This window comes from Vanellus vanellus (genome assembly GCF_965231255.1).
Source record: "Vanellus vanellus genome assembly, chromosome: 5".
In the NCBI taxonomy this organism is placed as follows: Eukaryota; Metazoa; Chordata; class Aves; order Charadriiformes; family Charadriidae; genus Vanellus; species Vanellus vanellus.
Genome location: NC_138910.1, coordinates 49,940,794 through 50,197,150, shown reverse-complemented (window position 1 = coordinate 50,197,150; position 256,357 = coordinate 49,940,794). Strand labels below are relative to the sequence as shown.

At 41.5% G+C, this 256,357-nt stretch overlaps 6 protein-coding genes across 8 annotated transcripts; 2 read left to right on the top strand and 4 right to left on the bottom strand.

Annotated features, from left to right (window-relative positions):
• The first annotated feature begins 19,683 nt into the window (after positions 1-19,683).
• KIAA0040 lies at positions 19,684-20,354 on the top strand. The gene has a single exon (XM_082483681.1). The coding sequence runs from the start codon at positions 19,687-19,689 to the stop codon at positions 20,017-20,019; it is 333 nt and encodes a 110-aa protein (XP_082339807.1). The 5' UTR covers positions 19,684-19,686; the 3' UTR covers positions 20,020-20,354.
• A 6,531-nt stretch (positions 20,355-26,885) lies between these two features.
• TNN (tenascin N) lies at positions 26,886-54,777 on the bottom strand (the record flags this gene model as incomplete). The annotated part of the gene is made up of 16 exons (XM_082483760.1): positions 26,886-27,090; positions 27,664-27,827; positions 28,697-28,864; positions 29,542-29,638; positions 30,742-30,893; positions 31,745-31,877; positions 32,406-32,536; positions 35,155-35,418; positions 36,010-36,273; positions 38,808-39,071; positions 42,052-42,315; positions 44,280-44,369; positions 44,909-45,094; positions 45,990-46,253; positions 52,987-53,364; positions 54,372-54,777. The coding sequence occupies 16 exons, from the start codon at positions 54,775-54,777 to the stop codon at positions 26,944-26,946; spliced, it is 3,372 nt and encodes a 1,123-aa protein (XP_082339886.1). The 3' UTR covers positions 26,886-26,943.
• An 8,869-nt stretch (positions 54,778-63,646) lies between these two features.
• MRPS14 (mitochondrial ribosomal protein S14) lies at positions 63,647-66,959 on the top strand (the record flags this gene model as incomplete). The annotated part of the gene is made up of 3 exons (XM_082483570.1): positions 63,647-63,973; positions 64,417-64,575; positions 66,453-66,959. The coding sequence occupies 3 exons, from the start codon at positions 63,647-63,649 to the stop codon at positions 66,633-66,635; spliced, it is 669 nt and encodes a 222-aa protein (XP_082339696.1). The 3' UTR covers positions 66,636-66,959.
• A 1,239-nt stretch (positions 66,960-68,198) lies between these two features.
• Positions 68,199-74,091, bottom strand: CACYBP (calcyclin binding protein). Its single transcript, XM_082483571.1, has 6 exons — positions 73,970-74,091; positions 73,194-73,386; positions 72,408-72,504; positions 71,712-71,811; positions 70,357-70,451; positions 68,199-68,509 (listed from the first exon to the last, which is right to left on the bottom strand). The coding sequence occupies exons 1-6, from the start codon at positions 73,988-73,990 to the stop codon at positions 68,350-68,352; spliced, it is 666 nt and encodes a 221-aa protein (XP_082339697.1). The 5' UTR covers positions 73,991-74,091; the 3' UTR covers positions 68,199-68,349.
• A 5,755-nt stretch (positions 74,092-79,846) lies between these two features.
• Positions 79,847-197,254, bottom strand: LOC309672787 (rab GTPase-activating protein 1-like; the record flags this gene model as incomplete). Of its 3 annotated transcripts, XM_082484380.1 has the most annotated exons (13): positions 82,418-82,617; positions 82,978-83,175; positions 84,515-84,586; positions 85,083-85,166; positions 86,398-86,502; positions 88,917-89,027; positions 96,425-96,517; positions 146,574-146,702; positions 166,965-167,006; positions 181,096-181,239; positions 182,608-182,733; positions 187,289-187,363; positions 197,231-197,254. In XM_082484380.1, the coding sequence occupies 11 exons, from the start codon at positions 182,731-182,733 to the stop codon at positions 82,462-82,464; spliced, it is 1,260 nt and encodes a 419-aa protein (XP_082340506.1). In that variant the 3' UTR covers positions 82,418-82,461. The 3 variants fall into 3 exon arrangements, with proteins under 3 accessions (XP_082340508.1, XP_082340506.1, XP_082340507.1); XM_082484381.1 differs by lacking the exons at positions 146,574-146,702; positions 166,965-167,006; positions 181,096-181,239; ... (1 more) ...; positions 187,289-187,363; positions 197,231-197,254 and adding an exon at positions 116,154-116,264; XM_082484382.1 differs by lacking the exons at positions 96,425-96,517; positions 146,574-146,702; positions 166,965-167,006; ... (2 more) ...; positions 187,289-187,363; positions 197,231-197,254 and adding an exon at positions 91,353-91,450 and having other exon boundaries at positions 79,847-82,617.
• A 54,502-nt stretch (positions 197,255-251,756) lies between these two features.
• GPR52 (G protein-coupled receptor 52) lies at positions 251,757-252,839 on the bottom strand (the record flags this gene model as incomplete). Its single annotated transcript, XM_082483355.1, has 1 exon — positions 251,757-252,839. One exon carries the CDS (start codon positions 252,837-252,839, stop codon positions 251,757-251,759), a length of 1,083 nt encoding a protein of 360 aa, XP_082339481.1.
• Positions 252,840-256,357: the final 3,518 nt, after the last annotated feature.

The window sequence follows — 256,357 nt, the reverse complement described above, 5'->3', positions numbered from 1 at the left end:
GAGAGAGAAAGACAGACAGATTTTTGATATTTTTTTAAAAGACTTAGAAATCCCCAGCGAACCCTGTTAGAAACATTTGTCACCAGGTTTGTGGCAGAAACTTTGCCCACGGGGACCTTGGTGCGGCTACTTCCACCCCAGTCACGGCCAGGGATACCCATCCTCTCCCTGCCTCCCTGTCCATTCCTGGCAGGCAGGTCTCAAGCTTCATGCCATCCTGTATACACCAACTCTTCCAGAAGGCAGAGAAGTCTCTCCTTCTGGCTAAGGGCACACAGCCTGGTCATCCCTCCCCTGCCTGCAGCCACCATACGCAGGGAGATAAAGCAAGGATGAGCAAACACAAGGCTCATCCCATCTCCAGTTTTCACAGATCACACCAGGAGGGTTTGGTGAACATCTGCGTGTGTAGGCGAACTCTAGAGAACCCACAACTCATGTGTTGGCCCCACCACAGCCAAAGTCATCCTCGTGTACATGGGGTGCAGGGGAACAAGAGCTGCTCCACCAGCCCCAATCTGCATCATCCAGTTCTCCAAGCTGAACTCATCCCACTTCAGGTGCACAACATTTGCTTGAGTTACACTGAGGTTGATGGAGAAGAAAAAAAGAGTCAAATTAGAGGACTTGGGAGAAAAATCACTACTTGTGGTCTTGAAGTCTAGAGCCATTTCCTCTGCTATTTCTATATGCCATCCACGCTGTCTCTCACAGACATCATTGGTCCCAAACCAAAGAGTCTCAGAGAAGGACCAGCAACCAAAAGAGCTATCAGACAACTGCAGCCAAGACTGAAGCTGTCAGCCAGCACAGCCCAGGTGCTCCTGTTCAGGGACCTCCATGCACACAGGAAAGGATGATGACACAAACGAGGGAAGACAAGTGCAAGCTGAGAGATGCCCATTCCCTTCCGTCTCCTACAGCACCTCTCTTCATCACCATCACAAGAGGGACTCAAATCTCAGTGCCTTGGTATCACCATCTATCTAATGGGAAATCAGCTGTCCCCCCTCCTGGAAGGAAGGCTTAGTCCACTCAGATTTTGGAACACTTCAAGACCCTTAGAAGAATAGATGAGTTCATTCTTCCCGTCCTTAACTTATCCTATCTTGAGGAAGATGGACCCTTCAGACAGCTATTGCTGCACTCTTATCATTGACACCACCTCCACGTAGCCCAAACAACTACTGTGCTGGAGTCACTCCACTGCTGAGGGCTCTGATCAATGCCGGGCATTGTCACTGGTCTGGTCTCAGAGAAGGGACTCGTCCTCATGTCTGAGGACAATGCAGCTCATCCCTGAGTTCGCAGCCAAGGGAGCATTACAAATGCTAAACACTGCTTTTTGATTTTATCACACTGAAGCTGCTTTGTCTCAAGAAATATCTTCCAGATGCCAACATAAAGCATTCTTTGCAGTAGCTTATAATTCAAGCCAGTGTCTTTTTCATGGTCATGCTCCTGGATTTTCTGACGTTACTCACCATGGCTGCAGAGCTGAAGATGGGTATTAAGTGGGAAACGCAGCCTCCTTGTCCATACCGTATATTGACGCACAAAATCATAGCTAACCCCAAGGTCAAGATTAGATACAAGGTCCATCCCTTCAAGCTTACCAGCTGCCGTCCAACCTGGAAGAAGGATGCTGTAGGTCAGCAACATCTCATATGTAAATGAGGCATCTCTTCTTACTTCCCATCAGCATCAAATCGGGCAACAAGTCAACCAGTTGAGGAACAGGTCAGTCAGAGAGGCTGCAGATAATGGGATCTCTTGCAGGACACGGCCATCACAGATGGCAGCGTGTCACCCCTCCTGAGCAGCCTGCCCTGTTTTAGTTCCCAAAAGCCAACAAGAAGCAGCAGATAGAACTGATTAAAATCTAAGAAGCTTCCTAGTAGACCAGCGGTGTAATATTTTTCCGAACATCACCAAGACTTTATATGCAAGTAGTATGCTAACAAAAGCACGATAGTGCAGTGGTTATAACTAGGAGCAGAGATTGGCAATGGATGGCATTCATAGCCTGTCTCGGATGCTGTTGTTTGCTTATCTATCCAGGTGAAAGGAAGAGACATCAGTGGAAACGCATGATCTCATAAATCACAATCAAGTGGAAAACAAGAAATCTCTCTCTTTTCAAAAGTACAAGGCAAACAGAAAATCAAAACATGCCAAGCTCTTCCAGCAGGTTCAAAAGAGGATCCTCAAAAAGGCTGATTAGGCTCTAAATAGATTTACTGACATATATCTCTCCCTCCCTGCTCATGTCTGTCATTCCTTTTAAGTCCTGTAACCAGGATGAGAGGGCCCAGTTGACACAACTCTGTTGTTGAGACTAAAGGACGCCCTTAGAGATAATTTTTGACCTTCCAGTGCCATTATATACCACTGCTGGTCCCTGATCTCACACATAGTACCAGGGTGTTGCCTTTCCATTACCTTGGTGAAATGCAGTCGCTAAAGTCTTTTAAAGGAAAGACTTCTACATGTCATGGTTTTCTCCTGGTGATAACTTAACCTAAACCTAGGCAAACAATCAGCAACGACGACCCAGTCATTTGGCTATTGTTCCTTGTTCACATTGTCCATATACAGATGAAATCTTTCAGAAATTTATTTTTCATCATTGCCTGATGAATTCTTTTGGACAAAGCTCCTGCTAGTGATTTCAAACAAATTTGTGCTCAACACTGATGCTGCAGAACAGCCAGGTGGTGAAGTGTCTCTTTATCCTCCATCACTGGTTGAGCAAGCCCTTTTTCTGAATTCATTCTCCAACCAGAGCAAGTTTGGCCCTGTCCCTTGTCACCATAGTGCTGAGACTGAATGAAGTCTTGGCAACAGGCCTGAAATTCCCAGAAACCCAGCCTGGATCCTGCACAATGCTCATCTCGAGACCAGCACATGAACCATCACTAGGCTCTGATGGCTTCTCTGCCATCCAGCTTATATGGCTTAGGCTTTCCCCAGACCCCCAAAGGAACTTGAAGCTGTACCCAAACCACACTATCCACTGCAAGATGCCAACTCCCATAACATGAAGCGGGGAGAAGCATGTCAGGTCCTTCACCCAGCAGAGCACTGCACATGCCCAAGACCCCTGCAGCCTTTCATAGCCACCTCTTATTTCTAACTCCAAAATCCTGGAAGGAAACACCAAGGGAGTTTCTTATCTCTTGCCCAATTTTGATTTCCCTCTGTTTACATTCCTGCCAGACCTCCAAGCCCACCTGTCCACCATGCACTGCACTAAAACGTAACCAAAGAAAAAAAAAAAAAGCCTGAAAGGAAAAGCTGCTTTTAGTAAATTGATCCTTAAGTCAGAATTTATGAATTAATAATTTGGGGAAAGAAGGAGACCAGGCCTTCCCCAAAAGTAGCTGGGTTTTGGAAGAAGGATGCTAGAAGAGTGTCAGAGCCACACAAAGGTTTGGAAGAAGCCTGTGCTCCTACTCCTTCTTTGCATTACTTTACCATGAGCATCTCAAAACCTAGTACCAGCCTAAATGCCCTCTTGCCCTAACCTCTTACTGCCTTCCCAAAGTGATGCTTACTGCAGGTGAAGCATCGGAGTGGGAAAAGTACAGATCAGCCATCTTCATCCCCAGTGGTGCAACAGGTGATCACGGGCAGCGATGTCCCCGTGCTGGGGTGGCCCTATGCCCGCAACAGGCTTAGAGCGACCTGCCAAAATACAGCAGGAGCCAAAATACCCACCCAATGCCAGCATGTGCCCTTCATCCAGACCCACAGATGCCCTCCTGGTATGTCCCCACAATTGCACTCTGGGGTAACCACACACTCCCTGCCCTGTGCCCCTCAGCAACACCCACAAGCTTTGACCTTACTAGACACTGCCAACAAAGAGCTCTCACCCCAACAAAAACCTTTAATTAATGCTTACACCCAATAATGAAGGGCTCTGTATCACCGCCAAGCAAGAAGCCCATCCCTGTTTCTGCCAACCAAGCACCTCAGGATGGTCATCAAACCCAAATGAGCCCCTTGAGGCCCACCGGGACTCTCCAGGGTCACCTTCACCCTTCCTTAAACCTGATGGTGCCCAGATGGTGGTGGCAGCTCCTTTCCCCTTCCAGGAAGCAAGTTTGGGGTAAGGGGGAGGGAAAGTCTCTTCCCTGGGGTGATGCTGATGCCCAGACCCGCCTTGGTACCCAGCCTGCAGCTCTCCAGGTGTCAGTGGTTTCTCAGAAGGATGGTAACACAGAGACCTAACAAACAAACAAACAAGCAGCCCCCTGTGTATAGGTGTTACCCTGGAATTGTGTTTACTATTCAAAAAAATTAAAACCTACAAATAAGAAGGAAGAACAGAGGCAACGAAATCCCTTGGACAGGTTGTGATGAACTCAAACACAAGCCAACACAACCAAATGAGGGGGAAGATAAAAGCAAATAAATGCATAAATAAAATAAATAATATAAATAAATAATATATTAAACAACCCTTCCCACCCTGTAATGAAAACGTAGCTCAGAGAATGGGATCGACGCTTGTTAACCATTGTTAACTAGTATTTTTAGTCCTGACCGCTCTTAGGCTATGTATAGTTCCTTTTTTTAATGCATTTTCTATACATTAATAAAAGATACCGACGGAGCGAGCCGTGTACCTGTCCTGGAGTGGGGTGGGAGTGGGGTCCTGGTGCATCCAAGCCCAACAGCATCACAGCCCCAACGTCATGCCAAGCAGGGAGGTGTGTCCCCTGTCCCTGATCCTCATCTATCCCATGGAAGAAGGAGTATACGGGGCTCATTAGCAGGGACTCACGTGCTCTCACCCTCCTGCAAGGGCATGCCTTGCCCCACTGGAGCTCAGAAAATTTTGCACCCGAAGCGGTTGGCCACAGAAGCTCATTTTTTCACTCCAAGGTTTGCAGCTGAGCTGCAAGGTGTCACGCTGCCGAGACGGCCACCCTGGCGAGCCCAGCAGCAGCTGGAAGAGGGCACACTCCTGGTTTGCAAAGCACACCAAGAAACACGAACCTGGGAGGGATAGAGCAGGTGAGAGACAAAAGATTTTATCCAGCGGGATGAAAAAAATATCAAGGGAGGAAATTTGGGTGGGCAGCTCAGTATTGGTGCAAGCTGCCCAAAGCGGTGGTGCCATCTCCATCCTTGGAAGCATTCAAGACCAGACTGAAGAAAGCCCAAAGCAACCTGGTCCACCCCCTGAGCTGTTTTGGGCAGCAGGACGGACCAGAGGCTCCCAAGGTCCCCCCTGCCCAAGTTATCCTGTTAAAATAAATAACAATAAAGTGACTACAAAGTCAGGTCAGCACGGCCGGTCCTTTAACCCTAGTAAGGCAGCGAGCTGCATTTTGGCCTCAGCCCAACACAAGATGTTTTGTTAATAAATTTAGCTGCTCCCATGAGCTAGAGAGGCCCTCGGCTCCGCAGTTTGCAGCCAGAGAAAGCAAAGCCGCGGTGTAAATGCTTGGGAGCAGAGCAAAACAACCTCGAAGCCTTCAGTTAAGGCCGTTCCCCCGATTTGAACAGCAATCTGTTCCCAGCATTAAGGAAACCCCACTGAAAACTTAATTGCAAGGCTATTTCCAGTAGAATGTGCTCCCAGTCGGGTGGAGGGGTGGGGGGACACCAAACAAAAAAATACTCAACACTGATTTAGCAAAAATCTCTGGGACAAGTAGGAATTTCAGAGGATTTTGAAAGTCTCCTCTCATTTCACACGCAGACTTTATTTAGAGCTCCTTGTCTTAAGTTTTCATGTTTGACACGTAGCCAGGCAGGATGAGAAAACCCGAAAGAAGCTCTTCTGCCAGACCGCTTCAATATTTTCTAAATTTAATTTCAGAGAGACAAAACAGGGGAATTTGCTTTGCAGCAGCTTCTCAACTTCTCTTTCTTGCTCCAATTAGAGATAAAGAAAAAAAAAGGAAGTTGTGAGCGCGGGGATCCCCCACCTCGGCCACCGCCACCAGCCTAGCAAAAAGCCAATTCTGAAGCCTGACAGATTCAACTGTCTGGATTAAACGACCACTTGCATGTCTGAAGGGAGTAAATGCCATAGAAGACCCTTCAGGCAAGCCCAGGGTGTCTCCCCCATGCATGGAGGAGCCGAGACATGGAGACGGTGAACAAGGGTTGCCTGCACCAGTGCTTTGCATCCCAGTTCTGTGCAGCTTGGCCAAGCAGTTGGCCCAATGGGGTGGGTTTCATCTATGGTCCCTTAACGAAGGGCAGTACCCTCCACTCTACCCTGCCATTCAGCACATCTGGGGCCAAGTGGGGCCTCCAGGACCTCTGTTCCCTGCAGAGCACCCCTAAAAAAGCTTCCCTGAAGGAAACACAGACTCTCCGGTGCAATAGGCAGACGCATGAGGTGGGCTCGCACCACTCGGAGGTTGGTACCCAGAGAAGCTTGAGCATGTGGAGCCACAGCAGCACTCCAGACCGTAACCCACCTCCCAAAATCAGAGCCATGGCCCAGCTCCATACTTCATATGGGATGAGAAGGGGCTGAGGGCTGGCACAAGCCCTTTCCTAAATGCTCCAAGCTTTGACTTAAGCCCAGGGAGGTGTTTTGCCCCACCACACCAACCCCTGAGGAGCTTCTGCCCCATCACACATTGCAGGTGCCCACCACCCTCATTGCACAGGCCCCCTCTGCCCTTGCATAGCTCAAATCCATCTGTATACTCTAGACACCGTCCTGCAGTACCACACGTGATGATATCTCACTTTTCCAGCCTCTCCAAGGAACACACCTCCCTGGGCAGCCCAGGCTTTGTGCCATAGGCAGCATGGCCATGCTGCGGGCAGCCACACTTCTGTTTGGGCACTTCCAGCTGCTGCAGAGCATCCCACCACCACCCCCATCTGCACTTTGTACAGAGATATTTCATCACAGCCCTCTTACCAAAGTCCCCTTCTTGCATGAGCGATGCTCAGGAACTTTGTTCCATCAGCAAACATCAGGAGGGTGTACAAAGGTCCTCAGCAAGGGTGTTGGACTCCATCCCAAACCTGAAGCTTGAGCAATGCATTCTCAGCAACACACCCTGCAACCTCAGCCCAAAAAAACACAAGGGAAATGCTCGCCCAGGAGCAAGTAGCACCACAGGAGGAGGTGTAATGCTTGCAGGAGCAAGGCTGGAGCTGGTCGATGAAGGGGCATCCTCATCCCATGAATTCACAGCTGCTTTATACCTTGCGGGATGTGATTTTTATAGCCCCATCTTTAACATTCTTGGGTTTTAATTTCCCCTCGTAAGCCCAGATGTGTTCATCATCCCTTTAAAACCTTCATTGCCATTTTTATACTTTCAACTCCTGTGGCTACAAGCTCTAAAACTTAATTGTGTAAAGTGTAAAAAAAATTAAAAATATTATCTCTTTTAATCAAATCTAAATGCGGGGCTTTTAAATTTCATTGATTTTCCCCCTTTCCCTGGGATGAACAGCGCTCTGAATAGCAGCCCACAGGCTTATTGCCCCTTCCCTGCGCTACAGCCTCAACAGGCAGCGATTGTTCTGCTTCCAACCTGTTTCAACAATATTCCCCACCAAAAAAAAAGGCATATTATATACATAATATTTGAGGGAAGATCCTAGCTGTGATTAGGGACTTTCTTACAGTGGCGCTTCTCTCCCTCCCAGTATTTTGGATTGCTTTTTGCTGTTGATAGGGATGTTGGAGGTGTGCAGCTCTACTACAGCATGCACCATGCAATGTATAAACATGCTTATTCCCAGCAGCGTGGCTAACCCTCTTGCTCCCACCCAGGTTATCTCCCCGGTGTTACTCCTCTGCAGGCACCAGGGCCTGGCACGGCTGCTGGACAGCGGAGCGGAGCACACTGGGATGCTGGTGGGAACACAAGCTGCCTCTGTTCGCCACAATGGCCCCTTGTCCCCGCACTGTCCCCTCTGTTTGGTGACATCGCAACAAAAGAGGGGTTTGAAGGAAGTAACTCTGCAAATGTTTATTAGAAAAATCCTCCCCGAAAGCAACAGAAGGAGAGGATAAAGTGGGAAACCCCCCCTCTCTAAGAATTTCAGGCGAAGGCATTGAAAATGGGCAGCCAGGAGAGGACAGGGCAGGAGGAACAGCACCGGCAGCCAGCGTCCCCCCTGCTCTTGGGGACAGGTCTGGCCCTCCCCCCCATCCCACATCCCAGGCTGCACTCAAGTCATGCTGAAAGCAGCCGGCATCTGCCCGTTCGCTGTCTCATATCGGTTCCTCACCCACGACCCAAGGCCATCTCTACCCCCTGCCCGAGGGTGACTTTGCCCCTCCAAATAAAGGAACCTGCTCTCCTTTGCGGGGGAAGAAAGAAGCAAAACAGCCCCAGGACAAAGGCCTTCGACGTGTTTTTCCTCCTTCAGCCACCATGATTTGCATTTCACTCTCAGTTCCCTCTCTGGAGGTGAGTGAGGCCCCACCGAGCCGCCCTGACCAAGCCCCGGCACCCAGCTGCATCCTCCCCACCGAGCCCCGTTAGCAAACAAGATGATGAGGAAGAAGACTTTGAGCTGTGAAGAGCAAGCGTGAAATAGTCCCCATCCCCAGGCAGGAGCTAAGCCCCAAGGGCAGCACAAAACATCCCAGCACAAGGGCACACCTTGGCCAACTGCTCCAGTGCCACCAGCCAAAATCCTCACGTGGTCCCAGTCTGAGGCACATCAGTTCACTGGAGATCTCCAGGAACAGCTTCCCCTGTGGAAGTGGTTTACAGAGCAGAAAGGATAATAAAATCATTTAAAAAAAATCATAATAATTTGGCAATTGCTTATCAATTAAGAAATGGGATTGGATCTCCCTGCCTGCCTCAGCTGGGCTCCGGGGGCAGTTGGCACTGAGGGACAGCCACTGATTGCTCTTCAGCATCGTGGGGCTGAGTCGAAGAAAGGCAAGCACTGGAGGACACAGCTGGTAAAACTGGGTTTTCACCTAAAAAGCAGCCTTGGCAGATCAGATCCAACACCAACCCGGTGCAGGAAATCCCCAGGAGCAGCCAATTCCCACTACTGGGGCCACACAGTGGTTCTTGGGAGGAACTGGGGCCATGCCTGAGGATCACTTGCTCCTTTGCCTTTGTCTCACACCTCCCACAAATCCAGCCAGCAAGACGCTGCCAGTGACCCCATTGCCATGCCAAGGGAAGAAGCAGTCCCATTCACTGACAGGTTTTCATCCCCCGGCCTACACCTAACTAATTATTGAGCTGTTCCTAAATGGGAAGGCATCACGTCACGCTGCCGGGACTCGCCTGGCCCAGCACTTTCCCCACCTCCCAGCGCGTCTCCTCTCCCTCTCACCAGCTGCCAGCACTGCCCATAGGATTTCCTCAGGAAGGAGTTCCTGAAGGCTCACACACACAAAACAATGATCAGCTCTAAACCAACAAAAAGCTCTACTGCTTTTCTTCCAAACCCCACGGCACACACCAAAATGCACCCCAAGCAGAGGGTGCTCCCTCCTCCCCACACACACGCAGGTCCCCAAACCCCATCTTTGCTCAACACAAGCACCGAGAGGAACTTGAGGATGCACCCGAGGACCCCACCTCCCTCCCCAGCTTTTTCTTTCCCCTAAGGGCCAGGGGGAGATGTTCCAGCAGACCCGGGTCCACCTCAGCAAGCCCAGCTGCACCCAAAGCCTCTCAGGTGATGGGTGGGGAAGAAGCACCCCCAAAAAAGCTCACCAGTTTTGGGGCACTTTCCCTAAGAGCAGCCTTTCTCCCACCACTGCTCACACAGCGCTGAGCCTCAGGCACTCAAGAGTGGACCCAAACCAGTGCATCAGCACCAAAGTGGGACCCAGGTGGACTGGGGCACCTGAGCCCAACCCACCTCTGGGGCCCCCCCATCCTGGAGGGGACAGAGCCCACCAGGACCCAACCAAGGGAGAGGATGCAGCTGCCATGGAGCCTGCCAGCCCCCAAAATACCAGCTCAGTGTTTATCCTCTACCCCTGCAATGATCACCAACCCATCCCACTCCTGCCTCCCAGTTCTCCTCCAAAGCCGGAAAGCCTATTGCTGCTGTTAAAGTAAATAGCAAGGGCTGCTATTTTTATCCAGCCCATGACCGGGCATGCTTTATTTTTGGTGTTTAAACTCCAGGCTTTTTTGTGGGAGGGGGAGAGGGAGGGGAAAAGGCAGAAGCATGGGGGAAAAATGAGAGGAATGTTTCTCTGGGAGCAGAGTTTTCCATTGCTTACTTTAAGGCGGGCCAGCATCTGCAAACAGAAATCGCAACCAGAAAGCAAAGCAAGCAGCCAGGGAAAAAGGTGTGCTCACATCCACAACCACATTATATCTTCTCCCACCCCACCCTGTCGGGGGGACAGGACAGGACGGGACCCAAATATATTGGTCCTGAGTACCAGCTGGGTGTTATCAAGGCAGGAGTGACTCTCCCAGCTGTGTAATGGGGCAAACTGGTAAATGAATCAGCTGAATCAAATGAAACAAGGAGGAAACAAGAGGGTGTTTCTATTTTCAGTGTAAAATTAGTAGCATTTTCCAAATAAAATTAGGGGTTGAAAGGACCTTGGAGGAAACTGAAGTTATCGGGGGGGGGTTCAGCATGGGAAAGGCTTTGATCTTGCAGGAAAATAAGGTGTTTGGGAAGGATGGATGGAAAACAAGGGCTAGAGGTAGGATTTGATTTCCAGTTGGTCCCAGGCCTGGGCTCAGACCGACATCCAGTGATGTGACAGGAGTTTATCTCATCTGAGCTTAATCAGTTCCTCAGCTTGAGGGGCACCAGCAAGCAGAGAGACGCGCAATCTGGAGCAGCAGTGATTCATCCGTGACTGAGTCACAGCTTCCTCTCACCCATTAAAGTTTCTGAAAAACAAAGCACAATCCCTTGGATCCCAGATATGCTGGATGCCAAACAAAACTTGGAGGTGGCAGGTTCAAACTCCCCCTACTTTTTTCCATGCTGCATGTGAAGGAGCTGTGAAACTCCTCGCTGCAGGAGACATCTGCATGGTTAAGCATCAAATGGCATTTATATTTTTTCAAAGCACTTCCTATGGACCACTGTGGAGAAGAGGACATCAGCCGAGACAGAGCCGTGGTCTGACTGATTATATTTGTATATTCGTGTGTTAATTCTAAATTTCTTTAAGTCCATCCAATGCTTCCCAACTTGGTTTAATGGTATCACTACACACGATGGCGTCAAGACTCTCCTTTACAAGTAGCAGCATCAGGAGAGGTTTAAATGCTGTGGTCAGTGTTACCAGTGCCCACCAGCTCTGCCTCTTCCTCACAATGCTCCCGCCTGAAGCCAAGTGGGTGCCCGAAGCACCGTGCTCAGAGAGGCCCCCGAAAAGACGGGGAAGGTGCCCAGACTGGCAGCTCCTCCCTCAGTGAGGCCTCCGCCAAATTAAATTAGTGACAAGAAAGGGCCGAGCCCCAGCAGAGCTGTTTGCCCAGGGAACAAAGCAAACCTCCCAGCCACCGCGGCAGCAGCGCTGCCGGGGACAAGGCAGAGCTTTCATTCCCTTCAACCCTGGGGATGGGCACCCCCGAGCCTGACACCTCTGGCCATGCTCGCCCCTGGAGACCTCTAATAATAAATACTATTATTTATTAACATGTTAGTAATATTAATATATAATATATAATAATAAATATAATATTATATAATATTAAGAAATAGAATTTATTAATACAATCCTATTAGGGTGGTTTCAAAGGTGACATTACGCTTTCTGGTGCAGTAGAGTGGCCTGGAGTCCCCCAGATGACTACCAGGACCCAGGTGGCTTCTTCTGCGTGCCTTGGAAAGGGTGCTTTCATAGGGGGATTTGGTACCCGCAAGTGAGGGAACTGCTGCAGCTCAGCAAAGGGGGGATGTAGAGAGCTGGGATAGGGTGAGACGGCATGGGGTAAGCTGGGAAGGGGTGAGCCAGGATGGGGTAAGCTGGGAAGGGGTGAGCCGGGATGAGGTGAGCCACGAACATGCTGCAAAGCCCAGGGATCTCCATCCTGTAGCATAGAACCGAGGAAAAACTTCCTGGCGTTAACAAGCAGCAAATCTTTAGGTAAAAAGGGTTTGGTACTTCCTGCAGCACATGAACACCTTGCCAAAGGCTACTAGGAGGCACTTAACACAAGCCGTGCGTTTCTTGGGGTCTCTCACCCCTCCAGCCCCAGCACTAGGATGAAGGCAGCAGGAAGGAGGGCAGCGGAGGCAGTGGGGGCTGGCAGGCAGCTTGCCTCCATCCCTCCACCCCTTCTCTCTGCCCCTCTTTTCCTCATATTCCCACCGTAGCTTTGCTCCTGGCACTGCCGGGGCATGGCACCGGGAGCACGGGGGCTCGGAGGGTCAGGCAGCCCTGGCTACCCCAGCTGGATGAGTTAGCATCAAGGCCGAAGCAGAAAAGCAAAGCCGCTGGCTCCGGAGCATGAAGGAGGGCAAAGAGGGCGAGCACAAGGGTTTTGCAATCCAAAAGGAATCAAGCTGGCCAGAAAAATTCCAGCAAAACATTTTTCTAGTCGCAGCTTGCCCGGCTGTCAAAGTCGCAACACTGCACAGAGATCGCTCAGCTCCGGACTAGAAAGCAATGGGGATCCGGTGATTCCTGGATATCCCTCACACGGCAACAAAAAAAGAGAGGTAAGACAGAGAGAAAACAGCAAGTGGAAGCTGGGGGTGGCCACCCGAATTGAACTGAAATCAAATTCTGAAATCAAATTTTGAAAATATCTAAAACCCCGCACAACCTTCAGTGCCTTCCTTGGGTGAAAACATCATTTATTATCCCCGTGGGCACACAGCACCCATAGCGCTGGTGGGTGCTGCCTGTGTAGGAGAGCAGCCCCTGGGGTGTCCCCTCCTGTGAGGATGCTGTCACCTCCTTCTCGGCTGCAGCGTCCCCTTTCCAGGGACAGAGCGTGGGTATTGGGGTGACACGGTGGTGACGGGGTGCAGGGTTGCGGTCTTGGCACTGCATTTTGGGAGATGGAAGTCTGCCCCTGGCCTTAAAAGCCTCCTAACAGCAGGAGCAGCATTGCTGCCCCTGCAAACCCCCACTGCAGCCCCCCATAAAAGTTTTTTGGGACAATCTCTGCTGTGCTGAAGCCCGGGCCTCCCTCCCGGCGAGGGAAAACTTCGTTCTCTCCTTCTTCCCAGCAATTTTTTGGCGTGTTTCGGGCCTGGTTTTGTACGTCGTGTCCGTCGCACCCCCCCCGGCCCTTTCCCAGACTAAACAACTCCAACTTCGCCAGCTCTTCCTGAGCTCCCGGGGCCGGCGAAACACCGGGGTCCCCCCTTTATCCACCCCACACCCCGCACAGTTTTGGGGTTGTGTAAGGGGGGGGGGGGGGGAGGAGGCGGAAACAGAGGGCCGGGGCTCCGCGGGGAGCCCCAGGTGGGGCACGGGAGGGCGGCGGGGCCGGGGCCGGGCCGGGGGCGGAGGCAGACGGGACGGGGCGTCCCATTTCCTCCGGCTGCCGGGAGCCTCCGCCGGGGCTGGGCGGGAGGAAGGACGAGCCGAGAGGGCCGCGGGCGCGGAGGTAGGTTTGGCCGGCGGTGGTCGTGGTGTCGGGGGGGGGGGAACCCGGGAGGAGGGACCCGGGGGGCAGCCGGTCCCCGCAGCCGCCGGGCATCGTCCAGCCGGGCTGGGCTTCCCTGGGTGTTATCCTTGGCTTTGTGTTATCCAAACTCAGGGCTCCCCCATCTCCCCTCCTCTTGTTTTGGTTGGTTTGTTTGTTTGTTTGCTTGTTTGTTTTTTTAAGGCCACATCCTCTGGTTCCCGTACCCCTCCCAGGTGGGCAGCAGTCCCGTCGCGGCGGGGTTGGCTCTGGGGATGGGGTTTGGGCACAGGGGTGGTGGGATGGTGGCACTTGGATGCTGGCAGAGCCAGGTGGGGACGGTGGCACTTGAGAAGTGGCCGTGAAGAGCAACCAGCTCTCATGGGACGTCTGTCAGAAGAAGGCCTGCCCAGCAGCAGGAGGTTTGGGTCGCGAAAGCTAGAGGTAAGGCTGCGCCCGCAAATTTTGCTGTTACTTCTCCCCTGGAGAACCACAGGGCTGGCCCAGGTACATCTGCTGGCCCCTCCTGAGCCTCCTGTAGCCAAAAATGTCTGCGATCCACCCCAGGGTGGGCTGGGTGGGGGCTACCTGCCAGCCCCGGGGAGGCAGCGCTGCCGGTACCACGCTGCCGAGGAGACCGAGATGGCCCAGAGGAGCTCCCGGTGCTGTCAGGGGTGACAGTGGTGCTTTTCTAAAAGCAAAGCTGGTCTTTGGACCAGGAGTTGTACCCATGCCGGGGCCCACGGCAGCCGCGCGTGTGCAGATGGCGATCGCAGAGCGGGCTCCAAGCAGCAGCTTGCAAAATAGTTTCACTTTAACCCTGTTATCCAACATTCACATCAGTAGTTTTCCAAATCACTCCCTTTAGGGGATGAAAGCATCTACACGCAGCTTCTGACTGGCAGGTTTGATGGCAGTGGGAATAAGATGAAGCTTTAGTTGTTTTTGTTTGCTGGGTGGTGGCTTTTGCTGTTTGTTTTTTAACGTTTGAGGAAGGTCTCCGGAGCGTGCTGAGAGTTCTGGGAGACCAGCGGCGAAACTCTTATTATTCACCATTTCCAAAACAGTAACGTGCAATTCCAGCTAAGGAAACTCCTCACCCTCAGTGTCAGGTTTCATCCAATTTTCCTTTAAGTCTGCAGGTGCAAGTGGGAAAATAGATGTCACTCGTGTGCGTGCGTCGCTGTGTCTCTGTTAGCTCTATCAGAGAGTTCGCAGGCTCTGAGAGCGAAGTTAGCCTCTCCTAGCCTGACCCATAGCTATCACTGCCAGTGGAAAGTGGGTATAAAGCTGATATGAAGCAAATAGCAGAAGGAAATGGTCGAGTTTAATATTGTGACTCCTCCTTTGCACCACTTAGCATCAGTTGCATGAGGTGAGGTCTCACCAAAAGTGAGGTCTCATCCGCGTTAAGGAAATGGGGGTGGCTGCAGGTCAGACGCTTTCATGTCATCTCGGCAAGTGCTGAGTTGCAGCTGGACACCTAATGTGCGGGAATTCAAATAACCTAGAAGTACTCAGGCCCAAACCCCACAGGTCATGGGGCTGTAGGTCGGTTGTCCTCTGGAGCTGCCCCTGCTCACAACGTGGATGCAGGAAGAAGCACCTTAGAGTGGCCCCGCGCCCACCTGAGCTGGGCTGCGTGTTGGCCAGGAGGTTGAGCTTTGTTAGGATGGAGGAGACTTCACGCCAACATAACAGCCTGTTGAGGGTTGAGCCTAAAGGACTTAACTTGCAAAATCAGGTCCTGAAACATCTCCAGCTCTCTCCCCTCTGCCTCGGTGACCCTGCATAGCAGTTTCCAGCCCTTTGCCCCCCGTTTCCCACGAACTGCAACTTTTCTGCGAACTCTACCTCCATCCCCAGCCGCTGTGGTTCCTCTGCAGCGCACAGGATGTGGGCAAGCCAGCATTGCCAAGGCAACCCCTCTGTTTTGATTTCCCCATGCTCAGGCTGGCAGCCTCTACCCCTCCAGCTCAGCCAGGCAAGACATGCACGCCAATGGTTTGTGGTGCCATCCCATGCTGGCCCTCAAAAGGAGCTTGTTTTCCACCCACAGCCGCCCGTAACTCGGGAGGAGTGGCAGATGGTCCCCACCCTTGAAAAAAAACGGCTCCTTCAGAGCCAACGTGGATGTAAGAACCTCATGTTGGATGCCCAATTTTGATTAAAAGTTACACAAGCCACGCAAAACCCAACTGCGCAGAGCTGCTGTACATCCCTGGCCGCAGGATTTTCCAAGCAAGTTACCATGTCAGCTTTCCCCTGACTTGCTGCCAGCACTGGCTACCCAAAAACAAAGAGCTTATTTAGCAGGGCGTTTAGCATCCCTCCCTGAGACGCTGCCCTGTCTCCCAGTGCCTCCCTGGCCTTATTTTTTGGTCCCATACCTTGACCCGAAAAAACAGCCCGACCTCCCAGCTGCAGCTCCACGTGCAATGGGCACCCGGTTCACACCCACGGTGGACCCCGCCACAGCTCTCCCCATTTGTCCCCTCTCTAAGGGGAGATGTTGCTGTCGCACCAAATTAAGCAGCAACACAGATATTTTTTCCTAAATGCAGCTCCTCGCTGCTCGCACAGGCTTTCAGCTGGCAATGGGTGGCCTTGGGTAACCCCTCTGCCCTTGGAGTTGTGGCTGAAAAGGCACCACTTCTTCTACTTTCCCCTCCCCCCTTTCCCCCTTTTTTTTTTATTAAACTGAAGAACCCCTTTATTTAGCGCACAGACATCCCTTCATCTACAAAACAAAAGACGATGCACGAACCGAAAAGAAAAGGCATTTGAGAACCAGCTGCACAGCCGTGCTGAAAGGTGGCCCTGGGATTTGGGTGCTGCTTGCTCAGGGTGGTGGCAGGTACCTCTGCCTTCCCCTTGCAAGGGATGCTCAGCCGCATCCTTGCTGCTCCGGGCTTGCCCAGGGCGGCCGCAAGTCCCCAGCTGGGCACTTCCCAGAACAAGCAGCGAGGGCCTCTGCGACGCATTCAGCTCCGATTTAACGTGGAAACATTTCAAAGGGCTCTGCCTTTTTTTTTTTTTTCCCCTTTCTTTTTTTTTTTTTTCCTCTGCAAACAATTAATTACAAGTTTAAAAGGAAGTTCCAGCCCTCCTTCCCTCCTCAGAAGTTTAGAGGCAATAAATATAAAGCAGCTCAGTGCAGGAATAAAATTGTACATCCTGTTTTGTCTGAAATTAAGGCGGTTGTTGTTTTGGGGTTGGTTTTTTTACTTCTTTTTTGGAGTGAAGTGTATCATAGGCGTCCAGTGTTCCTGCCTGGATAATGAGCTGTCAGGATATTTATGGATAAATGGCAAACCTGCTTCACACAGATGATTCAGGTCGAGGAAAAGACGCTCTGTTTATTTGTGTTGCAGTTTATTACAGCTGTCCCAAAAAAAAAAAAAAAAAGAACGCCTGAGTGAGGATGAAGGTTGGGAGAGGGAGCAGTTTTAAGAAGTGGTTCTCAATGCTTCCCCCCCTTGCCCTTTGCTTGGAGTGCCTGTGGGCAGCAGATAGCAGAGACCAGCACTCAGAGAGCCCTTGCTTATCTCCCCTGTGAGCAAAAGCAGATGTGTAACGCTCACTGCCGGCTCCAGGTAGGGGGTAGGAAGGGGATGGATGGGATTTCAGTCTCTGAGCCCTCCGCGGTAGCCCGTGATTTCTCAGGTGGGGATGGTGGTGATATATGCCGGGAAGGGGAATGAGGCAATGCAGCGAGCAGCCAGTTTCCCAAGGCTGGGAAGCTGCTCGGTAGCAGAGGTGGGGTGGAAAAGGCTCCTCTGCCTCTTGCAGCACCATCCCTCCTTCCTGGGTGCATGCCTGGCATCCCCACCATCCTGCTTGTCTACCTCCAACAAAAACCCACCTGTTTTTTTTTTAGTTCCCCTTCTAGCAAGCAGAAACTGGAAGATACAGCAGACTGGACAAAAATCCAGCAATAAAACATTAGCTACAAAACCTTTCATTTAGCCAAAGCCCAAACCACCTCCCAGAGCGCTGTGTTTCATTTGGTAATTCTCAAAGGAGAGTTTTTCGGAAAGGCACCCACAGAAATTCGTACGTCCATTTTCATCGCATTTCCCATGCGTATGTTCAAACCACCAGCTAATTGCGGCCAGCTCAGCTACGCTCTCATGCAGATGGAAATGATAAATTCACAGTGGTCAATCTGTTTCTGCAGGGGGCAGGGAGGAGAAACCCTTCTCTATATAGGATCTGAGCACTTGTGAAGTCCCAGATTGAGACCTCAGCATCGACACTGATGGGGTCCTGGCAATTGGGTACAAAAGCCAGCAGCCAGGGGTGGCTGATTAAACAAGACCCCATACAGCATTGTACATCCCAAGACAGTGCTTGCAAAGGCAGTTTTTCCCTTGGGAGCCGCTTTTTTGGGGGCTGCCCACCAGCTCCCGCCTCGGCAGCAGTGAGGGCTATGGTTAGGGTTGGGTGGGACTCGCGGTTTCTTTTTCGGGTGAGGTGCGCAGCTTTGCTGTTCATTATGAGGTAGGCTGTCATTGCAAAGCGAGGCAGGAGATGCGCAGTGGCATTCCAGCTGGGTGAACTGGAGCATCCCAAACCGCTTGGTACACGAGAGCATCCCTTAGCAGGTGCCGCAATAGCAATAAATGTGATTCAAAGCAAGGAACAGTAGCACTCCAGACATGGAGGCTTTAACCAAAACCAGCCTGGGTCCCCTTTCCATTGCTTCCTAGAGACTCCTGGGCTCTGTGAGAGCTGCCAGAGGGAGAGCCAAGGGCTCGGTGGTCACAGAGGATGTGCAGAGCAACCCCTCCAGGACACCTTTGGAGTTCAGGCTGTACGTCTTAAGTTTTTGTTAGGTGGAAGTGCTGGCTTTCCTTTTATTCTGCCTCAGTTTCCCCTCCTGTGCACATGGGGATTTCAGCATTCCCTCAAGAGGCTGTGGGGCTTGCATCCCAAAGGCTGGCAAAGATACTGATGTGAAATACAGAGCGAGGGTGAAACGTGGTATTAGAGCCTGGTATTGCTCCTGCCGGCTCTTCATCTGCGCAGCCCATAATGTAGTGACCCCAGTGTTGAACCAAAACTGCAAACTCATGGCACAAAGTCCCCTGCCCTACTCAAAACTCCGGGAGCTTTGCCTGGCCCCAGGAGAGGGGGAAAGCCGTGAGAGCAGAGGCAGCAGGTCCCTGCCCCTGCAGGAGGGCTTCCCCGGGAGCCCTGCCTGCCACTCAGCAGCACCTCTCCCTCCCTGAGGGAGAGGAAAACCTTACGTCAGGCTGCAGAAATGCTCCTCAGCCCTACCCAACCCTTGGAGCAATTCCCAGGTGAGGCACAGCGGAGGCTCCTCCGTCCCCAGCCAACCCTCATCCTCCCCCACCACTGCCTTTGCGGCCAGCCCTGGGTGCACCGAGGTGGCCATGGGTGCCTGACCACCACCTGTGGGTCCCACTGACTGTAGTCCCCATCAAAAATTCAGGTGGTTTAACCACACACCCCCACCCCAGACCTCCCGGCTGTGCCCCAGGTGCCAGAGCAGCAGGAGCGGACCCCAGCGCAGTGCCTGGGACAGGCACAGACTATGAGAAACGGTCTGTCCAAAGCAGACACCCCATCCCAGGGTGGATCAGGGGTAAGGAAAGGAGAACTGTGACGTGTTAACTCCCGACTCCGATGGCAGCAGTACCTCTCTCTGCAGTGGTCCCTTGCCTGGACCAGGCAAGTCCCTTCCTAGGTAGGAAGCGAGGGTTGAGGTGTATGTCCAGGGGGGCAGGATTTGTGCTCAGCCAGATGCCAAGGCAAGTAGGGATGCCCAAAGTCCTCCTCACCCATCCCCGCTGCTGAAAATGGACCCCAGGAGAGGTTGGGAGGCTGTGTTTCTCAGATGGGGAAACCCAAAGGGACGTGACTGACAGCATGGCCCAGCCCCCATGACCCCAGACCCCTCCAAGGCAGCAGACCTCTCACCCTGCTGGAGGCTTTAGCTGTGCTGGCAGCTCCATCGAAAAAATTGCTGAGGGAGCGGGCACCTGATTCGTGTGGTTTCCCATCTCTGCAGGCACCATCCAAGGACGCTTGTGGAGCCCACTAGCTGCTTACAGGAGCTGAACATATCCCAAGGGGCCTTCAAGCAGAGGGAGCAGCACAGGCAGCCTGCCCAGGAGCCAACATGGAGCAGAAGATCAGCTCTTTCTTTAATTCCATCTTGGAGCTCATACGTACCAAGCATGAAGAAGGTATCTTCAACACCGTCTGCCTGGCCGTGCTGTTGGGTTTGCCCTTCGTTGTCCTCATTGCATTCATTTTCATCTGCTGCCACTGCTGCTTCTGCAACCGGAGGGGAGAAAGCAGGAAGAAAGGTGGCACCAGCAGCAACGGGCAGCTGCACGCCGAGAGGAACAAGAAGAAAAAGAAGAAGAAGAAGAAGGATGAAGAGGACCTGTGGATCTCGGCTCAGCCCAAGCTGCTCTTGCTGGACAAGAGACCCTCCTTGCCCATCTAGCAGACAGGTGGATGTTCAGGCCCTCCCCTCTGAGATGCCACCAGTCCTTTCAGCTGTGCACTACGGGAGGTGAGGAGATGCCAAGGCTGCTGCCACTTTATGGTGACTTTCAAAAGAGGCTGAGCCCAGCAGCTAACTAGCATGTTGAAGGGCCAGCAGAAAGCAAGGCAGTTGGGCACAGGTTTATGCAAGCCTCTTCTCCCCCACCATGACAGTGTGCCCAAGGGCAGAAGCCCCTGCAAAGGACAGGCGTGCACGTGGACACGTGCCCTGCTGAGCACGTGAGGGTGGCCTGCCACCGGGCTGTACATACCTCCCACCACGAGCACAATGCCAATGCACTGGGATGGCACACAGCCACCGGGTGTGAGGTTCTTCCTCTGCACTTGCGTGCAAGCACACACGCTGTCGCATGGACAAGGGGGAACAGGACCCCGTGCACACAATGACCGAGCCGCCTGCACGCTCCCCCTGCACAAGCATAGATGGCTGCATGCAAAGCAAGCACAAGCACACCTCGTTTGCTTGTCCTGCCGTGGAGATGGCACAACTGGACTCCATCCAAACCCAGCTCATGTTGGAGATGCAAAGAAAGCCGAGCGCAGAGTCACCCCACAGCTCATGTGCCATCTTCCCAACCACCAAACCAAAGGCAATTGAGAGCATCTGAAGACAGATGTCCTCAGTCCAACCGTAGAGACCTCAAGACACCATCTTAAAGCAGCAAAGCAGAAGGACGCGTTGCAGCCCAGGCTAGAGGCAGGGAGGAGAGAGGAGGCTGCAAGACCGGCCTTTTTGCACCAGCACTTACAAAAAATGTTCCTTGAAAGACTGTTTTGTACAGACTTGCCTTTAGAGAGCCCACCACGCTACTGCAAGAGCAGAAACACAAGCTGAGGCTGTGTAAAGGCTTAGCTATGGGCATTAGAGGTATTTATTTAATGACTACTAAAGAAGAGCAGGACCAAAGGCCCCTCTGTCGCGGGGCTAGGCACACTGAAACAGTGTTGAAGCAGCAGACACGCTTTCCCATCACGCCTGGCCATCCCCTCGCCCCGCAGCCCTTAGGCACACGTGGACCCATCAGCACACACTGCCACCAGCTGATGCCATGCAGAGGGCTTCTGTATGGCTGTCAAGCCTGCTGGCTCTGGGATTTGGGATGTGCTGTAGGAGCAGAGGGGATTAGAGTTCATGCCCACAGTCGTCCCTTACCCAGGGATGCATCGTACAACTGGACCCTGCATCCCTCTCCATCCTCATCTCCCTTGGACGTGCAATGGCTCAGCTGGGCACAGCAGCTAACAAGACCACACACAGCTCTCGCCCCTGCTCTGGGTTTGACCCTCTGCTCCCCCCCCAGGTCTGCATGCCCAGCCTACCTCCTGAGGAGCTGGGGGTGTCCTCTTTCCCCGGCTCTCTCCCCCGCCAGGCTCTGTCTCCCCCAGCTTGTTCTGCCAGCGAGGGATGCACATGCGTGACGAGAAGCCCCGTCACATCTGTTTTTTGCCCTGCGTCTGTACACTGGATGTTTTCCTCTGACTTTCTTCCACTTCTTAAGCTGCCGGAGCAGTCTGGAGCTGCCAGCCAGAGCCAGACATCTGGGGGACAAGCAGCCAAATCCACGTGGGAAAGCCTGGACGGAGTTGCTGGACACAACCACTTCCCGCCCATGCAAGGGCGATGCCGCCTTCCCCCGGCTCCTGGGGCACACACCAGCAGGGGGGCAAAGCCACCCGTTAGAAGCGGCCGCTTGTGCCACCCGGTCCCAGCGCAGCCTGTTCTGTCCGACTCGGACAGGGTGGTGATGTTAACATCACATCACGGGGTTTGGCTGCGTGCGGCTGTGCTGGTAACAGCCGGGAGGCCAGGCTCCTCCTCACACAGCCCTTTAAATTGACCCCATATGTGCCTTATTTTCCAGCGTGCTTTGTTAGCATTGAAATAAGCGAGTCCCTTCTCCAAAACAGGAAGCAACATATAATGCTATAAAAAAATTAGGATTTGCCACACCTAATCCTAGAGAGAAACATGCAGGGATAGCTCTGGGCTGTGTCCCAAACACCCAGTCCTGCCAGGACCCTGGAGAACCACTGCCACACTTGCAGTATTCCTTCTTCCTTCCCTCCTTTCCCCTATCCAGGTACTTTTCCCAGCCCTCCTGCCTCCACGCTCACCAGGTGGGCAAAGCAGCCTCCTCCCGCGGGCAGGAAAGCTGCCCACGCAGGTGTTCCTGCTGCAATCCAGAGGCACCAGCAGCCTCGGAGGAAGGGCGGTACTGCCTGGAGGAATCAAAAAAAAAAAAAAAAAATCAGAGCGAAGGGAAACATGATGGGAGGCCAGAGGCTTACCCGAACAAGCAGAGACAGGGAGACAGCCAGCTCTGGCAGAGTATAGCCTACCTGGTGTGGAGCTGCTGGGCTTTGCGTGGCTCCCTGCAAGAAGGTCCTTCTCCGGAAGGGTTAGTGAGTAACGTTTCAGGTGAGAGGCAACCGATTCCTACAGGAACCAGAGAACTGTCAAGAAACTGTCTGTGTTGTGTCACACACAATATTTCCAGTCCAGGCTTTTGGGAGGTCAGAGCCAGGCCTGAATTTCCACAGCTCCCCAAAATCATCATTCAGACCACCCCTGGGCTGCGCAAGGAGGGACTAGGATACAACCCTGCCCTGATCCATCCAACCAGTGGATGGACCGAGCCTCTGCACCCCATAAAGCACGGGAGGCTGACTTGCTTGAGGACTGCTGTTTTGGCCAAACCATGCACTGAACCAGCTGTGTTCTTGAGACAAAAGCAAAAGAGCAGCGACAGCCTGAGGTGCCCCAGGACCTGTCACCCATCAGCCGGGCAGCAGCAACCCCGCAGCACCCACGCTAACTAGGGGGCAGGAGATGCATGGTACAGAAATTCTGCTGTGTGGGTCCCCACTCTCCAGCCACTTCTGCACTGCCTCCCCACAACTGCGTTTCAGTAGCAACTTTTCATAAATGGACCATACAACAGGGGGTAAAAAAAAAAAAAAAAATATTTTTTGCATTTTTTTTTTTAAACCAAAAATAAATGACTCTCAATCTGCAAACAAATGCCGTGTCTCTCGCTCTCAGTCTTGTGTTTATTTTCCTGGGGAAATCTTTCTTGTATCTGCGTCCTGGCCCTAGATAAGACAGGGGGAGAGCTCAGCAGACAGAGGCTGCCTGCAGCCAGCTGTGTTTTCTTAAAGAAACAGCTTAGCTTAATCAAGTTTAGTGGCCTCACCTTCTTAATGAACACAGTCAAGCTCCTCTCCACAAAGGCAAAAAGTAGTGGGGAGTAGAAAAGTAGTGTTTCTGCACCGCCGGAGCTCAGCTGCAGAGGGTTTTTTTCCTTGCAGAGGGTCAGCAGCGCAGACTAGTTAACCACAGTTGGTTTTGATCAGACAAGTATTTCACAGTGTCTGCAGCTTCTCGCAGCCGTCTGCGTTGGGCACATCACAGGACCAGGCACACACCTCTGCTGGGCAGAGCCTTTCCAAGTCATACACCACTGAACTCTTCCCTCCAGGAGGACAAAAATAAACCTGCCTCTCACCTGGATGATGCACCAAGCAGCACCTTGCCCAGAGAGCTGAGGCTCTGGAGGAGACTGGTGCAGTCCTTCATGCCTCTTGCCACCAACAAGCAGCTAGAAATGGCAGAGACACACTTTTGGGGGGAAGGAATGAGTAGTGCACACCTTGCTTCTCTCCAGACGGCAGCCCTGCGCACCATATTCAGGGCCAGACATTCTTGGGTAGTGTGGGCTGCAGAGGGGAGGTTCCTGGGTCTTAGGTTAGAAACAGGAAGGAGTTGAGGTCAAGTTGAGCATCCTGGAGCAGTCCAGAGATTGAGGGGATGCAAAAATTGTCCCTGCAGGCCCCTGAAAGCCCACTAAGAGGAGAGAATGGAATCTTCACTGACTATTCCTCTATTTATTCAGCCAACAAAGCCTAGAGCAGTGACCAGAAGTAACATTGCTGCTTTCCAAGCAACTGCCCAGTGCAGTAAGACTCTCCTGTCTTCTTTGCAAATTACACCATTCAGAGCTCAACATCTTTGGGCAAAGGCATGCCTTCACCTTCCTCCTCCTGGGACAGTGGGGAGGTGGATGAAGAATCCACCACCTCTGCCCCTGCAGCAGCATTTCTCTGGGGTCCCTCCCAAGCAGCACTGGCCGTGCTGCAGCCCAGATAGGACCTGGCCCCTGGGGCCCAGCAACAGAACAGTCCCCATCAACACAGCGATGCCAAGGCAGAGGAGATCCTTCTGGGATTCAAATTCTGCCCCTGGATATGTTGCAAACTTCACTGGTTATAAAATTCAAGTGATCTCAGGGCAAGGCAGAGGTTTTGAGAATCTGTTTTGGGCCTACGGCATCACCATTACAGGGCTGGGTATTGCAGCAGAACAAGGGTAGTAAGGGGATGTGACATTTTTATGGGACTCCTCCACCCAGCCTGAGCCTTGAAACCAGAAGAGCCAGTTCCTGAAGGCAAACAAACTGCATTATTTGAGCAGTCCCAGCTTCTAAAGCTGTAGCACAGATTCTGGTTAATCCCAACAAGGTCTTTACACAGAGGCCACCTGGATACCGGGAAGTTTCTCCTGCACTAGCATGAAGAGATGATGCCATCCTGTGGCTGTTTGGAAATACTGACCTCCCACAATGGTTTTCCAGCCGCCGCCACTTTGACTGCCCTTCCTGGTGAAAGAGGGGCCCATAATTAGGAGGGACAAGTCAATCCTCCCCAGAAACTGCAAATAAGGTGTCTCATTTGCCTTTACCTCTGAAATACAAAGCTTGTCTCGCTTAAGAGAATATTCCCTGCTCTCAGGTAAGATTCAGCTTTAGAAGGGGATCATGTTTTGTCTCCGCACAGGAAAGAGCTGCTGGGCGCAATCACGCCTGCTGTTTTTTAGAGCGTATGCTTGCTTTGAGAGTGGCTGTGTGTGAGGCTAGTCCTCTGGTCTCCCTCAGTTACCTTCCTCACGCCTACACTGGGCCCTGTAACTGAACAACACAGTGAAACCTGTCCTCACCTACAGACAAGTGGGCGACAGGGAGAAATTGCTTCACCACAGTAAAGAACCCTCATCATTTTCCGGTGTCCTTCTCTCATGCTCTTAGCACAGTGCCTGCAGAACACTCCAAGTACAATTTTCCTTTCCCCTCCTCCCTCCATTACTCTCCTCCTTCCCCCATACCAGGGCTTGGATAGCCTAATGCAGCTCAGATGAGTTTCTGCCTGCCCACCCACACAAGAGGCACAGCCCTGAAAGTACTATGAAGAATTTAGTACTCATCTTTGAGAGACAGCTCTCTAGCGAGCTCTCCTCAGCCAGGTCCTAGCAGCCACAGATCAGTTAATTGCTTTGCAGTATTAAGTCATGAAGAAATCACATAGTCCCCATCCCTGTTTTGGAGCAGAATCCAAAGGCCTAATTTTCACAGCCCCAGTCTGGGCCTGGGTATTGCTCCGTCTCTGTAAAGAAGGCTTAATTTAAATGGAGAAAAAAAAATAAATTCTGCCACCCAGAGCAAAGACGACAGAAATATTTTAGGACCTCCTTTATTTGCAATTTTATTGCTTCCCCAAAGTCTGGGAAAGATTCTTTAAAATGTATTACTCAGCTTAGTATTGGGATAGAAAAGGACATTAATAGGACATAGGACAATCGTGTTCCAATCTGCTCAGACAAGGAAGCCTTTGAGCAAGCATCATTTGGTGAGCTCATACTTTTTCACTGGCTGTAGCTGGTGGTCCAGAATTTTAATATCTGCTCAGGGAAAGAAAATAAAACTCACCTTTATGGCTGTGAGGAAAAAAAGCATCCAAATGTGAAACCATGTACTGCCCCCCTAGAATCTGCAGACAGCTTGAAAGAAAAGCCTGGCGGAGAGCGTGCTGGATCGGTTTAACTCAGAGATGTTCATTTTGGAGGCAGATGACAAGCATTATCATTTCAGCATCACTAGCTACCACACTGCTAATGAAAGAGCAGAAGGTGGCAGATGGGACAGTCAGATAGAGAATTTTGTTCATGGTCTGCAAGTGGCCTCTTAGGCAAGCAGTATGCAGAGACAGTCTTGGGATGGTGAGCAGAGCTTGGAGGAGTATAGCCTTTACACTCACCCTGTTCTGGGCCTCACCCAGAAGTGTGAACATTAATTCACTGCATGTCTCCTCAGGCTTTTCTTTGGGCTGGGAGATGAGAAGACACAAGCAAAATATAGAGCAAATCACCTGGAGATATGTGATACTGGAGGCTGAGTAATCCAGACTACAGACCTCACCTGGGTTAATAAACCTTGCCAGCAGCCTGACATTTCCCAAAACCCAGCTCTTTGAGTGGAGGAAGAGTAGGGAATGTGCCCCAAATTATGAGGAGAAACGAAAAACAGGACCACAGACCAAGACAGGGAGACGGGATGGCCTCAGAAAAGCTCTCTCTGATGTCAGTTAAGGAGCTATTATTTTTTAGTGGGATGAAATTTAATTTTTTCAAGTCTGAAGTGGATGGCACCAGAAAAGGACAGAATTCAGAAGGTACCAGCCTGGGTTTTGAGAAACATCATCATGTGTTAAAACTTGTTTTATGTAAAGTTCATAGAAGTTGCTTTTATGTAAAGTTCATAGAAGTTGCATATATTGGATCAAGCAGGTCCTTGTCATATTTAGCCAACCAGGGGAGCTACAAGTATGATGCTCCTCACAAGCCCCCTCCCAGTCTCTGACAGATCACCCATCAGGAGCTCCAAAGGCTGGAAGCAGGCTAGGCTGCAAATCCAGAGGTCTCTGGGTGCATATCAGTCAGTGATTTGTCTCCAATGTATTGGAGAAAGCTGTCTGAATCTGACTTTGTTAAGAAATACTGAATCTTTGGGTACTGTCCTGCACAGAGTTTGATTTAAGCCCCGATCTTCTTCCTCTTCCCTGATAGAGACCTCTTCTTCCTCCAAAGGATTGGCTCATTACTGGAAGACTGAGGACGGATCTTCATCTCGGTAAAAGGAATGGAGAATTCATGGCCTTTCCACGGCTCCCAGTTCACCCCCTGAGAAAAGACCAAGGAATTTATTTTATTAAACCACCCAGACCAGGTGTTGGGAATCTACTACTGCTCCCCTCTAATACCATTTAACCCTCCAATAAACAGAGACACTATTGTTCACCAGATTTTGACTAATTATAATCAGTCTTCCACTACTAATAAAAATCCAGTCTCCATCAAGTTTGGAATACAACAGGACTGAGCCACGTTCAAGCCCAAAATAAGCCTATACAATGAGATGCACACCAAGGCATGCACTGAAAGCCAGGGTATAGGCTACATGAGACAGTAAGCCAGCATCCCAGTGTGGCTCCTAGTGAGCGTTCTCCTCAGAAATCAAGACAGCTCCACCTCAAGTATCTCTGCCCACAAGAATCAGGGGGCCATAAGCTCAAGTCCTCTGGATCCAGGGAGGACAGAGTAAGAGCTGTAAGTTTCCTTGTGGATCATTTTCCTTTCAAGTTAAGTTAGGATAGCCTGGGCAGTCTTTCCTGCTCCAAGGAGAGACATCCCCCCCCATGTGTATTCTCAAGGCTGGGGAGAGAGCTGATCACCAGATAGAGCTCTGCCACTCACCTCGCTGTGCTTGCTCTCCCCATATTTCCCATTGAGGTTGGCCAAGTGGCAGTTCTTGTACCACCACGCACCATGGTGTGTCAGAGCACAGTTGCTGAGAGCCACATCATTGTCTCTGTCCCACGTTGTGAACTTCCAGCCATTGTGGTAAGTCATTGCATCCCCTAAGGGAAGGGATGGAAGACATGAATAGGAATAGACTACAGTTGCTCAGCCTAAGGGCTTATACACCCTTCAGGCAGAACAGAGCAGGCCAGTTAGGGGAAAAGCAACAGCACAGCATGGGTCTGGACAATAATTTCTAAAGGGCTGCTATTAGACAGCATGTCCCAGGGCTAGATCCCCCCAACTGAAGGTCTAAATCTTATGGCAAGAGGATATTAAAGGGTAAGTGGAAGACTATGCACACAAAGGCAATGGGAAGGATTTGAGCAAACTCCCATCCTGAAAAAAAGCCACTTCCTTTGCACTTCTCAGCTGGGGAGCCCCAGAAGTTGATCCCCCATCAGACATGTTACCTCATGGAAATGCTTCCCAGTCTGCTTTTTCAGCTGGTGTTTCACTGGGTTACAGAGCCCCCTCTTCCCCATGAAAAAGCAATGCTTTCTCCTGTCTTCAGCAGGAGACAGGCCTGGGGGCATACTCGCCTCAATTTTCCCAGGAGGTACACACTTCTCTTTTCAAAGAGAACCACATCTGATCTAACTTGACATAATCATAAAATCATAGAATGCTTAAGAGTTGGAAGGGACCTTAAAGACCATCTGGTTCCAACCCCCCTGCCACGGGCTGGGACACCTTCCACTAGACCAGGTACTCAAAGCCCCATCCAACCTGGCCTTGAACACTTTCAAGGATGGGGCATCCACAACTTCCCTGGGCAACCTGTTCCAGTGTCTCACCACCCTGCCAGTAAAGAATTTCTTCCTGATATCTAATGAGCTCCCATGCTACTGGCAAAACAAATACACAGGTCCCAGCATTTGCTTCCCTGTGTGAAGCAGAGACAGGACAAGTACGAGCCACTCCTCACCAGCATTGCCTCTGTAATTCCCCACTGACAACCTGTATCTGTCCCTGCTTGACGCAACCTGGAAGAAGTCGTAGACAGCATAGACAGATTCGCTGGCTGTCCACAAATCCACCCGGAGCTCATAGCGGATGGGGCTGCTGCTTGTGAGATTGTGCAGTTTGTCAAGACCTAGAAGAAAGAAGAATTACTCTTAAAAGGAAAATCCTGTTCATCTTTGCAGTCCTAAGCTCTTGCCCTGTGGCCATTTTGGTTAGATCAGCTATTTCCTGCCTCCCTCCCTCCCTGCTTGATGCTGTCATGACATTTTGCCGAGTTTATTCTGTCTTATCTCATTTTTTGGCAAGAGACAGCAGTATCAGAACAAACAAACAGCCTAAACCAGGGCAAGACTGGCTGTAGTGCAACATTATTTTTCCAAGAACATCGAAAACTCCTGCTCCAAAGACTTTGACCTATTTAGTGCTGGATTCTCTGATCTACACAGAGTTCTCTAACAGAACAAGAGAGACAAAAAATGACCTAATACACCAAGTTCTGTGTAGTATCCTGGACTTTGCATTTTCATTAATCCAATTTCTTTATTTTTCTTCTCATAGCAACACACAAGCCTGAAATAAACCTTTCCAGATTTTGGCTTGCTCTGAGACTACTCCAAAGCCCAAACATGCCAGTGGAAAGACTTAGTGGGCCTTTAAGACCCCTCAATGCTTCACTGGCACTTCTAGGGAAGACACATAAGCTGACAATTCCAGACTGCAGGCTCAGAGGGTTGGATATTTCAGCATTTAGGTGCTTCTACAAAGCTAATCTTCAGCTCTTCACTCAATCACACCCTTGTACTGTACCAAGCCAGAATTCCCCAGTGGGATCTCCAAAGCCTTCCACATAATCTTTCCAGCGTTTGTAGAAGTCCAGCTCGCCAGTGCTCCGCCTCTGAAACACCTGCAAAGCAAAGATTGCTGCGTGAGAGTTCATGACAGGTTGAGGAGAGACAGGGAAGACGGAGGTGAGAAATGCTCATCCTGATTCAAACACAGACAAAATGGTGAAGCATTCAGGAACAGACAACTCTAGCAGGGTACACACAGGAATCCATTTCTATTTTTTGATTGCATAGAAGCACCTGGGGTGAATATTTGGTTGTGCAAACTTTACAGTTTACTCTCCACAAAAGCCTACGGACAGCACAAACCTAAGCATGATCTAAACACTTAGACAAAACAAGCTTAGGGACAAGATCCACGGAGACACACGGGTTTCTAAACTTCAACAAAATCAGAGGGACTCGAGTAGTAACGTGCAGCAATTTATTTCAGTGAATAAAGTCACTTATCACTGAAAATGAAAGGTGAAGAAGGGAATAAAGGTATTTTTATTTGGTCATTTAGGGAGGCAGCTATCAGAGAACCTCTGATTCACTCTTTCATGTTCATACACGTTCCTCACCTCAAAGCGTTTGTGCTTCTGCATCCAGATTCCCTTGAGCCACTCAACAGCTACTGTGTGGTCAGGGTCCAGGTGCATGCTCACAGCACCAGCACTTAAAATACTAATAGGCATCAGCTGAACTATGTTAACTGTCCATATATGTAACCTCATACTGTGGTCAGGATGAGATAATACAGCTTAGACAACTCATTATGAAAGGCAGTTAAGCTAAGCTGTACTACCTCATCTTAAGACAGGGCTGAATGTACCCTCATATACAACTCCCATGACCCAACTAGCAAGAGATAACACAATAAGCTGTCGTAACGCAGTCATTGCCCTCCATCAGCAATAATATAAGCCTCTGTGGCATTCACGACCTAACAATGAAAAAACCTTTGAGCTATTCAGCCTCCCACAGCATTCCTACTGACAGTCTGAGGGGGTACATCAGCATCCACCACCCTTCCTAAAACGTGCCACTCCATCAAGGCAGGAGCTGAAACACAGTAGTGCAGTAGAGCAAAGGGAGCCTCAACTAACACCAGTACCAGGTCCACTTGATTACATTTATATATAAAAAAAAAAAAAACAGAGAGGAGCAGAGAATCACTCACTATCCACCCGCCTCCATCAGTGGTCATGTCACAGTACACCTGTATCGGCCTGCTGCCATCCCCGTTCAGGTAAATAGTGTACATGCCGCTGGAGGCATTTCCGTTCTGCTGCATCTGGCTGCAGTCCGCGGGATACGGGTAGAGGAAGCTAACTGTGAGAACAGAGATGGCAAAAAACTTCACATCAGCAAAGCAGGCCATAGAGCTGGAGGAGACATTTCACACCCTTAGCAATCTCCTACGGACTACGGTACTGGAAGAGAAGTAAAGAAACCAGCAGCCCCCAACGTGCACTCACGTGGTGAGCTGCATCACCAAGTTGCTGCTGGCAGCCTTCCCGGCTGCCTGGGAGCTGGCCCATGGGTGGGCTCCCCAGAGGCTGGAAGAGATGCAGTCCTGGGTTGCAGCGAGAGCAGGAAGAGGAGCCCTTGTTTGTGAAGGTGGGAGTGTCAGTAAACAGGGACTAATTTCTCTGCATTTCAGAATTTGTCCACAACTGGCAGTCCCTGTGGGCACTGGCAGAGTACAAGAGGCTCCCACAGCAAGATGGCGTGAGCTTTTGTTTGATTTGCTGCCATTCTGGTGTACATTTCCTGACCTCTGAAAACAACCTGGGCAGCTAACCAATGCCACAACAGTACTTAAACTGCTGTGCCCTACCATTACTAGGATGGTGCAGAAAGACCTCTAGCGTACCATCATCTCTCCTGCCCACTGGCAGCTCACCAGGAGGCTTTGTCCCACACTTGGCTAGCAAGGTTTGCCAGCCGAACTGACCAGTGTGGGCAATCTTCATTCACACTATCCCATTGTGTTTCCAAGCCTCCAGATAGTGTAGCTTAGAATGGACTCCCAGCCAGGAGACACACCATTGACTCGCTAGATAGTTTGCTTGTGCAAACCAGCGCGTCTGTAGAACATGAATTCTATCTCTAACCTCTACCATAAAGCACAACAGTTGCAGAGCACAGGGAAAAGTGCAACAACCAAGGCCAAATCCTACCTGTTGAGAAGGTACTGTCTGTCTTTTTGCTCTGGCGATCTCCTTTATAGGCCATCACAAAGATGGTATACCTCACTCCTTGTTCCAGTCCTTCCAGCACAAACCGTTGTTCACTAGGACTCAGCTGTACTTCCTGCCAAATAAAACACATCAAAGGTCAATCCAATTCTGAACAGTATTTAGCTTTTCTGGACCACAGTGTCTCATACTCCGTATGTATTTACAGGCTTTTCTTGTAGAGTTCAGACAGGCACATTCACTGTATATCCTTGAAACATGGAGTCCATCTCCTCAGAAGGAAGATTTAGGGCAAGGTCTCAAGACACACTGTTAGGACACTGAGGACTCTCTATCCTGGTGAGTGCTGCCCTTCCAGGTAACATCAAGTTAGAAAAGAGAAGTGAAGAGGCAAACATGTTCTCTGCACCTGGAAATGTGTTGGGAAGAGGTGTTCCACTGTCACAGAGTTCCTCCATAGCTTCTACTCAAGACAGCAGCATATCTCCTTACTTAAGCTCTCTGTCCCTGAGCTCTGGATAGCATAAATTCCCCGTCAAAATTGTTTTTCTGTAGACCGTATACCCACAAGACCCAACTGGCAGAGCCCATAATTACAGGGCTTATTTCAGTGGGGTCTGCAGGGCTGAGGAATTCTCTGTACCTTGCTTATGCCATCTCGACCCTGGTAGGTCAGAGCATAGCCATCAATGTGTGCTGCAGGAGGAGTCCAGGTAACCACACCAGTAGAATGAGTCACATCTGATACATGGAGGTTCTTGGGAGGATCAATCTCTATTAAAAAAGAAAAGAAAATTCAAGTCCCATTGCATGAATTAAAGACAGCAACTGCAGTGCAGGGCTTGGGCTGAGCTTTCAATGCCTGATTCTGTGAACTGGGAACTACTGAAGTCACCCAGTAACCTTCACAGCTAGCAAGAAGCAGCAGAAGCCTAGATCAAACATGGCAAGGTCTGCTACAGATCTGGTTTGGAATGTTTTGTGAGCCCTGCGATTGGCTCAACTGCACAGGGCCCAGGAGTTCCTGACATGTCTGCCTGAGAAGTCTCCATCAGGCTCATCTCTGAGGAGCATTCAGAGATGGGTCAGGTTTGGGGGTCTATGTCCCAGTCCTGGAGCACAGATGGCCCTAGTGTGGTCCGCTGAGAGCTCCTACCCCTTTTTTCCCTACTGCAGATGAAGAATGACTTCACAGGCTTTATTGTTGCCATGCTTCAGCCTTCTTTAATAAATGCAGGAATATAAAGAAACCCACCACTTTACAGTTTAGCCTGTGCTGTGTATGGGACACCAGCTCCTTCACTGACATCAAAGGCTTAGCCAGACTTTTCCTGTGCAGTCAGACTGCCCAAATACAGCATGAGGAGACGAACAGAATTATTTTTAAGCAATGCCAGTTCACAGCAATTGTCAAAAAGCATCTGTGTTATGAGATACCCACAGCAGGGCTGCAGAGCTTCCCTCAGGATAAAAGCAATTTCTAAAGTTCAGTTGGAAGTAACAGAAATGGAAGAAGTCTCTCCCTACTTCTCATCCTGTGCTTGCTATATTCTGGTGTTTTGGGAAAACCTTAAAGAAAACAATTTAAGGAGTAGGTTTGTCTGGCTTTCCAAGTTTTAGAAAGAAGGTTCTTGGTGGGCAGTGCTGGCCTTCAGGGAAGAGTGCTCCAACCCTGAAGTACATCTGAGTTTACAGCAAACTATAACTGAATATTTCATCTCAATTCCTTGCTCTTCCATAGACCTCCCTGGGGGACTACAGGCATGACATTTAACTTGTACGTTGATTCAGTTCTTCTCCATATAAACCAGACAACAACACTTCATAGACCTTGAAGAGTGCTATGAGGATAATCATAACAACAATTATAATGCATCTGTGAAATATTAGAGTTGTGAAAAGGCCATGGAAGAAGACAAGGCCAAGCTATGTCTGTCTTAGATAAACGAGAAGAGTGGAGCATTGAGGCTTCTCCCAGGAAACGCTGCACTCCTTGTGTATAAGGTTACCACTTAAAACAGAGACAAAGGCAGAGAAGAAGAAATCAAAACACTGAATATAAAAACAGGGACAGTAACAACATTCACAAAGCATGTTGTTTAAAACACTGGCTATTCATTATAACTGAAGACCACCTTTCACTATGCTCCAAGAGAAGCATTAGTTCATTATCTAATGAACTCATGCTTCATTTGGGAGACCACTAAACGATTGCTTAAAGTAAAACAACGCAGAAATCTTCTCAGAGTAGCTCATCACATGTATACCTCCCGCTGGACAGAAGAGGGAGCTAAAACGTACCAAATCCATCACAAGAAGCAAGGGATCGGAAGGGCAAACAGAGAGTCCTAGTTTCACAGCACTGATCTTGAAGACCAGTCAGCAGTTTCCTTGGATGCAGAAGACCACCACACAACAGCTCCCTGCCACAGCCGGTTTGAATGGTAGGGAATAATGAGTCATCACCTTGAGTAAGAAGATTTATTTTTCCCCCTCAGAACTTGTATTATTTTAGCAGAGGTGTCATCACTTTTGGAAATATAACAACAACAACAAAAAAAGACACCACACCCCATGGGTTTTTTTGTGCAGATATTTCAAGAATATCCCTACTAATGCTGAACACATTCCCTCTCCCAGCAGTTTCACTTCATGTGAAATTTCCAGGTGTCTCTATTTTCATTCCAATTCCAAAAAAACCCAACATTTCAGTTTGCTGAAACTCTCCTTGCATTTCCAGTTCCAGACAGGTTCAGCCTTTTGGCCTTAAGAGATCTCCACTTGTCCCCATCAGCTGCCCTCAACCTCTGTAAGCACTGGGGAACTGCTTGGCATCTTGCCCTAAATCCAAGCTTCAACTGTTTTATCTCACACCAGCTTGATTCGTAAACTAGGAAAAGTACATTAGCAAGGCCAATGGATATGGAGTGACCCTGAAATGTTCCCAGTACACTATAATCCTTATGGTTGACTAAACAGGACAGATTTAAGTCTGCTTGGCAATCTCCTAGGACCAGTCTAAGGTCACGAGTCCAAGGGAAGACCATTATTTTCAATTCTCCCCAATTCTAAAATGGTTTAACTTCGGTTGTTAAACCTCTGTTATCATTAGGCTTGATAGCAACACATGAAGCACTGCGTGCTTTTGATTAAAAACTACCAAAATAAGCTGGGTACCATCCACTGTCATTACTCCTGTATTACGACATCTGCCGCTTCTCTAACAGTAGTCTCTGTTATGGTAATCTATACTCAAACACTTGAAGATCTACAGTGGTAAAGTCATTCTGGAGATTCATTACCCACTAATGCAAAGAGAGACGATGAAATGTAAAATAACAAGGGAGTAGGGTCCTTCTATCCCGTTTCACTTCCCTCCTGCCCACAATTACCTGTCAGCGTGTCAATGCTCACTCTCTTACTCTCCTTGCTTCCCAGCTCTGCCCAGAGATGGATGGTGTACTTCATGCCTGGTTTCAGTCCTGTCAGGGTGGTAACACTCCTGTCCTTCTCCACTTCTATTTCCTTGGTGTCCCCATCAGCAGAAGTGTAGCTCACCATATACCTATCTATGGGAGCCTGGATTCTATCCCAGGAGATGGTGACTGTGTCTTCTGTCACTTGGTCAGTTACCAGATTCTTTGGGCTGTCCATTTCTAAGAAATAAAGTGCAGAGTAGAAAAAGCAGGTAACTAAAAGACAAACATGTTCCCCTTAAAACTTTTGCTTTCAAAAGCCACATGATCCTACCCTCAGGAAGACAAGGATGACATGGACTAACTCATCTGTAGCTTTACTGGATCTCAGTGGCTAATCATCATGCTTGCTATTGACAATGAGAACAGAAATAAGACAAGATAAGTCACTGAGGCACAGCCATGTTCATACAGAGGCCTCAGGAGTAAAATATCAAGCAGAGATACAGGGAAGAATGATTGTGTAGAAGAAGATCCAACTGAAATTTAAGGTTCATAAGAATTTAGGTCTGACGCAGCCTCAAGAGAGATTCATTAGACCAGTTACTTGGGAGTATGCATGGTCCTGGAGTCCTCGCCAACGCTGGGTACAATGAAGCAAAGAAAAAGATGCGGGACTGAGGCAGCACCAACACTCAACACACCCACACCAACACAAGACAAACCGGTGTCTAGTATATGCTCTGTGATAGGTAAGAAGAAAACAGGACAGAAATGAGATCACCTCTGCAACACAGCGCCATGTAGAAGCACAAAGATTCTCTGGAATACCTGTCACTGCCTCAGTGCTGATCCTCTTGCTCTGCCAGGTTCCTTTCTCTGCCCAGAGGAAGATGACATATTCAATGCCAGGTTTCAGTCCTGTCAGAGTCGTGGTAGTCTCGTTCTTTCCCACTTCTATCTCCTCTGTGTCACCATCAACAGAGGTATAGTTCACCATGTACCTATCTATGAGAGCCTGGACCCTGTCCCAGTAGATGGTAGCTGTGTCTTCTGTCACTTGGTCAGTCACCAGGTGAGCCGGGCTGTCAATTTCTGCAGGGACAGTTAAAAGTGAGGAACACAGGCTGTCATGGTCAGGCTGTACTGTGACACTCCTTCCCCTCAAGGGCTTTACCAGTTTCTTCCTTTTTCAAGTCCTATTTCTGATCACACATTGATTGGACCTGCAAAGTTGGGAGGTATCAAGGTCTGAGGTGATTTGACTGGGGTCTTTCATCCTTTAATTCTTACAGAAGCTTTCCAAGAGAACAGCACAGCCAGTCCTGACCTGGACAGAAGAGAGCCCTTGCAAAGCAAGATATTGTTACTTTCTTATTTTCTCACGGTCGCAAGCCTCTGAAGCTCACATAGGTGTCATCTGTCCGGAAAGTGAGAGAATAATCAAAGCTCCTCTGTTAAGAGACAGGGCAACCCAGGTATGCATTTACTCATCTTCCTTCAGCAAGTACCTGACCTAGAGTATGGGTCTCGTAAACACTTTCAACAGCTTGCAATAGGTTCAGACATTCAGCTTTATGATGTTGTAACAAACCAGTAACCTTCACACTGGGCAGATCACTACACCTTCTGAACCAGTACTAGCCTCACAAAGGAAAGAAAGTCCTGGTAAGAACAACTAAGGAACAAGGATTAATCATTCTATTGCAAGAAAAGGCATCCTGCATACTCTTAATCTCTCTGCCCTTCAATTTCTTCATCTGCAAAAAGGAACTGAGCATTTCCCTATTCCATGATGAAGGATAAATAATTAACCAACTAAAATAAAACAAGACTACACAAATAAGAGACACTGCTGCAAGGGCTTCATTTTCCCTAACACCTATTAATAATCACAACACAGCCCATTTGTAGTATATATAGGTAATTAGAATCTCTCTGATTAGTTGAAGAAGTTTCACCACAAGATGCACTAACATGAAGACTCGATTTGTTAAGCCTGAATCTCCCTCTGCTATGAAAACTGCGTTGTGATGGACTTACTCGGTGTCAAGGCAAAGCTGGGCTGTAACTTACACTCTTAAACTTCTGTACCCGGCAAGATCATGGAGCAGATCCTCCCGGAAACTATTCCAAGGCACATGGAAAATAAGGAGGTGATTGGTGACAGCCATCATGGCTTCACTAAGGGCAAATTGTGCCTGACAAATTTGGTGGTCTTCTATGATGGCATTACAGCATTGGCGGATAAGGGAAGAGCCACTGACGTCATCTACCTGGACTTGTGCAAAGCATTTGAGACCATTCCACACGACATCCTGGTCTCTAAATTGGAGAGACGTGGATTTGACGGATGGACCACTCAGTGGATAAGCAACTGGATGGACGGTCACACTCAAAGAGTTACAGTCAACAACTCCATGTCCAAGGGGTGAGCAGTGACAAGTGGTGTTCCCCAGGGGTGAGTACTGGGACTGGTACTGTTTAACATCTTTGTTGGCACCATGGATGTTGGGATTGAGTGCATTCTCAGCAAGTCTGCTGACAACACTAAGCTGTGTGGAGCACTCGACATGCTGGAGGGAAGGGATGCCATCCAGAGGAACCTGGACAGGCTGGAGAGGTGGGCCTGTGCAAAGCTCATGAAGTTCACCAAGGCCAAGTGCAAGGTCCTGCACATGGGTTGGGGCAAACCCATGCACAAATACAGGCTGGGTGGAACCTTTGCCCACCATATCCTTGGCTGCATCAGAAGTGTGGCCAGCAGTCAAGGGAGGTGATTCTGCCCCTCTACTCCACTCTCGTGAGACCCCACCTGGAGTACTGCATCCAGCTCTGGAGTCACCAACATAAGAAGGACATGGACCTGTTGGAGCACGTCCAGAGGAGGGCCACGAGGATGACCCGAGGGCCGGAGCACCTCTCCTATGAGGAGAGGCTGAGAGAATTGAGGCTGTTCAGCCTGGAGAAGAGAAGGCTCCAGGGGGATCTTATTGTGGCCTTCCAGTACCTAAAGGGGGCCTACAGGAGAGCTGGGGAAGGACTTTTTACTGGGGCATGTAGCAATAGGACGAGGGGGAATGGCTTTAAACTGGAAGAGGGCAGGTTCAGATTAAACATTGGGGAGAAATTTTTTACTTTGAGGGTGGTAAGGCACTGGAACAGGTTGCCCAGAGAAGTTGTTGAGGCCCCATTCCTGGAGGTGTTCAAGGCCAGGCTGGATGTGGCCTTGGGCAACCTGGTCTAGTGGGAGGTGTCCCTGCCCATGGCAGGGGGGTTGGAACTCGATGATCTTCAAGGTCCCTTCTGACCTAAACCATTCTATGATTCTATGACTTTTTTTCAGGATGTGTAGGACAAGAGGTACTGGTTTTAAACTGGAAGAAGGTAGATTGAGATATTAGGAAGAAATTTTTCACTATGAGGGTGGTGAGGCACTGGAACAAATTGCCCAGTGAAGTTGTGGATGCCCCATCCCTGGGAGTGTTCAAGGCCAGGTTGGATGGGGCTTTGAGTAACCTGGTCTAGTGGGAGGTGTCCCTGTCTATGGCAGAGGGGTTGGAACTAGATGATCTATAAGGTCCCTTCCAACCTAAACCATTCTATAACTCAGCCTATTGCCCTCTTACCTGTCACAGCCTCAGTGCTGGCCCTCTTGCTCTGTTGTTCTCCCTTTTCTGCCCAGATGTAAATGATGTACTCCATGCCTGGCTTCAGTCCTGCCAACGTAGTGACATTTTTGTCTTTCTCCACCTCTCTCTCCTCTGTGTCCCCACTAGCCGAGGTGTAGTTCACTCTGTATCTGTCTATTGAAGCCTGGACTTTGTTCCAGGAAACAGTAATTGCATTTTCTGTCACTTGGTCAGTCAACAGCTTAGTTGGGCTGTCAATTTCTGTAAGCAAAAGTTGCAATGATTAGAAGTTTTATATAATGCTATGGTAATCACAGTGGTCTAAAGACACAGACAACACAAGTTTTATAGGCAGAGGTAGTATGTTTTATTAGACTATCAAATATATTTGCACAAACAGATGACCTTTGGGAAATTATTCTATGCCCAAAGACCTAAAAAGGGCTTGCGTGTCCAAAAGCTTGCTTGTTTTATTCCCCAGCTCAAACAGGTAAATCTAATAGAAGTTTCGTCTTTAGCTACAAACCATACTACGATCATGCAGTGTAAATAACTGACACTTAAGCGGGTCCCATTGGATATCACTATTTGTGGCCCCAAATCATTTTGTACTGTTGGATACAGGGCAAGGTAGATAAAACAAGGGGGATCACCACTTGCAAGTCCTACCATTCTTGATGCATTGGTATGCAGACGTAATGTCAGTGCCAAGGTGGCCGAGGCTTGGCAGGGCCAGTCAGCCCTCTGCCCCTGTGCTGGGTGAGCTGGGCTGTTGATTTCTGCAGGAACAGTTAGGAGTGAAGAACACGGGTTGTCCCAGTGAAGCTACACTTACTATTTCCCCTCAAGGGCCCAGCCAATTTCTTCCACTTCTCATTCTTTATTTCTTATCAAGAATACACCTGAACTACAAAGCTGGGAGGTGCCCAGTTCTGAGGTATTTCAGCTGGGGTCTAGGTCTCCTCCTCACAGCTACAACAGCAGTGCTCTTTGCTGGCAACAATAGCACAGCTGACCCTGCGCAGGCAGAGGAAAGCCCGTGCAGAATATGATGTTACTGTCTCTTGCTTTCTGAAGATCACCGCCTCTTGTCTGGGTTGCCCTGGGAATTAACACCCCCAAAAAAACCTGCCTGCTCAGAATCTGTCTGGAGTGCAGCTCTCCTGGGACGAGATTATTTCATACTAAAGCAAAACTTCCTACCTGTCACAGCTTTGGTGTCTGCTGGGCTCCCCTCTCTGCTCAGAGGCTGGTGGTGTACTTTTGGCTTGGCTTCGCTACTGTCAGAGCAGTGACGGACGCTCTTGTCTTTCCCCATCTCCATGTTCTTTGTGTCCCCAACAGTTGTGTTGTAACTCACCAAGTACCTGTCTATCAGAGGCCAAACCCTGTTCTAGGAAATTGTGACTGTGTCTTTTGTCAGCCATCTGGCCACTATGTGGACACTATGCTGGCAGTTTCTTAAGAGAAGGTCTGAATGTAAAGAAGCAAGCAAACACACTAGCAAGAACTATGTTCAGACTCTCCACTAGAAAAAAAAAAGCCACTTTCAATCTCCTCCCATTATTGCAATCCTTCCCTTGCCCTTTTCACAGGCAGAAACATGACGCTAGACTTCACGAGCCTTAAGCCAATATCACAAAGCAGCCTACAGGAATGTGGCCCTTCAAGGACAACACAGCAGCCTATGCGGAGAACACGTTTTTTTTTGTGGTGGGTTTTTGTGTTTTTTTTCCCCACAGACTGCTAAATACATCTCAGTAGCCTGAGCAATGAAGGACTTGCAGATGCTTCCCAAATTATTGGAACAGCATTTCTTATTCTGGCTTATTCTGCTAAAGGCGCTAAACTCCAGGGCACAAATGCACAACCATCTGGCAGCCACACTGTAATTTACCACACACCAGCTTAGCTGCACTATGATTTACCGCATATCAGCTATGGTAAAAGTTGTGATTTTCCACCTGTGTGTACTAATCTTACCTCTTTTGTGAGATGAAAATACATTAATTTTCATTTTAGTGAAATATGCTTAAGCTCATTTCTGTCACCCTAGAGTGGTACGTACTGGGAACATCTATTTGAATAATCACAGCTCAGCTAGTTAGCAGTACAAGATGCTCACCTGTGGCAAGAAAATCAAGTGAATGATTTTCTTGTGTGATATGAAAATCAAGCGATACAAATATCAAGTTTGTTCTTCAGCTGTAATTGCATTGCAGCTGACTACGGGCTGTGCCTGTATGCATATGCAGTGCATTTAACTCCTTAACTCCCTGGGTGGTCCAGGAGCTTCCCAGCCAGTCACCTGTATCAGTGAGAACATGAGCTGGCTTGAGACAATGGACCAACTTGAAAGTAGGTGACTGACTGATCTTTATAATTAAGCATTTGACTGATCCTTACAAATCCCCTCTGGGTGGGAATTTCAGACAGTCCTACGAATTCCCAGAGTCAGCTCCTGTTTTATCTAGTCCAATTTATATGCTTAAATGTGTTGGTTAGCATTCTGAGTGGAGCATCCCAAATGCTCCCCTAGGTAATTTCTACTGCAGAAGTACAGAATGCACGTAGAGAAGACATTTGTAAATCATGAGCAGAAACTGCTCCTGTATACACAGCCACATTAGACCACGGCTGGCTGGATTATAAGAACTGAGCAAAACAGCGGTTCAAGGCATCTCCCAACCTAGCTGCAGACCCTGCCACAAGCATCCTTCCAGTGGAGATTCCCACCATCAAGGGACAGTGACCAAATGTCCTGTTCGGAGATTTGATTCTCGCCTTATCCCATGATCCCAATAAATTTTGTTTTCCTTTTTAACAAACACTTTGTCATGACTGTCTGTACAAAGTGTGTAAGAGCCCCCTGACCTGTTGGGAAAGGCCACAAGTCACCCCCCAAAAAAACCCAAACTTGGAGGTGGTTTATGGCATTTTAAAGGCAAGGCATGAATTACATATTCCAGTTATGAGGCTTTAATTTTGGCTGTGTTTCACTGCTCTCTGCACCAATAGTAACTGGTGCCTTGCCATAGGGCCTGTCAACAACAGAACTCAAAATAGAGAATCTTCAAGCTGAGCTGGAGACCTGGTCAGCCACACTAGCAAGAATGACGTGATTTTTTTTTTGCCTCACTAAAAACCTGTGCAAAGCAGAAGCAGCTTTACAAAACCAAGTAAAATTGATGAAGGAGTTTTGAAACTCAAACTCAGCTCCCCTGCTGCTGCTACAACTTACTTGTCACAGCTCTGGTGCTTGCCTTCTTGCTCCGTTGGGGTCCCTTCTCTGCCCAGATGTGGATGACATATTCCATGCCTGGCTTCAGATCCAGTAAGGTGATAATGTCATTTTCACTCCCCACCTCTATTTCCTTGGTGTCCCCATCAGCTGAGGTGTATCTCACCATGTACCTGTCTATGGGAGCCTCAACTTTATTCCATGAGACAGTGGCTGTGTCTTCTGTCACTTGGTCAGTTGCCACATTGGTTGGGCTATCAACTCCTAAGAGAACATTTCAAAGTGCAGGATTAGGAAACTCCAGCTGAATTAAACCACTACAATACCCATCACGACACATGCACATTTCTTTCATTTTTGCCTTGCTGCTTAGACCAGCTAAAACAGTCACCTAGGTTTCCCCTACAGCCCCTCAAGACAGGCATCCATGAGAAACCAGCATAGTCAAAGTGAGGAGAAAGCAGGACTGTTCTACCACTACTTTTTGCAGGAAGAGCTTGCAGGCTACCTGCCTCACCTTCCATGGGTACCAACTTGAGAATAACATTCTCCTTTGCCCTCCTCACAGCACTAAGTATAGGCCCCATCCCTTCTCTGCCTCCAGTGCCAGCCATTTGTTGCTCTTCCTTTTCTGCCTATTCTGCAGACCTGTCTCTCAGACTCCCCCAGGGCCTCTGCTATTTTAGGTGATGAATCAGAGTTTAGTGGTAGCAATAGCTGGTATTTGTCTCAGCCAAAGCTCCTAAGTTCTAGGGGTTACATAGGAATATGAGCAAGATGACTCACTGTGGATTTGTTTTTCCTTTCTAAGAAGTTTTGCAGCCCGCAGGTCTGTGAGGAACAGCTTGAAAACACAAGCAAAGGGCGTTCCAAATAATCAGAGTCTACGCAAGGAAGAAGAGCAGCCTTACAACAGCAGTGTAGGCACTGTAAGTTTTGTTGGTTTAAATCAATTTTCTTTCAATAGAACAATTTACAAGACAACCCCAGGAATATCAAGCCTGATTTGGGATTTTTCAGTCTTTGGACACAGCATGACTACGCTTTTGTAAGAGAGCTGAATTTCAGAGTTTACAGAATCTTACAGGTAGAATGACAGTTCAAAATTCTTCAAGGTCTTCTTTCAATATAATAGCTCAAAAATATTCTGCCATGTTTTTGAAGAGCTTGAAGCATCAATTAACCAACAGGGTTTCCAGATCTGCTTTAACATTCAGGTCTGGAATGCCTAAGATGCCAGTTACAAGAAAAATAACGGCCAAGTAGCAGTAGCATCTGCCAGGCCTTCTGAGCTGTACTGGGCACACAGTCAGAGCAGAATTCAGTTTAAAGATCCTTCTGTGCTCTCTCTGTGCTGGAGATGACTACGTCTGACTCGGGCTCTGTTACAAGGTAAAGCAGTCTAAAGCTTCAACCTCTAAGGGCCAGTAAGTAGATGAAGCCTCTTCAGTCCCTTCACATGTAAGAGGCGAAGACTCAAGCTACCACAGAAATGCCAGGGCTGTGCCACTGTGCAGCCCACTGGACAAGCACAACTTCACCTCCATGGGGGCAGGTGTATCAGACCACGTAGTGGGTTGGGACAATAGCCCCCAGTGGAAATGCAAGCCTGGCAATGCTGTGCTAATCTGCTTCTCAGTCCAACTCTTCTGTTCAGTCCGGTGAACAGAAAAATAATGCTGGAGCCAGGCAATGCTGTAAGGAAGAACTTGTCCTCTTCCTTACTTCTCCTGGGCTCAGAGACCAGACAAATCAGTAGCAGCCTAGTAGCTGCGAGGCAGTCAGCGGCAGCTGCCCAGAGGATCTGCGAGGAAGGGCCATACCCAGGTGGCAAATCGTGTGTGCTAGGTTTAAGCGAGGTCATCCTGTCAATGATCTAGTTAGGGAGGTCATGAACCAGCACACTTTGAGTTATTTACTACTGGACGTAGCTCTGAGCTCGTTTGCGGGTTGTTGCTACACACAGAAGCCAGCTTACTATGCTTACCCTATGTCTGGCTGGACCCTGAAGTTATTTTAAGTTTAAAAACAAGGCAAAAGACTGAGCTAGGGCTAGGTTTAGTGTTTAATATACGACATAGACAAGCTTAAACAAGACATAAGCAGACCTGATGGCAAGTCATGCATGAAGAAACAGCCAACTGTGCACTTTTCATGCTGTGATCCTGACAGATCTGTCCCCAAATGCTGTAGTAACATCACTATCATTAAAAACACTTTCCACTTACCAGTCCTACCACTCACTAGGGATGGTTTCCCCTCTGTATTGTCTTTCACAGGTATGACAGTGACCTCGTACTCTGTGCCAGGTTTCAGGCCTACAAAGAGTAAAAGGCAGCATTATAAGCAATTAGGGAAGACCGTAATTTTTCTTGAAGAAATCTATTTTGTTTAGTCTAGCCAGTTCTTGGTTTGTAGCAGAAAGGAACTTAAAGTTTAGATTTCTATCTAACTTCCTTTTGTCTTCAGAATGCCTTGGTAGCACTTTTGGCCCAGGCTTGCCATAAGGGCATACACTGACATACACAGTAAGCGGGGATTTCCTTAACATGAGTGTTATCAGCTCTGAAATAGAATATAATTTATTCTTAACAAGTATAGAATTAAAGCTGAATGAATATGCCTTGAAACTTGCTATCCACAGAGCACAGAAGCTTTCTCCTTGTGGACACGCCCATTATTATGGGATAGGGGAACCCCAATAGACCTCACCCTGGCTTACAGCAGGCATGAGGTAAAGGAGAACTGGCCATCCATACACAAGAGAAGAATTGTCTCAGGACTATGGTCTGACAATCAATCACTCCTGACACTTCTCCCTGCCCTTGCCCGGTATGGAATACCCACAAGTACTCACCAGTCATGATGTGTCTGCTCTTAGGGTCATTGCTTTTGGGCACCACGACCTGCTTCTCATCCATCTCCACCAGGGACCTGAACTTCAGCCTGTAATAATCCACATCTGTTGGTGGGTTCTCCCACTCCACTTCCAGGGAGTGCTCCATCTCCTCCGTCACCCAGATGGCACCGAGTGCAGACAGGGCTGGGAAGGACAGCAGAGGGCCATGAGGAAGCAGGATGAGCACCAAAAGGTGAACATAATATAGAAAATTGCTAAACAGCCCCGCTCCCTCCCCAGTTGCCTGCTGTGACACCCAAGACATTTTCCTGAGCCAAACTGAAGAGTTAAGCAAGTACAGCACAATCATTATTTCAACAGGCTTAGTTTTATCCATGGTAACACTCCAACTCAAGAGTTTTCTGGCTCTCAGCTCCCACCTGTTGTGCTAGAAGTAAGAAAAATGTCAAAATAACCAAACTTTCCACTGCTTTTGCCAAGTGCAAGCAGACAGCATACTATCAGCTGCTAACAAAATAGCATTTCAGTTCGAGAGAGAGAGAAAGAATGTGTCAAATACGCAGTCCTTCCATACCCGTCTCCTAACCTCAGTAGCATCAGGCTCATTCAGTCCTAGGAAGAGACTATGAGAAAAACTCAGTGCTGCAGGCATGTTTGGCAAATTAGTACCTAGGAATGACATCCTGCCTACTTTAATGTCCCTTCTGCATCCAGCTGAACAGTACATTATTCTTAATAACATGCTGGCCTTATCTTGCATGCTTCCATTCCTGCTTCTTGCAGTAGGCAATGTTATGGACTCCCTGGAATTCAGGAGTGTCAACGCAAGTAGGCTTTGGACAAGATAAAGTGAGAGATAGGAAATTTGCAATACGTTGAGCCCCAATGATACGTATCTGTAAACAATTTCTCCAGAAGAGAACAACGGCAAAAAAATGCAGCTGAGACTGGCAGGAGAAAGTGCTCTCCAACACTCAAACAGGATGTTACAAAGCCAAACAATTCACTCCACTTGTTTGAATCTAACTTTAAAGATCTACAACTTCTGACTGTGAAGAAAAAAACTGCCTGCTCCTACCTGTACTTGCTTCTAGATACTTGGGCTCACTGGCAATCCCCTTCTTCACATGACGAAGCGTGACATTATATGTTGTGCCAGGGAGGAGACCCACAATCTCATAGCTGAGCTGCCCCTTGGGCACATGGACTCGTTTCACCAATGTCTCATACCCTACTGGATAGTAGCTAATGAGGTAATCATCCACATCAATCATTTGATCCCAGCTGACAGCCAGAGAGTTCTCTGTGGAGTTCAGCAGCTGCAGGTTCTGAGGAGCAAGCACTAGAAGACAAACAAAGAAAAACATTGTAATCAGGATGACATCTTAGCATTTATTCCAGGGCTTGCACAGCCAAACAAGAAATTTTTTCAAACCTATTTTGACTACAGAGAGAACACAAAACTGGAACTCACAGTCTGTGATCACCTTGGATTTGTCCACTTCTTTCTGCCCAACAGCATAACATTAAATCCAAAAGAATATTGCAATCAGTAACAAAGACAATAGTTTCCTGGACTCTTCTTTCCAGCTTCTAAACCCGCACTGGCACAAGGAAAACTCTCTCATAAAGCTGTCCCTTACAATGCCTCTAGGAAGAAAGTAAAGCCAAAACCTTCTTTTCATATCACTGTCAGAGTTTTGAAATTTGAAATAAAATGTCAACTGGTCCCTAGAACTGAGGAACACAGCTCCTCCACGGCAGAGGTACAAAACCAAGCTTTTATGCTGATGGAAACTTACACTTGGTGCCTGGAGGAGACCTGGGAAAATCTGTGACACATAATAAATTTCAGGACACCAACAGTGCCTTAACCTTTTTGCCACAAGACAGACAGCTCATCCGTGTCTTGAAGCAGCCCTTGAAAGCAATCATGTAGAGCATCTGTCAGAAAGCTTACCTAATTTTAATTACAAGTAAGCACATCATTAACTAATCAAACCGTCTATCAGCTGTATTTCATTAGCAAGGCACTAACCAATAGCAAAACGTAGGTAGCAAGTGCCTGTAAAAAGGCTTGCATCAGCAACATTAGGTGAGATAACACCCTGAGATTCTTCTCACTTGAAAGGCAGCATTCATTCCATTGTATAATTCACAGCTCTCAGGAAATTCCATCCTCAATATGTGCATGCCATTGCTTTTGATGAAAACTTTGAACAAAATGTGAGAACATTCAGCCTGCCTCTCCTTGTGATATAGAAGCTGGATTTAAATAATCCAGCTTTGCAGTAAAATAATAAAGAACCTAAATACATATGGTGTAGTTTCTCCCTTGTCAAAGCATAGTTCAGAAGAGGATTGTATCTGGCTCTCTGAAGAGGAGAGATGTGGCACAAGAAACCAGTATCATCAGTTTAGGATAATGCCTAGGGCAGTTTGTGTTTCTGAGCAGGACGTTTTCACAAGGGGTTCTTGCAAAAGCAGTGACTCTGTAGCCCAGGGAGATCTATTTTTGCAATGTGCATTTTGCTCTGCCCTGAGATGCACCAGAGCCATCTTCTCCAGCCAACGTGATGAACCCAAGCACTTCAGGACTTTGCAAAGACACACCTGGTAAAGGCCAGGGGAAGTGGCCCTGTGAAGGGGAAGGAGGCACTGCCTAGACTTGGTTACCCTTGAAAACCTCCTCCTCTTGCTCTCTGACAGCAGAGGACCTCCTAGCCTGAAGCAAAAGGGTTGATCACAGACAAGTACTAATTGGTGAGGTCAAAAAGGAGGATGGGTAGTTGTGGGCTGTGCCAGAGCCCATCTTGCATTCTGCTCGCTCTCATCAATCTCTCCCCATCAAGCAGCTTCTCCTCCGGAAGCCGGCTGAGGCTCTAATGGCCGAAGCAAGCAGGAAATGAGCCGCACATGTATAGATCCAGCATTGGGCTGAGAGCTCACACGGGGGCTTGTTGCAAACGCTGGCTCCCCTGGGAACAGCAGAGTCCCTCTTTATTTTCCTTTCCATTTTCTTAACTACAGCATCAACACACAGACTTCCTGGTTAAACTAATACTGTGCTGAGATACCAAACAACGGGTTTTGTGGATACCCTTGTTTTAAACTGCTGGTTTATTCATCTTCAAATATCCCACAGTGCTATTTTGGAGTGCCAGTAAACAAAGTCCAGAAAGAGCACAGGCAAATACCTGCTGTTCAATGTGTCCTTGTCCTCTAGTTCTCCTTCACAAGGAATTGCAAGACATTAATTATACTGTTGCATGCTTGATAGTAACTTCTAGATGTTCAGATGTTCCAGTTACCATGGCAATATACAACAAAATATGTCATTTCATGATCCGAGACATAAAAACCATAGGAGTAGTAATAATAAATAAATAAAAACCATGCTCAGTGTATATCTCGCAGAACGCAGAAATCTAATCCAAATTGGAACATAAAAGGCAATTTGACAGCTATGGGAGAGGAGTGCTTGGCTACAGATGCTGAGACAGGAACCATTTGCCTTTGGCCTTAAAACAGTTATGCAGGAGTGGAGGTGTGGTGCTTAGAAACAGTAGCAAAATGGATTGTGCAATATGCATTAATTCTGTAGTGCTCGCTCACTCGGATACTCAGAGAACAGAGGCCACTTTTACAGCCTGTAAAACAGCTGCAGAGGTATAAGGAAGAAGATCTCTGAATACTGTGGAAGGATAAGGAGGAGTGAATTTTTGACACAGAGCTCTCTCTTGGATGAAGAATTTCAGCTGATAATCTTTTAAAATAAAAGATCTCTAAGCAGATAGGTCAGGCCTGAGAGGGGAGGGATGATCCAGAGCAGAAAAGACCTGCCAGTAAGGTCACTGCAAACCCCTGCTGAGCGATACCTGGTGCTCACTGTGTGGCTGTTACCTACTTCTCCTTCCTGAGGAGCTGTGAAAGATTAGACTAAGCAGTGACACACTGAGAAGGAAAGGCGGCATCCAGGGTAAAAGGCTGAGTGCTGAAGCCTGGTGTATCACCTTGCGGTTATAGGGATATTACAGGTTTTTCAGAATAGGCACCAAGCTATCCAGCATTAAACAGAAATTGCTGGACACACACCTCAAGGAAAGCTCAGCCAGGTCTTCTCCCAGGCAAATCCTACTGCCTTGTAACAAAGCAGGATGAGGGAGAGTTTCCCAACGACTTCATTTCGAAGGGAGGTTATTTAAAGGATTTACGCATCCTTTGTCTCACAGGTTTTACCAGATCGGCTACCTTATTGGCAAACAACACACACTGCACCAAACATGATTTTTACCTTCTATTGTCTCGTCTGTATGTCAAGAGACAGACTCTGGCTCCCTTTTTAATTCAGGCTCCATACCCAATTTTGCTCTCTCATAGAATGGTTTAGGTTGGAAGGGATCTAATAGGTCATCTAGTTCCAACCCCCCTGCCATGGGCTGGGACACCTCCCACTAGACCAGGTTGCCCAAGGCCACATCCAGCCTGGCCTTGAACACCTCCAGGGATGGGGCCTCAACGACTTCTCTGGGCAACCTGTTCCAGTGCCTTACCACCCTCAAAGTAAAAATTTTCTCCCTAATGTCTAATCTGAATCTGCCCTCTTCCAGTTTAAAGCCATTCCCCCTCGTCCTATCACTACATGCCCCAGTAAAAAGTCCTTCCCCAGCTCTCCTGTAGGCCCCCTTTAGGTACTGGAAGGCCGCAATAAGATCTCCCCAGAGCCTTCTCTTCTCCAGGCTGAACAGCCTCAGTTCTCTCAGCCTCTCCTCATAGGAGAGGTGCTCCGGCCCTCGGGTCATCCTCGTGGCCCTCCTCTGGACGTGCTCCAACAGGTCCATGTCCTTCTTATGTTGGTGACTCCAGAGCTGGATGCAGTACTCCAGGTGGGGTCTCACGAGAGTGGAGTAGAGGGGCAGAATCACCTCCCTTGACCTGCTGGCCACACTTCTGATGCAGCCAAGGATACGGTTGGCCTTCTGGGTTGCAAGCACACATTGCCGGCTCATGTTGAGCTTCTCATCAACCAACACCCCCAAGTCCTTCTCAGGTCAGATCTCAATCCATTCTCCACCCAGCCTGCCTTTGTACTGGGGATTGCCCTGACCCACGTGCAGGACCTTGCACTTGGCCTTGGTGAACTTCATGAGCTTCGCACAGGCCCACCTCTCCAGCCTGTCCAGGTCCCTCTGGATGGGATCCCTTCCGTCCAGCATGTCGAGTGCTCCACACAGCTTAGTGTTGTCAGCAAAGTTGCTGAGGAGGCACTCAACCCCACTGATCATGTTGCCAACAAAGATGTTAAACAGTACCAGTCCCAGTACTGGCCCCTGGGGAACACAACTCATCACTGCTCACCTCTTGGACATGGAGTTATTGACCGTAAGTCTCTGAGTGCGACTGTCCAGCCAGTTCCGTATCCACCAAATCGCCCATCCGTCAAATCCACGTCTCTCCAATTTAGAGACCAGGATGTCGTGTGGAATGGTCTCAAATGCTTTGCACAAGTCCAGGTAGATGACGTCAGTGGCTCTTCCCTTATCTGCCAATGCTGTAATGCCATCATAGAAGACCACCAAATTTGTCAGGCACAATTTGCCCTTAGTGAAGCCATGATGGCTGTCACCAATCACCTCCTTATTTTCCATGTGCCTTGGCATAGTTTCCAGGAGGATCTGGTCCATGATCTTGCTGGGCACAGAGGTGAGACTGACTGGCCTGTAGTTCCCCAGGTCTTCCTGTTTTCCCTTTTCAAAAATGGGGGTTATGTTCACACTTTTCCAGTCAGTGGGAATTTCACTGGAGTGCCACAACTTCTCAAATATGATGGTTAGTGGCTTAGCAACTTCATCTGCCATTTCCCTCAGGATCTGTGGATGCATCTCATCAGGTCCCATGGACTAGTGTACTTTCAGGTTCCTTAAATGGTCTCGAACCTGATTTTCTTCTGCAGTGGGCAGTTCTTCATTCTCCTAGTCCCTGCCTTTGCCTTCTGCAACTTGGGTGGTGTAGCTAGAGCACTTGCCGGTGAAGACTGAGGCAAAAAAGTCACTGAATACCTCAGCCTTGTCCATATCCTGGGTGACCAGGTCTCCTGTTTCCTTCCAGAAAGGGCCCACATTTTCTCTAGTCTTCCTTTTATCACTAATGTACCTGTAGAAGCTTTTATTGTTGCCCTTGATGTCACTGGCCAGATTTAATTCTATCTGAGCTTTAGCTTTCCTAACCTGATCTCTGGCTGCTCGGACAATTTCTCTGTATTCCTCCCAGGCTAACTGTCCTTGCTTCCACCTTCTGCAGGCTTCCTTTTTGTGTTTGAGTTTGTCCAGGAGCTCCTTTTTCATCCATGCAGGCCTCCTGGTGTTTTTTCCCAACTTCCTCTTTGTTGGGATGCATCATCCCTGAGCTTGGAGGAGGTGATCCTTGATTAACCAGCTCCTCTTCCCCCTCTTCCCTCCAGGGCTTTATCCTATGATACTTCACCAAGGAGATCCCTGAAGAGGCCACAGTCTACTCTCCTGAAGTCCAGGGTCATGAGTTTGCTGTGCGCCCTCCTCGCTGCCCTGAGGATCTTGAACTCCACCATTTCATGGTCACTGCAGCCAAGGCTGCCCTTGGGCTTCACATTTCCTTGTTGGTGAAAGCAAGGTCCAGCATAGCACCTCTCCTCATTGGCTCCTCTGTCACTTGGAGAAGGAAGTTATCATCGACGCATTCCAGGAACCTCCTGGATTACTTATACCCTGCTGTGCTGTCCCACCAACAGATATCAGGGTGACTGAAGTCCCCCATGAGGACCAGAGCTTGTGAACATGAGGCTGCTCCAATCTGTCTATAGAGGGCTTTGTCCACTTGGTTTTCCTGGTTGGATGGCCTGTAGCAGACCCCCACTGTAACATCACCTGTCACTGCCGTCCCTTTAATCCTGACCCATAATCTCTCTGTCGGCTCCTCATACATCCCCAGGCAGAGCTCCATGTACTCCAGCTGGTCATTGACATAGAGGGCAACACCCCCTCCTTGTCTCCCCTGCCTGTCCTTCCTAAAGAGCCTGTATCCTTCCATTCCAACACCCCAGTCACAGGAGCCATCCAACCATGTCTCTGTGATCCTAATCAGATCATTGCCCTGCAGGCATGCATGTCTCTCACTCCTCTTGTTCATTCCCCATGCTACATGCGTTTGCATAGAGGCATTTCAGATGGGCCCCCCATGAAGCTGGCTGGAGAGGCTGGAATTCCCTTGTGTTGCACTCCAGGTGCTCTCCTGCTGACCTGCCATCCTTCTCCAGGCTCTGGGTACGTATTGCTGGCACTGGCATCAAACTGACAGGAGCGGGATGGAGTGAGGTTCCCCTGGCAGTTACCCCTGGTGCCCACATGAAACAACAGCAGTGGATAATGGTCAGTGGACTGTACGAGGCTTGGTAGTCTCTCAGCGACATCCCTAATATGAGCCCCTGGTAAGCAGCACACCTCTAGAGAGTGTGTCAGGTCAGCAAATGGGTGCCTCCGTACCCCTCAGAAGAAAGTCACCTATTACTATCACTCATCACCTTTTCTTAGTTGCACTGGTTGTTATATGGGGAGCAGATCGGGCTGCCTCACTCAGCTCCAGCACCTCTCCTGATGTGACTGGTCTATCCTCTATCCTCTTCAGTCTGCTGAGTGGTGAAGCGGTTCTGCAAGGGCACCTCAGGCTTCTGGAAAAGTCTCTTCCCCCTGCTGGTCTTTGCTCTTGCAAGCTTCCATTCTTCTGCATTATTGGCCCCCCTCCCTTCTGTGTGTGCTGGTGGGGGAGTTTTTGGTTTCTTTCTCCTTCAGCTGTTACACACAGGCTTGTGCTAGCATTAACTTTAACTGCGTTCCCACCTTTCCCCAATTCAGAAATGTTTTCCAAGCAATTCTTGAAGACAAGAACCAGCCAGCAATCTCTGACCCAACAGGAACTCAGAGAGGAACATGGTAACCCCAGGCCTGGCTTACCTATAAGATTAACCACATTTTCATGGGACATAGAGAGGGAAACTCAGAATGAAAGAAAGAAGGGAGAAATAACTCACAGGCATGTCTTACCCTGGGAGCAGTCGAGGCCAAAGAAGCCATCATGACAATAGCACTCTCCTGTGTCACAGAACCCATTGCCACTGCAGTCCCTGGGACATCGTTTCTCACTGCAGTCCTCTCCGACGAACTCCTTGTAGCACTGGCAGACCCCTTTGGCTGTGTCACAGATCCCGTTGCTGCTGCAGTTCTCCGCACAGAGCTGCTGGCTGCAGTCCTCACCGAAGTAAGGCTCATCACAGACACACTTCCCACCATCGCAGCGCCCATGGTCGTTGCAGTGGTTGGGGCAGGTGGGACGGGAGCAGTCACTGCCCTCCCAGCCCTCGGCACACTTACACTTGCAAGTCTCATAGAGGAAAGTCCCATGGCCACTGCAGTGCGAGACACCTGGGCAGATCAGCACCAGGATGCACAACAGCAAGAGTGACACAGAGATGAGAGAAAATAAATTAAAAAAAAAAGAAAAAGAAAAATATTAGGAACATAGCAATGGACAGATAGTGCAAAGGTGTGTTCAAGGTCATTAAAGGGAAAGCATAAATATCACTAGAAAATATGGGCTGAAAAAGACCTGAAGAAATCACCTTGTCCATCTATCACAGGTCCAAGGAGAGACCAGCTCCACCTTTGCTTTTCCCAACACATTTGTCCATAGTTGGCAGGAATGAAGGTTCCACAACCACCCCAGAGAGTCAATTAGAAAGCTTTTCACAGCCTCTGACCTGAATCTTCCTGGCTGTAACTTAAGCTCACCATTTCTCACCACAGTTGTTTATAAAGATGGAGAGCACATATCCTCATCTGCTATACACCTGTATTTTTCTACATGCCTACATAGCAAAGACTTAGCACTTCTCCCTGCCTCCATTTCCCAGACAACATCTTAGAGGACTGTGTGGTATAAAACTTTGATCACAGGCAGAGCCAGTGGCCACCACAAAACATCATCATCATAAACTCTGCTCTTAGTCAGTTATCAAGGAGGAAATAAAAAGACAAATTCTCAACAACTGCAAAATTCTGGAGGCAAAAATGAGAAAGGAAAGATGGCAACAAGTGCCTCCCTCATCTCCCACCCTCCTCTCCCCCAGAAATTCCTCCATTGAATCCTTCCATCTATGTGAAACCCAGGAACTATTCCCTTCCACTTCTGGGAGATACCTGGGGAGACTTCCCCTGTGATGGTTCCAGAAATGGTACGTACTACCACATTTTGGGACCTTCAGATTTCCTTTCACATCGTAACAAACAGACCACCATCCCATCTGTAGGAGTTGAGCATTTTACTCACAGAGTACCCCCATAACCTTGACAAATGGGTTCCAAACCCCAAATCACGGCACTAAATAGGCTGTATCTGGGATGTAAGAACAGATACTGGAATTGTTACTTACCTTGGCTTCCCCCACAGCACTTCTGAGGGCTGCAAACTTCTCTCAGCTCTGCCATCTCTTTCTCAAGCTTCTCCATCCTCTCAAGCAGACCCTTAACGTGGGTTTCACATTCCCCTTTGGGGGTATGCACATGGATGTTGTGCCTAAAGATTATGTTCTGCTCTTCGTTTTCCTCAGACTCCCCAGGATCTAGCTGCACCCCACTGTTGTCTTCCTGCTGTAATGGATCTGCTTCCACCTTAATCTGAGAGGGTGTGGGCAGATCAATCTTGTAGGAGTGGCTGAAGGATATTCTTTGACCATCGCTGGTGCAGTTGTGAGATGCAGGTTGTTGAACGGCAGATGTCTGAAGAGCACAGCACAGCAATACTCCCACTGGGAAAGCAAGCCAGCTCTGGAAATCCATCTGGTAGGCTTTCAGAGGCAGCACTGACCCCACAAACAGCAGAGCTGCTTTCAAGAAGAGCAAAAGCGTAAGTATGATTGTAAAGCTGGTTTTCATGATTTTCTAAAAGACAAATTCTGTTTTGCCCTGATTCAGTACTACGTTGGTCAGTACCTGGAAAAGTCACACTGGATGAGTTAGATAGAAAAGAGCTTCTAGACTGCCGGGCTAGGAGCTTTAAATTTGCAATTTTCACAGGAGACTTAGTATCACAGTCCCTTGCACTTATTAATTATGCCATAGCACTTCTCATTCCCCTGCAGTTCCAACAGACACATCAGCCTCCCAGCTGTGATCTGGATTACCTATCACCTTTTTGGCCATGGTAATCTCCAACAGCTTGCATGGTTTTCAACTAGAAACGTGGTAACTGCACTGATGTGTGCATGAAAAGCTCAGAGACCTTCGGTACAAGATGTTTGGGAGATAGTTTTGCTCACTTTACATGCATCATGCCATGAGATATCCTTCCCAGGACAGCTGTATTTCAGGCATGGGTAGAAATATTTTCCAGAAGGTGTTGAAGGGGATGCCAAGAGTCAGTTTCTACAGGGACCGTAAGCGCAGAACACTTTCCCAAAGAGGGAGATGAGCTAAGAGCAGCAGACCACTGAACCTGACCAAGTATCAGCCCCAGCCTTAGAATTCCCACCTCTGCCCACTGGAGACAGAGGAGGGGAGCTGAGTTTCCGTGGAGCTGAGGATATCTGCTCTGTAAAGGCAGGACTGAGATCCTCACCTGGTGTCATATGTGTTATTAACTACATCGCACAAAACCCTCACCTTGGGTACAACTGTCCCAACAGAGAGCTGAACCAGTTGTCTTCAGCTTCAGGGTCTTGTGTTGGTGATTTCTGGTTTAGTCCACCACTTCAAAAAGGCCCTTTAGATTTAAATTATCAGGTTTTATCCATGGAACTCAAATGATACATAAAATTAAACCCATCTACTACTTCTAATATAGCACATAGCCTACACTGTTATCTGGATTGGGGAGAATTAAAACATTTCCTCCATTTGAAACTAATGTGTTGGCATTCTGCGTGCCTGAACACTGGCTTCACTTGAGGGATTTTAAGTTGATTTTGCTTTGACTCAATTATCTGATTTGTTATCTCAGCATTGGCAAGGTTCATTTAGAAGCTACTAGACCAAATCTGTTAACACATGGAGTGAGAGGATGTGTTGTAAAGCCCTTTGTTTTCCTGTACTTTTATTTCAAAAATATTCCTTCTTTCCTACCCCGCATATATAAATAGGAAGAGCTTGTTTTCAGGCTGATTGAGTCTCAGAACTAAGACTTTAAAATAAAGAAATAAATTATTACTGTTTAACTGCACTGACATTTAGAGGTCAAAACTGAAGTCCAAACATTCAGTTTACAGTCTTCAGGTAAAGCCTTTAACAGAAACAAAACTGTTTGCTGTAAAAGTTTTGCTCTGTGAGCCAAGCAAGAATTTTGGACTTAAGAAATGAACACCTCATAGACAAGAATAACAGGAAGGAAGAAAATGAACAAACATGGGTGGAAGGATAAAATGTAAAGTTAGAAACCTAAATTTATCGGTTGGCTTATTCAATGTTACAAACTGAATTTTGGCATTAATGGCAGATGTCTGTTGCGGCCAGGTAGAGGGGAACAAGCACACTGACATGATGTACGTTGGCATTAATCTCCGTTTATTGCTAACACTCTGGTTACATATATAGTCATCCATATCTTGCGCACGCGATCACGCATTGTTTGATTGGCTGTCTCGCTTTGTGCGGGCGGCAAGCACGCAGGGTTGTTCACCCATGATTGGTTAACATTAGCATCTTGCTCAATCTTGCTCAAGCGTTATTTTCTTGCTGACATCCTGTTCTTGTTTTACTCTTTTTGCCAACTTCCCTGTTATCTAGTCTCAAGGTTAAAGTGTCCTTCACAATTTGCTATAAACACGGTCTATTTTCCAAGGACTAGCTCCCACAGATGTCAATCTGTACAGGAGGTGATATATACTTGGTTAAATACTTAAAATTTCACACCACGGGATGCAAATACAAAATGCCACCATATGTGACTTACTAAGTAGTCGCGTTATTCATTGCACAACCAGAAGAAAAAACATTATTTAAGTGCTAAATTAGGTAATGTGATAACTAGAAACCATTTGGCCAATACGTATCCATAGTAACAGCACATCTGAACCCAGATAATAGTGCTGCCCCAGATAATACTCTTTGAAGTAACAGAGGACTCCACTCCTAAAGAATCATACTAAGTTTTTGGCTCCTCTATTTCCATTATAATCCCATTTCTGAAAGTCATACAGTCCTGGGTTATGATGAAAATTAACTGCTTCTGTGACACATGCCTATATCTGCATTCTCCTAACTGTATTCCACAGCTCTGGAAAAAATCCCTACCATTAGATTCATGCCGTACCATTGGCAGCACAGCTAAAGGAAGGTGTCTTTCATGCTCAGAAACATGAGGCTTTGGTTGCTAGATAACAAAACAAAACCACAGCACCATTGAAAATATGTATTATGCATGTTTATACCTATATGATAGGCCACTCTAGTGCTAGCTCATCTCTCCAAGGAAAATTGTCACTGACATCAACCAAAATAGGGTATGGATTTCATGATTCAGTCTACAATTCTTCATCTTACACAAATTAAATAAAATAAGGGAGTTACCTCTATTGCTTATTCCCAAACAGTAATTTATTTTTTTTCCACCCATTCAGCACTTACCTACTACATTTAACTCACAGTAACAGAAAAGGAGGGGGGGAAAGTATGTTGCTCTGTTGAGGCAGGGCTTTTTCCCTATATGTCTCCTGAGGTTTTGCAGATACCTGTTTGTGACCAAAGACACAGCTTTTCTACCCTGACCCAGCTGCTATTGTTACCCAAGACTCCCCTCCCTCAAAGGGCCACGGAAACTAACTGTAACTTTCTTTTTCTGATGTGCAGCCTTCTGAAACAAGTCGAGTCATAAGAGATTGCCTCAAAGCTCTGAGCAAATTTAATGTCTAAATTCTACAGATTCTCACCATAGTCCACTGCAGGAACCCCCAAAAGCTTTGCTTTGGGGGGTTTACTTCCAGTCCCGTGGAGATGAGGAACCCAAACCACCACCTCCCCCAACCACACACACACACACACACACACACACACACTCCCTTCTCTCAGCACCAAGTGCTGAATAGCATTCTGTTGTAACATGATGTCATTACTAATTAGAGCTTCATGGGAACCACAAATTGGTTTCAGATTATTTTCCTGGGCCTGGAGACCATTCAGGAGGAAAAACCCGTGAACATAAGCATTTCTGTCAAGCATAATGAAAGAGGAGGAGAGCTTTTTTGGCTTCCTCATCATGTAATAAAGAGATTTTCCCCTGCTGTTAAAGAGTGGGTTTAACTGATTTTTCGTGGAGACTATCACGTCATAACATATAGCTGGCAAGAATAGCAGATTAGGGAAATGACTAATTTAGGAAAGAATGCCTAACAGTCAGATCAACTAGGCACAGAATATTCTCCTAAGGAAAGGGATGGAAGATGCCCTGCTCATATCTTTTCAATCTTTGCAGAGGAAAGCATGAGATGCTGTAGGTTCTCTCCAGCTTTGATAATTTGTGTAAAAGACTCCAACGATTTACCTCTGTAAGTCTTTTTCCACCCTGCAGGTCAGTGCTTGAAGATCTGGGGTATAGGCTGTTGCAGTATTATCTTCTGCTAGCACCCAGTCAGCTGTAGGAGATGCATGACTGGAAGCTGCTTCTATCAAGGCAAGAGCTGACAAAGACATGTTTGTACATACTTAGCAGGATGCCAGCAAGGCAATGTGGAGATGGGACTGAGGTGAGAAAGGAGAACTTGCAGTCACAGGAAAAAGGAAATGCAGGTCTAGGACAGCTCCAGGGTTGCAGAAAAGGCAGCGAGAGAGAACGATAAGATCGAAGATTGAGAAATGAGGCAGAGTAGAATACATACATATCCAGGCAGCAAGCATTATGCAACACAACACTGGAAGCAACAAATATTAAAGTTGAAGAAAAATAGCCAGGAAAAAAGGAAATGCAGTGAAAGGAGCCACGGGCTGAGACTTGAGCTTTTTAAGTACCAAAGGAAAAGTAGATTGTGTGATTTTTTGAGCACAGCACCAGCTATGTCTAGAACAGAAGCCGTCAAGTTGTACGACAGCACAAGAGACACCAGAGTTGGCAGTTACCTAACTGCCAAGTTAGAAAATTGGCACGTTTAACCATCCTAAAGCCAGGGGAGATTTCTCAAGGGACACAAGAGGAATAACAAATATTAGAAGACATGTCAGAAAGTCCTTAGCAAGTTCACAGAAGTGCTGCTGATATCCAAAAAACCCCATCACTTACTTGAATAACTCTCGAGAAGAGCAGCAGCAGACTTGTCTGACCAACACTAGGAAGATAGCATTTAGGCTCAAGAGACACAAGCACTACCAGTGATGGATATTTATGGCATACTCTGCCCTCAAACAGATATTGACTGTAGAACGCTGGATTGCTTAAAGCACGGAGATGACAATGTGGGAGTAGGGGAGTGTGTAGCAGCGACTTGCGGAGAGAAGCAAATGCACCTGCAGAGGCACACGGTGAAGGTGTGTTCTTAGATACAGAAAAAGATGTAGCAGCACAGAAGTTGACAGACCAGCTCATCTCTAAGTGGGAATACAGTTGCGCTCCTTACATCTTGCAACACTTCTAGCAAAAAAGCGTGACACAAGTCAGTAACACCAAAGAGCAGAACTCATTCATACAAAAATGAAGGGATGGTCAAAATATGAACAAAATTGTGATACTACTACTAAGTTGCTAAGAAGCCTAGACCATTTTCCTTCTGCTTTACATATTTTTTTCAGTGAAACATTCAGCTGAGACAAGCTACTCATTCTACAGACTTGCCACAAGTGTAATCTAGCTTAACCAATTGGATTATTTCTCTTTATTTTCCATAGTGAAACTATTCTGCTGTTCTAAACTTCATCTGCTGTAGAAAGCTCTGCATCAGATTTTCTTTTCTCTGGCACTGGTGGCATGTAAAATACATCTGAGGGCTTCCAAAGGAATCATTAAATGCAACTGCTGTAATAAACTAGCCAGCATTCTGTTTTCAATATTCTGTAATCTTTAACCATTAATTTAGCAAGATTGTTTCTTCTGCATGTATCTACCTTTTTTACTTCCAGACTGAATGAACATTACCTAACACTACAGAAGTTTGGTATTATTTGAAATAATGAATAGAAAAAACAGAATTATAATCAACCAAATGGATATTTACCTTTTCTTTCATGCTAATTCTTCTGCAGTGTCTGATAAGCAAACTGTATTAACTGTTCATATGTGAATGAGAGGTTGCTTCTGAAATCCTACATACACATTAGAAAGTGCGGAGAACCTTAACAGTATTTGCACATTTGCTAGATAGTATAAATACACATTTTGTAACAAATGATCTAGCTCCTTTCTGTGAAATCACTAGTTTCCAGTTTAAGTCGGTCTTTCCTGAAGCAAATCTCTGTTCTGTTGCCTGCAAGCTCAAAAATTTCATAACTCCTGCATTCAATCCATTTTACTTTTTAATGAATTATGGTTTTATTATAAATAATCAATAAAGTACTTCTATTGTGGAAATAGGGATATATTTCATTTCATGTGGTAAAGAACTTCTACTGGCTTCCATCACCGAGTCTGTGAAAAGGTGCACTAGAAGGCATAGGAAGAGCTTTTGGATGAGGAACTATTGAAAAATTACTAAGAATGTCTATTACAATTATAAGATATAAGTGTGACCAAATTCCAGCACGATCTCATGACAAAAGGGCTTTTAAAACAACTACTGTCTCACAGAAATCAGAGCGTAAAATGGAAATTACTAGGAACAAGCATTCTAAAATGATTACCATTTAGGTTAAACCCTAGCTTCATTAAAGCCAAAGGCAAACCTCCCATTTACTTCAGCAGATATGTGATTTCATACGGTTGGAAGAGACAACCTGGGAAAGCTTAAGCCCTTCAAAATGGAGTGGCATTAAATACTACTGTACATTTTGCAAGAATAATAACACATGCCCATAATACAGGATTATTGATGTTTGTGTAAGGCTTTCAAAGCCTTGGAAGGCATTTGCTAGGAAGTCATAAGAAAAACTGGCTGGGTTTTCCATTCAGAATAAACAACAGGAATCTCAAAGGAAATAAAAATACTTTTTTCTTACCTTTCAAGTGCTTTCAGCTGTCTGGTTCAGAGCCCTTCTGATACAACCACTATTTGCAAAGGCAATTTGAGCAAGCTGAAAGGTCACCAAATCCTCTCCTCTTCCCAGTCCAGCTGCAAACCAGCACCAATCCCTGCGGTGAATTTAAGTCCCCATGGAACAGATGAAAGGAACCAATAGAGGCCTCGGGGTGTTCCCTTTCCACAAACCACCTAAGGAGCATGTTGGGTTTAGGAGCAATTCCCCTATTCAGTATCGGCCTTGCACACCAGCGGAAAGAACCATTTCCAATTCATTTTATGCTCTGCTTCTAGTCAAAAGCCAGAGAGTCTTCCCAGCTCCGTAAATCTAGCAGCAAACATCTCGGAATTATAGCCAAGACCCACATATTCACAAGCACATTTGAAGTATTAATGATGTGAAACTCAGGTGAAGTAACACAGAAAGTAAAAATAAAACACCTTTTAAAACCAGCAGTAGTTAAACACAACACTGCACTTATCCAGCACAATACTTAAAAAAAACCTCGAGAACTTAAAAGAAAACAAATTACGTGTTGTAGGCATTGTTAAGGTACCCACATGATTATTTTAACCATGTGCATTACTGAGCCCAGTTTTTAGTGAACAAACTGTCTAAGATTCTGAGCAGTTGGTTTGCTTTACTGCAACCAGAAGCTGTGCTGAGGGAGCTGAAGACGGCAGCAGCTTAAGGGCTATCAAGATGGGGCGTTAGCCCTTGCCAATCTCAGTTGCCACAACAAGGGGGTGAAATCAAATACAGTATGCTTACCACACTGAGCACCACAAAACACCACTAACTCACATAGGAGCTCCACATTTTCTCACTTAGTTTTTGGTTTTTAAAGCTGTAAGCACCAAATGCTCTGTCCTGGGCAATCCTGTTACAGAAAGGGAAAGATAATGCTGCAAGAGAACAAGCACCGTCCCACTACTTCCACACCTGGGAAAGTGCTGATTACACAGGTGATGCTATTGAGCAAGGGAGGGATTCAGTCCTGGCTGAATAAATAGTTCTCCTTCCCACACTCACTGGTTCCTCATTCATCTGGACCATCTAAGAAAAACAGAGAGACCAAGGGGAAGTGGAACAAAATATTGAAGAAATGAATGCATGCTCTAACATACAAATCCTCTTCGATCACATCTGGCTCCCTACTTTATTTGCTCTGCTGATATTCCACAGATTGGTTTTACCAGATAGAAAGCTGCAAAAAATAGCAAGTTCTAGACAATAACATCAGGCAACAAACCTTGAAATTCTCTCCCTGCAAACACCTGAAACCTACTTCCAACCCAGTCATACATCAACACACCACATCACTGGAAAGCACAGTGGCGAACAGCCTGAGCTTTGAAGGATGGATGCTCGCAGAAGGGTTGCAGGCTGAGTAACCCCTTGCTGCTGCTGCTGTTTGCCTTCATAGACAGACCCTCAGGCTAGTTTAATAGCTGCCTTCCAGCTTCTTCGAGTACAAAAGGAGCACAGTGAGATGGGAAATGAGGCCAGCGGCAAGCATCTCACCTCTCCATGACTCACAAGACCCACCTAAAGCAAGGAGAAGTGAAAATAGCTATCCCTCTATGCCAGTTTAATGCTCTGTGTAACGGGTATTAGTGGTTTCTGCTTGGCACATCCACAGGACAAAAACCTTCAGGGTAGTTACCACCTGGGTTGGCAAGACAGTTGGGAACCGAACAGGCTGTGGAGAATTAACCACTTCATCGGCACCAAAAATAGTCTCTTTCCACGGATCACCATCAGCCTAGGTGGGTAAGTTACTGCGGAAGCTGTTGCCGCTGACCGCAGTGTGGATAATAAAAGTTGACTGCATTAGCCTGCCAATCTGGTCACTTCTTCCAGGTTACACCTAGGTACTTCAGGACTGGTGTAACCCACCAGTAACATCACACAGGTAAGTCCTGTGACAACCTGAGAGAGAATCCAGCTTCTCATGTGGCTTTTCGGATGTAGCTGACTGATACAAACAGAAAATTTAATCAAAATGATTAATTTAACATCAAAACCTTGATGGATGTTCTCCCTGAAATCCAGATGTGACTTATTTCAGATGCTGCCTAAGTGATGTCCCAGTTGGTAGAATGGGACAGTTTCTCTCACAAAATAGCATGGCAGCTAAGACAACAGAAGCAGAATTTCCTGTATGTTTTTCACTTTTCAGGGTTATGGTTGTTCAATTTTGGCCGTAAAACGCCGTAACTTATACGAAATTCGTGAGTTGGAAAAAATGCAAAAAGCTCATATAAATTTAGGAATAGCCCTAGGTGACAAGACGGCGGACAAAGGAACTCTTTAAGAAACAAAACTAAAACCACATTTAGGAAAGCCGCTGGCAGATAACCGAGCGCACAGCGAGGACGGGCGTACGGGACAAAGGTGGGGCCAGGGACCCCACAACGCGGGGCGGTTCCTCTGCACCCCATTTTCCTGGTGGGACTCCTTCCCCTCTCACTTTTACAGACCTCCCTCTCTAACCTGGGATCCTTTTGGTCCACCACCCAAGGTCGGATCCTGCGGAAGATGCCAGCTCCCTCTAATGACGGAGGTGCCAGCGAGGCTGACATCAGCAGCGGCACATACAGCACAGCTCTCTAAAGCGGTTTGGGTTATCCTTTTTTTTTTTTTTTTTTTTTTTTTTTCCTTCCATCCGCAAAGGCACTGGGAATACAATTTCACTGCAAAAGCACGAACGCGGAGAGCGAAGACTTGCCCGGCGGGGCGGGCAGCAGCGATCAGACCCGCCATGGCCACCCCTTCCCTCCGGCCGCCAGCAGCCGCCCCAGGCGCATGCGCGGCCCCGCCGCTGCGCACCGAGAAGATGGCGGCCTCCGCGCTGAGCTGGGCGCTGCGGGCCGCTCGGCAGGTCAGCCCGGCGCCTTCCCTCTCCTGTTCCACTTTGGGGCCGTGTCCCGCCCGGCCGAAGCGTCGGGGAGCGGGCAGGGCCCGGCGGGGGGGCTGCGGGGCTGGTCAGACCGCTGGGGGAGGTAGTGGTGGGGGCCGGCGGCGGGCTGGGCCCCGGCCCCGGCCCCGCGTCAGCGCAGAGCCCTCGGGGTTCGCCGGCGGCGGGAACAGGGCGGCGAGTGCGAGTGTAACTTGGGGTCGTTTGTGCCTCCCGTGTGGTAAATCCCTTGCCGGCTTCTGTGAACTGGGCTGGATCACACGCCGTCTTCTTCGGGCAGGAGCTGCACCGCAAGGAAGTAATTTGGAAAAAGTCTGACAAAGACACGTTTATGGGAATGATCCATGCTTGAATTGGGCAAACTGCATGTGCAACAGGTGGGTATTATAAACTTTTTTTTTAATTAGGTTCTCCCCTCACCATGCACAAGGCAAGTGCGGAGCTACTATGTGGACTGGAGGATGCTGCGGGATGTCAAGAGAAGGAAACTGGCGTACGAGTACGCGGACGAGAGGCTGCGGATCAACGCTATCCGGAAAAACACCATCCTTCCCAGGGAGCTGCAGGTACCGGGCAGCCACCCCGCTGCTGTGCCCCGGCAGGGCACGAGCCCGCCCGTGGGTCCCACTTGCCATGGTACAGACCCAAGCGGCCCTGCCTGGTCAGGGGCACCGGCGTTACTCTAACGAGGACAGAATCACATCGTCTGGCATAGTTACTGCTAGCGTCCAGGCATCTTTAGAGCCTCTGCCTTTTGGGGGTGTTCACAACAGCAGTGTATTCGCCTGACTAAAAGTTGTGTGTGTTGGGTTGTGGGATTTTTGTTGGTGGTGTTTTTTTTTTAAAAAGTTTCCCGGGTAAGCAGTATCTGTAACACTACATATGATGAAGTCTCATTTTTTTAGAATCGTAGAATGGTTTAGGTCAGAAGGGACCTTGAAGATCATCGAGTTCCAACCCCCCTGCCATAGACAGCGACACCTCCCACTAGACCAGGTTGCCCAAGGCCATGTCCAGCCTGGCCTTGAACACCTCCAGGGATGGGGCCTCAACAGCTTCTCTGGGCAACCTGTTCCAGTGCCTTACCACCCTCAAAGTGAAAAACTTTTTCCTAATGTTTGATCTGAACCTGACCTCTTCCAGTTTAAAGCCACTCCCCCTCGTCCTATCGCTACATGCCCTAGTAAAAAGTCTTTTCCCAGCTCTCCCGTGAGCCCCCTTTAGGTACTGGAAGGGTGCGGTAAGATTTCCCCCGAGCCTTCTCTTCTCCAGGCTGAACAGCCCCAACTCTTTCAGCCTCTCCTCATAGGAGAGGTGCTCCAGGCCTCGGGTCATCCTCATGGCTCTACTCTGGACACGCTTACAGCTGTCACTAACATACATTCAAGAAAGCTATTTTCCTTATATTCCTGTAGTATGGCACGCTATATAATTACTTTTATAGTTTCCTAAATAAACTTTAGATTTTTTGCTTTTACACTTACTTAAAAACCTGGAAGCCTGATCCAGCTAAAACCACCATTTTGCTTAATTAGAAAGTAACAATCTAGCCCTACACTATTGCTTTTCAGCACTCCCACAATGTAATATATTTTTGTAGTCGAACATGGGACCTTCCCTTTACCTCCAACTGTGACTTCCTATCATGACTGAATATGGGATTCTTTGAGCCCTTCTGTCTTTCAGAAAATAGCATATTAAGAATGCTGCAGTTAGGGACGCTGACCTAGCCTCAAGCAACTTCCTTCAGGCTGCATTACCCTGCTGAGCTCACTTCTGAAATTCCATTTGTTGCTACCTGATGCTTCCTGACAACTGTTGAGCTCTGTTGTAGGTAGAAAGACCTTTCTTAAGCCTTCTCGCTAGAACAGACACTTTGACTTGTCCTCCTCTGCCTCTAACTCCTTCCAAAGTATGCTATATGAGATCCCTTTTACTCACATCAAAGCATGTTACCTGAGAAGGCAGTTAATTAGGAACTTATATTTAAGTTCAGCTCATCTTAAAGGACTGGGCCACCCTGCAGCAAGCAGAAAGCCAAGTAGATTTTGACTAACTGCAATTACTGGCTTGAGGTTGTTCAGCCTGTAGTAAGGTTAAATGTTGGGTCTCTTAAAGGGCTAACCCACCCTGCAACATGGACAAGCGGATTTTGACTCACAACAATTACTGGCATGAGGTTGTTCAGTCTGTGTAATAAGATTAGCTTTGGGGTCTTCATGCAGATAGTTTTATGTTCACTGTTAGGGTGCCCAGAAAGAAAGGGTGAAGCGAGGAAGATGGGTGCAAGTTCCCTATCAAAGCAAAGCATACTCATGAGGTGGTAGGGGAGCTTGTGGTGGTACCTACGCTACAGCTAGACTTTGAGGTCTGGCAATAAGCCCCCTCAAAATCCTGGGGAACACAGATAAACTCTATACTATACTGTGGTCTTCTATTTTAGGAAGTGGCCGATAAAGAGATTGCTGCCTTGCCCCGGGACAGCTGCCCTGTGAGGATCCACAATAGGTGTGTTCTGACATCCCGCCCTCGGGGGTTGAAGCGGCGTTGGAGGCTCAGCAGAATTGTTTTCCGCCATTTTGCTGACCATGCTCAGATGTCTGGGATACAGAGAGCTATGTGGTAGATCACTGCATGGATATACTTTCAGGCAGAAAACACAAAACAGGCTCAGTTTGCGTGTGAGTAATTAAAGCAAGACTCTCCTGTCCACGAGTCAAGCATCAATATCAAACTCATAAGGGAAGGATGAGAAGCCACACTGATTCAGTAAATTCACTTACTGGATTGCAGTTGGTATCAGCTGACAAGAAGCAGCATAGCAGTGCTAAGTTGGTCTGTATAATAGGCAGTTTTATTTTGAGGAAAAAAAGTTACTACCTGATTGTTGCAGAGCTAAGCTGAGGTTTGTGATACAGGCAACATTAGAAATAAAGACATATAGCACAAGGCTCGTTTAAGCAGTTTTTTTTCCACCATACGGTAAGTTCACCATGGAAATTTGGGTAAAAGCATAAATGAAATTGCACAAAAGGGCAAAGTAGTCATCTGCCGTGAACAAGGATGGGCACGAACCAAAAATAAAACATGGCCTCAAGTTGAGATACTCTTGCTGTGCAAACTTAATATATGTATATTAACAAGCAGACAAAGCGGATAAAGGACCTATTAGAAACTACAATGTGCTAGTATTTATCTCCCGCTTAGTGTAGCGCACAGTCCAATGCTTTAAGAACAAGGCAGCAAGTAAGTCCTAGTCCAGAGCGTAATAGGAGAGTAATGGCTTCCTTAATTCGTAAGGTAACATCAAACAAATTTGTCCTCAGGAGACACATGAGAAGGAAGGAAACAATAACAAGCCTGCTGCCATGCTTACGTTTTCCCTGTACTCTTCTTCAAAGCAGCACAATAAAAGGGAAATGGCTATTCTGTCCCCCTCCCTAGTAGCGGGGCGGAGAGGCTGCAATTAACAGGCCAAGTAAAACAGTACTACCAACAGATGGAAGGCACACAAGCAGCAAAATGACAGGAACTCATCCACCCCCAGTTGAGTCAAATTTTGGCGTATGAGCTATCTCAATATACTTCTTGCTCTTTTATTACTTTAAAACCCTTGAAAGTTGTAGGAGAAAGTGCAGCTTCTCTCTTTTCCTCATACACTGCTAGAACCAGGGCACACAGCAGCTCCTGTGACTGATGCCACCTCAAAGAAACCCCAAGGAGGTCACCATTAGCACAGGCACTAAAGAGCTGTTTTCATTTTCAAAATTCAAAAGAGGTTAAATAGCCAGTAATTAATTTCTGACAGTAATCATTAAATTTTAATACCACAAGGTTAACACCATATTGTTTCTGCTCAGCTACCAAGTGCTTGAGATAGTGGTTCTACTTTCTTCAGCATTTCTCCCTTTGTGACATGCTTTACAGTTCAACATACTTTCCCACATCGAATCAAAAAACCCACACCCCATGTAGTGAGCGTGACATTAGCCCTGGCAACCAGATAGGTGCAGCTGTCGCTTGCAACAGAGAAGCCGTGACCCATCCTAGTTTAGGATTCCTTTTCTTTTACATTCTGTTCTCAGTTTCACAACACTCTCCGCTCATCTGAGATGTTTTTTGAAGGAGGGGTAAGGATATACCTATGCTTCACTCTTCAGGAAACAGTGAACAACTTGACTGAAGGAAATGCTTTATAAGCTATTTTAATTAAATATTTTCTCCAACCTGAAATGGAAAATGACTGTCTTTGCTTGGAAGAAGGTTGTGTAAACAATGATCTTTGCAGCACAGCATGTCTCACATGGAAGAACAGTATTAAGGCGGCCCTTAGAGTACTTTCAAATATCCATTGGTATGTCCCCTTTGGATTGCTTTTCTCTGCTTTCAACCCAGGCCTTGTTGATGGTCCGCTTCATTTCATCATCCCCTTCTGCATACATCTTTTTTAAAAGGTTCATAAGCCCTTCACTGGGATCTGAGGTGTCATAGGCAGCCTTCCTGCAAGATGGATACATATGAGAAGATCAGGTATATTCAACAATTCTGTGCAAAGAATGAAAGGCTAATATTTGTTGGTAACAGGATTTAGCTTTGGCAATGTTTTCAGGTCCCTGACAGCCTTCAGTCATGCCTCAGTCAACTTCTGTGTAGGGAGAATCCTAAAGAGTACACTTAGTTTAAGTGCAAGTTGAGTAGTATACCTAGAGCTGTCCCACTAAGGATGATGGGAAGCATTAAACATGACCCATGAAGCACCACCCAAGATTCATTTTAGGAAGCAGGAGTGGAACATAACAGACGCAGAAGGTGCTAAAATCTGTCTGTGCCATTATGTGAAAAGTGAATAAATAGAAAAATAACCACAATGAGCTCTTCGAAGTGGCCACATTCACAACCCAAAAGGCATTTTCTGCTTCTTATTCTTCAGATTATCTCCAGACTTAACTGACTTAACACCTTGCATTTGAAAGTAATTTTCTCAATTTAAGCAGCCAACTGACAAATGATGCCACCCACGTGGTAAGCACATTACCAGACTACACATAATGCCTGGCATATCCTGTTTTCTAAAATCCTGTAGGTAGTTACTAGTGCAGCTGCAGCCTTTCTGAAAAACATGCAGATCAAAAGGCATCAGCAGAGGGAGCAAGTTCCCCAAGCATGGGGCTAACCACCAGTTACACAGACCCTGGAAGGAGGTGCATTTCTGAACCAACTCATTTTGTTATACCGTAAATCCTCAACACTTGGAATAAGGTGACAACACTAATCGTGACAGGCTGGGCAGCCTGCAGGACTGCTCTGCACAAGCTACACATTTAACAAAGTGACCCTGTTCTTCCAGAAATGTGCACTAGTAGTCAAGTCGTCTTCTCTTAATCCCCAGTGATGCCATTTAAGAGGGGAAGATACTTTTGCTCTAAATTCACATATGGTTAGTGAGGACTAACCAGTTTTAGCAAATCATCTTATCAACATTCACAAAATGAATAACTGTTAGCAGGCATAACTTTTTCAGAAGTGAGCGTTTCCATGCTTCAAGGTGGGTATACACATTCTCTTCTGTAGAAGAACATGGGTGTGTATTGTAAAATAACATAGTATTATTACATAATATACTACATTTTATATATATAGAAGTCTCTAGTATTATTACATAATATACTACATTTTCTATATATAGAAGTCTCTTGTTCCCAGGTGTTTCCTGCTGTAATTTACCACCCTTCTATATCCAGTGCCTAAGCTTGAAGGATTGCTCCCAAGTACTTAAGTGACACAAATTATCTTGAGACTCTGTATAGTGATCTAGGTAACAAAGACCTGTTTTGCCAAAAGGACACTGGGATTTTTGTGCAGGCATTTCACACACAGGTGACAATGGTAATTATTTCAACCAGCAAAGCTGCAGGGAATATGTACATATATCTATATAATATACACTTAACCTAAAAAAAGTCAACCTCACTGGAGTAGTTTTTGCAATGAAAGCAGCCATCAAAATATAAATGAATCTTTAATTGGTTGATTACCTTTAGCACTCTCACTGCTGGTCTTATATATTGCAATTCCTATGATGCAGCCTTCATCATTAGCAATGAAACAGTAGAAGAGTGGTAAACAGCTACTCAAAGTGTATCTCTCCACTGCCAGTCCTATTAGTGCCAAAAAAATTCCCAACCTAATGATTCTCCAACATTTTGGGTGCTTGTCCCCAAGAACAGCAATTCTCTCACAGGCTGACTGTGCAGTCAGTACAGTACAGATCTGCTCTCCTGGCAGTCCTAAAGCAATTTGGAGAACAAAAAATGGAAAATGAGATGGAAGGTTGAAAAGACACTTACTCTTTCTCTTTGCTTTCTTTTTCCACTTGAGTGAGACATTCCCATTTTTCCTCCCGCTTCTTCCTACACATCACAAGGACCATGTCTGTCTTTACCTGTATGGTGAACAGCAAGACATGAATTTAGAATGCTTCATAAAGGGATGTCAGTCACAGCTACAATGAATAAAGTTAGATTCTAACATAAACCTCTTTCTATACTCGCAAATTCCTGAAACGTTTATCTCGGCTATTGATTATTACGTAGCATAAAGAAGTTACAGTAGGTACTCAGCTTCAGGGTACAAAGTATTAACCTCATGGACAATTTAAATGGTGTGATTAATATAATACTAGTACCGTACTATAGTACCAATACAGGAGATCATACAGTGCTACAGAAACACCATTCAGTGATTCTGAGGATGTACCCAGGACTGTCGGGTAAAGGGTGGCTACATTTACTAGACTTCTCCAAGAATACCAGGTTCTCTCCCAATTTATTTCTCCAAGGATAAGAAAGTAGTTTTAGGGCATTGCTTAATCTTGCAATATGTTTGCAAGTTACAAGCAAAGCGTGTTTAATTGCAACCCTGACCTAAATTTCACAAAGAACTCCTGCATGCCACAGCAGACAAGAGTCTGCTGGACCTTTAGCTTAGCAAGTATGTGACCACAGCTCGCTTTTACGCCGTGTTAAAAGTCACCAGAGCACCACCCACATTTGTTTCAGTTGTTTTAATTTGACACTGTCCTAGTTTTAGGGCAATTTCAAATTGAACCATCATTTCTTCGCATCTGATGTCACTAAGTGCAGCACAGAATGGACACAAGGTATTTGACACATCCCTAAGCCCGGAAAGGTGCTCAGCAAGGACACTATCACCAGTTGCAGTAATCAGCAGTAAACGTTCAATTCTGCAGCAACCCACCCTTACAAATGCAGAGCAGGTTGCAGACTTTGCTTTGGGTATTAAGCTTATTTAAGCTTCCCAAGATTTCAGTCTGCTGACAAGTCTCTTGGACCTCAAAATTGCAAAGAATTTCTCAGAGGTATTTGAAAGCACAAGGATGCAAATTGATGCTTAGTGGAATTTTCTGCTTAATTATTTCTGAAATCCCATTGGAGAGCTATTAAAAAAAAAAAAAGTACAATATCCAGATATGATCTTTTGAATAGGAACCCATGGATTCCAGAGAATAATTCCACAGTTATGAAAATTACATATTAATAAGAATCACGTTCACAGTAAGGAAACTTTACCCACAGAAGGGAAGGACTGAAGGTTAGCACTGAGCCTCTTGAACTAGAGTCAGGCAATGAACATGGTACTTTGTGAGGGACCTAAATATCTCTAACAGCTGAAGTGCACTGACCTTTCTAGAGCTGCCTTCCACAGAGATGGGTTTCAGGAGGTTGTTGAAGGTCATGGTGTAGTTCTTCCCATTCAGATTCTTCACTAGCAGATCGAACGACCTAGAACCAGGAAGTGGGGGAAGAAGGGCACAAATATTCCAATCATTTTAATACTATGGTGCCTTGCTGCCAAAAACAATGTCTGAAAGCCCTCTAGCAGACATATTTCTTTGGTAACTATGTCAAGAGATTTGAATTACTTTCTTCCCAAGGCTTTCAAATCTTCAGTTGGAATTAATACTGAGGACTTAAAAGGACCTGTCCAGACTTCACAACAAACCAAGATCTTTAGGGTCCTTTCTACCTCACCGATCTCCTACAACCTTGGAAAGGCAGATTTACTTAATGTACACTCCAGTTCTATCACCATCAAAAATCAGGGCTAATGCTACATATCCTGCCAAGCGTGATGAGGTGCAACAAGCATTTGTAAAATGAAAATACGTTGACACCCTCTAAGGAAAGCTATACTTAAGGGTACGTGCTAAGTGCTGCTAAAAGCTAATATCGCTCAAGTTTAAAAAAAAAAAAAAAAAAAAAAAAAGGCAGAGGGGGTAAGGGCTGATCCAGAATAGAAATCAACACAACACATTCCTGCAAATAGTGTTCTTCATCCATGCTCTCCCCAAAAGCATGGTGCAACAATATGAACTCACCTCTCTGTGAAATTCACCTGCACATTCTCAGCTGGAAGCTTCTGGACTCCATTTAAAGAGATGTAAATCTTAATAAATTTATCTGACTGATCCCAACCTGCAAGTGAAAAAAAGAGATTAAGTTCTAGCTTCCTCCATGAACTTCATACATTCCATTCCAACTCCCCCCGCAAAACTCCCGAGTAACGACTAGGATTTCTGCCTTACTGAAACAATCTTCAGAGAGATGAGTGAAAGACATGAATTATTCAGGAATAATTTGAGAGCAAAAGGAGGTTTTCACACCTGTTCCCTAATTCCTGCAAATTCTGAGAAAAAACACATATCAGCGCAGGTAAAAAGGCAGCAACTCTGTCTGTGCAGAGGGAGTCCGAGGTAACTGTCTGCTTTTGCTGCAGTTTCCTTGACCCACTTTTTCCACTGCTCCTCACATGACAAATATCTTGAGCAATTCCCTCTCCTTTCACCTACATGGCGAGCAGAGACGCCAAAGCTCACTCTTTCATTCCAGCTAAGCAGTCAGCAAGGGAAAAATACTAGTTGGTACACCAGGGATCATTAACGCATCCCACCAGTACTATCACACAAACAGAACTAATACACACCATGTTTGAGATGGCACAGTAAGCATATAGTTGCTTTTAAAGTGGGGACTCCGGTGTGAAATAAACACTTAAGAAGGCTTCTCTATAACATAAAGCGGCAACTGTAACTCATACTAATGCCACCCTGCCTTCTCTTCAGAGATGCCTGAGCTCTACTAAGTGTTCAGAAGAGTGCTCCTACCATAATTGTTTATTTTCACTGTGTACCCTCCCAATGATGACTTTTCTTCCTCTACCGCATCTTTTGGCTTCGGTGGAGGCTGATTCTTGATTTCTAGCTCTAGCTTGTGTTTCTCTGTCATCAGGACATCGCGGAGTCGCTTCCTCGTGACTTTCGTGAGCAATTCTTTAACCTCTTCCAAATCTTTCTGTAACTGGTTTAAAAAGAAAAGATCACACACATGTATATTAGATACAGTTCCTTTTACTCAAGGTTTGCACCTGAGCTCTTACAGCTATGGCACTTCCAGATGTAGCAGTTTCAGGTTTATCACGTCAGTAGTTTCCTTTCTCTCTCTACACCCCGTCAAGCATGAAGGTATCCGTTCCTCCCTCCCTGGCCACTAATATTTTCACTTCTCGACCAGTATGTATGTCAAGGTTCAAGCTTTCATAGATTTAAAAAACAAGGGAAACCAACAAGAGACACCAACACTTGGAACAGCTCCTCAATAGGTTCTGGAATACGCTGAAAGCGCACAGCACCACCTCAGGGAGAGACACCTACAGCGCTCAGCAAAAGCTCAGGCTGAAGGCTCCCTGCCGCCCTTCGGCTGCCACCCGGGAACGCAAGCTGCCCGGCCCCACGCCTCCTAATGCAGCCAGGCCAACTGTCCCTCGCACAGCACGGCCTGGCCCGGCTCCAGCCGGGCCCGCGGCCTCCGCCGGCGCGGAGCGGGGTTCGCCGCCGGTTCTCAGTCAGAACGCAAACCAACGGCCGCCCGCGCACCGGCTCACCTCCTCGCGCGCTACGGCCATGTCGCGTGCGGCAGCACCCCCACCAAACGGCAGCGGCTCTCACGGCCCCTCTGGAACCTTCCGGCCTCCCGCCACGCCCACACAACCGCGCGAGCGCGAGCGCGCCGCGGAAGTGACGCAACGGCGCCGCCACGACCAGGCGAGCACCGCTAGCCCCGCCCCTTCCGCTGGGTGAGCGGAATAGCTCATCCTTCCCTCCTCCCCCGCAATGTCGCCCGCTGGGGTTGCCATGGCGACGCCCAGCCAGCAGCCGCCTTCCCAGGCCGAGGGGTGGGGCCACGGGCCTTCCCGCCTTCGCAGGGGCCCAAGGAAGTGGGAGGTGCGCGCGGCTCGGCAGCCGTTAACGAGGCGTTACCGCTGGCCTGAGGCGGGCAGCCGGCCGGGGAGGCGGCGACTGACAGGCACCGCCGCCGGGCGGGTTTTCTCCCGTCCCCGGCGGCGTCTGGGAGCCCGCCTGGAGCCGGCGGCTGAGGCGGGCGGCGGCGGGGCCCGGGTGGGCGAATGGGCGGGTCTCCTGTGAGACCGCAATGGCTGCTCTTTTAGACAAGAGTTGAAACGACCTTCCCGGGTACTGCAGCCTCCATGGTAGTTTGTTGCCCAAGAAAAATGTATAACAAGGTGTTTCTCACCACCGTTACTAAGTCAATGTACTGAACAACAACAAACAAGGTTCCGTGTCCCCGGGTACCAGTAGGACATTAAAATTTCCCAGAGGAAAAAAAAACCGAGGCAATGGTAATCATTTCTGAAAGCAGATAAGTGGCAGAGTAAGCATTTGCCTCCAGATGTCTGGCTATAAACAATGGAAGCCAAGGCGGGATACAGCCCTTCAGCATTTAAAAAACGTGTTTCTCTAAAAGAGGGTACTAGTTACAACATCTATTAACATTTATTTCAAATTGAGGAATGCCAGCTTGTGCTGATCTATGGGCTTAGTTTTTTCTCTTCCTCTTCTAAAGTGAACATCCAGAAATTAATTGGAAAAGAGTTTGGGGTTTTTTTGCAAAGGTATGGAGGGAAGAATAGATCAGATGAAAGTAACAAATTCACAGAAATTCTGAAGCCAAGGATTCATGTTCAAGTCTGCATTCCACAAAGCAGTTCTAACAGACATTGTACTGATGTGTTTATTATAATCCTCTGGGCCAGCGCTTCAAAATCTGCAGTTGAGAAAGGGTCAGGAACAATCTGCATAAGTAACTCTGTGGTTATGTTTAATTCTCATAGGACTGAGCTTCAACCAGTCCATCTTCAGCAATAGCATTTGAAGCTGGGCTAGATTTTGTCTGGAAAAGACAATATAGTCAACTGGAATTTACTTCTGTGCCACGGATATTTAATTGCTTAAGGGAAGTTGTGTATTCAGGAATTTTTTCCTTGTGATCTTTCTGTTGAGCAGCCACTGAGACAAGAAAAAACTGTGGTTTTTTCCTTGGCTACTAATCTTTGAGTTTCTCCACTCTCAGTTGTGGCCTTATATTAGGAAGTGCTCATAGTTTTAGAATTTAAATTAGTATTGCTTCATAATTCAATTTCTGGCTAGAGGAGAGAACACTTTCACTAATACATAAATGCATTTGCAAGTGAGCTGGTAATTTCCTTTTTTTCTTGAAACTTTTTTAAAACCAGTGTTTATTTTATTTCCTTAAATCAGGAGCATTTCAGTGCCCGTGGCACTTCCACTTGAGTGGCATCTTCCACGTGGAAGAGTTGTCATTCTTGTAGTGTAAAAACAAGTTCCACATGGCTCTCCTTTGCATAAAGCTGCAGAAGCATCTGGATGCTGCACTCCCCACTGGCTGGGAACAGAAGGGAGTCTGAGAAAGACAAGTTCTTCTTCTGCACATCCTCACAAGGAGCCAAGTGGCAGGCCGCCTCTCTGGGGAGAAGCATCAGTCAGTTTCTGCATCAGGAGGCAGAAAAGGAACTACGTTAGACTTAGTAGGAATATTGAAACTCAGCTGCAAGATCCTGATCTAGTCAGTCTGGCAGACAAAATGCAGTGCAGCATGATCTTCAGTGCTCATTGGCTCTGGGGACAGGGAGAAAAAGCATCAGGGAGGGCTTTGAAAGAACATGGCCTCTTGGTCTAGCACATTCCTTCTATTTGCAGGCATTGATAGCGACTGATGACAAGGTGTCTTTGGATAGTGATGTGGAGGTAAATCAACACAAAATGTTACGTCTGGTAAATTAACTAGTTGGAAGTATTTAAGCTTCAGCTTTTCTACCTGTTTCTCTTGTGTATTCCAGGGAAGCGCGAAGCCTTTAACAACAACTCCTGTTTCCTCATTGCTGTGTATCAACAACCTGTAGGAAAAGCACATTTACCAGTACGATCTGTGTGCTGGTAACCTCAGACGTGGAGCAGAGGACCAGGGTGACCTGTTAGCTCTCTAGCACAGTGCCTGTCTGTCAAACTCCTGTGGAACAGGTTACCCCTTGTGAGCAAGTATGTTATCCTAATGAATGGGCTGGAATTAGCTATTTGGCATGTGCACATTTTGGACAGCTAGTCTGCTGAGTCACTGTGTCCTAGTGCAATAGTGCTACTTGAAAATAACCAGCTGGAGTGAAATGTATCAGAAAACCTGGCACAGCAGCTGTTTATTATTGCAAACACATTTAAGTTGTTTCTTAAGTAAATGGCTTATGAAAATAAGCACCTTATTCCCATTTTGTTTTCATTTCCATTTATTTTACAAGGCATCGTTCACACAATGATAACAAGGTACTGATCCAAACAATTCTGTAACAATTAAAAAAGTAAACATTTGTTGTGACCATGTACATTGAATTGCACTTTTAATAACAAGCATTACACTTATATTTCCATATTATATTTTATATAATACATGGATTTGTTACACAAGAACTGGCAGTACTGAATTGTTCTCAGTTAAATGTCTGATATCGCTATGATGCTCTTTTTTCCTAACTCTATAGGAAAGTGTATTTTACGAACTTTGGACAGACCCAGATAACAAACACAACTCCAGACCTGGAAAACTTAACTGTTACAGAGTCAGAGCTTTGAAGCTGCTCTGTTTTCAATGTGCTGAAGTGAATCCACCTTGAATGTCAGACTGAGGGATCTGGATCCAGATCATGCTTGATTAGACCCTTTTCTGCATTCATGTGCCATCTTTTCCCAGTTCAGAGAAGCCAGAGAACCTTTTCCATGGGAAAGAAACAGTTCCCAAAGCTGTAGAGAGCTCCTGGCCCAGCTTTTGAAGGTGGTGTCAGTAGCAGTGAAAGAGCAAGGATTACTGGAAGGAGGGAATTGGGATCGGGAGAAATATCTGAGAACATCTGCTCTTGTTTGCATCAGTAGTACCATCCATGTATTATATAAAATACAAAAATACGAGAAACTGAAAGGAAATTAGTACAGCCCAGGATTCTGGTGGTATCAAATCACAAATGAAACTTATGATACCAAATCCTTTTGATGTATTTATCCCCTTGTTATTCAGTTTCCTATATATTATTCTATATATAAGATATAGTTTTCCAAAGATACATATATATTCCTTTACAGGTTAAATAAAAGCAAGTCCCACCGAATAAGAAAATAAGAGGAAGTAATGTCCTAATTCTCTACCCATATCTTTTTTTTTCAGGTAAAAATAGCATGAAATACATTCAGTAGCAAAGCAGTTGGAATCCAGGGGAAATGGAGAGCCCTGTATTCCTGGAGGATTAACCTGTACATGTTAAGTCACAATCCTGAAATAAATTAGGTAGACTTCTGACTTGGGAAAGATAGGACCTTGATCAATGCTGAGTATTATTTATCCAGTTGCAAATTCTTTGAATTTCTCAAAATCCGTCTATGGATTAGTCCAGTTTTGAAGGCTGCTGTGATGTACACCTAAACCTAACTTGAAAGGTCCAAACTTGAGTGCTTCATTGTGTCTCCCCTTGGTATTATTACTTGGGAAGGAGGGACAGCTCCCAGTAGGATATTAGTGTAATAGATGGAAAAATAATGTCGTTCAAGCCTTTGTGTTTGCAAGAATAACGTGACACCTGGCGCTGTGTATACTCACAGCCCCGGGTACACACAGCATTACAAGTCTTGTGCAGCCAGCTGTTTGCACAACAGCCCACTCTGCAGGGTTCAGCTGTAACGGGCGTGCTCATCAGCCAGAACAGTCTCTCAGTCTTGAGAGAAAAATCTCTGCCCTGATCTTCACATTCCAACAGTAACATGTACTAAGGTTTTTTCTCTAGCAGTTGGAAGAAAACAACCAGAGACTTTCTATCTTCAATGCCAAAGATATTTAGGCTTATTAGATTATGCAGAAGTATGCCAATTATCCCTGAGTCTAACAGTAAATCAAAATAAGAGGTATAGTTCTCCCACACATACACTGATTTCACTGTAACTACTTAATAGAAGGAAGGGAACAGCCCTACCTTTATCCTGTGGAGAAAGCATGACTTATGTAGCTTCCAAGTTTTGATACGTCAGTGCCAGTGAATTCAGATTTTTCTTTACTCCTAAATTGCCATATTCAGTCAGTGAGTGACACATCATGACTCTGAAGTCAATGCAATACTTCATGCTTTGTCAAGGGACTGAATTCTTGCTGTTCTTGACTTTCTTTTTATCTCCCTCTACCATTGTAAATGGCTGGTTTTGAGTTGGTTTTAACACAATGGCACAGATGAAAGCATCTATCTTAAAAGAAATTTCAAGGGCCAACCAAGAGAAGTCCTTTAAAATGTCTAACAAGAAAAAAAAAAACTGCTTACGATGTAAGCAATTTAACTTAGCTGTAGCAAATTATATACTAATTAATGGGCAGGACAAGGATGTGTTTGTCAGCTGGCAGTACTGATTACATGGCTGACTACCTTTCCTGAGACTGGTTTTGCTAAACATTAATGCATACAGACCTCAGGGATTTTGCAGTTTCTTGGATTAACACCACACATGATATTCAATTTTATTGGTTTTAATTCTCTTTGAGTACATTTAGAATTTGTTAAACTAAGTGAAATAAGTCCTATTACTTTAGAATGTTAAGTTTGATTCACAAAGATAATACAAGACTGGTTCAGAGATGTACCATGTAACTAAATCAGCCTTGCTTCATTTATCCTGTAAAGTGTTACAGTCAAAGTAAAACCAACCTCTTTTTAAAGTGAAAAAAAACCCTTTTTTTCCCCCATATTGGGCATCTCAGGAACATATTAGAATCCAACAAGGTAAAACAGTTGTACCAAAAATATTCTGTGGAGGTTTGTCCCTAATCAAAGTAAAGGCTTTATTTCACAATGGAGCATTCTCAATAAAATTAAAAAATAAGATTTACTTCCACATATATACTGATAAAATTCAAGTTACTTTTAATATAATTTTGATGTGGACACATAGTTTAATACTGACTCAGGAAAAGAATATTAATCACTTCAGACTTAGGAGCTCTGTTAGCTGTTCCAGTGCCACATGAAAACAACAGTTTCAGTGAGACTTTGATGATGTTTCCTGCTGAAAAGCTAAACAAAGAGCCAGCCATCCCTGACAGATTAGTTGGTCTGGGATATGTGTGCACATAGCTCTGTCACACACTGCTGAAAGGGCTAATTAAAACTCAGATTTATTTATTTATTTATTTATTTATTTTTTCATAAGGAAGCTGTTTCCCAATCGCATGTACAGACAGCAGGCAGAACTTTAGCTTGCCGGGTTTAATCCTGCAGCCTTGCTCTTTTCCGTGTTTCTGAATATAACTATGCGTATTCATCAAGATAATGGCATAGCGCTATTTTCTTATTCTTTCAGTAATTTTGAGAAGACACGGTTTCCACGTAAATATTACTCTTCCAAATGCCACTGCTATAAACGCTACCTTGGATCTACAGACGGAAGGTGAAAATTGTTTACTGCCTTTATGTCATTGCCAAGAGTGATAATGTGGCTATTGCCTTCTGAAACCTTTTTCTGCTGATGTAAGTCAGCTTCCATGCTACAAGGTTTTGAAATCATCATGGCTAACAGGTAACAAACATGCTTTTGTCACAGAAACTCAACTTCCAAAGTCAGATAGCTGTTACACTGAGAAAGATGATGCTGTGTCAAAGCCAGTTCCATGAAACATGGTGAGCTTATTTAACAATTCTTTTTTTATGAACAGGGGAACTCCCACTCCCATGATTCGCTTGCATTCATTGGACCCTTTGAGATGATTTAACTCATTAACTTGGCAAAAGGCTAACCGGGGGGGGGAAAATCCACCCACATCTTTTTTCATTTTTAATCATCTCCAGTAAATGCCATAACAAGGACAGGGACATGACTGTACAACGGGGAGCAGGAGGCGTGAGATCTTTAAGCAGCAGTGAGCTGTTACGTTAACTCAGCTGCTCAGGGAATCAGTCTCAACCTTTTTTTTTTTTTTTTTTTTTTATTACTGCATTTTTCCAATCAAGGTTTTAAATCCACTTCTAAGTATGATTTAAGATAAATGAGAAATTCGGACACTTGTCAAACCATCAGTATCACTCATCGGCACAGTACACTCAAATGTAACAATCAAACGTATGCTTAAATGTCAGTTCAAACGTATTATGCAGTTTATTTTAAGTGTGAAACAGTACTGGTAAGTGAATGACTAATGCTAAGTTTAGACAGTCAAGAGAATGGAAACATTTATGGAAATATTATTAGCAAGAAAGTGACCAGGGAAAAAGATCTTTGTTAATATTTGCAAAAGAATTTCCTTCTGCTTTTTCTCACCTTTTTTCTCACTGTATTAATATTTCCAGATAATCACTGTTCTTGCAGATACGTTTTAAAATATTAACATTTTTTAACTCCTTACTCTTAGAAGAGAGAATAGTTGTGTCAGGACAGTGATTATATTTTGATCACTACTTTAAACAGCTGACTGCCTTTCAGAATCATTCCTTTGGCACAGGTAACATTAAATTTATACTACCCTGTTTAAAATAACTCACAATTATGTTTGACAACAAAGCACAAGATGGGTATCATTAAATTTTATTGTACAAAACTGACAAGGTATGGCATTCCTTCGAATTAAAAAAAAAAAAAAAAGATCAAAACACAACTAGTGTCCCTGGAACAATTTTGTAAATGGAACAATTAATACACAACCTTTAGTCCAGCAATGATATTTACCTGCAAGACCATCTTTAGACATGACAGGTAGAATTAAAAAAATATTCCATCAGTTCAAGCAATAGTTTAATTTTCCATGAAATAAGTATTTCTATAAATGCTTTATGTTCAATCAAAACAAATGCTTTTGAATTTTCTTACCTTAAGAGATACAAAACAACCAGACAGGTTTGGGAATCATCAGAGAAGTCTACCCCAGGGGAAAGTCCAGGTTTTGTATTCCACTTGAAAATGTTTGTTTTTATAAAAATAAGTAATACCAACATAGCATTTCCTAACCAAATTCTTCTAGCAAACAGATCTTGCTTTTGTGATGTTTTATTCATCAGTGCTGCACAAGACTTTTGCATTTTTTATTTGATACCTCATTTCTGTGTCAAATTCAGAATTTGAATATAGACCCAGGGAAAGGTTTTCATTAATTTTATTCATAAAACCCACCCTTTATTGCACAGGATTCACAAAAGGTCAAAACTATGCAAGGTCTTCAACGCCGCTTCTCAGAAAAACCATCAAATAAATGTTGAACAGTTTTCTCTTTATCCCAGTGGAAGAAATTACTTCTTGGAATTCTTAGTATAAACATGAAATAAAAAAGGGAACTAGATAACTTTATGTTAAATTCCAGTTCAGCTGTAAATAGCCTTTAAACATCAGTGCTACAAAGAACTGCACTACTTGCATTTCTGAAGAACAAACAATCAAAACTAAGAAAATATCAGGGAAGCTCATAAACAATTGTGCCAAGACAGCACAAGACTATCTTTGCTATGGCCTAAGCTTTACAAAAAGTGCTTCTCTGCAGGACGCAGTCACTGCGATAAACTTCTGAGATGGTCCCAGGGCGGAAGTTATCTAGACGCCCGCACACACACTAGTACTTATTACACTGTGCTTTCTATGAAGAGATTATGCTTCAGTACTTTACATTTTCCATTCTCTCTCTTCCTCCAGAAGAAGAAAAAAACCTTCTATGCAAGATAAAAATAATTTTGAATAATTAGTCATGTATTAAAGACCTAGTTTTGAAGTATTTATTTAACATCTAGTCATATAAAACAAAGTGTAAAAGTATGAAGGTATCAGAACGTGGCTTTCAGCAAGGCAGTTTGGGAAGTAAGAATTCAACAGAAAACAGGAATTATTTTTTCCCCTTTGAAAAGGGTCACATCAGAATGAATGAAAAACACCGAAGAATTTCACTTCAAGCCTGCACTCCTGCCTTTTGTCCTTTCCCCAAGAGGAGAGACCACTGGAAGAATCCTCCAGGGTTTCAGTTGTGTTGTTCTTTGTGCTCTTGTATCGGGTCTGGCTGGAACTATGTACTGCCCTCTTTGGGTGGCAGGGGCGGCTGAGGCTGCTGCGGTGGCTGTGTGCCTGCGGCCGTTTTGATAGAGTTCAGGGTTTTGCTAAACCAAGAGTTTTTGGCAGCTTGGATTTCATTCATAAGGGCTCCTCTCTGGTGCTCCAGCTCCTAAGAAAGCAGAATAGTCAGATTTGATCAAAACCTCATTAATTAACGAAAAAGCATCCTCAAATTCAGTCCCTGCAATCCAGCACTTTCCTTTGTAACCTCCCAGGCACTGGCAAGAGAAGACAGGTTGAAATTGTGGAAGTGGCAGAAGAGACTTAAATATACAAATGAAAACCTCTTTTCTTTTTTTCTTCTGTTTTTGTTTTTTTAAGACAAGAAAGCGTTCTGGAAGTTCACAGGTATACAGTGGTACAGGTATATGCTCCTTTTTGGAACAACTTTTTGCAGGATCCAGAATTATTTTGGACTGAGCACAATGACATTAAGGAGACTGCCCTGCTGCACTGGGATTCCACATACCTGAATTTTGCACTTGGCTTCCACAAGCTGCAGTTTGGTCTGTGCAAGCTCCAGTTCCATCTCTCTCAGCTGCTTCTTCAGTGCATCCTTCTCATCATCTGTTTCTATGCCTTTATTCTCCATGCTTAGAGCAGGCAGCTTCAGTGTCCCCTCCTTACTGAAAATCTCACTGCAGTGTTTGCAGGCCATCACTTTACCCTGAAATACCCAGAAAGCTCACTTTTAATCCACGTAAAAGGAGTTGCTGTGCTTCCTGGAAGAGCCATTTTTATGTTAGACTGCTTTTCTGTCAGTAATGCTCCAATTATCTAGTACTGTAGTTTTCATATTTAACATGAAAAGAATTTGAGAAGTTCATGAACAATTTCCAGTGTATATTAACCAGTATAAAAATTCCTAAAGTCTACTTAGCATTCCTAAAATCTACTTTGCTCGTAGATTAGAATTAGTCAAGCCTTCTTGCTACCAAAGCTTTGTAATATTTTGCAGTATTTATGCCAGTACAATTCAGAAGACTAAATTACACTCTAGGGACTTTTCATCTTCCCTAGAAGCATTTGACCAAATTAATACAAATTTTGATATTCTAAAGAATGCCAGGTAGCTTCTCCATATTTCCAGAAGTAAGCGAGCAGCCTGTGCTCACTGCAAGGGACAATACTGTCCTGTTGGTGCTTGTTTAGTATCATAGGGGTTGTCCCTTTTTGCCAATGATGTCTGACACACAACGGTAAGGTTCTCGTGCTACCTGGAGAGGTGAACCAGTTACTCATGGCTGAAGATGTAGCGCAACTGGCCTGGCTTGCACAAACTAAAATGGGATATTGAGCTATTTCAGCAGATTATAGGAACATCAAGTCTAGAATATTTTTTTTATCGATACCATAAAAAAGTCACTAAAAACAACAAATCAAGCTATAGCAGAGGGAAAACAATTCTGCCTACTCAGTAATGACAAAGCAGAGGGATGGAATTATTACCTGATCAGGACACGTTTACCTCTAGTGCAGATGTTCCTGGTAAGGGGGTTTAGAGAAGAGATAGGAACTGCTATGGAAATTCTGGGGATGGCCCAAGCTGTGCCAATTACTTAAACCAACTCTGCTTAAATTACAGAAACCCAAATATAAACATTGTCCAATTCCGCCAATTTTGACTCCTCCGCTGTGCCCACTAGAGAAGCAACATGTTTTCCCTTCTAAAGCGCTTTTATTTTTTTCTGCATTTGGTTAAAACAGCCTAGTAAATCCTGTCTCTCTACATTTGTTGCCAAAAGTATACATTTCAAGAGGAAAAAGAAAAGCCAAGTACTATATGCACTTCAATTTGAGATTTCCACCCTGTCTGATACAAGATACAAGAAGGGAAATAAACCCTTTCATTGTTTACATCTGATGAAAAATGCATGTGGGGCTATCAGTGCAGGTGGGTGGACACCGCTGTTACATTAAACTTCAATTCACATTTTGTTCTGTATCCCTGGCATTTAGCAATACTTGGGTTAGAAACATCCCATATGCAGAAGCATCATTCTCACCTTCACAACTTCCAGTTCATCTTTACTGGCCGCTTGTTGTTTTTCCAGCCTGGTACTCAGCTGGGAACAAATCTGGAACAGAGAAAACAGACTCTTAGCTAAAGTTTATTATACTAAAATACAACATGTGCTTTTTAACAATGATTTTTGTTAGAGCCAACATTTCTTAAATTCTGCATCGCTCAGGCATATGCATTCCCCCTTAACAAATCCACTGCTGCTGATAATGAGACTGAAAAAATGGCAGTATTCAATACAGAACCTGAACAGAGACTGGAACATTTTATGGATTAATTGGTTTATAATGTTTATACTGCATGATGTCACAGAGTAAAGAAGCATCCACCCTACAGTACTAAAATTAGCTGAAAGAGGTTATTCCTAATTACCTAAATTAGGAGACTGTTTGGAAAACCACAGAAAAATTTACAACAAATTACAATGCTTGCTCTCTGAAAGCCTGAAACGTAGTGTATCTTATTTAAAGGACAAGACCTGCAACTCTGAAAATTCAGCTCTCAGAACAGGTTGAAAGAAGAAATACAAGAAAGTGTCTCTAGAACAGTACCTGTTTATACTCTGCAATAATGGCTGTGGTTTTCTTGATCTCAGATTCTGCCTTCTCTAGCTGCTTCCTGAAGACTTCCTTCAGCTAGGAATTGAAGGAGAGAATTTACACAGTACAGCGAAAGAAGTTCTCAAAACGCATCATCAGATTGTTCTCTCAAGGTCTTGCTGCATTTACAACAGTTCTACAGCTTCTTACCAAATTCCAGTTCTTCAGACAAGTGTCTGATTTACTCAGCATACAAATACTTATTATATTCAGTTATAACCAAAAAGTCTATACTGTTATACAGTGTATCTCTGCTTAGAGAATTCTCCTGTAAGGCGATTCTCTTTCTCTGCTTTAAATGGTGGTACAGCATGGTCCACAGAATACAAAACAAGAGCATTACTATTAAGTGGGTTTTACTGATTTTGTTTTTGTTTTTCTGCACACTGTCACAGCAGGTACGGGCAGACAGATTATTTGTTTGTTTGGAGATAGAACAGAGAGAAGAATCTCTCAGCACTATCGCTCTCATCTCCATAATAGCAGACAAAAACCTGGTTTGGTCTGTGACACATTAAAATACAGCTAAATCATTCCTCCCTCATTCAGAGCCACTAAATTTTGAGAGCCCTTTCAGTAGGAAAAAGGCCTCCACTGTCTTGTTTATAGCAAACAGAGAACTTGGCAATCTCCATTTTAGAGAGACACAAATAATTACTGTTTGATTGTTGTAGTCACTGTTGTCAAATGGCAAAAATAAAAATCAGGGTATCACTTCTGAAACAGACTTTCACGTGTATTCGGCAAGTTAGATACGTAGGATTGAAAAACTAAGACTGAACATTTTGTAAACAAGTACGAGGCCAGGTCAAGTCAGCAAAATTCTCCCCACCCTCAACTCTGTTCTGCTGTTGGTTCTAGCTTCAGACAGAGACATTCACAACTTTATTTCAGTGAACCAGCTGCTGAATCCAGAATGGCCTCTGGTAAGGCAACAACTGCTCCAGCTGTTGTTTAGATAATTTAAAGAGGTCTGATCACGTCTCCTTAGTTGTGATTGCTCACCACCAGTGAAAATCATTATTACAACATTGGGAAGAGGATAAGGTATGGAAAACTGAACATTCAAAGCTCAAGTAAAGGAAAACACCTAAACCCATACTTTTTTTTAAAAAAAAAAAACATTTACCCTGGCACTGTAAATTTTTAATTGCCACTATATTTTGAAAACAAAATTCTTTCCACAGTTGCAATACATTCATGCTTTTCTGCGTATCCTTTTGCTTGCATTTCCTTGCAAAATGGGAAAAGTTGGAGAATGCCCTACCTGAGCAGTTTCCTCTTCCTGCTTCCGTTTCTCTTCTTCAGTTTCCACTAGCTTCTGTTTGGTCAGGAGAAGTTCCTTATTCAAAACATCCGCTTTGTCTTCAGCCTAGAATTAGAAACACTGGCGTAAATCAGATGTTAGCTGTGCCAATACAAATGTATTGGTATATACATCTCAGAAATATAGCAGATTCAGGTTCTAGCATTGCGTTTTCCTGCCCTCTGATGGCTCACCTAACCTATTTTTTATATGAAATTCAGTTTTCAAATAGCTATTTTCTAAGTTATTTCACTGTGTTTCAACAACTATTCAAAAGGACCCTTTTGCCGTGTTTACCTATGCCCAGATGGCAAATAAGTATAGATACTAAGTCCTAATGCAAACCTAATACAAACAATGATGTACAGAATATTTTTGTTGGGAACAATATTAATCTAAGCGAGGGCAGCATGATTTAGATCCTTTATAACTTCAGATTCCATTTTTGTCTCTGTCAGCGGGGAAAACAGATATTGTAGAAAATGTTATGTGCCTGCGCTGTACCTTACAAAGTATCCTGTCGAAGACAAGCATAAAAGAGACAAGCAGGACCGCCAGATAAAACAGTTTCTTTATCAGTACAAATAAGTATTACCTGGAGAAAATTGATACTGTGTGTCTACTGGAGAATATGAATTTTCTCCTTTCTTTGAAGGGCCAAGCTTGTGGTGAAACATACTGGGAATGCTTTGTTTTTGTGAGCGCTATCCTCACTGATCATCAGGAGAAAAATATATTTCCCAATGTCTGGATATATTCTGTTGATCTCCCCAAATGGGAGATACACACTGCATCACACCACTCCTTTTGTTCAATAACTAGATGCTAGAACAGGCACAGGCTGTGGTCCAATAATACTTGGTTTGCTGAAAATACAAGGGGGGAAATGGCATTGTAAACAACAAATAACAGTACAGAGCTTGTCTCTGGGTTGCAGTTTGTTTTTCTACCGCTACCAGTGGTGTTAGCTTATCTATCTGCCACAGTGTTAATTATTAATGAGGGTGTTAGTGATGATTGTGGGGAGCAGAAGCCGCTTTACCAGGGCCACGACTGAAGAGACGAATTGAGGATTCCTGCATTGCTTAGTGTGTATGTGGCTGTATGGGAGAAAGGAAAACGAGCAGTGAAAGACTGGAAAATTGGTAAGATTGACATCTTGGAACAAAAGAACTTGGGGATGACAAGGATATTTTGATGAAAGACTTGTTTAAGATGTGCTTTGATGGAACTACAAATATTTCCTCCTTTTACGTGTTCATTCCAGGTTCTCCAGGCAGCTCAGTGGTGTATGGTATCACCAGTCCTTGCACATGAGGAGTGCAGTTAGCACAAAGCTTTTCTTTCAGTGCCAGCATACTGAGGCAGGGTGTGGGGAAACTTCATGGAGCCACTGTCATCTACAGAAAGACTGCTAAAATGCAGCAGAGCAAGGAATAGGACTGGCAAAGGTATGTGCTTGGCAGCCGTGTCATGATACTTGAGAAAAAAAAAAGCACGGGCAGCAGCAGACGTAAAGCTGCTTTATGTACAGCTACTCCTGGGGAGATAGAGCACCTCAACACATTGCTTTTGGCCTTCACATTGTTGTCCTGCCTGTGTTTGCTCACCAAGACAGCTCAGATTTTTAGAATCACACCGATCCGAATCAGCAGAGCCTAACTGTCAAGGATCTGCCTAAACAGAAATACAAATTGCACAACTGCGATGAATGATGTTTACAATTCTGTAGTTAGATATAGAAAGCCAAATAACTACAGGAAATCAAATTGAAGGCTCTTGCGAGAAAAAATTTTACATCATAAAAGGCACTACAGCTCTCACTGAGCAAGGGACTGATCACGAGGTGTGGTGGAGTATGGCCCTCATGTATTCATACCTTAATAATAGCTGTTAAAACACTCCAGAAAGAGGAGGGTTGAGTATGTAGTTCTCTGACAGTCATCCCTGAGATAAAGGGCTCTGAATGCTGCTACCCTCCACATTCCAGTCTTCACAGGAAACAAAAAGTTATCAAAGGACACCCAGGATTCTAATTTTTGGTGCCATGCCACTTCATTATCTCTGAATTTTGTTGGCTGTACTAAAACTGCTGTGAAAAACTGATCTACATAAGGTGGTAGACATTCTGCAAAGCAACTTCCCTTGAAATTAGTCTTTTGAAGAGTATGTGATACCTTTTTCAAGTAAATGTTCATTCTTTTGTATCTGTCTAAAGGTTATGGCTTACATTTTCTGAAACAATCCATAACAGAGAAGATGCAGCCAGTGATGTTAAGACTCCACTGTGAATGGCTACAGTTGCATGCATGTGGAAATCTGGCTTTCTGACTGCAACTAGAAGTGAAGTTGTCAGGAAAATAAAGGCACAAATAATTTTACTTTTAATGTTGTGTTCACGCTTTCACTTGAGCACAAAGCAGGGCTCCTACAATTGGTGTTGCCAAGCCTGAGCTGGGACCCATCTCTGTTAGCGTTACCTGGTCCAGGTCATTCCGTAAGGCAATTTTGCTTGTTACAAGCTCATGGGCAAGGTCATCATTCTCCTGCTCCAGCCGCATACTTGCTTCTTGGAGCCTGCGGTTCTCCCTCTGCACAAAGAAAGAAACAACCAGAAAAGGAAGTTAATCCTTATCAATATTAAAGAGCTATAAGTGAGCGTATTGTGTGTGTAAAACACCAAGAAGGCAAAAGTGCACATTAAGACAGGACTGCTGCTCTGGGAAACAACAGTGAATTAAGCCAGCAGTGCAAATGCAGCGATTCCACGTACATCCCAATGGTTATGTTTGCGTCACGTAAGTGACACACTGATTGTAGGGTTTCTCTGTCAAAAGTAAACACAGTCCTCTCCACAAAAGCACTTGGTTTCTACTTGGTCATCATCGAAAGAAATTAGGCAGATAAAATCCCACCTAGCAGCAGTGAACAGGGAACAATTAAGAGATACTCATAATAAGAGATACTCATGTTTCCAATCAAAAGTAGAAAGCTGTCCTGCTCCACTTCACAAAATTTTGTCTGCAGGAATCCATAAAAGTAGTCCATTTTGTAGATGACATAGTGTCAATTTCCCATCTTCTGTGGGACCAGTAAAGAACAGCATTTAGCAGGGAACTCCCTACAGCTTGTATAACGTGTATTGCCATTTGTGCACTTTCTCTGTAAATTGTGCCAGTGACAACAGTGCACATTTTACAGGATACCTGCTGAGAAAAAGTGCCAGATGGAGAGGAGACCTCAAACCCTGAGCACAGGCCCAGAACCTGCTCGGTGGGCAATGCACAGCAACACAAAATGCAAAACTTCTAGACTGCATGCCCTGGTCCTCACCACACTGCACTCCCTACCCACTCCGCACAGGCAGAAATGACTATGGAGAGAAGGTAAGTACAATGGAGAAGAATGAACAGTAGTAATTCATGATTTTGAGAAATCGGTTTCAGTGACTTCTATGGCTGAGAAACAGAATCATATTTAAAAGATGTCTGTAGGTCAGTGAACTTCCAGGAGTCCACGTCAAATACACATCTTCATATTCAGAAGAACACAGCCAGCTGGGACAGATAGAGGTGCCCTCCTCTAATGGATTTTAAGAGAGCAAAAAATGTGCTGGCCTTCAGTCACACAATGACTGTGTATCTTTCATACCAGAAGAGACTGCAAAGGGAATCTGTGCACTATGGAAACTCAAGAAAAAAACACCAAGTTCATATAGAAACTCATAGGTGGAGGAACAATAACCTAACATGCTAAGATTTCAAAAAGGACCTGTGCTCACTTGAAAGGTAAGTTATGTTCTCCAAGAAAAACAGAAAAGTGAATAAATATCAGCACTTAAGATAGCAAAAAATTTCCAAGAGGTGTTCAGTGAATCCCTTCCTACAAAATGTGGCTTCTTTGCATAAGCACATTATTCACCTGTTTTCACTTCCTCCTGCTCACCAGCTACGTTCAGATTTTTTTTTCTTTCCAAACTCACCACCATGAAACTGCAACTTTCATTTATATTGCGAGAAGATTTTGCATGCTTGTCTTAAACAAGAAAGGACAACTACAGCTCTAAGAGGATGCTAAAAAAGATCTCTTTTATGTGGGAGCTTCCTCTGTGGCAGGAAGCAGAACCTCTGCAAATACTCTCCTTAATGTGACCCTATTGTGCAATGAGACTATGCACTGCCCTGTACAGGAAAGTAAGTTTGTTTCCCTTCCAAAAGATTGTACTTTAAATAACTTGCTTTGTTACAGAAACTGTAAATAAAATACTTTTGTTTTAACACAGTTAAAATAACCACTGCTAAAAGACACATAACTTTGGGGATTGTTTTTGTTTTAATTGCACTGTATTCTGTGTGGGACAAGGAATTTTTTAAAGTAAAATTATTCTGTAAGGATAAGATTAAATTTAAAGTGTAAAACTGAATTGCAGTCTTTACCACTACTAATAATAATCAACATAATTTTAAAAGGCTCTAATGTGTCTTTATTTCTGTATTTTGTCCAGACCATCTTGGAAATGCTGATTTTTACAGACACAGCTCTGCCAGTGAGCAGTTGTCGGAAAGTGACTTGAGCTCAGCTAAAAGCTGGGACCGGATCAGAACGGTAAGAACAGTATTGCCGCCAGGTGCTGCAGCACCAATACCTTTTCAGAGGGATGTTGCTTAGAGGGAGAAATCAGCAAATTCTTAAGACTTCCACAGAATAACCCAGAAAGAAGTTTGCTTAAACATTTTTGCTATGCTTTTGCCAAAAGCTTCAGTGTCTGCAAAGCAAGCTGCACAATGTGAAGTTCGAAGTTCCTGCTTTGCATTCGCAGACAAGTGGGTAAGCAAGCTATGTGGTTGGAAATGCGCTATCCTCCTCTTAAACTAGAACTTACATGGCACGTTTTTAGTAAGTTAAAGATCTCTTACCTTGGGCATCCAGTCAATAGCTAAGAGATGGTTTTATCTCGTTCACCATACTTTAAATTTCCAGCTGAAAGCCTCTTACAGGGCCACCTTTACTCTCCCTCCACACAGGGCAGTATGCGCAATTAGATGGTTTGTCTTTTCCAGCTCCTCCCCCCAGATCTAGCAGTGAAAAACTGCCTCCTTCCTCAGGAGGAAACTCTTAATCTGCTTAAGTCTAAATAAAACCTAACTTTACACAGTAAAGACAAAAATATCAAATAGCTTTTTTTCATATGCAGCAAACTATTTCCAATGGCTTTGAAATATTTACAGGGTTTTATAAAATACCATTCGCAATGGCATAAAGTTCAACAGATGGAGCTGGTTTGTTACAGCAGGACTCGCATCACAGACAGCATTTTGTAACCTAGCATAAGCCAACTTGTCAGACCTGCTAGTTTTCCTTGGTGTAAACAGACAGCTTCCTGCCTTTTCTCTACACATCACTAACAATTTGCTATGACAATTAGTTCCTTCTCTTCAGCATTGCTCAGTTTCTAAGGTCAGTAAAATAAGAGATTCCTCTTTCCAAAATTCCTCCTTTCTGTTACAAAGGCAGCTGGTGAACTCTGATTAGCTTTTAAAAGGAGGATACTGCATTTCCAAAAAGGGACAAACACTGCTGATACATACAAACACAAATAAACTTACCTCCTGTAAAGTCACAGACCAAATACTGCTTTCAACCATTGGTGTAAAGACAGTGAAAACAGGATATAAAATAATTTTTAATACCAACAAAGACAGCCAAAAAAAAATGTTGCTGATTCTTCAGTGGGTTTTTGGTTCTGAGTTTTAAAGAGGATATACTCCAGCTTCCATCACACTCTGGACGGAAAGAAGAAGGCAAATTTGAAAGCAGTAGGCAAGCCTCAGTTCAGGAAGACTGAAAGGCTGAACTCCACCCTCTGCTCCCTTCCAGCCAGCCCCAACGGGCAATTCCTGACAAGATTAGTGGTGATGATGCATCCTCTCTGTCCTGCTACTCAAGCGGGGTGTAACAAGTCACAAACCTTGTTAAGCAATGTCACATTTTCTGATGAGCAAACACCCAAACCCCAGATCTCTGGGCATCAACAGATTCTCAATGGTGGAATGAAAATACTGATTAAAATGCACTTTTCTGGATGTGAGCAAACTGAAGTCTTCATAAGCCCATTGGAAAGGGCTCTTGATTGAGAAGAAGCACTGAAGGAAAACCCTGTGAACCTCCACCTAGGAACACAAAAGGCTTTTACAGCAAACCATCCAGGAAAACCTCTCATGGGAAGCAACACAGAGGCTCCTGGAGGTGGTTTGTGTTTTCTGTTTGTTGACTCTGAAGAAGGGTTCCCAGAAGTGCCCCAACACACTTTTTCTAAAAACCACAAACAAACAATGACCCACATCAAGAGTTATGTTTTCCCTCATGATGGTTACCAGTTACCATGACTCTGAACAAAAATGACCAGTGTATTAATTTTTGCTTCCACTTCAAACGTGCAAAAGGCTATCATGTCCAAATTACACATTTATTCAGACAGACAACTTCTCTGTTGCACAACAACGTCCACAGAGAAAAAGGCGTTTCTACTCTCAGAACTGAACCGTGTGCACAAGCAGGGTCTGCTTGCAAAACTCCATCCCTTCTTTGTATGGTTATATCGTCTTTATTTTAAATCAAAAAGTCACAAGTCCAACTCTGGCAGTTTCTCATCAAGTCAACCAAAACCCTGTTACATGAGATGTTCTCAAAAACAGAAAAAAAAACCCATAATATATATAACTATATTGCTATTTTTTCTGCACATGCAACTCACTTTTATTCCTGGCTTCTGTAGACAATTTGTAATTTATTTTAACCAAATGTCATGAAACTTGTGTCAAACAGCAATTTAGAACATATTTACTTTTGCACCTTTTAAAAAATCTATCTGACAAAAATATGAATGATGATTTGTTATAAGCAATGGAAAATAAAGTGAAAGGGTGTGCATAAAAAAAATAAACACACTTTTCCTAAATAATTCTTGTAAACACAGAAGGAAACAAACACCAAAAATAATGGCACTCTCTAATACTGTCCTTTTGTAAGTCAAATCACAATCAACATGTAAAATACGAGCTGGGCAAGGAACTCCTGTGGCATGTAACACAGCTTATTGTAGCACATGAATTTAACCTGTCAAGAAAACGCAACTGGTTGATGGCAGCCTATGGAGAGTTTGGGGTCGGTGGGACTGGAGGAGCACATGTCCCTGTCTGGATGTACCCAGCTGCCCTCAGGCAGGAAGCATCTCTTTCCTGGCGTTTCACAGGGGGCTGCTCAGCCCCACCATCCCCGTGTTTTCAAACACCTCTAGGACCCGAGCGGTGGGAAGGAGAGGAAGAAGCATGGCTGTGCTCTCACACTGCTCTGGTTTGGTTCTGGTATCCCCTGGATGCCCGGGTGAAAGTCAGACACACATGCAAGAGCTGCGTCAGCTCTGACAAGTTCCCTTTGCACCACTGGCACCACAGCAGGGATGGACCAGGAGGAAAAGATGGCAGTTCAGCAGGAGCTCCACTGCCATTGCCATGGCTGCTCCCACCCCAGTGCCACGCACGGCCCATCTTCTACTCTCTCAACAGTCCATCAAGCCACTGCCACTGAGGGCCAGGTCACAGGGAGGTGTCTTACTCAAGACATGCAACTCAGAAGTGCCAATGTCTCTGTGGTCCTGACAAATCTCTATTGGCAATAAAAACTGTAACACGCTGCAACCAACAAAAATTCTAACCTAAAAACTATCAACAGACTGAAAGCCTCTTTCCTTCTTGACCTATACGAAGAATATGCTGCAGGGATTTCCACTCCAGTAATCCCATCCAAGAAACATCCCCTTCCTGGGCAGTAAACGAAATGCTCATTTTGTTCTGGGAAGAGAAACTGTAAAAATTACAACTATGTAGGCCTTCAGGGCACAGCCCACACGGAGAGCGCACAAGGCCAGAGGGAGCTAACAGCAGCACTGTGCTCAGAGGCAATACTGGATTTTCAGCAGCGTAGATTCAGTCCTTTCCAAAACCAAGCCTGGCTGGGCAAAGCCTAGCACTGATTCTGCCAAACTGAAATGCATTTCTAAACACATGGGCTGCAGAGCGATCATTTAAGGGACAAGCAAACTTGGCTCTCCACTTTCTGCCTGTGAGGATCCACACAGCTTGTCCTTCTTGCTGCCCTTTGGAAACACTCTTGAAATGTCAATTCCTACCAACCTCAGCTCGACATATTAATAAAATCAAACAGGCAAGACAAGGAACAGAGAGCACTTACAAGCATTTCTCCATGACACCCATCAGCTGAAGAATGCATCCGAACTTTGAACTTAATGTGCAACTAACCAGTTACAGGGACTCTCTCTAATCACAGCATTGCTAAGAGGATCAGACCCAATCCAGCTTAATAAAAAAAAATAAATCACACAATGAGTTTCAAAAGTGCAAGCCAAAATGCCAGGCTGTGATCTTGACTGTGACAGTGACTCACATAAACAGTGGCCGAAGAGTCACTTTCCATGTCCTCATTTGCAGCTTGGGGATGATGTTCTTCACCATCCAGCTCCCAAGATTAACTAGTTAATATGCTTCCACAGAGGTTTAACAAAGCCTTATTTGTTTTCTAAGTATTTAATTCCACAGTACTATAAGCGAACCACTGGAAAAATACTTAACAGCAAATTGTGTTTTTTTCTGAATAGATCATACTCACTATTGGCTCTCAGCTGCTACAGCAATCCTAGTTCTCACAAACAATAAAATCTACACCCTTTGACATCAAAAGAACTATACTCAAAACATAATTTTCACAGGTAAATACTTAAAAAGAAAAAGGCAGTTTTACTTTCTCTGTACCTGTAGCTTTATCTTGTCACATTTACGAATTACAGCATAGTCTTTCACTGTAGATTTTCATATTGTGGTTTTCTGAACATGGTGCACTTTCCTTATATTCACAGACCACGTAAACCTGTTGCACCCAGTATGATTACTGACTACTCCGCACTCCTTATAGACTCCGTACCAACTGCAATGTCACTTAATATATTAAGGCACAATGAAGAACAGCAGGAAAACAGTACAGGTATATATAAGCAATGACAGTTCCCAGGTAACCTGGGCAATGGGCAGTAAAGTGGGCTTCACCTCTGGCAGCTTCACCTAAAGAAAACTGAATTTTTCAAAACAGGCTAAGCAATAAATGGATCCTGAACACTAAGTGAAGTATATGCCTGGAGGCAGAGCCTCCATCACACAAAAATCGATGGCAACAGAATGTAGCAGTGACAATAAAAACAAATACATTAGAAAGATAAGCAATGCTGATCCAAAATTAAAGAACTACGCTTTTTTTGGTGAACTATCAAGCTATCATATTAATAACTGAACTTTTATTTCTCTGCTGCTTTAAAGCAGGATATTTATTACTATTAATTCTCTTGCAGTAGTACCTTGGGACCCCAGGAGAGCTCTGAGTCCCACTGTACTAGACATTATATTAACAAAAAATTACTAACGCCTGGTATAAACAGAGATGAATAGTAAGGATCATGTCAGTCAAGGAAGAGTTCATCTTCCAAAAGTCTCTGTGGATGCCACTGCACACAGCTTGTGCTAGAACAATGTGTATTTTCTCCTTTTTGTGTCTGTAGCTGAGAATCACCCTTTGTTTCTGCGTCTCATGAAGACTTCCCGTAAAAGTGCAACAGCAGGAGAGTTACCTACAAACATATAAACTGAAAGAAGAAAAATATTATATGTGGCTACTTGCAGATGTCTTGAGAGTTACAAATTGTGATTGAAATATTCCTGGAAAAAACACTAAGTCCAAGAGTTCAAAGTGCTTGTTCAAGAAAGGGGATGAGTTCACCTGTCACTTAAATTCCCTAAAATCTGCATCAGCATATCCCAGAGAGGTGAGCGCGGTACATGCACCTCTGCTTAACCACTGGAACCGGGTCACTCCCCATGGGATTCAGCCAATGAAACAGGTTCCCATATAGCATCTCCCGTACCTTGTATCTGTCCATAGGATCTTCCTGCTGCAGCTGACTCTCTCGCATTGTTTGGTACTCTCTCTCATATTTCTTCAGCTTCTTTGTTGGCACCTGTGGAACACATTTGGAAAACATGCATTTAAAGATTAAAGACACACCAGAAAGGCTGTCTGAAAGCTCTTCTTGCAAACAGGAAGCGAAGGTAGTGCTGGAAAGCTGCTGCCAAATAAAGTCACTCCCCGTTGCCCCCTTTTCCCTACTCAGCAATACCATTCACATCGACAGAAATCTTTCTGTGCCTAGTACTATTAATTATTCAAGCATTTAAAGGAAAACGAGTGAAGGAGAGACATTTAATAAGACTAACAAGAAGAAAAAAAACTGTGAACAACAGGAGTGAGAGAACAGGGAAAAGGAAAATATGCTTTGATAGGTATGATTCAACAAAACAATGCCTTAGCAAGAAAACTGTTAAAAGTGAGATTAGAAGAAAGGAGTGTGCATGCAAAAGGGTTGGACGCTTCCCAGGGAGAGATCAAAGTAATGTTTTTTTTATTGCTGAAAGAGTATTAATATCTAAATTATAGATTGTGACTGATGCCCTCATGAAGTCTGGCATCAGACTTCTCCTAGGCAAAGGTGGAGACGCTGCAGTGCTCCCTTCCAGCTGCAGCAGGGAAACAGTGAGGCAGCTACATAGAAATCACAAGCAAATTTGGTAAACAACCGTGCAGAAAGGTCAAGTCCCAGACAGCTTGATTTCTGGAAAACCACAACTTCAACTTAAAACAAGGTACACAAAGAATACCTGTGGTTTTTTAAACAAAGAATTGAGATCCTCTGCTTTACTTTGACCTTTTAATTTGGTACATTGTGCTACGTGAGCGATCCCATCTTTATCTGGACACCTTTGACAGCGTTACTCTGTCCCTACCATACAACAACAAGAAGCCCGCCCTGTTAAATGTCGGATCATCTGCTGGCAGCCAGAGAGATCCCTAACATGATGTACCATCATGACTTGTAAAGATACGCTTTGCCTGGATCTGTTATGTATATATCTGTTCCTCTTGCCTATATCGATTGTGTCTAGCTGACTCCTGGTGTGAGGACATGCCACTGTCACCTTGCCTTAGGGCAAAACATTACTGCCACTGAGCAGAGATATGAGTTTACATGTAGTTTTGGTGGTGTTTTTTCCTTTATTGGTTTTCAACATAATACCTCCTTCCTCTGCGACACAGGAAGGGACCAAGCAAGTTCTCAGTGTCACTGCAGAGGCCTCTGGGAGGTACAGGTAGCAAAAGTGAAACCCATGATCTGCAAAGCGCAGTGCACAGGGAGCACCAATAAAGCAGCACTAATGCCCATAATTACTGATGAAATCTTTGAAATCTTAAACCACCCCCTCTAAAGAAAGCAAAGAGAAAAGGGTAAACATAAAAACATGAAGAACCTTGGACAAATATACAGGAGAATGTCATTCTGATGACTCTAAATAGTGCAAAATACAATGAAATGAAAATGACTAAATCAGAGATGCTTTTTTACGTTTCAACTGAGCGACATTAAAGATGCAAACAGAGCCCGTTTTACCCTAGCTGCAACTTGAAATTGTTGAGGCTACTTAATATTCAAGAATATGAAATAATTTCAGAGTAGTATTTTAAATGAAGCGAACCAATCACACATCCAAAGCCTGATCTACTCCCTCCTTCCACGATGCTTACTGGCATCTTATTCAGAGAAACAGATCCAAGGCTCCCAGGCTGGGCTGTTACTAGGGTACCCTCCAAACCTGGTTCTCTTGTGAGTTTTGTGTTCCAATATGCAACCAGCAGAAAAGAAAGATAAATATGAGGGAGACATTGTGGCACAGTATGGCAAAAAGGTGCAACATAGGTGTAACTGAGAAGATGATCTGTTCAACCGAAGATTTTCCTGATTCTTGATACTTTTCATTAAAGCCTTTAAAGTACACATAGGAAGTAAGTCTTACTACAGAGAGATAGAGACAAGCCTCCCATTCACACAGCCGCATGAATACTTCAGTAAGAATCCCACCATGAGAAGGAACAAGAGATGTAAGATAATTTTTTTTTCTGTTTAAATAGGGAGAAAAGAGTGGAAAGCAAAGGTAAGAATGGCACAATCACAATCCTTTCCCCCCCAGCAGTTCCCCCATGTGCAGGAGAGCCCCCCATGTTTATGCGAGAAGTGCTGTACACACCCCAGCCCAGCACTGGGTGCTGGGGACTGCCTCCACTGACCACTGCAATGACCCACCAACGGCTTCACCTTTACAGCTGTCTGGAGCAGCAGGTTTTCCCTTTAACCACCAGGTTTGCTTAAATTGCTTGTGAACAAAAATCATAGTTCTTGTTATAATCCAGAAGATAAAGGCAAAATACAGCATAAAGGTAATGAAGTGAGTAACGCTTACTGAGAGAGCAAGTAGGTTATAAAGCACTGCTGTGACCCAAATGCCTTCGCTGGGGACTGTGCCACAGCTGTCCCTCACCAGGCTGAGCCTGTGCATGAAGAGATGACTGCTGCTTCTTGGTAACACAGCCTCCACACGCAGCAGCCAGCAGCATGCAGCTCCCCTTGCTCATTTTTTAAATACTAATTTTTTAAGCTGCCTGAGAGGAGCTTTATTTCTCTGGTTTCACCTTGTATTCTCTATCGAGATGAGGAAGAACTTAACTTGCACAGAGTCTATTTGGCACTAAATCATTTGCCTCAACAACACCAGAAACTAATCTGAACACACATCAAAAACTGTATGATGAGCAGGGGAGAATGAGAGTCAGCTGCTTAGTTTAACTCTGCTCTCCACCATCTTCACAGTCCCTGTTTCCACTCGCTGACAACTAACCATTTCTTAATGCCTGGTAACTCTTCCCACCAACTGTTCTTACCTGTATGTTCTTCTTTACTTTCGTAAATTTTAATTCATAGCTGTGAGTAGGACCATGTGTAGGTCCTTGTGGCTTCATGAGGGATAAGGTCCCTCTTTCACCACTACAGGAGCTATCCATGAACGCTGCGGCCGTGGCCTGGGATAAGGGGCATGCCTGGTGTGCTCTCCAGCAAACAAACAGCACGGCAACACTTTCTTACTAATGTTAACAGTAATAAATACCTGAAACAGGGGTCAAATCACAAAAGGTGTAAGCATCAGGGTGTGAGGGAGTATGTTGGGACACAGAAAACGACTTCTGTGCTCGTTGAAAGAATATCATGACTTATGCATGTTAATATCTATTTATGCTAGAATCTTGTCTTAATTGGAAAGTAATTAAATTGGGTGAAAGATTGTCTTAAAGGTTGGGGGGGGGGGAGGGAGGATGGGATGGGGAATTCCTATTAGAAGACCAGTCCATACTAATCCACTTATCCCATAAAATATAAACTTGAGCAGGTATGCTTAATAACTTTGGCAGGGACTATGCTTCACTGTTATTGTCTATTCAGCCACATTACTCAAAGGATTTTGATAATTTACGACAGCACTTTCTTCTGGGTATACACTAATAAACAACAACAACAAAAAGTTTAAAAGCCCATTTCCATATTCCCCAATTTAATTCCCTGAAACAGTTTGTGAATTCAACAAGAGACTTCTCTGTAAGCCCTTTCATAAGTAAGTGCATAGTACTAGCTATGCTTCAATCTTCATGGATTGCTCCTGAACAAAGTGTGCTCATAAATTTTCTGTAAAAGCTTCTGCAATATTGATTTCTTCTTTCTTTAGCACCATGGAGTATATTGGCTAGAACCGATGGTTATCAAATTTAGGAGACTCTTATGGTTTATAAACATTGCTCATCTGTTTATCACAGTATCTTATCTCCTTGACTTGTTTTATTTTATTGTGTTCAAGCACAAAATCATGTCACAACTAGTTGTACATAGAGAAAAAGCCATGCAGAGTATCTTAATAAAACATCCACACAGAAGAACTGAACAAGCAAAACCTCTTTCTGAAAAAACCCCAACAGAGTAGTGCACTGAATGCTCAAAGGACTCACTATAGTGAGGCGATATGTGGCAGGTGAGAAACAAAAATACTTTGTTTTTAGCTGCCTCTCTGTTCAGACAGGGCTGGAAAGATCTGCTTCACTTTCTCTGGCAATCCTGCACACTGGCAGTGTGCCGAGCATCAGAAACCACTCAGCTCCAGGAGACCTTTCTCTCATTCTGCAATTTCTTTAGCTGTTTACAGACAGTTCAGCCTGACCTTGCTGGAGTAATAAATCACATATGTATGACTCCTTCCTCCAAAATGTTTTATTGCTCTAATGAAGCACGAGCACTCAGAGGAGGTAGTTATCATTATGTTCATTTGACAGCCAAGGAAATGGAAGCAGAGATGTAAAATGATTTCCTGAACATATTGAAGACAGCCAGAGGCTGATCCAGACAGAAAAATCCTATTACCTGATTTCTAATTTCCAGCACTGCTACAATGCCAGACAAAACAGTATCTCTTTCCCCGATTCCCACTTCTTTTCTCTATCTAGCACTGCATAAACACTTCAAAAATATATTGTCCCATCTCACTAACAATGTAACCAATATTCAGTGATCTCTGCACTTAGTATTTTTTCCTCTCTAGTTCTCACCTCAATGTGGAAGGAAAAAAAAAAACCACAAAGGAAAAAGCCAAGTAACAAAATGTGCAATGCTTTCCTTTCCCATTCTTGAAGCAGGTGACTTACTTTTCTGTTTCACTGGTGATGGATTTGCTTGGTATTTCAAGATTGAGGCAGAGGACTTGCATACCTCCAAAGACAGGGTTACATTGTGTGCTGATGATGGATGTAGGAGACCCTGAGCTTGCTTTGAGCAAGCACTGATAGCAACCACTGACACTGGCTGCAGCCCAGCTTCCCTTTTATCCATCCACTGCACACATCTTGGGCTGCGATCCCCATGATAAGGCCAGACTCTTCCCACTGTTACAAAGCAGGATCATTTCCAAGCACATGTAATGCTTGGGAGCCCGGCTTGGAGGTGAACGGGAGCAGCCTGGGCTCCCTCAGACCTGGCTAAGCCCTTGCACACAGGAGTACCGGCTGCAGGAGGCTCTCACAAACCACTGCTACATGTGCTCCTTGTGAGGAGATAGGAGTTATGCTTGTGCATAGTTAATTTTCTTTATATTATGCTTTAAAACAATATTAAAAGCAAGTTAATTTCAAAATGACGCTTGGTTCTGCCAAGTGTGTCATATGAAGACCGTAAACTTTGAACAGAACCTCAAACAGCAGATTAGCAACAACAAATTTCAGATCAAAAGCATCGTCTTAGTTCACACTCAAAGTTTTGTATCAATTTGTTCTAGTTAATACTTCGTATTTAAAAGAACTAAATCAGGTTCAAGGAAGGATACTACAGCTCTATTTAAACACTTTATTAGATGAAATTAAAGCTTTAATGTAACAAAAACATATGAAGAAAATAACTCAGTGCTCCACTGGTGTGTACAGTCATTGCCATGGATAATTATATTGCCCCTTTTTTTAAAATGCAGTTGCCAAAAGGCACAAAGAAGTATCTTGCAATGTCTGTCACTGGCAATAAGATTCAGAAGTAGATAAGCAACTCATTTTTCCTTTGGGAGGATGCAGTGATGGAAAAGAAAGAACAAAACCCACAGTAACATGTTGACACAACAAACTCGTCTCTTGGATTAGACTTTAAAGGGGGTGAGTGGGATTTCAAATTTAGGTATTACGCAATACAATCTCAACAACTGTATCTCCAATGAGATGCCACAAACAAAATCTGAGAGGAAAAATGGCAAATCAAAATTTCTCACAAAACTATTTGCGCTGAGTAGTCTGTAGAGAAGAAAATCTGCACCATTCAATTGCAGAAAAAATGTAGGGATTAAAATCAGCTGCTACCTGAAGAAAATTCACAAGCTGGAACACAGCTTGAGAAATTCCCATTTCTCCTTTTGTCACCGTGTGGTGAAGGGCTTGCTGATAACAAACTGTTTTGCCACAGGTTTGAAATCAAGTGGAACAGCCCTCATCAGCATTTCATCTAGCTACAGCATTGCATTCAGGACCCAGACACTCTAAAACACACCACAAACCTCATTAAACATCGTCTAACCCCTGGGTTTGGGGCAACATGATCAAAAAGTTTTTGTGAAGCAGCCTCTCAGACATCATCCAATTCTAGCGTTATCCTCATCGCAGCCTGGCTTTGGGCAAGCTCGCAGCACAAAGCCTGCGATGCTTGGGCCAACCAGCCAACTCTCATCACAGTGGATAAAGGTGGGTCCACGGTGCTGTTATTCCACTCAAGCTTGCGTGTTGCATGCGGCACAATAAAAGCCCCGAATGTCAGATGCTATTTTACCATCTACGCTGGCAGGAAGGAGATGTTCCCTGAAATTCCTTGGAAACGTACATTGTGTTGAAGAGATTGTCTGCTTAATGTGTGGCCATCTGAATGCCTGCTGCAGAACAGCATCTCTTCTGCACCTCGCGTTTGGAAAAAAGATCTGACAGAAATGCTCTTTTTATATCAGCAAAGCAGCTTACTCCACACCACCCCACCTAAGTATCCCTTCATTGCAGGGGGAGAGGTTTCTTCCTTCTGCAAGTCACCTCGTTGCCAGCTCTGTAGATGTAAGACCTCCTGAAGAGAGTCTTCAGGACAAAACAAATCCAATTTGAAAACTGGCTGGAGGCAAAGGAAACCAGCTTTGCTGTGAGTTTTTATTTTTATTTAATTCTTCCACTTCAGTTCATTATCAAAACATCTCAGTTGCAACTGATTCCCACAGGAATTTATAAAAAGAGGGGAAAGGCAGGTTGCAAAATTTACAGAGTACCTGCACAATTTGCTGTGATTCAAAATGGCAGTCATCCCAGTCAGTGACGCTGGATGATTTCTAACGCCCGATCTGTCAGATTTTAATCTCTACAATGTATTTCCATTCATCTAAACCTGCTGAACCTGGCATAACACATTATTCTTCCATAGCCCTGCTGTTTTAAAGATCTGCTTAGTTAGGCTCAGTTAGCAATACTGTTAACCAAGTTAAAAGAGTAAGCTCAGACCAAGAGATATTCAATAAGCCTCACTGTACAGCAATCCAGCAGCAATCCAGGAAAAGAGAATGAAATTCAGATTCCCTGAAATGTAGCTCTAAACACTGGTATGTATTTTTCGCACTCACCCCAGTGCTTGTGTTTCAGGCTCACATATATTGACTGCATAGGAATCTGCATAAAAAAAAAAAGGCTCAAGGAAAGCATGTTCTGCCTTGTGGCAGAGATTCTTCTAAACACTCCTTTTCAGACTCCCAAATTGGTTTTCAGCATTCAAAAATTCATTTTCACTTTGAGATATGGAGAGCTTATTATCCACTTCAACTCTATTTGTTTTAGCAAAAAAGAGACACTCTGAGTGGCTTAAAAGCTGTGCTTGGAAGTGGCTGATTATTTTATATACTTGCAGCTGATGTCTAGCAGCTCACCCAGACAAAAAGTGCTTCCTCTCCCCTGCAGATAAGGGCTTTAGCATTGAGATGCACACCGTGAAAGGAAACAGCTATATCCACTTTGTCAGCAAGCACCCGTTTTGCATTTAAATTGGCTCTAGTCAACAGCAATACTGTGGTTAAGGATACCAATAGTTGAAACGTTCTAGAGGGAAAATATCTGGGTACAGATCATTTTTATTATCCAGCATAACTTAAAGAATGCCCGAACAATGAGATCTCTATATAGGCTAAATGAATATATCCTGAGGACACAGATTAGGATCTCTGTCCCAGTCATCTGGGACAAGGCCCTGCTCTGTAAAACGCAGATATTATGAACAGCAGCAGTTTTTCCATTGCAGAATTTATTCTTTGGTTTGTACCTCATAACAGTTCCAAGTGATTCTGCATGCCTTACATACATACACCTTTTGGTATACAGCATTTGGTGCTAAAGGTTTTATACATATCCTCAGTGACTATGCAAAATCAGCTCTCCCCCATTTTAAGGTACATCATTCATTCCGATTTAGATCTGCCCACAACAATTTTAGAGCTTTGGTTGTACTTATTCACACATCACAACAATAGAAGAGAAGGGTGAGCAGGAAGACAAGTGAAGTCTTCACCCCCATCCCTGTGACAACACAATCAGAAATTCAAGAAAAAGTCCCCAGTTACTTTCTTGCATCACTTAGCAAAGAAACAACCTGTTCCCAACTACAGAAAGTAGCTAAGCTGTGTTAGGGTTCTCTTTCCAACCTTGTTCGTAGGATGTTGCAACTAACACAGACCAATCGCACTACCACGCGTAAGGGAAAACTGCCAACACAAGGCTAGCAACTGGTCAGTAACCTGGTTCAAAATATTATATTATCAAGGTTGTAAAACCTGTCCCATTGAACATATTTAGTTCACAGAGACCACAGCTTTCAGCTAATAAACCCCCAGCTGAATACATCTTCTGAAACCTGCTATGAGACTGGTGAAACCAGTTGCCTGTCCAGACTATGCTGAGTTATCAAGACACATCTGTCTCCTGTCACACTCTGTGCCCAGCACAAGATGAAAAAAAATTGTACTTCTTGAGATGGAGGATGGGTGCTAGATGACAACTCTGAACCATATGCCCAGATAAGCCATATTCATCAGTAAAGAACCTCACAGTATTCTTTGAACACGTTCAATGTGTCAATATAATTCACAATCAATTATTTGTTGCAGTAGCAAGAAAACTGTAATGCTGTCACACTTCAAATTTGAGAGTCTGTTTAAATTCACAATCAGGCTTCTCTGATGTGTGGTGGGGTGCTTGATGCTAACATACCTTTCATTAATTTTACAAATATTTCAAACCCACAAGTTACTAAGAGGAATTACTTTTTAGCGTGTTACTCCACCAGCAGAAAATACATACCTTTTCTATATTAAAGCCGAACCATTATACACTTACGTCAGGGCTCTACAATCACTTCTGTTATGTGAAATACTTTTATCTATATTTCAGCAACTAACACAACTTTTACCACATCTTCTCAAAATCCTTGCCTTTTTTCTGCTTGCCCAGCTCCATAAAAACAACTGCTAAACCCCTAAACCAAAAAGTAAATTCTTTAAACCCACACATTATATGATCAACATTTTGAAAACACAAGTGGGACAGTGTCCAACTTCCAAGACAGCAGGAACGCTCACTGAAGCATTTTACTGCAATAACTAATCCTTGCTCTGCTCTGTTATCTCTGTAATCCTTCATCTGCTGAGGTTTCCTCAATGCCTTTAAATGAAGCTCCAAGTTTTGCTATATTTGTACCTTTCAGCCTCTGCGGTACCTGCAAAATGCCTTGGCATGGAGCTGGCAGGTAACTGGAGGAAGGGCAGGCCAGGAGAGTTTAAAAGCCCTAGTCAGCCATTAATGTAGCGCCAGCAGCTGCTGGAGAGCATTCCAGGGGACAGGAATGCACAGCAGCACTGCATGTCAGCCCCAAGAGATACAAAGCAGGTGTACCGATTCACAAACCTGTATATACAAGGCTGCTTTCTGGGTTTTAAACCTTCTGCCGTTTCACTGCCCTAGCTCTGGTTCCACCACCACCACCACTAGCACTGGCTGAGCTTCACACTTCACCTGTGCAGAGACCTGCGCTCATCCGCTACCTCTAGTTGAGACCCTGTCAGGCTAATCAACAACCAATGAACTCAAGACCTTGTACTTTATCATCTAGCAGGGAAAATTCCATAAGCATCTTAAGCACTGACAAAAGCAAGAAGTTTGCATCAGGCAGGGAGGGGCTGAAGGCGGAAGATGGAATGTGGCCATGCTGCCAACTTCAGCTGGAAAACCAAGCTGCTCCTGCCACTGAAGAGAGCACCCTACAAAAGAAAGGGCTCCTACAAAAGGAAAACACCCACTTTTTGCAGAAGAGGAAGCCACTTAATATTAGCAGCAACATCTAGCTCCCACTATTTTCACCCTCTGGTACCAACAGCCACAAAGAAGCAGCAAGCCCAATTTTGTTTCCAAGATCTCTGCCTCATTCCTCTTGCCATGGAAAGCAGGAGACCCTCAGTTTTGGTATAACAGAATTCAGCGTGCCTGACCTGCTATGGAAGTTCAACCTGAGTCTGGACAATCTCTGTGTGCTTGTTCTTCCTTACACACTTGGCTTCTACAATCTCCAAGGTAAAGGACAAGCAAATGCCATGATATCTTAACTTGGCATTACTTTGGTGATGCTACCTTGTAGCACAACTACAATGCTTTGTATATACACTGAGTTTTGTCTTGGCATAGCAGGATGCTACTCTGAGATCAAACCATCTGGATTTTTCTTAGCACACGACAAGCCTACAGCTTTAAAACACCAGTGACCAGTGTAACCAACACTCCAGTCAATGTATTTTTTTTTTTCTAAGTTCATGTTGACACAGCTAGAAGGAAGCAATAAAGAAAGAATGTGCATATTGAAAGGTGCACGAAAGCACAAACTGAACAAGATAAAAAACACTGAAATACATTTACCAACTTTGGCAGTGAATTTGTGCCAAATTCTTCTAAGAACTGGGTTCAAAACCAGTGAAAATTGTTGTAGGCAATGAAGACAGAATATTTTTAACTAACACATTCACCTACAGAAACTTTTATTCCATCTTCTAGTAATTAAGAAATTAGGCTTCTATAAAGAGATTAACTGCCTTTTCATCTACTTTTAGCACTCCTTTCAAGGTCGATGAACACACTGATCATGGAGACACTGACAGAACACCGATAAATACATGTACTTTGCATTTGCTTTAATTATGCACAAAGCTTTTGGGTTTGTATATAGCTTTACTAAGATGTAATGGAGTATATTAATGGAAATCTACAAGAAAAAACAATCGAAGTAAGAAAGCTGAAGGCTTAGAATTCAGGAGCTTCAAATCTTTCATCTGACCCCTTCACTTTCTCATCTTAATACGATGACTACTGAATCAAACAGATTTGAAGTGGCTGTATCAATCTTACCTGACCTACCTCAGCTGTGGGGAAAGAAATAAGTTAAATGCTACTTTATTCCAATTTAACCATTTCTGCATTTAAATGTTGAAATATGGCCTTACACAGTAACTCATCATCTGCTCTTCTTTAATTGCAAAGGTTCATGCTGACACCCAACATGTTCAAGGTCATTAAAACTAAGGACTATACAAACCAATAACATCTACAAACTTATTTCAAATTTCTTCTCCAAAAGTGGCTTGCAATGACAAAAACAGAAGCAGAGTTTCTCGAGTGCCCAGAAAAAACTTGTATCAATTTTCCTAGAATTCTGTTTAAGAAGAAAATGAGGAAGCTCCAGAATACTGAAATGTCCTGCTTTTGAATGTTTAATCACAAAAATTCTGTTCTTATTTATAAAATGTCTTATTTGAGAAATTGCTTAAACAATTCCATCTTGATCCAATGACAATAAGAAGGCAACAATAAGAAATGCTTTCAAACATGAAGAGAAATTAAACAGAAAATAATATAGATTATTAACTAGGAACAAATAAAATAATATCTAAACCTAAATGTAGAAGAAAAGAAGTATAAATTCTTTTCTGAGTTTCATTAGGCTGGACTTGATTCTAGAGCATATTGAAAACAAGAGGATTCCTAAGCGTTGTCCATATGCATTAATAATCAGAGCTTGAAAATAATTATGATTTGGACAAGTCATAATTGTCCAGAAAACAGTTCTGCTCTGTTGGAAACCAGGCTGCAGGTTTTTATGCAGAGCAGAAGTACTAACAGAACTAGCAGGTGAGATCTCTGGTCCACCGATGTTCATTTTTAGTAAATCCTTGAACACAGTAGAGATTCACTTAGACCACAAGAAAATTTGTATTACCAATATTTAAGAACCAAAAATCAAAGCATCTGGATGACTTTGGTTGGTTGTCTGAAACCCAGAAACCTACACAAACGCTCTGCAGAGCTGATAAGGATCCAGCTGATGACTAGGTAGGAATGTAACTGGTTCCACACCAACATAATTTTATAAAATACAAGTCCCATTTTATTCTTTATCTACAGGTTTGATTGATAAAAATAACTTCAGAGTTGTAACAGTCTTCTCTAGCACTGGATTCACTTCCACATGATAGATTTATTTAATACAAAACAAAACAAAATCCCAGAAGACTATCTGATAGCCATAAAGCATGAATTAAAAAGTTTAGGAAATGGGTCAAAAAGCCATTGTCAAAGGGAGTCATTATTCAATGAAATTTTTCATTTTGGGTTAATGACATCCTAAAGGGTGTCTTCTGGGACTCATAAAGGATCCAGCACTATCAAACATTACATCAGTGGCCTGGCAGTGAAAAATACAGCCACATTAATAAAATTTGTGGATGATGCATGGATAGAAAGAGCGGTAAAGAACAAGAAGGAGAACTAGAAAATAGCACATATATATTTGAATTCCTGGAAATAGCTTACTCAATGCAACACACCACTGTAACAACTCCTGACCAAATGTACGTAGGGCTTAACTACAGCACGGAGCAGTAGACCTCCAGCTGGGGTTGAATCCCATGAAGAGATGGGATCAGTCCCAAGAAAGCCCCATTTGGACTTTTCTGAAAGTTTGGAAACTTTTCTGTTCTCTGGGAAGAATAAGGCATGGGGGAATGTGAGGCATATGCTGTAAAAGCAGCCTGCCATTGGCTGGGCAAGACCTACCTCTTCCTCCACAGCCGTCTCCCTCCCGCCTCACTGCCTGATGGCAAGCTGACTAAAATAATCCTTAAAAAATATGATCATTTAAAAAAAAAAATTAATTGTAACAGCACTATTCATAACACGGCCCCATAAGTAGCTGCATTGGCACTGCGCCGGAGGCCATACATTGCGGTGTGGATGCACAAGGACAGGAAAAAGCAAGATGACTAGGGAAGTTTTAACCCTCGATCATCACCGAGACCAATACTGGAATACCGCATCTAGTCCTGGGAGATGCAGTTGGGAAAAAAGGATGCAGAGCAGAGCCACTGAACTGTTTTGCGCAGGGTGTAAATGCCTCACAGCAGGAGGTTTAAGAGCTCAAGCTCCTCAGTGCTACAAGAGAGCACAGACAGCTGAGTTGGTCACAGCATGTAAGTACCTTCACAGGGATAAAATAAGTAATGGTACAGAATGCTGTACTCTGTCACAAAAACGCATGCCAGATCCAAGAGGGGAAGCTGAAACCAGAATGAATCTAAATGACAAGTTAGAAACATTTTGAACAGCAAGAGATGAACAGATTACCATGGAAAATGATACCTTTCCCACCTCCTGTTACGCTCAAATGAGAGCGTAATGATGCTTTTCCAGAAGAGCATTTAACAGAATTTTGAATTTTAAAAAAACACTACCGGAATGAAGTTGGATGAGAGAGATGAAGCTTAGATAATTGGAAGATGAAGATCTGCCCAGCCTTAACCTCTGTGAATCAGCGGGCAGGATGAACTGCCTCTCTCATTTTCATGGAACTGAACCTCCATGCCAAACATGGGCTACAGAGTGACACTGTCAGAGGCAGATTGCACCACAGAACGTTTAACAGAAACCGGAAAACCATTAGACTGATGTGCACTGATGCAATACCAAAGACCAGGGCTGGGTGCAACCCAGCAGCAGCTGACGGCTTCTCATACCAGAGTTCACTACTGTGCTCTCCCCTCCTGCCAATGCTGTGACTGTCTTCTGCCCCGATACCAAAGGCTGCTGCTTCACCTTTGACAGTTTCTACTCTGCATTAATAACATAAACCAGCAAAATTGTGCTGCACATTGAAGGTTTAGGACAGCCAAAAACAAATGGGATGCAATATAAAAATAAATAGCCCACGGTATTTTAGTACCAATTATTCATTTTCATATTTAATAACAAAGAGGTGATGAAGGTCACATAAGCCTGAATGAGAATAAAATTATATGCCAGCTACACATTACCATAATATAAAACATATGCTTCTTCACTGTTTACCATTTCCACAATTAGGGCTAGATTTGTGTACAAGCATTCTGTGAGTTTTATCAGACAAGCATCTGCTTCATAATCAAGTCCAGTTTTAGCAGCAGGAAGGACCAGGAGCTTACCCATCGTGGGTAAGCTACCTCCTCGCTGGCCTACAGGGATTTGTAGACGACAGCGGATGGACGGGTGTTTCACATTGCAGAAGCTATGCCAGTTTTCCTAAGTATGCTGGAAAGCCTTTAAACATGGGAAATCCAAGGAAGGAATGAATTTTATTTTAATGTGTTTACCTTTAACATCCAAAGGTGCTAACGAAGTCTTAATGAAAAAAAATGGCAGCCAAACTAATATTTGTATACATTATATATACTCTCAAGTTTAAAATAAGTTAGTAAGCAAACTACAGTCTGATACAACAATCCATTTAATTAGCTTTATATGAGCAGTTTCCTTCACCAACTTCAGATCTTGATGAGTTTCAGGGGAAGAAGATAACATTGTGGGGTTGACTCCTTAAAGCAGAATAAAAATGTAGAATTTTAATAAACAAAAATTCAGGTGATATTTCATGTTATTTTTACTATTCCATATAAACATGGCTTATTTGATTTTTTGGGAGATTGAAGATTTGTACTGCTAAAAGAAATTGAGAAAAGCTAATGAAAATGGAAGGGTGACAGGTATGAGCAGAACGCACAAAACTTAATAATCAAAACAATTAGAGTGGCTGGGTCCTGGAATTACAAAAGACAGGGGACTTGAGCAATCAAGGGAAGGGAAAGACAAGAACTATGAGAGCTTTTGTTTCTCTGGATCACCTGTTTAACAAATAGAATTTATTATTTTATTTAACGCATATACAAGAAATTTTTTGCTGCTCCAAAGACAAGGTGAGAGGATCAGGGCAGAACTTGGCTGCTCCTGCCCCACAAAGGAGAAAGAGGCAGAGGTGAGACAGCTCCTAGAGACATCCTCAGAGCAGGATCTCGCCTTCTGTTGGGAAGGGAAGGGCGCAGCCGAGGATTATATTTGCTGTGCAGAGCCAGTTCTCATAAAAGCGACCACACAAACTCCCTTATTCTTCCTTTGGCAGTAGCAATAGCAGCAGCATGCCTGTGGTAATGCCACCCAGGGAAAGATGGTCTTCAAAAGCTCAAATGCTGCCAGCTCCTCCTCACTGCAAGACTCCACACTAGGCAGAATTAGAGACTCATAGAAAAAATTAGTTTGGAAGGGCCCTCCAGTGCGCATATAGACCAACCTCCTGCACAGGTAGGGAGAGCTTCAAAGCCAGAGCATGCTGCTCATTAAAGTCACCAAGGATGGAGATTCCAGGGCCTGCCTGAGCAGAACTGCTTTCTTTCCCTTATGCTGAGCCAGAGTTTGCTTTGCTTCAAATCGTGACCGTTTCTTATTGTCTTGTCACTGCATGCTTCTGAAAAGCGTTTGGCTCCATCCTCTTTAGGACCTTCTTTTAGGTGGCAGAAGATTGCAATTAGGTCCATCCTGAGCTTTCTATTCTACTGCTTAAGATGTCCCATACCTCTCACCCTTCCCTCATGTAGCTGGACCCCTACCTTCCCAGTGGCCCTCCATTGGACTTGCTCTAGGCTGTGAACATCCCTTTTCTCTGTGGGGGCTCAAAACTGGATTCAGTGTGTGAGATGCAGCCTCACAACTGCTGGGTGGAAGGGAATAACCATTTCACTTCACATATTGGCTGTGCTCTTGGTAAAACCAGCTTGTGCGCAGTTATAGCCTTCATCACCGCCGGGGCACACTCCTCACTCGTGTGAAGTTGTCATCCACCACAACTGCCAACACTCTTTTGCATTGATGCTATCCGGACTTTTGGCCCCCAGCCTGCACGGACGATGGAGTTACTCCTCCACAGGGAGCAACCCAGGGTCTTGCATTTGCCTTTGCTGAACCTCAGGAGGTTCCTCTCAGCCCACCACTGATAAGGTTCCTCTGAACAGCACACCTGCCTTCGCATGTGTCCAACACTCACCCTCAAGCTTTTATGACTTGAAAACTGAGGTTTTGCCATCTGAAAAGCGGGGCGCACCCTGAAGATGTTAAACAGTATCATCCCTCAAAACCAATGTTTAGCCAGCTGCCAGTTAGACTGGCCCACTGACCACTACCCCCTGTGCTCCTGCCAGGTCATTCAGTTTTTCACCCACTTTGCAGTTCACCCATCCGCTCTGAAATCTCCTCAGTTTAGCTTTGATGGGAAATTGAGAGCCTAGAAATCATCACGGCAGTGTTTGCTGGCGTGTAACCACGAATTAATTCCACGAAATGGCTGATAATTCCCCTGAACAGAGAGCTAAACAGAACAAGGCAGGCAGGCAAATGAAAATACAATGAAGCTTTCCAGAAGAATGTCCTTCAACTCCAGATTAAGAGGATTATACCACATAGTATACCATTTTTATAACCCCTTGGGTCCAAGTTTTCTGCAGATAAGTTTAGAATTGAAATTTCTTAAGAGTAAAGCTACTCAATTCTTGCACAAACTATACAGCAGTCCACTTCCATAGGCTTTCAGAATAACTTGAAATCTTGAAAGCGAGACCACACAGCAAAACAACCATGTGTCATGGTCACACTGCAATATGACTAATTTTATTAAAATATATGTTGGAGGATTACTATCATACAGTGTTGCTTTGGAGCATATTTAACAAAACATTATCTCAGATCAAAGTCCCCTGTTTAATTGTCTGGTATTTATGTGCATCAAAGCAACGCTACAAAACCACTGCTACACTTTTCACTGAAAAATTCACTCTTTCCATTGACATCGGTTCCCACTGATGGGACCTGAACAACAGCAGATAATTCTCATTTTCCTCATAAAGTTCATTGCCTATGTGTCACTGAACATGTCAGAAGGTTACACAGGGCTGGCCTTAAGCATAAGCAACCCACAACAGCTATCATCTGGGCCTGGTTTGGTTTCGGTATTAATCCTTGGCCATTTCACGTTGTAACACGTGACTCCCTCCTCTGTGCAAGAGGGACACCTGTGCGCCCTGATCTATTGCACAACCCGATTGAACTACAATGAGTTACTAGTTGCAAGATTTCTGGAACTACAACAGTACCATTGTGGCATCCAAACTGCAGACCAGGATGAAAGCCTTTAAAGAACTTTTTTTAAAACTCTTCCTTGCAACCACAGCAGCACACTAGAAACTCTTTTAAAAATAAATGAAACCTGGATTTTGCAAACAAACAGGTGGATCCCAGACTGCAAAAATACCTGTAGTATTAACATGAACTCTCAGAATAAACAAAAACTCTGCAAATTCTTTCTGCAGAATGTTACTTTATGTACAATACATACCTTTGTGCAATCTGGTAAAATGACCAGGACAGAGTCAACAGGATTTGCCCCAACTTATCCCAATTGGCAGCCTTGTCCCATGATTAAACATAACAGCAGAGAACTGAAAGAAACTTTCTGAGTCATCAGGTCTCGTCCCTTAGCAGTGCAAGCTCCCACGCACTGTCTAAACCTATCATAATCCTGTCGAGCTTCATCTTAAACCTCGTCAGGTTGTTTGCACCATTATTTGCTTAGTTAATATATTTCAAAACCATTTAAAAGAGTAGTTAAGTATTTCCTATGTAAACCCTGCAAAAAAACACATTTCTTACTTACTAGTACATAATGCACTAAAACATGTCAATACTCTTTGATTAAGGACAAAAAAAGTTGATAAGAACATGTGTTTACACTAAAGACAATCATTCAGATCTTATAAATAATAGTAACAATTATACTGTTCCCTCCCACGGTTGTATCACGTTAAGTATCTGTTTACTAGTAGATACGTAGTTACTTTATAGAGACACATTTAAAAAACAAAACAAAACAAAACAAAACGTTATTTCATCACATTTTCAGAGTTGCAAAAATCAGGTGGAGCTGTAAGGTGGTGGTCTTAACAACAATTACTCACAGCTGATCTGGAAGAATCTAGAGATACATAATGCAGTGTCCATTACTTTTCCTCCAAAGATATATAAAATTTAAGAGGCCATCACCAAACCCATTTAAGCAGCACTTTTCAAAGATTTAAATTACAGGGCAAGCCATCCATGAAATGTTTTCTTGCCCCAAGGGTTTTAATTTAAACAACTGCAGTACTGGCTCTAGAACATGCAAGCAGTTCAGGACAGGAGGCATCCTGGATACCCCACCATTATCATCATTTTCTCTGAGAAACTCATGAAAAGGGTCTCTCCCAGTGCCCGCTGGCAGGTACCTTCTCCACGGGCACCTGGCTCCTGTTAATCCTATTGCAACTCAGGTACCTATCTGAAGAAAAGATACTACTCTGGGCTTCCAGTCAAAATAATAAATGCTGCCATAGCAATCAGCTAAGGCAAAAAAAAAAGAGAAAAGGTTGTGGCTGGACAATGAATTAAGGTATTAAAAATACCCAGCATAGAAAAAGTATGCTGGTAAGTTAAAGCCTACTTGCAGCCCAATTTCCAACCAGGTCATATCAAAGTACACAGTTTTGTGTATATTGGATTTCCAGATTTATTAGCTAACTATTCTAACAGACTTTGTAATTTCTAGCCTAGAAGAGGCCAGAGACAGAAAAAGGCACGACAACAAAAGGGATTGGGCAGAACTCTGGTTTAGATCTGGAGGTCTATAGGAGATGCAGGAGATGAGTTCATGCACCTGAGCATGGACAGGCAGAAAAACCCAAGCAGGAAATATGTGTGGAGAGGTTTTACACAAGATAGCAACAAAGCAAATTTTTTCTCTTCTGAGAACGCCTCCCTTTGTCACAGCTTAATGAACTACCTGGATACAAACACATACACAGACCAAAATCTGGGAACACAAATGCTTGATCAGGTTGCTAAATAATTAGCCTGATTTGTATTTAGACAGAAATGTTAACTGTATCCTGCTTTCAAATTAAGCTCAATACCTGTACATGCATTTTTATTTTCAAAGACTTCTTTTGACTGCTCCTAGGTGGACTGGCTCACACCTGGGCTCAGCTGTAGAATTTGAGACCAAAGATGAATTCTGGCACCAGACTTCAGAGTCAAAGCTAGTGCCTTCAGTGCAGCTCCCTACAAGTGCTGGGTTCTCCATGACGGAGGAAGATGCCCACACTATACATGTCATTTGCATAAAGATATATGCTATTTCAGAAAAAAGGAAGTGGACGTTTAACTATAAAGTTTTTACAGATATTTATGCTGATTTCAAAAGAATGTAAAAAGGCGTTAAATCACCATCCCTGTGCAAGGGACAGATCCTCTTAGCTTTAGGGATGACAGTGACCTACATCCCAGACCCTGGGTATACATTGAGCATCTGGCCCAAATTTTTAATTGACATGCTAAAAGACATCATCATGTTTACATCATTTAGTGCTGATCCCACGGTTACAGAAGTGCAGTCATCTGCCGGTTTAATTATTATTTTAATTATTTCAATATTATTTCTAAAATATTATTTTAACTATTATACTACTGAGCAAGTCACCCTCTTCTAAACTTCGTAGTCCTTAAAGATATTATTTTAATAATCTTACCTCTTCTGACATAAAATGTTATTTTAATCTTGTTGATGCAAGAAAGCAATTGCTGAAAAATTAGTAAAAAGAGAAAATAAATAATAGATAGCTTTCAGCAGGAGGACTTTACTACTGGAAATAATATAACCTAAGCATTACTGGCAAAGGAGCAAGAGTAACACCTACCACAGATTTGGGTTTGCTGACTGCCACCAGATTGGCCAGAAAGTCTTCATCGTACAGCTGGCTAAAAACATGGGCATCGTAAGCCACCATTATGGAGATTTCTTCCATCATTTTGCCGGCAAGCTGCCGTTAGCGGCCAGAGCGGGTTGACAATCCAAGGCTGAACCTTGGCTCAGTTCTGTGTCAGTTGTTCACACCCACCTGAAGAAGCTAACGAGGAAGGAGTGTCACAAGAGAAAATATGAGCCAGCAAATCAGCTCCCGTACGGGTTTTCCTCTCGAGGGTGCCTTTTATCCTCACAGGAAGCACATATGAAACACCTGCTCACATTCCCAACACTCAACTTGCAAAAGGCATTTGGTGAAGTTTGGTAAAAGCTGGGGAAATAGTTTTAATTCCAGGATGAGGTTGAAGATGAAAAAGCAGTAGCCAAACCAGATTAGTATTAAGCAAGAAAAGATCCGTCAGTGCTTGACAGCAGGATTGAAATCACTTCTGTTCTTCTCAAACTTTGTAGCAATTGTTTATTCTTTATATCTAGTTTTCTCCCATGGAAAGCTGATATTCTTGTTAGCAGAGTCTCGCTTTCCAATGAATTGCCTCTTTTGCCTTATTTGTAAATTCACAGACCTGTGTAATGATGCTTTCTTTCAGACAGTTCTTGAAGTTTTCCACAAGTTTCTAAATCTCTCCTTTAAACTCCTGAAAAGCACTCACTTTCTCTTTTACGCAGATCCAAATTGCATCTTGTGCCACGTAGATGCTTTTTCATTTTAGCAGGAAGATGATGGCATCAAGTCATAACCTTCTAAAAAGAGTCCTTCAGTTACCCCTTTGTAATACAGGATAAAACAGACATGGAAAACGCAATGAAGGCTGTAAGCTCTTCCTTGAATAAACTTGCACTTCCCCAAATGAAATAAAACCAATTTATGCAATTGAAAGTTTCCACAGTAAAAGGTTTTTAACCTGAATCTGGGACTGGTTTGCTTTTAATCAAGAAGTGATGTGGTATCTTTTGTCCGTGAGTCTTAAATAGTGTAGCTGCCTTCCAAATCACTCCTGACTTTCCAATTCATTTATTGTAACATCTCTCCAACACAGGAAAGAAAAAAAAAAAAAACACAAGGAAAAAAATCTGAAAAAAAAAATAAAAATTAAGAACCAATATTCTCAAAACTACAAATGAAAATCTAGAAAATTAGTGATTTGAAGAAACAAACAAGATGTCCCCAAAAGCAAGTCCTTTCAGAAGAGTCAGGCAAGGTAAAACTCCTAACCAAAGCAGCACTTCTGCTTGGACTTATCCACTACATTTTTATCTTCTCTGGAAGCCTTTTGTTCTTCCTGGTGAAAAATCATACCTGCTTGAGAAACCTAAATCATTTCAGCTGTGCGTTTGTCTCCAAAAAGAATATGTGCTGGATGCTGCAAATCTGGTAGAAATTTCCAGTTCAAGTTGCCGGCAGCATATATTTACGCTCTCGCTTTCCAGATTAAACAGGGTCAGACCCACCTTGCTTTTCTCTTTTTCCTGTGCTCCTGGAGTATCCTTATCAAAGATTACATGGGTATCTAAATAGCACCAGGTGCTATTTGCATTTGAATAGGAAACTTGAGCAACAGCTGTAGCGTACAGGATTAAAACACCAACATCTCTTTCACTTAAATAGGGGGGGAAATTACATGTTATTGCTAGGAAACAGAGAGAGTTCTAATAGGCTTATGGAAAACAAAAAATGTGGCTCTTGAGGTTAAATCCCTGAGACTAAAGCAGATTCTGATCATGCTTAACCCTTGCAGGAGGAAGAAAGGTATTTTTCTCTTGAAATGCACCTACAGTGCATTTTTAAAAAATTTTTCTTCAAAGGCTTGGAAATATTTTCCCAATTAATTCCCACAGCAGAGATACTTTAGATTCCGATCCTGAAGCGGTATCCAGCTCACGAGATCGCTCTCTGTGTCACCTATACAAAAAACCATACCTGCTATGCTAAATTCTGCTGAGGTTTTCCGAAGCGCTTTAAATGACCGCTTCCTCTTCGCTTTCATTGCCTTGTGGGGTGGGTTTTTTCCCTTGTAGCAAAAGTTAAAAGGGTGAGGCTAAGAGTGGCTCCTCCTTGGCTGCCTCTGAGGTGTGCTGACAAAGGCACCTGTTGTAAGAGGTAAAGAAAGTCCCTTCCCACAACCCCTCCCGCCCTGCTGGCACCCGCTCGGAGGCTCCCAACAGGGACCGACATTACATTGGAATAGTCATGTAGGCGCAGGGGAGAGAGCAGGCGGTGTAACAACAAACATTCCCATGTTAATGAGAGAGCAATTTAATTCTGCAATAAGGGCAGGAGGTGGAGAATGCAAATTATCAGATGTACTCCGCAGCTGCAGCTACTCAAATCCCTCCCCTGTTTTAGCCAACAGGCATTTCTATTTTTAAGGAAAAATGCACCAGAACCTATAGTCTCTTTTTTTTTTTCTCCATCTTAAACTGAAAGGTTATGATGATTTAACAGCAATATATCTACATGTTACTATTGTATTATTGGCCAAATAATTCTTCTCATATCTATTCCTAACAGAGTGCTTGTAATTTTGGCATGTTCTAACTAGCAATTGTAAGAACTAGCAACTGATTTTTGATGTTGGCTAATGCATATCTTTACTTTAAAAAGGATGTTTTTCAGCTGTTGTTTCAAGCTAATGAAGCTGCGCTGCCCACAAATCCCTATGAACCTGCATTATACATCCACGTTAACAGTCTGTGCTATGCTCTGAATCAGAACACAAAATTATAAGTATCAAGCTAGTTAAACTAAATCTTTTGAATTAAACTGACTGAAGCATATACATCCACCCAGACACATTGGTAGCATGCTTACACCAGAGGAACTGGAAAGGAAAAGGCAATCAGAGAGATGCCCTTGACCACCTCCTGAGGCCGCACTACACACTCCTCCCGGCATTTCAATACAGAACCTTCCTCTCAGCCAGGGTTTCTGAGCACTGAAGTGATGAATAATCTATCAAAAGACAATAAACCCCCACGTAGTGCAGCTTCATATTTCTCTAAATCGAATAGCGCTTCTCTGGATAACACTACATCTACCTTGCAGCAGCCTTCCTCAAGGAACAGGAATGCAGTCCCCTCCACGACATAGTTTTGAAAGCATACCTCCAAAGCAGGAATTTTTGGAGAAGCGGTTCAACCAAGCAGTCAGTACGACAGAAGAGAGCCAGCAGAAGGACAGGTGAACAGCAGAAAACTGTTAACTAATTAAGGTAAGTAGCCCTAATTACAGTTGTTGGGATTTATATGCTGGTGGATAATAGAGGTGAATGGAAAATTCCTGAATTGAGCAAACCAGCTAGCTTAGCAAAGCAAAAACCTCCTCACTCCCAAGATAAATTCACTCTCACTCCACCCCCAGGAATGTCTTGCTGCTATCTGCCAGGGATAGGATCTTCTGATAGACGGGAAAGCGTTACGTATGTGAGGTATGTGCAGCTTATTGCTAAGCGCTCCCCTTCCTGCTACCGCATTTCTGAAACATAAAAGAGTTTTCTGCAATTTGCTTTTCATGCATTAATAAATCTGGGAAGATCACAGCAGTCTTCAGATAAGGAAACATAAAACTTCTTTCAGAGCACTTGAAATGGCATTTGGCAGCCTTCAAGATAAATTTACAGGATTTTTTCCCCCCAAATGGGAATGAATAACGGTAGTATTATGCTCTTTTCACAATTCCATCACCCATTAATGACCTGTAACAACTGTTTCGAACACGACCAGCAAGTGAAAAACACTTGGTTAGAAGTCAAACATTGTGAATCCCAAAGCACATTTACATTCTCTCCTCACCCACAAAGGACTTGCTGATCATCAGAGAACAGCAGATAGCCCAGATCTTCTGTCTGCACTCTCAGTCACCTGCAGTGTCACCTAAAGCCCCTGTAGACATCGTTGCTGCCCCTTGGGAAGCCACCCTGCTGCACTGGACCCTCAGCCAAGCCCAACGCCTGTGCTGGAGTGAAAGGCAGGGAGCGGCTGCCTGTCCTTCGCACGGGTGGTTATCCCAGTGAAATAAGGAGCAAAGCATTTACTGTTGCACTGGTGCGGTCTTTGAGAAGGCTGTGACTTTATTCATAACTCTGTTCCAGTTTTAGAGATCAGAAGGTAAATACCTTTAGACATGTTTTTGGATTCAAAGCGAGCACTGAACGCTAAGCTCACAGGAGCACCCCATACCTTTTGAGAGAAGCAGTTGCCAGGCTCAGGCTGATCTATAGTCCAGCAATTCCTTCTCCCAGTTTTACTTTTATTATTTAAAATGTCAAATAACATGGCCTTTTTTTCCCTCCCCAAAGAAGTGGGTGTATGCACCTGTGTTTTTCCTAAAATAATCCTCCAAATGTGCAGAAAAATCTGGGCTTGATGTGCTTCAGCATATGTACTTACATGGGTAAATCCTCCCCATTTCCAGCTATACTAGATTCTCCTGATTTGAAAGCAGGCAAGATTGTAAACTCATTTTCGCAGATTAAAGCCAGCAAAGCCATGCTGCTGGAGAGGGCGAATATTTCTCTCCCAGTAGTGGCAGAGGTCAGCGTGGCTGGAATTGCTGAGGCAGAGGCGTTCCCAACAAACCAGTGATACTGGCGTGCACTCTCACTCCATGTAAATGTGTAGCCCACTGTGGGGAAAAGCTGAGGACTTCTGAGTCTTCACTTTATGTTGCCAGCTCTGCCTCTTGAATTATTTACTGTAAGCATGCATAATAGAGGAAAGCAGTACTATCACCCTGGTCTCCTTCAGTCTTATAGGAAAGCACCAACAGGAAAGTCACTGTAAAAGGAGGAACCTTTACAAATTTATTCAGTGATTTGTTACGGATTAAAACAAACGTAGCAGAAAAGACCCAAACATCCCTCTCCCAGCCTTCCCAGCCTCCCCAAATCAGCTGTATTCCACACAAAAAGCTAGTCCTGCTCCCATGCAACAACTGCTGCATAAGGAGTTTCTTCCACAAAGTTCCTAGATGATCTTTAAAGCGCTCAAAAAGAAGTAAAACTATTTATTAGCCTTGCCTCTAAAACTACAAAGGGTGGAAAAGCAGGCCAGCCAATAGATACCCAACCTGCCGGAGGTCACTCCCTGTATTTTTAAAAGTATATTCTCAATTAATTCTGCTCTGTGTATTTGTTCTGTTTCTCAAAGAGATGGTTAACGCCTGCAATTTTAAAGCGTTTGGGTCAAGTCTGCACTTCATTTCAGGTTTTACGTTAACTTGAAACTACATCTAAACAAGGGCATGAAGCTGCCTAAAACAAATCTGCCCATTTTGATTTCTATAAACTATACAAGCCTGAAAAAGATTAAACAGCAGCATAGCTGGGATGCCAGCCTACAGGTACATACTCATTATTATTCAGCTCAGTCCCTGCCAGATTATGTTGCAGCCTTCCAAATTAACTTACAATTCCCTTTTGATTTTTAATTAATTAGATTCACATTTTTAATTTTTGTTTTCATATTTCTTTTCCATACTGCCTCTTTCACTTTCTAAGGGCACTTAGTTATTTCCTCACTTCAGCTAAGTTTCCTTTGGATGTCAAACTAGCAGAAATATCTTGCTTTGTGAACTCCTTCTTGTCTGCTGAGAATCTGCACTAGAGCTGGGATGACTTTTTGCTTGTTTGTGTTCTTCTGGAGGTGAAGGCAGCACAGGGCTCTGACCACTCCAAATTACTGATGTGGTTTATCCATGGTCCCACAAAGAGCTCTGGCATGACGGGTGATGGAGGCAGTGGGGCAGAGGAACAAGGAAAGAGACAGACAACCCTGAGCCAGTATTGCTAGCAAGTAACAGGAATATTGAATCTTACTGTGAGATTTTGGAAATCCTAGCCTTTGCCTGTTGAAAAAAATAGATTTAACAGCATATTTGGGGCATACATTGTATGTAGAACCCAATATAATCGACTGAGTTTTAAAACAAAGCTGAGCATATTTCTTCCTTACCCATCCTTTTCTTCTAGCAAAACAGAGGATTTTTCTTCCTATTTGCAAAGGCAAGGGGTGGTAGTGGGGAGGTCCACGACACGTGAAAAGCTGCTCCACCCAAATCCACTCTGAGTGGGGCCACACTAGTTTGCACCACAGACCTCCCTGCAGAGACCGTTCAGAAGGCAGAAATACCTAAACCGACTTTAGAGCATAATTTCCTGAAAAGCAGCAGACTTCTGTTTCATGTTTCACTCCTTCTCTTTGGGGAATCACTTTTTAGCTCCTCCCAGTTCAGCGAGGGCAGATGCCCATAAACAGCTCAACACCACAACTGAAGGAGGCGACGGCAGTTCAGGAGCAGGGCCACGTACCAGGGACCTTCCTACACCTGCCCCAGGGCCCTGCTTCTCCTGAATCTATGCCCTTAGAGTCAAATCAATACAAACAGGTCCCTCCAGCTGCTGAAGGGACAAACATTACCAATCTGTTTGCCACTGTAAATGTCTCTGATATATCTTCCCTGGGGTTATTAATCCAACAACTGAATAATGTTTGTATGGCATTTAGACCATGGAAATGCCATTGAGAGCTAAGGTCCATAATAAAACTGATCCTAACCGAATGCTACCTGTGAAATTTATTTTAAACTTGTTGCATTTATCACGTCAACTGCTATTTAAAAGGAAAAAAAAATGGCGTCAAGCATATTTTTCAAGAAAATTAGTGTAGAAGCTGTAGTAAGAGAGCTTTGCACTTACAATTATTTATATGTATTTCTGGCCTGATTTCAGTAAAGCTTGATTCGGGGATTTCATGCAAATAGCCCACAAGCTATTGTAAGCAGAGCCAAATATTATCAAGCAATAGCACCATCAGATGAACAGAGCTAGTTCGGGCTTCATACAAACAATAATCATACAGCGAGTACATATCTGTATTGCAACTTTCACCCATGGTCTACTGGCTTTTCATTTAGAGCATATGATCAGCAAACAAAAGATATTAATTAACATCAAGTAGCACATTAAATAGTGACATCTGTCACATGAAGAGACTCAGATTGGGGCCCAGGACTTGGGGCTTCTCATTCTAAACCCACACCTGACTTTCCTTCTCAAGGTAGATGCATCTCTCTGTATTTATCTTTCCCTCCCCAAAGAGGACTAACAGTCCTTGTCTACCCCCCAGAGAAATATAAATAATGGTAAAATTTATGAAAAATACAAAACTGTACGTGGTATTCTTATTGTTTTTGTTGTTATTATGATGTTGTCTGCCAAGTTTTCTCCAGAGTGCTGTTAAATATCTTAGGAACTAGCCATGCTGCACAGGGAGGTCGGACCCTGCAGGAGAGCGCAATGACATGTTTACCTGGATGACCTGTCTGAAGTGCCCTATATCACATCAGATTTTAGTATCTTTACTGACGGTCACTTTGTACCTGACCTTTAGCCTGGGACAAGAAAAAAAAGGAGAAAGAACAAAAGGCTGGAGAGACAGACACTATGAGAAATTCCTGTAGTTAAATAAAAGAAAGAAAGAGGCAGGACCACAGCACATTGTCTCTCCATCAAAACCACTGGAGCTGGCCAGGCACAACCCCACCATAATATACTCTGCTCTGCAATGATTAGGCAGGGGCTACTGTGCTGGTACCCCTGGAGCACCATAGCAAAGCCTCAGAAAGGTCTGCAGCAATGTTTTCCACATGGAACCCCTGACAGAAGCCTAATGGAAAAGGTGAGACGTTTCTATGTGTAAATAGCACACTAGTAATGGCATATTCCCAAAACAAAAAATAAATCCGCAGTATGATTGCTTGGAAGATGAGATAAAGAGTAATTAAGACTGAAATGATGCGGGCGAGCAGGAAATGGCATACAGTGTCAGCTAAACTGGACTAAACTAGACAGACAAGTCCAAGTATCTCAGTGGTTGAGGTATAGAAGTCAGACAATGTGACTGTGAGACGCAGTCTAGACTGAGGCAGGCTTGAAGGCTCTGAAATGAGATTATTTCATGCATTATACATTAAAAGTACAAACTACTGATGCTTTCCAGGGGAGCAGCATGTCCCACAATACTGGAGTTAAAAATGAAAGCATTAACTTGGAGGTCAAAGGACTGAACGTAGCCAAAAAAGTCTAGAAAACAGCACTTGCTAGTATATATTTATATCAAAGATGAGTAACAGGGATCCGATACAGAAAGCATTTGACATGAGATCCATTTGCTGGGAAAGACAGAAGGCAGCTAAGCCTCAGTGCTCCCCGCGACAAATTCCCCTGAAATTTGTACAGGTCAACTACAGAAGAAGAAAGAAGCTCAGGACCATGCAAGCTGATCAGCCGTATAAGACTACCAGCAGCATCCACTAATCTAAGCTTTACATTATCCTTTGCCGCTAAATCCCTATTCATCATCATACAGTACAGTGAAAGGGAAATTCTGTCCTCAGAAGATGATTAGGGAGACAAACTATTTCAGTGCTTTACTGTGCTGATCTAGTTTCCTCCTGTGAAAATCTGCATCTACATTTAATGCTTCAATATACCACAATGAGAAAAGCTTCTGTATTTACATATGATTTAAAGATTAACCTGTCTTGATTTGACTGCTAATAAGCTTATTTTAAGACCTCAAATGGTATGTATGGAGAGGGAGAGAAGGCAGGTTCTTATACAAGTTATCAAAGAGCTCTCTACATGATAATGAGGTATTTCTTCAGACATCAGAGGCCTGAGAAATTTCCACATACTCTTCCACCCTCCCCATTTGTCTTATTCCAAGTTTGTCTTTTATTTAAAATCTGGACTACAGGTCTTGTATTGCTGCTATTATTATATCTGTGCAACTAAAAGAAATTAAATACTCCCCCCCAAAAAAATAATCAGGAATTGGTCCAGCTTAGCACAGATGTCCACAGGGCAAGAGAACATTTTCTCCTTGAATCCATGTGCTCAGGCTGGGCACAATGTACTGCTCAAGCTGAGGTCAGTATTTCTGCCATGCACGCAAGGGCTGTGTTCCCTTGGAAGTTCACTCCCTCCCAGTGTTCCTGTTAACTCCCCTCAACGTCCAAATAAAGGGCTATATTTAAAGAGAAAATTGAGCCATAACTTCTAATCTGTTCTTGATTTTTAACATGCCTTTTATATAGAGGAAGTAGCTTAAGCAAAAGTGGGGCTGGAAAGCTGCCTGGCAGAAAGAGACCTGGGGGTTCTAATTGACAAGCGGCTGAATATGAGCCGGCAGTGTGCCCAGGTGGCCAAGAAAGCCAACGGCATCCTGGCTTGTATTAGAAATAGTGTGGCTAGCAGAAGTAGGGAGGTGATTGTGCCCCTGTACTCAGCACTGGTGAGGCCACACCTCGAGTATTGTGTCCAGTTTTGGGCACCTCAATACAAGAGAGATATCAAGGTGCTGGAGCGAGTGCAGAGGAGGGCAGCGAAGCTGGTGAAGGGCCTAGCAAACAAATCATATGAAGAGCGGCTGAAGGAGCTGGGACTGTTTAGTTTGAGGAGGAGGAGGCTGAGGGGAGACCTCATCACTCTCTACAACTATTTGAAAGGACACTGTTGAGAGGTTGGTGCTGGTCTCTTCTCACAGGTAATTAATGACAGAATAAGAGGGAATGGCTTCAAGCTCCAACAGGGTAGATTTAGACTGAACATTAGGAAAGAATTTTTCACAGAAAGAGTGGTCAGGCATTGGAATAGACTGCCCAGGGAGGTGGTTGAGTCACCATCCCTGGATGTGTTCAAGAGACGTTTAGATATGGTGTAGGGGAGAACTTTGTAGAGTAGGGTAGATGGTTGGACTCGATGATCCCAAGGGGCTCTTCCAACCTAGACGATTCTATGATTCAATTCCTTCTGCAAGGAATGCAAGGGAAGTGCCTAGAACGAATGAGAGCTAATTCTTGCTTGATTTGAAGAAAAAAAATCCCACAACAGCAAACAAAGAAAAACAGAGGATGCAATAAAATTTCGGGTGATTTGCAAAAAGAAGTTTTAAAAAAGAGATTTCTACCATAAAATTCCTCAATGTATTTCCAAATCATACTTTTTATATCAAGAACAGCATTATTTTCACTGTTTGGAAAGTCAGTCCCCTAAGCAAAACAGGAAAAGCGTGCTAAAAATGGGAAATTCGGGTATATAACCATGAAAAAGTGAGAGATACCATTCTTTTGCCCCTCTCAGTTTTGATGTTGGTTATGAATGATAAGGCAGCAGTTTCAGCCTACCATCCACTGGTATTCAGAAAGGATATAATCTAGCAAATTTCAACTCTGTGTTTACGGTTCAAATTAATACAGGGAAAATCAGTGTCTGCATTTGTTCACTCATATGGAGACTGCAAGAATAAACCCTAAGGGTTAGTTCTTTTACTTACAACAATAGTGAACTGCAACATTTAATCTGATGGTGCAAACATGATGCTGATCTGAAAATGAAGGAAAATAAACCAATTTATAATAAACTAATAACTAACATGAAAAAGAAAGCTTATATTGCTGTGTCCATATGGATATCATATGTAACTGAAATCCAAGTGACCTATGTAATGGTTTGAAAGGTTACAGATGTCCTTCTCTGCTGCATTTGTGGGGGAACAACTCAGTTTCTAATTATGCTTTAAAAGTGGCAAAGGATTTGATCACCTTTCTCAGTCATATGATGGTTGTCTCTTGGAATGTCACCCCATTTTTTTCTTCTCTAGCTACACCTCACTGCAGAACTTCACAATAACTTCGAGAACTAAATATGGACTTATCAACACTACTGGGACTGGAAGACTTGCCTGGGGACTGGCAATTGATTGAGCAGTACTTTAACTGGGCTCCCCCCAGTTTTAAGGAGAGTGAAATGAATGAGTCACTCTGGTAATTCTTGTGATACAGCGTATCACTGACATTGCACAGTATACAGATGGTACCTGTATTGAACCAGACTGGGGAAAAATAAAAACAAAAAGATAGTTTTCTTAACACTATTTAGGGCTATGAAATTGAGAAAGCCCAGAAAAATCTGAGTCACATTTTTCTTATCTCTCATAATGGAGCATAACAGCAGCAAGAGAAAAAGCTTACTGTGAGCTAAAGATGGAGTGCCCTAACTTGGCCATATGTTATCAGTGGTACGCTGCAAAACATTCAGGTTATTTTGTTGGGCAATACTACATTTTCATTTTCCCTTATTTTTTAATTTTTTTCTATTAGGAATTATGATCTGTGCTCCTTTTATCAGTATTGTTTGCATTCTTGTGCTCTTCTTGGACCTTTCAGAGTTATGGGATTCCAAGGTATAGACAGCTAGCTGGCTGGGCACAACACCACCAAGATACAGCAAGAGGCAGCAGCAAAAACGAGTGAGTAGACACAGCCATAGGGCAGCTATGTATCCTGTAATGCCTTTATCAGCTCAGGTATACTTTATACTCACTCAGCATTGCAGACCACCCAACATTTTGCCAGATCTCTGTAAGTTCAAGAGTGACAGCTGAGTACATCAGGTGGGAAGAGCCACAACAAGAAGCACAGAGATCCCCACCAACACCAGCCGCTTGTCTGCTTCTGCATGTACTTCAAGGTGTTAATCATCATCTCCCACTCCCTAAAACATCTAATGTCTTCCCATAGGAAAGATCCTTTTCTTCCTGTCTTCATAGAATACCAGGTTGGAAGGGACTTCAAGGATCACCTGGTCCAACCTTTCTTGGCAAAAAGCGTGGTCTAGACAAGATGGCCCAGCACCCTGTCCAGCTGAATCTTCAACTAATGAAATTAAGATCTGTTGACTCAATCTTTTTAAGTGTACCTGAAACAGCTTCTCAGAGCAATAAAAGTTATTCCTGGGCATTTCAGCTGGTTCTAAGACTCCTCTGTTTTGTTCACAACTCAGCTTAGAGAATACCTGAGATAACTTAAATATTTCCCCAAGCACCTAGCACATTTCTGAGTTCCATGTGTGTTACAGCACCAAAATGTACACGCTAACATAAACAGCACAGCTTGGCTTGCGAAATCTCAACCATATTAAAAAAATACACGGAGCCGCAAGTCCACAAAGGTTTACAATCAGCATTCCTTTGGATGTACATAGAAAGTGGACATCCCAGTGACACATGTGGATTAACGGACAAAAAAGACCAAGAGTTCATTTTGAAAAAATCAGAAAACAGAATGAGCATGCCAGACCACTCTCAGAAATATTTTAGTTTTCCAAATAGGTAATTGAATGCTTAAAGCAAATAAGAGGAAAATTCAATTTGGACTTAAAGCATCACCTTCCTCGTGTCTCTTTGATGTAAAAAAATTACATTTGGCCTTGTGCGCAACCTCTGTTCTGCAGGACTGCATGTACAAAAGCAAGCGGTCACATGCTTGTCTTTGTTCTTCTCCAGAGAGGGCCAGGTAATGGATGGATCATCAAAGCAGAAAAATTATTTTTCTACCAAAAAGAAGTCCGTGATGAAAACTACAACAGACAGACAAAGAAGCTGTCAGTCAGTACCAGCCAAAGGCAGTAAAGGAGAGGACCAAAAGGCAACAGCTGTGAAAGAAGTATAGTCCAGAGACTCAGCTTGTGAATATTGTGTCTGCTTGCAGAAACAAAAAGGAAAAAAATATAAAAGGAAAAAGCACGAAAAAACAGTTCAGTACCTGTTTGTTCCAAACAAATCTCTACAGGGTTCATCCTTCTCTTTCTCAAGCTACAGTATTGTGCTGGAGTCAAGGAGCAAAATACTGCAGCTTGTGAGAGCATCTGAATTGCTTCTGGAGCCTTTGTCGAAGAGCACGGCAGTTCTTTCATTGAAGTTATCATCACAGTCTAACACCGATGCTGACATGACCAACGCCACCACAACAAACACAGCCAGGCTCTGTTACAGTGTATCTAATTAGTGCTTTCCTGGTTGTGAAAAGTGATTCAAATCAGCGGTCCTGAGGTTTTGCTTGGCAAGGAGGTTCTCAGGGCGACACAGGATGTAACAGCGAGCACAATCCACTTCCAACTTCCCCCATTTCGGGAGCACCTCTGGAACACATGGCAGGGTAACAGCTTCATTACTTGTCTGTTATCCACGTGCAGCCACTACACACGCTCTGCCAGTTTATCTATACACCAGATACTCCATCAGCAACCTGCTTCTCTAACTGATACAATTTAAGGCAAATCTGCGCCCTGGCCGGGATCCCAACCCCACCCCACAAAAATGTAGTTGTTCCTGTAGAACTGCCTCTACAGCAGGGCTTTTCCCAGCATTGCTGGGCAGGTGAAAGACAACCGACTTTTCACTCTTTGCAAATCTAGTCAGGCTACAAGAAGCCTAGAACACAGACACAGTTGAAGTTAAAGCAGCCAGAAATAAAGTAAGCAGAAAAATGGCTTAAAGCCATCTTTGTTCTGACCCTTTTTTTCCTTCCATCAAGAGCTGTTGGGACCAGATTCCCAGCTGCCATCTCACACCAAGTACAGCAAGCCACGGCCAGCTACGCCTTTAAAATATACTTCCAGTGCAGTCCTGGATGCCACTCCAGCTCGACAAATATCATGAGGAGTTTGCTCAGCTGATGAACAGGAACACCAGTAAAAATAGGGTGGAGGATGGTGTTGGAGAGAAGACAAACAGATATGCAAGTAAAGGCACCCTGCTGCAACTCGGAGGCTTTCATCTCTGCTTCCACCTTATGGAAGAAATCTATTCAGCTAAATAAATAAATAAGATGTGTAAGTAAATAAAGAAGAACAAGGGTAGGCTGCAGGAAAGCAGCTAGACTGTGGCCCCTTCAGCATTTTGGAGGTTGCTTAGCAACAGGCTGGCTGCTGCAGGGCTAAAGTAGCATGAAATTAGCAGCTTTTCAGCAAAAGACAAATTGAATGCAAAGCTGGGGAGGTGGCCTTAGAGGGGCAGCAAGGAGAACAGCACTAACGGGTGAATCTGATACGGTGGGCATCTATTAGGAGCGTTTCCTGAGTGCGGGGGTTCTTTAATTAATGTGGCCAAAGGGCTTTGTCCTGCCTGGGTACTGATAAATTCCAAAGTGCGCCTGGCAAGTTAATAATTCAATCTTGATGAAAATTATGTCCGTTACAGTAACTTCATGGGTTAATTACGTATTAACGATCTTTAATAGCTCAAACCAAATCATATCAGACTGCCCTTGCTATACTAGTGCCTATGGTGACTACACACCACATTTTCAGTTGCAGAGTTATCTAATATATTTCCCCATTATTTCAGGTCTAGGTTATCTCGATGCCATCTCTGCATTCACTTATGGAATTTGGTCTCTGTGCATCCTTCAAGTAACTGAATCTCAACAGCATAGATCCACTTGTTCTGGCCAAATAATTCCCCTAAATCATATTGCTTCTCTAGCCTTCTGGAACAGCCCCGCGTGGACACAGAGAATCATTATATAGACAGCAGCTATTAGAGAGAACTGTGCAATGAGAACAGCAAGAACATCATGTGTACACACTTCATGGAAGACTTAAATGGGAGTTTCGAATCAAAGATTTTTCTGTGTCACTTAATCTGGGGCCGGGTTGTACCCGTTAATTGTTTTTCACTGCTAAATGGGTGTGAAGCTGGTCCCTGACAGCAAGACACAACCAGGGACCCGTATGGCACATGATCCATTGGAAGGTGGTATCAGAAAGTGGTCAGGGCAGGAAAGATGCTAAGTGGCTTGTCCAGGCATTAAACTGGAGGAGGAAAGGGAAAACACAGTGGCCCTTTCCCCTGCTTTTTACACACACACAGAGCAGCGATAACTTATTTTACGTCTTATTTACAGAGTAGCTTCTATTTGTGTGGCACTTCAGAAACAGAATAAGACCTATCTGGGGGCCTACATGTGAAGCATATTTGCTTGGAGCAGGGAAACTTCTCACCTGCATTTCATCCTCTTTCGTGCCCCACTGCAGCACTTAATCATTCCTGTGAATGGGGTAGAGCGTATACAAGCCATCACCTGTTCTGTAGGCAGTAAATTATGTATTGTAGAGCAGGCTGGTCGTTTTCAATCCTTATAATTTTGGGAATGCTTTCTGGGTCCTTGGGGGCTGCACACAGAGACACCTTTGGCAATGTTTTGTTTTCCTATTTGTCTGGGGTTGAAAAGAAGGCAACTGAGACTCACTGATGTGGCAAACACTTGGCGCAAGATGCCCTCCATTTCCTTAATGAGCCTATTAAGTGGATCTATCAAAGGTGTAAGATGAGCTCAGAGGAAAGAAACACAGAGGTAACTGACTGTCCTGAGATAATCCTAGTATACGTACATGAGAAAACAACCTATCAGTTACAATAGTTAATTGAGAACACCGTGATCCCATTGCTGAGAAGTACATCAACACTTTTCTTTTTTGCGTGGCCAGAGTTAGTTGTGCCTGAGCATACAGCTTCATCGGCTGCTTCAGCTTCCCCTCCTCCAAACGAGAGATGATAAAATCCTACTTCATCGAGCTACCGTGACACATTCATCTCTGGAGTATTTGGCAAGTCAAGCAGCTGGTGAAACTGCTAGTGCTCCCTGAACTCAAGCAAAATCAGTGGCTGAAGGGAGATAGTCTTGTTTTAAGTCACAAGAGCCAAAGACCCAAAAGGAATTTTACTCTCCACTTTACTGAGTCCTTGCAGGTGTGCACCCCAGGATTCAATCTCCCCAAGGAGATTAAAAGTTACTGCTATATTAATACAAATACACGGTTACCAGGCATACAGCAACTGGCTCACATCACTCTTCCCCACACAGGATTTTATTTAAAAGGTTAACTATGATCCAATACTGCACATTTTCCAGAGCTTAGCCCCAGTTTATGGGGAAGTGGCATTGCTTAACGATGCTAGTAGCTGTGTGCATTGCCTGTTGAAGCTGGCTCACCAGTACATGCCAGGCTAAGGTTCACTGTAATGCAGATGGGCGCAGGCTCCCTCGCCCCGGTACCATAAGCACCAGCAGCACAGGTCAGAAGCCGAAGTTGCAGTGGGATGAGCCCAAAAACGCTTCCATTCCTTGGTAGGATGGACAGATGGGGCAGCTGCTCAGCTGTGACACCAACCGAGCACAGAAGTAGAGCCAGGGGAGATAGTAAGTGCTGGAAATTACCAGAGAGAAGAGATTTAATAAGTGAAGGTACAGACAAGCCGGAATCTTGCATTCTGCTCGTGTACTAAAAGTGGAAAAGAAGGAGAAGCAGGAAGAGCAAATAACATCAGTAATGTTTAGGAGTCAGAAAGAGACGATGTATTAAAACGCATGCTTATTTCTCTTAAAACGACACTCTCTGTCAACTGTCATGGTTTCCAGACTTTCAGAATTGGATTATATTGTAATTACTTCCTATTTGGACAAGGTCACAAAAATAAAAGCTCAGTTCCTTTCTACATTATGTTCTACTGTATGTTCTTTACACTCCTGTCGCAGCCAAGTCTCCTGTTCTGATGTCAACAAATTTGCTTTCAGAATAAAATGCTGGTTTAGGTCCATTAGTGTAGTGTAAGACACATTAAAAAGTTGAGAGCCATCATTACTGATCTTTCCGAGAAGCCTCCCACAGCACAGACATCTTTATCCTCTTGCTAATCCTTACAGTTTACTTTATATCACAAAAGCAACCAAAAGGAAACAAATATGAAACCCGGATGCATGTAACCTTATGAGAGGTGCTTGTTCTACACATGCCCCCATCATTGAGTAAGGACATGTGAAATCCTTACATCAGGGACTAGAAGACATTTCTCAGTTTTTTTCACCTCTCCCTCTGCCCCCAAATTCCTGTGACAGTACAGCAGTTTGAATAACATTCCTGTATGATGACTCAAAGGTTGAAAATCTGCAAGGCATATAGGTAAATAGTTCCCTTGTTTAAACAAGTAGCCTGTAAACACTGCTTGTGACAAATTCCTTCTACAAGACGTTATTGATACTGACATTTTGTGGATGTTACAATAAAGAAAGATGGAAGGAAAATAAAGAGGGACTCTGCTGTTCCCAGGGGAGCCAGTGTTTGCAACGAGCCCCCGTGTGAGCTCTCAGCCCAGTGTTGGATCTGTAAATGTGCGGCTCATTTCCTGCTTGCTTCGGCCATTAGAGCCTCAGCCGGCTTCCGGAGGAGAAGCTGCTTGATGGGGAGAGATTGATGAGAGCGAGCAGAATGCAAGATGGACTCTGGCATGGCCCACAAACACCTGTCCTCCTAATTGACCTCACCAATTAGTGCTCTGTCTGTGAATCAACCCTTTTGCTTCAGGCTAGGAGGTCCTCTGCTGTCAGAGAGCAAGAGGAGGAGGTTTTCAAGGGTAACCAAGTCCAGCGGCTCCTTCCCCTTCACACCTTCACAGGGCCACTTCCCCTGGCCTTTACCAGGTGTGTCTTTGTCAAGTCCTGAAGTGCTTGGGTTCATCACGTTGGCTGGAGAAGATGGCTCCGGTGCATTTCAGGGCAGAGCAAAAAACCATGTTGCAAAAAAAGATCTCCCTGGGCTACAGAGTCACTGCCTTTCCAAGACCCCCTCGTCAAAACGTCCTGCTCGGAAACACAAACTGTCCCAAGAAAGATGCTGCTTTCTTACCCCATGTCCTTCCTCCTCAGAAAGGAACACACCCTGCTTCATGCTGTGCTTAGAAAATAAAAAAGAAAATTACGTACTCTTAGAGGAAGTTCATTACAACACAAACCTAAATTTCACTTTGTATTACAAGAGAAAAAAAGGCCAAATTTGCCTCTGAGCCTCCTGCTGCTATTAAAATCAACAGGATTTGTGTCTATACAGGCCTATGTGAGGATGACGGTCCGGACAAGATGCTGCAATGACAAAAACTGTGTGCTACGATCTGTATTCTGCAGGCACTAAACTGCAGCTCCTTTCAGTGCAAGAGCCCCCTTGCATTTCTACCTCATGAAGAAAGAAATTGCCCTTATTGTTTTCAGGACTATTCAAAATTTGGAAGTAATGCCTCACTAACAAGGTGATTAAATTTTTTTTTCTCATTTCTCTCGGGTCAAGTAGATTGGAAAGTCATCAAAACTAACAGCCTGACAACAATTTTTCATGGGTCATTGACGGTGGGAAAAGAAAAGAGCCCAAAGTGGGGAAAATAGTTATTCAGAAGGTGCAGCCGTTACCGAATACAGCAACTTGCAACAGGCTACCTTCGGGGAGAGTGGGAGTGCATGAGCAAGCAGAACAAAGTATTCTCATTAGGCAGTTAGGAATCAAAGCCCTGATCCGGTTCCAATTTCTTCCACTGCTCTCGACTAGCTGAAGTATAATCAATATTCCCTACTGTGTAAAGATGGAGCATCCCAGGTGGCACAATCAGGTGGCTTACTCAGACTGCCATGAAATTGTTCCTCCTGAGGATGTACGATAAGGTCATTGATCTTGTGCTCTAAGCTATGGGTGAACAAAAGGATTTCTGAGATTAAAAAAAAACTGCTCAGACAATCACTTGACTCTGCTAAGAATTTTAGCCTTTTTTTTTTTTTTTTGGAAGTCAAGGCCTTAACCTCTGAGCCTCTTCAAACTATGTCACCCACAGCACATTTATGTTAGTGAAAGTACATCTGTATTTCTTATTTAGGAGAGGAGTGATGAGGACCCCCTCCAGGTTGGTGCAATGTGCAGATGCAGCTGGGCTGGAGGTCTGCTGAACTGAAGAGTTTGCAGCTCTGTTGTCACAGTAACTGGGTGACTCAACCTGAGATGCCATCTTTGGGCCTGAGCCATGCACGCACACCTAATTTTGTGCCTATACTTGCAGATTTAAGAGATTATTTATTATGCTGACTAATTACTCGGAGATGAGATTTTCTGTTTTTTCATGGTGTTTCATGGCGATTCACTTGCAGAATCAAATTTTGGTTAAGAATTATTGTCAAGGAAATTGCATTAATTAAGCAAAGGAAGTTGAAAGAATAATAAACAGATACAATAACATAATGAGGACTCGCTCTTCATCAGCTGCTTGAACAATTGAATAGAAAAATGAGGTACACAGTCAAGGCTTCCCAGTGAACGGACCCACAATAATGCTTTTTAACTTTTTCCTATCCTTTAAATTTTTGTTGCAGAGATAAGGAACATGAGGAAGTGAGAGGACAGAGGAGAAGGAACCTGTCATCCCCCCCTCATCAGTACCCCTGTACAGCTGTGGGTGCACATCTGAAACAGCAACGAGTGTAACAGTAATGAACTTCTGCAGATAGAGGCTGGCTGATGTGGCAAAGGGTTGACACCTCTCTGCCCAGGTGTTCACAGTATTGCATTAAAAATAATAATTTACAGAGGAATTATTTCAGACTTAAGCAATATGAAAGAGGCAAACACCACAACACTATTTAAAAATTTGCGAAAGAGTAAATCGGCACATTGTCATTCTTAAATAAAAAGAAACACCTCTACAAATGGAGATAAATATACTAGGATGTTTCTATATAGCATTTCAACTGAATTCTCCAAAGTCTCTGGCATACACTTCTTCACCTCCCTTTACCAGCCTGATCTAATTTATTTATGCCCAAACACAGACAAATTAAACAACATAAACAATTTAACCCTACGTTTACTACACTACTTACTCTCCACAAGAGAAACAAGGCTATTATATGATAAAAATAAAAGCAATTAACTGCAGGAAACCAGAGACTCCTGAAGCAAAGCAATAAGGAGATCCTGAAAATGTGAATATTGTCCTTATGAAGTACTCACCTAAACTTCTACTTTAGTAGGTACATATTGCTTAGATAACACTCGAGTAACCACTCACTGAATTTAACTTCAAACAGTATCAATAACGGCAAAAATAATGCCTGGGGTTTGTAATGGAAAGTTATTAATAGGGACTCCAGTTCTAAAAGTTACTGTCACTGCAGAGCTCTGCATTTATAAAATGCATACAGCTATCTTTCTATACTTAGTTTTGTTTGTTTGCTTATTTTCAAAGCAGAGAAATTCAACTGCAGGTGCCTGAGAAATCAAACACCAGCAAAATTGCATAAAGACACTGTCCTCTGTGTCTTCTCTGTTTATTTGCAAAAGCTCTGGGGGGAAAAAAGGGAACACTGTTAACCTTTGTCTTTCCCCACCCTACTCACCCCTGTTATTTTTAAAAGTTTAGCTTTAAGTCTCAGTATAGCACGGTGCTTCAGAATTTGTCACCTCCTTTCATGTGTCAAAAAACAAATGAAATGAAGCAAATGTCTGGTCCAAACTGTTCTCTGTGCTACACTGAGAATGAGTCACCATTTTTTCCCCCAAGCCACTACATGCAATAGCCATTGGCCGCAGATCACCTGAACTTTCTGTAGCATAGTCAGGACTTGTTTCCAATCACTTAAATTTTAAATTCTGTAACACCTGCAGAAACAAAACAACCACAGCATTTCTGAGAAAGACACATATCAGAAAAGCTGATCAAATATGACACAAGGCAGATGATTGAAATTTTTTGCCCAAATGCATGTATTCCAAGATTTCTAGGCTTAGAAATTAAATATAATTCTCCTTGTGGGCACTGAACTCCCAGCAGACAACAGAGCTTCTTCGTCCACTGTTCAGAGGGGAGAATACAGAGTTTCTTTGGTCACGGGAATTGAGTTCTAAAAAAATGACATAATATTCTTCAGGTTCCTGCAGCTTAAAAACAAGTTGTCACAGACAACTCAGACTTAGGCTAGGAAAGGTTGCAGCATCTTGGCCCCAGGGTCTTTTGTATCTGAAGAAATAGATTTCCTCTGAATTACCACTACGCTACTCGCTGCTGAGATGCTACCCATTTTCTCAGATCTGACTCCTTGAAAGAGGTCCAAGAGAAGCATAGATGAATTTTCACCTCCAGGGAGTCTTCTCCATCTTAAGCCTGAACGGTTTTGTTGATGTTGAAGACAAAATTAAGGAACACTTCTTGGCCAACCTAAATATGGGGCACAGAGCTCATTTCTAGGCATTTCTGCATCTATACTTTTACCTACGTGTCTTTCTCCACAAAATGTGAAAGCCTGTGGTTTTGTTCCTTTTAATGATGGCAATAAGTGCTGATCCTGGGATATATTTATTTTTCCTCTACAGCCTCTTCTGCATCGCAGAAGTGTCTTCAAAAAGGATATCATCTTACTGTGAGAAGTACTGCAAACCTGCCAGGCACCATCATCACAGTCTTCCTCCATATGCAAACTCAAGGCATCCCTCAGAAAAATCAGTTATGAGTTACTGGGTTTGTTTCCTTCAAAGGAAGAGAAAGTTCAGACTTTCCCTTCTAAAGAACAACTAAGATGACTACTATGCTGATAACAGTAACTGTATATACTCTGCTACCACTTGACATACAGACCACTGGAGGTAGAAAACTTTTTATACAACATTTTAACGTGCCACCTTATAAGACGTTAGTCAATCCTCCAGCCAACCTGCATCTGGGATTCAAATGTGTCCCAACTCAGCATGGGAAAAATTTGAACTTCCTCTTACTCACAGAGCTGAGTTATTTTAGACAAAACGTGGCAAAGATGACAGAAGACAGAACTGTCAAACAGTGCGACTCCCTGCCACCTTCATCTACTGCTCTCTACTATTTTCAGAATTGAGGAGGAAAGGAGCTGTTATTCATGCAGAAGGAAAGAGCCAGATTCAAAAAGCACACGCCAAAAGACTTTCTGAGTATGCTTTCCTACTGTGGTTCTGAAAGGGAAAACCCCTATCATCCTGAAAAGCGTGAATCCTCATGGCATAAAACTGAACAAAACAAAATTTAGAGTACTTCCCCTCCGTGGCCTGCTGGACCATGGAACAGTTTTCAGATATGCCCCTCACTTTACTGAATTAAACTGCCAATACTTTGGGCAAATCTCTTCATGATATACGCTGCAATACAATTGCTGGGGATACAGACAGTGAATACTTCTATCTGCTCTTCCACCTCAAACTTTTCTAGATCTTTAAAGATCCTTATCTTCAACACTACTATTGTCGATGCCATTACGCACAGAAGCACAGCTACATATGCCAACAAACGACTACTACAACGACAGCAAAATATTTGTACTCAGGTTGCAAAGCTACTGGTTAAAATGTGATTATATTTAATTATTAATAATACAATCATATTCCTTCCCTGTTGATAAAATTAACAATACACCTAATTTCATTTACAATGCCAACTCAGTGCAAATGAAAAAAAACCAACAAAACAAAACCAAAACCAAAACAAAACAACTGAATCGTTTTACTAGTGCTTAAACACCATGAAAATATAACCTCACTACCAGGCAACGTGTCTACTCACTGGAGAGCCAGATATGCAGAATTCAAATAAATAAGCACTTCATAGCCAAAACTGTTCTTTTAAATGCAAGACACTGTTGTTGTTAAGACTTATTACCAAGATGACAATAATATTAAACGTCCAATTCCACTGTAGGCACTTTAATCTGATTTACGCCAGTTCATTGCGCCGTACTATACCACAAAGCCAAGCAAAAGAAGGAAGCTGAAGCTGAAAACAGAACAGGCAGTACAAAACATGACCCTCCTTACAACGACAACAGGATCCTGCACTTCGGAGATAACAGTGCAGACATAGTAAGTGGAATTGATCATTGGCTTTTAAAAAGAAATCGCACACAGGCGCAGCAGGGTTTTCTATAGATCTAAACACAATTCTTTTCAATTTGGCTTGGCCTTTTCTTGAGAAGTTGATAAATGAGCAATTTTTTTTTCCTGTCCCTTATATTGGAAGATTAATTAGATACATCACTGGTAGAACCAAAGGAATAAGAAGCTTGTGCAGTTTCATGGCCTTTCTGCAGTTCTCTCTTTTGCTTTTCTGCTGCATTTGTGTTGTTTTACCACCTCTCACAATATCAAAAAACCCCAAGTATCTAGATAAATACACACATATACATATAAACATAAGAGAGAGAACGCACTAGAGAAGAGAGAGCAAGTGAGCTATTTTATTCTTTGCACTGAAAATCACATAAATCAATATATAATTCCCTGTTAAACCATGACTGCAAAAAATTGCTTCCAGATAAAACCGCAACAGAGGTGTGAATAAAGTAATTCACCCACATCGGTAAGGTGTGAGCTTCAAAACACCGGTTTGAATTCAAAACATTTATATAGCAACATAATTAAAGTAAATCTGTTTTAAAACTACACAAAGAACAAATCTGAAATGAGAAAAAGCTTAGCACAGCTCCTGCTACCTTAGCCTTTCCTTTTTGACTCCACTAGTAAAGCTGTTCTCCACGAGCCACACAAGGGCCCTGGTGCAAGTCACAACTGTGAGTGTGCCCAGGAGGGATCAATAATCTTGTCAGAAGAGTGACAAGTGACAAAAATGTGTGTTTGCTTTGCATTGAAAAAGGTACATTTTTTTCTCAAGGCCATTTTCTTCTCTCACCTAAGGGGCTGAGAGCAGCAACTCCGTAACACTGCTGAGGGTCTGCTGAGGAGCATTATTTCCTCTGAAGGGGGGAGAGATTTACACAGTTAGGAAGAAGCTTCTCTTAGAAGAACTTCAATAGACCAGGTCTTTCCTGCCACTGATGATAATGAAAGATGAGACAAGGAGTTATTGTAATCCCTGAGCCATGTAAAAGAAGATTTCATTAAAGAAGCAGCCCCATAAGCAGAAAAATCTTTCCTGCAGGTTCCTTTACTCAGGTCCTGTGTAGCCCATTCCATGTGGTGTCCTGACCTTCACTGGGCATGAGGGGTGAAAACCCAGTTTCACACTCAATTTCATGGCATTTTTAGATCTGTGTTTTGAGTGTTAGATCTGTTCAGTTTCCAAAGGTCACAGGACAGTCACGGACAAACTGTGAAACCAGGACATTTTCATATGCAGAAAATCTCCCAACAAGACTTACTTTCTCCCATTCTACAACTCAACTGACTGAAGTTGGGTGTAAGAATAGAGGGGATAGGCTTCCTATATTAAAATCAAAGGACATTACAATTTCTTTAGGACATACACAGATCTCTATAAGACAAATTGCATTATGAGATGCAAAAGGCAACTGAGGCAGATTTAGCAAGTATGCAGAATGTATTAGCTGTTTTAATAAAATAGCACCATTAAGCTTAACCTTCATTAATCTATAATAGGCTCTTTCTTCATTCTTTCATTTATTAAATTGGGCTTCCAGAGACATAGAAAAACCTCTGAAATCCCACATAAATAGAGAAAAATTGGAAACACCCTTCCTCCCCCCCCAGGCGTGAGTACAAAAAGCATTGGTAATCATTCAATGAAGTAGGAAATAAGGCTAATTCCTTATTCTAGAGACATAATATGCAGCCTGCTCTGGTCAGGTAGAAAATTATCCCTGAACCCATTGTTACAACCATAATTGTTACTGACTACTCTAGGAGAAACATGCCCTTCCCTCTGTAAAGGCCATTGCAAAATGAAAGGTCTGGTCATTATAGATCAGAGAACTAACGGGAAACAAAGGAGGACAATCCCCCATTCATTAGCTCTAAATTCTCATCTGTTATTAAATTTCTTTAACCCTTAAGTTAGCACCTGACACCCTACTTGGAGAATTTACCTCTTTCTTCTCTGTTTGACTGTTTCTGAGCTGGGAAATGTGTGCAATATTGAGCTCTATCTCCCCAAAGAGTCTCAGCAGATGCCTTCATAGATTCAATCTCTTCCATCTGAATATATCTACTCTGCACGTTAGCTATAATCCGTCAGCCAGGTATGAACAGGACCCTAACTTTGCATATATGTAGTAACATGCAAATGACAAAAACAAAGGGAAGTTTCTCAGGCCATATTATTTCAAAGTATGAATTAGTTGAAAATATTCCTAAACCATGGAATACTAATCAACAATCACCTGCTGGAAAATATTGCTATTATTTCTAATTCCACTGAGTTTGTTCACAGTGATTTCCTTACTGGTAAATGATCGAAATTCAGACCCGGTGAGTAATCACCTTGGACAGTCCTTAATTAAATGAGACACTCTACCACATTTTAGATATAATGTTCGATTAATAGGAGCTTTTTTCTTCATATATGCAGAGCTCTTCTTAAGGGAGAGATTGATATGAATTCTTTTTGTTTTAGAAACAGGAAGATAAAACTATTACCCATGCAGCACTTTCAAAATCCAAGGGTTAGGTCCCGAACTCATGAGTTAAACTTAAAAGTTGTGAAATTAAGGAGAAAAAACGCCAAGTATTTTTTCATTTGCCTTCTCTAGAACAATGTCAGCTAGAGCTCAAGAAAAAAAAAAAAAGAAGCAAGGAGAAGCGCATTATTATTACATGTTAAACTCCTGTTTTGTTTTGCAGTAATGTGGGAACAAAATAAAAAGAAACACTGGAAAAGATAAAGCCAGCTAATGAAACCTGGCCACACCACGATTCTTTTTTCATAGTTTTTTGCCTCAGCAATTAGCTTGGAAACATAAAGAAAACACTCCCTGGCACTTACTGTGTGATACTTGCTCTAAAAACATCTGGTGTTTAGTCTACAAATAGTAATACAGAAGTGAGAAGCAGTTGAAAGACACATAGTGCCTCATTCATACAGCAGAAAAAGAACATGCTTAAGGGTCTTGTCTGGGTTTTTCTGAACAGAACAAGTTTTGCTGCATTCACCAAGACAGACAACTACTCTTCATACAACCTCTGTGTTCCCTGGGACCTCTTCTAGTGATGATTATCAGGACTTGTCCTGGTTTCAGCTGGGAAAGAGTTAATTTTCTTTCTAGTGATTGCTGTGAAAGGAATGTCAATACTACCTATTGGTTTTAGTTGTTGCTAAGTTATATTTACACTATTCAAGGACTTTTTCAGCTTCCCATAGAAGAATAGAGAGAATGATGTAATGGCCAATGAAATATTCCATACCATAGATGTCATGCTCAGTATATAAATGGGGGTTAGCCAGAGAGGTGGGAATCCATGATCACTGCTTGGGGACGGTGCCAATTCACTGAGAGTGACCCATGTCATTATTATTGTTATTGTTATTTTTCCTTTTCTGTTATTGTTTCTATTAAACTGTATTTATCCCAATACATGAATTTTTTTTACCCCCTCTCCCCTTCTTTTTTCCTCCTCCCACCCTTCTTGGAGGGGAAAAAGGGAGGGATGAATGAGCGGCTGCGTGGTTCTAGTTGCTGGCTGGGGTTAAACTATAATTTCCTATTTGAGCATGTGAACTCCTGCAATTATTAGCTCCTGTTTGTAAATAAATACCATGATTATAATATCTAATTATAGAATCACAGAATAGTTGAGGTTGGAGGGGACGTCTGAAGAACATCTTATTTAAACTACCCCCTTGAAGCAGGGTTAACTACAGGAGGTTGCTCAGGGCCAGTTGGCGTTTTGAGTATCTCCACAGATGGAGATTCCAAAACCTCCTTGGGCAACCTGTTCCTGTGTCTGATCACCCCCATAGTTAATAAATAAATAAATAAATAGCTTTTAAACATACGTTACTTCATCTCATTTTGTGCCCACTGCCTCGTGTCTGTTCACTGGACACCACTGAGAAGAGCCTGGCTCCTTATTCTTTAGTCCCTCCCACCAGGTATTTATACACATTGATAAGATCCCCCTGAGCCTTCTCTGCTTCAGGCTGAACAGCAGCAGCTCTCTCAGCCCTTCCTCACAGGAGAGATGCTCCAGTCCCGTAATCATCTTCACGGCCCTTCACCAGACTCTCACCATTGCAGCTATTTCTCTCTTGTCCTGGGGAGACCAGGCCTGGACACAGTACCCAAGATGTGTCTCACCAGCGCTGAGAAGAGGAAAGGATCACTTCCTTGACCTGCTGGAAACACTCCTTCCAATGCAGCCCAAGATACCATCAGTCTTCATTGCAGCAAGGGCTCACTGCTGACTCACATTCAACTTGGTGTCCCCCAGGACTCCCAGGTCCTTTTCTGCCAAGCCGATTTCCAGCCGGCTGGCCCCCAGCAGGTATTGGTGTATGCAGTTGTTCCTCCCAGGCGCAGGACCTTGCATGTCTCTTTGTTGAACGTCACAAGATTCCTCCTGGCCTGTTTCTCCAGCCTGTCAAGGTCCCTTTGGATGACAGCACACCCATCCGGTCTATCAACCACTCCTCCCAGCTTTGTGTCATCTGCAAACGTGCTTCACGTGCTACTGCTCCATCCTTCAGGTCAATAATGAAAAGGTTAAACAGTATTGGTCACAATGTCAACCTCTGAGGTGCAACGCTAATGACTGGCCTCCAACTGGACATCCTGCTGCTGATCACAACCATCTGAACCTAGCAATTCAGCCCAATTTCAATCCATCTCACTGTCCACTTATCTTGTCCATACTTCATCAGTTTGTCTATAAGGATGTTATGGGAGACATATATACTTGCTGTATTTGAGATAAACAATATCCTCAGCTCTCACCTTGTCCACTAAGGCAGTCATTTCATCACAGAAGACTATCGGGTTTGTTAAGCACAATTTACCCTTCATAAAACCATGTTGATTACTCCCAATCACCTTCTTCATTACGAGCTGATTTTCTTTTCTGCCTATCAAGTAGTTTATGTGCCATCTCCAGTCAGAGGTTATGTTCTTGTGATTCAGATTTGGCTCTCTAAGGACATTCTAGTTGGCAAAAGTGAGAAAAGTTGATCCAAATAAATAGAAACTGTTAATGTGAAGTCAGTTCAACCCTTGTGTATTTTAATTGAATGTGGGACATCGACTTAACAGAGTCAAGGCATCACATAATCACGTAGTAGGGATGTGTAACAGAAATACTGTGATGAGTATGAAAGAAGTATGAATGGAAGTATCTGCACACAAAAGCATCAGAAGCAACGATACAGCGAAAGGGTTACAAGAACGACATGTATTGATAAGCAAGGACATGCGCGACAGTCGTCAAACTGGCAAACGATGAGAAATATATTGCTACATCTAGACCAGAAGACCAGCACTCTGGTGAGGCCGTACTAGAGATGACCACCCAGTCAGAAACCCACAGCAAAACTACAGCCTGTCACCTCTGCCAACAGGAAACCAGACTGGAAGCCACAAATCCACCCACAATGAGAAAACAGAGACAAAGGGCAACAACGACAGGCTGAAGCAAGCAAGCTTCTGATGAAAAGATGACATCATGAGAACCGTTTGACTCCTAAAGAGTACAAAAACTTCATCTAAAAGCCAGTTTATTGTCATCAATTAAGAGGAATCTAAGAGACATAGTGAGGACTTTATAACCACTGTCCCTCATTATCATCACACACAAGAGACCCTGGCCACAAAGACGCCTTGCTGTTATGTGCATGTGGCTATCAGAATGAGTGGCATCTATGACAGAAGGAGCGCAAGTGAGTGAAAAGAGATTCATTTGAAGTAAATATCACCCTCCCCTCCAATAAGATCCTTCACTGCATTTCCTCACATTAAGTTCTTGATGTCTTTCACATTTTCCCTCTTTTAAATAGACCACCTTAGGTTCAGAGTTTTCCCCATTTAGATTAACTTTCCTGACTAAGCCATTAATCCTGACAACAACCTTAACTAAAAGGCTCTGAGTTTCAGAACACTCCTCTCCACGGGCTTAGCTGTTCCTAGCTTAATTATCAAAAGACCATTCAGAGGACAGTTTAGATACCCTCCTATGTCTTATATCTGAATGACAGAATGAGTTAGCAGAAGCCAACTATACTCCTTACAAGGGTGGAGTGTTATTAACACAGCAGAATCTTCTACTTTTTCCCATTCCAGACAACACCAGGTCTCAGCCCTGAATTCTCTCTCCATTCCAATAATTCCTACTAGTCCTCATGTACTTCTGTAACACGCAGGAGAGTGCCTTGACTCCATGTACTGCTGTACTCACCTGTGCTTTTCTCTTAAGGGCTGGAATCCAGAACGTGTGAAATCCTGCACAAGCAGTGGATTCCCTGTCAAATCTTTCAGCTGCCTTCCCATTCACGTCAACGACCAGTTCAGCATTTTATACTCTGCTTTTAAAAGGCCCCATGTGCTAAACCCATCCGAGGCACTATGCACTGAACATCTGCCTCAAACGCATTTCAAAATACTTTCCCAGTAAAACACATCATATACATACATACCCAATACCAACTAAAAAAATAATGAAAAATATCATGTGGCACACAATATATCACACAACAAAATGGGAAAGGTAGGCCCAAGAAAATTGACAAATATTTATTCCAAAAAGTACCACGAGGACTTCTACTTTAACGTCTCATCAGAAAAATACACACTGAGTAAACAACATAAAGATAATTTTACGGTACTTGGTAAGTCCTTAAATGACTCATTTTCAAGAACTGAGCAAAGGACTAAATACTAAGGATTGGACTATAGTCTTTTACTCCCAAATACTCTCTTTAAGCAGCAGAGTTGAAACCCAAATCCAATTTTAATAAAACCTTTGCACAGGTCTTTTTTTCTGGATGGAATAAACATTAATATGGCAAGCCCCACTCTTTCACAAGATCAGAGTTTTAAGGAGTATGGAAAGAGCCCTTACTTAATAAACTATTAAGCAGCTCAAAAGGAAATGAATAAAATATTGAGAGAGATTTAAAAAAGGCAGGGTGTTAGAGGAGCATTCTTTCTGATGGGATGTTCTCAGCCCATTATTGGGCCACACCAAACACACATTTCCCGTCAGTGCTCCCACTCCAAGAAATAACAAAAGCACTTTTTTTCAAGATCAAATGTTAAGCCCATCCATAGCTATACATATTCGAACAAAAAAATCCCAGAAAAAAATAACAGACCTTTCAAAAGACAGCTTTATGAATTTCTGCAGCCATTTTTAACAGATGACTTCCATCCTCTAAAACTCACAGTCAGGCTCCTTTAATTTGCCATCATGCATTACAAGCCCAATACTTGTGCTCCAGACGCTCAAAGAAGCCTACCTTTTGACAGCACAGTCTTGGATAGGGTAGAATAGAAACAGACGTTCTATCACGATAAGCTTGATATACGAACAAAACTAAGGTTCTACCCCAATACAATTGTATGATACAGCAGCACTCTGCAAATAAACAAGTAATATCTGACCTTTGGTTGCATGATTATCATACATTTGATTAATTGGTTTACTGTAATCATTTTTTATAAATCAATTAATGAATTAATGAGTTTTGATAATTCAGTTTTTTGATCACGCATCAGTATTTTAATTATTAGCTCGTACCGAAGCAAAGAGGGAAAAGCTTAGTGTTTTACTTTCTCTAAATATAAAAAGTGTGTCTGTGTGTATAAATATACAAACTTATATAAAAAGTAATAAACTAATTATTTCATTTCTTGACTTCTCACACGCTACTGCCATTCCTAACGTTGCACTTTATTTTTTTCTGTAAAAACCCTGGGTGAATGAGAAGAAATTAAGACCATCCTTACCTTAATGTTACAAGCTTGTTCCATCAGTCTTCTGGCGTTCTCTTCAGCTCTGTACCTCTTGGGCAACTGAACCCTGAAGAATTTTAAAGCTCCTTCGAAATCCGCTTGTAGAAGGTCCTCTTTTGAGGTCTGCAATTCAACATAGGGAACTACTGTAAACACTGAGAACATGCAGACGTGCTTTTTTACTGCATTTGTCATTTACTGAATGTATTCCAAACCACCACTATTCACATTAGCTCAAAAACATCCTCCTTGAAATCAGGTCTCTAACCCCTATCTCATAAAACAAAACAGAGGCTAAATCATATCTAAGGAATCCCAGGCAGAACAGCATAATCAGAGGACTGCAACACATTAATGTATTTTATCCTTCTATACCTGCAGGGCAAGAAAGGGATTCTGGCTCAGCCTCTTAAGATGTCACTCAGTGAGGAGAAAACCAAAACCCAAGCAAACAACAAAAAACTAGGAGAATTTATAATATTTTCTAGAGAGCTTGTGCATTAGACCATTGCTGATTCTCATAATGCTGCCCTAAAAAGACAATGTATATATAGATATATATGGTTGCAGACATGAACAGCAGAAGCAGAAATGCATATGACTCATAAGAGGCATCAGCAAGTCAATGTGCAGAAGTCTGTGACACAATTTCTCAAAGAACACTGTGCCAGAAAATGTTTTACATGCCTATTTCTACATCTCTCATTATACTGTACCTCTCAGCGTGGTATCAAGCCTAACAGGTCAGAAAATGTTAAACATTCAACATTAATCCAGTTCTGCTACTGATGGAGTAATATGATTCACAGGGACAAATGTATTCATCTTCAGATTTACCAAGAACTACGCCAAGAGATTTAGCAGATATGAAATATGAAGCCTTGGGACAGCTCATTTTAAAAGGTTCGCAGAAATTGAATGTCCAGGCAAGATATTTAGGATGTCATCTCAAAAACGTGAACGTCAAGATCTTTAACCCAGAAAGAGTGAACAAAACGTGTCAATGTACCAACTAGTATCACGGAGATTGGCGCTGCATAGGATGGTATTACTACAAATACCTCAGGAGCAGCACAGGCACCTTTGGTTAATTGCTGAATTAACAGCTCAAGTATCACCGCCAACATTTTCATGTGAGCATCCTCCGCTTTCTCATGAGTAGCACCGTTTGTCTTTTTTTGCCACATTACACACAGTAGGTATAGTACATACACATAGTTTCAAAGTTTAATTCTTAACTGTATTCTCATTCACTCAAAATCCTTTGCTCGTCTCCAATTTCAGACAAGTTCTTTCCACAAAACACACTTCAGCCAAACACAAGAGATTTGGCTCTACACAGGGAGAACCGGGAGAAACTGTGCAGCCTTTGGTGTGCAAGATGTGAGGCTTGATGGTACCATTATTCCTCTTTGGTGTTAAATTTGTTTTAAATAAATAAAAATAAATATAATTATCACTACAATACAGAGAAAGTTTCACTTTTACTTACAAATCCTCCCTACACGCCCTATGAGCTAGCATCACTAGCTCATTTACATGAAAATAATTATGTCTGCTATGTAAAAGCCCTTCTTAAAAGTACAAAAGCAAAGTTTCCCAAAGCAAACTGAACTTCAGCATGGTGCTGCAGATACATAATAGTAATACTCAAACCTATCTCAACATATTCCACGTTTCTGCTGAAAATGCTAGAGCTGCCTATCCAGAGTATCTCTCAAAAATAGCAATTTATGCAAACTTTTGTTTAGTGGGGGAACAAAGAAGCGTTTTTGAAGGGATTTTAAGTTATGTACCAAACTTGGAACAGCAACAGAATTAAGGGGGTATTTTCATGGTTATCCAGATCTCTGACAGTGAAGAGCAGCGCTGACATCAGAGGTGTGCCACCCAGACACTGCTCTGTGCCCAGTCTTTCATTCTGGGAAAGGGCATAGCAACACGCGCTTTGATTTCCTCAGTCAAGAGCCTACAAGGACAAAATCTACACTGTACATGTTTACCTATCACCCTATGGATTTTTTGGAGATTAGTATACTGTATACCCTAATGGGCACACCGTAGTAGTTTTTGCTACATTAATCACAAGGAAAGAGTGAGAAAACTCCAAATACAACTGGAGTAGCTTCAGTGGACCTGTTTCCCCATGACTGCAGCATTTTTAAGGCAGACAACTTTCCGTCATCAAAATCCTCAGAGTTCTCTCAAGATCTATTTGATCCTCCCTTCATTCACAGCCAAGGAAGCTGCTGGGTCATCACTGCAGGGACACAACAAAAGCTGCCTTCAGGATGTTGATGAGAAATGTTCAGCTTTACAAACTATCACATCTGATTCTGTCCACAAAAATTTGGCAGGAGGACCATTTGGCTGAGACTCAATCAGACAAGACCGATGTAGTGTTGACAGAAAGCTGGTGGAGCTGGGTATCTAATGAATCAGACCCACTCCTGAATGCAGCTATGGCCAACGCATCCAATTCCTCTTTCTCACATCATATTTCTCCTGGACAAGTTTTACTGAGGTTATACATGCTTTTGCCACACTTGAGACTAGATCACTATTTCAAATCCACAATGGACTCTATCTGAGATTACCTGCAAGTTGTAGAGTGTGGTGGGAGCAGCCTGTCACACAGGCAGCACGCAGCATCACTGCCAAAACCCACGCTGGCAACCAAGCTGCTCCTGGGCAAAGTTCAGCGGGGTAATGTTGATGGAAAAGCGGTAAATGGTTTGATAACCAGCTTACTTGAAAGCAGTTTCTCCTCTTCCCTCTCAGTGATGTTGACAGCTCTGATCACTATACAATTCAAATAGATTTCCCTATTATGTTGCAAATTTGCTTTCTTTGGAGACAAGTTCTCTGGCATTTCCATCCGCTCCTCTTCCTCACGCTGTGGCAGCCTCTCCCATCCTCCGAAACCCAACGCCAAACGCAACTCTGACCCAAGGTGTACAGGGGCACTAGTCAACCTGTAAAACCCATTTTGCTGCTGGTTTTGGTTTTGCACAGAAGGTGCTCAGCTACGGCAGTGCTGAAAGAGGGGGTAATCTCCAGGACGGGCTGACTGGTACGTGCTTCCAACAGACAGAGTAGGAGGCTGTTTTCAATTAAGACTTCTGGACAGTTGCTCCCAGCAGAAAAAAAACACCAAACACACTTTTTGCCAAAGTTTTAGCGTTTTATTAGGAGCTGAGCTATCCTAATTTGAAGCACATATTCTTCCTAGAGGTCCTGAGTAGACATTTTTATTTTAATTTTGTATTTAATATTTTTTTCTTAAATTAACATAATGCATTGCGAGTTTTGTAAATTTTTCATAGAAATCGGAGGAGAAAAAAACTTAAAAAAGGTAATAATGAAATTTTAAAAAGGTTAAAAAGGTTAAATGAAATTAGAAAAAGGTAACAATGAAATTACTCTGCCAAACTTTAGAAAAGCAGATGCACTTCATTTAAAAATAAATACCAAAAAAGACAGAGGCAAACACGTCAGAAAACCAGCAATTACATGTAAAACATTTAAAGTCAGATTTAATTCTCCTAGGCTTCTACTTGAATTACATTATTATTACTATTTTAACAGCCCCCAAACAAATCTCTCTCCTAAAATTGTAACTATTGTCAATTTTGAAGGTCTCAAACCTGAACATTTTTTAGTCAATGAAAATCCCATAAGAATAATGGTGACTCACGGAAGTAAGAACTTATGTGACAGAGTTTGCGGAACTAAGTTATGAAAATTTACAAACCATCACATTGTGTAGTTTGATTAAATGAGTGGTAGACCCTATAGTGCTTGGCTCTTTCTACTTTGTGGAGTATTTTAATTTCATTAAAATAATTTGTTGATCAAAAAAATTAGTTTCACTATTAAAAATCACAAGAAATCGAAGTATCATTTTGAGAGCAATGACAACTGGGTTGTGTACTTTGTGTATGTCCTGCAAACTAATCTCTTCAGGTACTGATTAAAAACAGGAAGCAACACAAAACCACTGTGTGTGTATATATCTATGCAGTACAAAAAAAAAAAAAAGTAGCAATGTTAGCATCCTAAGATTCAGATTTCATGACATTTTGTGATTTTAATCAATAAATCATAAAGACATTTCAGGAGCTTTTTGGCAGCTGTTTGACAGGCAGAGATTTGTAGATTCGTTGGTTCACGTCACTCAGCTTGTGGAACTCATGAACAACTTATTTCACTACACCATCTGTAAATTTAATGAACTAATAATTAAATTTTGGCAAATGCATTGCATTTTTGTGCACCCAGGGACTTCAGGGCATTTTTTATTATTCTAGACGTAAATTTCAAATAATCATATTTTTGGTTAAAATATATTCTTAAAACCAGGCAAAAGAGGAAACTCACTGAGAACTATGACCATAACATTAAGTTTAAAAGCCTCAGCTTGCCTTTTAGGGTTCAGCTAAATATGCCCTCAAATGTCCTTCCCACATCGCTTAAGTATTTCAATATATTCATACAACTATCTTATATGGATTAGCTGAAACCAAGGGAGAGCCCTTTCCCAGAAGTATTAGGGAAGCTTTCAAATCTAAAGGTAAATCTAATCTAAAGGTAAAGTTCTGGAAAACTGCAGATGTTTCAAATCAGGAATGGAATTGGAGAGACTTAAATGATGTTAATTTTGATTATTTTAAAAAAAATGAATAATGTTACTACTACTTTCCCCAAAATATTTAGGAAAATGTGAATAAGACAAAGGACAAAGCCTTCGCATTTTCTTTAATTTAATTTCTCTGTCTTCAATTATTAATTCTTCAGTCTCATTTATTACCGACTACATCAACTACAACTCCTATTCCCACCTGGGAACTAATACAGCAGAAGAAATTTTGGATCAACCACACTAAAATTCCTTAATTTAATTCTTCCTCCTTCAAACAAACAGGTAAAAATTACTAACTTCCATAGACTTCTATGTATACAGTATATATATTTAGAATTTCTATAGAATGTCAGTGAGCATAAACTACCTATTTTACACCTTCACACGTGTCAGGAACAAGACCAAGTTAAAGGCTGAAAAGAATCTGGCCATAGTCTACTCCACTATTTAATTTGCTACTGGTAAATTCAAAATGTTTACAAGTACCCCCCCACTAATTTTCTAGAACATAATATTTAATCTATAACACATACAGATGTGGTTTTAAGTTCTTTTAAGAAGATACGCAATGTAAAATCAAGATTCGTGAGATATTTTTTCTAACCTGATAGTTCCTCTTCCACCACAAGACTGTGGTGTTGCATGTTGCACGACTGTGCACTGTGCTACCCTTAAAACTGAGCCACAGACCTGACATCTGTTCAATGACTCCAAGAGGATGAAGTTGACCTTCTGCGACAGCAAGGAGCGTGAGGGTGGGTAAACTTGGGATCCAGGTCTGGGAAAGTTTGATGGGAAAGGCTACACTGCTACACCGGCACGCACTTCTAGCACAATATATCAAAAGACTCCTTTGACTGGCATCGCTTATGTCCATTTCTTTACTGCGAAAGCTATACTGTCAAAAACCTTTTTTCCTAAATAAAAACTGTGCTCTGTGTAAAACACTGTTTGGTACAAAAGTGTTATGGAAAAAAAAAAAAAAAGGCTTTGTTTTTGTGCGCAATGAGTTGGCATCCATAAATATGGCAATAATCTTGTGTACACCCAGTAGTATCCCTCTGCCCAAAATTTCACCATTGCGTTTATACGGAGCTCCAGACTTACAAAGGTAATGTTCCTTCTGCCACATAAAATACTGATAAGTGTGGATAAGTGGCAAACACAAAATCTGCTAGCTTCATCCACCCATAGTCATCCCAAAGGAGATTAACCCACACAGAATTAGTGCTGTTTCACTTGCTCATCATCACAGTTAGCTCATGCAGTGAGTAGGTGATCTGAATTCTTCCAAGGCTGGCATAAAGGTTATAGATTCTGTTTCTCAGATAATGCTACAATGGCATATATTCTGCCTGTCCTAGGCTTTTATTCCCAAAACCACAGCAGTGGGTGCTGTAAACAGTTCTTGTTCAGCTGTATATGTTCGTAATTTTATGAAACACTGAGGTTTTGAAGTATCTTTAGTTCTGCTTAAAGTACAAATTCTTGGTCCTCAGAGATTTCTCATTTTTAAAAAATCAGAAACCTAGTCTCTCCTCCTCTATGGAAGGGGTATATGTCAAAAGGGATGTATGTCAGAAGAGGTATATTTAGCTAATAAAACCTGACAGGAAATCACATTGACTCCACAAACCAAGACTCTCTAATAAGACAAGCATTATTTATATTGTTCTGCCCCCCCCCCTTTTTTTTTTAATAAAGAATATTATGTCATTCAGCAAAGCTAAGCTGCCTGGGTGGTAAAGTATTCTGAATTTCTTGGTATTCTCCATCTGGAGGGCCAGATACAAAACCTGATTAAGTCAAGTAAAAAAAAAGCTTAGTGGTTTTGTCTCTGCTTTCCTTAGAGCTCATCACAAAATAATTCAGAATGATTTGGCAGTCCTTGCCCAAGAGACCATCAGCACTAAAGCAGCAGGATGGGCCGGATGAGTGTTGAGATACTCTCGGAGGTAAACTGGAATAATGCTTACACATACAACAGATTCAACCATGCGCTATTAGTCCCTGTGACAGGCAGTATACCCAATTCTACAAGTGACTGTAGGTATCCAAATTCATCTGCACGTTACTAGCACAATCAGAGGGTTTGTGGGGTTTTTTATTTTCATCTAATATCTCACAGCACAGGGACACACTGGTTCGACTACCCACTTTTTTTTTTTTTTTTTACTGAACAACTTATAGAACACGGAGCACATTCACCTATGTGAGTGTACTGCAGAACATGGACTTCGGTTTCAGTAGCACAACAAAAATGCTAGACAGGTCACTGCATGTAACTACAATATTGGAGTGCAGAGGGTATGGAAATAAAGGAAAGGCACCATCCCACTACAAAATGAGATGGGATCAGTAAAAACTGTCTTCACATGCATCACATAAAAATGACGTTCTGGTGTACAAGGCCATCAGCCAAGTGTTCCTCTGAGGTGCAGCCAGGTTTAGTTACAATAGCCCAGAGCAGACTCAGCTAGGACTAGGTACTGACTTCTGGATTCACCACTATTTTGTGGGTTTGAGTCTGCTTTGTACAGCACTAGAAATTCTAAAAGCGTACTTCTCTGTACCATAACATGCCACACCAATTTCAGGCATCACATACAGACATCATTTGTTATGACAGATAAAAACACCTTTAACAATTTATTTCCCAGATAATTCTACACATGTATTTTGAACTTTCTTACATAGTGTCAGCTGCCTTTTCAAACACAGAAACATCAGAAAACCAAAATACATCAACATAGCTTGAATTTTCGTGAATGCTTAAAAGTAACCTTTGATGTCATGCCCTGGTTTGAGTATAAAATTTGAAATGCTGAGCATTAAACCACTTCCCATCAGTATCTGGAAGTAGACCGGGCATGCTGCTTATTTGGAATCATTACAGGACTGAGAACAAAAGCATTCATGGCTTTAGGAAAGATTTTTTATTTTTTTTACACCGCAGCCCTGGTTGTGAACCCTTCAAGCCAGTTAAGGAGTGGCACCAATCACCATTCACAGGACTAGCATCCAGCCCTTCTGAGCTAATATGAAAAAGAAAGACTCAGTGCTTAGGAGATGGATTATGAGAAGCCGAGAGGAAAAAAATAAGAGACCTCTCACATCTCCATTCAGTGTCAAGAATCCTGGGGGGGGAGTGAGACAGGATTGGGAGGGAAGATGGCAAATTTGCAATGAATTAATTTCAAGAAAATGTGATCTCACCGCAAGCAGCCGAGGCACAAATAGGCGATGCCCCATTCCCAGAAGTTCCAGCACTCGACATGCATACTCATTCACCAGCTTGCTTCTCTCGTCATGCATGTCCTGGGACTTTTTGACAGGTGGTGTGAGCTTGGCAGCTGGGGTTTTGCAAGGTACCCCTTCTTCCATGAGCAGTAAATAGTAAGTATCCAGAGTGAGAACCGTAATTTCAAAAAGTGCAAGATTAGGAGAGCCAGCCTCAGATTTCTGAAACAGGCTCAGATGGCCGCCTACAGCAACGCCCGTCGGTCTCTCAGAAAGAGAAAAGCATCTTTGCTAAGAATCAAGGAAAAATATGATCCACCGTGCTGGCTCAGCCAGAGTCCAAAGTAGATTTGAAAAACAAACCAAAGAAAACATGGATCTAAAAATGTACCTAAAAAGCAGGAAAATGGCAGAAAATGAGTGCAGGAAAGCTCGGACAGGAGAAAAGCAATGGAGAGCTTTCAGGGCTCAGTGTCTGTGTGTGCCCGCAGACAGCAGCAGCAGCAATAAGAGCAATAAAGCCAGGGCAGTTCTGAAGCTGCAAAGAGAAAAGGATGAGCTCATTGCAATCTCTGATTCGTGACAAGCGTGGCGGCTGCCGCTGCTGCCTCTCGCTGTGAATCAGTAATGAAGGGGTAGGCAAGGAGGGGGCTGGGAGGAGGAGGAGGGGGTGAATGAGCATGCAGAGAGCGTCTCAGGGGAGAATGCCGTAATAAGAAGCCAATAGTGAGCGGCTGGACAGCAGAGCTCCCCTCCCCGTCTACCTTAAATCAATTCAGCTGTGAGGGGGTTTTGCTGTCGAATGCCGGGCTTTCAGCATCTGAACTGCATCCTCTAACATTCGATGGTTAGGAAGAAACCGGCCTGCCAGCTGGTGTAACGACTTGTACTCGGCCCGCTTCTGAATAATGCAAATACAGACTCTGCGCAACCCAGAGAGGGGCGGGTAGGGCAGGACACCCTCATCCCTCCCGGATGATGAATGGGAGAGGGGCAAGGACATCGTGATGGACTGCTGGTGAGGAGAGAGCAGTAGGCAGCTGCCGAGAACCTGAGAAGCCATAGCCCATCTTTGCACAGCTTGTGCAGGATCGAATTAAATAATTTAAATAATGACAATTTCCAGCACTGTGTTCTCAGGAGGCATTTCTAAATCTGGAGACGATGGGCAGTGAGAGAATGATGTCAGCGCAGGCATTTGAATTGATTCTAGAAATTAACTGCACATTTGTAAGGAAAATGCTATGATGTCACACCTTAAATTGCCTCACATCACTCCTATGCAGGGAACCGGCCAGGTGCCTCTGCCATCGGGTTAGAGGCAGCCTAGCAGGTATTACTTCATTTCATAGGTCTGGATTTTAGAAAGCATCTTTTTATGCTGCTTCCTTTTTGAGTTTCCTAATTATAAAATGGGCTATGTAACAGAACAATACACAGTAGTTATTCCATACATATCTAACATATAGAAAGGTGGCAGTTTAAAATATTATGAAGAGCTTTATGGTTTTAGAACACATTAATTGCAAACACTTCTGCAAATGCATGTTTGAGCTCTAAACATCGTTTGTCTATCACATCAAGAAAAAGCATCAGAACCATTTAGTTAAAATATTAATGCCACGTAAAAATCCATAGCATAGGGTCATTGAATTGAAATAATAAACTTGTACATGAGTAGTTAAAATATGAAAATAATTTTAATTTAAACATGAACAAGCCTAAATAAGTACTACAAAAAGCAGAGAAAATTAGAAAAATAAATCAATTGCATTCTGTCTGATACACCACCCATAGCGGGTGCACTCCTTTCAAATACAAGTCAGTTTTCTTGAAGAGAATTTTTTTTTAAAGGACATTATTAACAAAATAGCCCCAGCCATACAGATCACCTCGTCTCACAGGGACACATGAAGCAAGGGGGAAAATGGTTAAAGCAGAATCAGCAGAAGTCATAGGTCAAAGATGACAGATGATGACAATGAGGTCTCAACGATTTATCCTCTGGTCATATGGGATGTAAATCAACTAAATACCTGCAAATTTTGTGCAGTATTGAATAAGAAGTTTAATACAGCAGTGGTCTTCTGAAAGCTGATTTAAGTATCTCAGCTTGTGAAACGCTATTTTGCAGGTGAAAACCTTCCATATGGACTAGTCCACAAAGTAGGCTTCTGAAGAGGTGGAGGCTACAGCATTTCTGTCCAGGCTGAGATTAGGGGTATTCACTGAGATCCTTTTCAAGAGAAGCTAAGAACAACTCTTAGAAAAAGGAAACCATAACCAACACACATTTCATTCCAGTTTAAAATTATAGTGGAGATTGTGATGGGAGCTCTCCTACAACTTTCCAAACTCCCCCCTCAGTATGCAGTTCCAGAGATTGTGGTTTATTAGATAGTTTGTTATAATGTGTATAGGTAAACACCACAATGCCGATAGGTTATCCATCCCATGTTAAACTATCAGCTTACCAAACTGTATGTTTGTAGGGTGAAAGGGTTTAAAAGAAAGGAAGCAGCTCTTTATATTTTTTCTGAATTTTTAAAGTGTTTCCATCTAATTTAAACACACGCTGGTAAGCATGATATTCTACAAACATTAGGTTCTATCTTCCACATGCGAATGAAAATATTGCTCAAAACATTAAAAAGGAAGAAATAAGAGCACTGTACTGTGTGTATTGGGAAGCAAGTTACAGAAATGACAGGAAGCTTAGAGGTGAACGGGCAGAGTCACTGGTGACTTGTGGGCGAAATAGGCAAGAGGACAGATAATTCAGAGCACTGTCCATGTAAAAAGTCTTAAATTATTTCTTGCTCAATCAGACTTTAATAAGCTAACAGCTAACTCTCATCCTTACAGAAATTCAGGTTTGGTTCATTTTGGGTAATGTCTGGACTCATGAAAAATGGAATGAAGTTATTTATTTAATAAAGTCTTTAATTCTAGAAAGCTATAATAGGATCTCATAGTTAGAGGCTAAAACCAGATGAATTCGGGTTAGAAATGAGGTGCAAGTTTTTAGGATTGAGGAAAATTAACTACAGGATTAGCTTCCCAAGAGATGTGCTCTACTACCATCATTATGACTTTTACATCAGGCCTGGATTTCTTGTTTAAAAAGAAGTTTCTAAAATCTGAAAAACTCCAGGGCTTGACAAAAAAAACCCCCATAATTATCAGCTCTGTGTTTTTCAGGAACTCCTTTCACACAGCATAACAGTGAACTGTCATTCAGATTTGCAGTCTGAGACTTTTTACACTCCCTACCATTCTTAAATACATCTACATCCTCATTGAACACTAAATCTTATTCTTATCCATGTTTGACCAGGAATTGTGATTTTTCCTTCCTGTAAACTCCACTACTCTTACCTGTGCCATTAGATTACTGTCCTGCATTCTTCAGAAGGGCCTGACTGAAGTCAACTTAAAAGCTAAAAATGGCCCAAAAGGCAATAACTTGCACACTAACTAGAATGTCTTAGGGTAAGCATGTATTACTCGTGCTTTGATTTCCATGTCGTAGACTATCTGATCTTTAAGTACAGTTAGATTCTGTTTCTGGCATTCCTATCCATGAAATGTCTGTTTGCTCACATGGTACTGATGCAGGTAAGGTCTGCTCAGATCTGAGGTCCAGTGAACTCAGAAGTGGCTAACTGCAAAATAGCCTCTTAGCAAATAAAATTGTATAAAATGTGACTTGAAATTATCCATATTTTCTGAATTCAGTAGCAAGATACCAAAGATCTTGATGGGGATTCCTTTATAAATCTCTGTACTTTAAAAAATACCAAATTAGAAGAACATATGGAACACTATAGAACATAAATGACTGCACAAAGCCTGAACATAAATGTATTAGTTTTAGGTGTTCATACTGGTTTAGTTTCTAGATAACAGTGTTCTCACTTGCATGTTTAACGAGGCATGACAACTTGCTGTAAAAACTGGCAACCTGCCCACCTTGCTTAACTTTAAAATTACGACCCTGTGTGAGCACTACAGATTTCTTTCTCCCTCTCTGCACCCTCTGACTGCCCACATTCTCCCTGTGCGAGCAGCCCAGCCTTCTCTGTCCTCCCTCTGCCCGTCTTCCCTGCAAAAGCACCACTAGTCTCGTCTCCTATCCTGTGCTTTGTGTTGACAAGAATATAAAATTTTTACGATAATGGGGCACAGAACTGAAAGGTCAGTACTGAGATAAACTAAACATTTTCATAATTGCTATATCAATTGCTAATTGATCAATGCTGATGTACGATAGCATCTCTTTTCTGCATCAACCGTTAAAAAAAAAAAAGGGAATTGGATTGCCTTTAACATTTTAGTGGCAAAAATTACTGAACTTGAAAAGCTAAATGGACTCTAAAACTGGAAGAACAAAAGAGAAAGTTCTCTTTCAAGTTTTTTTCCTATACAAGGATAACACTAATTCCACACCAGAAAAGCTCTGAAAATCCATACAGATTACATCACGCCCTCATGCCCACAATAAGAGCTTCACCTCTTACCTTATCAGAAATTACTTTGCCCTTTCTGTTCTTCAGGTCTAATCACAACTGTGTAATCTGGATTTAGTGAAGTTTACATCTTTATCATTATTAGAGAGAACATCATAAAACAATTTATTTTCACAGTAGATTCCATCAGAGATCGTGCTGGGGTTGGGCTGGTTGGCCTGTTCTTAAATGGCTTGGAAAAGAGGGTGAATCGTGAGGTGACAGTGTTTGCAAATGCTCCTAAATTATTCAGGGTTTTAAAGACAGGGGCTTACAGTAAAGAATTGCTGAAGGACTGTAAGAGACTGAATGACTGGGCACTAGTACGGTAAATGAAAGTTGATATATGATAAATGTAAGTTGATGTATATGGGGAACAATATTCATTTTACATATAAATGATAGACTCTCAGTTGACAATTGCCACTCAGGAATGAATCTTGGAGTCACTGTGGACAGTTCTATGAAAATATCAGCTCAGTGCACTGCAGAGGCCAACAAAATAAATCAAATGGTAGGAATCAATAAGAAAGGAATAGAGATCTAAACAGAATGCATTATTCTACAGTGTAACTCCATGATGTGTTTTCATCTTTGCTATTATGCATTACTCTGGTCCTCCCATCTCAAAAAGAGATAATAGAGACAGAAAAGCATGTAGAGAGAGAATAAGGCTCATCAGAGGCTTTCAAATGAGGAGACAAAAAATAGACTAAGATTATTAAGCCTGGAAAATCGATGAGGGATATGATAGGCCTGCAAAACCATGAGTGGCATGGAGAAAGTGAAAAGGCACCAACTGTTCAAAATGCCTTCCAATACAGGAAAAAGGAACCTCACATAAAACTCGTAAGGTGACAAGTTCAAAGGAAACAAAATGGTAATTAAGCTGAGAAAATCTCTGTGGCTACTAGTTTACACGTGTTCAAAAAGTCAACGGAAAAACCCATGGAATAACAATCCATACGGAGTTAGTAAACATGAGACTAATTCTTTCTCGCAGAGTCCCTCAGACACAAGTTGCTGGAGAAAAAAGGAGTATTATTGCCCTGTTCTTACACTCTTTCCTGTGTATCCACTGCTGGCAACAAGATACTGGGGCAGATAAACTTACAAGTCTGATCTGGAATGACTGTTTTAATGTTTTTATTTACTTCAATTACATATTTAAGAAAAAAATTTCCCACAGAATCACAAGATTTGCTAGGTACATGAGTCATACCCATAACATTGAAAAAAAAAAACACCAATCATATATCTGAACTATATGAAAACATCATCTCCAGTTTCCAACATCTAGAAATTATGAACAGACAGTATAATGGGGAAGTGCCACTAATACATAAAACAGGGTTCAGTGCTGCTAAAGAAATGCAGTCCAACAAATTTCATGCTTTCTCTGCTTCCAGTCTTAAAAAGAGAATGCCTCTTCTCTCTCAAAATTAAAAATTTATGGTGAATATTCACCTAACAGAAATTGAACTGATTTTAGGTGTGAGGAAGAGGTCAAATGGGCTAAAAAAGTAACTAGTCAGGACAGGATGGATTTTTAGCATGCAAAAAAAGGTGGACATTAAAAATAGAAAACTGATTGTATTGGGGCTAGAAAATCAATAGTCTGGAAGTTGATTGATTCTGGACATTTTCAGGTACAGATTTCTCTTGCTAAAGATATAATCTCTAACAAGTCCCCAAGTACTGATTTTTGTGGCAGGGGGAGTGGGTTTGGGGGGCGGGAGTTCTTCAGCCCAGCAACACCTACAGTTTAAGGACCTCCTTGATTTAGGAACTAGAAATATAAAAGCAGTGATCTGAGAGCCTCTTAAAAAGCAAACTTTTTGTCCTCTGCCTAATGGACAAGACTTTGAAAACAGTCGGTTCTGATCTCAAGCACCAAAGAGTTAGGATCCATTTCAGTACCAGAAGCTTCAGTGCTGATCCTGGGATCAACTACACAAAGAAGCTATAAAAAAAAACAACAGTATAAACATCTATTTTGTCTTAGATTCTAATGTGGACACTTCTTTTGTATCTTGAAAAGAGCCTTTTGAGGGTTTAACACACTTACAGACTGGACTAAAACAGATCATCTAGAGTCAACACCAGTTTAGGTTAGAAAGAAACCCTGTATGTCACTTCATCCAACCTCTGACTTGAAGCAATGCCAATTTAAAAATCAGTTCAGGATCCTCAAGTCACTGCAAATGCAAAGTAAAAGTGATGGCATGCAGAGAGAGAATGAAATAGCTGTTTTATCTCTTAGAGACAAGGCCTAAGCTCTGTTGCCTGCACACTCAGTGCACTTTTGATATGATACCCCCTTGAAAAGTTACAATAATTGTCACAATTTCATCCCCAACTTTTTTTCCCCCCACATTTTATAATTATCTGCATTGACAACGTGCAAGTTTTCCCTAAAATAAGCACCTGTCCAGTCTTCGCAGACATCCTCGGATGTTCAGCTAGTAAGATTATGCAAAATATCAGTATCTTATTTCAGTAAGATACAGAAGAATTCGGCTGTTCAACTTAACTATTCCTCTTATACTGCTTGTTTTCATCTGACTAATGAAAATTATTTCATGACTTGTTGTTTTGACTTGGACCTTTTGGCTTTTTCCTTGTTTGTTTTCTTAAAAGACTACACTACTTTTTAAACACTAATTCCTCAGGCTACATAGTGGTGAGTGATAATTTCAGAAACAGGTGATAAAGGGAGGCATAATCTCAAGGGATATCACAGTGGCCACTTCAGCTTACACTGCAAGCCACACAGCTCCATGGAGAAATAGGTATAACTTACCCATGAAGAGCAGGAATTAAGACATACAAAGATGGATAACCGCTCTGGCTATCTTTGAGTATGTCTGCTTCTCATGAGCATAAATTTTTGAGCTATGCCTTTAACACAGAACAAAATTTCAGATCTGATTTTATGTGCAAGTTGTAATTCAGGAGATAAATGATGGACAACATCCGAGACAGGTTAGGTCAGATGTCTCTCTAAAGAAGATAATGTCTTGAAAGCGAAAAAAGCAAACCTACAATTCACTCTATGTTCATTAAGAAGTGAAATGTAAATGTATACAGAAGTACAGCATAATTCTATTAAAAATTTGTGCTCTTACACAAATCCACATCTAAGGTGGTGAAACAGTATTTGTGGAACCCTCTGGTTAGTCATGAATACTATTTTATACAAACGTAAGAGAACAATACAATCCTCATGGTTATCAGTTAAAGTAGATTTTTTGGAAATAAGAAAATACAACATTAACACAGAAAACATAGTGTGACCTCTCTTAAAGATCCAGTCATTCACCTCTAAAAAGATTAATACAGAATTGAGATGATGCAGAAGATAACTACTGGAGTTCAAGAACACTAAGAATATTGGTTTATTTAGTAAACAAAATGAATTATATCCATAAATACTTCAAGGTGATAAACACCAGCATGACTGTCACTGGAACGGGACTACTTAAGACAAAGGACAATACTGATATAAAAGTAGAGGAGTGTAAAGTGATCAGTGATAAATTTAAACCGGAATAAGGGAAATGGCCTTCCACCAGCAATATTGCTGCTGTTACTCATTTATAAAATGGATGCCACATCACATAATGGAATAATATAGCAGAGAAGCATTTCTTTGGCCCAGGAGGTCCTTTTCAGTCCAGATACGGAATGATATAAAGGTAACAAATAACCCTCCTTATTCAAGGTAATTTTGACACTTTTTTTTTTTTTTTTTCCAATCTAGGGAGCTTGTGTATCAACTACTTGAATTAATAGCATCATCTGCTGTTCCTGCCATTGTACCTGGTATTATTCTCCCTAATCTGTTGGGCACAGACTGACACAAGTAGCATTGAGACTGAAAGGTGGCAACAGAAATCACCAAGAAATACAACTGTCTCGTTTGCACAATACAGAGTTATTACTTGGTAACTGCAGCGACAAGGAGTGTAAGAACTCATAACCACCATCAGAAATGCTGCTCACAGTCACTTGAGTTCAAGGAATGATATATAAAAGTACTGTTTTTAAGATAATACATGTACTGAAGTGAATGTCTGTAAGGTAATAATGCACTGGCTGGGAAACACAAGCAGTAACAAATACATTATTGTTTCTCACTATTTTCTACCCATTTCAATTTGAGTATTAGACACCTTTCTGGCTTTCCTCTGGCATTAAGCCACATGTTTTTAATGGTCACCCAGATCAAAGCTCAGCAACCAAAGTGTCGACCTTAAGTGCCGTTACGAATCACACTCTGTGAGTAGACAAACCCTCAAATAGAAAGTTTGGATGTGACCTACTTCAAAACCCTGTGGTTCATTCTTGCATATCCAGTTAATGTGTACTCTTCCCTGCCTTTTCAGTAGTTAGCAACTTAATCGAGAGCCTGATTTCTCCACAATCATGCATTTTAATACTTGCTTCATTTTGCCAATTCCAAAAAAAAGTATGCTTTTAGCTGTTTTTGCTAAGGTAGCAAGATCAGAAACAGAAGGTTAAGAAAATAATTACTGAAACATCTAAATATGAAACAAAGCTTATTGTTGTTTTTTTTTTTTCCTTTTCTTCGCATATGTGAAGATTTTCATGCTTACTTTGTAATTTCCAACAAAGTAACTAGTTGATGACAAAAGGGATCTGACAGTATGCTGGCACTGGAATGGTGCATTTTCCTCTGTCATTCTCAATTAATGGTCTTAATTGGGATTTTTCAAATTAAAATACCAGTGTTGTTTGTTGAGTTGTTCTAAACCATAGTTTTCTGTGCTGCCTTTTTCAACACTGGGGTTCTTTTCACACCCCAGTGCTTCACTATATTTTCTGATGCTCAGAAAACGAGAGGAGAGGGATTTGATTTTCTATCATCTCAGCTCACTAAATGTTAATTCAGGTGCAGTGTACATGACGTAAACTAAATGATTAATGTCAAACTGTAAAATACTGCCACCAGCTGGAGAGCCTGACAGATGAGCATACTATGGAGTATATGAAAAGCAGTGACATGCATTAGAAAGCATAACATTTGGACGCTATAGAAAAAAAGACTGTGTTTTTCCTTCAATAAGAAATCAGATTAATGCCCTATTACAAATTACGGCCTCCATAGCTGAAGAGCTTTAATTCTCTAGCTGTTCATTGCTACAATCATATTCAGAATGCGGGAGAAGGAAAGGGAAAGGATTCCCCTCATGTCTTAAATACATGTTTATTTTCCAAAGATTACTGCATCAAGATGTCTTGGGTAATTGGTCACAGAAGCAGTACTGTCATCTCAAAACTAACAAGCGTTCACTTTGAATACTAGCAGCTGGTTCTAACAGTGAGAAACTGCATTGACTAAAAGGGAGTTCAAGATAAAAGCTATTCTGTTGCTATTTAATGAGGGATTGAGGCACACACTTCACAAAGAAAAAGGCATTTACACAGTAAAGACTCAGATATTCCACTGATGAAGGATTCCCTTGTCCAAATTAAAAATAATCCAAAAGACTGTGGGTAAGAGAATAATCGCTCTGTTTTAACAAAGAACAAATCCTTAGGAGTTGTTTTCATTTGCTTCAGAATCAGAGAAAAACAAGACCTTAGAAACACACTGTTTTTAAGGTGGTTGTTCTGCAGCATACACATTCCATTTCTGTAGCTTAAAAAGACCAGTACGCTAAACCACTTTGTTTCTAATGATTAGTAGAGATTATGAACAAGTTTGAATAGGAAAAAAAAAAAATACTTCAGGTCTCCAAGTACAAAATTATTTTCTTCCCTAACAGAACAGCAATTCCTGCTGAAAGCAAATCGTATGCTAATTCAATTGTATATAATCACCAGCTCCATCTTGGAACCACTATGGAACTGCGCTCGTATGTGAGTGTTTCTGACTTAGAATCTTATCATACTTACCTGTATTTTCTTGGTACTTGTTTTTGGCTGCAATATAGAAATACTTTCTCAGGATAACACCTCCCTCACCATTTAGAGCCTATTACCGTCAGAAAAGGCAGATACAGCATATTGCGCATATATATATATATAAAATAACTGCTATAAGCAGAATTAAAACCAACTCTTAAAACTATTAAACTTAGAAAATAGTTGTAAGAAGACTGAGAAAGTACTTTCTTGAATTTTCCTCTTCTGGAACAGCGAAAGAGAAATGCTCAATTGGATAAGCAGCATGTTGTGGAATGATATGAAAAATGAAGAGACTGAGCACTTCCTGCTAAAAGAAATGGGGTTTATAATTCAACACACAAACAAAAAAAAATATCCTTATTTGCAGTATGACACCCATTAATTAAGGATTTTAGTCCTTTCCAACCCCTATCATATTTTCTAAACAGTTGTTCTGCTGCTAACTTCAGTTCAACCATTCCCATTAGCAGGAAAGCTGAGGAAAACAGACCTCTGAGTGTATACCCATGGTCTCAAAGACATCCTTCATAACTGAATTGAACTAAATTCTCCTCTCCTGAAAACCTTGCCAGCCATTTTCAGCTCAGTGCAAGTATTCCTCCTTTTCTTTCTTCTTCAGTTTTAAGGTCCATAAGCTGGTATCTCTACCTCTTTCCAGAACCTGCTCCTACTACTATGGCAGCAAACCTGTTGGGCATTCCTTGGATGCTAGCATTCACTTCTTTACCAGATTTCCCTTTATCCACACTGGCCTTAAAAAAACAGAAAATTAACAAGCCCCCATAGTTACAAATAAAATACAAAATGGGAAGAAAAGAGCACACACTTCCCTCCCCCCTTTTTACAAATTTAGATTTGCGTAGGAGCACTTCCCTGGAAACTTACATTAAACAAATTTCCTGTTTATAGGCAACTTCATTTAATACATTTCCACTCATGTAGAAAGTCACAACACCATTTGACACATTAACTGCGTTAGTGTAAAACACAAGTTATTTTGGACATTTCCTTACCATAATGCTCATAATACCTCACACCTACACGGCAGTACTTCACTGAAGTTACCCTACCTCGAGTGAAATGGTTGGACTTGATGATCTTAAAGGTCCCTTCCAACCTCACTGATTCTATGATTCTATGAAAATATATGTTTTGATATTTCTAATTGCTCTGTTCACAGCAAAAGCATATATATGTTCCTGGTGTGGAGCACTTTTGCTGTAGGACTTCGTGCCACCAAAGCTGAATCTCTGAGCATTATTCTTTACTGAATAACTCAACTAGTAGCTGTTTGCTCTTTCTAGGTAAATGATATGGAAAATGCACTAGAGGACTTGCAACAGTCAAATGATACTAGTCTGTCCACATTATGGGGTTGTTGTGTTAGGAGTGACAGGCTATTCTATCCTGAGCTTTAGCCTAAATTGTTTGATGGGAATATAATTTGAATTCAAAGGTGGCATTTCAAATTCCATACCACATGCCTGTATGCGGACTGGATTTGAACTAGAGGCAACTTGTGAAGGTCAATGTAAGTTAACTTTGAGCTATCTGACTGGCATCAAAAGGGCCAGTGCTTTACCTGCAGGTTTACTTGCTTGTTTGTTTGTTTAGGTAAATTCTGTGTCCAAATCAAAGATAGAAGTCCCCCTTATTATAAAAGACTTCCATTCCTCTCTTGACGTTGCAAACACATTTGATATCAAATAATATTCAATCATGATTCTTGAATATTTATATGAAAGAAGCCAGCCACAAAATAAACACGCTGTGAAATGAATCAGAATTGTTTTCTTAATAGTAATTACATGAGACATTTAAAACCTGAGACTGCACTCCTTGTTCCAGGAACTTTATGACATGATTAAGTTTAATAAAAACAGATCTACCATAAATACAATTTTGAAGACATCTCTACCCAAATGGATGATATTTCTCCTCTGTTCACTCCTCCAGAAGTCCCAGTATTATTGTTCCCTTAGTCATGATTCCTTAAGCTACGAAAATATTCCATAGTTTATTAAAATTAAAAAAAAAACCACCTTGTAATCAATGACTTACCTTTAAGAGAGCCAAGGCTACATGGAAGATAATGTTCATACCCTGAAAACAAGAAGAAAAAGACTTCAATCAGTCCCAGCATACAAACCTCTCTTCCCTATTACTTATCACTACGTAGCATCATAACTAGATGCTGCAAATCTCGAGGGAATGCTTCCCTTTTCCCTGCTACACTTCAAAGTTGATCATTAAAGCCCCAAGGCACAGTTTCCAAACTCCCAGCTGGGAAGGATGACAGCTCTTTGGAGCTTTTGGAATCTCACTGTTCAATTCGTCAGGTGCTATGGATGAGACAGGATAGCCCTCCAACATTTCAGTACCTGTCAATGCTGGTTTTCATGAACAGTGCAGAATATTATAACAAGCAGGGCATCAAGAAAATCTGATAAATATTCTAGTTGAAAGGATTTTTGCCAAGTAACAGAGCTTAGCTATGATTAATCATGTGCAATCTTTCATGCTCAAACTGTAAAAAAAAAACCCAAAATAAAACAAAAAAGACCCCACAAGTACACATTACACCTTTTTTTGCTCCTATTAGCCAAAACTTAAAACTATTTCAAAGGTAAGCGAACTGCTGTCTGTATCAAATAGTTGTTTTCTGGTTTGCAAAAGCTGGAAATACAAGTGTACAGAAATCTATTCAGTGAAAAATACGACAATGTCCAATTATTTAAAAGTTAAAGAAAGTAAAACCCACTCCACTGACTGACTACAGAGGGGTGAAAAAGGCTGCATTTCCACTTACGTTGTATACAAAAATAAGAAATGCCACTCCTCCACTTTCGTTCAACATCTTTTTGTTTTGACAATCAAGACCTTGGCATTTTCACAGGAGGAAGGGGAACACATACCCTGAATGAGGCTCCTTTGGAGCAGCCTAACTGAAACCAGTCTTGGAGTCTTGCTTGGAAAACTAGCCAGGGGCAGCTCTGGCCAGAGGACACAAGACAACAGTCTTGCTGGCAGTGCTGCTGATAGGAGAGACTGTCCCGTCTGTAGCCTACATATCTTGATTATTTAAGATTATAAATAGCTTTGTGTTCATCCAGATATGAAAAATACCATATGCACTTCTCGTTTGCTGTATTATGTACTTTGTGTTCAGACTGTTTTCCTAATTATATTTTACAAATCTTCTTGCTTGCTTGTTAATGGCATGATAAATCTTTCCTTATAACGTCTTTCAGAGCTGATATCTAAAAATGTCTCAACAGATTTGCATACAAGTAATGCTGTCACTGCAATACATATTTTTGTGGGATAACAACAGGACTGTTTATAAGGAAACCTTCTCCAAGAAATACCTGCTTCTGCAACTCAGTATTTTTCCAAGCTTCTTCCTGAAAGCCTCAGACCATATTTCTATGAAAATTAGCTTTTATAAAAATCTGCAGAGACTTTTCGGAGGCATTCTTGGAAAGAAATTGAATTTTTTTATATGGCTAGTATGGTGCCTTGAAGGGATTTTACCATTAATGAGGCTTGGAAATGCTATGACATTAGACATAATGAATATTGCAACACTATGTGAATTACTTTGCAACTCAATGCACAATCATTATGAAAACAAACTGTCTTTTTTCCACTAGAGGTCACAATTGCAGCAGGACCGAACCTTGCTTTATCCTTATTCCACGTGGGATAACAAATATTTTAATTACAACAAAAGTTGGTTTTGCTTTTTATTCTTTAATTTAATAGGAAAAATGTCTGGCTGTGAATTTCAGTTATGACACTGATAATACTAAAGCACCAGCAGCAGTAAATTAAGTTCATAGAACTCTCGGTTTTATTCCAAGCATCAATCTGAAGTCAACAATTAATTCCACACAGTCATGACATTAACAACTTTTATTTCCTAACAGAGAGGATTTGGTATGAACATACAAGCTATAAATGAGAGTCATGGCTAAAAGCAATCACAAACATTGTGTTTTCTTTTTAACTGGTTGATCTGATTCTGTTATTTTATGACTAGGACTATTATGTGCAATTGTGAGATTACTAAGCAAATTAGCGTCCTGTGTATTTTCTGGCACTACCAAAAAAAAACCCCAAAGAAAACAAAACCAGTTTTCATTTATTTTTTAAATATCTTTTTTTCTGACCTGCTTTAAAACTCACATCGTTCCTGAATTCAAACTAATCAAACTCTCTCCTGGTACTTCTCTTACATGATCACTCTTCACATGGATAGCAAATGCAGCAGAAATAGGTTTCCTCCTGCCTTGATGATCCCCAGCTCTTTTTCTAGCCCCGCCAGGCAAGGAGCAGCTCACAGACTCCCCAGTGTTACATGAGGTAACCTGCTCAACACACAAGCACCCTAAAATCAGAACACCAAAAGGACTTAAAACCTTAATTTACAGCTGTCCCAAGCAGCACTCCACTACTCCTGGCAACAGAAAACAATCTGCACCTTCCTCTTTCCTCAAAGGGAGAGAGAGATAACTCCAAAATCAAGGCAATATTTTAGACCTGAGGGATCAATTGCTGCAGTTTCATGCTGACCAGCTTGGACTTTCTGGACCTGAGGACTAATATACCCCTTGACAGCTGAGTGAACTGGAGGTAGCATCTGGCAATCTACAGTAAGGCTTCTACTCATGTTTGGATTTACAGCCAGATGCTTTAGATTTCAAATGCGGTGCCTTACCCACCCATTTTAACAACACATTTTATAACCACTGATCTACATACTTGACTTATTTTTTCCTAATGCATGCAAGACTATTTTGACATAGCCAAGTTTAATGATTATGATTATGAAAAAGGAGGCTCAGCTCATTTTTCCACAATCTCTTATTTAAAATCCTACTTCATTTACCACACACTGATTTATAAGATTCAGCTTGAACTTCTCCATCTATTTTAGAAGAAGGACCAAAAATACCAATGTGCACCAGACATATAAATCATCGCTAGCACTATCCCTCCAGCAATTTTATAATGGAAACATGAAAGTACATACAAATCATCCACAGGGGAAAAGAGAAGAGAGCCCGTATTAAATAAGCTTTGGATAATTACTTTTTAAAATCAAAGGTCATATGTTTAACTAGGCATTTGGAAAAAAATGCTCTAATATCATGCAGATCTCATCTTAATATTAAAAAAATTGCAAACATGAAAGTTGTCCATAATTACCTAAACACTCATTTGTTTAATATACAACAGCCAAAACTAAAAATACAGGCTATTACTAAACATGAACTGTTATAAAAGCACAGGAATGGTTAGGGGTTTATCATCATGTCATATCACTTCTCGATTATGTGGCCATTCTCTTGTTTCTCAACCTGAGAGACTTTGCTGCTACTGGGTAAACGAAGGAGTGCGCAGCCTGCACAGCTCGCTGACATTAAGCCCACAGGCAAAGATCCCAGAAATGAGGTATGTGGATATTCTCTTCCAAGGAGCTTTTAACCACCCTTTTCCAGAAGACCAGCAGTTTCTATGACAGCCTGTCTTAGAGGCTTATCTGCCTAGTTAAGCATCTGCACAGTATCATCTTTTTTTCCAACAGGTGTTATTTCAGAACCCTCTTAAGCTTGTGTAGAGGCCTGGAGCATTTTAACAGATCTCATTAAGCTCAGGAGTTTTGGAGAAGGAACAAGACCCTCTCAAAGCAGACAACTCTTGACTATTCTGCAGTCAAGATGGTAAGGCAAGGGTCAGGAAAGGGAAAATTTTGGAGTTTGTGCATTGTACAGCCTCCTTATGGCTCCTGCTAACTGCCACGCTCTCTTATGGCTCCTGCTGACTGATGATCTCTGCTTTGCAAAGACTTCCATAGGACAGCACTTACTCAAAAAGAAAGAGCATAGTTTTGCAGAAGAACCCTTCGTACCTACTGGGAACACTCATCATCCAGTAGGTCACCATTTAACTCATTAAGATTGTGCTCCATAGAAGCATCTGCTTACTTGAATTAGAAGTCAAAAGACCACAGTTTCCAACAGAGATTGTAGCTAACATTCTCAAGGGCAAAACAGTGAAACTATATCTCATGAGACTGGGCATATCATGAGATATGTGTCCACTAAAATTAAGGCTGGCGTAAAATAAGTGGAAATCTTATTATGTTAACTCCCTTCTAGTGAAAGATTTTCCCATTTCCTTAAAGTGTCCTAAGTTCCTCAAACCCTCTGAAGCCAAGATTCCTTCTGCAGATAGAAGCACTCTTTGAGGAGTCCTCTGCACTTTGAAACGAGATGATTTACGAAAAAAGGCCTGAAAACACAGAACAACAAACAGAATGGTAAAAACACAATTTTGTAGGATTCAGTTTATATTCAATGAGATCTCTCTGACAGAAAGGATGCTCGTGGCTTCCTCTAGGAGTCAACAGGCATATCTATCCATTTGAGCCAGCAAATCTACTCAGAGACCAGAAAAAAGGGAGTTAAGGGGGCAGCAAACCAACACTTGCTACTGGCAAAGATCCACAGCCAAGTGTGGAGCTGACAGAAGAGTTAGGCCAAACACTTTAATCACATAGTATCTGCACAACATTTGCATAGGGGACAACTTTAGGATTTATCTCTTGTTACAAAGCTTCTCTTCAATGACAGAAGCCTTGGGAGAAGGTAGGTTACATTAAATACTAGCATCTCTCCCTCTCCACCCCAGATCATCTGACAGACCTCCGTCTGTTTATATGGCAATACCCTCCATATAATTTTCACAAACAAAAGGAATTTAATGCCTCAAAAAATATACAGAAAAATTATTCAATATTAGTGTCCTTATCCATGGTTTTGTTCCTAGATATGCATGACACGTTGGAGGAACCAGTGAAGATACTGATACAATGTTCTCTAAAGTTCAGCACCAGTGGAATAAGATATATGTGTGTCCTGGTTTGAGCAACACAGGATTAATTTCTCTTTCAGTCATTTTACTTGTCTGAAAGATCTCTTCTAGTGCTAGGGAAAACTGCATTTTTAGAAGATTCTAGTGTCTGAATTTGTAAAAATATTGACTTTATGGCCAGCTATGGTATGTGGGTTTCAAGGTCTCACTGGTTTTGAGCTAGCCAGGTGCAGGGATGAGGAGGAGGAGACACAGGCACTTGACCCAAGTTGGCCAACAGGATTATTTCATACCATGAATGTCACATTCAATACAAATTAGAAAGTTTGCTGAGGAGTTCTCTCTCCTATGATGTTTGCAATCCTGAGAACTTCCTGCTTCGGTGCTGGACCCCTGAGGTCTTCCCTTCCTCCTGAAGCCGCAGCGCTCGCAGTGTCCGACATTTGCTGTGCACTGCTGGGAGTGCACAGCTTCCCACTGATAGAATGGCCTCAGTACAATCCCTGTATATTTTATATTGGTATTGGGATCAGTACTGGTTCTTTAGTATTACTATATTATTTAGTATTGTTAATTATTTAGTCTTATTCTATTAAATCTGTTTATATTTCAACCCTTGGGTTTCTTTGTTCTTTCCCCAATTCCCCTTCTTGGTTGGGGAGGGGTCACTGGGTGATATAGAATAATTGTGTACATGACAGTAAGTTGTTGTGGGTTCTTCAAACCATAACAATGTGAAAGTCAACTGAGCACCTCCTTAAGGTTGGGGAAGTCTCAAGGCTCACATGACATGACACAGAGAGAACCAGTTAACCTGTTCCAGCTATCTAATAACTGAATTTTCCTCTCTTTTAAGAGATTAGCTATTCAACTGAAGTTAATTTGACATTGTTTCATAATTCGAAAGTGTTTCATAATTATGTGTTCCGCTGCACACTCTTTCAAAGGAGCTACAGAGGGCAATTGGGGTTACAAACTCTAAAGGAGAATTAAAATTCTATTTATGTTTTGGATTGCTTCCAGCAAAACGTTTGTTTGGCAACTCTAATATGTTGAGAGCACACAATAAACTTCAGGAATGTCACAAATGTATTTATTTTGCTGACAACATAAGTAATATGCTGTGAAGCTCAAATTTCTCTTTGTTAAATAGTGCAGACTTGGAGCATGCTCTGCAGGGATCTGCATGTTAATTAACATCTTTTACTCAGATATAGTTTGTATAGCTTGCACGTTTATTCTAGCTCAATGACAAGACAACTAAGAAAAAGAAAGGTTAAGTCATTCAAATAAGGTACAACATTAGGAAGCTTTCTATAAGCAACTGATTCAGCTTTCTTACTCAATAGTTATATTAGAGAGAAAAAAAAGAAATTGCATAGAGATCTTTACTGCTCATGTGTAAGAGGTATAGTTGACTTCTTAGACTGGGCTTGAAGTGACTAATATAGTGACTCCATATACATTGCCTACTACAATAACTCACAACAGGAAATGCTATAACACAAGAAAGAAGAAAACACAGAAATCTCCATCCTGATACTATGATGCTGTGAATAATACACAAACCCAATTAAAATCAGTTGACTGAAATATTAGATAAGCAGGTACCAGGGAGATGGTAAAAATGGCACCATGGGATTCAGTGCTCTCTGTGCCACTTTTCTGTATTTTGCAGCATGAAAAGGCACACAATAAATACTACCACACAATCATGAACCTCTATTAGTATGGTTTTGCATGAAATTTTGTTTGGTTGGTTGTTTTTAAAAGAACTGAGTGGGATTCAGGAGTGCTGGTGAATATTTACATGTTTTGGGTGATTTTCACACAATTTGTTGCTGAGATGTTGCTATGGCTGACTGAAGGTAGAGTGCGCTTTTTCCCCTCCAGCTTCTGTGACTGTTCTCAAAGAATAAAAATTACAGCCACAGAATTTTAAGTCATTTCCATGTATCAAATTGCTCCCTGACATCTGGTATTTCTGCAGTGGCATGTTCCTAATTCACAGGCAGCTGGTTATGGGCTGGCAGCATGCTTTTTGCATTTGCTTGACCAAGCCATACACTAACATTACTTTTCTGGTTTTCAAAGGTTTAAATTACAGGGCTTTTAGACATTCCTTTCCCTCTTTCCAAATCTGATTAATACGGAGACAAAGAAGGGGGCCTGAATCCACACTAGGCATCAAGGGCCTTACTACATACATACAAGAAGGACAGAAAAAGAGGCCTCTGTAGATAAGAATAGGTCCTCCAGCATTCATACGGAAACAAGGAATGGTTGTTAGAAATGCTCAGAGGAGCAATAATCTTCCAGACCTCAATCTTCTTGAGAGGAGATAAGATGAAAGGTTCAGAAAACCTCTTGATGGAGAGACATATCTCCTTCCCCCTCTACATGTGGTCACGTAACAAAGAAAAATGCATGCCCATCTTTAATCAATGTCCAGCTTCCCTGCACTCCATCTGATCTCCTTCCCAGTGTTCATCTTCTCCCTTCCTCTGCTGCAACACAGTCCTGGTCCTTGCTTCTCTACACCCTGACATTCATTTTCCCTTCCCAGCAATTACTTGAATGTTAAGTTCAAATTTTGATTTTATGTACTTAGAAAATTCAGTACAGCATGAAGTACTGGAAAGTGTTTCGGCAGAGGCAGACTGCATCACCTTCTTTTTTAAAAACAGTCCCCAAATTAGCTTAGCTTCCCGGATTTGTTCACGGAATATCACTCTCCCATTTGTGATACTTTCCTTCAGTTATTTCTGAAGCATTTTTGAGGACTGCCAAGACTGCTTAGAATATGCTGCTATTCAAATACAGCAGATGGCACTGGTGTTAAGTAAGCATTATGGAAATTTACTGTATTCCTAGAAAAATCAACCAAGTGAACATCAACTAGTAAGTGGCTAAAATATTTCAGTCGCAATGGGGAAAGTAATTCAGAGACATACTGTGACACTGTATTAGATGTCTCTTCCCTCCAAGGCACAAACTAGGTCATTCAAATAGGTCCCTCATCTTCAGTAACTTTTCACCTGTATCTTAGGATATTTTCTGAAACAGAAGCAGTCTCAACATTTTAGTACCATGACATTCATTAACATCACCAAAAAGGTACCTTCTGTTCACATAAGTTATCTTGAATTACAGATTGTTGTGAGACTGTTTTTTCTTTGCTCATGCTGAGTATTTATCACCAGCCTTGTTATTCTGGGGATAAACAAGCTGCAGCTACGAATGGAAGATACATAAATTATGGATGCTTACAGGAACAGCTGGACAACATAGCGTAAAGGGTTATGCTAAACCCTGTGGCTCTCCAAGAACCCTCTTAGATGTATGCTATTAAGATACTCTTCTCCTCAGTCCAAGCTTGAATTCTTTTAAATTCTGTGTAGCTTTAGAAGTAAATAGAATGTTTTGTGTCTCCCTGTGCCTGTGGCAATACAGAAAACTCTATTAGATACCTCCAATATTTCTGTTGATTGAAATTTTATATCCAAACACCTAATACTTCTTACAACTTTCAGTTTGAAAATAACAATTCTTTATCATTATAATCTGAATGTTTTTAACACACATATACAAAAACTTGTTAAAGCTCCTCATCCATAACACACACACACAATCAAATACTACATCTGTTCTCCTTTCTTTTTACTTTCTGTTCTAGCACTGCAAAAACCCACAGTAGTATACAGTTGTAGTCATCAGATAAACTATGCTAAAATTACTTTTAGCATGGATTTAAATAACTCATCTAAAACACATAAATGCAAAACATCCAGGGCCAGAAAACCTGAGCTAACTCCATTGCAGACCTCAAGTTTTTGCAACTGAAAGGATTATAAAGTGTCCTGCTTTGACACATAATGGCTGACACGTCAACAGATGCTTGAATGTAGCAAACCAGCATTACCATTGGACATGTATGTTCAAATTCTAGTCTTCCATCTGGAGTCTGAGAGACAACCTATTCTCTTTCTTCTTAAATTAATTAAAAGCTAGTTATAGGCATCTTGGAAAGAAATTCTTTCCAGTGTCTTTACATGAAACAGCAGTGGCTGATAAAGACTTCAGAAAAGAGACTTAGGTCTCTAGCAGGCATAATGCAAAGAGCAATGGACAGGAGGAAAGACACAGTCTAAATGCCAAAGACTATTCACCCATATTCGTAAGATGGAAAATAAACACACACATCCCCCAACCTTTTCCAACTCACATGTATGACATTGACTTTACTTTTGTAAATAGTACTGAAATAATGCAGTCAGTTTCAGCCCAGACATATACCTACTTAGAAATTAAGCTTATCTTTTAACATGCTGTTACTAAAAGAGATTTGATTTCTAGCAAGACCAGTCTGCTGTTCTGTAAGACTTATTAGAAGATCCATAACTGGAAGGGTTAACAAATGCAGACGTGTCAACAACAGGTAATTCCAAAAAGCTCCATTTTTCCTCCCCTATAGATCCACAGAAGATAAAAAACTGTACACAATATTTTATTTAAGTCACATCCCATCTGAGTGGAGATTTACAGAGGAAGTGGGCTTGTTCCTGACTCAATTCCCGAGGAAGTCTAATAAATTAAAATGTTAATCTGTTCTTTCTCAACTCTGTTGAAGGCATCACAGAAGTATCTGACAGTGACAGATAAAAAATAGCAGGCTATTATGGTATCTACTACTCAGTTAGTATTAACACGCAGAGACGACTGGTCTTATCGTCTGAGCGATACCATACGGCGTAGTGTTTCCTGGCACATCCATTCTTCAGCAAGACACGCATAAGACAGAAATAAAACCTGCAGTGCCAATAGTTATAATTCTTCTCAGATTTTCATTACTTCATTATGAAGCAGCGTTCCCAGGAAGCACATCTCCACAACATGGTGCCACATTTTTACTATCACTAGGTGCTCATTTACCAGCACCAAGTCACTCACATTCTAAAATATGTTTAAAACCACCCATCAGTCTTCATTATCACAGATAGTTTCTCAAAATTGATTTCAGAAGTTATTTTATACAAAGTTCTGAATGCAATCATTGATAAATAAAGAGCAAATAACAATGGTATCTAGCTTTCAATTCCCACTTCCATTGTGCTGCTGTGTGGTCCTGTGAAAGGTAGTTTCACTTCTCTGTTATTAGCTATATTAGAAAACATTAAATTATTTCATATTAAAAATTGATAGATAACCAGTTGCATCCCTTTCTATTCAGTCTTGATCACAGAATGGCAGCTTGGTAGTCAAACTATTAATTTTTGTAACAAGGCTATGCAATTACTGACACTAAAATATAGAAATATCTGTACCAGCCCAGAAAAGGCAGCATGTAGTAGGGTTTTTTATGTATTCCTTAAAAGGAGAGAAGCACAATCCTTGAGTATTTTATATCCCCAAGAACTGCAGACAAAAATAGCCAGACTGACTTAAAATGGAGGTTACCAGCAGCATCTCAAAATTCTGGGTTAATAATGGAATCACAGCTTTAGCTTTGAACCTCCTTTAGTCTTGGCAGTACTGTATATATCACAACCATTTAAAGTATTTTCTTTTTTAAGCAGAAAAATTCACAAAAATTTACAAAATGCTTATAAATTTTCTGCCAGCTGGTTTGGTTTTTTCTCTTCTAAATGTCTAATTAAGGTCACTTATTTAGTGCTTTTAAACCCCATATTTTAGCTTTAAATTGTAAATTTTAAAATGCAAAAAGAAGTTAAATGTTAACACCCAGGTGCAGTTGTTGCACTAGGGACAGCTCTATCTAAGCAACATATGCTTTACCAAGTTGAGTCGCTATTTCTGAGCGTGACTTTAAATAAATAATTTAAAATGGAACAAAAAGAGACAGCAACACAGAGCCGGCTCACAAATTGTTCAATAGCATAATGCCATATTGATAGATAAGACTGACAAGTCCAAATACAACTCTGAATTTCATCAACAAAGTTGTTCTTCAACGCGAACAGAAATAGCAAAAGAAGAGACAAATGAAGCAGTTGAAACAAGCAGCTAAAAGGAACATTGCAGAAAGACCTTCAGCTGATGCTCACGTGTTAAAATTTATCTAATAGACAGGCTCAAAAACATGCAGTTTGCTGTAATCCCATGAAAACTTTCAACTGGATTAAGAGGTTTGTGGTTTTATTACAGGGAGTGAAAGCATTAAGCCTTATAATATGTACCAAGGCACAGTGGAGTACCTGCCTGCGAGCCGAACATTTTCTTCAAGCTTCGTTGTAGGAAATACAAATAATTCAAAAACATTTCATTTCTAGGTGAGGATGGGTGACGGATTCTCTCCTACAGTTACTGAGGCAATATTCTAAGGCCACTGGAAATTTGGATGTTGAATCACATCCTCAACAGCTTGAAGACAGCTTAAAAATAAAAAAAGCTCCGAGGAAGACAACAGGATAGAAAAACTCGGTCACATAGAGGCCACGGCAAGTCCCAAATTTAAATAAAATTGTTCTCTTTATCAAGTCACATTTAATGTGAGAATGATGAAAAGACCTCAGCTGTAAAGGCACACACTTTGATGAGTTTTTAAAATTTCTCAATAAAACTTAATTCCCACCATAAATTTACCTAATTTTTCATAGGCTTCCACATCCCTGGATATGCTCCTGCCCAGGGGGTCCACCTTCCAGCTTGAATGCTACTGTTCCACCATGCATGCAAGGGAAGGAAATGTGCCTTCCTGCCTGGCTGCAAAACTACAAGATTTCCAAGAGGTATTTTTCCTTTCTGGATTTAGAATTAAAGAACATCTATAAGGACTGACTTCACTCTTTCAGCCACAGTCAAGAACTAAAAAGACAAATCCCATCCAAAAACTCTTGGTTGACACAAATTCTTCGTCCATAATTCAAATATTTTCATGGGGATCAGAGAAGCTCCCTTGGAATGTCTAGTTGGCAGCACCCATTCAGCAATGGTTCTAACTGTTTTTCTTCCCCAAATATTTTTCTTTCATAAAAGACTTGAGTAGGATGTAAATGTTTTGTCAAAGACAGACAGGACAGGGATGTGGAGAAAGCACAGTCAGGAAGGAAGTTGAAGGCTATTTAAAATTCATCTGTATCTATGACAAATTAATGAGAAGGCTGGAAGTTTGTTTTCAAAAACACAAGACAATTCACTTCAAAGGCTTCTTGATATTTTGCGGATTTTTTTTTGCAGAAAAATATGTTCCATTGCAGCTGCAACTGTTTTTTCTCCTTCCAGTTGCTGGAATTACAGGTATGCTGTTTGTTCAGAGATAAAGTAAAGAACAATTTACTCCTTCTGGAGGTTGACTGGACAGACAGCTTCACAATATGATTTCAGGCCTCCATTAAGGAATGGTTTCTTTCTTGTTCTGTCTATGGTCATATGCCTTCAGATCTTACTTTCCTTCTGTGATGAGGGCCAACTAGATTTTTATTTTAATATGATTTTAATCTACACTCCCTCCCACAAATTCTCAGAAGTGCCTGTTCCTTTAGACTGGTTCACTCATCAATCTCAGGAGCAGTTTTCTGATAGCCTACATTGTTGCCTCAGTATGTTGTCTACACGCTGCCCCACTGTTTCTCAAGACGTCTGTATGTATCTTCTCACTTGAAATCAATTTTCTTACCATTTCTAGTTTATTTTTAGCTGTTGTAAAAGAAGTTCTTTTAGCTTTATACGATTACCCTTCACAAATGCTAACAAGTTTCCCCTTCTCTAGCAGACTCCAGTGTTACGCACTCTCACTTTCTCCTTGGATTCTTTCACCTTCTTTCCCAGAGTAATTCCTTCAGAGATGCTGAGATAAACACTGCCAGATGTGAGACAAATGCAAATATTTTAAGAGTTGTTTCTTTTTTTATTCCAAATATTAAATCTATATTAACCGTGACTAAAAAACTTCTTCAGCATATTTTATCATCAAGCTTAATACAATAAAGAGCACAGGAGCTTCAGACAGGATGTAACTATGCTGCTATCACAATAATCACCATTATGAAATGTCGTTCCATACTTCTTGACAGTCTCTTAAAATGGGCATTTCTGAGTGCAGCTCTATATCAAGATCAGAATGAAGTCATAAACTGAACTGACAAGGAATGATCAAATCCACAGAAGCAGCTCATTCTGAAAATTAACTCACTAACAGTTCAAAAGTGATCAAGGGGTTATGTTCATCTACTGCACAACCAAAGAAGAGGACAAAGAGCACAAAAAACAGCAACCTTTCTACTTTTTCTACTTGCTTACTTAAAATAATCAAGTCATTGTGAAAGAAATAGAGCTCAGATATTTATACAGAAATTTGCAATCACTTCACCATTACAACCTTTCGCACTCGCTTGGATACCTGGTTGTATTAACCTACCTCTTTTTGATAACTGAGCACCAATACACCGAAGAAGCAATACTCTTAAGGAAAAAAATAGTGAGTTATGAGTGATGGACAATATTTTGTTTAATAATGAATGCTATCAAGGCATGTGCTGCAAGCCTGAAAATTCACAAGTGAAAATTAACAGAATGAACTAGAGTCAAGTGTTTCATACCCATGATGCCCTTTGTGTTTAAAATTCTCAACTTTTTTTTAATTTTTTTTTTTATGTTTGTGACCCATTTAAACCAGAGAAGAAATCAGTGGCAGGTTCAAAAACGGATTTAATTCCACAGATGCCCTAACTTCCCAGTGACAAAAGGAAGTACTAGTATTTTACAAAAATAGATAGTTCAGACTATCTATTCCGTCTGCTTTTTTAAAGGAAGCGTGAATATACCTACAATACAGAAACATACCATTTTGTATCTGGAGTAACGCATTCCTTAGTTGGAATAGTAAGGTAAAAAAATAAAAGGAAAAGAACTTAATTCAATTGTGCTGTTTGACAGTTCCCTTGTTTTTTTTTTATATCAGGCAATCAAAGCAACATGCAATACCCTTACTGTCCTTCAGACAATTTGGAGAGCTTTCCCCCTAAAAGCTTGTTAGGCTTTTACTACTAGGTATCTTCAAGAAATTAGAAGTCCTAACTGTGAATTAATTATTTAACAAATTAAATGAGGGACAGATGTGTGCATCAGATATTCTTAGATCCCTTCGCAAAGAATATGGCAATCCACAATTCTAATTTTGAAACCAAACCAGCATTTCACTGAACATCTTCTCTTCAATATAACCATGGTTTCTACATAATTTAGTTACACACATTTTGAAATTAAACAGTAAATGACTCCAACAAAATGAAACAAAAAAAGAAGAAACATTCATGGAGTGGAGGAAGGGCCTTCTGATTCAATTTTTTTTTACCTCACAAAGTAGTAAGTCAATGATGTGGAAGACCATGCAGAGTGGAAACTTGGCAGTAAAAAGAGTGAGGAACCACTGGGATGCATACATATGAGCTTCCAAATTGAGGTCTGAGAAATGGCTATACAAGTCTGGTAACTGCTCCTAGAGTAAAGGAAAAAATAAATGCTTCAGTATTACTCATTAATCCAAGTTCTTCATCTACACTGCCAGTAAGTACCAGGTTGCTACACACTGAAAAATACAACAAAGTGAAATCTTGGCTTCTTTTGAGCAATGGAAATATGTTTCTTCATAAATTTCAGTGTCCATGGTTACAGTTTTTAGTAAGATATCCACCGTGGATTCTATCACGGTATCAAATAATGTACCAAGATTATACTGAGAAATCACAAAATCTTCAACAGTTGAAATGCAGAGTGGTTGTGAAATCTGTCTTGCATGGTGTATATTTTTAAGTTATTCCTTTGCTTTGTCTTGCTATAAATGCTTCTGTTATAAAGTCCAATAGATCCTAGAACAAGGAGATCACCTTGTGGAGCTTGAAAGCAACAAAACACACAGTTTCTCTAACTAGGAGCATATATAAGCAACACAAAATAAGCACTGATAATCCTACTGTATGCTGATGATATATTCATATTCAGTTAATAAAGTAAAACTCTGTTAACATATGTAAATATTGAGAAGACCATATGCTGAAGTTAAGTATTAAAGTCATTAGTATGCAATTCTACTCCAACAAGTAGGAAATATGCATAATTTGACATCTGAGAAAAAAAGATCATTAAATTAACTGTGGTCTGTTTTGTTTGCTTTTAATATATGTCACAGAGGTATATATGGTAATCTATGCTAACTGACTCCAGCAGATAGCTTTTGCTATGCTAACAGAAGCACAGGTCAAAGCTTAACGGACTGTTAGTAATTCCTTATTAGTCAGAACAACAATGTTTAAAACTTGCAGCCATTTATTTATGTTCAATTGCTCTGACTATGAACTAATTCCATCTGAAAAATGAACAATGTATTGAAAACACAGTAAAATTACAAAATGACCTACACTTGATTTGTATTTCATAAGCATCAGGTTGTCCTGGTTTGCCTGACCTCTTAACCATCAACATAATTCATAGAAAGTAGGACGCTGATGGTGGCAGTCCAAAAGATATTTTGGCCTTAATAGAATACAGACATTCTCTCTAAATAACATCACGGAATAGGGAAGAGAGAGAGTAAGCAAACAGAGAGAGGAAAAAACCCAGATACCTACTCTGCTTGGATACAAAGATTAGCAGCAAGATTGGTACATGAAAGACAAAAGAAATTAGAAATAAATCTGACTCACAGTGTTTGGATCCAGTTATTAAACTTCCCTGCTTTGGTTCTACCACACCTCTAAAAGGAGAGGGGTTTTATTCTCCAGTAGCTTATGGAAGCAAAGCATTAATCTCTTCTTCATGCCAGTATTTCCATTTATGAAAGTAGAAGAATTTGTTACCCTGGACCCACCTGCATTAACTTCTCCAGCTGGAAAAATTTGCAATGGAGATCTTCAAAGTTATTTCTGTAGAGTTCCCTCAAGCCATAGTCATACATTATTTTCACAAATACACAGAATGCCTGCTCCTCCGGCATCTGTTTGGAAAAATACACAAACATAGTTTTAAAAACTGAGCTGAGGCTGGAAATTCCTTACACAAATACACACACTTAAATACCTTAGGCATGATGAATTCAGAAGCGGGGATATATTAAAATTTGCAGCAAAGCACTCTGAATGTTGAATTAAGCAACTAAAATCTAAAGGGGACTATTCTCCTTGATGAGCACCTTCATTTGGCTCTGTAAGACCTTCTTTGAAGAAAATGTGGGATCATATCATAGGTTCACATAAGTATACATCCCTACTGCAGCACAATTGTCATCAGTATTCTTTCTGCCAAACATATATGAGAACAACCAGTACACAACTCTGAGCTACAAAAAATTTATTAAAAAAAAAAAAAAAAGAAAAGAAAAAAGAGAGAGAGAGACTGAGAGACTTGGTTAAAAGGGAAAAATTCAGGAGAACTAAGATATAACCAACCCTTAGTGAGAAAAATGCTTATCTACTTTCATCCAAACTCCAGAATATCAAACTCTCCGAAGACAGGTTTCTTACAATGAATAACGAAATAATAAATTTTGCCTTCAGAACCTACTTGGGAGCTCAGGAACCCGTCTATTAACATCATTACTTTTACAGAAGCTTTATCTCCATATTGTCTCTTTCATTTTGACCACAATTTCTCATCCAACAGATTCAGAAAGCATTACCTATAGGACAAGCTGTGTGAGCCACTCTAAAGTTACATTTGTTGGCTTGACCCCACTGAACATCAAATTTGTGGGAAGCCCTGTGTCATCAAACATCCACTAATACGATATCTCTCCCCCTTCCCCCATGCCTTCAGGTAACACAATAATAAGACAAGCACAAGCAGAGTCACTGCAGACCCCAAATCAGGTTTTCAATCACATTTAAAAACCACCTTTCTTTTGCAGGCACCAGATTGTAACAAATGAAAACAATTATTGAGTATCAAGAATGACAACTCTCAACCTTTTAGTATATTCACTCACTCAATCTCTTCCCAAACCCTTATCAAATATCAGCAAGATATAAAAGCTCAGTATTTTCTTCAAAGAGAATTTTAGTCTCTTGATATTTACCTCCAGGGTTTCATCTTTTATGGTTCAGGCTATGATTATGGCCTGTCTCCAGGGCCATGGGCAGACGCTTTCATTTTCATTTTCAGACAGCATATATGAAAGTAGCTAGTTAGCATAAAGAACTGCAAGATCAGCTGCTAGCTACCTGCCCAGGCTAGATTTGCCTAGAACAAGCTCTTAGGAATATCAAAGCTCTTTATCACAATTTTATCTGGATAGAATGATTCCCCACTGACAGTGGATAAAAGCTGCAGACAAAGTAAAGGGAAGAAATAGTTTTATACTGACCAAAAGCCTTGAATCTGCTCTATAATAAGATGAATGCAAATGTCTTTTTTTTTTTTGTAAGGTTGTAATTATTTCTAATAAAATGACAGATGCTCATGCACAAGCACACCTACCTTGCATGCTCAATCAGACACACGTGCATCGACAATTGTTCCTCCTCCGAGACAGGGAGAGGGAACAGAGTTGAATACTAGATCAAAGTTATTTCCTTGTTCTCAGTGGATGGAAGTTCTCCAGTATTACCAACGCCAAGAATTCAAAATCATAAATCAAGTTTTCATTTCATATTTATTTTAAACAAAACACATTTTTGGTCCTTCCATTCTGATTTTCAGCATTTAGATATTTGCCCCTTATTATCTTTTCTTTGGAATCACAAAAGCCAGAAATTTACCATTTTCTAAAATGAAATTTTAGTGTTTCACATAGCAATGACTCCGAGAGGTAGACAATGAGGAAAAAAATGCAAATATTGTGAGACTTACAGTAAAATTATTAGAGTTGGCAACGCTGTCCCCCTGTAATTAGAAGTTACCTGCTCACATTTGATGGGAATTTCATCAAAGCAGCAAAATCACAAAAAGCCAGTATGAAGGTTCAGGCTACTCAACCATCCCTGAAACATATCTACACTGAGGAGAAAGGATATCCTGTCCCAGAAAAAAAGGGAAAGGAAGGGGTCTAGAAATACGTGCACAGATAGAAGAGTTAGAGAGGGTCTTACAAGCATTCACAGCATACAGATTGGTAGGAGAATTTGAGAAAAACAAGAGCTTGAAGACATACTGGGAAGCTCCCGACTGACATGAGCTCATTGAGACTGCTTCCCTTCCCCCCCTTTCTTTGATTATTTCAGTTTAATATCCTATTATGAAAGGAAATGTTATAAAGGGCATATGAAAATGAGGGTAATTGCCATTTAGTATTCCCTGCATACAGGGCAATTTCTTCTAACTCCAGAAACACTAGAAACAGAGGTGATTATAGTAATGACAGCATACAACTAAGTGAGAGGAGCTGAAGTATTAGTCAAATGTTAAGAATGTGGCACCCACTCATTTCTAAACAACGCTGGTATTGAAAATGGCTCATTATTCCAGTGGAACTTAAAAATCCTTCTTTGGGTAAAAAGTTAATTGCAAAATAACTGTTAGATAAGCTAATTTGCAGTATATGTAGGATTGCAATAATGTGACTAATTCAGGTTTATCCTTAAAGAATCTAAAGCTTCTCTGTAACACTGTCACTGTGTGTCATGCTCCTTAAGTCTTCAAGGAGTCATAGATCTCACTAGGAAATACAACTTAATTTGGATTTGAGTTCTTGATGCCTTAGGAAGAGTATGTGTAACATATATACCACCAACAGCTCACTCAAAACCACAATCTGAAATGTATTTCAACCATGATCAATAACTTATTAATTAAAGCCTGACAGAAAAAGCAGGCAAGCACCCGAGTTGTGGCTGGGGGTTTGGGTGGTTTATTCAGATACTCTTTATGATACATATGGGCTAGATGAGGAGACAGCGAGGTGGATTGAGAGCTGGCTGTGTGAGAGAACTCAGAGGGTTATGATTAATGGAGCAGTGTCAAGTTGGAGGACTGTAACCAGTGGTGTCCCCCAGGGGTCAATACTTGGTGCAATCTTGTTCAATATATTCATCAATGACCTGGATGAGGGGACAGAGTGTATCCTCAGCAAGTTCGCTGATGATACCAAACTGGGAGGGGTGGCTGACACTCCAGAGGGCTGTGCTGCCATCCAGCGTGACCTGGACAGGCTGCAGAGCTGGGCAGAGAAGAACCTAATGAGGTTCAACAAAACCAAGTGCAAGGTCCTGCACCTGGGGAGGAAGAATGCTAGGCATTAGTTAGGGGTGGACCTGCTGGAAAGCAGTTCTGAGGAGAAGGATCTGGAGGTCCTGGTAGATAGTAAATTATCCATGAGCCGGCAATGTGCCCTTGTCACCAGGAAGGCCAATGGAATCCTGGGCTGCATAGGGAAGAGTGTGGCCAGTAGGTCGAGGGAGGTCATTCTCCCCCTCTACTCTGCACTGGTGAGGCCACAACTGGAATACTGTGTCCAGTTCTGGGCTCCTCAGTCCAAGAGAGACAGGGAACTACTGGATAGAGTCCAGCGTAGGGCAACTAAGATGACTGAGGGATTGGAGCATCTCCCTTATGAGGAAAGGCTGAGAGAGCTGGGACTCTTTAGCCTGGAGAAGAGAACGCTGAGGGGAGACCTTATTGTTGTGTACAAGTATCTAGAGTGTGGGTTGAAGGAGGGTGGAGCCAGGCTCTTTTCAGTGGTTCCCAGTGACAGGATGAGGGGCAATGGGCACAAGGAAGAACATAGGAAGTTCCGTTCAAATACACAGAAAAACTTCTTTACGGTTCGGTTCACAGAGCACTGGCACAGGCTGCCCAGGGAGGCTGTGGAGTCCCCTTCCCTGGAGATTTTCAAGACCTGCCTGGATGCAGTCCTGAGTAACGTGCTCTAGGCAATCCTGCTTTAGCAAGGGAGTTGGACTAGATCTCTAGAGGTCACTCCCAAATCTGAAAATTCTGTGATTCCGTGATATCCACACTACCTGAATCTGCTGCTTTTTCACTGATACGTCAAAATTAAAGCAATTTGCAAATATAAAAATTGAGTATTCAGCTATCTCTATGTATACACACACGTGTATATATAGGAAGCAACAGATCAAAGTTTGTACAGTTTTTGGTTACACGCTAAAACATCAAGGTCAAAATTCAGTTTTCACTCTAAAGACATTATAAAATGTCCCTACGAGAAAAAGTCTCACTGAAAATAAATGAGACTGCTTGCTCAAGTTAGCAACTCTGAGAGTATCTCCCAAAATTAAATTCTCCATAAACACAAAGGGAGTTCACCTACATGACAACTAACTAAAAAAAAAAAAAAAAAAAAAAAAAGATTAATACGTAACAAATCAGTTTCAGGTTTTGACACAGGAGTACTTGACAATTCAATGGATTTCTCCTAGATAAAAGAAATCTACATTCATAAAGATTAGTCACTATTTGCCAAAATCAACAAGAGGAAAATGAATACAGATAAATAAACAGCAGTAAATATCTGTCAAATAGCATGTTACAGTACTACTGATTTTAAAGCTGCTTTGGTTTCAAATATCAAAGCTTTCATTTTGCAATTAACTCACATGAAGTAGAAGCACAGCTGCAAGGAAAGACTGTCCCTGGCAATAGCCAATGTCTTCATCATAGACAGAGTATGCCTAGAAAAAATAAAAGTTAATATATATTTAAAATGCAGGCAGGTATTATCAAAATGTATTATAATTAATGAGCTATGCAGAACATGTAATACTATACAGCCTAAAATAATAAAGGGAGTAAAACTGTAACCATTTTTGCACAGGCTTTCAGGGCACTTAAGAAAACATCTACAGGTCATCCTCAATCTTCCACAGATGCCCTATTTGTAAATTTTTATTTTTATTTTTCAATCAGCATGAAAAGAGTTGGATGCAATTTCCTTCTTCCAAATCAAGGACAATTCTGCTGAGGTCAGTAATGAGATAATTTTAATGATACAACAAATATGATATAAAGACCAGGTTAGTTTGTGTTGTGGGGAGAGTGCTTGTTTGTTTTTGGAAAAACAAGTTCTGACATCATGAAAGTATAGGACCTGAGGTTGGTTGTTAGAAAACCACTGAGAACTACTCTAGCCTGAAAATTTAATCAGAAACAGTTTTTCCATGTCCTCTTTATGCTGAAGAATGAACAAGATTCATTTTCCTATGGTATGACTGACATACTACTTTTTTTTTCTTACTCTTAAAAAAACAAAACTAAAATAACCAACCTTTCCTTCCTTGAGAAAAAAAGACAGATACTGTTTTAAAGAGATGTCAGAGCATGTTAAGAACTTGAGGAAACTTGAGAAAGTATAAGCAGCACCAGGATTGACAACGGAGAGAGACACATCCGGAAAGAAGGAGGAAGGTACTAAGGTTACAGCAAGGGAAAATAAAAGCACAAGGTCAGAGCTACGGGGAGGAACAAGCCACATGAATCAGAAAACCCACTTTGCCCCGACACGATCTCCAAGACTGTTTACAGATGAGAACGTTTCGAACTGGAACATTGTGCTTGTCTTCTTTTTTTAAGTCTTGAATAAAATCAAGATTGCAAATTCACTGAATGGAAGCACAGAGAGACTGAATAAACAATGTCAGGTATGCTGGGGAACCAAACCCACGTGGGTCTATCGTACAGTATTTTGAAGGCGGCTAAACTGCCTCTTCAAAAGCTAAGAATTGTGACTCAAAAAGAGATGTGACTCCTTTCCAGCCAACAGCATTAACATAATTGCAAATAATTTCTGCCAGAAATGTTGAAATGGAGGCCAAAATATATTTAAAGTCTTTAAACCACCCTTCCTTTCTCATTCTGATGGGCAATAACTAAGAAATAAATATTTATAAGGAATTCTGCAATAATTCCATAAGAGATTTCTGTAAAGAATATAACCTGAGTATTCCTTTAAAGGTCACTTTTTATAACCAACTCATCCATACATTTCATAATACATTTGTAGCTTTGTGATTTGCCATTTGTCTATATTGCTTATCATTCTTTTGAAGTATTTTAGATGAGATTAGTTAGAATCTGAGTGAAAATAATCCCAATCCGTCGCTCAGTTTCAGTGGCCAAGCAAATACAAGAGACTAGTCACATAAATTATTGAAAAAAAAATAATTAATGAACCATTACAATCTGGTTACTAGTTTAAACCAGCTCTATCCACAAAAATAACTCCAGAAGTGTACAACAGCAGACAAAAAACTTTGAATTGGAAAAAAAGGATGATGTCTCAGAAAAAGTGAATTTAAAATTACTCCTAGCTACTAAGTACTGAATTAACAGAAATTACTGTCAACACTTAAATTAATATTGCATATGACTAATTAGAACCAACTCCTGGTTAATCATCATCATCATCGTGACTCTTTATCTATTTGTTCCCAAAATCTATCAGTTTATGGATGCCTAATACTTTATTTCTGTATCATTCTTAAAAGAGTTATGATTTCTGCTTTTAAAAGGCTAGTTTCACTTAGAAACAGATATGCAGAATTATAAATTATCAATCTGATTTGTGATTTCTTTATATTATATAAAACCACTTCTATTTTCCTATGAAAAACTCCAGGCTGAAAAATTAATAGCAAATTACCAGCCTGTGGGGGTTCCTTCTGTTGTGAGAAGCATTATTAGCACAATAGCTAATAATTTGCTGAAAACAGCAATAAATTCATTCAAACAAGTTTTAAAATAACTATTGAGAAATCAACACACTAGAGCAAATAAACTGCCTCCAAAACTGACATAGATTAAAAAGTAAAGAAAGTTACCAGAAATAAAAAGATATTCCTTTTGAGATTGTGAAAGAAGTTGAAATTATGGCAAAAGAGGGAAAATGGGGAGGGTGCAAAAAAAAAAAAAAAGCCTCACTCTGCATGTTAAATATAAAATATGAAGGAAGACCAAGAAATGTTCTCATAATCAACTTCCTAAACACATTAAAACTAGCAATAAATCCATTGCAAACACATCCAGATCAGGAAGGCAAAGCCTCTACTTGGAAAATATATGATCAAGGTAGAAAAGTTGTATTTAAACTATAGCAGAAAATGCGCATGAACTTCCCTTGTGTCTGTTTTATTACAGAGAATCACAGGGGTTGTTATCCTGCTGGAACCATTTCTAACAGGGGATGTGTTGAAGGATCTGTCTCCAACTGAGTATCAGAAGAGATAATAAATTAAAAGGAATAAAAATACTAAAAATTTATTAAGAACAGACGGTATTCACTGAAAATCTTGGGCGTAGGGGGGATATCACTAAACTGGTAAACCATTAATTGGCTGATTAAATCGGAAGAATAGATGACAAATTTGAAACATTTGTAAAAAGAGGTAATCCACAGAACTACAAATCAACAGGTACTGGATAATTTGGTCTAAAAAAAAAAAAAAGTATTTCAAATTAATTAGTGGACACATATACATAGCATATAAAAGAGAAAAACGTCTGAGGGTCTCAGTAAAAGGATGTCATTATTAACAAATCTTTGAAGCAACTAACAGTTATGAAAAAAAATACTAACTGCTTGACCTGTTTGCTTTTTGAAATTAATTTCCACTAGGTGCTTCTCCAAAATCTGATCTTCACAAGCAGCTGTTATCAGATACATAGATACTAAGTTCAGTTCTGCATGAGAATTAGATCAAACTGAGAAAGATTCTGCTGTTAAATCAAAGCATCATAATCCTGGCAACTAAAGATCTATTTTTCAACAAAGTCTCTAAAATCTACATGATTTCATTGTATTTGCCCAAAGCAAAGGGATTTTTGAAGCCTTATGCATATTACATTTCCAATTATACTTTTTTAGTTTTAAGTAACCTATGAGACGTGGTATTGCTGAAATATAATGTAATTAACCAAAAAAGTCTTAAAAATAAGGATGCTGCCTACAGATGCCACCAAAATATCGTATTACTAACCAAAGATCTAAGATGAATTATTTAAGATTTCTCTTTTTAAGGGACTGAGGAGTATTAACTTTGTCTTTCCACACGAAATATGAAAACAAAGCAAAATCCCAAATCCCCTATTGCCACTGCAGTCATTCTAACTTTGTAATTTCAAGAGAATGGGACTTTTCCCCCATGACAACCTGCGACAACGTTGCAGTTTTTAAGTTATTATTTTCTTAAGCTCTTGGGGAATATCCAATCACAATTCTCCAGTTAACTGAGATTTTAAATATTCTCTGTCTCATAAATGGGACTTAATTCTGTCTTGAGGCCTACTTTCATTCATTCGAACTAAATGAAGATCTCACCTACAGAATTAAAACACCTTTTTAGTAGTTATCTGTGTTCTAAAGAGAAGAACTACTGTGCAATTATTTGTACAACATCATTAGAAAGTGAATACTTTGGAAGCAAGAGTCTCCTCAAATAAAGTCAATGATAGAGAACCACCTGCATGTTGGCAAAGTGAATGAAGAATTCAGAGATGGACAGAACTTCTTCTCTAAAATAATTACTGGAGGAAAATCTCCCAAGATCAGGCTCTTCTGTAGATATAAAAATTTCAAGTAAGTAGCACTTGAAAGACAAATTGTCAGGTTGCTGATTTGAATTTAAAGCCTCAGATTTGGTGTTCTGCAACGACTGTATATGAGTCCCAAGAGCTTTTTAAAGGAGAAGGAGTAGGGAGTAAGTCTCAAATTCCATAATGAAATGTTTTCATCATTTTGCATCATCATACGCATGAAAATGACTGCTTATATTTGCTGAAGATTCAAATGTACTTAAAATAAGATGCAAAACACTAACTAGCAAATATCAGCTTACAATCACATTGCTAACTTGCCTTTACATAGTAACTCAATGACTTTAGAAACTAAACATAACAATTACATTGGAAACTAGAGGGCTCATGAATATTTCTCTAGTGTCAGCCTCATACAAAGGTCTTACATTTGCCAGAGCTTTCATTCCCCGACACACACTTCACAGCAGTGCAGAGGGAAAGATATCAGCAGAGGAGCAGAGGCTCTACAGATCTTCATCGCTCATCTGCAGTAACGGTATCTCTCGTCAGTAATAATGTTTCCTGGCACAGGAAACACTCACTGTTCTGAAAAAGCGACAGGCACACTGGCACAATGCTTGTTAACAGCTCTAAGAGATATCCAGCATCTGTGTCCCAGGAAAAAGGAAAATGTAACAGGAATTGAACGCAAGTTTTTGGGGGAAGAATTACAAGCCTGATCTGCTCTTGTGACTTACCTTTGTGTTGCTAGCGAAATGATAGAAATTATCTAGGGAATCTACTCAATGTTTGATACAGACACACATCTTTGCTAACGTCCATTTTAGTGGAGTTAAAAGACTTCCATAGTGTCTGAAAAAGACTGTCATAAGAAAACACCTATACTTTGACGCAGACTTCACACACAACAAAGTATATCATGGTTGATGAATAATTTTAGTAGTAGTAAAATTTAAAACTCCATCCCTAAATTTATTATAAGGCTAACAGTCTGAAAGGAATAATATTGCTATGACTGCAGCATTTAGGATGTATCACATTATACAAGGAATGTCTGTGTCAACTGAAAACTGTATTTTTAGAAATTAGTTACTCATTTATTGAGTATCAGGGAGAGGCACGTGTATGTTATACAATATGCCTCCTCCAGAGCTATAAGGGCTGAGAGAATGAAGAAATCTTCACATTTATTCAGGCAGGCCTCCGAACATACTAAAGACTTTACTCTCTTTCCAGCATTCAAGATTCACAATCCTGACCTTTTCACTAGTACCGTCTCAGCAGAAACCCCATATGCAAGAACAGTACTACTGCTTCCTTGCTGAGCACAGATGCACAGAGAAGGAAGCTTATTAATATGTAAATGGAAGAAGACAAGATAACATTAAAACTCCTTTGCATGAAACAAGACAACAATATTTACTAAAATTGCTCTTCAACCCAGGAGCAAAGAAAATAAACAACTAAAAATAGATGAAAAATAATTCTTAACTGATTCTGTTTATGCTCCTATGTTTATTCTAAAATTGGCAAATACACTCTTATAGGAAAGAAAGAGATCTGTTCTCTGACAGATAATTAAACTGAAGTGGACAAATACTGAAACTTCCCATTTGTAAATCTGAGGAGATACTAAGGATTGAAAATGTGGAAGAATACGTGCATGCTGAGAAGAGGTAATCATTTGAAAAAAGACACTGGAATGAAATGGAAATGAAAATGTAAAAAAAGGATGAAAGTCAGACAATCAGCTTACAGGACAGTACTAAGCAGCAGTTCTGCCATGCTGAAGGATAAGCCAAAGAGTAATCCATCATTCACAGTTTATCACAGTATAGAAGCTATCACAGAACAGCAACTCAAAGACATTTTCACATTTCAATTATACAGCAAAGAAAGCCAAAACCCCCCATATTGGAGCCCATTCAGTATTAGCTTTGCTTGGAAAACAGTTTATTATTCCCTTTACTAATGTGGGTACCAACAAACAGACAGACGTTGGAACGATAACTAAAACAGTGTTTTGTTTCACAGTAAACCAGCTATCACACTGATCCTGCATGTAAAACCTTCAGGCAACTATGACTGGGATTAGAAAAAAAAACTACAAGTGTGATCAACCAAGGAGATAAGTATTTAATAAATAAATAAATATGTCATGATACAAATGATTCATAGTCTTCCATAATGCCTTTGTTTACTGGAAAACACTAACACCAACTTTGAATCTCTGAGAAGTAATTCAACCATTTTCAGAAAAACAGGAAAACACTGTGTCTATTTTTCCAGTGTGTCCAGTAAGAACACGCACGTAGCTAACCTGATTGATTTCCCTGCAACATACTCCCTTTCTCCTACTAAAGTCACAGTGGTTGGTTGTCGAATAGGAGTTACTTTAATCGGAAAATTAGCGAAAACACATCTCACGTTAAATTCTGCACTGCATACACTCCAAACAGTTGAGAGGACTATTTCTGCCAAGTGCTTTGATTCCCTGGAGCATCGAGCTGTTAACTACATATGCACGCATGGAAGTAGGTCGAGAGTACTATTCTGTTATGCATTGTAACGCAGAGAATGAGCTCTTTAAATACAGCTAGAATTCGCATAGTATTTAAACAGAAAGAAACAAGAAACAGAACTATCTTCCCAAAGATGTTTGTTCTGTGCAAATCTAGCTTATGTGATGTCCTCAAGTGAAATCTCCAAGCTAGCATCTGGAACTCTTTTCATTCCTTATTACCATTGTCAGCCTTAAGGTTTATTTTTAGATACTTTGTCACATAAATGTTCTGCAACTGAAAAAAGTTTCCATCTTTCCTGACTTCCTACTGTTCCGAAGAAGAGATTAAGAGAGAGAACTAAAACTGACAGACCCGTTAAAATGAGGCAGTGAGCTTTTAATGGTTTTCCTTTTTATCTGACAGCTCAGATCATCTCTCGTTTCAGTGGGGCATGAAGAAAATGCTCTTCAGCTTGTTACCCTCCCACTTGAGGACAGACCTTTTCTACCCTTATTCAATAATCCCATACTTCAAATACCTTGCTTTCATGTTAGAAGAAGGGCATGAGTGCACAGCACCTCTGATAAAAGTTATTCTAGTAATATAAAACAGCCACAATGTTACTCTCAACATTGGTTTTTAATTTGTTGTTATGGAATGACAGGTTTAAAGGCAAATTAATTAGTTTTTGACAATATTTCTCTAAAACTCTCCACATCAATCATAAACTCAAGGTCCATTTAAACGCAGCCATAGACAGGTCATTTGTAGAACAGAGCACAGTCATTTAAGAAAACAGCTCAAGGATGAAGGAAAAGGAGCTGCCTAGAAACGTGCACAGCAGTTGCATCTAATCTCCATACTGGCAAGTAGGTAGAAACTGTCAAGAACAAAATCAGTAAATTTATGAATAATTCAATGTTGAAGATTGCATATGGCTGATCTTCCAGGAAGCAATGCTTCCCAAATCCTTCTTTGAACCAACGAGCGCATAAAAGAATGAGGTAGTCAACAGAGTCTACTAGGATTTTTAGAAAGTCTTCAACAAGATCCATTCCCAAAGGCTTTTTAGGGAACTAAGCTGCCACAGAAGGTCCTCTTATGCACTCAAATAATTGATTAAATGATAGAAAGCAAAAGGTAGGAATAAACAGTCAGTTCTCACCTACAGAATGAGGGTGAGGTCACTCACAGAACCTTACAGAAAGACATGCTAGGGCTGATGCTGTTGAAAATATTCACAAATCATCACACAAATCAGAACACATAAAAATAGCATAGTAACAAAGTCTGCTGATAAAACAAACCTGTTCAAAGCAGTAAATTAAAAGCTGACTGCAAAGATGCTGTGCAGAATGTGTTCATATCAAAAGAAAGTGGCAAAGTGGCAGAGGTCACTCAACTCTAGATAAATACAAAATGCTTCAAGCATTCCTCAACTTGATGTACACACTGACATGCCTCTGATCTAGATACTTCAAGAAATCCGAGGAATGAGAGGACCAACATCTGCAGCAACTTTCTCTGCAGGAGCAGTGGAGGCCTTGAGAGCACAGAAGGCTCACAGCTTTGGAAGACAAGTAGAATTCTTCATTTTTACTACACAAAACCTGGGAAGGTCCGAAATCTTTGCCTCTGTGAAGCTGCCTGCAAGGCAGATAATTCCTCTAAGTCACTTCTAGTTGAGACAGATTCATTCCTTTATCTTCTCTTTATTAAAAAAAATAGACTGAGATACTCATTCATGAAAAGAGTTTTTCTTCCCAAATCCTTTCATCATTCTCATGGAACTTCTACAGGTTCTTTCCAATGCAGAAGTAGTCACAGAACACAGTAAGCAGAAGCAGCTGCAGCAGCTGTAAAATACTGAGTTACTCAAGTCATCCTATTCCTACGCAAGATTCATCTATCTATACATCCTTTAACACTTTATTATTTACCATTCCATTTTTCTCTGTGTCATCAAGATATATTTATCAGAAATGATTCTTCTGTTTCTTTTAGGTGACTAACCAGAGTACATCGAATGAACAAGTGATGTTCACGACGCTTTGTTTGAAATACATTTATTCAGCACTGATGTTTAGTAACCTGCTAGCTAGCTAGTTTTTAATTCTTTAATGTGTACCTTGTTCATGTTCTAATTCTTCCAGCATTTATACTTTTTATTTTTCATTGCAGACTACACGATCTACAGGATTTCGATAAAATTACCTTCACCAATGAAACCTGTATTTTTAGTATTTTTTTTATTAGCTTGTCAAGAACTATTTTCAGTAAACTCATAGGCATTCATTATAATGTACTTCTCACATTTAATTCTTGATAAGCTGAATGCTATTCCATCATTTTTCACTTAACTGATATTTAACTGACAAGTCCGTAATTACCTGCATTGTCCTAGTTATTCTTTTCAAAGATTGTCACAGGAACTGTTTTCTTGTAGCCCTCTAGAGCCCTCCAAGATTAGTGAGAAATCAATATAATTGGTTCAAAGTTCTCTCTCCACCTTCATTTTTTACTTTTTTTTTTAATGTGAATTACTCATGACAATGAATTTCAATATATGTAACCTAAGCAGCTATATTTAACAGTTGTCCAAATTACTGTTTGAATAGGAGCCTGTACCACCATAGAATATATCCAGAGAACAGCAATATGTATCATTATACCCCAAAGGCAGGACACTCTTTTCTGTTTGTTATGACAACTCAGTAATTTCTGTCTATTAATCACCCGGAGGTGGAAACAGAGTAAAAAGGAAAGGAAGGGAAGTGGAAATGGCTATGTCTAAGGCAATCATTTATTCTACATGTAGGAAAAAACGTAGAATGAAAACTACCTGCCAGAAACACAATAAAATGTGCAACTGACAGCCAGAGAATTAACTATCTACCTGCAATATTCTAACTTCTGGATCTCTCCTGAGCAACAAAAGTCTGTCTGTACAGAAGTCTGTCTGAACAAATGTATTCATTTAGTACATCAACTTCCCCATGTGCAAATTAGAAAAACTTCGGTTTTTCTTTGATCAGAGGTGATCGGAGAGCTATGACTGAAAAGCTATACACACACATTGCTTGCAGAAAGGTCAGCTGACTTGTTCTCTAGATAATTATCTAAAAACGTTCTTGCTGAACCTCACAGCAGAGATTGCTCTGAAGGTTTTCTCTTCCTCTGCAAACCTCTCTACCAGCAGAGCAAAAAAGTTCTACTACACCACGTTTCTACTAAAGCGGACCTCTGATACCCAACTGCCCATTAGTAAAGCTAGCTTGAGCCACACTCTTCTGATATGCAAATTAGGAGATACAAAAGCAAGGTTATAAAAAGTACTTCAGGATGTTCAGTACTGCAGAAACACTATACTCTCCACATGCATTTTTAAAAAAAAGCTTTAACATCTTATTGATTAGCGACTTGGATCAGAACAGGGTTAGTAGGGCAAAATACAGTCATAGCAAAATATGGAACGCACTTAAAAATTCAGAGTAGTGACTGTACCTTACAGATTTTGTATAGAGATTCCTGACCGTCTCCTTCTGTATCTTTGAAATAATCATGTGCTGGAAATGTACGATGAATATCTCGTGTAATGACACTCTCTTGAGCAGAATCCTGTAAAAAAGAGATAAAAATCCCGAAGTATTAACCTGGTAACAGTGTAATTAAACATAACAGAACATAAAAGTCTATGTGCAGTCAACATGGACACATTAGATAACTGCTTTACTGACTCATCCCCTAAAAATGCTTTGGGAAGAAACTGTAAATCCTCTAGTCTCATATGCAGTAATAATTTGACAGTTTAACAAGAACAACGTAGCATGTTTTCTGTCCTTCAGGCTTACAGTTCAACTTTAAAACTCACAGGAAATGACTAGTTATTTAATTGTAGGTGCATTTTCACCACAGAACATATGCTTACTGTATTTCTCTGGCAGAAAAAAAAAAAAAAGAAAGAACAGAAAATTAGACTGTCTCTCTCTTGCAAACTCAGAGGTATTAAATTAAAATGTGTATCAATCTACCATAAACCCAGTGTTAATTACAAATTAGAACTATTTCTTAGAAATGTTCAAAGTTTACCATTAAGTGGTCTTTAAAAGAAGAAAAACAGAAGTTACAGAAAACGTTATACTTTCATATAAATCCCATACCTTTGGCTGCTACCATCTCCAATTCAATTACATTTTTACATTGACTAGCAACCAGGGATGAGTTCAGGTGCCAAAACATTGTTGTCAAATGGCATTTTAGAAGCCCAAAGAAAATATTCCCTGGTAAGCAGTTGCTGCTGCAGAATGATACAAGTCTGCTGTAAGTGCTGCATCATCTCTGTAAGCTCTATGTGGATGATCTGCATATCCAAAGACAGCTAAATGCCCACGTTTAAGCAACTGAGTTGTTCCCTAGACATACCTAGCTCTGTAGATAAGAAGCAATTGTTTATGACTCTGCATTTCTATGAAAAGATGGAAATCATTGCAATCAGACCTGAAAAACACCACTGTGTGTATGAGAAAGTGGTATCAAAATGTCAAAGCTGGAACTACAACAGTGAATCAATTACCCTCAGGTTCCAGTTACCCTCAGTATGAGATAGTACCTTTAGGTTGGTAGATATCAAACGGTGCTTTTCTCTATCAATCACCTTTGTAACCCTAAAGGAAAAACCAACTGAATCCTCACTTGCAACTTAGAAAATAAATCCTTTATAAATACTTTTACCTTGAAAACAAAATATCTCTGTTATAGAAAAGCTTCTAAACCCTCAGATTGCAGTTTGTAATCCAGGACTCTCCATAAAAAAGCTTCTTTGCACTTGCTGGAGTTAGCAACCATGTAATCTCCCGAATTTAGGCAGTTTCCTAATCTCATAAAACCTCTATGGTAAACCTATGCCATACTGTCACGCAGCTGCCTGTGAGGGCTTAGCTAGAAGTCCACAGCAATTCCCAAACTACAGTTTCCTTTTGGGCCCATCCACAACCAATACACACAAAGATATCACCCTGGGCTGTATCAAGGCTACCTCAGAGATGAAAACCCATCATTGTACTTCTCCATTCACTTTAATGGCAGCTAAGGAAATAGCTATAGTCCCAACAAGCATAAACATCACTTTAAATTTAAATGCTTTCTAACAGCACTCAGTTGAGTATCACAGATAAGTAAAAAAAAAAAAAGTTGTGGGTTTTTTGCAAAATCTAATTTTCTTCTATTCTCATCTGTCTTCTCATTTCCTTTGATTCTCTCCACACACCATGCTGAACTAGGGTTTCAATCTTGCCTCCACATCCCTCTCTGAACTCAGCACAATCTTCCAGTACTTGCACAAAAAAGCCTTCTACCTTCTCTCTCAAACGTCTCCCTAAAGTTCACAGCTTCTCTGAATCTTTGCCATCATTAATATACCTATTTATGACTCCTAATTTTCAGTAATCTCAACTGCTGCTTTCCCTTTGCTTGACAAGAACATCTTTACTACGAGACAATAACACGATCTGTATTTTGGAAAATACCACAAATACTGTTATGTACTAAGAAAAGGAAAACTTAGCAAAAGAAGTGATGTTTTTATTACACTAACTGGTACCGCTGGAGAAAATAAACATACTTTCATGCTTTCACCAGGTTACTGTCATGTTTTCCAGGATATGTAAGCATCATGCAACTATTAGCGACCAAAACTAACCACACAATCCAAATGACGTGCAACAAAACACAGTAAAATAATAAAAATTTAATAAGCAGTTCTCTAATCAGACTTCTTTAATAAGTATTTTCATTTACATGGCTTTCAAACATAAGAGAGGCTAAATAATTGCATTCTTCCTCCCAGACTGATCTGATGATTTAGTTACATTGTGAGGAAATGCTTTAAACAGCCTTTAAGATCCACCAGTACAGCACAGTTATCAAGTCCATTATAAAAATCTGTTATGTTAATTCTTAAACACAAATTTGAAAAGATCCAGGCATTTTAAAGAAAGTTACGGGAAGGCCACCACACCCAGCACATACATCACTTTTCTGTCAAGCAGGGAGATTGTGTTTGACTTCCCTCTGTTTCTGTCTTCTTGAACTGAGGCGCCAACATATAATCGAGCACACGGAAGTCGACAAGACAGATGTCCAGGGTAGGACCAAAAAATATTTGTGTAAAGGCCCAAATGCAAATTCATTTTTACTGAGTTGAAAGGAGCCTGAAGCACAGGCTTCATTCAGCACTATTAACAACAGATGCTTCTAAAAAACTAGAGGAAAACAATTAAATGGACCCAAAATAAAATCTAAGCTGAAAGACAGAATTAACTCCTTCTCAAAAGACAATATCCATCAAGAAATAAGAAACAAGAGAAACAAGAAATAAGCCTAGAGTGAAGATCAGTGTAGAAGTACTTCTTAAAATATATTAAAAACATTTTGCTTAAGTTTGTTGACAGTGCTGTTCTCAGGAGTGCCACAGCAGATGAGTTTACGGTTACCCTAATTCACATTTTGAGAGGATTTTTATTCTTCTGAAAGTCATGATTAGTTAATTTCTTATGAAAAAAAGCTAAGGTGAAATGGCTATCAAAGCACTCAGAGTTTTAATGATCTTTCTTGCTACTAATAATCATTTCTGTGCTGCCAACTCAGAGAAACAATATTCTACTGAGAAAAAGAATTATCTTCATATGTCAACTATATGACAGCTGACATCCTACTGAACAAGCTCTGTACTTTGAGTTGTCTCACTTCTAGAACAGCTAAACTTCCGCAACTGTAAAGCAACTGTACTGGGATACTAACTGCTTGACCTTGCTGCCATTTTAAACTATTAGGATGCTGCTGAATGTGGACATTTGATGCCAGAATGCAGACTGACACAAATACAGAAGAGAACAGAAAACTGCTTATATTAAATGAATGTTAAAAGAAACTTAAGGGTGCATAGGCACTCAAAATTAAGACATAGAAGGCAATCTCTATGCATGTACATCAGGAATTATTTTTTAATTAAGAACATTTCACAGACTCTAAAAAGAATCTCTGCTCATTTGTCGTCCTGAGTGTACCCATTCTGGTGATGAATTACGTATGGTTAAGGAGTAGAAGAGACTCCTGTAGATAGGGCCTCGCTTCCTTTGTCACAGGAACTGGAGGACAAGTATGGTATGAGCCAGAAAAATGTAATAAAGAAAGAAAAATCTCTTGGGTCATAACATCTCTGTGCTGTGTTAAGACTCAGATCCTTTCCTCACTTCTGCTCCAAGGTTCTTATGTGAAACCAGGCACATCACTTACACAAAAAATTCCAAGAGTGGTCACTTGAGTTTTCATTACTATACAGCTTCCTCTATTACAGCTGTCAACTTAATATGAAGAAATGCAGAATTACTTAAAGTTGCAATTAAAGAAATACAAGAGTTTTCTGTGAATACTGAAAAAAAAATAAATAATAAAGCAGGTCACAGGTGTCTCAAACCTGGCATTCAAACTGAGCAGTACTTTTGACCTCAATCTCCTTGTGCTCTATTTCCTTGGTTAATAATAATTCCCCATCTCAGTAGGGTGTTATGAAAATCAATTAACATCTGAAGCACTGAAATACTGTAGTGATACAGTCCTACAGAAATGCCAAAAAGGAAAATAATAACTTCATCCTCAAATCCCGATCTGAATGGCATACAGTAAGGCACAAGGTTACACAATGAAAAATAATAAGGGGGAAGAAAACAAACAAAAAGAGAAACAACAAAAAAACTTGCTTGTTAGATAAGTACTATTCCTTCTGTACACAACAAGGCAGAGATCCTGGGAAGAAGACAACCCAAACCCACAGAACTATGTGTGATCAAGAATATATCATTATGCATATGAGTAGGCAATTTTCATACTGTACTTCTTAACTTCCAAAGGCTTATCTCTAATCTTATTTAAACTCCTTCAAGTTTGTTTTTATCACGTACATTTACATGGAAAAACAATATGACTTGTATGTGCTGGAGACTCAGTACAAGTTCACCTGACAGGACCCATTTAAAAGGTCTGCATCTCTGGTGAGGTTCAAACAGCTGATTTTGCATCAAATTGTCCTGCCCATGCTTCATCTGTTCACTAGCTAAAAATAGTCAGAATCGAGAGTACTAAGGAAAGTAAGAGAAGAAAAAAAAATATCAAAATGGGCTTTCAACATCTAAAATGACCATGCCCTGGAAATCTACTGTGTCATGCTCCTTGAGGATTAGATTCTGACATTTTTCTACACGCTGTATGGAAGGAAAAACTTCTTGGCTGACACTCTTGTTTAGCCAGAGACAAACGATGTGGAGACACACCAGCTACTGATAAGGAGTTAGAGGTAGCCTCAATAAATCCATGCCTCTTAACCCTGAAAAGCTGTAAATTTAAATATTCACTTGCCAAGCGCACATTATCACACATTATGACATTGTTTCAGTACCCTACATATTTTGCTGAAGGAATAGATTTTTTGCACATTGTTTGTTTTGCTCCTTAAAGTCCTTTGTGGTCCTGTACAGTTCCACACATATGCACATGGGAATATGAATAACTTCAAACTCTCTAAAACACAGTCACAAATAGACAGCAAATATAAAATACACAAAATAGATGACGTCAGGCAGTATGGGTTTGAAATGAGCTGTGTAACTGGCATGTAGCTTTGCCTCTTGTTATTAATGATGTCTTCCCAAACTCATGCTTTCAGTGAAACCTTACATAACATTGTGCCAGCATATACACACCCAACATCATCGACCCCTCTCCTCTCAACCCTCTCCTCTCATCATTTTCCATACATGTTATAACCCTCCAAGTAGAATGTGTGATCCAAGAAAATCCCAGGTTCCCTACCAATCAGTATTTGGAGGGGGGGGAAAAAAAAAAAAAAAAATAATCAATAGCTCTTCCTTTTAAAAATATTGAATAAAAGATGTTTGGCTGTTTGGCTTATGCTCAGTTCTATAGCATTTTTGTAATACGTACCTTGCGGTTCAGCTCTTTTCTAAAAATATATTTTCTTTCAATCATCATCAGCTTTTATTCAGCTGAGAGCATATAATACTCAAAGAGTACTAATTAACTGAGAAAAAGAAACTGAGAAAAAAGCTGGGGATTACTCTTTAGAGACCTTTTTAACAGTTATATATCAAGAAATTTAAAGTGAACATAACATTTAGGTTAGCTCAGTAAACACACTGGTCAACTGAACTTTGCAAATTCTGGCTCACTATCAGTTGTATTTATTGCTGCTTGGGCAAAACCGCTTTCTACAAGCAGAAAAATACCCAACAGTCCTACTAGACACAGGACCAAATCAATAGTTCAAATCTGAGCAGTCCTGGGCTTCTGGCAGATCAAGGCTGGATCTAAATTTAGTGTCAGAGTCTCTTTTCTCTCAGCAGCATAATATTTTGCATTCCTAACATAGCTCTGCCTGAGGAAGCAGATATCTTCTTTTATCAAATTATCTCCCATTCTTCTCAAGCTGTGGTTCCCAAGGTAGTGGGCAGCTGCTAACGCCTCAAATTTTGTGAATTCCCAAGACTGGATCCTCAGAAAGGCATCTATAACGTGCCCCTTTTTTAGACTTGGAACACTAAATTACCAATCACTTCTAAATACCCAATTCTCTAAATGTTAAAAAGCTTGTGGGCAGGGACCCTAATCCTTTTAGATACAGTACCACTGGGATTGGATTGGTCATTAGCTCAGCATGAACTCTTCTATTATTTATATGATCATCCATATGAGTGCCAAGGAAATGGGGAACAATGTTTATTTTGAAAGGCTATCAATGTATTTCTTTCAACACTTAAGTCAATCTTAAAACTTCTTGGGAGGAGGAGACTTGATGAGGACACACTGACCAACTGCCCAGCATGATGTTTCTAACACATACACCCCGAAGCTGGTGCTGCTATTTTTCACTTACGAGATGCTGGACAAGGTAGGTTTGGACCACAGAGAATGACAACTCCAAGACTCTTAAAGACTGCACAGAAGAAAAAGGTAGTACTAGAATAATAAAGATACCTATGTAAATATTATTCCATATGTACCTATAAAAAAGAAAGTGATATTGCAGCAGTCACAGAGGTAAGGCAGAAACAGCTCAGATCTTAACAGGGTTGAGCCATCAATCAGCAACAGACTAGATGACAATTTTCTGTAAAAAATCACAGCAAAACTAGATCAGACACAAAACAATCAATTCTGCATACACTCTCTTGTTCTGAAAACCAAAGAATATCCGTGACCTTTACTATCTTTGTGTTTTGTTCTCCTCCTCCCTCTCCTATTCTGTATACCCTCCCTCCCATGTATGCTACTGATACATAATTTATTCTCCTTACTCTGCCATATCCTTTCTGAAATATGTTGTGAAAAGAAAAATGCTGTTTGTGCTGCTGGGCAAGAGATCAACTTTTGAATACAGCAGGTTCAATTTTTTGCCATTGGCATGGTACACTGTGAATTCAGAGTTACTCTTAAACACTTATCTTGAAAGCTCCATGATCTCCCACAAGAGAGAAGGCACTCTGTACACTAGCAGATGGAGTTTGGGGTTTTTTTCCCCCCATATGATGTATAGTTGGCATGAAGGGCAACACACATGTTTGTAGATGTCACAGTATTTCAATTTGCATTTTATTATGTTTGGGGCTTTATTTGGGTCACACAATCTTTAGCACATATGATATCCAGCATTCTTTTGTTAAAGGTTGGAGAGAAATTTTTGAGCAGTGGATTTTGTCTTCGGTTTGCTCTTGTTTTTGATAGCTATTACTTTGGAAGGTTGGCCTCTCCAGAAGATGAAGATATATTAGACCAAGTAAAAGGCATGTTATCCAGTTTACTCATCATCATTTCACCTTTTTTTCCTATGAAATGTGTGTAGGCACTATCTCATTAACAAACAAGTAAAAAGGTAACCCACAGATTTATCCATGTAGCAAGTTAATTTTGTCCAAGTTCCTTCTGGTTTGCTAATTTTTAGATTAGGTTTCTGATTATGTCTCTTCTGTTAGAGACAACTGCATTTGTAAAGGTTTGAAAAAAATGTTCTTGTGATTAATCTGTAATTTGAAATTCAAATATTTCTGACTATCACCAACTCATTGCGTAATTTCCAGAAGCAATTAGAAAGGTAAGGCCTGCTTCTAACAAACAATGCTCAACTGCACCAATATCAGATGTCTGTGAAAAACTTGTGTTAAACTGTTTACAGAAAATGGAAAAGGTGGCACATTTGAATCCTTGACTCCTATTTACCTACCTGAATTGATGGTGCTACAAATCTTACTTCAATTTTAAACAAATGCCTAGAAACCTTCACTGAAAGAAGCATAAAAAAGAAAAATACAGTTCCTGCTTAAAAAAAAAATCTTTAAAAAGCAAACTTTTCTAAAAACCTAGGTCTTAAAAGTTTCCTGCAGCATCACTGACCAAGTAGATGTCTGTCTAGTCAGTGTTTCTTTCAATATGTTTTTACAAATTCTGAAGTCAAACCTACTTTTGGCAATCAAAAGATGACATGATCAATGTAACTGGTCCATTTAAAGAAAGTATTGCTTTCCGGAGTTGCTTGACTTTTCCTTTACAAGCCGAGTGACTGCAGGTCTAAGAAAGAATTCTGACAAAATTCATACTCACCCAGCGCCTCCTAGCACACCCTAACCTTTAGCATCTGTATTGCTCGCTGCTGGCAAAATGTTAATAAATAGAGAAAATGCTGCAATATCAAGGAACTTTATCTGGTTCAGCGATGCTGATTTTTAACAAGGAGGAAATGTCTTGCAGCACTATGCAGATAAAGATTTGCCAATACACTGACTTTAAAAAGCTTCTTAAGGTTGTAGTTGTTGAAGTGCACAGGCTATTTCTTCAAAAAGGAAATGTCTGCCCCCCATTTTCTCAGACAACGGGGTTCTTCTGATAATCCAGACAGAAACACTTCAGCAAGACCTACGGTCAGCTGTAATGCTTGCATTAAGTAAAAAACACCAACTCAGTCACCTCCCAGATCCACTCCCTGATAACAGCTACATAATTCAAGCAATCATTTGATATCCTGGATGCTTCTGTTTTAGTCCTTGCTGTGACAACACCACCTTTACATTTTCTTTACTGTGTAGGCACCCTGTTATTTGAAAGTATGTACTTTTTTGAATCACTCATTTTCCAGAAATACTAAGATCAACAAGCCCATTATAATCTTCTCTATTCTTTATATAAGAAATCCAAAATCTGGTGGTTTTGTTGACTTGACAGCCCTTTGTATCACTCAGCATTGACATCAGACTGTAAGACCAAAGAGTCTGGCTCTTTTGGAGCATATAAAATCAAAATAACTGTTTGACAAGATCTTAAAGTCGTTACTCCACCCCCAGGAAACATGCATTGGAGAAGATGAAGGCTACCAGACAGTTAGGTAAAGGGACAGAAACACAAGCATATGGTTTTCATGCCTGCCCCTGTCAGAACCTGATTCAGTTGTGGATATACTGAGTAGCGTGCATAATTCCTGAGCATCAAGTCCTTCATTGGTAAATCTAGAGTGATAATATCCACAAATAAGCAGTTAATGTGTGTCAAGCACTTTTGTACCTAACGTAGAAGTAATTATGGAGATGCAAAGATATTGTACTAAAAGGAGAAGTCATATAAGGCTAGTATGTCGTTGCCCATAACATTTACTCTATTTTGTTGCTGATTTTTAAATAAAGTTATGAAAAAAGTTCTATTCATCTACAATTTGGACAACACTTGAGGTACATTTCCTCACTGCATCCTTCAGAGTGTATGAGACATTGAAGACAGCTGCTGAAGTGGCAGTCATCCAAGTCTCTGCTGAGCAACCACCACTGCCACTACAGGTGGCACGTACTGTGAATGCAGCCCTGGAATTTGCGGCAAGATGAATTGTAGACATAAGCAATTTAGAGATGCTGATATGGTGAGACTACAGATCTCAAACCTTTCCTCAGATCTTGTCCCAGTTACAAGGAGAGGAAATGCAGCACAAAGGGACTTTCACCTCCTAACAACTAAACCTAGCTAAAAGTAGGTTTGAGCAGATGCTGTCTGGGCTCATAATGAGTTGTCCAACATCTGAGCTTATTACTATAAGTCTTTAATACATTTTTACATGAACTAATGAGGAAAAATACTGGAAGGAAGAGAATTGCAAATGGTTGAGGTGGGAAGGGACCTCTGGAAGTCATCTGGTCCAACCTGCCTGTTCAAGCAGGGCTATCTAGAGCTAAGTTCCCAGGACATGACCATGACAGCTGCTAAATGTCTCTAAAGGTGAAGACTCCACAACCTCCCTAGGCAACCTGTGCCAGTACTTGCTTATCCTCACAGTAAAAAAGTTTATTTTCAGATGGAGCTTCCTGTGGGCGCATTGCCTCTGCTTCCCTCACTGGGCACCACTGAGAAGAGCCTTGCTCTGTCTTCTTTACAGCCTCCCTTCAGGTATTTATAGATCTTGATAAGATCCCCCTGAGCTTTCTCCACTCCAGGCTGAACACTCTCTCAGCCTTTCCTCATAGGAGAGATGCTCCAGTGTCTTCCCTTCACCAGACCTCTTCAGTATGTCCATGTCTCTCTCATACTGGGAAGCCCAGAACTAGACCCAGTACTCCAGGTGTGGCCTCATCAGTGCTGATCAGATGGGATGGATCCCCTCCCTCAACCTGCTGGCAACCCCCCTCCTAATGCAGAAGGAGGATACCATTGGCCTTCTACGCAGCAAGGGCCCAAGGCTGCCTGATGTTCAATCTGGTGTCCTCCAGACCACCAGGTCCTTTTCTGCAAAGCTGCATTCCAGCCAGTCAGTTTTTAGGGTGCTAGATACTAGTGTGTCAACTAGTTCATTCCAACTGCTTGTCTCATTCTCAAGCAAGACCAGCATTTTCAGGCTACAGAGATTTCTGAATTCAGCGTAAGCCCTGAAGTCCTTCTCTTCCCAGCTGAGAGACAGCAGTGTAACCACTGCATACGACAAGGAAGGGCCATGCTATAGAGCTCTGTGTGTAATTGGGACCTATGGGGCTGTGTCTGAATCATCAGAAGCAGCTCAATTTTTGCCTTGTATCTTGATCTAGTTTATTCCTATTGTTTGAAAGTTGAAATTCACTTTAGATTCAGTGCCTCCTAAGATTCAGATCAATGCAGTACTGACATTAGAATGTATTTATCTGGTCACATATGGGTCGTAACAATAAAGACCAGAGAGTGCAAAGACAGCACACTGCAGAAAAATATTCCTAACTTTCAAATGTTATCAGTTTTCTATACACTACTTTTTAGTATATCTGACCATTTCTCAAGCACTTTATATAGTCACTGTACAGGAATAAGCACACTTCAGGGACACTACAGCTGTTCACTCTCCAAGGGAGCCTATGCCCACCTCTTATTTAATGATTAACTGTAGTTATTCCCATTATTCTGATTATGACGGGGAGGTTATCTGAGTTTACAGATGATACTGGTGCTTCACAACAATATCTCACTGACTGTCTTCATTTTCAGAAGTAATACAAAATTTCTGTCAATGTCTATGTGTACACTCTCCATGACAAAACAAAAGTGAATCTGTTTGTATTCTAAGTGAACCAACACTGCCCTTCTTGGCACCTCTGACATTCATGTCAATGAGCCATACAAACAGGAAAATTGATCTCCCATCCCATAAGAAACAAGGACTAACCATGACACACATGAAAACAGCTACTTTCATCATCATAAGATGCAATTAACTCAGTTCAGTAAAAAACCTCAGGCAGGGAAGAATAAATCAAAGTCATAATGATGAAATGAAAACAAACCACAAAGAGATGCTCATCCCTTCATACAAGATATTACTGAAAAAATAGCATGAGACAGCACTTCTTTTTGACTTTACAGAACCCCTTTCCATGCATTTGCAGTCATAACATAGATCCATTATATTATTCAGTTACGTTAAGGTCTACATTAAAAGCCAGCAACCATGTAACATTTAAGTAAAGCTAAGTTGGTGAAGTTTAAACACAACGGCCCCCAAGAAAAACCCCACAGCTGGATTGAAGTCAAATGTATTTTCTTACAATACTTTTCAAGGGTCACCATCAATTAAACACAGTTTTATTATGTGAAGGGTTTGTTTACCATGCTACTAGATCATTACGTTTAACACAAGGAAAATCACTTCCCCATTTTTAAAATAAGGTTGCTTACACAGACAGTTAATTCTCACACAACAAGTTCTACTGTAAAATCAGTCAAAACCCAAAATCCACCTACAAAAAATCCCAGAAAATTAAATTTACTTAGTAACTTCCTTGTCACCATATCCTTTTCACCTCCAAGAACATCTAAAAAGATATTGGCAGAGGTATTAACAAAACAGGCATCCTGTAATCAGGTATGACAGAAAACTGGAAAGACACAAAAGGTACCTCCCACTGGGCTCAGCAGGTCCGGCTGGAAAGGAAGTTACTTGGGACTTCTGAGGCCTTGTCAAAACTGCCAACAAAAATGACTCCTCATAAATCAAGACAGATCAAGTTAAGCTGCTATCTGCAAAGGCATCCCCCGGAGCTGTGCAACTGCAAGCATTTTTTTTCTGTATAATAAAGGATAACATATTGAGACAAGGTTACACCGAAGGGGCAACCTTGATTTAGCTTTTCCTCATCTGTTTTTTTCTTCTTGGCTTTGCAGACAAAATGCTTCTTATGAAATTTTGTTACTTCATTGTATGTATATTTGCCTGAGATGAAGAAGAGGCTCCAACCTGTGGTTAAATGACACCAAGTACTCTCACTGTGCAAAAGAGTCAATGGATAATGAGCAGCAAACAGGGACTGAAATAGAGGACAGAGAAAAATATAAAGTGGGAGAAAGGGAAACAGAATTAAACAGAAGGGACAGAAACGAAGACAAGAGGAAGTGGTGAAATGGAGAGGACCAAGAAGAAATAAATCAAGATAAAAGATGGGAGACAATAGAGAAGTACCAGACAGATTGTATTTAGTTCTCATTGACTCATAAAAGGAAGCTCAACACATCAAATATCTTCATTTAAATCGATGAAAATCAGTTTGAAAGAAAATCCGAACTAGTTGTATATTATGCAGGCTATGGAACTTTTTTAAAAATCTAGTTATAGCTATTAGATAGGTGAAAAGGGTTTTTTCCCTTTTTGAGAATTAAACATATACTATACTTAAAATAAGCCTACTGTTTCAAGAAGTCCTGAACTCCTACAATATACAGCTGGTGTAGATTTAAATTTAAACTTCTTAAAGTTGGTTATCTACTTTGGATTGATTTAAGTGGATATTGGCTTTTTTGGACACTTCTGCTCACTTCTTGCACTTAATTATCAGAGCTAGAAAGCAAGACTGAAGAAAACATTGCATGCACTGCAATACTCTATATCTGGATATTTACAGGTATTACTGAAAAGAATACAGATAACAAATGCTCAATCTTGTTTTCATTAATCTTTCTGATAGGCATTACTGTATCCTGCATTATACTTCACAATCATGTTTCTTAACAGACACTTTCTGATCTCATTTGGTTATAATGTGTAATTCCTTATCTATTTGACCTTAGTGTGCTTACGTTTAACCTACAGTGTTTTAAGAGTGTATTTGCCACTTTTACCACAACGTACAATTGATAACTTGCAAAATGAAGGAAATATGATTCAAAAGATCTACATAAAAGCATATAAATGTGTCTCAGAGAATACTGCAAATAAAGATAGCTTCTTACTGCTTCTGAATTTACATTTCTATACGATCACACATTCATTTATACACCCCTTTCTATCCATTTATACATCCCTTTCTATCCATTTATGTGTAACATCCATATTTCCATGTAGGTAATATTTATGAGCAGCATACTGTTTGTATTTTTTCAGTGGTTGAAATGCTGGAGGAAAGGGATGCCATCCAGACAGACCTGGACAGACTGAGAGGTGGGCCCATGCAAATCTCATGGCCAAGTGCAAGGTCCTGCACGTGGGTCGGGGCAATCCCAAGCACAAATACAGGCTGGGCAGAGAATGGATTGAGAGGAGCCCTGAAGAGATGGACTAGGGGGTGTTGGTTGATGAGAAGCTCAACATGAGCCAGCAACGTGTGATCGCAGCCTAGAGGGCCAACCATATCCTGGGCTGCATCAAAAGAAGCATGGCCAGCAGGTCGAGGGAGGGGATTCTGCCACTCTACTCTGCTCTTAGGAGACCCCACCTGGAATATTGCATTCAGCTCTGGGGCCCCCAACATAAGAAGGACCTGTTGGAGAGGGTCCAGAGGAGGGCCACAAAGATGATTAGAGGGCGGGAGCACCTCTCCTATGAAAACAGGCTGAGAGAGTCAGGGTCGTTCAGCCTGGAGAAGTAAAGGCTCTGGGGAGACCTTATAGCAGCCTTCCAGTACCTAAAGGGGGCCTACAGGAAAGATGGGGAGGGACCCTTTATCAGGGACTGTAGTGATAGGATGAGAGGCAAAGATTTCAAACTGAAAGAAGGTAGACTTAGATTAGATATTAGGAAGAAATTTTTCATTATGAGGGTGGTGAGACGCTGGAACAGGTTGCCCAGAGAAGTTGTGGAGGCCCCGTCCCTGGAAGTGTTCAAGGCCAGGTTGGATGGGGCTTTGAGTAACCTGGTCTAGTGGAGGGTGTTCCTGCCCATGGCAGGGGGCTTGGAACTAGATGACCTTTAAGGTCCCTTCCAACCTAAACCATTCTACGATTCTATTTTCAGAGGGTATTCCTTCTGGAATACATAGGAGCCCTTACGTATCTGTGGGTTTACAGACTAATAGCCTATACTACTTCAGATCATTTGGCTCATAAAAATGAGATCCATCTAAATTTTAGAGTGTTCAACATGGAAAGTTCAATCAAGAAGGTAAAAAGCAATTTATTCTGCTCTTTTTTTGTAAATTGGTATTTAGTACTGTTTTAAAATTGAATGCCATATAGGTTTATAAAAATGTGTATATCATCACTTTCAAGAAGCATATAGCATGGTCAAGCTATGCAAACAAAGTTCTTTAAAGTCACAATACAACATTTTGTTTAAGAACGACATGATGAAAGCTGTCTTTTCTAATCTCTGAACAAGCTGGAATTCAAACTCTTCAGGCAATCTATCCCAGCTCTGGTTGAGCACTGCTCGAGCCCCACGTTGGGCACCAATTAATCTGTTGTGGTTTAGGTTGAATCAGCTACTGGGGATGTGAGGGACCCCAGATGGGACCAACAGATGCTTCCCTCTACCCTTCTTCAAAGAGAGAGGCAGAGGAAGGAAAAAGGTACTTATGACTTTAGAAGGAACTAAACTACTTTAATGACATATTAATAATAAAATAAAAGGAAATAATGAAATATATACAAAACCGTATCAAGCTCCCCAGAATGACAACCATGACACTGGCTGGCACTGGGGCAGTCCCAGGCTGGACTCAGTGAGGGATTGGAACTGGATTCCGCATCTGCATTCAGGATCGGGATCAAAGGCAGACAAATAGTCCTCCTCAGATGTCGGCCGTTGAAGAAAGAAAGCTGACCCCTTGATCTCTCAGCTTTTATACCAAGCATGGGCACAAGTTAGAACATAGAAAGTTCCGTTCAAATACACGGAAAAACTTCTTTATGGTGAGGGTGACAGAGCACTGGAACAGGCTGCCCAGGGAGGTTGTGGAGTTCCCTTCTCTGGAGATTTTCAAGACCCGCCTGGATGCAGTCCTGAGTAATGTGCTCTAGGCAATCCTGCTTTAGCAGGGGAGTTGGACTAGATGATCTCTAGAGGTCCCTTCCAACTCTGAAAACTCCGTGAAGCATGAGGCAGATGGGATGGAATACCCTGTTGGTCAGTTTTGGGTCACCTGTCCTGTCTGCTCCTCCCCACAGGTGGGACCCCTCTACGCTTTTCCGCTTCCGACCCTCCAACGGGGCAAGTAACAAAGTTGGTTGGCCTTGGGTGTTATAGCAATAAGTATAAGCAAGAGTCTCTCTTTATAGCTGATGCCCAGGCATGGTATGAACATAGGTCTTATCACTCTGAGAGCGAACATTGTCTGGACAATATGCTGTTAATTTCAATAGTTAGAAGAGGCCCAGCTAAGAAGCAAAGTTACTGAACAAAATTGGTTCTGTTTTACCTCAAACCAGGACATAACTATAAGCACAAAACTATTTTACAACAGTTATTCTTATTGCTGACAAATCTAAACAAGTTAATGTGAAAAAAAAGAAGTACCAACAAACAGGACAGCTGATACCCTTTCCTTAAAATATGTTGTGCATCTAAATTTAGACACAAACAACAAACAACCCCATGTACCAAATTTGTGAAATCCCAACTCTTCTCACATAGATTATGGCAGAGCGGCTAAACCTTACTTTGGAAGTGCCTTGACTTCAGGTCAGACAAAACCTGCAGAGTTCAGTGGAGGAAAAAATCCCTTCTCAGTCAAGGGGTCTCATATTTAATACTGGCTTACTTAAGGCTGCACATGCTGCTGACAGTTGGTAAAACTTTAGTTCATGGATGAGAAACAGTGGAAAAAAAATTAGGAAAAAACCAAACTACTATAATAAGCCATCATAAGAACTGTAACACAGCTATCCCACTACATTACTATAATAAAATCTGATCTCTGGAGCAGCAGGATGATAAAGCTGCACAACCCATTGCAACTGGCATCTTATTTTGCTGCCTCACACAGTTATCTAAAGCTTTTGATGGTAAAACGGGCATTTGGACAATGCCCTTAATAATATGCTTTAACTTTTGGTCAGCCCTGAAGCATTCAGGCAGTTGGACTAGATGATTGTTGTAGGCCCCTTCCAACAGAACTACTCTATTTAATTCTATTCTAAAACTTCAAAGATAAGACCCTCGCACCTCCATTTACCCCTCCTTACAAGTCCTTACAACTCCTGCCTAACATCTTCAGTACAGCACAGAACCTTCCAAATAACAGAAAACTATTTGAGGGCACATAGCCCATACAAGCTCAGAGTACAGTCAGAGGGACATTTCTACCAGCTGAACGACCAGCTTAGTGGAACACAAACACATCCCTCTTTAGGAAAAAAATAATAAATAAATTAGCACATTTCTTTCAGGACATGCTAACTAGAATGGGGCAGCATTATGGTGAACATTCTCAGTGCAGATTTTGGCATTGTAAAACTCCCCAAACTGCCTTATCCAAAAGGCAAATGCACCTGATCTAGCAATCCATCTAAATGATTTTATTCTTACAAATACCAGACTAATTATCGTAACAGGCAGAACAAATGTTGATCAGGGCATTAGCAATATTGAGTCTTACCAGCACTTTCACCTTCTCAAGATCAAGACAGAAAACTAGATTTGCTGTTACAGAAAAGTGGGTTACAGGCTGTCATGGAGAGATTAAGCAGACAGAAAAGATTAATGTCCCACTGTATAAATGTCTGTCAAGATAGAATATAAAAGATGGAAAACATAGAAAATATATAAAACCAGATCTGATTCTAGACAGAATACGGTCCAAAGTTTTCCATTAAGTACCTGCAGCTTTTTCTGCAAAGAATCAGTAAGTGTAAACACAGATTGCTATTTATAGGCAAAACAAAAATGTGTGTCCAGCAAACACCTGGAGTCTCTCACTCTTCGATTCTGCTTAGTACTTTTTGACATGACAGCTACCATTTTCCCTAGTTTTCTCGTAATCAGAAAATATTTTATCTCCAAAGACTGCAAAGTATTTGACTTGACATGTAATTTTTTGCAAAGCTATCAAAAAAGTATGGTACCCTATTAATAATGAAAATTTAAATAAACAAATTACAATACATGTCTCAGAGTAAGGTAGGGAGCTATTAATTTAATAGATAATGCTAGTTTTATAATTGAAAAAGCTTTTATCTAACTTCTTCTAACTCCATTAAATACCTCTGCACATTGTTGGTCTTAAAATTAAAAACACACAGTGTGACAGTGGCTCAATCAGCAGTTAACAACATTAAAGTTCACAGCCTGCTATTTTTAGTTCAGCCTTGCTTTGTGTCATAGGAAAAAAGAGAAAATATAGAAGTTCAGCCTGAAGACAGATTTTAAAATTATCTCTACAGTTTTCCTGCAGCTAAATTTGCTGTTTCAAAGCAAGCAGTAGAAAAATGATCTAAAAGTTCTGCCCAATCTGAGAAGCAGTCCAGTTACAAAACAAAAAAAAAAAAGTGAAATGTAAGTGACATGAAAATTAAAAAAAAAAAAAAAATGGGGAAAAGCATGGGGAAGGTAAGGTTCCATGTTTAAAACTCCAGGGATCTATCAAATCTAATATATCATGATTGTAATTTTTAAGTTACCTTATGTTACTTCGTATACTCTGTTTAAAGAGCTCATCACAAATCAAAGTGGTGGGGAAAAAGAGAAGATAGGGCACACCACACATTTATTCAGCCTCAAAGACAACTCAGACCCAGAAGAGGGCAGGTGCTGTTTCCACATTTCCTCTGATAACACACACAAAAATTGCAGGTTCATGATGACCAGGAGACATGTTAACTCAGTGTATTTCCCAGATGACTGAATGATTATTCCTTCCTCCATGAAGCACATTTTAGGTTGGGCTACAAAGAGGAAAAAACAACCTATCACGATACAGCCAGGAATCAAACTTTTTCTTAATAAGAAAAAGGACTGCAATCTGATAGCACTGATTGTCCCCAATTCTCAGGCCCATCATATAATTAATCAATCCACATTTTAGATTGTAATTACATTCATGAGAAAATATTACTCTTTGCAGTGAAAATAAGTCAATCATAACTTAAAAAGGAAGAGAGGCACATTATCAAAATAAAGCATTTCCTTTACAGACTATTTGTTATACTAGGCTTTTTTACTTCTAAGCATAGAATTTCTTGTAATTCTTCCTAATCTACTCTCTCTTGCTTGTATGCCCTTTAACATATAAAACCAAAATACTAATATATAAAATACTGAAAAGAAGTATTTGTCATTCCATTTGCAAATCACACAATTGCCTATCATTCTTAGTCATCCTAGATATGTCATTTATTGTAGCTTCATAGAAGAAATATACATAATGCATAAAACTTCAAACAAAATAGCTTTTGCTTTGGATTGTTTTTCCCAGTGCACCATTCCAAGAAAGCAATATAATACACTACAAAAGGGCAATACATTAAATTTGCAAAGGGGTCTTTTATTTGTCTTTGAAATTATTCATTACGAACAAATGCTCCAAGAGCAGACCTCATCAATAATTGACAGAATGATAGGAGGAACCTCGCAAGAGAGAAATAAACTGTACTGGGAAACCTCTGAAGGAGAATAAGGAAAAAACACTCACAAACTACACTGGTATGAGTTAAGATAACATTTCCAGTCATCACTGACACTGTGATTATCACTGGGTGAAGTAGTAAACCGAGTACAGTGTTTAGAGCTGGTAGAGGCCTCTAGCTTCATGAAATAATATAAAACTGATAACAGACACAAGAATGTTACATTCAAAGTACACTGAACACACACTTTAAATACCGAGTGAAGTGCATTATTCTCACTGCAGGTGCAATGCAAATGCATTTTTCAAAGGTATTTTTCACACTTATTTCCTAGTGGATTACCTAGAAACATGTCAATGATGTTGCGGAGTTGTTTTTTGAGAAGACAAACATGTATTTCTGGATCTTTGAAAAAAAAAAAAAAGAAAAAGAAAAAAACCCAAACCCTGAAGTATTTAACTGTTAATTTGTAGGCCAATAATTCCTCATGTTTCGTTAGGCTTACTACTTATTTCACAGCTGGCTCCCAGAGAGAAGAGGAGAGAATCTCTTACAAATGGACAGGCAACAATTACAGCTTGAGCACTGTGAACATATGAGACTGCAATGGCAGTTACCACCCATCACTTCAAAGCGAAAGGGAGAAAGCCGAGTAAGGGATTTATTCCAGCTAGGCAAAATAAAATGGAAGTAATGGCATTCTTTGAATCCAGGAATTGTCTCAAACTCACATTTTTAAGAAGTTTTTAACACTAGAGAGAGCACCAAGGGATGACTGAAGTCACTAAAGACACCATCTGGGTTCTGTTGTTACTGTTTGACAGCAAAACTACTAAATTTTTTCAAGACCTCAATGCGTGTGTGTGACATGAATGATGAAGAGTAATCTTTTCATTTACAATGACATAATTGCCATTAAGGAAAAGTGCACGTCTCCAACCTGCATTGCCACTCACTAAAACTAGGGTCAACAACTTGTAGAAGCCTGTTTTATACTTCAGAACTAATTTTGTGAGGCCAAGCGATGGCAATTTAACCTTAAAAAGAAATCATAATCCTATTTGAAATTAAGGGGATCGAACATACTGAGGATCACTTCAAGTCAAAGGGCAAGTTAACCTCTGCCTCAATTAGCCATCCGCTTCTAAAATACTGTATCACAGTATTCTAGCACATAGTAATCGCACCCTATGTGGCTTAAGGCTGCCACAGCCTTGTGCTGCTCCTCCCTTTGGCTATGCATCCCCGCACACTCCCTTAAGCTAGTACCAGCACTTATCTGATCATACACTGAACTAATCTAGGCCACAGCTACCCCAGAGGAAAATATATCATTAATTTCCATCCAGGTCAGCTCCCTGATGTCTCTTCCTGGCTGCTGACATGAGCTCCAGTGGCAGTGGAAAAGCAGAGGAAGTAGGAACGGTCAGACGGGGCAGGCATGAGGTCAGGACTGCAGCGCCCCAATTTAGATACGCTTAAGCTATCAAGGAACTCTCTACCTATCAGCTTTTCAAAAAGCAGCAGTTCTGTGCCACATAATATTTCATGTAGGACAAAGTTTAAAGAACCTTTGCAACAGGAAGTACTGGAAAGACACTTAGCAGAGAAGCTGCTTCCCAAAATGAGAGTTCAGGCAGGACCTGGCACGATTCGTCAGTAGGTTTGACACACAATCTCCCAGATTACCTGTGTATCTGTTACATTCACTTCTACCACTTAAAAAAAAATAATTCCAAAGAATTCCATCTTATGAAGCACTGTAGGAATAGTCATCTGTAAACAATAGAGAGATAGGGTTTTCCCGACTCTTGGTAGCTGATTACATCTATTAACAGTCAGTAACGAGTTCTAGGCGCCTCCTACCTTCACTCAGTGCTCGCCATAACAACTCTTCTTTCACTAGTCAGCTGTCTACTCAAGAAAGTTGTCTGCATCTCTAGCAATCAATACTGTCTTATTTTCTTCCTTTAAATAGTTTTAAATGTATTTCAGTATTATCTCAGACTGGTATTCTTAATGTATTTCTAAGCATAGTGATAACATACTGCAATATTTCTTAGTTTTGAAAATGCATTGAAACCAACACACTTGAAGCTTTAAAAAAATTTACATGGTAACCAGTGAGGCACACGAGATCAAAAACTTGGCCCAAAGACTTCACTGCCAGGTAACTGAAGCCAAAAATAAAAAGCTCAGCTACAAAGAAATGGAATCCAGCCAAGTTAATTTTGTACGAAACCACACAAAATAAGAGGGCAATACACCATGAGAGAATTGGATTTCAAATCTCTCATCTTTTCTGTGAAAGATGTACAATACTGACAGCACAGATGGCATCGACTCAGTCCTAATCAAAACTAATGAAGTTGAACTTGGTACACAACCCTTTAATGAGCAGAATGTATTTTTGTTTTCCCATCCATTTGAAAGCTATCACACAGCAATGAAATCATTAAGCCACGCATTAAATGCACAATGTATTACAACAGAGGTAGTATTTTGTGAACACCTGAGAAAGTTAGTAGCAAATGATGAGAGAGCGATATTTAATTGAATCGTAGGTGGCTTTGCTGTCCCAATATAATGTTTAATTGGTATCACATACTATTAATCTTTAAAGGAAGAAGTCTTGTTCAGTTTTGTTATTTTTAAAAGAAACTTTACAAGGCACGCTTTAAAAAAATACATTCCACTCATTAGCATTTAAATTCATATATTGTACATACCCAGCAAAAATCGTAGTAATGAGTTAGATGACATTTCACTTTACTAGCAGGTACAGCATTAAAAATCTTCATGCTTGAGGGTCAGAGAGAAATGAGGAAAACGTGGAATAACTAAACAGACTTACCATGTCTAGATCAGTATGTCATTGCTGCATTCAGTTCAAAACTAACAAGCCTGTATTTTTATTGGGTTGTCTTTAACTCTTTTTAAAATAAAAATATGAAAATATAAAATACTTCATAACAAACCATATTGACTACTCACAATAAGACAGAATTGGTGAATGGCTTACAGTCAAAAAAAAGAAAATCAATAACAAAACCATACAACAGACTTTTTGTCAAATCAGATGAAATAAGAAAATTCACCTCCAGCACAAACAGTGCATTATGCCTCCATTTCGAGTTATCGACAGCACTGTGTCTCCAACTCTACGTTATCCTATGAAAACATGGCTGTCCTGCACGATGCACTGAGGGGAGAAGAGGGAGTCTCTGTCACACGCTGCACTGGCACAGCAGCAAAGGTGCCGCACTGAGCACCTGGCAAACACTTGGCACAAAACAAAAAAGGCAACAGTAACTGGAAGGTAAGATAAGTTTGTCTGAATAATACAAAACTTCAAATAATCTCTGTTTATTCTTCCTTTTCACAGATTCCTATCAGCCCCGAAGCCTGGGTTTTCAGGATTGCATGCATCTGACTGCACAGGTTCCATTGCTTTGGTATAAAATATTGTTTACAGCTTTTGATACAAATGCCATCAAAACCAAAATCCACCATACATATCTAGGTTAAACACTGAAAAAACAATGTTTCATCTGATCTGATTTAAAAAAAAAAAAAAAACACAACAAAAACTTCATGATGAAAACGGTAAAATTATTAATTTTAAAAAACCCTGCCCCACTGAATTCCTTTTGTGCAAAAAAGCAAGAGTGAGAAACACAGTACGAAAGATACTGCTAATATAATAAAAACATCCCTGTTAGCATTTTTATTAATTATTTTCATAAACATATATTGTGCCTTGCAATTAAAATGCTGTGTGCCTGAGTTGCCATGACAGCACAACTTCCACAGAACAATAAATTCTTCCAGCTCCAAAGCCGCGAGGAAGGCTGTATTTGGAAGGTTTGCGGGGCGACTGGTGGAGATAGGGCAGAAATCAAGAGGAGAAAAAAAAATAGCTTCCACTGTTTAGAAAATGCAGAAATCGATACTAAGTGAGGCTTTCGTGTTTCCAGGGTGGCTTCTGAGGAATGCAAATTGTGATTTCCCTCCCCAAAACTGTCTTCCCGGTCCCCTAATAGCTGAAAACAATCCTGATATAGACTATTTCAGCAGCGCTCACCTCGGGCAGCTTGGCCGAAGCTATAAATAGTGCCTGCTGCCATCTGCCATTCTATTCCTGTGCCGACGGCGCTGCTGGCGCTGGGCTCGCACCGCGCTGCCAGGCCCACGGCTGGGGAGCCGGCCGCCGCGCAAAATCAGAGTGCAAGACGGAGATAATGAGGTGAACAACAAAAACGGTACCGCCGTTATTAACTGCTGGTTTCAGATTCATTACTATAAAGAAATCGGATGAATGCAAGGAGAACCTTAAAAAGTATAATTAATAATACTGTGTACAGTCTGCAGGCGCTTTTCTTACTGTAACATTCAGACACAGTTCCTCATGATGACACCATTCTTGCTTTCAGTTTCACAGAAATTAGTAATAGATAAAAATAAACCTCAAATATCAACTGCAGTAGCCAAAAATAATCCAGCTGGGGAGCCAATTTGAACTTTCTGAATGAGTCAGCATCAAGAATTTGCAGCGCGTTAAGAGACCCCCTCCTCCCCAGACCCCCCATTCTGTCCACCATCACCAGACCAGTGCACAGACATTGGGGACAGACCCTGTTAGCGCTGTTTCAGGAGCAAAGAATGACAAGAAAGCATCTTTTCACTTCCAGCGCAATTCAGACAGCTCGGATTTTCAGAAGCAAACCATCAAACTATTGGTGTGTCTGTAGTTTAACATTTTTCATGCAATGCCCAACACATGACCACCATGGCTGATAAACACCTGACTTCACCACAAAATAGATTGTAATGAAGTTGAGTACAAAATTACTGTCTGGCACTGCCAAATAATGTTGCTAAGTTGGGAAAAAAGCATGGTATTTGATTTTTTTTTTTCCCCCGATTAAATACTTTGGGGCTTGATTCTGCTTTCACTGTGGTCAGAAGCAAAACTGCTACTGATTTAGCAGTGCTATGGCTTCACTGTTCAAAAATAAAAGCTACCTCTACATACAGATTTTGCCATCCCAATTCAGGAGTTATGCAAAATTCAGCAATATTTCTCAATAGATTGAGCAAACACAGCTTTTTTTTTTTAACCATGTAGTTTTGAGTACATTTGTTATAGCCTACATATTTGGTCCCCCAATATTCTTAATGCTTTCAGAACAGATCTCTCATTTCCCTGCTCGTTCATGTATACATCCTATATAGCACAGACCGAGGGAAGTGATGATTCTTCTGTACTCAGCACTCATGATACTGCATGTCCTGTGACAAGCCCATCAGTACAAGTGATGTATCACCAAAGTGGAGAGACTGCAGCAGAGGTCCACCAAGATGGCTTGAGGGCTGAAGCAGGAGGAAAGGCCAGGGCTGCCTGCTCTAACCTCAGAAAGAGAAGGCTAAAGTGCAAGCTAATTGCAGTCTATCGAGAAGGGGGTTACAGGGAAGATAGAGGCAAGATGCCTACATTTCTCTGTGATTCTCTATGTTCTATACTTAAAAAATCTCAATGTCATTTAAGTGAAGAGCTTTTTTTCTGCAATTAGGACATGGGTTGTTTGTATTGGTACACCAGGGAATTTTTACTTTTCTATCATTTTTATACAAAAAATGGTTTGACATAAACCATAACTGCCTAAAGCCTTTTCATTTAGAAAAAATAACATAAAGTGATAACCTTGTTTTGTTTACTACATCAAGATCTTTGAAGAGTTGAATAATTTTATAGCCTGTACAAAAATGTCTCCAGAATTGCTCAAACGTACTTTTTAAGTGTTCCGTCATCAAATTAAGCAAAATTGTTCCTAATATTTTCCTAAAAAAATCATACTAATTGCATAATTCTATGATAATGCACGATAAGCTCAACTTAACCTCCAGTCTTCCAGCTTCTTGGGCTCTCTCTAGTTCTAAAAAAAAATTAAAAAATAAATATTTCCACTACCTATAAAATCTAACAGATGCAGAACGATATTGGGAATTGGCGCTTCAGAGCTGTCTATGGTGGGACTGTAGTGGTAGGTAAGCTACAGCAAATTGCTCACTCAGTCGTGTTTACACTAACAGCATTGCTGTTCATCTCCATGAAAGAGACATAACAATAATGAAAGTTTACTTACCTCTATTTTCCTTTGAGATGTGTGCTATGCATGTACTCTCAAGCTGTGTGTTGATGGGACACTAGGAAGGCAGTGCACCAGCACAACAGGTCACCCAGAGCACGTTCAGAAACCCCTCTTGGAAATCTGTAAGACTTTGCCAGACCAAGCTGTAGTTGCCTTGATTTAGTGGTAGTGACAGTCCTGCTCCAAGAGAAAGGCATGACTAGGTGACTTCTAGACATCCCTTCCCCATGTCTGGCTGTGCCTCCTGGATGGACCCTTCAGCCATACATTGTAGCTTGTCCTGTCTCTGCTTATATTTAGGACCTCTGCTATAAGGATTAAAGTTCTCCAAGAAGACTTGGAGAAGGGAAGAGGAAATTGGTAAACCAAGATCCCACTCAGAAAGAAGGCTCTTAACTTCGGTTGAAAGTCCATCACCTGCTGTGGTGAGAATTTGTCACAGCTCAGCTGTCGGGTTCAGAAGAATGGCAGCTGGCGATCAATTTTTTTTCCCCCCTGACAGCAGCCAGGATCTTCCAAAGCTTTTGTATTTCCATTGCGTGAGCATACACAAAGCCTGCCTCCACAAAAAGGAGCTTAGTTTGCGAGTGGAGTGAGGTACCTAGCAAGCAGTAGTCATTTTAGTATCTACAGAGCAAGTCAGTAGGAGGAGACCGCAAATTTTCACATTTACTTTTTACAAGGTAATCTTTCTGACAAGGTAATCTCTAATGTACTTTAACCCACGTACTGTTAACTTGCACACTGTTGACACTTTAAATATCCACTTTTCCTTCACATGGGAATTCGCCTCAGCAGCAGAGCCAGTGTAACAGGAGCATTCATTCCCTCTTTCTAGGCAGCTAGCAGAATTGTAGTTTCTCATAAGTGACTCTATCAATGATTTTGTTTCAATTATATGTTCAGACTGCCAAATTGGATAAAACGCATCCTTTGTAAACCCTTCATCTCATCTCTGAAAAGATAAATTCACCTGCCTGAATAATCAAAAAAAGCACAGGAGAGGTTTCCTCTGAGCACAGAGAAATACTAATGCATGGAAAACTTGAGATATAATCAACATTGCTTAAGAAATTATTATCAGTACAGAAAAATACAGCCAAATTCCTGCAGTTTTAGAGTTCTTCGACTGAAATAGAATCACAGAGTTGTTGAGGTCGGAAGGGACCTCTGGAGATTGTCTAGTCCAACCCCCTGCTCACATCAGGGACAGCTACAGCAGGTTGTTCAGGACCACATTCAGTCAGTGTTTGAGTATCTCCAGGGATGGAAATTCAGCAGCCCCTGTCGGCAGGTGTTCCAGAGTTTCACAATGCTTACGGTAAAAAGTTTTTTCTTATCATTAAATAGAACATTCTGTATTTTAGTTTGAGCCCACTGCCTTTGTCCTGTCACTTGATAACATTGTGTCTGCCTCTGTCGTCTTTAACACCCTCTGCCACCTGGTATTTATCCAAATGGATAAGTTCCCCCTGAGCCTTCTCTTCTCTTCTTCAGGCTAAATAATCCTAGGTCTCAGTCTCTCCTTGGATGATGGATGCTCCAAGCCCTTAATCATCTTCATGGCCCTGTGCTGGACTCACTTCGACATGGCAATGTTTCTCTTGTCCTGGAAGTCCAGCACTGGACACTGCGCCTCACCAGGGCTGAGGAGAGGGGAAAGATCCCCTCCCTTGACCTGCCAGCAGTGCTTTCCCTTATGCACCGAGGAGGATGTATCTGCTGCAGTATCACTTACTGACCTTCATGGCAACAGCTAGTTATGCTTTCACAAAAAAAAATAATCCATCCAGTAAGCTATGGTAACCAACATCACATTCCTTTTCTATCTCTTTGCCACTAATATTAAAACTATATACATGAACAGTTAACAAAGGGCCACTTTTTATTAACATGTCATTCTGCCTGCATGGTATTCCTTCCAAAAAATCAAAGTTGCTATGAATGGTTAAAATACATCAAGCTCACAAACCAATACCTTTTGAAATAGTATATTTCTTTATTAACATATATATTTTAGAGGAGACTAGCAACATTTTTTTTCCATTTCTGCAGCAGACAAGAAGTTTGTACCACAGTGAGGTTTCCAGGCCATAAACTAGTGTTTTGATTGTAAAACGTTAAGCATGAAGCACTACAGGAGAGCAGCAGAACAAAAGGTTTTTATCATTACTCTTCATGCTTTAATTACCTTTATCAAATACCATCTGAGACTAGCTATTTTTAAACCCTTCCACTGATTCTGTAATTAGACTAACTTAACACAGATTTTCTTCTTCCCTATGTATACAGCCCTATCCTAAATAAAACTTAATACATTTGTGTAGAAGGTATGGTAGGATATTTACACACCAATCAATCTGAAAACAGTAACTTCCAGACACAATTTTGAGTTAAAGTTGTCAAACACACACAAACTCTATAAAAGGGAAACAGAAGTGATAGACTGAAATGATTTAGCACTACAAAACATTTCAGTAGCAGAGGCAAGTGGTCATTAAAAGATTTGCATTTATGCAGTGGAAATACAACTTATGATAACTTAAATACAAATCAACATGGTGTCATTTATTATTACTGATGCGGTATCATTTTTTTTTATGCATCCCTTGGGAAAATGAAAACCAAAATGCCGATTTCTTTTTTATTTATCATCACTTTCAGTCTCTTGCATAGCAGAGTTAATATCTGTCACTAAAACTTGTAATAGTTGCCAAAAAGAAATGAGAGATTATGAAATACTTTTATTGGTTCATAATTACTAATATTAAAAACTTTCACTTTTACTTATCATCAATTTCTTAAGCAGGCTTCTTTACCTTAGCTAAATCTAAATTCTGAGTTAGAAGACAAGCCTTTCTAGAGGCCCTAGATAAAAGGTGCCCAGCACTGGACACCTCATCACTGAACTGTTAAAAGAAATTTAGAATAAAAAAGTCACAACCCCCTGCCAAAGGCAGGACAGACATGTGAACTGTATGTATGGAAACTGAGAAAAGGCAAGAGAACAGCCCACTGGAAAGAAGGGAAAAGTTACCCGCTGACAACTGTAAGGAGATGCAGCCCAGCAAAAACTGACACATCGATTAGATCAAACACTTAAAAAATTAAGCTAGGCAAACAGGGAAAAAATAAGTAAACTGTCATGGGACTAACACACACAAGCAGCACTCTGAATTGGAACTGGAGTCAAAAACTCTTTCGGAAATTTCCTTTTCCTGGAAAGATCCTAAACGACAAGGCTTCAGAGTCACATTCAGGCTGGCTTTTTCTGGCTAAACAAACCTTAATTATTTTTTTAATGTGCAATGGCAGACCATACCAAGACAGGCAGAGCACACCCATCTCACATCTGCCGTTTAGTTCAAAGCTGGGACCTTGAGACATGAGAAACATCTATTTAAATCCTTCTTAAACCAAGGACAAAATTTAATCCAATTCTTCCATATCCTCCCCAGCGAGCATTCAAAGGGAGCTCTCTATAAGCTCTTTCTCAAACATTCAAAGCAAGCAGACTATCATCACAAGGGGCCAAATGATTGACAAAGTAGGGAACCCTCCTCCAACAGAGAAATAAAAAAAATCAATATATTACCATGAAAAACTGTTTGTAATAAATCAAAATCTTGGTAGAGAGTCTATTAACAAAAGTTTAAAAGGTGAGGAATAGAAAGAAGGAGCAAAGATCCCAAAACATAAAAAATTCATGCTGTTTATTTAAAAGGCTTCTCTCTTTTACACATTTTGAGCTGGATCAATAAACGCTTTTTAGGAATATTCTTAGTATTGTGTAACTTGCACATGTGTGTTAACTCAAAATATAATGCAACTCTCCATTGTTCTGGAAAGCTAAAAGAGTGCTAAGTATAGCTCAAATCCTGACAATATTTTTAAAAATGCCTAATTTGTTCATTCTGTGTTCTTCTGCTTTGATAATTATTTCTTTTCATCTCTCCCTGACTCACACACTGAGGCGACCAAAGGAGAATGAACAAATAGACGTGGGAGGAGAACTGAGAAGTGGCATGGACTTGAAAAGCTTTGAATGCCTTCAATCATCTGGAAAATCACAAGTACCAACCTTTTAACTTCTGTAATTAAAGACTCATGATACATAGTACCGAGCAGCTTTTAGTAGTTCACTACTAGGTACAATTACATTTTAAAGGCTTTTCCTTATTTTTATGCCACTTTCAGTTTCTAACACATTATGTAAACAACTGTACTTTGAATTTCATACTGGAAAACAAAACCTGATTTGCAGTTGGGACGGACAAGAAAAAACTGAAAGGGAGGTACTAGAGAGGAGATAGAGCTCTGCCATTTTCCAGCCACGCTGGCTTGAGACATTACTGCTTCGCTCCTGATGGAAAACTACATCTTGATTTTATGGGAGAAAGAAAAGACAGAAAAAGCAATGCTGAAACTTTTAACCAGAACACAGCAGAAGTTGCATTTTACCCACAGTGAAGCATGATGCACCAGCAGTGCTGCATCCTTCTTCTACACTGCCTCTAGGGCTACCAATAGCTGCACTCTCCTTCCACAGAAGTATTTTGAAAATACTGCGGCATTTGTAAGGAAATTATTCCCCTTGAATATGCCTTTGAAGGCAGCACCAGAAAACATTAGACTTTCTATTTTTGTTTATGTTTTAGAAATTAAATGTTAAACTAAAAAAAAAAAAATATCTGAGCGCACGTAGCCTTTTAAAATATTGCTAGAATAATATAAACCAGGAATGGACACAATCTTAAAAACGGGGGAAAAGAATATGCATGATCATGTCCACCATATTAAGATTTTAACTGATAGTCACCTATAAACCTGTGGCAAGTAAGATTTTAAGTTCTTGCTTCAAATATCTTCTTACTTTCAATTTTCCACCTAATTTTGGCAGCTATTGTCAGCAGGTATTTTAGAAGTACAATACATATTCCTCAAAAGGGAGATTACACATCACCACTTGCTGTGCCATATTCCATGCAAACCCACACCCACAAAGAATTGTATTAGATAATTGGTCACATTTCAAGAATAAGAACCTGATTTTGTAAGAACTAAAAATTGTTCAGCACTCCCTACAATTAAAAGACAATGGCAAGTACAATATGCTGTATTTCAACCCTAAATTTAGATAAATATAAATCAGTATCTCCAAATCTAACACAGAAAGTCTTAAAGAAATTATATGTATCAAACATACAAATACCATTTCATTTTTAAGAGAAAGAAGTGCAATACAAATTTAAAAAAAAAACAAAGGCATTTTAAATCAAGTTGAAATGCATGAAAATAACATAATGTAGACAGAACGCAAGGCTGTAAAATATAGAGCTTGCAGGTTCCTTTTCTGCAAGGTTCTTTTTCTTCAAGGAGAAAGAGCAGTAATTATATCATTGCTCAGACCCAGGAGATGGGAATCAGGACAAAGAGAATGCATTTGAAACTAATCCGTGTCAGACCTGTTAATACCACAACATACATCTCTTTGACATTAACAGAGACCAACAGACACAAATAAAGTGCAGACAGTAAATAATCTGTTCATATTTCTACTCTGCTTTTTAGTTAAGAATGGATTTTGTGAAATGAAAGGGTTTACTGAAAGCTAGATGCAAAGTTCTTCTGCTATTTTTTCAGTAATTATTTAAGAATTGTTGCAATTAAAGAAACAAAAATAGTGACTGATTATTTCTCCTGAAGTAGACAGCGTCCCTGTTGCTATGAGCAAGGTTCTCTATCACTGTTTAATCCTGTTTATCCTATGCAGATGTGTTTAAGAAAATCAGATAACTGTTCATTTTTAACTCCCAAAATACAAATTTTATCAAGGCCTTACTAATAAAAGTATTCTTAAATGCTCAGATCTTGTGGACTCCAATTCCTCTGTTTTTTAATAATATAATCATATCCAGAATTGGTTTGGCACATAGACGTAGCAAAACGTGTTCAGAGTCAGTTTGTACCTATTCAAATGGGTATGCGAATTTATCTCTCCCCCCCGATATTATTCAGCAGTAAGAACGCTTCTAAGTCCTGCAAATAAGAAATATTTATATCTAAATATCTAATAGCAGAAACAGCAAATAGCACTGTCCAAAGAATTGCGGACATGGAATTGGCACTAGTAAACCCTACCAAGACAGACTTTTCCCATTCCCACACTAGAGATGGGGCAGGCAAGAGGGTTGAATTAATATTTCACAACAGTGAAGAGAAGTATAAAGGTATTTCAGAAAAGCAAAGAAACATAACCAAGGTTAGGTTTTTTTATCTTAATTCTCATATGAAACCTTCCCCTTCTCCCCCACTCTTTTTTTTTTTTTAATTGGAGGGGTTGCTTGGAGGTTTATAAACTTCAAGTTTCAAGAATTTCTACCAATACTTCCTCTCAGCAAATATATGTCTAACAAAATCTAAACCTCAAATATAGGAATAGGATTAAGGCAAAAGCCTGGGCTGGTAAGGAAGTTGCACAAAGTAAATTAACTACATTTATTAGTACCTGTACAGTCTGGTACCTGTACAGGTACGTACAATATGATATATATACCCAACCAGCAGAGTCTAAGTATGCAATGACTTGTACAGATGTAACTCAATTTATCTTTCACAGAAAACAGAACAAAAGGTTGGGAGTAAACATAAATATCTAGGTTTGAATAGCAACGCTATAGCCCGTGTTGGGTACTGTAACTGAGCAGATTAATGGCCAATAAAATATGGGCCTACATTTAGAAAACTGAAAAAACTATCTGAAATTTTCCTGAACAGAAAATACTACTCAATCACATTCATCATTATTTAAAGATTATTTTTTTTTTGCATATAGTTCTGCAAAGGTTTGAGATATCCCTTACCTGAAAGCGTAACCAAAGGAACACCTTTTTATAATTTACTACATTATGCAATAACAACATTGGCCTGTTTCTGTGCAGCTAGTGAAAAACATTCAATTTTAGGGAGTACATTACTCAAAACCCACTTGCTTGTCATATGAAGTCTATTTCTTGTCTATCGAGCAGGCTCACTGAAATCTCCTTCATTTCATAGAATCTCTAAGAGTTGGAAGGGACCTTAAAGATCATCTAGTTCCAAGCCCCCTGCCATGGGCAGGAACACCCTCCACTAGACCAGGTTACTCAAAGCCCCATCCAACCTGGCCTTGAACACTTCCAGGGACGGGGCCTCCACAACTTCTCTGGGCAACCTGTTCCAGCGTCTCACCACCCTCATAATGAAAAATTTCTTCCTAATATCTAATCTAAGTCTACCTTCTTTCAGTTTAAAATCTTTACCTCTCGTCCTATCACTACAGTCCCTGATAAAGGGTCCCTCCCCATCCTTCCTGTAGGCCCCCTTTAGGTACTGGAAGGCTGCTATAAGGTCTCCCCAGAGCCTTTACTTCTCCAGGCTGAACGACCCCGACTCTCAGCCTGTCCTCATAGGAGAAGTGCCCTAGCCCTCTAATCATCTTTGTGGCCCTCCTTTGGACCCACTCCAATAGATCCATGTCATTCTTATGTTGGGGGCCCCAGAGCTGGATGCAGTACTCCAGGTGGGGTCTCACCAGAGCAGTGCAGAAGGGCAGAATCCCCTCCCTTGACCTGCAGGCCATACTTCTTTTGAAGCAGCCCAGGATACGGTTGGCCTTCTAGGCTGTGAGCAGACATTGCTGGCCCACGTTAAGCTTCTCATCCACCAACACCCCCTAGTCCATCTCTTCAGGGCTCCTCTCAATCCATTCTCTGCCCAGCCTGTATTTGTGCTTGGGATTGCCCCGACCCACGTGCAGGACCTTGCACTTGGCCTTGTTGAACTTCATGAGATTTGCATGGGCCCACCTCTCAGTCTGTCCAGGTCTGTCTGGATGGCATCCCTTTTCTCCAGCATTTCAATTGCACCACACAGCTTGGTGTTGATGGCAAACTTGTTGAGGGTGTGCTCAACCCCACTGTCCATGTCACCAACAAAGATGTTAAACAGCAGATTTGGTTTGTGAATCCTCTATATCAGTAATAAAAGAACTCTGATACTAGTAAATACTAGCTACATCCCACCTTATTCACATTAGTAACACACATACAACATCAAGTACACAAAACTTAAGAAAAAAACCCCACCAGAATTTGCTGTATAAGCAACCCCTCATTCATACCTCCATCACACCATTCCTAGTTCAGTACAAAGAACTAATTCCTGCTTACTAAGCAATTAATTCATAACTTTCCACTCCTCATTGTTCCATATGGAAATTACATTGCAAAACACCAATGCCCTCTGAGTAATGTAAATTCATTTAAAACTGAGACATGCCTCTTGGCAGGAAAGACAGGATGCTGCAGAGGGTGGCTGCAGAGCCAGAAGGAAGGTCAGAGGTAGGCAGGGAGAAGGAAGGCAGCACTGCTCTTCCCAAAGCTGTCTGAAACCCATTCATTGCCTGGCAATGGGTTTCCCGTCTCATGGTACCTGGCTCCATGCAAGTAGCATAACTCTAACTGAAGCTCCGACTCATACATCCCCATTTTAGTGTCAGTATTCTCAGCACAGTCAGATTGAATAGTGCTCTAAATCATCATTACTCTTGGTTTACACTTTTAGGTCTTGATTTTAACACAAAATACAATTACTTTGCTAAGAAAAAATACTGGTTTTCCATGCATTCATCACAAAATATTTTCCTAGGTTCTTGGCACAATGGAAAATCAGAACTATAAAAAGATCCATATATTATAGAACAAGATTGGGAAGCAACTTAATGAACCTAGTAAGAAAAAATTTTAACCCATAAATGGGAAATATGATGATAATAACTATTAAGATGCACGCAACAGTTGTAACATTTAATTCAAATTGTATGTGTGTATATATGTGTTAGACACTAAAGGAACCTGTACAGCATAAAAATTAAAAAGCAAACTATATTAGCATTTCACTCCTAAGAAGAAAATGACTGACTATAATTAAGACAAATGACTACACTGCGTACCCATTTAGCATACAGAACATTATACATTGTCACTGGATTTGGAACATTTTATGCTAAAACCTTTCTTAAAGCAGACAGGTGTCATTTCCACTTAACTGTTACTAAATCTCTTTGCAATAAGTACATGCATTAAATATGACCAATGTTAACTAAAATGTTATGTTTTTTTAGACAGTGGCATTGAGAAAAAGTTACTTTCTCTAATTTGCTTTTGCCTACTAGCACCTACACCACTGAAAATTACAGTGCCAGAGAAACATAGCTGCCACGTGGTACACTGGCAATGGAGACTGTTTTTAACAAGAAATGAAGACAACAGACGTTTCAGAGGCTACTGACACTCTTACAGTGTAAATTGTAAACCAATTTCTGAGAGAAATTGAAGTTACTTTAAACAATTACTAATGTAAAGTCATAAAATTAAGTTACAGAAATTGAAATTGAGAAATTTTATTTTCCTGCACCCCTTAAAGAAAATCAACGCTATACTAAATTTAAATATTTCAATATGAAAACTACTCAGCGTACTTCAATAAAGGAACCTCCTTTGGTTTCATCAAGCACACAGCCTCTCTTTCGCTTCTTAGTAGGAAACTGCTAGTATTCCAAGTGACACCTACTCTGCAAGCTTCTCTTTGTATATTCTTGGCCAAACTTAACAATCATCTCAGATAAAGGACAGCCATCTATAGCCATCATTGTCCTCATCAAACCCACTCTCCCCACAGCAGCGGCCAGCGAAGCACTGAACAGAGCGCCCAGCACAGCTTGGCAGTCTCCATCATTTGCCGCTTTGTAAAAATGGACAAGTACATTACAAGTGTGACATGGGAGGAAGGATCAACCAAACAATCTCACCGCCTCCTCCGGACTTATGGTCTATCAGATATTTCCTTTTAGTTGAATGTTACAAACAGGATTTGGCCACACAAGGAACTATCAGATTATTCAGGCTGTGCCTGTGCCTTCTCTTCTGCCTTCAGTCCGATGTTTTTTAAAAACCGTGAATGAAGTGAATAATATAATCTAAGTACAGGTCTGTTCTGTACACTGGAAACCATTGCATCCAAAGTTAAGAAAGTGATGTCCAGAGGGCAAGAAAATCCTCACATACTGCTTCAGACAAAAGCAGTCTATTATACACTCTGCTTTTGATATATTTATTATCCATTCTCTTTATTTTCTCAAGTATTACATTCTTGAATCAGTTGAGCAGGCTTTACAAAACTTTGCCTACCTACTGAAAACATGTTCTGTTTCAATAACTTTAATACTGTTGACTAAACATTAGTACTGATTCATATACCATCATACCATTCATATACCATCTTGCATTAAAAGTGTTCATGTGTATTGTTTCTGTTTTAAAACTGTTTTTAAAAGCTTCATCACCATTCTGTGACCTCTTCTTTATCTTGTCATTTCTCCGGTATTTGTTGCAACAAATATCAAGGCCTGCTTTCAGTAGCCAATTACAGGAACAATGTTATCCGGTAACTGCATAAGACAGCTTTTCATTAAACTTGCTCTCACCAATACATCACTATTAACGATGCATTAAAATTTATTTTTAGCCTCGTTTCTTATGGAAATGAATCTTCCCCAACTACTCTCTGGGTTCCAGCTTTCCCTCATTTGTTTCTCACTTCAATATCCACAGCGAGGGGCAGCAGGGGGGGATTTTCACTGACACATAAAGGAAAGGCGCTTGACACTCTTAATTTTTACCCACTTTATTATTTGTAGACAAACTGTTTATGACCAGTAGGTCAGAAATAAAAATAAATTACTTCGAAACTAGTGTTTTCACTAAATCACGTTCTTCCTTGTCTCTACAAATCTATACTGCCCAGCAGTTACTGTAAAGGCATTAATTTGATGTATCTGTGAATAACTAGCTAGCTACTTGAGCTACTCATGTTTCTTAACAGCTAGAACATCACATTGGGGCGGAGGCATTGGTTGCGGGTAGGAGGGTTGAGAGCCTGAGTAAGGGAAGATTGGAAGGCTAATGTCCTTCACAAAAATCTCTCTTCACTTGTTTTAAACTTTGGCCAAAACATTCTTCTTCGTTATGATGCAGGCATTTTGTTTGATATTTAGGTAACTCTGAACAAGTTGTTCTCAAATCAATTTCTTCTATGTTGTACACTTTGAAAAAGGATTTTAATTTCTAACATTCTGTTTCTCACATAGAGAACACCTCAATTTCTTCCACAAAGAGGACCACAATTGCACTTGCTCACCTGTCCAAAGATTTGTACTTTTTGTTTACTTTCGGGGTCAGCTGTGTTTTAGTCATTATTAAAACAAATCCAGCTGTTTCCTTGATAACATCAAGCGTTTAGTTGTTCTTTTGGGGAGGGCAGGAGGGCTGAGAAATTTGCTTCTACACAGACATAGAGGACAGTAAGAGGTATGTGGTAACCAACTGTAATTGGCATCAGCTGCGAAACAAAGAGCCTGAGGAACATCACTATAGTACATAACAGAGATATCTAGTCACAGCAATAATATCTTTTCTCACCTGCCTATTTTGAATAAACCATCATGACTTACAGTACAAACAACAGCACTTCAAAACAGTATATTTATTTACACTGTTAATATTCATCCCCAACCGCATTGCCTGTAAATATACTATCAGTACAATTTACCACTCATATAACCTTCCCATAAGTTCCCTACAATATCGTATAAGCTAGTGCTTTAAGACTCCACACATAGTCACATACCCGTTAGTATTAGAATTATCCTACTATCTTATTCAGGCTTTAGAAAGCCAAATATAGTGGAGAACCATTCTTTCCTGTGTGTGAGGTTTTCTGCGCTAACAACCTAGACTCTTATTAGAACTAGTCTTACAGACTCTTACGCTCTGTCCATGTGGCTTGGGTATTATTCATATCTTCTTATCCACCTAGGAATACCATAAGCATGAATAACTAACTATACTAAGAAGCATGGGAATCATGGCAAGGTTGGTATTAAAGAGTTGTTAATTTTTCACTGTACAACATTTCTTATATCATGGTGTCATGGTTTAGGCCAAATCCACCACTGGGGACCCGAGGGACCCCAGATGGGACCAACAGATGCTTCCCTCTACCCCTCTACAAAGAGAGAGGCAGAGGAGGGAAAAGGTACTTATGACTTTAGAAGGAACTAAACTACTTTAATGAAATATTAATAATAAAATAAAAATAAATAATGAAAAATATATACAAAACCGTATCAAGCTCCCGAGATGACAATCACGTCACCGGCTGGCACTGGGGCAGTCCCAGGCTGGACTCAGTGACGGACGGAAACTGGATTCCGGATCTGGAGTCAGGATCGGGATCACAGGCAGACGAACAGAGTCCTCCTCAGCCGTCGGCCATTGAAGGAAGAGCCCCTGACCCTTTGATCCCTCAGCTTTTATACTGAACATGAGGCAGATGGGATGGAATACCCTGTTGGTCAGTTTTGGGTCACCTGTCCTGTCCGCTCCTCCCTGCAGGTGGGACCCCACTATGCTTTCCCGCTTCCGACCCTCCAACATGGCAAATAACAAAGTTGGTTGGCCTTGGGTGTTATAGCAATAAGTATAAGCAAGAGCCTCCCTGCATACCATGCCTGGGCATCAGCTATAAACAATTGGTCTTATCACTCTGAGAGAGTGAACACTGTCTGCACAATATGCAGTTAATTTCAGTTGTTAGAAGAGGCCCAGCTAAGAAGCAAAGTTACTGAACAAAATTGGTTCTGTTTTACCTCAAGCCAGGACACGTGGTAAGAAAATGAAACTCAGTACAAACAGTGTATACAGTTTCCTCTGCAAAAGGATGAAGCATCCATCAGATTTTAGAATACTGGCTGTAATAGAAGTAATTGCTAAACACTTTTCTACTTCACACAAAAATTAGAAGCGCATTCTGAAGAGTGCTGACTCTCTGGGATAAAGTTTTCTAAAATAGTACACCACTCTTCTGATTCTTCAAATTATTTTTAGCAGACAAACTTGCCACTAATGTCAGTATAATATTTTTCTTACTGTTTTCATTGTAAGGTATATTTGGTTTTGATTTCTAGAAAACACAGTCTCAGCAGAAGCAGAACTTTTCTTCGCTTTTTAACCAGGAAAATTTCTAAACTCTGGACCCTGTCCTGTCTAGCTAACCTGAGAAGCACATTTATAGCTTTCCTGAAAAAGCTTTCACTAAGCTCTCAGTTTCAGCTCCATATGGGCTAGGAAAAGTATAACGACAACAATATAGCAATAGCCATTCTGGCAGAGCCCTGCTTTACCTAGCGTCTATGAAAGGAGGCACATAACTCAGAGTTCACATTCAAGTTTTGAAAATGTATAGCTGGTGGGGACAAGTGTAAGAACTGCAGTTCTAAACCGCATCATTCATCTCAACAAAAATCACATCACTGGCCCACTAAAGACATTCATTTATTGCTTAGACAATGGATGCTGCTCATCTCTCCGGTGCAATTTTGCCTCACACCAAGGATTACCAGGGGGCAAACAAACAAGGTGTTGCCAAACAACTGTTTCAGCTGTCATTTTCTAATCCTGTTTTACAGTTATTAATGCTCAAATCAAGATAGCACATACAAATGTAACAGTGCCAACTTGTAAGAAACCTCTTATTTCTAACATTATTTTGTTACACAAACTGCGGAATCAAAAATAACATGTTGAAGGAATGGATGTTGTTTATTTCTTGACATTAACAAGAAGTTAAAAAAAAAAATCTCTACTGGAGGATGGAAAGAGATAGAAAAAACAAATGCTGTTGGTTCCAACAGAGCAGAAATCTGATTTATTCTTACCCACCTGCTACCACCTAGCAGTATTTTAAAACAACCTCATATATATTACAAATCACAGAATGGTCAGGGTTGGAAGGGACCTCTGGAGATCATCTAGTCCAACCCCCCTGCCAGAGCAGGGTCACCTACAGCAAGTTGCACAGGACGGCGTCCAGGCAGGTTTGGAATGTCTCCAGAGTGGGAGACTCCACCACCTCTATGGGCAGCCTGTTCCAGTGCTCTGCCACCCTCAAAGTAAAGAAGTCCCTCCTCATGTTAAGATGGAACTTCCTACATTCAAGTTTGTGCCTGTTACCTCTTGTCCTATCACTGGGCACCACTGAAAAAAGACCGTTCCCATCCCCCTGGCACCCTCCCTTTAAGTATTTGTAAGCATTAGTAAGATCCTCCCTCAGTCTTCTTTTCTCTAGACTAAAAAGACCCAAGTCCCTCAGTCTTTCCTCATAAGAGAGATGTTCCAATCCCCCAATCATCTTAGTTGGACCCTCTCTAGCAGTTCCCTGTCCTTCTTGAACCAAGGAGCCCAGAACTGGACACAATACTCCAGATGTGGCCTCCCCAGGGCAGAGTAGAGGCAGAGGATAACCTCGCTCGACCTGCTGGCCACACTCTTCTTGATGCACCCCAGGATGCCATTGGCCTTCTTGGCCACAAGGGCACATTGCTGGCTCATGGTCATCTTGTTGTCCACCAGGACTCCCAGGTCCCTTTCCACAGAGCTGCTCTCCAGCAGGTCAGTCCCCAACCTGTACTGATGCATGGGGTTATTCCTCCCCAGATGCAGTACCCTACACTTGCCCTTGTTGAATTTCATAAGGTTTCTCTCTGCCCAACTCTCCAGCCTGTCCAGGTCACGCTGTACGCCAGCACAGCGTTCCGGCGTGTCAGCCACTCCTCCCAGTTTCGTGTCATCAGCAAACTTGCTGATGGTATACTCTATCCCTTCATCCAGGTCATTAATGAATATATTGAACAGGACTAGACCCAGTACTGATTTAAATTTAAATCCCTGGGTTTCTAAGTGCTGCTCTGTTTCTTTCCGTTACACTTTCAAAAAAGATCACAATATACAAAACTCTAAAAGCCATGTGATACAATTTTTGCCTCAGAAAGTCCTAGCTATCTTTGATTATTTATTGCTTCTTTAATAGCCATTTGAGAATGACCTTTAAATTTGAACATCTTACCCTGTGGGTATGTACCATATAATGCTGAGGTCTGGAAGACAGAGCAGACAACAAAGAAACACTGACTGATTTGTGGCTGGGTGGGAGCCTGAGAGTTTCCATTCAGAATGCCACGGCTCCCTCTAACAACTTCTCGGAGCAGGTACAACCTTTTAAACTTAAAGAAAGATCTCAAGTAGAGATTTGAATTAGTTTTGGACACAGCATGTTAGAAACTGAGAGGAGCGAGGTTAGTGAGCAGCCAGGAAAAGGAAACTTCAGAGACACCAAGATAAACAAGGATGATCAAAAAGTGCAAAATTAGTCAGAACCCACCTGATCAGCTCTTTGTCATATCTTAATAACTTGGGGGGTTTCTTTTGTTTTAAACAGCATATATTACAGGATAGAGAATTTATACCTGGAGTCAGGACTGAAATAATATTACTTGAAGTTTAGGTAATATAAGCAGAAGATATATTTAGAGTCTGAGAATGAACTGGAAAAGATCAAACTCAGATACACAGGTATTTTGTGAAATAAAAAAGTAATGATGTGCAACCACGAGAAAAAGTAGCTGTTTAAAAACACCTCAAAAAAACAGGAATCTAAAAATGATTCTTGCTTTTCTAAGTAATCTTCCACTTCACAGGTCTAAGAAAATGACTTATCATAGAAAAAAAAATCAAAACGACAGAAATCAAAACTAGTAAAGGTAAGGATGGCTAAGCTGTTTCTCTTTTCTTCCATGTTCAGTCCTACTGAGAGAAATAAATTAAATAATCAGAAGTGTAAAAAAACATTGTTCTAGAAACCAGTATTTGAAAACATCACAAGACGAAACACCCTCAAAAATAAGGCATAAGGTTTCAGGCAAAACATTTGTAAAACACTTAAAACTTACACCTTTCTAACTGACTGGAGGAAACTAACACTTTGTGGTATCACACACATTAAAAAATCATTATGTCATTGAATGCATCACTGTTGATGAAAGGCTTTGTTTGGTTATGTTTTGTTCTGTTTGCTTCAAGGTTTCTGTAACATTTACTGGATTAGTGCCAAGTCCAATCTGGAGTTCATCCCATACACCCAGATGGTATCTCTGCATGTGACAGGGTGGGGAGGAAGGACGTCCTCCTTCAACCTCAGCTGAGGAGCAAGCAGCTCAGATTTTATATAAGTGCTAAGAACAACCCTACACAGAATACTTTGTTCAAACAAACAAAAAAATGCAACAGAATTACAATGCCTTCAGGTCGATCCTCTGATACAGGGAGATCATTAAAGGCCTATTTACAATCACATATCATAGCACTAAAATATGTTTGGACCATAACTCATGTCGTTGCTGGTATGAAATTTAGTGTATGTGCTCAAGCACTTGAGCATTCTCTGAGGGAAAGTAACTCATAAGCATACAGAGCCTAAAAAAGTCATGACTTCAGGCATTAATTTTGTGAGTTCTGGATGAGTTGTAGATCTGAAATCTTTAAAACCAGTGCTGCAGAAAGACCTCAGAATGGATTCATGCCTTTTGCTGTACATAATTATATCTCCTGTGAATTATCAAAGTAATAATGAAATAAATTAGTGTGGATTGAAAGTTGCCCATTTTACAGCCTGTAACTATATATTTGATCAAGATTCAGATTGTTAAAATCAAGAGACCAAAATAAAAATACGAAGAAAAAAAAATAATCTTTTCTATTCACTGTTGAAAGTGAGATTACAACCAAGCTGGTTATCACAACTACTAATCTATTATGAGAAGTAAAAAACTGGGTCTAAATTTAATGTTAAATTTTTCTGTTAACAGTAAAATTATTATAAATATTATGTCTTTTTATTAGGGTTCAGAGCCAAGATTTTGCTAACAAATCTCCTGAACCACTTCTAAGAGGTTGTAATGGTTACCAAGACAGGATAGAAATCCACTGGCACAAAATACTAAATTCACATTCTAAATCTAACTGTGAATTCATGGAACTCCATGAACAATGGAATCTAAATATAACACAATGTATGCTAATACTGCCCTAATTTTGAAAGAAAACAATTAATAAGAAAGCAGGTCAACTCAAACACAGCTAGAGATGCTGTTGCAAAGAACCAGAAAGAACTGAAGAGACTGAACTGAGAGAAATCATTTTGTCTAGTTATAACAGCACAAGACATAATCTGAACTTGATTTATATGCATGAGATTATTTTGTTGTGGACAATAAAGGCAGCCTGAATAATAAACTGAACTGTGACCAACAACCTTCTGTTAGGCAGAAAGTTCTCACAGGACAAAACAAGGCTTCTTGTAACAGTAGTCAAGAAACAATGTTAGATATTTAACAAAAGTTCTATGCAACAGTAAACAGTTATATAACCTTAAAAAAAATATTACAGTCTCACATAAATAGAAAAATAAGTTTTTCATTAAAAAAAAAACAAAACCAAAACAACAAAACCAACCACCACCACCAAAAACCACGCATTCCCTACAGCATATGAGATTCAAATTCTAATTTTGAATGTTCAAATATTCCACCAGGCAAACTGGACAGTATCAGATGACAGCAACAAAAAAGGATTTAATCTTGATTCAATCTTTATCTTCAATCTAGTCATGGAATATCTTAATGCCTTTTATATTTATATGGTCATATTTTACTTTAACAAAAAAATGGTGAATGTCCTGTTAATTAAAAAAAATAAAAGCAATTAGGGGGCAAGGAAACTATAATAAAATTTAGCCAAACTGTTTGGATTTCAGATACAGAAGTTCTAAAATAATATCCTAGAGTTATATTTTTAAAACTGTCGTGTCTTTACCATAACAATCCATATTTAAAGTTTTTTAATAATGTGAAATAATATTGAATAATATTCTTACAACTGGCATTTTTCGCATACATGGAAAAATAATACTGTTTTTAAAACCTGCCAGTCAATTTGCTTATTCGGAAAACAGACTGAAAACACGAAGTGCAATGTAGCAAACCAGAGTTAAGCATTCTCTCCCTTTTCTCTCTCATGGTCTATGCTTTTCAGTAGTAGTTCTTAACAGAGATGAGAAAAGTGATTTTTTGAACATATGTTAACATATTGTCTTCAGTTCAGCACACAAACACAGATGCACACTTGTTTCATGTGAGACTTCTGTCCTCATTAGTAATGCTTCTGCTGCATTCCCTTCTACTGTAATGGAGATACTCATGAGTCATGTTGTGTACTTGCAGAATAATCAGAAGTTTAGGGCTTCCCATATCACTGCTAGATTGCATACAGAAAACTGAGCCAGGCTTCCTTAAAATTCTGCAGTAGTAATGAAAGGTTGGACCAAAAAGTATATAATTAATAATACTAATGAGCTACCACATTTAAAAGCTGCAAAAATGCTTTTTGATTAAAATATTGCAAGTTTTTTTTGACTTCTATACTGCAAACACTGTTAGGAGGCATGTTAGAAAAGCCTACTAGTGCCCACACCTTCATTTTCACTATTTTAAACTACCAGGAACAAGAATGTTTCCAATAAGATAACAGAAGAAAAACCAACCCTGAAGTTTAAACCACATATCCACCTGAAATTTCAAAATTCTCAGTACAAGCATGTTGTTTTTCAAATAATAATTACTTTATAAAGAAGAAAAATTAAAATACCCATGGTCTTGTCGGTTTCTGCAAGTTCACTTAAATTCTACTATAAGAAATTGAACAAGACATACTCAATCATGAAAATAATTTAATCACTGACATCCAAAGCTATAATTTTGCCTGACATTTTGCCATCTTTTCCACTTCTGGAATCCATGAACAAGAGGAAGGTGACTCAAGCTAGCCTGAAGATGCAGCATTGCATGGAACTGCAACACAGGAAAACAAATTTGAGCACAGAGAACCCACCTTGTGATTTAGCCACTTAAACTCAAGGCACAAGCACCTAGGAAAGAAAGGATCAGAATGCACCTTAAAAATCACATTTTATTCACAGAACATAACTATTGATATTAGTTTTAAAAGAAAATGAGAAAATGGTATTAGGGGCAAACCAGCATTAACTGATCGAACTGCAAAATGAAAGGAGTAGGATGGAACAGCTTTCCTCTATAAAAAAAAAAAAACCAACAAACCACACCCAAAAACGAGAATATATAGTTGTGGAGATACACTGACAGGCAGAGCAAACTACATGCTGCTTCCAACTCTATAAATATATCAGCCCCAGTTATATGGAGATCTAGTTTGAACTCTGGTTTTCCTTCTCAACGGATAACGCATTATTTCAGAAAACAGATGACAGGCTGCTGATTAGCAGTGCAGCAACATGGCCATACTCAATCCTCACCATGGCTCATTAAGATACTTGCCTTGTTCACTATGGGACAAGTTCACTATTGCTGGGACTTGTTCACTATTGTTAGCTTCGCTGTTGATGATTGGTGATTGCAGAAATACTTGAGAAAATACCAATGAGTTGTGGGGAACTGCTAACTAACTACATGTTATCGGCTACAACATGCTGTCAGGGAAATTTTCTCAAGGATTTAGTTCCTCCTTGAATATAATATTTCAGCCTTTGCACTGTTGGTGAACTCCGTATTATTTTTCCTATCAGTATGATACCACGCGTTTTCTAATGGCATGATAAAGGAGAGGACTTGCTGGACCTTTGCTGAACCAGCTGCAGCTTGGAAGGAGTATCTGACAGCCACGTGTAGTGTAGGCATCCATATTTTAAAAAATCATGGTATTTAGATAGGGTTAAGAAGCCCTTTTTGCTGTGGGCTGCCTACAATAATAGCTTGGCTCCTAACTACTGTAATTACTGAAAAAAGTTAAAGTTTATCCCCTAATATTTGATATCAGAACTAGAAATATTGTCCCCTTCACCACTGCTTTGTTGATGCTCTTCCAGAAGGTATTTTGCTTCAGTAGTGCGAAAAGATGGGGACATTGATCATACTGACACTTCTACTCTCACAGCCACCTTATACACACACACAAAGACGCGCAGCCACAGATGTTCATTTTTCACTCACAATTTTATTCAGAAAAAACAGCTGAAGTAAATTCTGCATTCTTTTCCTGACAGACCAAATATTAAAAGAAATATCCAGAGTTAGCATATGAAAAGTAATAAAGATGTAACAATGCAACAGAGCAGGAAGGTAAGAGCAGATACTTTAGGTCAGCCCTTAGTTCCTCTAGCATCAATACTGTCTGCAACAGCAACTAGTAACAGAAGCCTAAGGACAAGTATGAGAATAGGACAAACATACTGTGACAATTCCCCCATCATAGTCTCCCGGCCTCTGGTAATCTGCAGCATATGGACTCCCAAGCCAGAAGCATGATGACAGCATTTAATAAACTATTCCTCTTTGATTTTCTCTGAATTTTTAACCCATGTCAGCTTTAGAGATCCAGAGTGTCTTTTATCAATGTATTCCATAATCTACTACATACGCTTTTTTTTCATAGTGCTACCTTGATTTTAACTTATTTACACTGGAAGATAAGCAATGAGTAATTATGTCCCCCATGACGTTCACGACCTTACAGACCTCTTATATTCCCCTGTACATTAAACCTTTCTTTTCTAGGCTGGAAAATCCTAGAAACTCCCTTAGAGAAGAGGAATTCCTTTATCATTCCTCAGAACTCCTTCCAGTTGTGCTACCATGGACCAGTTACACTCAGTATTCAAGATCCAGGCACACCATGGTGACGGTAGCTATGATTTCTAATAGTTTATTATTTTTATATTTACTAATAACGCAATAATTTTTTGTAAGCCATGGCTCATTAAGCTATCATTTCCATCAGGTGACTTATACTAACCCAAAATCCTTTTACAAAATCCAGATACAATTCATTTTGTTATTGTATGAAAACTAAGAGCCGCTTTCCTTCAGAATCAATATTTATATTTAATCTCTTGAATTTCATCTGCCACTTGAAATCCAAGTCTTTCCCAAAATAAATTATCAGCAGGTATTCCTCACATACATCACATTTCAAATCTCATTTACCAATGTAAAAGAATTTTGTCTTGCTATAAATTTTTTTTTTAACAAAATCAATACCATTATTACAAGAGCACTTTGCTACAATTTTTATTTTTAAAATACAGGCATTGCTAATGCAGTGAAATTCATAAAATAAGATTATCACTGAAGCACAATTGTATCAACAACTAACCACCACAGACATACTTTTCCGTCAAAAAGCTTCTCAAGCCAGGATAAACCAGAAGAAAGGAGCTGCAGATGCACAGGGACAACATGGACAAAACTTCCAGCTGCACTTACTGCTGCAATAACCCTCATATACTGCCATCAGAATCAAAGGAAATGCTATGGAGAGATAAAGTATCTCCATCCAAAATGCTGATTCACCACAAAACCAGAGTTTCTTTAGTTAGCAACATTTACAAATAAAATCAGTAGCAAATAATATTTCAGCCCAACAGAAGAGGTTGGAGAACTTGTCACATGTCAATGAGGCTTGTTGCCAAGACACCTGAAATCTAGTAAACAAGGTATAGCAACAGCTTTGTTTAGACGCAATGAATTGCAGCCTAAATAGATTTAAGACTAGATATAGTTCCCTTCAAGGACATGACCTTTCTAATATTCTCATACAGGTTTTTACATGAGTCAAGTGAAGAACACATCTACGTAACAGCAAAACTGAATTTAAAATTCAAATTCAAATTTGAAGTTGAACTTTAAAATAACCAAAAAGCCAGAGATGAAGTAAAGCACAGCCAGTAAAGAAATCAATTGGTTGCAAGTTCCCAAGGTAAGAGATCACAGAAAATATGGTCTCCAAAAGTCCTGAGTTAAACAAATCAACAATCTTTAGAATAATTTAATTATGATAGCATATAGTTATGTTTATCAGATTTCTTGCTTTTCTATATGTCATCTTCATAAGCCAGCATGAGATATTACCTGGACAATATTAAGTAGCCAATATTATACAGAAAATAGTTTTGGATAAAGGTCTTTCGTTTATAGCCTGTGTTTGCTGGTTTGGCTTTGGTAATTTTAGTACACACTTAGCACTTATGCAGCTCTAGCCACAAAGTGGTCCCCAAAGCCCTTGAAATGAAGAAAAAGCTGCCACTAAAACTTTGCCATTATATGACTCTTTACAACCCTTATGTACATATAATTGCATTAAAACTCATTATAAAAATTGTAGTGTCCAAAATCTACCTGATTATAATAAAATTCTCTTATGAATATCCTGTTCACCTATTGAGGGCATAGATGAAAAACAAACTAATCTGTTCGTAATGTAAAAACAATTCATTACTCATAGTAGATAGAGCTCTCTTTTTATAATTACAACAAATTTCCTTGCCATTAAAACCCCTAATAAACAAAGCTCTGCAAAAACCCTGTTGAGGCAGTTTAAGGCATTATTGCCTTCAGCTGCCTATCCCACCTCTTCTGTGGAAAATTAACTCCATGTAGTAAATGTATAAGCGGGGGACATGCACATGCTTCAGCCGCGCCAGCATTCTCTGCCATACAGCCCTACCCACTGCCGAAAATGGGTTTGCGCTAAGCTGCCAGACTGACCTGAAACAACCAAGGGAAGAGGAGGCGAGGCGAGGCGCAGGCATGTTTCATTCTGCTGCCAGTAACAATTCAAACCACCACCGGTTTAGTCAGCGAATGTGAATCAGAGGTTTAAATGGCACGCCACACCGAGAGACCTACATGAATCTCAGCAGGAAATGGGGTTATACGTATTCCAAAGCGACAGAAGAGCTTTGTATTTGACAATCCTTATTTACACACAGTTGTGAACACGACAATAGGGTAACATAGTGGCATTAAGGTGGACTGCTGAAATAAATAAATAAAGGTCACTCACTCTCTGTGTTTGGCCCCCCAAGGCCACAACCCCACCTGGGCTCATCTGATAATAATGTCATGCAACAGATGAGGAGCAGTCCATCTGAGGAACAGGCAGCTCTTCTGCCTCAATACATGGTTCCTGTTTTTGTTTCCCCACAGCTAATGAGAACCTGTATGCTATAATCACTTAATAAACACCCAAAACCTGTGGGTTCAGCAAGTGTCTTTCCTAGGAAAATATCATTTGTTCATTGACAATTCTAAATTTAGATGTCACGCAAAAAGAACTTTTAAATAATACATGCACAAGCTGGAGATAACACTGGAGATATCATACAAGGACTAGAAACCCTCACCTGCTACAGGTATTTGAAAACTTTCCTGCCTAAAGAGTATGAAATTCAAAGTAGTACATGTTCCGCAAGTAATACACTTTGTTCTCTCCTGTGAACACTCTATTATACTTTCCCAAATCACTACTCTATTCTTCACTTAAATATCTCGCAAAATGGACTTCTTCCATTATGAAAAGAATTTGTGCTTGTTCAAATAACTTATAGAAGGAATAAAAAAAAAAAGGAATAAAAAAAAGACAACAAGCATTATCTATTTCATTTAAAGAAAAAAAAGAAACAAAAAGTAATGCTGAGAAGACACAGAAATGCCCTCACATGATTAACACTGACATCTCTGAATTTCACCTTCTCAAATCTGTGTTTTGTCACTTTTTCTAATACTGCCAGTTGTGAAATTTAGATTGCGAGCTTTGAGGCAGGGATGAACACTGCATACAAAAAGTGAAACTCTTTTCCCTGGTAATAACTGCAATTACAAAAGTTTCATTTTGATCCGAATCACCTTTTCTTTGTTCAGAGTCACACAGTGATTAAAGCAAAAAGCCTTCAGCATTGCTGTAACATTCTTCTCAAGAGGGTTAAGTTTGGCAGCAGTCGGCATAAGCCTGTGATAAAATCCCGAAGATCTCCAGGCATTTTTACTGCCTGAAATTGCTTTTCCTAGCCTCCTGTCACTGCAGCTGAAAGCACTAAGGTTTCCTTATATTCATCCTACCTTTCACAGTACTTGAACAAAGGAAAAGCCCACCGAAATTATGGATGTAAAGGTGAGCGTTTTTTTAGTATTTTCTCGAGGCTGTGCTGGGGCACAGAGCCATTAACAGCTTCTTCTCCATTCACACACTGTTTCTTTAGCACTTAAAGCTCATGGAGCTCAGAGGATTTTCCTAATATCAGACTGAGAACAGAGTTATTTCATTTAAGAATGACTAGAAAAATCTGCGAGTAGGAAGCTACTCAAATATCCTTCTAAATTGCTTTCACCCCACTAATCTACAATAATGGCATAGACTTTTCTCAACAATTAAAATGCTTGATGACTGCAGAGATCTACGTATAAATTCAGTACATACTTTAAAAAAAAATAAACATGTCTATGTTAAATGGAGGGGAAAAAAATCAGATTTTACTTGAACTTCATATTTGGTTTAGCAAAATCATGCAGTCTTTGGAAAATACTATCTTTAAGCACTATTCCAGGCAATGCTGTAAGTGACAGGAAAACACTACCCTCAGTGACGCTTCCATTTCTCAAAAGGCCTAAGAATTATTCAGCATATAGTTAAAAAAAGTAGTGTTTGGTTTTGCCATTCAAATGACATACATAAAATATTTTAATAAAAAAAAACCCAACAAAATAAATCTAATTCAGTTCTTCAGTAGAATTGACACACCACTCCATCCATAAAACAGTCTGAAGAGAGACAGAGGTAACAGGGGGCAGGGATGAAGAAAAAGGCTTAAACTTATCCTTTCAGTGACAGTGACCAAAAAACTGAAAGATCTGAAAATTAGCTGATCCTGGAGGATGGCCGGGGAGGCCACTGCCACCTTCATTGACATTCTTCCCCCACAGCAATGTTGGCCTTGTGAACCTCTGGCACTGCTCCTTGGCAAAGTCAGCTCCAGGACCATCATGTTGCTAGGCACGCTGCAACTGAGTTTGAGATTTGTTAAAGGGATAATATTCCTACCATGAGCAGTGGCTTGGATTGAGAGATACAGATTCTCAGCATCCAAGCAGCAGCATTAAAAAAAACCAAACCAAACCAAACCAAACCAAAACAAAACAAAACAAAAAACAAACCCAAAACAAAACCCACACCCAATATATTTATTTGCTTGGCTACAACTGCAATACAGAAAGATGAAATAGTTTAATGTTGAGAATCAGCTGTGAGATAGCATTAAATCTGATGTATTTCCCATCAACTCGATATCCTGTTGCAACAACTATCTTTTGTTTTATAGTTAAACTTAATTTGTCGTGTGAAAGATGAAATAGCTAATGAAACAGCTAATTGTTACATTGACACGCTTTTCTCAACAGCCAATAACTAATATTGATTGGTAAGTTATTTTATCGAAAAAGAGACATGTTATTAGCGTCACTGAGTGTAAAAACTCAGTGTGATTATGAATATTTAGTTTCGAACACTAGTGGGTTAAAAATATTATAAAACAATATAAATGGTATTTTTAAAAGGTCTTCATAAACTGTACCTATGAAAGGTGGCTCAATAAAGCAAAACACTCCAAACTTTTCAGCAGAGCAAGCACAAAGGTTCTGCACAAAAATAAATCTAGCATGATACCTCATGCTTTACCATGCAATTACAAAATGGATTCTTAAGCAGAAATGGGGGGAAGAAACAATCTTACCATAAGACAATAAGTAAACTTCTAAAAGACAGCATTGTGCTTTTCATTACTACAGTTTTCTTCCTTTTAAAGAATAGTATTTTAAGTAAAAATTCACTTGGCCATTCCAGAAAATAAGGGAACACGTAAAATTTGGTGAAGGAAATATTACTTTTCTGGTAGCCCTTTTGCTGCCATTACACAATATTTTTTTTTACTTTTCCTTCAGCTGAAGACATGAGGTTCCAAAAATTGTAAAGCAATCAACCTTGACATAGCCTATGTTACACTACAAGCATAAGTATTCAATAGAAATGTAACGGCACAACATAATATATCCGCACAAAGAGCTTTACATATATATTTGTTTTGCTTACCTATTAGGCATATCTCTCGACTTTAACCTTTTTATTTAATATTTTACATGTTTTTTTCTTCTCATGATTACTTTTTTTTTTATAGGACCCTAAAGTTTTAGCAACTCCCTCAATGTATCTGTATATGGAGAGATTTCATTATTACCTATACTATCAACAATTATTTTATCATGTCGATTTCTTTGGTCAGTGTCTGGTCATCTATTTACTAGGCATTTCGCAAATCATAAAGATCTTTAGGCACATGAAAGTGGGATAGGTACTCCAGCTGCCAGCTTTAGAAGTCTCATTCTTTAATCAGATTTTCATAGAAGAACATGAGACTGTATGTAATGACAGAATGAAAATCAAAAGTGACAGATCGGGTGACTGGAATTCCTATTGGACTTTTTTTGTTCATTAAAATGTCCAGCCTTATAATTTTGGAAGAGAATTTAGCACCAGCTGGAATCCTCAGACAGCATTAGTGAAACAATAACAAACCTCCCACAAATAAAATTTTAAATCAGGAGTTCAGAAAACACTTGCAAAAAATGAAACACACTTACTAAATTTAAAAATTCATGTGACTGACCATCAGGTCAAATCCTGTCATCATGGAAACAGCAAGAAGAAATGCAGTATTTAACTCTGCTGAGGATGTTTAATTTGACAGACTCAAGGAGACCACGAGATGCAGATTTACAGAGAACAGGCTGAAGTGTGACTTTTCAGCAAGTGAAATTCGGGTTCCAGATAAGCAAATTAGCATTCTTGCTCCGACAACGTTAAGCCAATGTTTAAGAAACAAACCCCCCAAAAAGGGCAAAGAACTTAGGAACCTATGATTTGTTTGCAGGGTATTGGATTTTCTACTATATTCTCTCCCTCGGAGGACAGCCTGAGGAAAAAGGAAACCTTCAGTTCACCTGACAACTCCACAAGCTCAACACAATGGTAGAGAAAAAAGTATTGCTAACTCTGCCCTTTAGGGCAAGAAGCTGGTGGGCTGGTGAGTAAACCTTGTGCCGCAGCCTCTGAAGTGAAGCTCCCTTTCTGACCTACCATTTGCAGGCAATAAAGCTTCAAACTGCTGCACATCAACTCTGTTCGTTGAGGTTATACTAGCAGGGTACAACTAAGGCACTACCGATACAAATGAGTTAGCTTGTGTATTTCTACATATTTGTAGTTACAGTACCACGCTAACAATGCATCTACTACCTCCAGGCTGTGCTGCTTGATTTTAATAGAGGGTTAGTTCAACTTCAAGCATTTTCTAGAACATTTCTTGAATTTCCGGAGGTCCCATACAAACTTATTACCAGGAATGCCAACAAAAACCAGAAGCAGTAAGCGACCAACTCTGGAGCATAGATATAAAACTACTTTACTGGTATGAAACCAGCCCCGTGAGTTGTGAGAAAGGCGGTATTTCGTTGTTCCTTGTCTAAGTCTAGCACACTGAGGACCTACTAAGCAGGAAACAATGACAAAATAATGACAAAATGAAATGAATCCGAGCATGTTTGTAAGAAGAGATGGGGTTACACGACCTTATAGAGCAGCAGTCAGCCAAAAAGAGCCTTCTGAAATAAACAGCAACTTTTCAAAAGAAGGCAGCAGACACATTCCTGTAGACATGGAGCATTATGAGATACGTGCAAAGAATACTACTCATTTTTCCATAATATCTATCAGGGCTAATTGCCAGCAACAGCTCAGCTTAGCTAGAGGAATGTTTCAAGTCATATTCAATCTGCTTTAAAGATTGTGCAATGCTAGAAACCAGTATATAAATGTTTAAGACAGCAAATAAGCAGCTTTTCAGGTTTGGATTTTAAATTGTTCACTCTTGAGTCCTAACCCAAAAAAACTTTCACAGAGAACAGAACATAACATCAGGGAACTAAAGCCAAGGCTGGTTTTGATATACATAATACTACTTTATTCCATTGTTTCAACTTTCTTACAGGTTTAAAAAACGTACAGGGGTTCAGAACCACCTCAACAAAACAAAGACTACATAACTAAGGGAGATCTAGAGTCAAACCCCAAGTGTGCAAGCATGGTTAGATTCCATTACAAAAAGTAATAGGCACGATCTTTACATATGCGTTTTGGTGAACGAAGGAATAATAGTGCAGTGTTAAAAGGCACCAATAATCAATAATTGGGCCTTTTTTAAAAGCCAATAACCATCTAAGAAAATTACATTTGGTTCAAAATAATAATTTAAATATTTTATTGATTGGCATGCATCTGAACCCCTGGCAATTTATTACACAAACCTAATGTGTGCCCTTGCAAAATAAAAAATATTTCATAAGTGGACCTGAAAATCAGTTCAGTACAAAAAGGAAATACTGAAGCTCTTTGCCTGTATTTAATACTATACTGTCTTGTTCACCTCCTCCAAGAACACTTGTCTAACAAACAGCTATTCAACAACTGCACAGAAGTATTTTTCTTAAAGCATGTGTAATTATTTTAATCCTGTAGCACTGACCTATTCCATGTGCTATGAAAACATTAGGCACAGACCACAATTTACGTTTTCTCTAAAAAAAATACAGTATGTGCAAGCTAGGTTCACACAACGGATTGACAGCTACAACAATAAGCTATTTAGATTTCCCAAAGAAAAGGGTTAGTTAGTTTTAATTTCCTAAGTAGTGATGCACACTGCTGTGTGCGATTATCATATTTGCATTAGGATTATCTGTGTAGCCAATAAAGGAAAAGCTTTAGTACACCCTAAAGGACACTACATCGATACTGTGTGCTAATTTAACGGGATCAAGAGAATGAAAGATTGAAGAAGTCATTGTACATGGGCAGCTGCAGTTACTCAGCCAGCCAGGAAAAGCTATTTTTTTCTGCAGAAAGAATGGTTCGAACCTCAGTTTACCTCGTAGGTGCCTGCAAACTAAACCACTTGGACACGATGGAATCTAGGAATGCATGGGGGCGGGGGGGGGGGGGAGGGGAGGGGGGGAAGGGAAATGAGAGGGAGAACTTCTGTGAAAGTTGTACCAAAATGTGCCATTTTATCCGAAAGCGTCATGCCCAGTGTAGGTTTTATGCACTGCGAATTGTTTGTACAACTGAAAATTGTACAAGATGTGAGCAGAGATAGAGCTGATTATTAATCTGCAATATCTACTATAGTCCTCAGGTATATAATTTATGGATAGCCACTTACTGTGTTGTTGATTGTTTCCTCTTAAATATATTTAAATTCAGTATACTCTGTATATTCTGACACAAAGATAATAAGACAACTTTTCTACAAGGGGGAAAATGTAAGGTAGTAACTAGCTAATGTATTTTATGAGGAACCTCCTCTGATGTGGTAGTTATTTCATGCCCTTTGGAAGATTTTTAGTTCTGACTTTCTTCATCGTCTCTGTCGAATTGCTCTCCTCACAATTTCACAAGAGCTATATTCAAGTTCAGTGACCCCTCTTACAGCAGCCTTTTCCTTTTCCGCGATCACTTTTAAACTCACTCTAACATCATAGCAAACTATTCAAGTAAACATTTCTCTTCTGGCGAGTTTCTAGATACAGCAAATACTATCAAAACTCCACATTTGATTACATGCGCCAGTTTTCTTTAAATGGAGCAGGAATTAGCCCGTTTTCTTGGTTTCGGGTCCCGTATATCCCTGTCTTTTAAACACATACAAGATGAACATATTGTCTCTGACAGTCTTCGCAGTCCCAGCCTGAAAACGCTGTTGGAGAGGCTATATATCACACAGTTGCAGAAACTATTGCTTATAGCAAGCCATGTTGTTAAGAAGGAGAGTGCTGGGTTTTCCAACACCCTGGAGCTCTCCAGGAGAAAGTATATGATATAAGGGAGCCACAGCATGTAGAACACACTGGTTATCCGAAACAAAACCATGGCATAGCGGCGATCGGGGCTGTGCCCAGTCTCCCCAGCAGCATCCACTTCGTGGCTAGGAAATCGAGCTCTCCGATCGTTTATCTCTTTGGTGTGCTGCCGGCAAATTTTAAAGATGTGGAAATACGTGAAACATATGACAAAGGCAGCAGGAGCATATAGTAAGCACACGATAAAGCCAGTAAAATAGGCATTAGTTAGCCAGGAGGTAGCACACCATTCAAAAATATCTCCATGGTAACCAGGTTTTCCCCAACCAAAAAAGGAAGGCAAGAAGATCAGACAAGAGTATATCCAGATCAAAATGATGCAGATTCTCAAGCGACAAGGTGTGACCAGTTGATTATAGGAGAGAGGCTTTGTTATAGCGAGATAGCGATCCACACTGATGCAAGCAAGACATGCCATAGATACGCTTTTGAGCACAGAGATGATATATCCAAAAACTTGACAAGTCAAGGACTCGTGGACACCTGTCGAGTAGTGGAGCAGTGACAAAGTAGGAACCAAGCAGCTAACTCCAACAAAAAGATCAGCATAGGCCATGGTCTGAATAAAATAGCTGGTGGTATAATGATGCAGAAGTGGAGCGCAGTGAAAAACAAATATCACAGTTAAGTTACCCGCAATAATTAAAAATGTTAGCAAGACAATAACAACTGTCTCAAGGATACAGATGTCAACTGCATTGTAGTGACCAAATCCAAGAGGGCAGGAGAGATGCTCAGATCTGTTCATAACACTACTCATATTCAGAGTCCTCCATTCAATCCATCGGGACTGGTTCATGTTTTGTGATTAGGGAACACTGCAATCTGAGCCTTAGTGAGCAGATGACCTGCTTAACAGCAGCTAAACTCTGCTTCAGCGTCTCACGATCTCTCTTTGTAGACACTGCCAGTGCTTACATTTGAGAGGATTACAGTCTCATAGCTGTTGATGCCTCCTCAGCATCAGTGCATCACCTCTGGCACACCTTAGCTTTAAGGAAAGAAAGAAAGAAAGAAAAAGAAAAGAAAAGAAAAAAAAAAAAAAGCCAGAAAGAGAAAGGCCACTGATCAGCTCCTCCAGTGCTCTTGACCAATCTTTAGCAAACACAAGGCACTTCTAAAACAAACAGGTACTGTGAAATATGGAAATAAAAACTGACAAAAAAAGAGATACATTCATTTTGCAGGGAACGAGGGGGGGAATCTCTGACTGCTTATTTTCCTGAGAAAGTAATTTACTTTGGAATATAATGGGTAGAGGAAGGGAAGGAGGAACCTTAGTACAGCTCAGGTTTCCTGGACAAGCAGTTACTAGAGATAATCTTTTTAATGTCTCAATCTAAATCACAGACTGACTAAAGAGTAAAGGAAAAAGTTCATCATCTAATGTTGTCTTTTCTGGCTCCATTCAGGAGATGGTACTCCATCTTATCCATGCTATTCATTGGAAAGGTAAGGAAAACATTTTTGTCAAGGTTAATTCCAATAGACTCACCACTGTTTGGGTATGAATAATGAATTTTATTTGGAGGGAGTCAGGTGGGGGACAAGGCAGATTTGTCCTCTGACTCCCAAGAAAGAAAACATACATCTCACATACAATGAGGAAGATCGTGTCTATTCATTTTAAAGTGAAAATAATTTAAGAATAGAATTTGGAGAGTTATGTCAATATTCACAATTCCTTCAAACAGTTATAGTCCATTACAATTATTAATGCCAGAAGCATAACTCAAGGTCCCCACAGACAAAATAAATCCTCTTGAATTTAATTTCAGCAATGGTAATTTAAAATAATCATCTTTGGAAACTCTGCCATATCTGCTACAGTGTATCAGTACACAGAAGTTCATAGGTATATCCATGATATTGCTCACCTCTGTAGCAACACCTGAATCATTTCACAAACCCCCATACAACGAGAACAGAAACTTCCATCTGCATTCTGCTGTGAAGCTAATGAAATGCTGATTTGACTAGAAAAGCTGCCATTGTTTACTACTCCATTATTGTGTTATTCAGCTTCATCTTCTACGTAGTTCTAGGGTTTCTATATTTATTAGACGATCAGCATAATAAATAGTTGCTTTAAAAAAAATATTCTTCTAATTGCAGGACATTACCTTGTTCATTTTATTTGCAGTTACGGAGAAAGCAAACGTTAAAAGAAAGCATCTTCTGTGTTCAATTTTAAGTAAATACTTGATTTGTTCAGGAATCATTAGGCAGGTGATTAATTGTATACAATCTTGTTTTGTGGAAGGCCCCTAAAATGTTAAAACCATCTTTAATCTTAGAGTTCCTGAGACTAGAAGACTGGCAGTGAAAATTAATGAATCCACATAAAATGATCTCCAAGGTCATTCAGATATTATGCTGGCATTTGCTTTAAGTCTCTTTAAAAGTACCAGAATCTCTCCGATGTTTTTGATAGTCCTTGCTGTGTCTTCAGGAGGAATTTCACATACTAGAAAAGAAAAATTCTCAATTCTGTTGCAGCAGTTTGAGAGAAAGCATTCTTTTTGGAGTTAATTTCCTGTCATGCATCGCCACGCTGTACAGAAAGTCCTTTTGATTTTATAACATCCCAGAATATTTCCGGCTATTCATTCCCTTCGCCTATAAGCAACAGAGCACGTATAAAATTACTACTTTCTCTAATTCTTTGTTAAAGCAATATAGCAATCTCTCACCTACACGCATCCTTATCAGCCGCTATGATGAACTGCTTGACAGGGGAGTCCTAGTTATTGTGGCGCGGCTAGAGCTTCTGTCGCTATTTCTCTCCTTCCCCCTTGAAATTATTGCTTGCACCTGAGTCCGCTCCCGCTCCTCCTCCTCCTCCTCCTCCTCCTCCCCAGCAGATGCAGACGAGCCGGGCGCTGGAAAGGTGACTGCCTCCCCCGGCGCGCAGCCAATGGCCGCGCCGCGCCGCTGTCACTAGGTAACGGCTGCCGGGCCGGGCCGGCGGCGCCCCCCGCAGCGCGGCGGGGGAACCGAACGCAACGCAACCCAGCGACGGCGGGGACAGCGCGGCGGCGCCGGGACCGCGGGACACGGCCACGGCACGGCCGGCAGCCGCGGGCCTGCTCCGGCACGGCGGGAGCGGGTGGGTAGCCCGCGGACCCCCGTTAACCTTCGTACGGGCGGGAGACGGCTTCGGAGGGAGAGCGGCGGCAGCGGCGGCGGCGGCTCGGGCGGGGCGAGAGCGTAAAAAAAAAAAGTCTTGCGACCTACTCGTTCAAACTGCTGAACTCCGGATCAGAGCGGACAAACCGCACGGAATGCCAAAGAAATAATGATTGAAGTCCACAGAATATACAGCCCTCCCTACCCCCCCGCGATAATAAAATAAAAAAAAAATAAAATCAAATCAAACTTTGAACTCAGGTCCACCCAACGGACTATAGCTGTGCAGGTTATTTTAGAAAACGCCATCAGCACCTAACTAAAAATGTTTATTAAGAGTTATTCTCAGATTACTAATTTTATATGTATCTCATTTTACGAAGATAAACATTTGAAAAGTATACGTGCCATGGTTTGACACAGTTTGTCCTGCTTAAAAGACAAAATTACAGTCCCCTAAAAATTAGTTATTTTCATACTTAAGGCAGATTTATTTTAAAACTCACCTGCAACTGGTTTCAATACTGTACCAATTTTTAATTGCTCCAGCCGACCGCAAACATGGGTTTTAACACAAATACTTGTAACATATATAACTCGTAACACAAATAACTTGTAACAACTTTCAAAGCACGGAATTTTTAACCCAATTATCTGACCTCTCTATTCACACAAATGGATGCTGTTATTCCCTGATTAAGGGCTCAGAACTGTTGTTTACTTCATACTTCCTAAAAATAAAACCAGCAACAGAAGTACAATCATCAAAGTTATCTTACATAGCCACTCCATACGTCCTTAGACACAGAGAAAGAGCAAATTTAGATACCAAAATACCAACCACCGAACAGTATTTTGAGCCACAGATCAGCAAAATACACGTGTCAAGAATGGTATCAGAGGCTTTAACAAAGTCATTAGAAACTACAGTGATTTCAAGTCTTTTAGTTCCAGGGCAAACCACAGGCAAAATTTTAATAAGCTGCTCCTGGGTTAACATCTTGTATTTTGAGTATAGCCTGGAGCAAATATCCAAGGCTGAATGACAAGCCTGTAGAAATGTGAAGCAGCATAATATGCAGCAGTGTGAGTGGTTTGCAATAACAGCATGTGATAATTCCAAATTCTTCCATCAAAGGATTTAAGAAAAAATTAAAATCACTCTGATACCTCAGAACTGTAAATAGC

What these genes read in the sequence shown, in the direction of transcription:
- KIAA0040 (XM_082483681.1), top strand. Translation starts at nt 19,687, where the DNA reads ATGGAGCAGAAGATCAGCTCTTTCTTTAATTCCATCTTGGAGCTCATA.
- CACYBP (XM_082483571.1), bottom strand. Translation starts at nt 73,990, where the DNA reads ATGGCCGTAGCGCGCGAGGAG. An exon ending in TGGCCGTAGCGCGCGAGGAG is followed by an intron (nt 73,387 to 73,969) that starts GTGAGCCGGTGC and finishes TTTTTAAACCAG; the next exon opens with TTACAGAAAGATTTGGAAGA. An exon ending in AAAGAAAGCAAAGAGAAAGA is followed by an intron (nt 68,510 to 70,356) that starts GTAAGTGTCTTT and finishes TCCATCTTGCAG; the next exon opens with GAAGGCTGCCTATGACACCT.